This window comes from Phocoena sinus, chromosome 15 (assembly GCF_008692025.1).
Source record: "Phocoena sinus isolate mPhoSin1 chromosome 15, mPhoSin1.pri, whole genome shotgun sequence".
NCBI lineage: Eukaryota > Metazoa > Chordata > Mammalia > Artiodactyla > Phocoenidae > Phocoena > Phocoena sinus.
Window position 1 is genome coordinate 32935479 of NC_045777.1, and position 288358 is coordinate 33223836.

The following is a 288358-nucleotide window of genomic DNA, read 5'->3' on the forward strand; positions in this document are numbered from 1 at the left end:
CTCCCCTTCCAGCTGTGAGTGCACATGAAGGATTTTGATACAGGCCTGGTGTCAATACATGCACTCATTCCTCTTTACCTCTTGCATATGCAGATTTCTTTTTTCCTTCTCTCTCCCTCTCTTTTTGTATTTTATCCACATGTTTTTGTGTCTATAGTGGGAGAAGGATGATTTTAGTCTGCATTTATTTTAGTTGCTAGAATTGGAAATAATAAATCAAGATAACACACAAAATTATTTTCTATCCTACTATTTTAACTAACATGATTGAAAATTTACAAAATATCAAAGATGATAAATTTAATTATCCTGAATGTCTCAGTATTCTATCAATGGATCAACAATGTTTGAATGAATAATAAAGAACTACATAATCATTAAATTGTTAATTTTTTGCCTTTATTCAGAAAAATCTATTTTTAATCAAGATTTTCACAAAATTGATATTGAATTGACAGAATTGTCACTGGATTGATCTAAAAGATTAAAAAATAAGTTGAAATCGTAATTAGTATACAAAACTTTAATATTTTCACCAAAATGTAAATTAAGGTAAATGTAAAAAATTTCAAAAATTAAAATTTTATTCATTTGTTTTCAAAAGTTATTTTTCTTCTAAAATATAAAAAATTACTTGTCAAAATTAGTAGCCAAAAGAAAAATTATAGCTAATGGATATCAACTTTACTTAATTTGTGAAAATGTAATTAAAATGTTATATTTTTATAAAAGTAAAACTTTTCAGAGCTACTGTTCAACGACTATTTAGTTGCCAGTGTAAAATATCTGAATCAAACTTCACGTTTCATCAAGACCTGTGGATATACAAATCCAAAAGTAATATACATTAATATTACAAAATATTTCTCACAGCCTATGCAACTGTTGAAATTACCACACTTAATTCATGAATATCACTGGACCCTCCCAATAATAGCACTGTTTTGCTGACTCATTTTCACAATTAATGGCCTCTACCTTGCTTTCTGTGATACTTATGTAAATCAGATTGTTCCTTACCTTAAACAGGTGTAATTTGTTGTAAGCACAATTACTGAGAATAAAAACAATTTAAGGTAAAACTATTTGGAATTAAATTTTCCCTTAGGTTAACATAGAAAGATCATAGAATAGAAAGATCGTAAATAAAACAGAGGATTATATCACATCTCACAGAGAGAGGTAGACTGGAATAGTACAGTGGCTCTCAGTCTTCAGATGAGCTTGTTAAATACACATATTTCTAAACTTCACACATGAAAGTTCCTTTTCAGCAGATTGCGGTGGAGCCCAGAGCTATACATTAAAAACACTTTCCAAGGACAAGCAAAATAATCTATGGTGGAAAAAAATAAGAACAATGGGTGCCTATGGAATGGGGTGGGGATTGACTGAGAAGGAATCTTCTGGGTGATGGTAATGTTCTGTATTTTGATAGGGGCTTGGGTTGCACAGATGTATGTCTTTGTCAAAACTCATTGACTTGTACACTTAAAATTTGTACATTTATTGTATTTAAGGTTATCTCAAAACAAAAACAACTGAAAACAATGTTGAACTCCAATAATGGCTTGCATGCTGAAATGTTTACAGGTAAAAACCATTGATGTCTGCAATTTACTTTTAATCACATCAAAAATAAGATTGGTGAATGGATAGAAGGATGGATAGACAGACGCACATGTGACAAAGCAAGCATAGTTAAGTGTTAATTGTAGAATCTAGGGGGTAGATAAATGGGTGTTTATCATATTCTTTCACCTTTCCTAGTGTTTGAAATTTTTCATAATAAAATGTTGGGGAAATAAATGCTCTCCAAGCAATTTCTGTGACATGGATGTAGTGAAACGAATGTGAGTTTGGGACCTGGGCAGTCATGGATTTCAGTCTCAGTTCAGCTCTTATTAATTGTGTGACCTTAGACAAGTTATGCCCTAACTCTGCCCATTGTTTTCTCATTTTTAAAATGAATTAAACAGAATTATGTGCATTAGGATTTTGCTGATGATATGATATAATGCCGATCAAACACTTAGCACAATGCTTGGTATACAGTGATTATAGTTTTGGAATTGCAGCTACTATTTTCTTTGTAAGTATAAAAATTTATTAGGAAAGCTCTTTAGTATTAGCTGCAATGCTGGTGTTTACTGTGGATTTATCTTGTAGGTAGCCTTGCTGATCAGAGTTGTGAGAGGTTGTAAAGTGGGAATAGAGGAAGAGAAGCAAAGAAAGTGCATCTTCAAGGTCTTTTAGGGGGCCATGGCTCCTCTAACATAGTCTTTGGTGGTTCCAAGACTAAGTTGTCTTTTTTTTAGGTCACTTCATTTCTGAAAGTCAGTGATTAATGTGATTCCCCTGAGTTTTCTAGTTTATATTCTTCTTCCTTGAAAGAGTTATTCTTTGAAGATGCTCTGACTGTACTGTATATGACCAACACCACTTTAAGTCTTAGTTTTCACTTATTTTTCACTATTTTGGCAATTACCAGGTGATGTATTATCCCCGGCAGCCAATCTCCACGTGTGCTGGCTTATTTAATCTATGTTTGCCTAAGTGTAATTTAAGCCTCAAAATCCTTCTGAGTTATACTGCTCTCTACCCTTTCTGGTCTTTATTGTTCTGAGAGTTTGTAGCACACCATTTAGCACGTTATTATTTCCTGCTTGTATTGCTCAGGTTAGATGATGAACAGCTTGAAAGTTGGGACTATATCTTGGAGAAACTTCTTAGTTCATGTTAACCTAAATTATGCTGTTGCTTGTCACAGATTCTCTTTTCTGAGATACATTTCTCAGGTTCCTCAGCATATGCATGATTAGATCCTATAATTGTCAAAGCATAAATAGGTATTTTTTTAAAAAAATATTTATTTATTTTTGGCTATGTTGGGCCTTTGTTGCTGTGCACGGGCTTTTTCTAGTTGTGGTGAGCGGGGGCTACTCTTCATTGTTGTGGGCAGGTTTCTTATTGTGGTGGCTTCTCTTGTTACAGAGCACAGGCTCTAGGCACATGGGCTTCAGTAGTTGTGGAACTTGGGCTCAGTAGTTGTGGCTGTGGGCTCTAGAGTGTAGGCTCAGTAGTTGTGGTGCACGGGCTTAGTTGCTCCGTGGCATGTGGGATCTTCCGTGACCAGGGCTCGAACCCATGGCCGCTGCATTGGCAGGCAGATTCTTAACCACTGCGCCACCAGGGAATTCCCATAAATAGGTATTTTAAAAATAAAAGATTGAGGGCTTCCCTGGTGGCGCAGTGGTTGAGAGTCCGCCTGCCGATGCAGGGCACACTGGTTCATGCCCCGGTCCGGGAAGATCCCACATGCCACGGAGCGGCTAGGCCCGTGAGCCATGGCCGCTGAGCCTGTGTGTCCGGAGCCTGTGCTCCGCAACGGGAGAGGCCACAACAGTGAGAGGCCCGGATACCACAAAAAAAAAACAACAACAAAAAAAACCAAAAAATGTTGAGGGCTGAGAATATCTCCCTCCCCACTTTATTAGTACCAGAAATACAATTTATTGAATTCTCTCTCTTTCTTTTTTTCCCTCTACTTGTTTGTTCTGTGCTAAGTGAAATATACTTTTTGGTAGTACGTATGTGAGAAATGCAAACAAAGAAGCAGCCCTTTTATGCTATAAACTACATTTGCCTTGAAGCCAAAGGAATGTGGAAACTTGCCTACATTAATGGAAGAGAATCACTAGTTTTGATTTTTAAAGTTCCTACTTTTAAAATTTATTGAGATTACCTCAGGCAGCATTAAACTTGAGGCTTCCAATGATGGCTTTTTATGATTTTATTGTGGTTTTTTCTATTATACCTAATAGAGGACTGACACATTCTTATTTCTTTTCACTAAGAAAGGACAATAGAATTATTTAAGTGCCAATGGGTATTTATAGAGATGCATGTTTGTCTAGTTCACTTTGTTTCTTTTCTTATTAGACACGGTTGGGATTTGAAAAGAAACAAAGCTATAGACCTTACAGTCAAACAATTAACATAGGAGCAAAATACAACAGTTTTTCTTTAAAAAGTCAGAATTTCTCCCATATTCCCCAAAGTGTGTATTTAATTCTCTTGGCATGTTACATAGCAAACTGAAAGTATTTATGAATGTGGCTACTTCTTTTAACAAGTTCCAATAACTGCTTCCTAAACTTGTGTTTTTATATCAATTACATACAGTAAGCACTGAAATCAACCAAAGAGAACTGCGGAGGCCAACTTGAGATATTCATGTTCAACGAGGACTGAGCCTGCCAAAAATAAAATGTGGATATAATTTTATAACACCATTTTATAATTAAAGTCATAAGTGAGGTTTCCTGCTATTGTTTAAAAATGTGTCATGATAAATTTAAATCAAAGGTATGGGCAAAGAAAGGTCTGCAAAGTAACAGATGAAGGCAACTAAGATGGTACAGGAACATGGCCCAGTGCAGAAAAGAAACACATGCAAACAATTTTAGTGAAATAATTACATTTATTGTAGATGGAGTTCTGTTTTAGAAACTATAACCACTTAGAAATGGTTTTCATTCATGTCAGAGTAAGGTTAACTTGTTGGTACTGTCTGTCTATAGAACGATTTTTTTTACCAGCAGAGAAATTTAATGTATTGATTTAGTGATAAGACCATGTCTTCTGACCAAATAACCACCAAAAAAAAGTACCCTACAACTGAAGAATGTGGCTCCAGCATGTGGTCCACAGTATTTAGTGTTGCCAGATTTAGCAAATAAAAATACAGGACACCCAGTTAAATTAGAATTTCAGATAAATACAAAATATATTTTTTAGGATAAGTATGCCCCATGCAATATTTGGGATGTGTTTATACTAAAAAATTATTTGATGTTTATTTGAAATTCTAACTTAACTGGGGGTCCTGTATTTTATCTGACAAGTTTAACATTAGTAAAAACACAAATTTTGGCAATGGATTTTTGTATTTTTAAGCTAAGTATTTGAAAGATAATACATTTAAATGATCAGAGCAGAGAATAAGGTAAATTTATTTTTGTACTGTCAGCTCATTAAATTTCTAATGTTCATAGTTACATGGATGAATGATGATTTCTGTTCAGTGAAGGAGAAGATTTTTGCTTTGATAGAGAACACAACCCATTTAAAAGAGCTTCTCCCTGAAGGAGATAAGTTGATTCACATACATTGATAGATTTAATCATTAGGACATTCCTGGCTTTAGTAAGTCATGTTCGTCTAATGTGCAGGCTGTTCCCAATATATCAATTCATTCATCTTGTCTTTAATACAAGCCATGTGTTTCTTATGGGAGTTGAAAGGACATTAATCAGAATCTCCCCCTTCAACCAGTCCAAGGGGACGCAACGTTCTTGGTTACATCTCAAATGTCAAGATATGGGGAAATGGATAATAACATTCAAAGCATATCAGCTGTAATTCATACTGTTGTTACAATTGCTGTGAAATATGTTGGGAGTGGGGCAGCAACGAACCATAAAGCAATGTCTATTCTGGAGGCTGGAGGGTTGTATCTGCTTTTCCTCAGCAGACAAAACTCCCATTGAATCCATGAGATGGCAGGAATTGGTATCCAAACTTATGTATAGCTTGATTGTCCTTTAAGAGTAAGGGAAATATGTAGTCATCTCTGACTTGATTTCCTTGTTATAGATCAGTGGTTCTCAATCTTGGCTGCAGATAGGTACCACCTAGGGGCTTTTAAAACTCCTTAGGCTTAAGCCACACTCCAGGCCAATTAAATCACAATCTGAGTTGAGATCTAGGCATTGGTCCTTATCAAAACTCCCCAGGTAATGCCAGTGTGCAGCCAGGTTGGAGAACCACTGGATCATCACAGGAAATTCTGGTTATAGACATGGAAACACTTGTTGACATTCATGGCATTTAATTTCATATAAATTTATGCTGTATTTGGCAACTTATCTATATTTACAAAATTTTGCTTGTTCGCTGTCATCATTATTCATATCATTATGATTATCATCTCTTATGTGTTTAGAGGAAAAATGATGGCAAACAATTAAACCAAAATAAAACTTGTAATGAGATACTAAAATTTGAAATGGATGGAATGCACCAGGTGGTGGGCTAGGGTAATCAGAGAAGACCTCCTCTGCCTTTAAGTGAAACTATAAAACAGTGGTTCTCAAAGTGTGGTCCCAGGACCAGCAGCCTCAATGTTATCTGGAAACTTGCTCAAAATGCAAATTCTCAGCCCCATCCCAGCACTCTTGATCAGAGACTCTGGGAATGGGGCCCAAAAACCTGCATTTTAACAAGCTCTCCATCTGATTCTGATGCATGGTCAAGTTTGAGGCTATAAATATTTCTCCTAATATTGATTTACAGCATCCCATAGGAATTGCTGTGCTCTTGTTCAATTAAAATGGTATATACTTTCAATTTTGATCTACCTTTTAATTTAAGTGTAATAGAGAAGAATGTTTTAAATTCCAAGCTGGGCAACTTTTGGTTGCTAATTTCCAGTTTTCTTGTATTGCATTTATATAATGTAGCATAGATGATTTTTAGTTTTTGGATTTACCTGAAAACTTCTTTGAGGCCATCAGACAAATTTTACAATGTGTCATGGGTTTTGGAAAAGAATATGTATCTTTTTGAGTATATTCATATCTATTAAGTCAGGCTTGCTTATTCAGCTATTTATTATGTGCTTGATCTGTCAATCTCTGATGATGTGAAAGGTTTTCCACTCTGTGTTTAGCTGACTGTTCTTCACCTTTCCAACATTTTTGTTTCAGATGTTTCAAAATGATGTCCTTACATAAAAATTCATGAGTATTTTATCTTCTTGATCATTTTATTAGCATTTATAACATTTCATTAGCTTATTATTCCCAATTGTTATTTTTGCCATTAATTCTATTTTGTCTGATATTTACTTTGCTTGATTATTTGTTCATCACTTTGCTGTCATATTTCCTTTCATACATTAGGTATGTCTCTTAAAACAGCTTGCAGTCTGTAGATAGTCCTGGTTTGAATCTAATTTTAGTCTCTGTTTTTAACAGCAGAAATTAGCCATTCATATTCACTGTAATTTTTGAAACATTAAAGCTGCCATATTATTTTGTGTTTACTAGTGTTTAATTTTTATTGTTTCATTTCTCTTTCTGACTTTTGATAGGACTATTTTTTTTTTTTAATTTTTTTTTTTATGGTACACGGGCCTCTCACTGTTGTGGCCTCTCCTGTTGCGGAGCACAGGCTCCGGACGCACAGGCTCAGCGGCCATGGCTCACAGGCCTAGCTGCTCCGCAGTATGTGGGATCTTCCCAGACCGGGGCATGAACCAGTGTCCCCTGCATCGGCAGGCGGACTCTCAACCACTGCACCACCAGGGAAGCCTTCTCTTTCTTTTTTAAACCACTAGCTGCTTTTTGGAAATAATATATGTGAAACAACTCAGAACTCTGTCTTCAAGTTCTTTGACACTTTTGCAGTAAGAAGTGGAGTCTAAACCCCTTCTCTTGAATATGGGCCAGGCCTTAACGATGCACTTCTAACAAATAGAAAGTGATACAGGCATCACAGCTTCTGTCCAGCTCTCTCTCTCTCTCAACTTTCTCTCTCTCTCTCTCAGGATCCTTGCCATTGGAACCCAGACACCATGCTACAAGAAGCTCCATTTGCATGGCGAGGCCACATGCAGGTAATGGCAGGTGTTCTGAGTAATAGCTCCAGCTGAGGTCTCAGCAGAGACTCAGCAACTACTGACATGTGTAGGTGAGGAGCCTTCATGCCTAGTTGTGCTCAGTCATCCCCCAAACCATGAGAGAGAAAAAAGGAATGATTATTGTTGTTTTAAGTTACAGATGCTAAAGCAGTGGTAGATAACTGAAGCAACATCTTATATTTATTTTTCTATTTGTTAGTTTTATGTTTATACTGATGTCTATAAGATCAAGCATTAATCAATATTTATTACCTATAACCTGAACAAGGCAAGATCTTTAGCAAATTAACCTCTTCCTCCCTTTTGGTTTATTGGAAATCTGGGATTGTTATTATATGTTACATTATGTCCTCGCTATTTAATATTTTTATTATTAATACTGTCTAAAGTGTCCTATGCATATTACCAGCAGTTGTTTAGATTCAATTAAAAGTTTTGTGGTTTTGTAGTGTATCTTACTCACTACTATTCCAGGTGTTCCATGTCCTTCTCTTTCTTGGATTTATTGTTTCATTTCACTGAGACATATCCTTGGATCATTTTTCAGAGTAGATATTGAATATTTTGATCCCTTACCTATCTAAAGCCTTAATTTTGTCCTCACACATTGAATGATGGTTTGGCTGTGAATAGAATTTTCAGTTCTAAATATTTTTCCTTCAGAAATCTGAAAACAATGCTCCATTGTCTACTAGCACTCCCTGTCAATGAGAACTCAGATGGCACTTCAGTATTTGTTCTTTTGTTTATAAGGTACTTTTTTACTTTTGGGATTTTCAGTTTATCTTTTAATATAAATATTTTAGCAGTCTGTACCTCTATATATGACTTAAAATTATTTCTGCTTTTTCTTTGATGGCCCATTTCAAACTGATGACTCAAGTCCTTTAGCTCAGGACTTTTCTCTTATTATTTCTTTGGTTATTCTTTCTGTCCCCCATTCTCTTTCTTGAATTCCTACCAGATGAATGTTGGCATCATGGAACTATCTTCCTTATATTTTAAATTGTATTTTTACATTTTCAATCTAATCTCTTTCTTTCCTTCTTTTCCCCTCCTTCCCTCCCTTCCTTCTTTCCTTTCTTATTTTTTTCTCTTTCTCTCTTTCTTTTTGTGCTATTATGAAGAGATTTATCATCTAGCACCCTACTTGGGTTGATTTTTTTAGCCATAACCATTCTATTAGTCAGCCTCTCTGTTCAATATATTATCTTGGAAGCCATGTTAAAAATGATAAAGAGCTCTTTGTTGTTCTCTGAATGTTTCCTTTCTTAGTAGCCTATTTTTAAGTTATGGGTCCACTGTCTTCTCATAATTAGAACTTTAAAAATTTCTCATGTTTTTTCTTGTATTATTGATTTCTGCTTATATCATCTGTACTTTTGTATCTTCAAATATCTGGTGATAGTGACCACCTGTTTATAAAAGGAGGATTAGTTGGTTACTAAAGGTATGAGGCACAAGTACCATCTGGAGGCCTCTTTCCATAGTAGGCAATTTTCTTTTTAACTTGCATGAACAGAAAGCAGTGAGGAGAGAGAAATCTGGATGAACCTGGTGTCTGATTTCCTTTTGATAGTTTAGCAAAGAGCTGACTCAGCAGGCCTGAGTTAGCTTAGCTGGCTGATAGCAGGCACTCACTCCCGAAATTTCTTATAACAAGACCTCTTTCCTGAGCAGAAGATTCCAAAGTAACATATTCTCATAGCTATTCCCTTTCCCTGGCCCTATAAAAACATAGATTATTATGAGTCAGAGTCCCATAATTGGAATGTCAGCTGTGTTCACACACTTTATCCATGCCTGAGCCAAGTGTGGGTTAATGAGAGGTTCAGAGACTGTGTGCACTCTACTACTTCTCTGCTTATAATTGTTTTTTCACTTGATAAACTCTATTTGGTATCTGCACTACATGATACTATGTTGTGGATCTATGACCCATTTGTATGGCAAGCAGACTTGGGGAACCCTAAGTTATCCAAAGCTGAGATGGCTTTGCTCTAGGCACGGGTGATTTTTTTAGTTTCTCTACATTGTTGCCCATTGCTTTTTTCTTCATGCTTGTTGTGGAGATATGGACTTCCCTCTTTGGACCTAATTTCTTCACTGGAAGGTACATCTAAAGAGGGACCCTCACACTTCGTTGAGAAGACATTTATTGTGAATGACCTGGAGGCAAAAGCTATAGCTAACAGCTCTGCAGCTCTGCACACAGGAGGTCAGGATGTATGTTCATTTGGTGTTTTTAATATCAACTATCTGGAGAGGGATGGATGGAGGGAGGGAGGACTAAAAGTATTACAGTGATGAACCTTCCAGTCTACTCAGTGGCAAAGAGCAGATGTGAATCTGCTGTTCCTTCATTGTGTTTTGGTTCCCATATGCCACTCAGGTTGAGTGTCTCATCAAGCTGGGTGTGATTCTAACATTTAAAGCCATCTATTATTTTCTGTACAATGTACACTCTTAAAGCATGTCACAAACAATCTGGTGCTCCAGTGAAAATTTATGATCTGTCCCAGTGCTGGAGGAAAATCTATCAATTTGTACTCTCCATGGTGACTGAAGATATTTTCAAGGCAATAATGACACCAGGAAAATTCTGCCTTACATAATGACCTTAAAAGCAACCTCCTTGAAAGTCTGACTCACCCATATGGGCTGAACTTTTTAAACTCCTGTGGGAATGCCCCATAACATGTCCCCACCCCCTGCATTGTTAGCTCAGAGCTTGGTGATTCTGTGGGACATTTTAGGAAAGAAGTTATTGATCCTATATAAAATTCTTTGGAAGTCCTATTTTAGGTTGGAATATTTCTCCATTCTGTCTTCTATATTAACATAATTCCATCTACTTGTGTTAGAAAAATCTTGTTTTTGAAATTATCCATTAATCCATTCTCGATGTAAAAATTTCAAACCATAGAAAAAAATGATAAGAAAGGCCACCTTTGATGTCCAAACTAGAGTAGACTTGAATCCCTATCTTTCCCATCACTCTGTTGAATGTGTATTCAAATATATTTTTTAAATCTGATCTTTCCTACCCAAATATGTATATGTATGCATTATTTTTATTTTATTCATTAAATTTTTAAAACATCTTTATTGGAGTATAATTGCTTTACAATGTTGTGTTAGTTTCTGCTGTATAACAAAGTGAATCAGCTCTATGTATACATATATCCCCATATCCTCTCCCTCTTGCATCTCACTACCACCCTCCCTATCCCATCCCTCTAGGTGATCACAGAGCACCAAGCTGATCTCCCTGTGCTATGCAGCTGCTTCCCATTAGCTATCTATTCTACATTTGGTAGTGTATGTATGTCCATGCTACTCTCACTTCTTGTTAACTTAACTTTCCCAATCCTTGTGTCCTGAAGTCTATTCTCCACATTTGCATCTTTATTACTGTCCCGTCCCTAGGTTCATCAGAACCTTTTTTCTTTTTTTTAGATTCCATATATATGTGTTAGCATACGGTATTTGTTTTTCTCTTTCTGACTTACCTCACTTGGTATGACAGACTCTAAGTCCATCCATCTCACTCCAAATAACTGAGTTTCATTTCTTTATATGGCTGAGTAATATTCCATTGTATATATGGGCCACATCTTCTTTATCCATTTATCTGTCAGTGGACACTTAGGTTGCTTCCATGTCCTGGCTATTGTAAATAGTGCTGCAATGAACATTGTGGTACATGTCTCATTTTGAATTATGGTTTTCTCAAGGTATATGCCCAGGAGTGGCATTGCCGGGTCATATGGTAGTTCTATTTGTAGTTTTTTAAGGAACCTCCATACTGTTCTCCATAGAGGCTATATCAATTTACATTCCCACCAACAGTGCAGGAGGGTTCACTTTTCTCCACACCCTCTCCAGCATTTACTGTTTCTAGATTTTTTGATGATGGCCATTCTGACCACTGTGAGGTGATACTTCATTGTGGTTTTGATTTGCATTTCTCTAAAGATTAGTGATGTTGAGTGTCCTTTCATGTGTTTGTTGGCAAGCTGTATGTCTTCTTTGGAGAAATGTCTATTTAGGTCTTCTGTCCATTTTTGGATTGAGTTGTTTGTTTTTTTGATAGTGAGGTGCACAGGCTGCTTGTATATTTTGGAGATTAATCCTTAGTCCATTGCTTCATTTGCAAATATTTTCTCCATTTCTGAAGGTTGTCTTTTCATCTTGTTTATGGTTTCCTTTGCTATGTAACAGCTTTGAAGTTTCATTAGGTCCCATTTGTTTATTTTTGTTTTTATTTCCATTTCTCTAGGATGTGGGTCAAATAGGATCTTGCTGTGATTTATGTCATAGAGTGTTCTGCCTATGTTTTCCTCTAAGAGTTTTATAGTGTCTGGCCTTACATTTAGTTCAGTAATTCATTTTGAGTTTATTTTTGTGTATGTTGTTAGAGAGTGTTCTAATTTTATTCTTTCACATATAGCTGTCCAGTTTCCCCAGCGCCACTTTTTGAAGAGGCTGTCTTTTCTCCATTGTATATTCTTGCCTCCTTTGTCAATGATAAGGTGACCATATGTGCGTTGGTTTATCCATGGGCTTTCTAGCCTGTTACATTGATCTATATATCTGTTTTTGTGCTAGTACCATACTGTGTTCATCACTGTAGCTTTGTAGTATAGTCTGAAGTCAGGGAGCCTGATTCCTCCAGCTCCATTTTTCTTTCTCAAGGTTTCTTTGGCTGTTCAGGGTCTTTTGTGTTTCCATACAAATTGCAAAATTTTTTGTTCTAGTTCTGTGAAAAATGCCACTGGTAGTTTGATAGGGATTACATTGAATGTGTAGATTACTTTAAGTAGTATAGTCATTTTCACAATGTTGATTCTTCCAATCCAAGAACATGGTATACCTCTCCATCTGTTTGTATCATCTTTAATTTCTTTAATCAGTCTTATAGTTTTCAGCATACAGGTCTTTTGTCTCCTTAGGTAGGTTTATTCCTAGGTATGTTATTCTTTTATTGCAATTGTAAATGGGAGTGTTTCTTTAACTTCTCTTTCAGATTTTTCATCATTAATGTACAGGAATGCAAGAGATTTCTCTGCATTAATTTTGTATCCTGCTACTTTACCAAATTTACTGATTAGCTCTACTAGTTTGTAGGTAGCATCTTTAGGGTTCTCTATGTATAGTGTCATGTCATCTGCAAACAGTGACAGCTTTACTTCATCTTTTCTGACGTGGATTCTTTTTATTTCTTTCTCTTCTCTGATTGCTGTGGCTAAAACTTCCAAAACTGTGTTGAATAATAGTGTTGAGAGGTGCAACCTTGTCTTGTTCCTGATCTTAGAGGAAATGATTTCAGTTTTTCAACATTTAGAACAATGTTGGCTGTGGGTTTGTCATATATGGCTTTTATTATGTTGAGGTAGGTTCCCTCTATGCCTACTTTTTGCAGAGTTTTTATCATAAATGCTTGTTGAATTTTGTTGAAAACTTTTTCTTCATCTATTGAGATTATCATATGGATTTTATCCTTCATTTTATTAATATGGTGTATCACATTGATTGATTTGCATATACTGAAGAATCCTTGCATTCCTGGGATAACCCACTTGATCATGGTGTATGATCCTTTTAATGTGCTGCTGGATTCTGTTTCCTAGTATTTTGTTGAGGATTTTTGCATCTATGTTCATCAGTGATATTGGCCTGTAGTTTTCTTTCTTTGTTACATCTTTGTCTCATTTTGTTATCAGGGTGATGTTGGCCTCGTAGAATGAGTTTGGGAGTGTTTCTCCCTCTGCTATATTTTGGAAGAGTTTGAGAAGGATAGGTTTAGCTCTTCTCTAAATGTTTGAGAGAATTCGCCTGTGAAGCCATCTGGTCCTAGGCTTTTGTTAGCTGGAAGATCTTTAATCACAGTTTCAATTTCCATGCTTGTGATTGGTCTGTTCATATTTTTTATTTCTTCCTGGTTCAGTCTTGGAAGGTTGTACTTTTCTAAGAATTTGTTCATTTCTTCCAGTTTGTCCATTTTATTGGCATAGAGTTGCTTGTAGTTATCTCTCATGATCCTTTGTATATCTGCAGTGTCAGTTGTTATGTCTCCTTTTACATTTGTAATTCTGTTGATTTGAGTCTTCTCCCTTTTTTTCTTGATGAGTCTGGCTAATGGTCTATCAATTTTGTTTATCTTCTCAAAGAACCAGCTTTTAGTTTTATTGATGTTTGCTATTGTTTCCTTCACTTCTTTTTCATTTATTTCTGATCTGATCTTTATGATTTCTTTCCTTCTAACTCTGAGTTTTTCTTTTTTGTTGTTGTTCTTTCTCTAATTGCTTTAGGTGTAAGGTTCTTTTGTTTATTTGAGATGTTTCTTGTTTCTTAACGTAGGATTTTATTGCTAAAATATTCCCTCTTAGAACTGATTTTGCTGCATCCCATAGGTTTTGGGTCATTGTGTTTTCACTCTCATTTGTTTCTAGGTATTTTTTTGATTTCCTCTTTGATTTTTTCAGTGATCTCTTGGTTATTTAGTAGCGTATTGTTTAGCCTCCATGTGTTTGTATATTTTACAGATTTTTTACTGTAATTGATATCTAGTCTCATAACGTAGTGGTTGGAAAAGATGCTTGACATGATTTTAATTTTCTTATATTATCCGAGGCTTGATTTGTGACCCAAGATATGATCTATCCTGGAGAATGTTCCATGAGCATTTGAGAAGAAGGTGTATTTTGTTGTTTTTGGATGGAAGATCCTATAAATATCAATTAAGTCCATCTGACCTAATGTGTCATTTAAAGCTTGTTTTCCTTCTTTATTTTCATTTTGTATGATCTGTCCATTGGTGAAAGTGTGGTGTTAAAATCCCCTACTATTTTTATGTTATATCAATTACTCCTTTTATGGCTGTTAGCATTTTTCTTATGTATTGAGGTGCTCCTATGATAGGTTCATAAATATTTATAATTGTTATGTTTTCTTCTTGGATTGATCCCTTGATCATTTTGCAGTGTCCTTCTTTCTCTCTTGTAATAGTCTTTATTTTAAAGTCTATTTTTTCTGATATGAGAATTCCTACTCCAGCTTTCTTTTGATTTCCGTTTGCATGGAATATCTTTTTCCATCCCCCACTTCCCGTCTGCATGTGTCCCTAGGTCTGAAATGGATCTCTTGTAGAAAGCATACATACGGGTTTTGTTTTTGTATCCATTCATCCAGTCTGTGTTTTCTTGGAGCATTTAATCCATTTACATTTAAAGTAATTATTGATATTTTTTTTCCTCTTACCATTTTCTGAATTGTTTTGGGTTTGTTTTCGTGGGTCTTTTCCTTCTCTGTGTTTCCTCCCTTCAGAAGTTCCTTTAGCATTTGTTGTAAATCTGGTTTGGTTTTGCTGAATTCTCTTAACTTTTGCTTATCTGTAAAGGTTTCAACTTCTCCATCAAATCTGAATGAGATCTTTGCTGGGTAGAGTAATATTGGTTGTAGGTTTTTCCCATTCATCAATTGAAATATGCCGTGCCACTCCCTTCTGGCTTGCAGAGATTTTGCTGAAAGATCAGCTGCTAACCTTATGGGGATTCTCTTGTATGTTATTTGTTTTCTTTCCCTTTCTGCTTTTAATATTTTTTCTTTGTTTTTATTTTTTGATAGTTTGATTAATATGTGTCTTGTTGTGTTTCTCCTTGGATTTATCCTGTATAAGATTCTCTGTGCTTCTTGTACTTAATTGTTTATTTCCTTTCCCATATTAGGGAAGTTTTCAACCATAATCTCTTCAAATATTTTCTCGGTCCCTTTCTTTTTCTCTTCTTCTGGGACGATGATTATTCGAATGTTGGTTCATTTAATGTTGTCCTAAAGGTCTCTGAGACTGTCCTCAATCCCTTTCATTCTTTTTTCTTTGGTCTGCTCTGTGGAAGTTTTTTCCACTCTTTCATCTTCCAGGTCACTTATCTGTGTTTCTGCCTCAGTTATTCTGCTATAGATTCCTTCTAGAGAATTTTTCAATTCATTTATTTTGTTGTTCAACATTGTTTTTCTGCTGTTTAGTTCCTCTAGGTCCTTATTAAACATTTCTTGTATTTTCTCTATTCTATTTCTAAGATTTGTGATCATGTTTACTATCATTACTCTGAATTCTTTTTCAGGTAGACTGCCTATTTCGTCTTATTTGCTTGCTCTTGTTGGTTACTTACTCCTTCATCTGTTGCATATTTCTCTGTCTTCGCTTTCTGTTTAACTTATCTGTTTTGATTGTCCTTTTCCCAGGCTGCAGGGTTGTAGTTCCCATTGTTTTTTGTGTCTGCTCCCAGTGGGTGAGATTGGGTCAGTGGCTTTTGTTGGCTTCCTGGGGGAAGGGACTGGTTCCTGGTTCTGGTGGGTGGGGCTGGATGTTGTCCTTCTGGTGGGTAAGGTCACATCTGGTGGTGTGTTTAGGGGTGTCTGTGAACTTATATGACTTTAGGCAGCCTCTCTGCTAATGGGTGGGTGTGTGTTCCTGTCTTGCTAGTTGTTTGGCATGGGGCATCAAGCACTGGAGCTTGCTGGCCGTTGGGTGGAGTTGTGTCTTAGTGTTGATATGGAGATCTCTGGGAGGGCTTTTGCTGATTGATATTACATCGGGCCAGGAGGTCTGTGGTGGTCCCATGTCCTGGACTTGGCTCTCCCACCTCAGGGGCTCAGGCTTGACACCCACCTGAATTACCAAGACCTACCAGCCACAAGGCTCAGAAGAAAGGGAGAAAAATAGGAAAAAATAAAGAACAGATAGAACCCCAAACCAAATGGTAAAAGCAAAACTAAACAGACAAAATCACACAAAGAAGCATACACACACACACTCATAAAAAGAAAACAAAAAACAAACAAAAAGAAACCGAACAGTCAGAACCTTGGGACAAATGGTATAAGCAAACATAAAGAGACAAAATCACACAAAGAAACATATAACTACACACTCACAGAAGAGAAAAAAGAAAAAATATATATATAAAAGAAGAGAGCAGCCAGACCAATAAACAAATCTACCAGTGATAACAAGCACTAAAAACTAAGCTAATATAAAAATAAATACAGAAACAAATCAGATTCAGAAAGTAAACCCCAAGTCTACAGTTGCTCCCAAAGCCCACAGTCTCAATTTTGGGAATATTTGTTGTCTATTCAGGTGTTTCACAGTTGTACGGTTCATCAAGTTGTTTGTGGGATTTAATCTGCTGTCCCTGAGGCTGCATGAAGATATTTCCCTTTCTCTTCTTTGTTTGCACAGCTCTTGGGTTTCACCTTTGTTTTTGGCCCTGCCTCTGTGTGTAGGCTGCCTTCAAGCGTCTGTTCCCTGCCCAGACAGGAAAGGGTTAAAGCAGCAGCTGATGAGGGCTCTCTTGCTCACTCAGGCCAGGGAGAGGGAGGGGTACGGTAGTAATAATTGGAATGTGGGGCAAGTCTCTGGGGGGCTGAGGCCAGTGTGACATTGCAACAGACTGAGGTGCACCATGTGTTTTCCTGGGGAAGCTGTCCCTGGATCTTGGGACCCTGACAGTAGCATGTTGCATAGGCTCCTGGTTGGGGGAAGTGTGGATAGTGATCTGTGCTTGCACACAGGATTCTTGGTGGCAGTGGCATCAGCGTTAGCGTTTCATACCCATCTACCTGTTGATAGCCACAGCTTGCGCTCATCTCTGGACCTCACTTAGGTGGTGCTCTGCCTTATATGGGCACACAGAGCAGGAATCCCCTCTCCTTGTGCACACCAAAACAATTGCCTCTTGCCTCTTCAGCAGATCCAGACATTTTCCCTGACTCTCTCCCAGCTAGCTGTGGTGTACTAAATCCCTTCAGGCTGTCCTCATGCAGCCAACCCCAGTCCTCTTCCTGGGGTCTGATCTCCAAAGCCTGAGCCTCGGCTCCCAAGCCCCACTCCTCCTGGCAGGTGAGCAGAGAAGTGTCTCAGGTTGGTGAGTGTTGTTTGGCACCTATCCTCTGAGTGGGAAACCTGCCACTTTGCCCTCTGCACCCCTGTTGCTGCATTCTCTTCTGTGGCTCCAAATTTTCCCCTGCCCAATCCCCATCCACACCAGTGAAGGGGCTTCCTTGTATGTGGAAACTTTTCCTCTTCACAGCTCCCTCCCAGAGGTGCAGGTCCCGTCCCTATTCTTTTCTCTCTGTTTTTTCCTTTTTCTTTTGCCCTACCCAGGTACGTGTGGCGTTTCTTGACTTTTGGGAAGTCTGAGGTCTTTTGCCAGTGTTCAGTAGGTATTCTGTAGGAGTTGTTCCACAAGTAGATGTATTTTTGATGTATTTGTAGGGAGGAAGGTGATCTCCACCTCTTACTCCTCCACCATCTTGAAGGTCTCTATGCGTAATTTTTAAATGTGTTTCAGCTCTCTGGTGGTCTTTTTGCTCTGTTTACAAATAATTCCAAACTCACTTTCTTTTTTTTTTTCTTTTTTTTTTTTGTGCCTAAAGTTTTTATCTTTTTACATCTTTATTGGAGTATAATTGCTTTACAATGGTATGTTAGTTTCTGCTTTATAACAAAATGAATCAGTTATACATATACATATGTTCCCATATCTCTTCCCTCTTGTGAATCCCTCCTTCACACCCTCCCTCTAGGTGGTCACAAAGCACCGAGCTGATCTCCCTGTGCTATGTGGCTTCTTCCCACTAGCTATCTATTTTACGTTTGGTAGTGTATGTATGACCATGCCACTCTCTCACTTTTTCACATCTTGCTCTTCCCCCTCCCCATATCTTCAAGTCCATTCTCTAGTAGGTCTGTATCTTTATTCCCATCTTACACCTAGGTTCTTCATGACAGTTTTTCCCTTAAATTCCATATATATGTGTTACCATACGGTATTTGTATTTCTCTTTCTGATGTACTTCACTCTGTATGACAGACTGTAAATACATCTACCTCATTACAAATAGCTCAATTTCATTTTTTTTATGTCTGAGTAATATTCCATTGTATATATGGGCCACATATTCTTTATTCATTCATCTGATGATGGACACTTAGGTTGTTTCCATGTCCTAGCTATTGTAAATAGAGCTGCAATGAATATTTTGGTACATGACTCTTTTTGAATTATGGTATTCTCAGGGTATATGCCCAGTAGTGGGGTTGCTGGGTCATACAGTACTTCTATTTGTAGTTTTTTAAGAAACCTCCATACTGTTCTCCATAGTGGCTGTACCAATTCACATTCCCACCAGGAGTGCAAGAGTGTCCCCTTTTCTCCACACCCTCTCCAGCATTTATTGTTTATAGATTTTTTGATGATGGCCATTCTGGCTGGTATGAGATGATAACTCATTGTAGTTTTCATTTGCATTTGTCTAATGATTAATGATGTTGAGCATTCTTTCATGTGTTTGTTGGCATTCTGTATATCTTCTTTGGAGAAATGTCTATTTAGGTCTTCTGCCCATTTTTGGATTGGGTTGTTAGTTTTCTTGTTATTGAGCTGCATGAGCTGCTTGTAAATTTTGGAGATTAATCTTTGCCAGTTGCTTCCTTTGCAAATGTTTTCTCCCATTCTGAAGGTTGTCTTTTGGCCTTGCTTATGGTTTCCTTTGCTGTGCAAGAGCTCTGAAGTTTCATTAGGTCTCATTTGTTTACTTTTGTTTTTATTTCCATTACTCTAGGAGGTGGGTCAAAAAGGATCTTGCTGTGATTTAAGTCATGGAGTGTTCTGCCTATGTTTTCCTCTAAGAGTTTGATAGTTTCTGGCCTTATATTTAGGTCTTTAATACATTTCAAGCTTATTTTTGTGTATGGTGTTAGGGAGTGATCTAATCTCATACTTTTACATGTACCTGTCCAGTTTTCCCAGCACTACTTATTGAAGAGGCTGTCCTATATCCACTGTACATTCCTGCCTCCTTTATCAAAGATAAGGTGAACATATGTGCGTGGTTTATTGCTGGGCTTTCTATCCTGTTCCATTGATCTATATTTCTGTTTTTGTGCCAGTACCATACTGTAATGATTACTGTAGCTTTGCAGTATAGTCTGAAGTCAGGGAGCCTGATTCCTCCAGTCCCATTTTTCATTCACAAGAATGCTTTGGCTATTCGGGGTCTTTTGTGTTTCCATACAACTTGTGAAATATTTTATTCTAGTTCTGTGAAAAATGCCAGGGGTAGTTTGATAGGGATTTTGTTGAATCTGTAGATTGCTTTGGGTAGTAGAGTCATTTTCACAATGTTGATTCTTCCAATCCAGGAACATGGTATATCTCTCCATCTATTTCTATCATCTTTAATTTCTTTCATCAGTGTCTTATAATTTTCTGCATACAGGTTTTTTGTCTCCTTAGGTAGGTTTATTTCCAGATACTTTATTCTTTTTGTTGCGATGGTAAATGGGAGTGTTTTCTTGATTTCACTTTCATATTTTTCATCATTAGTGTATAGGAATGCCAGAGATTTCTGTGCATTAATTTTGTATCCTGCTACTTTACCAAATTCATTGATTAGCTTTAGTAGTTTTCTCGTAGCATCTTTAGGATTCTCTACGTATAGTATCATGTATTCTGAAAACAGTGATAACTTTACTTCTTCCTTTCCAATTTGGATTCCTTTTATTTCCTTTTCTTCTGTGATTGCTGTGGTGGAAAGTTCCAAAACTATGTTGAATAAGAGTGGTGAGAGTGGGCAACCTTGTCTTTTTCCTGATCTTAGTGGAAATGCTTTCAGTTTTTCACCATTGAGGATGAGGATGGCTGTGGGTTTGTCATATATGACCTTTATTATTGTGAGGTAGGTTCCCTCTTTGACTACTTTTTGGAGGGTTTTTATCATAAATGGGTGTTGAATTTTGTCGAAAGCTTTCTCTGCATCTATTGAGATGACCATATCGTTTTTCTCCTTCAATTTGTTAATATGGTGTATCACATTGATTGACTTGCATATATTGAAGAATCCTTGCATTCCTTGAATAAACCCCACTTGATCATGGTGTATGATTCATTTAATGTGCTGTTGGATTCTGTTTGCTAGTATTTTTGTTGAGGATTTTTGCATCTATGTTCATGAGTGATATTGGCCTGTAGTTTTCTTTCTTTGTGACATCATTGTCTGGTTCTGGTATCAGGGTGATGGTGGCCTCATACAATGAGTTTGGGAGTCTTCCTTCCTCTGCTATATTTTGGAAGAGTTTGAGAAGGATAGGTGTTAGCTCTTCTCCAAATGTTTGATAGAATTCGCCTGTGAAGCCATCTGGTCCTGGGCTTTTGTTTGTTGGAAGATTTTTATTCACAGTTTCAATTTCAGTGCATGTAATTGGTCTGTTCATATTTTCCATTTCTTTCTGATTCAGTGTTTGCTGGTTGTGCATTTCTAAGAATTTGTCCATTTCTTCCAGGTTGTCCATTTTTTGGGTGTAGTGTTGCTTGTAGTAATCTCTCATGATCTTTTGTATTTCTGCAGTGGCAGTTGTTACTTCTCTTTTTTCATTTCTAAATCTATTGATTTGAATCTTCTTCCCTTTTTTCTTGATGAGTCTGGCTAATGGTTTATCAATTTTGTTTATCTTCTCAAAGAACCACCTTTTAGTTTTATTGATCTTTGCTATCATTTCCTTCATTTCTTTTTCATTTATTTCTGATATGACCTTTATGAGTTCTTTCCTTCAGTTAACTTTGGGTTTTTTTTTTGTTGTTCTTTCTCTAATTGCTTTAGTTGCAAGGTTAGATTGTTTATTTGAGATGTTTCCTGTTTTTTAAGGGAGGATTGTATTGCTATAAACTTCCCTCTTAGAACTGCTTTTGCTGCATTCCATAGGTTTTGGGTTGCCATGTCTCCATTGTCATTTGTTTCCAGTTTTTTTAATTTCCTCTTTGATTTCTTCAGTGATCACTCCATTATTAAGTAGTGTATTGTTTAGCCTCCATGGTTTGTATTTTTTACAGATCTTTTCCTGTAATTGATATCTAATCTCATAGCATTGTGCTCACAAAAGATATTTGATACAATTTCAGTTTTCTTAAATTTACCAAGGCTTGATTTGTGACCCAAGATATGATGTATCCTGGAGACTGTTCCATGAGCACTTGAGAAAACCATGTATTCTGTTGTTTTTGGATGGAATGTCCTATAAATACCAATTAATTCCATCTTGTTTAATGTATCACTTAAAGCTTGTGTTTCCTTATTTATTTTCATTTTGGATGATCTGTCGACTGGTGAAAGTGGGGTGTTAACATCCCCTACTATGATTGTGTCACGGTCAATTTCCCCTTTTATGGCTGTTACTATTTGCCTTATGTATTGAGGTGCTCCTATGTTGGGTGCATAAATATTTACAATTTTTATATGTTCTTCTTGGATCGATCCCTTAATCATTATGTAGTGTCCTTCTTTGTCTCTTCTAATAGTCTTTATCTTAAAGTCTATTTTGTCTGATATGAGAATTGCTACTCCAGCTTTCTTTTGGTTTCCATTTGCATGGAATATGTTTTTGCATCCCCTCACTTTCAGTCTGTATGTGTCCCTAGGTCTGAAGTGGGTCTCTTGTAGACAGCAAATATATGGGTCTTGTTTTTGTATCCCTTCAGCCAGTCTGTGTCTTTTGGTGGGAGCATTTAATCCATATACTTTTAAGGTAATTACCGATACGTATGTTCCTATTTCCATTTTCTTAATTGTTTTGGGTTTGTTATTATAGGTCTTTTCCTCCTCTTGTATTTCTTGACTAGGGAAGATCCTTTAGCAGTTGTTGTAAAGTTGGTTTGGTGGTGCTGAACACTCTCAGCTTTTGCTTGTCTGTAAATGTTTTAATTTCTCCATCAAATCTGAATGAGATCCTAGCTGGGTAGAGTAATCTTGGTTGTAGGTTTTTCTCCTTCATCACTTTAAATATGTCCTGCCAGTCCATTCTGGCTTGCAGAGTGTCTGCTGAAAGGTCAGCTGTTAACCTTATGGGGAATCCCTTTGTGTTATTTGTTGTTTTTCCATTGCTGCTTTTAATATGTTTTCTTTGTATTTAGTTTTTGACAGTTTGATTAATATGTGTTTTGGCGTGTTTCTCTTTGGATTTATCCTGTATGGGACTCTCTGTGCTTCCTGGACTTGATTAACTATTTCCTTTCCCATATTAGGGAAGTTTTCAACTATAATCTCTTCAAATATCTTCTCAGTCCGTTTCTTTTTCTTTTCTTCTTCTGGAACCCCTATAATTCAAATGTTGGTGCATTTAATATTGTCCCAGAGGTCCATGAGACTGTCCTCAGTTCTTTTCATTCTTTTTTCTTTATTCTGCTCTGCAGTAGTTATTTCCACTATTCTATCTTCCAGGTCACTTATCCGTTCTTCTGCCTCAGTTATTCTGCTACTGATCTTTTCTAGAGTATTTTTAATTTTATGTATTGTGTTGTTCATCATTGCTTGTTTCATCTTTAGTTCTTCTAGGTCCTTGTTAAATGTTTCTTGCATTTTCCCTATTCTATTTCCAAGATTTTGGATCATCTTTTTTTTTTTTTTAATTTTTAAAATTTTTTTATTTTTTTTTTTAACATCTTTATTGGGGTATAATTGCTTTACAATGGTGTGTTAGTTTCTGCTTTATAACAAAGTGAATCAGCTATACATATACATATGTTCCCATATGTCTTCCCTCTTGCGTCTCCCTCCCTCCCACTCTCCCCATCCCACCCCTCCAGGCTGTCACAAAGCACCAAGCTAATATCCCTGTGCCTTGCGGCTGCTTCCCCCCAGCTATCTACCTTACTACGTTTGTTAGTGTGTATATGTCCATGACTCTCTCTCGCCCTGTCAAAACTCACCCTTCCCCCTCCCCATATCCTCAATTCCGTTCTCCAGTAGGTCTGCATCTTTATTACTGTCTTACCCCTAGGTTCTTCATGACATTTTTTTTTCCCTTAAATTCCATATATATGTGTTAGCATACGGTAGTTGTCTTTTTCTTTCTGACTTACTTCACTCTGTATGACAGACTCTAGGTCTATCCATCTCATTACAAATAGCTCAATTTCATTTCTTTTTAAGGCTGAATAATATTCCATTGTGTATATGTGCCACATCTTCGTTATCCATTCATCCAATGATGGGCGCTTAGGTTGTTTCCATCTCCGGGCTATTGTAAATAGAGCTGCAATGAACATTTTGGTACATGACTCTTTTTGAATTTTGGTTTTCTCAGGGTATATGCCCAGTAGTGGGATTGCTGGGTCATATGGTAATTCTATTTGTAGTTTTTTAAGGAACCTCCATACTGTTCTCCATATTGGCTGAACCAATTCACATTCCCACCAGCAGTGCAAGAGTGTCCCCTTTTCTCCACACCCTCTCCAGCATTTATTGTTTCTAGATTTTTTGATGATGGCCATTCTGACTGGTGTGAGATGATATCTCATTGTAGTTTTGATTTGCATTTCTCTAATGATTAATGATGTTGAGCATTCTTTCATGTGTTTGTTGGCATTCTGTATATCTTCTTTGGAGAAATGTCTATTTAGGTCTTCTGCCCATTTTTGGATTGGGTTGTTTGTTTTTTGTTATTGAGCTGCATGAGCTGCTTGTAAATTTTGGAGATTAATCCTTTGTCAGTTGCTTCATTTGCAAATGTTTTCTCCCATTCTGAGGGTTGTCTTTTGGTCTTGGTTATGGTTTCCTTTGCTGTGCAAAAGCTTTGAAGTTTCATTAGGTCCCATTTGTTTATTTTTGTTTTTATTTCCATTACTCTAGGAGGTGGGTCAGAAAGGATCTTGCTGTGATTTATGTCATAGAGTGGTCTGCCTATGTTTTCCTCTAAGAGTTTGATAGCGTCTGGCCTTACATTTAGGTCTTTAATCCATTTTGAGCTTATTTTTGTGTATGGTGTTAGGGAGTGATCTAATCTCATACTTTTACATGTATCTGTCCAGTTTTCCCAGCACCATTTATTGAAGAGGCTGTCCTTTCTCCACTGTACATTCCTGCCTCCTTTATCAAAGATAAGGTGTCCATATGTGCGTGGGTTTATCTCTGGGCTTTCTATCCTGTTCCACTGATCTATCTTTCTGTTTTTGTTCCAGTACCATACTGTCTGATTACTGTTGCTTTGTAATATAGTCTGAAGTCAGGGAGCCTGATTCCTCCAGCTCCTTTTGTCGTTCTGAAGATTGCTTTGGCTATTTGGGGTCTTTTGTGTTTCCATACAAACTGCGAAATTTTTTGTTCTAGTTCTGTGAAAAATGCCAGTGGTAGTTTGATAGGGATTGCATTGAATCTGTAGATTGCTTTGGGTAGTAGAGTCATTTTCACAATGTTGATTCTTCCCATCCAAGAACAAGGTATATCTCTCCATCTATTTGTATCATCTTTAATTTCTTTCATCAGTGTCTTATAATTTTCTGCATATAGGTCTTTCGTCTCCTTAGGTAGGTTTATTCCTAGATATTTTATTCTTTTTGTTGCAATGGTAAATGGGAGTGTTTTCTTGATTTCACTTACAGATTTTTCATCATTAGTATATAGGAATGCCAGAGATTTCTGTGCATTAATTTTGTATCCTGCTACTTTACCAAATTCATTGGTTAGCTCTAGTAGTTTTCTGGTAACATCTTTAGGATTCTCTATGTATAGTATCATGTCATCTGCAAACAGTGACAGCTTTACTTCTTCTTTTCTGATTTGGATTCCTATTATTTCCTTTTCTTCTCTGATTGCTGTGGCTAAAACTTCCAAAACTATGTTGAATAAGAGTGGTGAGAGTGGGCAACCTTGTCTTGTTCCTGATCTTAGTGGAAATGCTTTCAGTGTTTCACCATTGAGGATGATGTTGCTTTGGGCTTGTCATATATGGCCTTTATTATGTTGAGGAAAGTTCCCTCTATGCCTACTTTCTGCAGGGTTTTTATCATAAATGGGTGTTGAATTTTGTCGAAAGCTTTCTCTGCATCTATTGAGATGATCATATGGTTTTTCTCTTTCAATTTGTTAATATGGTTTATCACATTGATGGATTTGCGTATATTGAAGAATCCTTGCATTCCTGGAATAAACCCCACTTGATCATGATGTATGATCCTTTTAATGTGCTGTTGGATTCTGTTTGCTAGTATTTTGTTGAGGATTTTTGCATCTATGTTCATCAGTGATATTGGCCTGTAGTTTTCTTTCTTTGTGACATCCTTGTCTGGTTTTGGTTTCAAGGTGATGGTGGCCTCATAGAAGGAATTTGGGAGTGTTCCTCCCTCTGCTATATTTTGGAAGAGTTCGAGAAGGATAGGTGTTAGCTCTTCTCTAAACGTTTGATAGAATTCACCTGTGAAGCCATCTGGTCCTGGGCTTTTGTTTGTTGGAAGATTTTTAATCACAGTTTCAATTTCAGTGCTTGTGATTGGTCTGTTCATATTTTCTATTTCTTCCTGATTCAGTCTTGGCAGGTTGTGCATTTCTAAGAATTTGTCCATTTCTTCCAGATTGTCCATTTTATTGGCATAGAGTTGCTTGTAGTAATCTCTTATGATTTTTTTTATTTCTGAAGTGTGAGTTGTTACTTCTCCTTTTTCATTTCTAATTCTATTGATTTGAGTCTTCTCCCTTTTTTTCTTGACGAGTCTGGATAGTGGTTTATCTATTTGGTTTATCTTCTCAAAGAACCAGCTTTTAGTTTTATTGATCTTTGCTATCGTTTCCTTCATTTCTTTTTCATTTATTTCTGATCTGATTTTTATGATTTCTTTCCTTCTGCTAGCTTTGGGGTTTTTTTGTTCTTCTTTCTGTAATTGCTTGAGGTGCAAGGTTAGGTTGTTTATTCAAGATGTTTCCTGCTTCTTAAGGTAGGCTTGTATTGCTATAAACTTCCCCCTTAGAACTGCTTTTGCTGCATCCCATAGGTTTTGGGTCGTTGTGTCTCCATTGTCATTTGTTTCTAGGTATTTTTTGATTTCCTCTTTGATTTCTTCAGTGATCACTTCATTATTAAGTAGTGTATTGTTTAGCCTCCATGTGTTTGTATTTTTTACAGATCTTTTCCTGTAATTGATATCTAGTCTCATGGCATTGTGGTCAGAAAAGATACTTGATACAATTTTAGTTTTCTTAAATTTACCAAGGCTTGATTTGTGACCCAAGATATGATCTATCCTGGAGAATGTTCCATGAGCACTTGAGAAAAATGTGTATTCTGTTGTTTTTGGATGGAGTGTCCTATAAATATCAATTAAGTCCATCTTGTTTAATGTATCAATTAAAGCTTGTGTTTCCTTATTTATTTTCATTTTGGATGATCTGTCCATGGGTGAAAATGGGGTGTTAAAGTCCCCTACTATGAATGTGTTACTGTCGATCTCCCCTTTTATGGCTGTTAGTATTTGCCTTATGTATTTAGGTGCTCCTATGTTGGGTGCATAAATATTTACAATTGTTATACCTTCTTCTTGGATCGATCCCTTGATCATTATGTAGTGTCCTTCTTTGTCCCTTTTTTTTTTTTTTTTTTTTTTTTATTTCAAGTATTTATTTCTTTGTTTAGATGTGTCTATCTTTTTTTTTTTTTTTTAAATATCTTTATTGGGGTATAATTGCTTTACAATGGTGTGTTAGTTTCTGCTTTATAACAAAGTGAATCAGTTATACATATACATATGTTCCCATATGTCTTCCCTCTTGCATCTCCCTCCCTCCCACTCTCCCCATCCCACCCTTCCAGGCTGTCACAAAGCACCGAGCTAATATCCCTGTGCCTTGCGGCTGCTTCCCCCCAGCTATCTACCTTACTACGTTTGTTAGTGTGTATATGTCCATGACTCTCTCTCGCCCTGTCAAAACTCACCCTTCCCCCTCCCCATATCCTCAATTCCGTTCTCCAGTAGGTCTGCATCTTTATTACTGTCTTACCCCTAGGTTCTTCATGACATTTTTTTTTCCCTTAAATTCCATATATATGTGTTAGCATACGGTAGTTGTCTTTTTCTTTCTGACTTACTTCACTCTGTATGACAGACTCTAGGTCTATCCATCTCATTACAAATAGCTCAATTTCATTTCTTTTTAAGGCTGAATAATATTCCATTGTGTATATGTGCCACATCTTCGTTATCCATTCATCCAATGATGGGCGCTTAGGTTGTTTCCATCTCCGGGCTATTGTAAATAGAGCTGCAATGAACATTTTGGTACATGACTCTTTTTGAATTTTGGTTTTCTCAGGGTATATGCCCAGTAGTGGGATTGCTGGGTCATATGGTAATTCTATTTGTAGTTTTTTAAGGAACCTCCATACTGTTCTCCATATTGGCTGAACCAATTCACATTCCCACCAGCAGTGCAAGAGTGTCCCCTTTTCTCCACACCCTCTCCAGCATTTATTGTTTCTTGATTTTTTGATGATGGCCATTCTGACTGGTGTGAGATGATATCTCATTGTAGTTTTGATTTGCATTTCTCTAATGATTAATGATGTTGAGCATTCTTTCATGTGTTTGTTGGCATTCTGTATATCTTCTTTGGAGAAATGTCTATTTAGGTCTTCTGCCCATTTTTGGATTGGGTTGTTTGTTTTTTGTTATTGAGCTGCATGAGCTGCTTGTAAATTTTGGAGATTAATCCTTTGTCAGTTGCTTCATTTGCAAATGTTTTCTCCCATTCTGAGGGTTGTCTTTTGGTCTTGGTTATGGTTTCCTTTGCTGTGCAAAAGCTTTGAAGTTTCATTAGGTCCCATTTGTTTATTTTTGTTTTTATTTCCATTACTCTAGGAGGTGGGTCAGAAAGGATCTTGCTGTGATTTATGTCATAGAGTGTTCTTCCTATGTTTTCTTCTAAGAGTTTGAGAGTTTCTGGCCTTACATTTAGGTCTTTAATCCATTTTGAGCTTATTTTTGTGTATGGTGTTAGGGAGTGATCTAATCTCATACTTTTACATGTACCTGTCCAGTTTTCCCAGCACCATTTATTGAAGAGGCTGTCCTTTCTCCACTGTACATTCCTGCCTCCTTTATCAAAGATAAGGTGTCCATATGTGCGTGGGTTTATCTCTGGGCTTTCTATCCTGTTCCACTGATCTATCTTTCTGTTTTTGTGCCAGTACCATACTGTCTTGATTACTGTTGCTTTGTAATATAGTCTGAAGTCAGGGAGCCATATTCCTCCAGCTCCTTTTTTCGTTCTAAAGATTGCTTTGGCTATTCGGGGTCTTTTGTGTTTCCATACAAATTGCGAAATTTTTTGTTCTAGTTCTGTGAAAAATGCCAGTGGTAGTTTGATAGGGATTGCATTGAATCTGTAGATTGCTTTGGGTAGTAGAGTCATTTTCACAATGTTGATTCTTCCCATCCAAGAACATGGTATATCTCTCCATCTATTTGTATCATCTTTAATTTCTTTCATCAGTGTCTTATAATTTTCTGCATATAGGTCTTTCGTCTCCTTAGGTAGGTTTATTCCTAGATATTTTATTCTTTTTGTTGCAATGGTAAATGGGAGTGTTTTCTTGATTTCACTTTCAGATTTTTCATCATTAGTATATAGGAATGCCAGAGATTTCTGTGCATTAATTTTGTATCCTGCTACTTTACCAAATTCATTGATTAGCTCTAGTAGTTTTCTGGTAGCATCTTTAGGATTCTCTATGTATAGTATCATGTCATCTGCAAACAGTGACAGCTTTACTTCTTCTTTTCCGATTTGGATTCCTTTTATTTCCTTTTCTTCTCTGATTGCTGTGGCTAAAACTTCCAAAACTATGTTGAATAAGAGTGGTGAGAGTGGGCAACCTTGTCTTGTTCCTGATCTTAGTGGAAATGCTTTCAGTTTTTTACCATTGAGGATGATGTTTGCTGTGGGCTTGTCATATATGGCTTTTATTATGTTTAGGAAAGTTCCCTCTATGCCTACTTTCTGGAGGGTTTTTATCATAAATGGGTGTTGAATTTTGTCGAAAGCTTTCTCTGCATCTATTGAGATGATCATATGGTTTTTCTCCCTCAATTTTTTAATATAGTTTATCACATTGATAGATTTGCGTATATTGAAGAATCCTTGCATTCCTGGAATAAACCCCACTTGATCATGGTGTATGATCCTTTTAATGTGCTGTTGGATTCTGTTTGCTAGTATTTTGTTGAGGATTTTTGCATCTATGTTCATCAGTGATATTGGCCTGTAGTTTTCTTTCTTTGTGACATCCTTGTCTGGTTTTGGTATCAAGGTGATGGTGGCTTCGTAGAAGGAATTTGGGAGTGTTCCTCCCTCTGCTATATTTTGGAAGAGTTTGAGAAGGATAGGTATTAGCTCTTCTCTAAACGTTTGATAGAATTCACCTGTGAAGCCATCTGGTCCTGGGCTTTTGTTTGTTGGAAGGTTTTTTTTTTTTTTTTTTTTTTTATGCGTTACGCGGGCCTCTCACTGCTGTGGCCCCTCCCGTTGCGGAGGACAGGCTCCGGACGCGCAGGCCCAGCGGCCATGGCTCACGGGCCCAGCCGCTCCGCGGCATGTGGGATCCTCCCAGACCGGGGCACGAACCCGCGTCCCCTGCATCGGCAGGCAGACTCCCAACCACTGCGCCACCAGGGAAGCCCCTGTTGGAAGGTTTTTAATCACAGTTTCAATTTCAGTGCTTGTGATTGGTCTGTTCATATTTTCTATTTCTTCCTGATTCAGTCTTGCCAGGTTGTGCATTTCTAAGAATTTGTCCATTTCTTCCAGATTGTCCATTTTATTGGCATAGAGTTGCTTGTAGTAATCTCTCATGATTTTTTTTATTTCTGCAGTGTCAGTTGTTACTTCTCCTTTTTCATTTCTAATTCTATTGATTTGAGTCTTCTCCCTTTTTTTCTTGATGAGTCTGGCTAGTGGTTTATCTATTTTGTTTATCTTCTCAAAGAACCAGCTCTTAGTTTTATTGATCTTTGCTATTGTTTCCTTCATTTCTTTTTCATTTATTTCTGATCTGATTTTTATGATTTCTTTCCTTCTGCTAGCTTTGGGGTTTTTTTGTTCTTCTTTCTCTAATTGCTTGAGGTGCAAGGTTAGGTTGTTTATTCGAGATGTTTCCTGCTTCTTAAGGTGGGCTTGTATTGCTATAAACTTCCCCCTTAGAACTGCTTTTGCTGCATCCCATAGGTTTTGGGTCGTTGTGTCTCCATTGTCATTTGTTTCTAGGTATTTTTTTATTTCCTCTTTGATTTCTTCAGTGATCACTTCATTATTAAGTAGTGTATTGTTTAGCCTCCATGTGTTTGTATTTTTTACAGATCTTTTCCTGTAATTGATATCTAGTCTCATGGCATTGTGGTCGGAAAAGATACTTGATACAATTTCAGTTTTCTTAAATTTACCAAGGCTTGATTTGTGACCCAAGATATGATCTATCCTTGAGAATGTTCCATGAGCACTTGAGAAAAATGTGTATTCTGTTGTTTTTGGATGGAGTGTCCTATAAATATCAATTAAGTCCATCTTGTTTAATGTATCATTTAAAGCTTGTGTTTCCTTATTTATTTTCATTTTGGATGATCTGTCCATGGGTGAAAGTGGGGTGTTAAAGTCCCCTACTATGAATATGTTACTGTTGATCTCCCCTTTTATGGTTGTTAGTATTTGCCTTATGTATTGAGGTGCTCCTATGTTGGGTGCATAAATATTTACAATTGTTATATCTTCTTCTTGGATCGATCCCTTGATCATTATGTAGTGTCCTTCTTTGTCCCTTTTAATAGTCCTTATTTTAAAGTCTATTTTGTCTGATATGAGAATTGCTACTCCAGCTTTCTTTTGGTTTCTATTTGCATGGAATATCTTTTTCCATCCCCTTACTTTCAGTCTGTATGTGTCTCTAGGTCTGAAGTGGGTCTCTTGTAGACAGCATATATAAGGGTCTTGTTTTTGTATCCATTCAGCCAATATGTGTCTTTTGGTGGGAGCATTTGGTCCATTTACATTTAAGGTAATTATCGATATGTATGTTCCTATTCCCATTTTCTATATTGTTTTGGGTTCGTTGCTATAGGTCATTTCCTTCTCTTGTGTTTCTTGTCTAGAGAAGTTCCTTTAGCATTTGTTGTAAAGCTGGTTTGGTGGTGCTGAACTCTCTCAGCTTTTGCTTGTCTGTAAAGGTTTTAATTTCTCCATCAAATCTGAATGAGATCCTTGCTGGGTAGAGTAATCTTGGTTGCAGGTTTTTCTCCTTCATCACTTTCAGTATGTCCTGCCACTCCCTTCTGGCTTGTAGGGTTTCTGCTGAGAGATCAGCTGTTAACCTTATGGGGATTCCCTTGTGTGTTATTTGTTGTTTTTCCCTTGCTGCTTTTAATATGCTTTCTTTGTATTTAATTTTTGACAGTTTGATTAATATGTGTCTTGGCGTATTTCTCCTTGTATTTATCCTGTATGGGACTCTCTGTGCCTCCTGGACTTGAATAACTATTTCCTTTCCCATATTAGGGAAGTTTTCAACTATAATCTCTTCAAATATTTTCTCAGTCCCTTTCTTTCTTTCTTCTTCTTCTGGAACCCCTATAATTCGAATGTTGGTGCGTTTAATGTTGCCCCAGAGGTCTCTGAGACTGTCCTCAGTTTTTTTCATTCTTTTTTCTTTATTCTGCTCTGCAGTAGTTATTTCCACTACTTTATCTTCCAGGTCACTTATCCATTCTTCTGCCTCAGTTATTCTGCTATTGATCCTATCTAGAGTACTTTTAATTTCATTTATTGCGTTCTTCATTGTTGCTTGTTTCATCTTTAGTTCTTGTAGGTCCTTGTTAACTGTTTCTTGCATTTTGTCCATTCTACTTCCAAGATTTCGGATCATCCTTACTATCATTATTCTGAATTCTTTTTCAGGTAGATTGCCTATTTCCTCTTCATTTGTTAGGTCTGGTGGGTTTTTATCTTGCTCCTTCATCTGCTGTGTGTTTTTCTGTCTTCTCATTTTGCTTATCTTACTGTGTTTGGGGTCTCCTTTTTGCAGGCTGCAGGTTCGTAGTTCCCGTTGTTTTTGATGTCTGTCCCCAGTGGCTTAGGTTGGTTCAGTGGGTTGTGTACGCTTCCTGGTGGAGGGGACTAGTGCCTATGTTCTGGTGGATGAGGCTGGATCTTGTCCTTCTGGTGGGCAGGTCCACGTCTGGTGGTGTGTTTTGGGGTGTCTGTGGCCTTATTATGATTTTATGCAGCCTCTCTGCTAATGGGTTCGGTTTGTGTTCCTGTCTTGCTAGTTGTTTGGCATAGGGTGTCCAGCACTGTAGCTTGCTGGTCGTTGAGTGAAGCTGGGTGTTGGTGTTGAAATGGAGATCTCCGGGAGATTTTCACCATTTGATATTACATGGAGCTGGGATGTCTCTTGTGGACCAGTGACCTGAAGTTGGCTCTCCTACCTCAGAGGCAGAGCCCTGACTCCTGGGCGGGAGCACCAAGAGCCTTTCATCCACACGGCTCAGAATAAAAGGGAGAAAAAGTAGAGAGAATTAGTAGAAGTATGAGGAAAGAAAGAGGGAAAGGAGGAAAGGAAGGAAGGAAGAAAGAAGCAAAGAAAGAAAGAAAGGAGGGAGAGAGGGAGGGAGGAAGGAAGGAAGGAAGGAGGGAAAGAAGGAAAAAAGACAGAAAGAAAGAAGATACAGTAAAAATAAAATAAAGTATAATATAGTTATTGAATTAAAAAGTATTTAGAAAAAAAAAAAGGGACGGATAGAACCTTAGGACAAATGTTGGAAGCAAAGCTATACAGAGAAAATCTTACACAGAAGCATACACATACACCTTCACAAAAAGAGGTAAAGGGGGAAAAATCATAAATCTTGCTCTCAGAGACCACCTCCTCAACTTGGGGTGATTCGTTGTCTAAAGGAGGGAAGGAAGGAAGGAAAGAAAGAAAGAAAGAACGAAGGTAAAGTATAATAAAGTTATTACAATTAAAATTAATTATTAAGAAAAAGAATTTTTTAAAAAAATTATGGACGGATAGAGCCCTAGGACAAATGGTGGAAGCCAGAGTATACAGACAAGATCTCACACAGAAGCATACACGCACACATTCACAAAAAGAGGAAAAGGGAAAAAAATCATAGATCTCGCTCCTAAATTCCACCTCTTCAATTTGGGATCATTCCTTGTCTATTCAGGTATTTCGCAGATGCAGGGTATATCAAGTTGATTGTGGAGCTTTAATCCGCTGCTTCTGTGGCTGCTGGGAGAGATTTCCCTTTCTCTTCTTTGTTCTCACAGCTCACAGGAGCTCAGTTTGGGATTTGGCCCTGCCTCTGCGTGTAGGTCGCTGGAGGGCGTCTGTGTTTTGCTCAGACAGGACGGGGTTAAAGGAGCCGCTGATTCGGGGGCTCCGGCTCACTCAGGCCGGGGGTTGGGGGATGGGGGAAGGAGGGGCACTGCGTGCGGGGCGGGCCTGCGGCGGCAGAGGCGGCGTGACGTTGCGGCAGAGGCCGGCGTGACGTTGCACCAGCGTGAGGCCTGCCGTGCGTTGTCCCGGGGAAGTTGTCCCTGGATCACGGGAACCTGGTAGTGGCAGGCTGCACAGGCTCCGCGGAATACGGGTGTGGGGAGTGACCTGTGCTCGCACACAGGCCCCTTGGTGGCGGCAGCAGCAGCCTTAGCGTCTCCCGCCCGTCTCTGGGGTCCGCGGTTTTAGCCGCGGCTCGCGCCCGTCTCTGAGGTTTGCGCTTTTAGCCGCGGCTCGCGCCCGTCTCTGGGGTTCGCGCTTTTAGCCCCGGCTCGCGCCCGTCTCTGTTAGCCCCGGCTCACGCCCGTCTCTGGAGATCCTTTAAGCAGCGCTCTTAAACCCCTCTCCTCGCGCACCAGGAAACAAAGAGGGAAGAAAAAGTCTCTTGCCTCTTCGGCAGGTGCAGGCTTTTCCCCGAACTCCCTCCCGGCTAGCCGTGGTGCACTAACCCCTTCAGGCTATGTTCAAGCTGCCAACCGCAGTCCTCTCCCTGAGCTCCGTCCAAAACCGAAACCCGAGCCTCAGCTCGCAGCCCCGCCTGCCCCGGCGGGTGAGCAGACAAGCCTCTCGGGTTGGTGAGTGCCGGTCGGCACCGATCGTCTGTGCAGGAATCTCCCCGCTTTGCCCTCCGCACCCGTCGCTGTGCACTACTCCGCGGTCCCGTAACTCCCCCCTCCGCCTCCCGCAGTCTCCGCCCGCGGAGGGGCTTCCTAGTGTGTGGAAACTTTTCCTCCTTCACAGCTCCCTCCCACCATCCTTATTCTTTTGTCTCTGTTTTTTCTTTTACCCTACCGAGGTACGTGGGGGAGTTTCTTGCCTTTTGGGAGGTCTGAGGTCTTCTGCCAGCCTTCAGTAGGTGTTCTGTAGGGGTTGTTCCACGTGTGGATGTATTTCTGGGGAGGAAGGCGATCTCCGCGTCTTACTCTTCTGCCATCTTCAAGGTCCCTGGATCATCTTTACTATCATTATTCTGAATTCTTTTTCTGGTAGACTGCCTATTTCCTCTTCATTTGTTAGGTCTGGTGGGTTTTTATCTTGCTCCTTCATCTGCTGTGTGTTTTTCTGTCTTCTCATTTGGCTTAACTCACTGTGTTTGGGGTTTCCTTTTTGCAGGCTGCAGGTTCATAGTTCCCGTTGTTTTTGGTGTCTGTCCCCAGTGGCTTAGGTTGGTTCAGTGGGTTGTGTACGCTTCCTGGTGGAGGGGACTAGTGCCTATGTTCTGGTGGATGAGGCTGGATCTTGTCTTTCTGGTGGGCAGGTCCACGTCTGGTGGTGTGTTTTGGGGTGTCTGTGGCCTTATTATGATTTTATGCAGCCTCTCTGCTAATGGGTTCGGTTTGTGTTCCTGTCTTGCTAGTTGTTTGGCATAGGGTGTCCAGCACTGTAGCTTGCTGGTCGTTGAGTGAAGCTGGGTGTTGGTGTTGAAATGGAGATCTCCGGGAGATTTTCACCATTTGATATTACATGGAGCTGGGATGTCTCTTGTGGACCAGTGACCTGAAGTTGGCTCTCCTACCTCAGAGGCAGAGCCCTGACTCCTGGGCGGGAGCACCAAGAGCCTTTCATCCACACGGCTCAGAATAAAAGGGAGAAAAAGTAGAGAGAATTAGTAGAAGTATGAGGAAAGAAAGAGGGAAAGGAGGAAAGGAAGGAAGGAAGAAAGAAGCAAAGAAAGAAAGAAAGGAGGGAGAGAGGGAGGGAGGAAGGAAGGAAGGAAGGAGGGAAAGAAGGAAAAAAGACAGAAAGAAAGAAGATACAGTAAAAATAAAATAAAGTATAATATAGTTATTGAATTAAAAAGTATTTAGAAAAAAAAAAAGGGACGGATAGAACCTTAGGACAAATGTTGGAAGCAAAGCTATACAGAGAAAATCTTACACAGAAGCATACACATACACCTTCACAAAAAGAGGTAAAGGGGGAAAAATCATAAATCTTGCTCTCAGAGACCACCTCCTCAACTTGGGGTGATTCGTTGTCTAAAGGAGGGAAGGAAGGAAGGAAAGAAAGAAAGAAAGAACGAAGGTAAAGTATAATAAAGTTATTACAATTAAAATTAATTATTAAGAAAAAGAATTTTTTAAAAAAAATCATGGACGGATAGAGCCCTAGGACAAATGGTGGAAGCCAGAGTATACAGACAAGATCTCACACAGAAGCATACACGCACACATTCACAAAAAGAGGAAAAGGGAAAAAAATCATAGATCTCGCTCCTAAATTCCACCTCTTCAATTTGGGATCATTCCTTGTCTATTCAGGTATTTCGCAGATGCAGGGTATATCAAGTTGATTGTGGAGCTTTAATCCGCTGCTTCTGTGGCTGCTGGGAGAGATTTCCCTTTCTCTTCTTTGTTCTCACAGCTCACAGGAGCTCAGTTTGGGATTTGGCCCTGCCTCTGCGTGTAGGTCGCTGGAGGGCGTCTGTGTTTTGCTCAGACAGGACGGGGTTAAAGGAGCCGCTGATTCGGGGGCTCCGGCTCACTCAGGCCGGGGGTTGGGGGATGGGGGAAGGAGGGGCACTGCGTGCGGGGCGGGCCTGCGGCGGCAGAGGCGGCGTGACGTTGCGGCAGAGGCCGGCGTGACGTTGCACCAGCGTGAGGCCTGCCGTGCGTTGTCCCGGGGAAGTTGTCCCTGGATCACGGGAACCTGGTAGTGGCAGGCTGCACAGGCTCCGCGGAATACGGGTGTGGGGAGTGACCTGTGCTCGCACACAGGCCCCTTGGTGGCGGCAGCAGCAGCCTTAGCGTCTCCCGCCCGTCTCTGGGGTCCGCGGTTTTAGCCGCGGCTCGCGCCCGTCTCTGAGGTTTGCGCTTTTAGCCGCGGCTCGCGCCCGTCTCTGGGGTTCGCGCTTTTAGCCCCGGCTCGCGCCCGTCTCTGTTAGCCCCGGCTCACGCCCGTCTCTGGAGATCCTTTAAGCAGCGCTCTTAAACCCCTCTCCTCGCGCACCAGGAAACAAAGAGGGAAGAAAAAGTCTCTTGCCTCTTCGGCAGGTGCAGGCTTTTCCCCGAACTCCCTCCCGGCTAGCCGTGGTGCACTAACCCCTTCAGGCTATGTTCAAGCTGCCAACCGCAGTCCTCTCCCTGAGCTCCGTCCAAAACCGAAACCCGAGCCTCAGCTCGCAGCCCCGCCTGCCCCGGCGGGTGAGCAGACAAGCCTCTCGGGTTGGTGAGTGCCGGTCGGCACCGATCGTCTGTGCAGGAATCTCCCCGCTTTGCCCTCCGCACCCGTCGCTGTGCACTACTCCGCGGTCCCGTAACTCCCCCCTCCGCCTCCCGCAGTCTCCGCCCGCGGAGGGGCTTCCTCGTGTGTGGAAACTTTTCCTCCTTCACAGCTCCCTCCCACCATCCTTATTCTTTTGTCTCTGTTTTTTCTTTTACCCTACCGAGGTACGTGGGGGAGTTTCTTGCCTTTTGGGAGGTCTGAGGTCTTCTGCCAGCCTTCAGTAGGTGTTCTGTAGGGGTTGTTCCACGTGTGGATGTATTTCTGGGGAGGAAGGCGATCTCCGCGTCTTACTCTTCTGCCATCTTCAAGGTCCCTGGATCATCTTTACTATCATTATTCTGAATTCTTTTTCTGGTAGACTGCCTATTTCCTCTTCATTTGTTAGGTCTGGTGGGTTTTTATTTTGCTCCTTCATCTGCTGTGTGTTTTTCTGTCTTCTCATTTGGCTTAACTCACTGTGTTTGGGGTTTCCTTTTTGCAGGCTGCAGGTTCATAGTTCCCGTTGTTTTTGGTGTCTGTCCCCAGTGGCTTAGGTTGGTTCAGTGGGTTGTGTACGCTTCCTGGTGGAGGGGACTAGTGCCTATGTTCTGGTGGATGAGGCTGGATCTTGTCTTTCTGGTGGGCAGGTCCACGTCTGGTGGTGTGTTTTGGGGTGTCTGTGGCCTTATTATGATTTTATGCAGCCTCTCTGCTAATGGGTTCGGTTTGTGTTCCTGTCTTGCTAGTTGTTTGGCATAGGGTGTCCAGCACTGTAGCTTGCTGGTCGTTGAGTGAAGCTGGGTGTTGGTGTTGAAATGGAGATCTCCGGGAGATTTTCACCATTTGATATTACATGGAGCTGGGATGTCTCTTGTGGACCAGTGACCTGAAGTTGGCTCTCCTACCTCAGAGGCAGAGCCCTGACTCCTGGGCGGGAGCACCAAGAGCCTTTCATCCACACGGCTCAGAATAAAAGGGAGAAAAAGTAGAGAGAATTAGTAGAAGTATGAGGAAAGAAAGAGGGAAAGGAGGAAAGGAAGGAAGGAAGAAAGAAGCAAAGAAAGAAAGAAAGGAGGGAGAGAGGGAGGGAGGAAGGAAGGAAGGAAGGAGGGAAAGAAGGAAAAAAGACAGAAAGAAAGAAGATACAGTAAAAATAAAATAAAGTATAATATAGTTATTGAATTAAAAAGTATTTAGAAAAAAAAAAAGGGACGGATAGAACCTTAGGACAAATGTTGGAAGCAAAGCTATACAGAGAAAATCTTACACAGAAGCATACACATACACCTTCACAAAAAGAGGTTAAAGGGGGAAAAATCATAAATCTTGCTCTCAGAGACCACCTCCTCAACTTGGGGTGATTCGTTGTCTAAAGGAGGGAAGGAAGGAAGGAAAGAAAGAAAGAAAGAACGAAGGTAAAGTATAATAAAGTTATTACAATTAAAATTAATTATTAAGAAAAAGAATTTTTTAAAAAAAATCATGGACGGATAGAGCCCTAGGACAAATGGTGGAAGCCAGAGTATACAGACAAGATCTCACACAGAAGCATACACGCACACATTCACAAAAAGAGGAAAAGGGAAAAAAATCATAGATCTCGCTCCTAAATTCCACCTCTTCAATTTGGGATCATTCCTTGTCTATTCAGGTATTTCGCAGATGCAGGGTATATCAAGTTGATTGTGGAGCTTTAATCCGCTGCTTCTGTGGCTGCTGGGAGAGATTTCCCTTTCTCTTCTTTGTTCTCACAGCTCACAGGAGCTCAGTTTGGGATTTGGCCCTGCCTCTGCGTGTAGGTCGCTGGAGGGCGTCTGTGTTTTGCTCAGACAGGACGGGGTTAAAGGAGCCGCTGATTCGGGGGCTCCGGCTCACTCAGGCCGGGGGTTGGGGATGGGGGAAGGAGGGGCACTGCTTGCGGGGCGGGCCTGCGGCGGCAGAGGCGGCGTGACGTTGCGGCAGAGGCCGGCGTGACGTTGCACCAGCGTGAGGCCTGCCGTGCGTTGTCCCGGGGAAGTTGTCCCTGGATCACGGGAACCTGGTAGTGGCAGGCTGCACAGGCTCCGCGGAATACGGGTGTGGGAGTGACCTGTGCTCGCACACAGGCCCCTTGGTGGCGGCAGCAGCAGCCTTAGCGTCTCCCGCCCGTCTCTGGGGTCCGCGGTTTTAGCCGCGGCTCGCGCCCGTCTCTGAGGTTTGCGCTTTTAGCCGCGGCTCGCGCCCGTCTCTGGGGTTCGCGCTTTTAGCCCCGGCTCGCGCCCGTCTCTGTTAGCCCCGGCTCACGCCCGTCTCTGGAGATCCTTTAAGCAGCGCTCTTAAACCCCTCTCCTCGCGCACCAGGAAACAAAGAGGGAAGAAAAAGTCTCTTGCCCTCTTCGGCAGGTGCAGGCTTTTCCCCGAACTCCCTCCCGGCTAGCCGTGGTGCACTAACCCCTTCAGGCTATGTTCAAGCTGCCAACCGCAGTCCTCTCCCTGAGCTCCGTCCAAAACCGAAACCCGAGCCTCAGCTCGCAGCCCCGCCTGCCCCGGCGGGTGAGCAGACAAGCCTCTCGGGTTGGTGAGTGCCGGTCGGCACCGATCGTCCTGTGCAGGAATCTCCCCGCTTTGCCCTCCGCACCCGTCGCTGTGCACTACTCCGCGGTCCCGTAACTCCCCCCTCCGCCTCCCGCAGTCTCCGCCCGCGGAGGGGCTTCCTAGTGTGTGGAAACTTTTCCTCCTTCACAGCTCCCTCCCACCATCCTTATTCTTTTGTCTCTGTTTTTTCTTTTACCCTACCGAGGTACGTGGGGGAGTTTCTTGCCTTTTGGGAGGTCTGAGGTCTTCTGCCAGCCTTCAGTAGGTGTTCTGTAGGGGTTGTTCCACGTGTGGATGTATTTCTGGGGAGGAAGGCGATCTCCGCGTCTTACTCTTCTGCCATCTTCAAGGTCCCTGGATCATCTTTACTATCATTATTCTGAATTCTTTTTCTGGTAGACTGCCTATTTCCTCTTCATTTGTTAGGTCTGGTGGGTTTTTATCTTGCTCCTTCATCTGCTGTGTGTTTTTCTGTCTTCTCATTTGGCTTAACTCACTGTGTTTGGGGTTTCCTTTTTGCAGGCTGCAGGTTCATAGTTCCCGTTGTTTTTGGTGTCTGTCCCCAGTGGCTTAGGTTGGTTCAGTGGGTTGTGTACGCTTCCTGGTGGAGGGGACTAGTGCCTATGTTCTGGTGGATGAGGCTGGATCTTGTCTTTCTGGTGGGCAGGTCCACGTCTGGTGGTGTGTTTTGGGGTGTCTGTGGCCTTATTATGATTTTATGCAGCCTCTCTGCTAATGGGTTCGGTTTGTGTTCCTGTCTTGCTAGTTGTTTGGCATAGGGTGTCCAGCACTGTAGCTTGCTGGTCGTTGAGTGAAGCTGGGTGTTGGTGTTGAAATGGAGATCTCCGGGAGATTTTCACCATTTGATATTACATGGAGCTGGGAGGTCTCTTGTGGACCAGTGTCCTGAAGTTGGCTCTCCCACCTCAGAGGCACAGCACAGACTCCTGGCTGCAGCACCAAGAGCATTTCATCCACACGGTGTCACCTGAGCAGGCAGGAAATCCACAGCCATTCTTTCCTTCTTAGTTTTCCTGAAATAAATTTGTTCCTTTGTTTATCTCATATAATGAGAACTCCAGAAATGAGCAGCACAGGGTCAATATGGCAGCTCCATAATGTCATCAGAGACCAGCGTCTTTCTGTTTTTGCTGGTAGAGTTGGAAGGTCTCCTGCAGAGGCAGAGGGTGGCTGTGTCACACCATGGGGACAAAGACACTGTCAGCAAACATTCTGGGAATTACTCCTTGGCATGAGCCCTCCCATAGTCTGTCCCAAAGTCACTGTCTTAAGAAACATACAATTTTTTATTATTTTTAATTTTTTAAAATTTTATTATTTACTTTTGACTGTGTATGTCTTTGTTGCTGTGTGTGGGCTTTTCTCTAATTGCAGCAATTGGGGGATACTCTTCATTGTGGCGCACAGGCCTCTCATTTTGTTGGCTTCTCTTGTTGCGGAGCATGGACTCTAGGTGTGCGGGGTTTAGTAGTTGCAAAAAAAGGGCTCAGTATTTGTGGCACGTGAGCCCTAGAGTGCACAGGCTTCTGTAGTTGTGGTGTGTGGGCTCAGTAGTTGTGGCTCACAGGTTCTAGAGCACAGGCTCAGTAGTTGTGGTGCATGGGCTTAATCGCTCCATGGCATGTGGGATCTTCCTGCACCAAGGATCGAACCTGTGTCCCCTGCAATGGCAGGCAGATTCTTAATCACTGCACCACCAGGGAACTCCCCATACATTTTATTATATTTCATGATTCCATGGATTGGCCATGGTTAATCAGGTCAGTTATTCTACTGGCCTTCCTGGGACTCTGTAGATAAAAATGTCCACAACAACATTCCCTGTTCTACATGCGATTCCAGAATCTTGCCACACTCTTATCAGATGGTGGAGACTGTGTCTCCTCCTCTTAAGTTAGGTGAGCCATTGTGAATTGCTCAACTAATAGAATAGAGTATAGCAGAAGATATGCTATATAACTTCAAGGCTAGTTCATGAAAGGCAGTACAGTTTCCCATGGCTCTCTCTTGGGACACTCATACTTGGAACCCAGTCGCCATGCCCTGAAGAAGCCAGGTTATATGGAGTCTCAGTTCTGGCTGAGATTCCAGATGATAAGCAGCACCAACCCGCCAGCATACAATTTAGCCAGGTTGGATGTGAATCCTTTAGCCCGCAGTCAAATTTACTCTAGCTGTCACCATGTGCAGCATCATGTGGTGATGCCAAGCTCTGCCCAAATTGAAGATGTATGAATGTTATTGTTTTGAGCCACTCCAACAAGTTTTGGAGTGGTCTGTTATGCAGTCATAGGATAACTGGAACAAGTCCTCTCATGCAGCTGCAGTCTGTTGGTGGTGTGGAGTAGGATGTACAGTGCCTTGTACTCTTCAAGGTGGCCTCTCACTCCAAAATGGGAGCTTACACTCCTTTCATGGAAGCTCAGAGCTCCAAAAGGGAGAAAGTGGAAACTTCCATGCCTTCTCCATGCCTGAGCTTGGAAGTCTCAGAATGTCACTTCATCCACATTTGATTGGAAAAAGCAGTCACAGGCTCAGCTCCAATTTCAGGGGAGGAGACATAAGCCCCAATTGCTGATGGGAGGAAGGAGGAATGGCATGTGCATACAGGTGGGGAGATAATTGATGTTGGCCATCTTTGGAAAGCAGATACCACACTGTCCCTCATTAGAATATTAGGTCCACACGGGCCCCAGCCTTGCTTCTCTTGTTCACCACAGGATCCCCAGCAGCTATTGCTGTATTTGGCATGTGCTACCTGTGAAAATATTTACTGCAAAAGTAAATGGGTATATAGTGCAAAGGGAAAGTGTGTGACTTTTGTATGAGACCATTTCTTTTGAACAGAGCACTTCCTTCTATTTCCCTTTCTGACTAACTCTCACTCATCCTCAAATACTGTATGCTAACACATATATATGGAATCTTAAAAAAAAAAAAGGTTCTGAAGAACCTAGGGGCAGGATAGAAATAAAGAAACAGATGTAGAGAATGGACTTGAGGACATGGGGACGGGGAAGTGTAAGCTGGAATAAAGTGAGAGAGTGGCATGGACATATATACACTACCAAATGTAAAATAGATAGCTAGTGGGAAGCAGCTGCATAGCACAGGGAGATCAGCTCGGTGCTTTGTGACCACCTAGAGGGGTGGGATAGGGAGGGTGGGAGGGAGAGGCAAGGGGTGGGTGATATGGGGATATATATATACTTATAGCTGATTCACTTTGTTATACAGCAGAAACTAACACAACATTGTAAAGCAATTATACTCTAATAAAGATGTTAAAAAAACCCAAACTCAGTTTAAGTTCTGTTTCCTTCATGACCCCAGGCAGGACCAGTTACTCTGTCCTCCTGGCTCCCTTGGTCCATTGCTCATGTCTCATTGTTGTATTGGGCATTTCTTGGTTTCATTTTGGGAGGATTCAAAGGGCAAAAATCATATCTTAGTCATATCTTTGAATGATTTCCAATGTCTGGCATGTAGTATGCTCAGAAATAGATCCATGGCTTAGAACAAACACTCAAAAATGGTATCAATTACTTCTAATTCTGGGCTCCATCGCTCAACAGAGAAATGAAAAATTTGAAGTACATTTTAAGGAGAGGTCATGACTAAAGGCCTTGGAGTGGGGGTGGGGCAGGCAAAGACAGAGATCAAGAAAAGACAGAGTCAAGAAAAAGGAAGTTATTTCCAAAGAAAAACATGGAGATTATTGAAATATTAAAAATAATTATATGAACTTGCAATAATAAGAATGTCTAACCTTTTAGACTTCATCTGTAAAATGGGGATAAAATAGTTCTTATAAAAATTTGAGGTTGATTGAAAATTAAATGAAATAAAATACGCATAGTGCTTGGACCAATGCCTGGAGCATAGTAAATGTTCAATAAATGCTAACTATAATAATGAAAACTCCAACAATATTTGCTATTTATTGACTGACCACATTGTGCCAGGAACTGGTCTCAGAGATAATATGGATGCCAAACCATGGTTGCTTGTTTACTGGAGTAATTCTACATGATGCAAGAAAAGAAGGGTAGCCTTTCTGGAAACATCAACAAGGTTGTGGCACTTCAAGGAGCTCTCTCCTGTCATTTTTCAGCAGCACTTTCAGTGTCTAGAATCTTTTTCAGTGCAGGAGGGAAGGGCAGGTGAGCGTGAGACTGGCACTTTTGCAACGTGGTGAACAGGTGGAGAAACCTGGTACTTGCTTGTCTGTCACTTAGAACAGAAAAAATCTATGTCTGAAGAGAAATCTCTGGATCTAAGATTTCTAGTTCTTGGGAATTCGAAGCTTGTTTTATGTAGCAATTCCTTTCTATCCCCAGTTATACTTTTTTCTTTCTTTCTTTCTTTTTTTTTTTGGCTATGCTGTGCAGCTTGTGGGATCTTAGTTCCCGACCAGGGACTGAACCCGTACCCTCAACAGTGAAAGCATGGAGTCCTAACCACCGGACCACCAGAAACTTCTATCCAGTTATAGAACAAAAAATAAGGCTGCTATATTAAAACTAGTCTTCCTATGAGAGTTATTCCGAATAGAGAAATGGTGCAGATCTCACCCACCTGATAAAGGACCCAGCAGACGTGTCACCCAGCCCCTCATGCATACTCAGCAACACTCTCAAGGTTTCTTGGAGAATCCATCGTCAACTGAAAATGCTACGTCTGAAATCTTACATGGCCTGTTCAAGGGCAGATGGCCCAGATAGACCTCTTTGCTAGCTACCAGCTAATTAATTTGCCTCCAAAATGCAAAATAAAGCCTACTGTTCTTATTGTTTTTTTCCTCTTTTCTCTCACCGCTTTTTTTTTTTTTTTAATAAATCCTGCTTTTACCTTTGTTCACTGACCAAAGTCCAATGGCCATCTCCTTTACATACAAGTGAGTTGTTTGACATGCAGATAATTAACTATGTGTCTCTGAGTCATTCTTTGACATATGACATTATGGTGATTTACTGTCATCTTATATTCAGTCCTTTACAATATTAGTAAATGTTCTGTTTTGATATTTTTCAATGTAAATGTTACTTTTGGAGCCTGATTTTATAATACAGAAATGAGGGCAGATGCCTTGTTGAAATAGGATGTGTCATTATATAAGTGGCCCTTGAACACTGATTGATCTGGATGCCACAGATTTTGAAAATACCTGGAGATGTGTTGGTTGAAGATACAATTAAGTATTTTAACCAGAATTGTCTAGTTAATGTCAATATATAAGTGAAAGAAGTTTAATTATTTTCTGAGATTTCTAGGGCAGTGGTTCTCCAAGGGACACTTGACACTGTCTAGAGACATTTTTAGTTGTCACAACTGGGGCAGGGTTAGGAGAGGGAGCAGAGTGCTACAGTTGTTTTGTGGGTAGGATGTTGCTAAACATCCTACAGTGCACAGCTCATCATAATTACAACTTATCTGGCCCTCAGTGTCAATAGGGGCAAAGTTGAAAACCCTGCTCTAGGGCTATGAATCCCATTAACCATCACCCTAGATAGCACTCATTGGGTTAAACGTTCCTTTTTTTCTCCCTCCCCTATCTCTACCTTTGCTGTTTTGCAGTCTAAGCCAATGTCAAACACAAGGCCTGGCATATACGGGACACTCAAACATTTCTTCTTGGGTTCTGTGACTTTGGTGAACATTTTCTAGATGAGTAAAGGGTCTAACATTACCAGCTAATTGCAGTTTTGTGCTCCTCAAACATTGTGAGCTTTCTGTTTTCTTGCCTTAGACAGCTTTCCTCCGTGTTCACTGGGACTCAGATTTGCAATTACCCAAGAGATATATTCTGCAGGGATTTGGAAAGATAGTAATGAAGCTACAGGTAGCAGGGAGGTAAGTAACTAACATTTCTTTTTTGTTTGTTCTGTTTTGTTTTTAAACTTTTTATTTTGTATTGGAGTATAGTTGATTAACAATGTTGTGTTAGTTTCAGGTGTACCGCAAAGTGATTCAGTTATACATATACATGTATCTATTTTTTTTTCAAATTCTTTTCCCCATTTAGGTGTTACATAATTTTGAGCAGATTTCCCTGTGCTATACAGCAGGTCCTTGTTGGTTATCTATTTTATATATAGTAGTGTGTGTACATTAATCCCAACCTTCTAATTTATCTCTTCCCCCCTTTCCTTTTGGGTAACCATAAGTTTGTTTTCTGCCTGTGAGTCTATTTCTAAGAGTTTACTTTTACTTTTTGATTTTTAGAAAGAAAAAAATTTATTGGAGTATAGTTGCTTTACAATGTTGTGTTAGTTTCTACTGTACAGCAAAGTGAATCAGCCATATGTATAAACATATCACCTATTTTTTGGATTTTCCTTCCATTTAGGTCACCACAGAGCATTGAGTAGAGTTCCCTGTGCTATACAGTAGGCTCTCATTAGTTATCTGTTTTATACATATTATCAACAGTGTATATATGTCAGTCCCAATCTCCCAATTCATCCCACACCCCCTTCCCCCTTGGTATCCATACTTTTGTTCTCTAAGTCTGTGTCTCTATTTCTGCTTTGTAAATTGGGAGATTAAGTTTGACATAAATACACTACCATGTGTAAAATAGATAGCTAGTGGGAACTTGCTATATAGCACTGTGAGCTCAGTTTGGTGCTCTGTGATGACCTAGATGGGTGGGATGGGGGGAGGTCCAAGAGGGAGGGGGTATATGTCTACATATAGCTGATTCACTTCACTGTACAGCAGAAACTAACAAAACGTTGTAAAGCAATTATATTCCAATAAAAAGTAAGATCGTCCTATACCAATTTCTTCTCCATATATATGCATTAATATAGATATTTGTTTTTCTCTTTCTGACTTACTTCACTCTGTATGACAGTCTCTAGGTCTATACATGTTTCTACAAATGACTCAATTTCATTCCTTTTTATGGCTGAGTAATATTCCATTGTATATATGTACCAATCTTCTTTATACATTCCTCTGTGATGGACATTTAGGTTAGTTCCATGTCCTAGCTATTGTAAATAGTGCTGCAATGAACAATTGGATGCATGTGTCTTTTTTTCACATCTTTATTGGAGTATAATTGCTTTACAATATTGTGTTAGTTTCTGCTGTACAACAAAGTGAATCATCTATACATATACATATATCCCCATATCCCCTCCATCTTGAGCCTCCCTCCCACCCCTCCCTATTCCACCATTTTAGGTCATCACAAAGCATCAAGTTGATCTCCCTGTGCTATACAGCAGCTTCCCTATAGCCATCCATTTTACATTTTGTAGTGTATATATGTCAATGCTACTCTCTCACTTTGTCCCAGCTTCCCCTTTCCCCGCTGTGTCCTCAAGTCTGTTCTCTGTCTGTGCCTTATTCTTGTCCTGCCACTAGGTTCATCACTACTGTTTTCTTAGATTCCATATATGTTCGTTAGCATACAGTATTTGTTTTTCTCTTTCTGACTTATTTCACTCTGTATGACAGACTCTAGGTCCATCCACCTCACTACAAATAACTCAATTTCATTCCTTTTTATGGCTGAGTAATACTCCATTGTATATATGTGCCACATCTTTATCCATCCATCTGTTGGTGGACACTTAGGTTGTTTCCATGTCCTGGTTATTGTAAATAGTGTTGCAATGAACATTGTGGTACATGTATCTTTTTGAATTGTGGTTTTCTCAGGGTATATGCCCAGTAGTGGCATTGTGGGTCATATGGTAGTTTCTATTTTTAGTTTTTTTAAGGAACCTCTAATTTACATTCCCATCTGCAGTGCAAAAGGGGTCCCTTTTCTCTATGCTCTCTCCAGCACGCATTGTTTGTAGACTTTTTGATGATGGCCATTCTGACCAGTGTGAGGTGATATCTCATTGTAGTTTTGATTTGCATTTCTATAGTAATTAGTGATGTTGAGCATCTTTTCATGTTTTTGTTGGCCATCTGTATGTCTTCTTTGGAGAAATGTCTATTTAGGTCTTTCACCCATATTTGAATTGGTTGTTTCTTTATATTGAGCTGCATGAGCTGTTTGTATATTTTGGAGATTAATCCCTTCTCAGTGCTTTGTTTGCAAATATTTTCTCCCATTCTGAGGGTTGTCTTTTTGTCTTGTTATGGCTTCCTTTTGCTGTGCAAAAGCTTTTTAAATTTCATTAGGTCCCATTTGTTTATTTTTATTCTCGTTACTCTAGGAGGTGGGTTAAAAAAAGATCTTGCTGCGCTTTATGTTAAAGAGTGTTCTTCCTATGTTTTCCTCTAAGAGTTTTATACTGTCTGGCCTTACATTTAGGTCTTTAATCCATTTTGAGTTTATTTTTGTATATGGTATTAGGGAGTGTTCTAATTTAATTCTTTTACATGTAGCTGTCCAGTTTCCCCAGGACCACCTATTGAAGACTCTGTCTTTGCTCTATTGTATATTCTGGCCTCCTTAGTCACAGATTAGGAGACCATAGTTGTGTGGGTTTATCTCTGGATTTCCTATCCTGTTCCATTGATCTATATTTCTGTTTCTGTGTTGGTACCATACTGTCTTGATTACTGTAGCCCTGTAGTATAGTCTGAAGTCAGGGAGCCTGATTCCTCCAGCTCCATTTTTCTTTTTTTTTCCTCAAGATTGCCTTTGCTATTTGAGGTCTTTTGTGTTTCCATACAAACTGTAATTTATTTTGTTCTAGTTCTGTGAAAAATGCCATTGGTAATTTTAATAAGGATTACATTGAGTCTGAATCTTTGGGTAGTATAGTCATTTTCACAACATTGATTCTTCCAGTCCAAGAACATGGTATATCTCTCCATCTGTTTGTGTCATCTTTGATTTCTTTCATCATGTCTTATAGTTTTCTGCATATAGGTCTTTTGCCTGCTTAGGTAGGTTTATTCCTAGGTATTTTATTTTTGTTGCCATGGTAAATAGGAGTGTTTCCTTAATTTCTCTTTCTGATCTTTTGTTGTTAGTGTATAGGATCTCAAGAGATCTCTGTGTATTAATTTTGTATCCTGCAATTTTACTAAATTCACTGTGTAGCTCTAGTAGTTTTCTGGTAGCATATTTAGGATTTTCTATGTATAGTATCATGTTATCTGCAAACAGTGATAGTTTTACTTCTTCTTTGCTAATTTGGATTCCTTTTATTTCTTTTTCTTCTCTGATTGCTGTGGCTAGGACTTCCAAAACTATGTTGAATAAGAGCAGCGAGAGTGGTCACCCTTGTCATTCTCTTGATTTTAGAGGGAAATGCTTTCAGTTTTCATCACTGAGAAATAATGTTTGCTGTGGGGTTTGTCACATATGGCCTTTATTATATTGAGGTAGGTTCCCTCTATGCCCATTTCTGGAGAGTTTTTCTTTTTTTTTTTTATCATAAATCAGTGTTGAATGTTGTCAAAAGCTTTTTCTGCATCTATTGAGATGATCATATGGTTTTTATTCTTCAACTTGTTAATAGGGTATATCACATTGATTTGTGTATATTGAAGAATCCTTGCATCCCTGCGATAAATCCCACTTGATTATGGTATATGATCATTTTAATGTGTGTTTGGATATGGTTTGTGATATTTATTTTTAACATCTTTATTGGAGTATAATTGCTTTACAATGTTGTGTTAGTTTCTGCTGTAAAACAAAGTGAATCAGCCACACACATACATATATCCCTATATCTCCTCCCTCTTGCATCTCCCTCACATGCTGTCTATCCCACCCATCTAGGTGGTCACAAGGCACTGAGCTTATCTCCCTGTGCTATGTGGCTGCTTCCCACTAGCTATCTATTTTACATTTGGTAGTGTATATATGTCCATGCCACTCTCTCACTTCTTTCCAGTTTACCCTTCCCCCCCTCCATGTCCTCTAGTCCATTCTCTACATCTGTATCTTTATTCCTGTCCTGCCCCTAGGTTCTTCAGAACCTTTTTTTTTTTTAGATTCCATATATATGTGTTAGGTTTGCTAGTATTTTGATGATGATTTTTACATCTATGTTCATTAGTGATATTGGCCTGTAATTTTCTTTCTTTGTGATATCTTTGTCTGGTTTTGGTATCAGGGTCACGGTGGCCTTGTAAAATGAGTTTGGGAGTATTCCTCCCTCTGCAACTTTTTTCGAAGAGTTTGAGAATGATAGGTGTTAACTCTTCTCTAAATGTTTGATAGAATTTCCCTGTGAAGCCATCTGCCCCTGGACTTTTGTTTTTTGGAAGGTTTTAAATCACAGTTTCATTACTTGTGATTGTTCTGTCCGTATTTTCTATATCTTCCTGGTTCAGTATTTGAACGTTGTACCTTTCTAAGAATTTGTCCATTTCCTCCAAGTTGTCCATTTTATTGGAATATAGTTGCTTGTAGTAGTCTCTTATGATCCTTTGTATTTTTGTGGTCAGTTGTAATTTCTCCTTTTTCATTTCTAATTTCATTGACTTGAATCCTCTCCCTTTTTTTCTTGATGAACCTGGATAACAGTTTATCAATTTTGCTTATCGTCTCAAAGAACCAACTTTTAGTTTTATTGATCTTTGTTATTTTCTTCATTTCTATTTCATTTATTTCTGCTCTGATCTTTATGATTTCTTTCCTTCTATCTACTTTAGGTTTTCTTTGTTCTTCTTTTTCTAGCTGCTTTAGGCATAACGTTAGATTGTTTATTTGAGATTTTTCTTATTTCTTGAGGTGAGATTGAATTGCTATAAACTTCCTTCTTAGAACTGCTTTTGCTGCATCCCATAGGTTTTGGGTGATTGTGTTTTTATTGTCATTTATTTCTAGGTATTTTTTGATTTCCTCAGTGATCTTTTGGTTATTTAGCAGTGCACTGTTTAGCCTCCATGTGTTTGTGTTTTTTACAGTTTCCCCCCTGTAATTGATTTCTAATCTCATAGCATTGTGGTTGGAAAAAATGCTTGATATGATTTCAATTCCCTTAAATTTACTGAGACTTGATTTGTAAACCAAGGTAGATCTATAGTAGAGAATGTTCTGCGTGCACTTGAGAAGAAAGTGTATTCTGCTACTTTCAGGTGGAATGGTCTATAAATATCAATTAAGCCTATCAGGTCTAATGTGTCATTTAAGCTTATGTTTCCTTATTAATTTTCTGTCTGGATGATCTATCTATTGGTGTAAGTGGGCTGTTAAAGTCCCCCACTATTATTGTGTTCCTGTCAATTTCCCTTTTTATGGCTGTTAGCATGTACCTTATGTATTGAGGTGCTCCTGTGTTGGGTGCATAAATATTTACAATTATTATATTTTCTTCTTGGAATCATCCCTTGATCATTATGTAGTGTCCTTCCTTGTCTTCTGTAACAGTCTTTATTTTAAAGTGTATTTTGTCTGATATGAGTATTGCTACTCCATCTTTCTTTTGATTTCCATTTGCATGGCATATCTTTTTCCATCCCCTCACCTTCAGTCTGCATGTGTCCCGAGGTCTCAAGTGGGTCTCTTTTAGACAACATATATATGGGTCTTGATTTTCTATCTATTCAGCCAGTCTGTGTCTTTTGGTTGGAGCATTTAAGCCATTCACATTTAAGGTAATTATCAATATATTTGTTCCTATTACCATTTTCTTAATTGTTTTGGGTTTGTTTTTGTAAGTCTTTTCCTTCTCTTGTGTTTTCTGCCTAGAGAAGTTCCTTTAGCATTTGTTGCAATGCTGGTCTGGTGGTGCTGAATTCTTAGCTTTTTCTTTTCTGTAAAGCATTTGATTTCTCTGTTGAATCAGAATGACATCCTTGCTGGGTAGAGTAATCTTGGTTGTAGTTTTTCCCTTTCATCTCTTTATATATTTTTTGCCACTCCCTTCTGACCTGCAGAGTTTCTGCTGAAAGATCAGCTGATAACCTTATGGGATTCCCTTCTATGTTATTTGTTGCCTTTCCCTTGCTCCTTTTAATATTTTTTCTTTATATTTACTTTTTGTTAGTTTGATTAATATGTGTCTTGGCATGTTTCTTCTTGGGTTTATCCTGTATGGGACTGTCTGTGCTTCCTGGTGTTGATTATTTCCTTTTCCATGTTAGGGGAGTTTTTGACTCTAATCTCTTCAAATATTTTATCAGGCCCTCTCTCTTTCTCTTCCTCTTCTTGGACCCCTACAATTCAAATGTTTGTGTGTTTAATGTTGTCCCAGAGGTCTCTGAGACTGTCCTCAGTTCTTTTCCTTCATTTTTCTTTATTCTGCTCCACAGCAGTTATTTCCACCATTCTATCTTCCAGCTCACTTATCTGTTCTTCTGCCTCGGTTATTCTACTATTGATTCATCCTAGTGTATTTTTAATTTCGTTTATTTTGTTGTTCATCACTGTTTTTCCTTTAGTTCTTCTAGGTCCTTGTTAAACGTTTTTTGTATTTTCTCCATTCTAATTCCAAGATTTTGGATCATCTTTACTAGCATTACTCTTATTTCTTTTTCAGGTATGTTTCCTATTTACTCTTAATTTATTTGGTCTTGTGGGTTTTTACATTGCTCTTTCACCTGCAACATATTTCTCTGTCTTCTCATTTTGTCTAACTTACTGTGTTTGAGGTCTCCTTTCTACAGGCTTCAGGGTTGTAGTTCCTCCTGCTTCTGTTGTCTGCCCCCAGTGGGGGAGGTTGGACCAGGGTCTTGTGTAGGCTTTCTGGTGAGAGGGACTAGTGCCTGTTTTCTGGTTGATGGAGCTGGATCTTTTCCCTCTAATTGGCAGGGCCTCATCAGATGGTGTGTTTTAGGGTTTCTGTGGGCTTAGTTTGACTTTAGGCAGGCTTTCTGCTGATAGCTGTGTTTGTGTTCCTGTCTTGCTTGTTGTTTGGTGTGGGGCTTTCAGCACTGGAGCCTGCAGGCTATTGGGTGGAGCCAGGTCTTGGAGTTGAGATGGAGACCTCTGGGAGAGCTCTCACTGATTAATATTCCCAGGACCAGGAATTCTCTGGCATTCCAGTGTCCTTGACTCAATGCTCCCACCACAGAGGCTCAGGTCTGACCTCTGGCCTGGGAACCAAGACCCTGCAAGCCACACGACTCACCAAAAAAAAAGGGGGGGGGGAAGAAAAGAAAAAGAAAGGCAGGATGAAAACAAATGAAAACAAACCAAGAAACAAAGCTGAAGACAAACAGCAAAGATAAAAACAGGCAAACAGCAATAGCAACAATGAAAAACAAATGAACAGCCAAACAAAACCCCAGACCAATAAATGGTAAAAGCAAAACCAAACAAAAACCAAACAAACACAAACACATACAAAATAAGAAACAAAAACAGAGAAAACAAAAAACAAGAGAACAAACAGAAGAATCCCCAAATGAAATCAAACAATTAAAAACAAAACTAACAAAAACAAAAAATAAAAAACAAAACCAAACCAGAGTGCAAACTGAAGGAAAAAGCAAAGCAAATGAAACAAACACACAAAAACAATGAAAAAAAGATTTAAAAATATAAGAACAAATACAACAAAGGAAAAAAAAAGATGAAAACAAAATAGAACAAAGGAAAGAAACAAAAAGGAAAAAACACAGAACAACAAAAAAGTAACATGGAAATAGAAATATAAAAAAATTAATAAATACATAAAAAATTTTAAAATACTAAGAAACCTAAAAACAAATAATAATTAAAAACAACAGAACAGGGGCTTCCCTGGTGGTGCAGTGGTTGAGAGTCCGCCTGCCGATGCAGGGGACAGGGGTTCATGCCCCAGTTCGGGAAGATCCCACATGCTCACAGGCTGGGCCTGTGAGCCATGGCTGCTGAGCCTGTGTGTCTGGAAGCCTGTGCTCCACAATGGGAAGAGGCCACAAACAGTGAGAGGCCCATGTACCTTCAAAAACAAAAAACAAAAACATAAACAACAGAACAAAACAAGACATAAAAAATAGTAATAATTACATTTTCCTGGGGTCTCAGCTGTCAGTGTCCCTTACCCCCACCATGACTCACAGCCACCTGCTACCTCCCCAGCCTCTAGGTTAGGTATCTGGTCCCTCTGTGGGCACTGTGGGGGCAAATCACACTTTCACCTGCCCAACTCCCATGGGTACTAGTCCCGAAGTCCACAGCTTGTAGACCTGGACTGGTTTCAGTTTGGGACACTCGTTGTCCATTCAGATATTCCATAGATGCAGGATTTACCAAGCCCAACCAGGGGGATTAAATCTGTGGTTTGTGCAGCTGCATGGAAAGATTCTTTTTCCTCTTCCTTAGTCGACCCACCCCTGTTGGCTCAGCTGTGGTTTTAGCCCCACCTCTGTGTGTGGGCCACCCATAGGAGTCTGCTCCCGAGACTACCCTGGAGCACTGGGTCTGTGCTGGTGAGGACAGGGCCATGGAGGTGGCACAACTGCCTTGGTCATGGGGGCCCCAGTGGTGACAGGTGTGCAGGAAAACTGGCATCCATGGCTGCGAGAGATACCAGCCCTAATGGGAGCCTTTCTTAGCCACTGGCAGCAGGCAGGAGATGGCCAGCTCTGGCGGGGGGTTTTCCTAGTGCCTGGTGGCAGACACAAGAAGGTCAGCCTGGTGGGGGCTTTTCTTAGTGCTTGGAGGCAGGTTCGAGAAGGCCAACCCTGGTGAGGGCTTTGCCTAGTGCCTGGCAAGGCAGGGGGCTGACACATGGGGAGAGAGAGGCTGCAAGTGGTGGCTCCACCCCCTGAGTGTCACTCAACAGTGGTGCCTTGCTTCTGTGGCACGTCTGGGTTTTCCTCCATAAACATTCCAGGTTGCAAATTTCCTCCCTCCTGTTCCCTCAGGCTGTCTCCCCACAACCAACAGCAGTCCTCTCCCTGGGTTTGCTCTCCAATACCCACGTTCCAGCTCTCAGCCCCTGTGTGCACAGATGGACACACGTCCCAGTCTGGGGCATACAGGGACTGTGGCATGAATAGTCTGTGTAGGTCTCACTCTGTCTTGTCTGCCACAGACTGGCCATTTCACCCTCCTCTGACAACATCAGATGCTCCCCTTCTCTCCCAACTGATTTTCCCATCATTGAGAACCTCTCCTTTGCTTCAGCTCCCCCCTGCCCTAGGGGTGTGATTCCCATCCCCACTTCCTCTCCTCTTCTTTTCCCTTCTTTCTTTTGCCCCACTCCTTCTGTGGGATCTTTTTTGTCCTTTTCTGGTGTCCAAGGTCTTCTGCTAGTTTTCAGCTGGTGTTCTGTGAGAATTGTTCCATCCATAGATGTATTTTTTAAATTTTATTTTATTTATTTGTTATTTTTATTTATTTATTTTTGGCTGTGTCAGGTCTTCATTGTGGAGCACAAGCTTCTCTCTAGTTGCAGGGTGTGGGCTTCTCGCTAGTCGTGGCATGGGAGTTTTCTCTCTCTAGTTGTGGTACGTGGACTCCAGAGTGTGTGGGCTGTGTAGTTTGTGGCCCTCAGGCTCTCTCATTGAGGCATCTGAGCTCATTTGTTGTGGTGCATGGGCTTTGTTGCCCTGCGGCGTGTGGGGTCTTAGTTCCCCAACCAAGGATTAAACCCATGTCCACTGCCTTGGAAGGTGTATTCTTTACCACTGGACCACCAGAGAAGTCCCTACAGATGTATTCTTGATGCATTTATTGAGAGAGATGAACTCTACTCCTACTCCTCTGCCACTTGATTTCTCTAAGTAACTAACATTTCTCTGCTTTGATACTAAGATTACTAGGCCCTCTGGATAACAGTGAATTTACAAGGGATTACATGGTTTGCAGAAACATTTATACTTAAGATACATTTGTTAAAAAAAAAACTCGCATGAATTAACTAATCTCCACAATGTTCCTGTATCAGGTCTTTTATTAATCTTTATATCTACGAGCAGTTATTGAGTGCCTTTTGCAAACCAAAACCCAATTATTTCCCCAAACCTTGATGAGACCAAGAGACTTTATATCATTAGCTGGTGAGTTGTTCAAAAAGTGTTGGCTTACTCATGACCAGAGAGTTCCATCCCTTTTGTGGCCTTGTCTGGATTTTATAAAGTGTAGCTGCTTGTTTATTTATAATGGAGTTTGAGATCCTTGGACGAGATGTATTACATATGTGTGAAGGATTAGAGGGCAGTTTTTAATAACTACAGGAATAATACTGCTTTGTATTGCTAAACTAGATCTTTTCTTCTAAAGATTTAAAGCCCATTATAGACATAATTTGATTGTTGCTCAATTGCAACAGCATTTTTCCTTCTTTCCCTGTCCAGGCAGATTTTTTCTTTATTAAAGATGCCACAATACTTTCTCATGTTATGACCTCTTTGATAAACAGCTCAGGGTATTATAAAAGCAAAGCAGGAGATGTCTCAAATAATTAACCACAGAAGGCTTGCTGATGCTCGGGTGTTAATGTTGCCAGAAAGCTCAGCTATTTGTGGGTTTCTCAGTACGTTTTTGTACAGATGTGTGTGAGGTTGAGTTTCAGCCATACGCCTGTAACAGCATCAGGAAACATTTTGTCATGCTACTTCCTTGGGTGATCTTTTATGACCAAAAGAAAAAAAAAAAGTCATATTTCTGTCTTGTGAAATTGAGCCCGAATTCTGGGTAGGTTAGCAGTAATCAGTATATGCCTGAATCACAGCTGCATGGAATGGTTTGTATTACATACCAATGGCAACTACTGCTCTAAATATGGAAATTAAATACCTTAGGTTCAGGCTGATTCAAATCTGTGAGTAGGAAACGTCTGATCTTTCCCAAGATAAGTTTAAAAGTGTGTGGAAGTTTCTCTAGGGCTACAAATCCTGTTCACATTCATATGTATTTCTTTGGGGATGGTCTCTTGAGGTCTCTTGGCAGCCACCTTCTTTAATATGGGGAAAGACTGGGATCCATAGGAATGCCAAAAAAAGAATAAGAAAACGTCCTCAGAAGATTACCAGAGTGTGGTTGATCTAGAAACAAAATCCGACAGTTCCAAGCCTCAAAAGATGAGTATCAAACAATACTTGGCTTCCCTCCCTCCAGGCATGAGACATCCACATTTAGCCAGAGTCAGTTCGTAATTTGGAAGCTTCTTACATTACTGACATTTTCAGATCCTGTACCAAATTTCTCAACCACTCTCCTAATCATAAGTAGTTATGTGTAGTATTATGGTTGCAGTCTTGATGCGTCTAATATCAGTCCCTCATTCTGGATGTATTTCTTGGAGCCTCTGTAGCCATGGCACAACACTCAAATGCACACAAGATGACCAGATAAAACTCACCTAATAAGCTTTCTTAATGTAGCCTGATTAGTGTATATTACAGCTCACTTAAAATTTTAAGGGGTGAACTTGACATGATATCTCAGAAATTATTTAGTATTGCCTTGGTAGACAATCTGAGTCTATGACCTAGATACCTAGCTGCCTGTGCTGTGCTCTGTCTTTACTGTCTTCACCCACCCTAGAGGTCACAGACACCTTTGGTGGACACTTTCTGTCATACCTATGATTTCTTGCAAGCACTTGTATTCTCTGTCTGAGGCTTTCTTTGGCCTTAGGGCTCACTCATCCTGGCTTGGGTCAGAGCAGGGGAATCAGGATTGGCCCTCAACCACTGAGGGATGGATATGAACCGAGGCTTCCTCACTGCCTGGGTCAGCCCTGAGCAGTATTCTGCACAGTGTCTGAGAGGGCGCCTAGTAGGACTGAGCCCTAGAGCCCATAGCAGTCTGCTATCCTTAACACACTCCTCCTAATTCTTTCTCTCACCTTCCCAGTCCCTCCCTTGGGATTCCTGCTATCACTTCCCAAATAAACTACCTGCACCCAAATTCTTATATTGGTATCTGGGATCTGGTGTTGAGTTAACCCAAACTAAGGCAGCACTTAATGTAGCAACCCACCAGGGAGCCCGCCTCTTCTCAGTGGGCTACTAAGTGCTTTGGCTCTACTTCTATATAACCCTTGAATTGTCTCCCTCTCTACTTCTAGAATTTAGTTCAAATCTGTAGTATCTCAGTCCATCACAGTGGCATTCTAAGGGTGTCTCCATTTTAATCTCTCCCCCCATAACCAGTCTTCACAGTGCTGCCAGAGATAACATTCCAAGAGGCACACCTGATCCAGTTACTTCCCAGCCTCAAACCTCCCAATGACTTGGGCCATTCATCTCCCAGCCCTTGCTTTTCCATTCCACACCCTTCTTGAGCCCCAGACTGTTGCACATGTTCTGTGGCTGCAGTGTGGGATTTACACTCCACTTTTGTCCACCTGTGAACTTCAGCACAATTTAAAGACAAAATAAACTTTACCTTATCTTTGAAGCAGTCTTTGGTGATCACACTCAGTGGTGGCTTCTTCATCCCATCCCTTTACCTTGTACCTATCTCTATGAGTGCCTTTATCTCTGTTTATTGGTGTGTGAATGTATCAACTTTTCTCACTCCACTGCAAGTTCCTTGAGAGAACTCATCACCTATGATTCCCAGCCACTGGCTTAGCATCAGGCATGAAATCAATGCTTGATCCTGATAGGGACAAGTTGGCCATTCAGTTTGTCCTCTGGAAGTTTGCTCTAGGAAATATGGCAGGGCTGAAGGTTGGGAGGAGGCTCTTTATTTTCCTGACCCATAAGAACTGCTTAATGAAGAGAGACAAGTTGATGATGATGGTTGCATGACCCAGAGGTTTGGTGGGAGAATGTGACTAAAATAATCACTAAGTATTTTATATCGAAAGAGTTGCTCTGGTGCTTCATTGTTGAACCTACTTATTTTGCCATGTTGGATTTCTTTGCAATGGATATACTTCTTAGCCCTTGCTGAACACGTAGGAGGACATGGAGGAAACTCCATGTAAATTTGCAGGAAACTCCAGTTCTTTGGGATTTATTTCGTCCCTGTCCTCAGATTTGTTTTGTTAAGACTCGGAGTCAATGAAGTCAAATGGAAGAAAAATTATAAAGTAAAATAAAACAATGTTTAGTTCTGTCTGATCTTGGCTTGGAAGGTACCTGGATTTCTGTTGGTTAGTTGTACCTCTATGGGGGAACATGGTATGCAGCAGCCAAAATACCCAGCTCTGTCCTTCTGAGGGAGGACTTGTGGGGAGGATACTGTTTTCCTGGTGCTGGGGCTTGGGTATGGGCTTTGGCTCCCTTCCCTGTGGAAATGTCTGCATTCCAGGGGGCAGATTCCCATCTACAGTCCCAGGGAAGGGGTGTGGCAAGCAAATTTCATCAGTTTATATGTGGTCTAGCATACAGGGGGGTTGGTTCCAGTTTTTTGAAGCTGCTCTCCTTAACTTCAGCATCATCCCCTAGAACTTCCTAGTGTCAGAGCAGTATGGTAGAATGGAGAAAGCATGGTACTTCCTGGCTGTCTCCATGGAGGCTCCATGGTTATCTGTAAGAGTTGAAAAGGAGCAGAATTGTTAAGCAGGGTGAAGGTCAACCATGGTCACCACAGCCACCTCCTAGCTGCATTGGAACACACAGCCACATTCGTGGTGGTGGCTGGGACATGTCTCCTGGGCAGGATGGGAAGCTAGGTGTTCCCAGCCTTGCAAGGGGCTGGGAACTTCTTTTTAATTCGGTAGAGCCCTGAGGCCTGTGTGATGGGATATAGGCATACCCTGCAATACAAATAAAGTCACAGGTGTGGGTCTTCCCCAAGGAATGGAGTCAGGGGACACTGGCCAAGACCAGGCAGAGAGGAGGTTGGGAAGCCACTGCTTGTGAGCAGGGTGTGGGGGTCCAGTTCTCATGCACAGTGAGTGGCCTTGTCTCCTGCCTGAGATCCCAGCAGAGCAGCCCTCACCGACCCAGCCTGAGGTTTCACTTGCTGGTATTGGTTTCCTCACTCTTTCCATGGGGAGCCTGTGTTGCTGTGTTGCTTGTGTGTTTTCTCACCTTGCCCAAGCCCATCTAAGCTTGAAAGGTGGTGAGTCCTGAGCTCCAGGCTGAGATCTTGCCCTCAACCTCTATGTTCTCTCTCTGCTCTCAAATAGAGTCTATCTTTTAAAAACTAAAAGCAAAGATTAAAAAAAAAAATCCCATCAATGGTAATAACACTCATGGTTATTTTGTTCTATTTTGAAAAGTATCAAAGAATCAAATATTTCCATTTTAACAAAAATAATTATAATAGTTTACATTTTAAAAACATTTTCCATGTGTCTTGGTCCTATGTTAAGCACTTTGTTTCCATAGTTTTGTTTAATCTTCATGACAGTTCTCTAAGGAAGATATTACTATGAACTCCATTTTATAGACAAGGAAACAGAAGAACAGAGAAATTAAGTCCTTCCCTAAAGTCACACCATGAAGGTGGAAAATCTAGGCTGGCATTATTCACTCCATGCTTAATAAATGTAAACAGTACAGACCCAGGCTTTTGTAGCATCAGAGAGATACTCATGGTGGAAACAGCAGTACTGCTGGGGGCACATTCTACTTGTTGCAAAGGGCAATGGAGGTAGGTGTCCTTATTTTTATGGGCCTCTTACCTTCTTACCCACAACTGTCTCTTCCTGGGATATTCTCATGCCCACTCCCTCCCACCTTAGATTTCCAAATTGTTTTCATGCCTCTTCCCTCACCTCCACTGGTCCCCCATTTCCTCTCCCACAGAACAATAGCTATCAGAATGACACCACTACCTGTAACAAATCCTTGGTTTTCTCTTCCATGGGAAAGTGTGCCCACATTTATTTTATTTATTCAGGAAAGCCCGAATAAGCAGTTACTATCTTCTAAACCTACACTTCCCAATACATGAACCACCAGATCCATGTGGCTGCTGAGCACTAGAAATAGGGGGAGTTGAAAATGAGATGTGCTGTGAGTGTAAATTTCGAGGACTTAGTATGAGGGAAAAAAAGAATGTAAGATATCTTGCTAATAATTTGTTAAATATTGACTATAGTTTGAAATGATGGCTTAGGTGAAATACATTATTAAACTTAATTTTGCTGGTCTCTATTAACATTTTCTAATGAGGTTATTAGAACATTTAAAATTGCCAATGTGGCTTGCATTAATGTTTCATTTGGACAGCACTGCTGTAAACCCTCTGCTCCATGTTTGGGGTAAAGAAAGGAGAGAGACGCAGCCCTACCCTGAGGGATTTCCCAGGTGTGGGGGGTCCGGTCTCTTTTGGCCTCTGGTGCTCATGAAGGATGCAGACCCTGTGGGGGTCCCCGTGGTGAGCTTCTGCATTTTAACAGAAGGCAGACACTTTAATCTAGTGGGAGGGAGTTCAGGCATCAGCACTGGGCTGCAGGATCAGCGTGAGCTGTCAGGCCCTGGATGGCAGAGGCTGTGCCTTCTTGGCAATTCCCTGGCTCCTAAAGTGGAGTCCTGAGTGATCAGTAGCTTTTCAGTTATTAAACTTTTTTGGGTCGGAGAGGCCTCTGTCTGGTGTCCCATGAACCTCCTCACATAGGCAGTGCTTCCTATTCTTTTTCCTGATGGGTTCTTCTCTCCCCATTGCCACCAGGTTGTCATCAGGCCTGCCAGTCCCACCTCTTTGTTCTCAAACACCGCTCCATGTCCCAGCCCTAACCAGACCTTCATCATCTCTCATTTAGATTTCATCCAGACTTCCTGCCTCCAGGCTAGCACAGGGATTCTCAAACTCCAGCAGGAATCAGAGTCCTCTGGAGGACTCCTTAATGCACTGCCTGCAGGGCCCCACCCTCAGAACTCAGACTCACCAGGCCTGGGTTGGGACCTGAGAATGTGCATTTCTAACTAGTTTCCAGGTGATGTAGGTGTTGATGGTCCAGGGGCCACATTTGGAAGATTGCTGCCTTAGCCTATACCCTAATGATCGTCCCATAATGAAACACAAATATGATCATGACACTTTTCATAAGACCTGCCTATAGCTGTTTAGAGCCCTCTGGATAAAGTTTAAACTCCTTAAGGCCCCCTCCAAGGGCCTTCATGGTCTGTTGCATGGGTACCATCCCAGCTCCTTAGATGAGGCCTTTGCTTCCCTCATGGTGCCTGCCATTCTCCTGAAGGTCTAGGCTCTACCTCCCTTCTGGGTGCCCTGCCCACTTCCTCCCTTATCCTGCAGGCTGCCCTTTCCAGGCTCCTGTGACTGCCAGCTTCATGCTGGCTTAGGCCAATTGGAGGTACTTGAAGGAGGTGGGAAGGTGGTGAGAGGAATGTCTGTTCCTTTCTCTTTCTCTACTCTTTGAGCAGCATCTCCAGCAGTGGTTGTGTCTTCTGCATGGACTCAGCTTCTGCCAGACAGGTCTGCTATGTTCTCAGCTTCCGCCAGATCTCTCGGTCACAGGACACTGGAAACATCACATTTTCCTGAGGTCCCTGCAGCCCTAGGGGCAGATGTGGCTTCCTGCTGTCTCTAGTATCTGGCTGCTTCTCTGGCCCCATTTGGCTTCTTAGCTCTTCTATTATCAATATCCTGCATAAAGTTCTTTCTATAGTAAATGCATTAAGATTATATAACTGATGTCCAATAGAACTTTCTGTCATGATGGAAAAAGTTCTTCCTGTATCTACCTTGTTTAATATGGCAGCCACTAGCCACATGTGGCCATTCAGCACTTGAAATACAGCTAGTGCAACTAAGGAACTAAAAGTTTAATTTAATTTAATTTAATTTAATGTAAATTAGATTTCAATAATCACATGTGATTAATGGCTACTGCGTGGGACAGTATAGGGTTAGACCTCACTTAATATACAGCTGTTGAAATTTAGAAATCGATACTGAAATTGGCACGAAAATGAATAAAGAGGTTTTCTGTACTCTGTGCTGTAAAATATGGTCTTGCTATCTGCATATCAGCTTCATTACTTTTAAAACTTTTAAATCATTTTCTAAAATGTATATCGTTTTGGGGGCTGATATTTAAAAAAAAGAAGAGTAACAGGAACTAAGTAAATTAAAGCAAATTACAGAACAATATGTGTAGTACCACCTGATTTGGTGAAAATAAAAATAAGTAGAAATGTGAGTTCTTATATGAAAATACTTGAAAAGATACACAAAACACTGTTAATGGTGAAAATAGGAGCAAGAAGGAGGTGGAGGAGAACTATTATTTTTCATTTAACACATTGTATGTCTTTCTTTACTGTTTAGTGATCTATCATCTGTATCTCTCTCTCTCTCATCTATCTATCTATCTATCTATCTATCTATCTATCTATCTATCTATCATCTATCTATATTTTTGCCATGAGCATGCATCACTTTTACAATGAAAGCAGCAAAGCAAACAAAACAAAACAAAACAGCAAGAAATATTATTCCATTTATGTAGAATGGAACATGTACATTTGCACTTTAGATTTTACCAGGATTTAATCATTTTCTTGGTGACTTAGTATTGTCACTATGAATTTCATGTTATGTACTATGATGTAATATGATGTGTTTCAAGAGTAGCTGGGATTTGTTTTATTTATTTATTTTTATTATTATTATTTTTTTGCGGTATGTGGGCCTCTCACTGTTGTGGCCTCTCCCGTTGAGGAGCACAGGCTCTGGACGCGCAGGCTCAGCAGCCACGGCTCACAGGCCCAGCCACTCCACGCCATGTGGGATCTTCCCGGGCCGGGGCACGAACCCGTGTCCACTGCATCGGCAGGCGGACTCTCAACCACCGCGCCACCAGGGAAGCCCTGGGATTTGTTTTAATCAGGTGTGGTAAGACATGCAGAAATGGAAATGACTGTCACGAGGGAAGAAATTTTTATACTCACAGATTCCTAGAAAGAGGATGCATGGCATGTCATGCAGGGCCACACGGGGAAGCACCAGGGTTGGTCAGGAGGCTGAAGGAATGGAAAACTTGGACAATAACATTTATTGTAGTCTCTGTAGGAAGGAATGAATGAAGCAGAGTAAGTAGTTTTAGGATTGGCTAGTTGAACTGGAATAATTTCAGCAAACTCTGGGGCATAGTGCTGTTCATGGTTACCTGGTACTTGGCCTTGGGGTGATTAGGGCAGGTGGATAGTGCCCTGAGTGTGAGAGCCTGATAGAGGTGGTTGGGGTTTGGGCTCTGTGTTGATTAGTTTGATATGAATGACATGTTCCCAAGTGAGGTGTCTGCTGCCTCTAGGAATTGGTTTGCCCTGGGAGGTCCTGCAAGGTCCTTGGTGGCAAATCACCAGAAACATAGAAAATAAAAAAGTGTGATTAATACATATAATGGAGTCTTCAGAAAGGTAGGTAGGACTTAAGCTGAATTATAATCTTTGAGTTCCCTCTGCTTGTCAGGGTTCAGGGATCCTTTCTCCTGCTCTGTGTAGGCTTTCATCTGACCTGTTTCTTCTCTATTTCATGTTTGTTAGACTTATATATCAATTAATAGTAAAAAGGCTCTAACTGAGAGCCTAAGGTGTTTGCTTTTTTATTAGCCTTCATTATGACATCTCTGGTGGGCTATCAATTTTTGGGAAGAGAGCACCCCTCATCACTGTAAAGATAGATTGTTTCTAAGGACATGGAATCTCATCAGAAGCCAAGTGACTGCTCAGTACAGGGGTTCATGATGACCTTGATATCCCAAGCCACTGCTGCTTCTCTCCATGCCAAGATTGGAAGTCCCTGCCATAGGCCAAGTGCATTGCTCTCAACACCCAACCCTTTAACATGTGAGGCCTATATTTCTGCCCAGGGGAAACTTGCTGCAAGCAAACTGTGCCCCACATAGGAACTGTTTATGGCATTCAGGACCTTCCTGATTCTCCAGCCAACCTCAGGAGCAACAAAGCCACATCCCTCTTCTGGGCTTTCCAGTGTTTTAAAGACTTGGTCATATTATTATATGTCCACCACCAGCTTTTCAGGACTCTGGAAAGTCCATGTACTATATTTTTTCTTTGTTCCTTGTCTTAACTGTGTGCTGTATTCTTGAGGTTGTGACTTCTAGATAAATACAGTTGCTATCTTATAGAGCACCCAGTTTTGCATGGTTTAGTGCTAAGAATGACATAGTGCTAAGCCAATGGATATAGCAGCATGATTCTAGTGGCTGCATAACTTGGGCAAGTTGCTTAATCTCTCTGTGCCTATTTCTTCAACTGTAAAATGGGGATAATAATGGGACCTAGCTCTTAATGTAGCTGTAAAGGTTAAATAATTGAGCTTTTGTGAAGATAGTACATTTATAATTCAAGACAAATATGTGATACTCAATATGTGAAAGCTTGCTGTAAAGAAACTAATGAAGTAAGGAGTGAGTTTAGTATAGGCTGTAAAAACTCATGTGGGATGTTGAGAATTTCCTCTACTGGAAGATAAATCCCTTAAGTGGGGGCTGTCCCCTAGAGGTTCCTCTCAGGATTTCACATTGAACCGGGTATGTATTTGAATTGCTGACTCTACTGTGAGCTCAATCTGATGTCCTCATGCAGTTCTAGAGGAAGGCCCAAGCTTTGATCATCTACTCCAGGTAGGTACACGAACACAGCTGTCAATTCCATGCTGAGATCAAGTACATAAAGGCCCTGAACATGCAGGAGCACTGGGATGGGACACCTGCTCTGTGCCAGCCTTCAAGACCCTGTTCTCCTGGCTCCTGGGTATCTTAAAGCTGCCTACTGAACCCAAGCCTAATCTCCCTCCCATAAACTTAGCCTGCAGATTTATTACCTTGGAGATATTTTCCCCAGTGGAATAAGTGTATGGCTTTCTAACTGCATAAGGGGAAAGGAGGATTGACAATATAGCCTTTCTATAGCTAATTATAAACCCTTCTAACAAGGGATATTCAAGGAGATTCTTAGCAGACTTATTCGTAATCACCAAACCCTGGAAACAACTTAAATACCCATCAATTAGAGAATGGAGAAAAACAAATTGTGGAGTATCCAACCAATGGAATACTACTCAGCAATAAAAAGGGACAAACTGACACACACAACAATAAAGATGGAGGTAAAACACATTTTATTGAATAAAAATAGCCAGGCAGAAAAGAGTGTACTGTATGATTCCATTTATATGAAAACTTGTTATAGTGAGAGGAATCAGAACAGAAGTTGCCTCTGTTGGAGGATAGCATAAAGGCAAGAGCAACTGGGGAACTTTCTGGGGTGCAGTAAAAGTGCTATGTCTTGACCTGAGTGATGTTTGGATGAACTAAATGGTGAAATTCATTGAACTGTAGTCTCGAAGTTTGTGCATGCTACTGTATGTAAATCATAGCTCAATGAAGTACTATTATCATATTAAAAACTTTTAGAACAGGGAGAATGTGTTATGGGGGAAATAAAAAAAGAATGTTTAAAAATGCTTTATCAAATGAGAAGTCTTTAAGAGTAAGAATTCTTATATAATCCATCTGGCTGTACTGTTAACAAGGATTTATTTCAGGGGCTGATTAGCTAAGGACCTTTTGTTCATTTCTCTCTCTTGTTTGGCTGTTGGTCTCCTGATTTCACTGTTTATTGGCATCTTAAGCAGAGCATTGGAGGAGAAATCAAAAGGGAGGAAATTTGCAATTGGAAGGCACTGCAGCATCCAGAAATGGACAGAGTTTTAGATGGGTTTTACTAAAAGCAGAGCTGGAATGGGGATTCTTGAGCAAGTGATTTATGGAGGGAGAAGTCTCAGGCAAACCTTGAGGGAAGCAGGATGGGGCCCAGGAAGACGCTGGGCAAAGATGTGGGCTGGATTGAGTCTGGCCTCAGCCAGAGCACACTGGAGTGTGAATGGCTCCACAGGGTTGTTCTGCCAGAGGCAAGAGGCTTGGGCTTCTGCATCCCTGGGTCTGTCAGTCACTGGGGGCTGCCCTGTGTGCATGTGTGCTCACATGTACCTGCGTGTGGGGCAACCTCTAGGCATTTCCTGTACTTTTCCTGAGACAGGTGCTGTTGTGAGCTGTCAGCAGCCGACACTGACAGAAGCTGGGAGAAGAGGACACCCAGCTGGTCTAGGGGATCTGGGCAGGGCACAGACAGCTCCTGAGGCCATCACAGGCCTGGTGTAGCCGGTGTTGAGGATAAATTGGTAATGCCATTTCAGGTGCTCACAAGGCAAGGGAACTAGAGAACCTACATAGGAGGTCCATAGAGTCCCAGAGTGCTGGGAGAAGATGGCATGGGTAGTGGACTTGCTTTGGAGAAAGCGGGGTATGCTTACACCGGTTTGGAATTTGAAAAGCAACCTCTAAGGAGAAAGCCACATTCTGTATTCCAATTATGGGTGTTCACAACACCCTGTACTTTTTCTTCACTGTATTTATCACAATTGCAATTAAATTCTAATTATTTCTGTGCCTATTTAATGTCAACCCCACAGTAATGTAAAAGCCAGGAAGAGGCTCACAATTCCACACAAGCAGCTCTGTATTTCTCATGCCTAGCACATAGTAGGTGCTCAATAAATATTCATGAAGGAATGAGTGAGTGTGTTTAGGAAAATGGAAGGAAGGGGTTCATAGAGGTGATATCTTAGCTCAGTTGTTTTACTTTCCTGTAATACTTTCTCTGCTGCCCACACCAATCTACTCTTTAGTGACCAGTTCATTACCTACATCTGCCAGGTATCTTCTCCCCAACTCACCATGTGCAATGTCATTTAGCACTTATGAATATGTGAAGCTTGTAAACCTTGCTTTTCCTAGTGGTTTTCTGTATTTATCTGTAATCTAATTCGTTACAAAAAGGGTTTGGTGGGAATTATTTGATGGTCAAGTTCGTGTCTTGCCTTTGGTTTCTAGGATGTTTCTTTTCTTATGCATTTCCTGTTACCTGCAAAGTACTTCCCCCAACAATCATGACCTAATAAAATCCTTCAAAGACCTGTTCACGGGCCATTCCTTTACTCACTGATCCAATTGGAAATCATCTTTCTCTCCTCCGCATTGTACCACTCTGAGGACACTAACTTTTGCCTCATTGCATGGTAGTTATTCTTGTATATGTCATAGTTCCTCTCCAGTCCTGTTGACTCCTTTACAACAAGACCACATGTTGAACGTCTTAGTGCTATATGCACTGCAGATGTACAATAAATGTCTTTTATACTGTTAACGTAAATGTATAGATATCAGACAATAAATCAAGACTCTATGCTGACTTACAATAATAAATGTGGAAATTGGACAGGAGGGAAGGTGAATTCTTTAATATTTTTGAAGTGACTCAACTTCAGTATTTAATCCTTGAAGAAGAGACAGAGGAAGAAGAGAGAAGTAAAGGAAGCAGTGGAGGAAGTATATCTGAGAATCATCTTACTGCAGACTGATTGGGATCAAGAGGTCCCCAGCACAAGACTGAGCATAGCTTCTCCATGATTTTCCTTTTCTTTTCTTGTATTTAGTGGGTGATATATGCCACATTTGGGTGATAGAGACCTTCTCCTGGAACTTCCCCAGTCCCACATTTTAGGGGAATTCTTCCCAGAACTGAGTCATGTGGTCTGTGGTCAGCGAGGCCTAGCCTGTCTTACTGGATTTGGCACAAATATTGATGATCGCTCCTTCAGCTTTGAAACACGGCTTTACAGTGCCAGCAATTCATATTAAACAAAGCCTGTTTCCTCTATAATGTGAGAGCACTTTCCTGATCACTCTTTAATCGAAACAGATGTTTTTGAAACAGCCTAGAACAGGATATGGAAAATTTGGTCAATAATCAAATATGGGTTCAAACGGAGACCCTTGATGGCTCCTTTGAGCTGTGGGCAATGTCTAAAAATAGCACTCTAATATGATACTTTTTCAAGTACTGCTAAAGATTGCTGCTGAATTCTGGAAGCAGCCATCTGATGTCATGAAGATGTTCCTCATGTGAAGGGGGGCAGGGTGAGGTGTAGGCTTCTTCCCTGTGGAGGTGAGTCCTGTCAGTGCTGTGGTCTGCCAGGTATACCTTCCCTCTTTTAACCTCCCCATGGGGAAGCTGAGTCACTTCCTTCAGTGTATAGTTCTAGAAATACAGAGAGCAGGTGTCTTATCTCAAGCCTGGTTTATAGAGGGGAAACTTAATTTAATGTTGCAAATACTAATTAAATAACTGTGCTAACTTGCTAAGGTTCTGGATCCAAAGATATACAAATAAAGCAAAGTGGTGAATCAGAGAATTTATTAGTAGAATTATAGAATTAGATGGGATTTTAGGAATTAGCTATAAGAAAATCCTCATTATAATAATGGTTGGTAGGGAAAGAAGGAAAAAGAAAACTAACTTTTATTATGTTATAATTATGTGTCAGGCATGTATATTATGTTATTTACTTCTCCCAAAAACTCTGTGTGGGAGAAGGTGGGAAGGAATATGTGAAAAAAAATTTTTTATTTGGGTACAATGGAGACATTGTACATTTGAGTAATTTGAATTCTCACAAAATTCCTGTAAGATAGATGATATATCTTCCATTTAAGAGGAAAATGAAACTCAGACACATTAAATGCCATTACTGGGAAGTGGCTGAACTGGTCAGTCCATAATCAGTGTGCTTGCTCTTTCCTGATCCACATATTTCAGATAAGACACGAAGGTGTAGAGGGATGACATGTTTCAAACAAGCTTTCTGATCCATGGCTCAGTTGTCTTTCTCTTAATTCACATTGACTCTGTCCACAACAAGGGACTAGGAGGAAGCAGGCACCCTGGACCCCAGTTCAATTCTTCTTCCCAGATTATGTGCCCTTAGTCAACAAATGTAATCCCATTTTTTTCCATGGCAACAAATCCCAGAGACCAACAAACATCATTTCTTTTTAAGGTGTTTTCAAAGTTGCTGATGAAGCTATTTGGAATATTCTTGTTTGCTTAACCCTTTGTGGATTTATGAAATTTTAATCCATTCTTTTCTAAAGAGCTTGTGTTATCAGAAATCTGTTTCCAGCCCCCCACTATGTGTCCCTGGTCTTTCTTCTTCTTGGTGTCTACTTTGGGTCCTTCTGGTTGGAGTTGGAATAATTCCCTCATTCTCTTTTCAGAGCTTTTGGAAAAGAGGCAATAGTTATTCTCTGAAAAACACCCATTGGATGTTTGGAGGTAGTTAGAGAATACTCTTTCAGCTTTTATTAGTGTGAACCTTTCCCTTACAGCTAACTTTTTAGAATGGAAAAATCAAATAAGTTGAGACATGCTCTCGTGGATGGTGGAGAGTGTGTAGAGCAGGGAGACGATGTGGGGGTTTCTCCATCTGTGTTTGAGCACGAGGGATCCCAAATGTGCTTGGATGGAACCTACACTTTGGTGGAGATGAAAGCTGAAAGACTTCATGGCATTGTGTGAGTCTCAGATGGTACCCTGTTTGGTCCAAGAAAGAAGCTAATTAGTCCAATGGCAACTGTTAGGGAACCAATACACTTATTTGCCATAACCAAGCATATTAATCTGGATTCTTGCCTCTAATTACAAGACAATATGGTCAGTGGAATTAGCACTGGCTTGAGACTCAGCACACCTGGTAACTAATTGTGTAACCCAGGGAGAGCCTCTTCGTCTCTCTCATCTTTACTTTCTCTGGGGTGGCATAAAGAATTGGAGTAGCAATCCCCATGTTCTTACCCAGATCAGACAATCTATATTTTGGAAAACTTTCTAGGAGGGCACAGCATTGCTGCTATCTCCCTATATCTTGGATAAGCACAAAAAGGATATGTTACTTCATGTGTTGGTGGGGGAAATGACTGGTATTTTATTGGAAAATTTGCCAGAAGAAGACAACACGGTGTATTGAACCAAGAATTAGGTGGCCTGAGATTGAATTCTGGCTTTGCCATTAACTTCCTGGGTGACTTTGAGCTTAAATTTCCTCATTGCTTAAGTGACAATTCAAATTCACTGATCTCTCGAATGCCTACTGTTGGTGCCCCTATGTGCTAGTCATTGAGCTAAGAACAGAAACAACAGGATATGAGTCCTGATTCTGGGAGCTCACTGTTTGGAAAGGAGTAAATAAGCCATTACAGTGTTTAGGTTAAGAGCTATCATAGAAGTATATTCATATGCTATCCAAAAGAGGAGATAAAAAGTAGTATGGAGTAGGAAAAAGGACAGGGAAGACTACAGAGGTCACATTTGGTCTTAGTGCTCTCAAGATAAAAGAATTGAGGGGAAGGACATTCCAGGCAGAGGAATGAGCAAAGATAGGGAAGGACAAGGACATCTGGAGGCAATGGCCCTGGGGAAGTAACACAGGATGAGTGAAGGAGGCAAGGGCAGAGAGTGGCAGGGCTAGAATTGAGGTCACACCATTCTGCAGTGGACATCTATGCCTTGCTAAGGAATGTGAACTCTTTTCTGCATGCATTGAGGATTCACTGATAGATTTTAAGGCTGTGATAGGACATGATTTGTGTATTATGGAGGAGAAAATTGAGGCAAGAGAAAGAAGGCAAGCAAATTAATTAGAAGCTCTTGCAAATATCTAAGGAAGAGGCGGTGAGAACCTGAAACAAAAGCCTTAGCAGAGCAAATGAAGGAGCAAGCTTCAGGCTAGGACTTGTAGGTGGAATCATAATGGGCTACATAATTTGTGGAGCCTGGTGCAAAATAAAATCAAGGAGCTCTTTCTTAAAACAATAATTTCAATGTGGTGACAACAGAGCAGCAAACCAGGTGTGGGCCCTTCTAAACATGGGGCCTTGTGTGACTTCATTGGTCTCATGCCCCTGAAGTTGGCCCTGAGTGGAGGAGTCCTTACTTTATTTCCTTCTAGGTGTGCTGTGATCATGGCTGGGAAGACTGTTTACAATTGATAAGATTATACATTTTGGGAAGAGGGTCCATTTTGCAGGTCATTTCTTTCTGTGTCCTCTGCCATTTGTTTAGATTTTTATCTTATGTAATCTCCTTTTGAGTTGTCATACTAGGAGATAAGCCAGGCTGACTAGGATCTTCCACAAGTTTCCTGGAGGAAAGGTGTTCCTAAGTCACACAGCAGAGCTGGATTTTCTTATCTAGACAGTTGAGAAAGGAGAGAACAAGATAATGGAATAATTTTAAAATAGGGCCTTAGGATAGGGTGATATAAAACTGAGGTTATTTAATCTGGAGGAGATAGTAGAGGAAGACTTTATTATGGTATTTTTATTAGTCAGTGATGCCATAGCAATGCTGTGTGACAAATCAAACCATCCCTAAACTCAGTGATATACAACAGCTGTTTATTCTTATGCTTATGGGTCTGCAGGGAAGCTGTGGTTTGGTTGGTCTGAAGTGGGCTCAGGTGGGTTACTCTAACACAGTCTTATTTTATTTTATTTTATTTTATTTTATTTTTGGCTACATTGGGTCTTCATTGCTGCATGGGGGCTTTTCTCTAGTTGTGGTGAGTGGGGGCTACTCTTTGTTGCAGTGTGCAGGCTTCTCATTGCAGTGGCTTCTCTTGTTGCAGAGCATGGGCTCTAAGCATGCGGCTTCAGTAGTTGTGGCTCACGGGCTCCAGAGTGCATGCTCAGTAGTTGTGGTTCACAGGCTTAGTTGCTGTGCGGCACATGGGATCTTCCTGGACCAGCGTTCAAACCCGTGTCCCCTGCATTGACAGGCAGATTCTTAACCACTGCACCACCAGGGAAGTCCCCTCTACCATGGTCTTAGATCCATGCTGGGAGTTGGGTTCCAGTCTGCTCTATATGTATTTTTTTCTGAGGGCTCAGGCTAAAGCAGTGGTATCTACCCAGGGCATGCTCTTCCCACAGCTGTCCCAGTAGTGTAGGAGGCCAAGACAAACTGGGAGCTAACCTAAGGCCTGTATTTCTGTCACATCTGTTAACATCCCATTGGACAAGGCAAGTTATATGGCAAACAAAGTTCATTGGGGCAGAGGAGTAAACTTCACCCACAGAAGAAGAAGAAAGGGAGTGAATATTTGCCGAATAAGCCGGACTCTCACAGGATTCAAGAATTAGCATTTTTTTTACACAGGCTATTAAGGCTTGTTGCTGGATAGTTACACTGAGGATAATACTGAAAGGAAGGGGGCATGAAGGGCCTTGGTTAGTTATACAATTCTTCTGACAGGAAGGATTGCTATTTGGTAGAGGGCAGGTGTTTCTGAAGATTTTAAAGGTAGGTTCATTCTTCATCTGAGGAGACTGTTGGGTGAAAGCCTATTGGGAAGAAGGGCAAGGTTGGAGGTGAGTTACATGATCTTTCCATGTTCCTTCAAGTTGCAGGACTACATGGATTAATAGTGGCCTCAAGTAGCAACATCTCAGGATGTATGCTTCCTTTGGTTCTCAGATGGAGGAGACACCTTCTCATGGCTTCTCAACAGACTTGAGCTTTACTGTCTTTTTTCTCATGAATCAAAAGAGAAGACTCTATTTTTAATTTGATAGGTGTCATTTTCCCAATCAAATAATCCAATGTTATTTTTAGGTGAAGTTTTTGTTTGTTTGTTTTTGTTTTGATTGATAGTTTCTAGTTTTTGGAAGAATTTGCTTAATGGTTTAGAGGGATTTTTGCAGGGTGTATTTAACATTTTCCTTTGGGATTTAATATGCACAAACTTTTCAAAATCAAGAAAAGTTGATTTCTTCAAATCAAGAAGCAGTTTAGGTCTTTGCTAATATGCTTCTGGGGTGTAATTGACATTGCAAAAGGCTGATGTTGAAATAATGTGAGCTAAAAGTGGTACGCCGACTGGTATATGTAGGAAGGATGATGGAGTTAGAAAATCTCTACTTTGAAACATTTGTAATAACATTTGCATAATTATTAATAATTAATTCAGGAAAAAAATCATCAATACATCCTAGTGGTTGAAATTTGATGAGGAATAGGATATGTTCATAGTCTCAAAGTATCTCTCCACGAATATTTATTGCTTATGAAGGGAAAAAGTTGGCAAGTACCATTTCATACCAAGTGATCAAAGTTAGCATCACCAATATCATGTCTGTCTTGATGTGATAAAATGAGAACAGAATATCTGTCCTGTGGTAGGAGAAGGCAAAAGAGCAATAACTCCAAATGGAGAATGTTCTATAAAAGAGCTTGCCTGGACTCTTTAAAAATTTCCAGGTCATGTAAGGTAAAGAAAAGCTGAAGAACTATTCCAGAATAAAGGAGACTGAAGTGAAAGCTAGGAATCTGGTTTGGATCCTGGACTGGGATAAAAAAGATAGCTGTAAAGATATTATTAGCATGATTGGCGAACTCTGAACATTGACTGTGGATTAAATAGTAGAATTACACCAATGCCAAGTTGCCTAGATTTTGATAATTGTACTGTGGTTAATGTAAGAAAATATTCTTTTAAGAAATACACACTGGGGACTTCCTTGGTGGTCCAGCAGTTAAGACTCCCTGCTCCCAATGCAGGGGGCCAGGGTTTGACCCCTGGTCAGGGAGCTAGATCCTGCATGCTGCAACTAAGATTCCCACATGCCACAACTGAAGATCCTGCAAGCTGCAACTAAGCCCAGCACAACCAAATAAATAAATAAATATTTTTTAGAAAAGAATACACACTGATGTATTTAGGAGTAAAGGAGCATGATGCCTGCAATGTATTCTCAAATGGGTTGGAAAAAAATTATATATATGGAGAGAGTGACAAAACTAATGGAACAAAATTTTTACAGTTTGCCCCATTGTGGAGCTGAGTAAAGGATACATGGGTATATTGGTATTCTGGCAACTTCTCCGGATGGTTAAAATTATATCAAATTAAAAATTGTCCCCCAAACACCATACACACACACACACACAAAAACCCACTCTAAAATGTAAAGGTGCAAAATAGAAATGTTATTGATAGTATAATTACACAATATTGCATTACCACGAAACCAAAGCTGTACATACAGTTAAACAGGTTTTAACCAGCTAAACCTGATTGATGAAAGACGGGAAAAATCCCCTCTACATTTAGCAATAAAAAGTTTGAGCGCCTGGACATGACCAACTTAGTAGTTCTCAGTGTTCTTCCCAGTTTTATGTCCTAGTTCAGTTACACCTCATTGTTGAAAATGAAAAATGGGAAATGCATATTTCTTTTTAGCTGTGGTGAAGAGAAACTGGCTTTTACCTGAAAAGCATCTGAAACTCACAGGAAGAATAAAAGGATAGAGAAGGAAAACATGTTTCCTACTTGGCATTTCTTAGTCTCACATTGAGAGAAGAATAGCATAATCTATTGTGGTTGAGGTTGTAGAAATTAGACAAGAAACTTTGCTGTAATGTAGGGGCGTCGATTTGGAGGGTTTGGTAGCAGTGGAAAAAGTCAAAACAAAAGAATTAATTCCATCAGAAATTGTTTCTTGGACCAGATCCTGTGGAGTGAGCCACGAGGAACGACAAGGCAGCAGAGTTGGACCATTTCACCAGGAACATTCAGCTAAAGACTTGGATTCTCTCACTTCTCTCTTGCTTGGGATCCCATGTCACCTCTTCTTCAAATCCAGGCAAAACAAGATACGATGATACCACTAGGCCTCATGTTTGTGATTATTTTGCTTGTGTCTTAAAGTCAGTTCTTTCCCCAAAGTTGTGTATTCTCCAAGGACTTCCCTGATCCATCTTGCTCTCGGCAGATGTTGGCAATGACTTTGATAGATGTTTCAAAATACTCAACAATTTACTCCTTGCCTGCTTTTATTTCCCATTCTTTGATGTGTAATGTGTAATGTATGGGCTGTATATGTTTGTTTTGCCAGTGGTGGAAACATATTAGCTAACTGTTACTAAAAGCAGTTAAATATACGAGCTTTATTTGGAAGAAAAAGCTGTTTCCCTAGATCTTCACTTTTATTTTTTAGTGCTGAAACCAGGTTGTCATCTTTGAGGAAGCAGTAGGTGGAGCTACAGGCTTTTTGTCATGAAAGAATTCTTTCAGTAGCTGCCCTTTGCTGGAATAACCTGAACAAGCACATATTTCCAAAAATAACAGAGGCATTTCCAAGTATTCCAGAAATATATGCAAGACTGTTTAGTCATTCATAATCACTGCTTTGCAAGTACTAGAGAGATTCTGTAGAAAATATTTCAGAAGCAGAAAGATTCACAGAATTCTTTGTATTCTTAGACAAGAGATTCTTTAAAAAAAAAAAGTGAATTCAAGAGGGAGGGAGAGGCCCATATTCTATGCAATCGTGTACAATTTTTTTTTCCAGGTGGTGAGAGGGCCCAGAGGGGTAACCAGGGGCGGAAAAAAGTCTTTTCCATTTGCGTCAGAACTCTGAGGAGCTCTTCACTCCCCACTCGATGAACTTTTTTGAGGCTCTAAGCTGTGGTTTCGATTTTCTTTGAATTACAGAGGGTGGCCTGGGTTAAGTGATTCTGAGGAGGCCAGAGGGCACTTGTAACTGGTCACCTCAAGGACTATTCCTCTCATTGGGTACCCTGATGTTCCTGACCATTTCCCTGGGATAGAATAAAAAACAGCTTTCCATCACTGTGGAAAAGGTCGATTCTTTTCACGTAAAAATCACAAGTTCTGAGAAATGCCCTAATGGTTTCATGTGTGTGTATATATATATACACACACATAATAAGATATATATATATATATATATATATATATATATATATGCATTTTATTATATGTACTGCTGGTTCTCTCTCTCTCTCTCTGTAAAATATATATATATATATATAATATATATATATATACACACACACACACATATATATGTATATATACATATAATTTTGGGGAATATTTCTCTGAGAAGGTGATAAAAGAAAAGGATCCTAACTCCAGAATAAACACACATAAATAAAATTTCACATATAATATATATAAATACATCTAAGTATATATATTTACACATATGGAGATGAGAAAGAGAGAGAGATTTATATTAAGGAATTGGCTCATGTGACTGTGGGGTTTGGCAAGTCCAGGATTCACAGGGCAGGCTAGCTGGCTGGAAACTCTGGCATGATTTTTACATTACAGCCTTGGGGCAGAATATCATCTTCTCTGGGAAACCTCAGTCTTTACTTTTAAGGTCTTCAATTGATTGGATGAGACCCACCCACATGATGAAGGGTCATCTGCTTTACTCAAAGTCTACTGGTTAGTCACATGTACAAACACCTTCACAGCAACATCTAGACTAGTGTTTGACAAAAGAATTGGGCACCATAGCCTGGCCATATTGATAGATGAAAATAACTAGTACAGGTCCCATTGCTATGATCTGATCTCAGGAGCTCCACAAAGAAATGATGAAAAATACTTTCAAGCACACCATTGGCCTGGGTGTTGTGTGAAGAGAAGGCCACTGGGTGCTTGTGATGGCAGCACTAGGCTGCTAGCTCCATCCTCTCCCTGGAGACAGTAAATTATGACACAAAATAGTGATGAGACAGAAAGGGAGACATTGCTAGGATTTGATGGATAAAAGGTTGCAAAAACCAGGCTTTTCTGCCTTCAGCTCTTCCAGATGCTGTGGTGATGGTGACTTGTAGATGTGGGGAGAGTAGCCCTGATACCTTATGACAGTGGGACAAACTTAGCAACTGTGGAAGCCAGCTGCTTCTTTATGTTGTATTCTTCACAACAAATACAACAAACCTCTGATTTATAGATGAGGAAAAAGGCTCAGAAAGGTTCATTGATTCATCCAATGCTAAGCAGCTGTTGTATGCTGGGCAGTGCTCTGGATGCTGGGAATAAACACCAGTGTGATTAAAACAGACACATTTCTCTCATGCATCGAACATTCTAATGGGTATGACAGAAAATAAAACAAGTAAGTAGATGAATAAAAAGTGCAAATTGTGGTAAATGATGGGAAGGGAACTAACAAGTGGACTGAGATAGCATTTACTGGGGAAATGGTGGGAAACCTACTTTAGGTATTTCATAAGGAAGTCTTCTATGAGGTGGTGACATGTAATCTGAGACTTAAATAAACCTAATGGATGGGCTAAACCCTCCACTGATAAGAGCTAGAGCTGGGATGCATACACAGGTGTTTTGGGCTCCAATCTACTAATCTTTAGCTTAGCTTAGAAGTTGTGTCAGCCAAAAAAGACTTGGCATTCCTTCTCAAAATTGAGGGAGAATTGTGAATGTGTACTCAAGAGCAGGTATGCACATGCAAATGAATATATATTTCTGAGTCCCCAGAAGGAAAGGGTAGGTCATCTTAGTCAATTCCAGCTAGATTGCTTCCACCACTCCTGTTCTGCACATCTTCCTCTCTGTAGCCTGGATTTTTCATGCTGTAACTGATGTATTCTTTCTTTTGCTTTGCTCCTGGTTCAGGTGGACAGACATTCTGGTTGTTGCCTTTTATATAAGAGATGCTTGTCATGCTCTCACTTGGATTAATATATCATGTTTTTTTAATGAACTTATCCTTCTGGATTTTATTCTCTGATTATTTAATTACCTTCTAGGCTCTACATAAGTTGTGTGAATTGTCCTTGGGACAACCCCAGAACATTCACATGGAGACATTATAGATTGATATCACAATGATACAGTGACATTGACATGATCATGATCACAATGACAAACAATATATTGGCAGGTGGTAGTAAAGAATCTAGAAGGGTCTAGGGGATGCTTTCCCTACTTTGCACAAAGCAGCCTTACTAGGTAGATGTGGCTGCATGTCTGTCTGTCTTACTTATCAATCTTCTTTCTTTCCAATACAAAGACACTTAAGAAGATAAAAGGTGAGTTTATGAATCATTTTCTCCCCTTAGCACTGTGAAGGTATAGAGAGCATATCTTACAGAAAGGCATTGTCCATTTTCCTTCTTCTACTGCTAATAACACTGTTTTTTTTCATTTGGTGTCCAGAACCTCCTGAAATTATATGTGAAATATTGTATATGGTGGTTTAGTAGTTATTTGTGTTACCCATTCTAGACAATAAGCTTACTATTGTTAATAATAATATGAACAAATGACATTTGGAAAGTACTCTCACCAGAGGGAGAGATCGATACATTAAACCAAAAGAGAGATGTTAGGTCAGAGAGTCAGTGATGGGGAGAGAAGGCATTGGACAGGTGGTGCTGTAGGTGCTTCTTAAAAATTCAACCTTTATGTAGAGTTGAGTGAGCCAGGGACTTTCCAGGTCTCTAAAAGCCCAAGTAGAAAATTTTAGCTAGGATAAAATTTTAATCTGAGGGTGAGATTATAAGAAATTTTGAATCCTGGGAATGTGGTTTAGTCAAATCACAGCTGTACCATTTATTAGCTTTTTAACTTTGGTCAAGTTATTAACCTCCTCAAGCCTCAGTTCCTGCATCTATAAAATGGTGATAATAATAGTTCTTATCTCATAAGGTTGTTGTGAGGATTAAATGACATAATTCACATAAAGCATTTGGTACATTACCTGGCACTTAATAAATAGTAGCTATCCATGTTACATGTTTCTGTAATGGTTGAAGATTTTGAAATAAGTATGTATTATTTTTATAATCCTAAAAATGAAGATTAGAAAATCAGAAGTTAAGTCCAGATTGTTTTAAATTTGTTTTTCATATTTTTTATTCTAGAAGAGAGTGTTTTGCATCTTGAAGCATTCTTCATATTGCAGAAGAAATAATTCTGAACAATTATTTGAAATAGTAAAGGTAGTAAGCCTAAAAAAAGAGTTAAGTTGTTTTCTACAAATTGAATAGATTAGTTTTGTGGTTTGTAAGTTATACCAAGATCAAGCTTTTTTGTGAAAACTTCAAAATGTGAAGTTCAAATTATATTTAGGGAACTGTGAACTATCTCATTTGTTTAGAGCAACATGCTCATTGAAAGAGGACTTGCAGATAAAGCTGGAAAGAGAAGTTGATCTGGAAGGGCTTTGCTTGCTTAAGTGGAGAGGTGTGAATTCTTGTCGAGCCACTGGAAAGCCAGCAAAGGTTTTAGAGGAGGGTGATTCAACCAGAGTGTGGGGATGTCTGCTTTCACTGCATGTATAAGTTGAATTGGATGAGGTGATGTCAAAGCCAGCAGGGACAGTTGCAACTGATTAGGCAAGAGGAAAGCAGAGTTTGAGTGAGGAGCCTCTGAAAAGTTAGAGCTGACACTTGGGAAAACTTTGGATGGGGGTCAAAGGAGAGGAAAGCATGGAATTTGCTGTCATTAACAGAGAGTGAATTCTAGCCAGGCTGAGAGTGGCTTTGGAGACACTGTGTTCATTAGGACATGCTTGATAGAACACCCATGTAGAGGCTCTAGACCACTGGAAAGAGCTCAGAAGGGACATCAAGGCTGGTGATAGAGTTTGATGTCTTCAGAGAGTTTCTGTTTGAAGTCATAGGATGGAATGGATTTCCTAAAACATTGGGAAATGCTACATTCAGAGAGGAAAGAGGTGGACAAGGAATCAGTGGCGACTGAAGAGGACCAGTGGGAGAAATAAGGAAGAAAGGTGGGGAAGAGTCACAGAGGGCAGGCCGGAGGGCATTTCTCCAGTGAATGGGTAACCTGACAATGACCAGCTCATTAGTCATAGCCAAGAGAACAATTTCAATAGAGAGGTTAGGGAATAAGGCAGCTGAAATAAGTAGAGAGAGGAGTGGATGTGATGAAAGGCAGCCAGGAAACAAGACAACTAATGGTGCAGGGAGTAAGAGAATTAAGCTTCAGGTAAGGCTGGATCAAAGAAATGCTGGGATTAGGGAAAGGAAACAAAATACCAGGAAGAGAGGATAATTAGTAGAGCAATATTCCAGATTCTAAGGTGCCCATAACTGCTAAATAATATTGCCTTTCTCAAGTGTTTGAGACCTATCTCCTATGTATCTTGTTATATATTTCTGTCACTGCTTATCTTAAATTTACTGTCTTTTCACTCTGACCTATTATCATGTTCTCCATGAAACCTCCTACAGATATTTTCCATGTATATTTAATACCTCTTTTTTTCTGAACATCTATTGCATGAGTTGGTTTTCATTTACTTTCATTACTTTCTCAAGTGTTTCAGTTGTGTTTTTTTAACCTAATTTCTACCTCTTTAAATATTAAAAACGTTTCTCATAACTTTAAATCATCCACACTCCTGGGCACATATCCATCATGCCTATATTGACTGACAAATTATTTAGAATATTTACATCTTGACTGCTTCAAAATTTGGAGGGATGGTCTGACACTCCAGTTTGACCTTATTCTTGTTTCTAGGACTGACAATAGATTGGCCTTTCAATTATTTTTCCAATAAGCATGTCATTTCAAATGCTGTACAGCATTTAACATTACCTTTCACATGCAGTTGGTGATCACTAAATGTCTATTGATTGGTTGAAATGGTCATTTTTGTTTAGATGAATGGGCTTGATTTTATAATATGCATCTTGCAGTGGCTGACACATTCCTGAATTTAATCACTTAAAATAATTTCAGCTAGTAAAATCTTGAATTTATTCCTAAGCCTTTGCAGCAAGTTAGCAACTTGAATTTTCTTCTTGTTTTTTTAAAGTAGGCATATGCAGCAGGCGTTACTAGGGCTTGCTACCATCTGGTCCTCCCTTCCTCCCTGGGTATACAGTAGACTATGTTCCCAGTCCCTTTGCAATTAGGCAGGACCATGTAACTTGCTCTGGCCAATAAAATATAAGCATAAGTGAAGTATATTTCTTTCAGACCCTCTAAATTCTCCTGTTTCTCTTTTCCTCTTTCTGATCATGGATACACCTTCATGTTATGATGACTTTGCCTCATAAATCAAAGCAGAATGGTTGGCTGAGGCATCATATAGAAGATGATTGTCCTGGAAGGTCACCTGGACTGGAGTTTTATTTTGTTTGAGTGATAAAGTTTTTGGTGTGAAAAGCCATTGGGAATGTTTTTTGGTTTTGTTATTGCAGCATAACCTACCTTATCTTGCCTATTACTATTAAAAGCTAATGATGTGCAAAATAGATTTGTAGGCAATGGGGAACTGTACAGGAATTAGGAAGTTGTTAAACAGCAAGCAATGATTGTGTAAATACAATCCCCTATCTCAAGGAGCTTTACCTCTCCCAGGAGAAATAAAGTAAATACTGTAACTAAATGCAAATACAGAAGAATGAGGTAAAACACACACAACTAACTCTAACAACCTAAAGGTCTACCTGCCTGTTGAGGATATGTGCTTATAAGTGTTTATTTAACACAACGGTGAAGAGCTTAAGGTAAGGGGTGGGTATGTTTTTGGAGAAACTTGAGTCAGGTTTTCTGGAAGGGTTTCCTGAAAAAATCTGCTCTAAATTGAGGGGAAGGGATGGAACCTGAAGAAAATAATTTCATGAAATAGTTTTAAGGCAGTAGAAGACAAAATATGTACTCTTTTTCTATATAAAGAAATTAAGGCAAAAATCACGCCATTATGATATAAAAAAGAATGATTGAAGATAATTGGACTGAAGGAGGAAATAAAGGTAGAAAAATTGTCTAGCAGGGATAAGAGGGATGAGCAAGTTGCCTGGTGGCCAAGGCAAAGAGAGAAATACCATCAGTCATCAAGAATGACAGTGTCCATAATATAAGAAACAAGCCAGTTGTTTGGAAAAGCAGAGCCATTCCTGGCCACTAGGTCTGATGGAAATTCCTACATGGGTCTGCAAAATTAGGGGAGTGTGATTTAGGGACTGTAAAGAGGAAGAAAAAAATCTCAGCAGTACAAGCAGCTAGAAGAAGCTGAGAGCTACCATTCAAACAAAAATAAACCATAAAAGCTGAGAAATCATGCATATGCATTATTCTTTAACCTGAAAATCACCATGTGAAGGAATCCATGATTTAATATTTCAAGTATATCATGAGAAGTACAAGAAAATGTGGGGGAGGTAGTTTCTAGATACTGCATTGGCTATACAAAGCCATGTGGTGTTTTCTTTGGGAAAAAGTGTTTGAGTTTTATTACTGTTTCACTGTGGGTTTTTATGAATATATTGAGTAACTTTTGGTAACTTTGAAAGAGTTCCATTGCAATATCTGAAATGTTTGCTTTTAAAAACTCCTCTCCAACCTTAAGAAAGATATGCCAGTAGTAATCAAAGTATTTTTCGTTAAGAACTAATAGACAGCCGCGGTAGATATTCTCAAAGGATTGACAGTTCACAGAGATGGTGAGATAATTTTATAGTTGGACCAAATGACCAGAGAGCTCTTTTATAGCTACTTAAATAAGTCAATATTGATTTTATGATGTTTTTTCTATTATTTTATAAGGAAAAGTAATGAGAATATGAGGTGTTGGAGTCTGTTGCCCACTTTTACGAACTGGCCTGCTTGCTTATTTTATTAACCATTTCCTGCTTTCCAAGGCAACTGGATAGACTGTTCATGGGCTGAGCACTAGGTCAGGAAACAAGTTTACTTTTTCTTTTCTTTTTTTAGAAGAAAAAAAAGAGAGAGACAAAAAAATCTAACAGACTTGAGACCCTAGCGTCTATTTCTACATAATTTTATCTTGAATTTGGATTATTTTATTTATCTGTTAACAGAGCCAGATCTAAATGCTAATTGGGAGTCTCTCAGCCAAGTCTCAAACCATTTCTATAAAGCCGTTTTTTCCCTGTATTTTACCCAGAACATTCTCAGTTATTGCTCTCAGAATGTTGCCTAAACACATGACCCACAAAAAACTGACTGTGGCCCGGTTAATGCTGCTGTGTAATTCTCCTTTTATGCATATCCTTGGGGAAAACTATGACCTGATTTAGCCATTGGCTTAACTACCTTTACTTCCATAATTTTCCTAAGAGTCTCCTTTTAAAAATTTTTCTGTTTTAGTTATACATCTCTTGAAATCAGGTTCCAATCCCCTGAAAACATGAGGCAATTGGCACCATTATGTGCTTAGATTCCTGTGGCCCAGGTATCAATTTCCTCCAGATTTCAAGATCTCAGGATATGGTATCAGTTAATCTAATTTGTACTATATCTTTTAACAGGGTTTCCCACAGATGGTCTTGGCCTGACAGATGTTTGGGTGAGCCAAGGGCAGGCCTCTGAAATGGAGGGTAAGGGTCCTGGTCTTCTGAAATTCACTTAATTCTTAGGAATTGAGCTTCAGTAAAGGTAGATGGACCTAGACTGCTTTGCTGTCTAACATTGGGCCTTCCTAAAACATTTTTTCTTTTTCATTTAGAACTTGAAAGTTCTTAAAAAAAATCATCTCCATTGGGAAATTTTAGCTAAAGAAATTTTATTTTTAGGTTTTGCATTCAACATGTCTTTTTTTGACAAAGCAAATAACATTTCATCAGTCAGGAGGGCATAGCGTTTACCCTTAGATGTACAGTGATTGCATTTCCAACTGTAAGGCTGATGCTGTGTGGGACATATTTCAGATGGAGGGAGTGGACCGTGGCATCTTGGTATGACGTCAACAGGCCCACCCTCCCCAACCTCCTTTGTGTGACTGAGACCAGACTATAGAAGGAGACCCATGTACTCCATGTAAGAATATTTAAAAGTTAGAAATCAAGCTAACAAATCATTAAAGATAAATATAATTTTGCTTCCTGTCTTGAGGCTTAAATTTAGGATTCTTAAAATCCTTGAATTCTCTGTTTAAGTGTGCTGCTTGGGGAGAGTTGACCTCAGCCCTGGGCCTTCAGCCTTCAGCCTGCAGCTCTTTTCTCCCCACCTCCAGCTCCTGCACCAGCAGAGGCCTCTCACATAAATGCCAATGTGTATGCCACAGAAACAGCTGTCCCGTGGCTATATCTTGGGCCTAGAGGGGCATGTAAATGTCACATATTCTGCCCTCAGGAGGATGGGCTTGGGGAACTGGCCAATGAAGGCCCTGGAAGGGGGCTCAGGAGATTCTCGGGCTATGGGTCCTGGGTTTAGTTTAGAAGGAGGGTATATTAGATTGCTAAGACATCTTTAACAAAGTATCACAAACTGGGTAGCGTTAACAACAACAATGTGTTATCTCAGAGTTCTGGAGGCTAGAGGTCTGAGATCAAGGTGTCAGCAAGGTTTAGTTCTTTTCTGAGGACTGTGAGAGAGAATCTATTCCATCCCTCACCCCTGGCTTCAGGGGGTTTGCTGGAAATCTTTGGCATTTCTTAGCTTGTAGATGCATTGCCTTGATCTCTGCCTTCATCTTCACATGGCATTCTCCCTGTGCTTGTGTCTGTGTCCAAATATCCCCTTTTTACAAGAACACCAGTCACATTTGATTAGGTCACCCTAATGACCTCATACTAATTTGATTATATCCTAACTTGAGAAAACTCTATTTCCAAATAAGATCACATTCTGGGGTGTGGGGGGGTAAGGACTTCAACGTGTGAATTTTGGGGGGAAGTTTTCAATCTATGACAGAGAGCAAGTGTGGGCTCCTATGGGCACTTCCTCTTGGCCTCATGGATTCTATCCTATTGGTAAAGTTGTTGCCAGGCAGAGTGTAGCAGGGACCCCTCTAAGGGAAGTGCTGGGCATAATATCTTTCCTTATCACCAGTATCTCTGCAGTCTTTGACATGGAAGATCTAATAGTTTAGAAAGCAATAGAAAGGGCAGGAACTTTAACTTTCTCTGAATTTCCCCAGTTAACCAAATTAATGAAGCCTCTTCCCTTACCTCTGGACAGTCCTTCCGATCTAGTCCATCCTATCAGTTCATTCCCTCTTCACCCCTAATTCCCATGACAACTTTTCACCCAGGTCATTTTATAGATTATGTGTTTCTGCTTTTTTCCAACCCAAAGTGTTGGTCTTTAGCACAGTATCAGAGTGTTGTAAGTCTTCAGTAAAATTGTGTTGGTCCTCTAGGCCTCTGACCTTTGTTGATGGCACATTTAATGCATTAGCTTTGATTCTGGACAGTATATTTCTAGTGTTGAGGGCAGTCCGGCCTTCAATGCTGTGTATGTGGGTTATTTCTGAGCCTGCATTTTAAAAATAATCCATGGCGGGAAGGAGGGGTATTCAATTCTGTGACTAAAAACAATCTCCTGGGAGCCAAAGAAACACACAGATAATGTTTATTCTGCATGCTAAAAATAGGTGGGCTGGTATTTTTAGTCATTCCCCAAAATATGGTGTCTGGACTCAAATTCAGCTGTGGGTGCCAGTCTTTATGGGATCGAATGAGATGGGTCATGTGGGGAGGAGCCGCTGGGGTCAGATGTTAGGAAAAAAGTCTTTCTAGGAGAGAAGCTGGGCCTTGCTACCAATTTAAGGTTTCCAGCTAATGAGGGTGTAGTTCAATTTCAAACATTTTTAGAGTTAAAAAAAACAAAAACAAAAACAAAGCAACCTCAAGGAATTATCAAAAGCATAAAGACCAGCAGTTGTTACATCCCAGGTTGTAAAAATGAGCTACTTCTTCCCCTCAGATGAGGGCAAAAAGTGGTCTGGAATCACAGCAAAATTAATTTGTTTGCTCAGGCATAAATTTCAAACTACTTACCTGAATTTTTTTTCTTCTGTAATTTGCCAGATTTAATTCAGTCCCAATGGATTTGCTCTTTACCACCTTACTATAAAATCTGATTCAGTTTCATAGTTTTTTTCCCCCTCTAATTCCCAGCTAAATGTATGCTTTAAGAAAACACCAGGGCTATAGCTGGTGTTTTTGTCATGTTTCTTGTATAGACTTTCTGGGACCCTAGGTGTGGGAGAGGGAAGCGGGTGGGGGTGGTTCATGGGCATTTAAATAGTTTAAGAAATTTTTCCAAATCAACATGGTTGTTCCCCCCACCCTCACTTCTGAACAAGCCAAGTTTAAGAGATCATTTCTTTACCAGATCTTAGATCTACTGAATTACTGCTGGGGTTGAGATCAGTTGTGAGGTTTGGAAAGGAGTGGAAAGAACCATGCTTGGTGAAAAAGTGCTAAGGGTTAGATGTGTCACACTTAAAAATAAAACAGAATTTGAGTTATTCCTGTATTGTATGACAAAACCATCTTTCTTGCCTCACCAGCTTAAGACCAGGAATAAAAAGGCTGGGGGCTGCCTCCAAATCATAGGCTGTGTGTGGGATTCAAATTAAACCCATCCCACAGCAGAAGTTTCTGGAAGATGCTTAATGTGACTTGAAAGTAGCAGAATGAGCAGCATTGATTTCACTCAGTGTCCAACAAGCACATGTGGTATCATTGTGCTGGGGTGGGTTGCAAGGGCATTGGGGTGCAACAGGGACATTCCCATTGCATGAGTTAGGATGGAGAAACTCGTCTGTGTATCTTATTTCAAGCCTGCTTGAAGGTTCTTCTTGTGACACGAGTGAGTTTAATGTCACACTACACTCCTTATATAGAAATTAGAAAATCAAATCCTTACTTGCATAACCATGACATTTCTGCACAGGTTATAGTTTGGGTAACACTGGGTTGGGGTGGGGGTGGGTAGAATTTATCGCCAAAGGACCATCTGACTGAAAAAAAGAAAGAAAGAAATGCTGTATATGGCATGACATCTATGCCATGTCATCTGCCAAGTAGATGTGATTTTTAAAGAATTTTAATGATTTTTAAAGTCCTCTAACTCCATCCCCAACTAATTTTCTGTCTATAGTGAACCCCTTCAGATCTCTCATGATGAGAATTATGGATATTTTGAGGGGCAGCTGTACTGTATTTTCCAGACTAATTTTTTTTGAAGTACACTCTTCATATTACAACCATTCTGAGATTAATGACCGTAATTTTGGAGCTATTATTTTCTTTTAAATCTCAACATAAAATATATTTTCTTTTTGATTTCATTAAACTAAATGTCTCAGAATCACCAAACTCTAGTGTAAAGATGGGGACACTGAAGGCAAGGCACACAGGAAGTTGGTGGCAAAGGTGGGAACCTACATATTGTAGTTATTTTTCAAGCTCTTCGGTGAACCCTGACATTATCTGTTTAGCAATTTTCTATTCTTTGTAATTAAAATATAAAGAGTTGTGCTTTCTCTCTGCTTGATATTCTCCACACAATCTTCTGGGAAGAGATTGAGGATTTTTCTGGACTCCTGGGGCTTGTCTGGTTACCTCTCCTGACAGACCTGGACACAGCCCTGTGTGTGTCTGTCGTACTCAGCAGGGCAGCAAATGACAGGGTCCTGCTGTGATTTCACAGTCCTGCCTTTCTTCTCGGGCATCCAGGCTGGGATATATATACACCATTACCACATCATTCACAGCTTCCTGTCAGCAAGCCAAGAATCACATCACCTTATCCCACACTCACATTAGCACGAATAATTTAAATCAACATTTCTGTCGGGCTGCATTGGGGGATACTGTTGTTTGGGAAGTCGGGTGCATCTACAGGGCTGGCTGACAGTGGTAGGGTTTCTTACTCTTGGTGGGCTCAAGTGCCTGTCTAAATACAGCCCCTTCACAACTGCCTTGCTGTCTCAACCCAGCAGGCAGTGATTCTGGCTTACTACATCACAGCCTTTCGTGTCAACAAAGCCTTGTCTTTGCAGTTTTCCTGGTGTTAGCCGGAGGGTGTATGTCTCTGTCTGTGAGTGTGTTTGCTAGGAAAATTTTCCTCCCTAATGGAGGAAAGGGAGAACAGAAACAAGCCACAGAATTCTCTAGAAATGCCCAGGACTCATTCAAATTTCATCGTGAGGTTATGTGCTCTTCTTCCTCCCTGAATCTCTCTGAGACCTCCTGATGTATCATAGAATTAATGACCTCTAACTGGATGACCAGCTAGAAGTCAATCCAAATCTAAACACTCTTCCAGGCTCCTTGGCACCTTTTCAACAAGAACAACAATGCCTGCACACTGAGCTTCTCTCCTCTCCTGGCAATGGGGGTAAAATGGAAAGGACCATCAAGATCTCTTCACTTCTGGTGCTTCCATCCTTACATTTTTTTCAGATTTGGGACGTGACTTTTAAAAAAGACAATGCCAAGTGCAACGATAGGCATATTAGTAATGTATGTGCGAGACAAAGAATGAATATTTTGGGGAAGCTTACAGGGTAGAATAGAGTAGAGACTTCACATTAGAAAATTCTTTCTGAAGATGAAGGTAGAATCATCAGACATTCAATTGACTAGCATACTATTCCTCCTGTCTTTATACAGTTATGATTATTTAGGTCAGTGCACAAGCTATTGGTCCCAATTCTTCATTTCCCTGTGGTAATACTTTACATGACATCCTTGCCATGGTCTCATGGTGGGCAGAGTGGATTACCCAATGCCCTGATTTTGCGCTTGGCCATTTTGCTGGTTTGGTCAATGGGATGTTAACTAATGTGAGGCTTAAGATGTGATTGGGCTGATGGCCTTCCTTTTGCACTTCTGCCGAAAACATCTCTATCTCCCTACCCCATAAACTGTTGGTCCCAAGAGGACTAGAAACATGGAGTAAATCTAAAACAACTTTGGCCTGAAGCCAAGCCTAGTTGAGCCCAGCCTAGGTCAGACAAACCCAAGCCAATGGCCAGATCCATGGGCAAGAAATACATGACTATTAAATGCCATTGAGATTTTGTATTTTTTGTTACATAGCAACAGCTGACTTTTATTAATACATTATAATTACTACCAACTTTCACTTCACAACAATTTTATTAGACTTTGTGGTTGGTTGTCACATAGTAACAGCTCACTGATACATGCCACTACTAACATTATTACTAATTTCCATTTCAAAGCAACCCAGTGAGCCTACTTTATAAAAGGAGAGGTTGCTGGTGATCCTGGAGCTCATTCAGTGTCCTTGTTCTATTGCTGAGGAAATTGAGACTCAGAGATGGTCACTTGGCTGATATAACACAATCTGAAAAGGTCCAACAGGAATCCTCTGACTGAAACACAAGTGTGGTCTATTTATTCTCAAGCTTCAGGTTAAGAGGGTAGGACTCTGGCTGATGCTGTAAGAAGTTCTAAACCATGTTTTTGCCACCAATTATATAACTACCTTCTATTTACATGACATAAAGCTCACCCATACTTGAAACCAGATCAGAAGTTAAAGATCTATGAATGAGAGGTTGTAGTCAATTCATCTCATGTATAAGCATATTTCCAGACTCCGGGCTGCATCTAGCAGTAACCTTAATGACAAATTGGAACAGGTCAAAGTAATCACAATCAAAGCGCTCAAGGAAACATTAGGAGAAAAAAAAGTGAAAGCAACATATGTGTCCATCAGTGGATGAATGGATAAACAAAATGTGGTATACACATACAATGGAATATTTTTCAGACTTAAAAGGAAGGAAATACTGACACATGTTACAGCATGGATGGACCTGGAGGACATCTGGCTAAGTGAAATAAGTGAGACACAAAAAGACAAATATTTGTGTATGATTCCGTTTATATGAAGTATCTAGAGTAGTCAAATTCATAGAAACAGGAAGAATGGTGGTTTCCAGGGGAACATAGGAAGCAGAAAATGAGCTGTTATTTAATGGGTATAGAGCTTCAGTTTTGCAAGACGAAAAAGTTCTGGAGATTGGTTGCACAAAAATATTAATATATTGAATACTACTGAACTTAGAAATGGTTAATTAGTAAATTTTATGTTAGTTTTTTAAACCACAATTAAAAAGTAAAAAAAAAAAAAATCTTTGTTTTCGATCACTGGGAGAAGACCCACAGATCCCTCCTCACTGCAGAGCTGGACAACTTTGGCTTAGTTTGTGTCTTTAGTTCCTGTTTCAGATTGTAACCACCCCTAACCCCCCATCCTCTTATGCTTAAACTCTCCTACTAGTAGTCTGATGATCAGTAACCCTAATAGGTACCAGGCTTAATTCCCTTGTTAAAACCCATATGGAGTTATTTTCTCTTTTTATTTTCTAATTTATCTATATTGAAGTTTTATTTATTCAAAATATGTACATGTCATATACAAGATTAAATATTTTCTTTCTTTTTTATTCTCTCTTCTAGTTCTGTTACTATATGATTTTCTGTTTTGGCTCATAGTGTGCTGATTTTTCCTCCTATGGAGTTCCTGCATGTAAGTAGGAAACCCTTATTTTGTTTCCATTTATTCAACAAGCATATGTTGAAGACCCACTTTATGTACTGATAAATATTGATACTGTTGATGACTGCAGAATCACATAAGATGAACAAAAATGAATTAAGTTACTTTCGGTTTAGCCATGGTTAGTATTATATATATTTAATTACAATCGATTACTTAACATAGATTAACCAATTGTGTAGTGATTTTACTCTAATCTAAATGTTTGACTAGAGCACAATTCTCCATTCATGTCAGAGACACTTTACAAATCTAAGGGCAAAGACGGCTATAGATAAAAGTGGGCAGTGTCAATGCCAAACACCCTTCTCCTTTAGATTCAACACAAGTTATAAACGTTTACACACATCAATGCCATCTGTAAACACCTCTCTTCCTAAGCCTTCCCCACCATAGACACAGCTGCTAAACAGTTATGGGCTCTGACTCTGTCACCATAAGGTTCCCATACCTTATCCTTATTACTTCTTTGATCCTCCTATGGGAGCTGCACCTGTGCTAAGATCTCTCTCTCTCTCTCTCTCTCTCTCTCTCTCTCTGTGTGTGTGTGTGTGTGTGTGTGTCTGTCCATGCCTTAATTCTGTTTCAGGAAGTTTTTCTTACATGCTGGCTAACACACTCTTCAACCTCCTTCACTTTAAACTCTTCCTTTCCTTGTCTGGTAAGATCTGGGGCATTTCACACAAGCCAGTTTCTGTCAGTATCTTTCTCTCTTTTGTTCTGGATGCATTTAAAAAAAGCATCCCAGGTGATTCTGTTGCATGTGGTCTGAGGACCATTCTTAGAGAAAAGCATACATTTTTGGTATTAAGCATACGTGAGTTTCAGTACTGGTTCTGTCACTTCATAGCTCAGTTATACTGAGAAACGAAGCCCTCATATTCATATCTATAAAATGGGGTTCATGAGAGTATCAGGTTGATTTACGTTTGTCTTGTTTCTGCCTTTAGATTTTGTAAATCATCTCTGGTAAATGGGATTTCGTAAGCAAAATGAGGGATTGGCTGAAGATAGGAGCACAATTAGTTTATCAGTAGTACCCGTCAGAAAGCAAAGCTATGGAACAAGATATGATGGCCATTTGGTGGCTTGGTGGTGGCAGTCTGCAGAAGTTCTCTTCTGATGACTGCAATTTCTCAGTGAAGAAGGAAGCAAAGTCAAACAGAATGAAGATGGATAGGAGGCACTGGGAGTGTGAGGACAGAGGAGAGGCTGTGAAATACACTTTGTATTTGTTTCCTACTGCTGCCATAACAAAATACCACAAATTAAATGATGTAAACAGCAAAAATTTACTGTCTCACAGTTCTGGAGACTAGAAGTCCAAGATCAAGATGTTGGCAGGGTTGGGTCCTTCTGAGGGCTGTGAGGGGGCATCTGTTCTGTGCCTCTCTCCTAGCTGCTGGTGGTTGACTGGCAACTCCACTCTCTGCCTTGATCTCCCTGTGTGCATGCCTGTTCCCTGTGTCCGAATTTCCCCTTTTTACAAGGATACTAGTCAAACTAGATAATAGCTTACCCTAACTACCTCATTTTAACTTGATTACTTCTGTAAAGACCTTATTTCCAAATAAGGTCATATTTTGAGGTACTGGCTGTTAGAATTTCAAAAAATATTTTTTGGGGGACACAATACAACCCATAAAAGGCATACAGGAGAGAGGGTAGCAAATGGATCAGATATGCATGACTTGATTGTAGACAACAGGCAGACAAGAGTCCAATTGACATCTGTGGTCACGAACTTAAAATGAGACCAACCAGTGAGGTGATTTTTCTTCAGCTATGTTCATCTGCACAGAAAAACTTTGGAGTTCATTTTCTTTTTTCTCATTTTGTTTAATTGTTGGTCATTTTGCAGAGAGTACATTTGCAAATGTCTACTATTTTGATTACACTGTTTTTAATTGGTGGGCTTTCATGTGACCATTTTTTAAAAAGATTTATTTATTGTTCATTTATTTAATTTATTTTTGGCTGTGTCAGGTCTTAGCTGCAGCATGAGGGAACTTTGTTGAGGCATCTGGGATCTTTTGTTGCAGACACAAGCTTCTCTCTAGTTGTGATGTGCTGTTTTTTTCTTCTCTAGTTGTGGCCTGGGGGCTCCAGGGCGCATGGCCTCTGTAGTTGTGGCATGCAGGCTCTCTAGTTGATGCGCACAAGCTCAGTAGTTGTGGTGCACAGGCTTAGTTGCTCCACAGCATGTGGGATCTTAGTACCCTGACCAGGGATCGAGCCTGTGTCCCCTGCATGGTAAGGCAGATTCTTTACCACTGGATCACCAGGGAAGTCCCCATGCAACAATTTTTAACATTGATGATATAAGAAAATGACTTAAAAATTAAGCATCTGTTTTTTTGTACTGAAAGCAGCAAAATAATTTGTTGGTGTCCTTTTGGATCAGGAGGATGCAGTCCCGGGGGAATTCATGCCTCGTTCTCACCCAGTAGTAAGACAGTGAAAATTTAAACAGACAAAGAAACAAAAAATAACTTCTTAATGGGAAATTTCCAACATGTACAAAAGTAGAGAGGATAGTACAATGAATCTCTATGTAAATACCATCCAGCTTGAAAAATGATCAACTCATGGCTAATCTTGTTTTATCTATATCCTTATACATTTCTCCCATATTATTTTGAAGCAAACACCAGACATCAGATCTTTTCATGTAGAAGTATTTCAGTATCTCTAAAGGATTTTAAAAAGTCCACAATACTTGAAAGCTAACAAAATTTCTTCCTATCATTAAATATCCAATATGCAATATTCTCATAATTGTTTTTATAGTTTTTGGAGACAAGATTTAAAAATAAGGACCATTGTGATTTGCCCAAATGTCACAAATTTCTCTTGATCTGAAAGTTTCTCTTCTTCGTGTCTCTTTTTTTTTTTCCTTAAAATTTATTTATAGAAGAAAACATTGTCTTGTGGAGTTCCTGTCTGGATTGTGTTGACTGGATCCCATGGTGTGGTTTATCAGGTTCTTATGTCCTTGTATTTCCTAAAATTGATAGTTATGTATACAGGCTTAATCAACACTAGTTTGACTTTTTTTATCATGACATTTCATGGGAAGTGATGGTTCTCTCAGGTGGCACAAAATAACTGGTTGTCTCTTCTTTTGTGATATTGGCTGCCAGTGATGCTTAATGACCAGATCCATTAATTTATTAGGGCTGCCAAAGCAATAGTATTGTATCATTCATTTTTCATTAGTTAGCTGTAATTGATCCACAGCTGCTATTTGGATATTTGCTGCTATACTTCATATGGGAAAGGCAGGATAAGTACTTGTTTCTTTCATTTATTTATTTATTTATTTATTTTTATTTATTTAATTTTAACATCTTTATTGGAGTGTAATTGTTTTACAGTGGTGTGTTAGTTGCTGCTTTATAACAAAGTGAATCAGCTATATATAAAAATATATCCCCATATCTCTTCCCTCTTGTGTCTCCCTCCCACCCTCCATATCCCACCTCTCTAGGTGGTCACAAAGCACTGAGCTGATCTCCCTGTGCTAAGCGGCTGCTTCCCACTAGCTATCTACTATACATTTGGTAGTGTATATAAGTCCATGCCACACTCTCACTTATTCCCAGCTTACTCTTCCCCCTCCCCGTGTCCTCAAGTCCATTTTCTACATCTGCGTCTTTATTCCTGTACTGTCCCTGGGTTCTTCAGAAATATTTTCTTTTTCGTTTTTTAGATTCCATATATATACGTTGGCATAAGTTATTTGTTTTTCTCTTTCTGACTTACTTCACTCTGTATGACAGTCTCTTTGTCCATCCACATCACTACAAATAACTCAATTTTGTTTCTTTTTATGGCTGAGTAATATTCCATTGTATATATGGGCCACATCTTCTTCTTCCATTCATCTGTCAGTGGACACCTAGGTTGCTTCCATGTCCTGGCTATTGTAAATAGAGCTGCAATGATCATTGTGGTACATGACTCTTTTTGAATTATGGTTTTCTCAGGGTGTATGCCCAGTAGTGGGATTGCTGGGTAGTATAGTAGTTCTATTTTTAGTTTTTTAAGGAACCTCCATACTGTTCTCCATAGTGGCTGTATCAATTTACATTCCCACCAACAGTGCAAGAGGGTTCCCTTTTTTCCACACCCTCTCCAGCATTTTTTATTTGTAGATTTTTTGATGGTGGCCATTCTGACTGGTGTGAGGTGATACGTCATTGTAGTTTTGATTTACATTTCTCTAATGATTAGTGATGTTGAGCATCGTTTCATGTGTTTGTTGGCAATCTGTATATCTTCTTTGGAGAAATGTCTATTGGTCTTCTGCCCATTTTTGGATTGGGTTGCTTCTTTTTTTTTTTGATATTGAGCTGCATGTGCTGCTTGTATAATTTGGAGATTAATCCTTTACCAGTTGCTTCATTAGCAGATATTTTCTCCCATTCTTAGAGTTGTCTTTTCATCTTGTTTATGGTTTCCTTTGCTGTGCAAAAGCTTTTAAGTTTCCTTAGGTCCCATTTGTTTATTTTTGTTTTTATTTCCATTTCTTTAGGAGGTGGGTCAAAAAGGATCTTGCTGTGATGTATGTCATAGAGTGTTCTTCCTATGTTTTCCTCTAACAGTTTTATAGTGTCTGGCCTTATATTTTGGTCTTTAATCCATTTTGAGTTTATTTTTGTATACGGTGTTAAGGAGTATTGTAATTTCATTCTTTTACATATAGCTGTCCATTTTTCCCAGCAACACTTATTCAAGAGGCTGTCTTTTCTCCATTGTATATTCTTGCCTCTTTTATCACAGATAAAGTGACCGTATGTGCGTGTGCTTATCTCTGAACTTTCTATCCTGTTCCACTGATCTATATTTCTGTTTTTGTGCCAGTACCATACTGTTTGGATTACTGTGGCTTTGTAGTATAGTCTGAAGTCATTGAGTCTGATTTCTCCAGCTCCGTTTTTCTTTCTTAAGATTGCCTTTTTCTTCTGGGGTCTTTTGTTTCCATACAAATTGTGAAATTTTTTGTTCTAGTTCTGTGAAAAATGCCATTGGTAGTTTGATAGGGATTGCATTGAATCTGTAGATTACTTTAAGTAGCATAGTCATTTTCTCAATGTTGATTCTTCCACTCCAAGAACCTGGTATACCTTTCCATCTGTTTGTGTAGTCTTTAATTTCTTTCATCAGTGTCTTATAGTTTTCTGCATAAAAGTGTTTTGTCTCCTGAGGTAGGTTTATTCCTAGATGTTTTATTCTTTTTGTTGCAGTGGTAAATGGGATTGTTTCCTTAATTTCTCTTTCAGATTTTTCATCAGTAGTGTATAGGAATGAAAGAGATTTCTGTGCATTAATTTTCTATCCTGCTACTTTAGCAAATTCATTGATTAGCTCTAGTAGTTTTCTGGTAGCATCTTTAGGATTCTCTATGTATGCTATCATGGCATCTGCAAACAGTGACACCTTTACTTTGTCTTTTCCATTGTGGATTCCTTTTATTTCTTTTTCTTCTATGATTGTTGTGACTACAACTTCCAAAACTATGTTGAATAATAGTGGTGAGAGTTGACAACCTTGTCTTTTTCCTGATCTTAGAGGAAATGGTGTCAGTTTTACATCATTGAGAATGATGTTGGCTGTGGGTTTGTCACATATGGCTTTCATTATGTTAAGGTAACTTCCCTCTCTGCCTAGTTTCTAGAGGGTTTTTACCATAAGTGGGTGTTGAATTTTGTCAAAAGCTTTTTCTGCATCTATTGAGATGATCATATGGTTTTTCTCCTTCAATTTTTTTATATGGTGTATCACATTGATTGATTTGCATATATTGAAGAATCCTTGCATTCCTGGGATAAACTCCACTTGATCATGGTGTATGATCTTTTTAATGTTATGTAGGATTCTGTTTGTTAGTATTTTATTGAGGATGTTTGCATCTATGTTCATGAGTGATACTGGACTGTAGTTTCTTTTCTTTGTGACATCCTTGTCTGGTTTTGGTATCAGGGTGATGGTGGCCTTGTAGAATGAGTTTGGGAGTGTTCCTCCCTCTGCTATATTTTGGAAGTGTTTGAGAAGGATTGGTGTTAGCTCTTCTCTAAATGTTTGATAGAGTTCGCCTGTGAAGCCATCTGGTCCTGGGCTTTTGTTTGTTGGCAGATTTTTAATCACAGTTTCAATTTCAGTGCTTGTGATTAGTCTGTTTATATTTTCTATTTCTTCCTGGTTCCGTCTTGGAAGGTTGTGCTTTTCTAAGAATTTGTCCACTTCTTCCAGGTTGTCCATTTTATTGGCATATATTTGCTTTTAGTAATGTTTCATGATCCTTTGTATTTCTGCAGTGTCAGTTTTTCTCCTTTTTTCTGTTGATTTGAGTCTTCTCCCTTCTTTTCTTGATGAGACTGACTAATGGTTTATCAATTTTGTTCATATCCTAAAGAACCAGCTTTTAGTTTTATTGATCTTTCTTATCATTTCCTTCATTTCTTTTTCATTTGTTTCTGCTTTAATGTTTATGATTTCTTTCCTTCTGGTAACTTTGGGATTTTTGGGTTATTCTTTCTCTAATTGCTTTAGGTGTAAGGTTAGGTTGTTTATTTGGGATGTTTCTTGTTTCCTGAGGTGGGATTATATTGCTATAAATTTCCTTCTTAGAACTGCTTTTGTTGCATCTCAGAGGTTTTAGGTTGTCATCTTTTCATTGTCATTTCTTTCTAGGTGTGTTTAGATTTCCACTTTGATTTCTTCAGTGGTCTCTTGGTTAGTAAGCAGTGTATTGTTTAGCCTCCATGTGTTTGTATTTTGTACAGTTTTTTTCCTGTAATTGATATCTATTCTCATAGCATTGTGGTTGGAAAAGATACTTGACACAATTTCAATTTTCTTAAATTTATCAAGGCTTTATTTGCAGTCCAAGCTATGATCTATCCTGGAGAAAGTTGCATGAGCACTTGCGAAGAAAGTGTACTCTGTTTTTGGATGGAATGTCCTATAAATATCAATTAAGCCCACGTTGTTTAAGGTATCATTTAAAGCTTGTGTTTCCTTATTTATTTTCATTTTGAATGGTCTGTGCATTGGTGAAAGTGGGGGTGTTAAAGTCCCCTACTATTATTACATTACTGTAAATTTCCCCTTTTATGGCTGTTCACATTCTCCTTATGTATTGAGGTGCTCCTTTGTTGGGTGCATAAATATTTACAATTGTTATATCTTCTTCTTGGATTGATCCCTTGATCATTATGTAGTGTCCTTCTTTGTCTCTTGTAATAGTCTTTATTTTACAGTCTATTTTGCCTGATATGAGAATTGCTATTCCAGCTTTCTTTTGATTTCCATTTGCACTGAATATCTTTTTCCATCCCCTCACTTTCAGTCTGTATGTGTCCCTAAGTCTGAAGTGGGTCTCTTGTAGACAGCATATATATGGGTCTTGTTTTTTTTATCTATTCAGCCAGTCTATGCCTTTTGGTTGGAGCATTTAGTCCATTTACATTTAAGGTAATTATCAATATGTATGTTCTTATTACCCTTTTCTTAATTGTTTTGGGTTTGTTATTGTAGGTCTTTTCCTTCTCTTGTGCTTCCTACCTAGAGAAGTTCCTTTAGCATTTTTGTAAAGCTGGTTTGGTGGTGTTGAATTCTGTCAGCTTTTGCTTGTCTGTAAAGGTTTTAATTTTTCCAATGCATCTGAATGAAATCCTTGCTGGGTAATCTTGGTTGTAGGTTTTTCCCTTTCATCACTTTAAATATGTCCTGCCAGTCCCTTCTGGCTTGCAGAGTTTCTGTGAAAGATCAGCTGTTAACCTTATGGGGATTCACTTGCATGTTATTTGTTGTTTTTCCCTTGCTGCTCTTAATATTTTTTCTTTGTATTTACTTTTTGATAGTTTGATTAATATGTGTCTTGGCATGTTTCCTCTTGGATTTGCCCTGTATGGGACTCTCTGTGCTTCCTGGAGTTGATTAACTATTTCCTTTCCCATATTAGAGAAGTTTTCAACTATATTTTCTCAGTCCCTTTCTTTTTCTCTTCTTCTTCTGGGACCCCTATAATTCAAGTGTTGGTGTGTTTAACGTTGTCCCAGAGATCTCTGAGGCTGTCCTCTATTCTTTTCCTTGTTTTTGCTCCTTTCTGCTAGGCAGTAGTTATTTCCACTATTTCCAGGTCACTTTTCCGTTCTTCTGCCTCTGTTGTTCTGCTATTGATTCCTTCTAGATAATTTTAAATTTCATTCATTGTGTTGTTCATCATTGTTTGTTTGCCCTTTAGTTCTTCTAGGTCCTTGTTAAACATTTCTTGTATTTTCTCCATTCTATTTCAAAATTTGGATCATCTTTACTAACATTACTCTGAATTCTTTTTCAGGTCGACTCCCTATTTCCTCTTCATTTGTTTGGTCTGGTGAGTTTTTACCATGCGCCTTCATCTGCTGCATATTTCTCTGTCTTCTCATTTTTCTTAACTTAATGTGTTTGGGGTCTCCTTTTCACAGGCTGCTGGTTCGTAGTTCTTGTTGTTTTTGGTGTCTGCCCCCAGTGGCTAAGGTTGGTTCAGTGGGTTGTGTAGGCTTCCTTGTGGGTGGGACTAGTGCCTGTGTTCTGGTTTTTGAGGCTGGATCTTGTCTTTCTGGTGGGCAGGTCTGCATCTGGTGATGTGTTTTGGGGTGTCTGTGACCCTATATGATTTTAGGCAGCCTCTCTTCTAATGGGTGGGGTTGTGTTCCCCTCTTGCTAGTTGTTTTGTATAGTGTGTCCAGAACTATAGCTTGCTGGTCGTTGAGTGGAGCTGGGTCTTAGCATTGAGATGGAGATCTCTGGGAGAGCTTTCGCCATTTGATATTACATGGAACTGGTAGGTCTCTGGTGGACTAATGTCCTGAACTCAGCTCTCCCACCTCAGGGGCACAGGCCTTACACCCGGCTAGAGCAGCAAGACCCTGTCAGCCACACAGCTCAGAAGAAAAGAGAGAAAAAAGTGAAAAACAAACAAACAAAAAGAAATAAAATGAAGTTATTAAATAAAAAATAATTATTAAAAATAAAAAAAATTAAAATGTAATAGAAAAAAGAGAGCAACCAAAGCAAAAAGCAAATCCACCAATGATAATGAGTACTAAAATCTATCCTAAAAAAAAAGAAAACATAACAGACTGACAGAACTCTATGGCTAATGGTAAAAGCAAATCTATATAGACAAAATCACACACAGAAGCATACACATACACATTCACAAAAAGAAAAAAAGGAAAAAAAAAATATATATCGTTGCTCCCAAAGTCCACCACCTCCATTTTGGGATGATTCATGGTCTATTCAGGTATTCCACAGATGCAGGGTACATCAAGTTGATTGTGGAGATTTAATCCGCTGCTCCTGAGGCTGCTGGGAGAAATTTCCCTTTCTCGTCTTTGTTTGCACAGCTCCTGGGGTTCAGATTTGAGTTTGGCCCTGCCTCTGCTTGAAGGTCGCCTAAGGGTGTCTGTTCTTCAGTCAGACAGGATGAGGTTATAGGAGCAGCTGATTCAGGGGCTCTGGCTCACTCAGGCTGGGGGGAGGGAGGGGTACGGAGTGTGGGGCGAGCCTGCGGCGTCAGAGGCCGGCATGACGTTGCACCAGCCTGAGGCGTGACGTGCGTTCTTCAAGGGAAGTTGTCCCTGCATCACGGGACCGTGGCAGTGGCGGGCTGCACAGGTTTCTGGGAGGGGAGGTGTGGATAGTGACCTGTGCTTGCACACAGGCTTCTTGGAGGCTGCAGCAGCAAACTTAACATCTCATGCCTGTTTCTGGTTTGTGTGCTGATAGCCGTGGCTCGCTCCCATCTCTGGAGCTCATTTAGGTGGTGCTCTGCATCCCCTCTCCTCACACACCCCAAAACAATGGTCTCTTGCCTCTTAGGCATTTCCAGACTTTTTTCAGGACCTCCTCCCAGCTAGCTGTGGTGCACTAGCCCCCTTCAGGCTGTGTTCACGCAGCCAACCCCAGTCCTTTCCCTGGGCTCTGATCTCCTAAGCAGGAGCCTCAGCTTCCAGTCCCCATCCATCTCAGGGGGTGAGCAGACAAGGCTCTCAAGCTGGTGAGTTCTGGTCGGCACCAATCATCTGTGAGGGAATCTCTCCTTTTTACCCTCTGCACCCCTGTTGCTGCACTCTCCTCCATGGCTCCGTCGCTTCCACCTGCTACCCCGCACCAGCATCTCTGCCAGTGAAGGGGCTTCCTACTGTGTGGAAACTTCCTTCTTCAAAGCTCCTTCCCACTGGTGCAGGTCCCGCGCCTATTCTTTTGTCTCTGTTTTTTTCTTTTTTCTTTTGCACTGCCCAGGTATATGGGGAATTTATTGCCTTTTGGAAGGTCTGAAGTCTTCTGCCAGCGTTCAGTAGGTGGTCTGTAGGAGTTGTTCCACATGTAGATGTATCTGATGTATTTGTGGGGAGGAAGGTGATCCCCACATCTTACTCTTCCACCACCTTGAAGGTCTGCCACCTTTTCCTTTATTTTTGTTTGTCTTTTCCTTTTTTTAGCCTTCTCCAATGGTGACCAATTAGTCTAAGTATTTTAAATACTCACTTATTCAAACACTTTTGTTTCAATCTACTATAGTTACTATCCTTATTGTTACTCAAATTTTTCCATCTTTGGTCAGAAAACACTTCTTCAGATTGGCTCTTGAGTGCTTTTCATATTATGTTGATAGTCTCTGATTGCTCCTTCTTACTTGCTGGAATGGTCTGCTTTTCCTTAAGCAGGGTATCTTGAACACTAAGGGGAGTTACCTCCCTGAGAGAGAGAACACACTGAGTTTCTGAGACAACAAACCTGAATTTAAACTTCAGGCATGAAGTTTAATGCCCAGTACATGCTCCATTGTCTCTCTTCATTATATACGTCATTTTTAAAAAAATTAATTAATTTATTTTTGGCTGCATTGTGTCTTTGTTGTTGGGTCTTCGCTGCTGTGTGTGGGCTTTCTCTAGTTGTGGCAAGTGGGGGTTACTCTTCATTGTGGTGTGCAGAGCATGTGCTATAGGTGCATGGGCTTCAATAGTTATGACATGCAGGCTCAGTAGTTGTGGCACATGGGCTTAGTTGCTCTATGGTCTGTGGGATATTCCTAGACCAGGGATTGAACCCATGTCCCCTACACTGGCAGGCAGATTCCTAACCACTGAGCCACCACGGAAATCCTCTCTTCATTATATTTGAACAAATTGTGTGTTCAAGTATGTTCCTGTTCAGGGAAGAGTAATTGACAAAACATAGCTGTGTTACATGCATATAATATGAACTCTGTGCATAGACTGTCAATAAAGGATGGGGCAGTAACCAATCAGCATGGACAATTCCTTGTTCAACTGTCCTTACCTCTGGGTTGTCTTGTTCTGCTGGCCCTGTCAAATGATTCTTTTTTTTTTCACATTTCTATGTCCTCCAGGGTTTACCTTTCCTAACTCATCACATGGTTCCAATTTCTGTTTTACTTGGTCATTGCCTCACTAGACTCTGAGATCCTGGAAGGCTGGGGCTGTGATTTTTATTTCTACACTTCAGTAAATGACACAGTACTTTGAGAATGTGAGGCACAGATAAAAGTTTGAATAAAAGAATGTCATTATTACCTGTTTAAACAATACAGGGTTAATAAAAAATAAGTCATGGAATTTTTTTATTGATTGACTGATTCTCCTTCCAAAAGTGAATTGTCGACTTAAGGAAATTCTGTAGGTCAAGGCTATGCCATAGAAGTATAATGTAAGCCATATATGTAATTAAAATTTTTCTAGTAGCCACATTAAAAATATAAAAGGAAACAGGTAAAATTAATCTCAACTATATATTTTATTTTAGTATGTCACAGATATTATCATTTCAAATGTAATATATGTTAAAAATTATTAATAAGATATTGGGTTGGCTAAAAATTTCATTCAGTTGTTTCTGTTAACACGCAACAAAAAACTCCCAATGAACTTTTTGGCCAACCCAACATTTTACATTCTCTTTGTCACACTAAATCTATGAAGCTGGTCTGAATTTTCCAGTTAGAGTACCTTTCAATTTGGGCCCTAAATTTATATCAGAAATAAGTGATCTGTAGTTTGAGTTTATAAAAATTTATGGTTGAAAAAGTATCAGTAGATTCACATACCAAGTTATTCTAAGCATACTTAAAAGTTTTCCAATAATTGAGTCTATTGTAAGTTTAAAATTTTAATTTAAGTACATTAAATGGAAATAAATTAAAAGCAGTTTCTCAGTCATACCAGTCATATTTCAAGTCTTAATAGCTATGTGTGTTGGTTAGTACTTTTCTAGGTAATGTGAATCCTAAGTCATGAGGTTTGTGGACAAAGGTGCTTCCTTGCCATAGAATTAATCAACCAGTTTTTTTCTTTGTTTAGTAGTGTTGCTTTATTCAGGGAATTATATTAACCATATTTGTCCATTAAACTTGCAGACATAGTCCAGGCATAAGAAAATCCCCCCCCTTTTTTTCTCAGAAAAGTGGGTTCAAATACTTGATTTTACTCTTGGGGCTGAATTTAGTCACTTTGCCTGATACAAGTGATACACTATTTTTGTTTTAAAGCTGTCCTGTGGGGATCTGAATGTTTTTTCAGCTTGCAGCTGCACTATTGTTAGGTCAACAATTAGCCTAGTCTTCTGAGTTGTATAACAAATATACCAGCTCCCAGGAAATGAATGGTGCCAGAACAAACAATGCCAATTTAGGTGGGATCTCATTTAATGTGTCCTGCTCTATATTTGTGATAAGATAGGGCTATAAAATAATGTGGCAACTTAAATATCATATTTTTCAAAAATGTTTTTAAAGAAGAGAATAAAGGAATTTGAATGCTTCTCTTTCATATTTACTGAGAAACGGTCTAAACTGGAAAGATAAAAAGGTCTTAAGAAGTGAATCCTGTGAGTGTAATTGAGTTTAAGCATTAATCAAAATCTACCACTCTTCATAATTCCAGATGTCACAGCAAGGAAGTCACAGACTATTTAAAATAAAGAGGTCAATATATGAAATGCACACAGCTAACATGATACTCAATGGTGGAAAACTGAAAGCTTTTCCTTTAAAATCAGGAGTAAGACAAGGATGTCCACTCTTGCCACTTCTATCCAACACAGTACTGGAAGTACCAGCCAGAGCAATTAGGAAAGAAAAAGAAATAAGGTGCATTTGAATTGGAAAGAAAGATGTAAAGTTATTTTTGTTCACAGATGACACTACCTTACATTTAGAAACCCTAATGATTCTAAAAAGAAAAAAAAATACTGTTAGAACTAATAAATGATTTCATCAAAATTGCAGGATACATAATCAAGATACAAAAATCAGTTGCAATAAAAATGAATTTTCTGAAAAAGAAATTAAGAAAACAATCTCATTTACAATAGCATCAAAAACAATAAAATATACAGGGATATACTTAACTATGAAGGTGAAAGGCTTGTACACTGAAAACAATAAAGCAGTACTTTTTTTTTTTTTTTTTTTTTTTTGCGGTACATGGGCCTTGCACTGTTGTGGCCTCTCCCATTGCGGAGCACAGGCTCCGGACACGCAGGCTCAGCGGCCATGGCTCACGGACCCAGCCACTCTGCGGCATGTGGGATCCTCCCGGATCGGGGCACGAACCCATGTCCCCTGCATCGGCAGACGACTCTCAACCACTGTGCCACCAAGGAAGCCCTATAAAGCAGTACTCAAAGAAACTAATGAAGACACAAGTAAATGAAAAGACATCTCATGTTCATGGATTGGAAGACTTAATGTTGTTAAAATATCCATACTACCCACAGCGATCTACAGATTGAATGCAATCTGTCTCAAAATTCCAATGACTTTTTTTAAACAGAAATAGAAAAAACAATCCTCAAATTCACATGGAATCACAAAGGACCTCAAATAACCAAAACAATCTTGAGAAAGAAGAAAAGTGCTGGATACCTCACCCTCTGATTTCAAAACATTACAAAGCTACATAATCAAAACAGTATCGTACTGGCATAAAGACACACAAAGATCCACTCAGGTTCAAGGGAGGGGAAAGAATCTCTGTCTTTTAGTGGAAACAAAAGTCTCTTTATTTTCTAGGCAGGGATACCATATGCTTTTAGGAGGCTAATTTTGGTTTACTCCCCAGCACCACTCTTATTTCTGGAGAGTGGGGTGAAGGGATTTGTGAGGAGAAAATACATTGATTTGTCACTCTAATAAGCCTACAAGAAAAAAGTTAATTTCTCCATTAAGTAATCCTGCCACTTTGACTAAACGAATTAACACCATGTCTTGGTGGGAGTGAAGTGATGTGATTAAAGGTATATATTCCAGTTATCTATTGCAAAGTAAACAAACTACACCAAAACTTAATGGAATAACATCTATTTTATGATATCTTATGATTTTGTGGGTCAGGAATTGGGGTGGACACAGCAGAGTGATCCTTTGGCTCCATGTGTTATTGACTAGAATAACTCAGGGGAATCCAGCCAGTGTCTGGGTTTGCTTGGAAGGTCCAAGATGACTCTGCTCACACACCTGTGCCTTGGCAGGGATGTTTGGAGGGCTGGACTCAGCAGGGTTCCTCTCTCTTTGCACGTGGTCTCAGGGCCTTTCCACGGGGTGTCTCCAGTAGATGACATGAAGACATGGCAACTCATCACTTCCATAGTCTACTGGCTAAAGCAGTCTTGGGGTGCACTCGGATTCCAGGGGACTAAGAAATAGAGTCTACTTCTAGATGGGGAAAGGTAAGGTCACATTTCAGAAGAGCATGTGGAATGGGAGACATTATTGCGGGCATTTTTGTAAAATAAAGTCTGCCATTATAGGCAACATAAAGGTCATGAAGTAGAAAGAAGAAAAACTGTGCCTTAACTAGCAGGATTGTTGACTACAGACTCTAAGTACTATTGCTTGTTTGACTTAAAGTGCTAAGGCGGTTTGCTAAATTAAAGAAATTAGGGCTTCTTAGCTCTTTATTTTTAGTCTGATCATATTGTGTACCTTTGGCTCATTTATCGATTGGCATTTATGTTTTGACTGGAAAATCTCACTTTGTTTTTAGGGCTCCAAGGTACAGAATTTGACTCAGTGGTTTACCTAAAATTTTAGCTCACTTTGTTCAGTTTTGACGTGATGGGTTTCATTCATCCATCCACCCAGCCATCCTCCAATCCATCCATCCACTGATTCAGTATTAATTTAGTGTCTACTATGTACCAGACACTGTTTTCAGTGCTGGGGTTACAGCATTGAGCAACACAGACAAAATTCCTGGGCTTATGGAATTTACGTCCTCCATTATTTCTCAATTGGAAAGTATCTCAGAACAAGGCAGAGGGACAGTTATGACTAATGAGAATTGGGAATAGAAAAAGAATGTCTGTAAGACTCTAATGGTATGAGAAGAAATACTTTCCTCTTAACCAGCACATAAACATATTTGAGGAAGCCTGTTTCTTTCAGCACATGTGCAAAAATAAAATCTATTGGTGAATGTTGAGGAAAACTCTGCTGGAGGCCTGGAATGACTTTAAATTTACCAGGAGGCTGTAAATGAAGTTCATTGGGTCAGACCATGAAGTCCCAAGGACCTATTATTGTTATTATCAGTCTCAGTGACTGATAATTCTCCTGGCTGCTGGGCGCTTATGAGCTGTGGAATACTTCTGATTTTATACTATACTAACTTCAGAAAAGTATAAAAGAGGAAGGTAAAGATGATTCATAATTTCACTCTCCAAAGATTACCTCCACAAATATTTTGAAATATTTTCTCAGTGTCTTTCTAAATAGCCATACCCACAGCCAAAGCCATGGGTATAAGAAATTTGGGATCCCACATAATAAACCATTATGCTCTTTTCATTTTTACCATAAAAATGTACTCTTCCTTACTACTAAACATCTCTGGAGGAGTAAGTTTGTAATGGCTGTGTAAGATTATATTGTACCAATACTAATCCCTATTTTTGGATATTTACATAGTTTCTTTTGTTATTAATACCATTGTAATAAACATCTGTGTGCATTGATGTGTGTGTACATCTCTGACTTTTTCCTTAAGATAAACTCTTAAAACTGGAATTTCTTGGTCAAAGATACAACATTTTTAGGGCAAGCAGCTCTGTCTCCTCCAGGCAAATAAAAAAGGGGAATTTGAATCCACTATATTAGGCCTGAAATGGCGTCTGATGTTTGTGTAGATAAGAGAGTTCTCTTTTTTGTTTCCAGAGGTAACATTATAATAACTGTCTTATATAATTTCTTAATGTGGGGAAACCCAAATGATAGCCTTCTTGAGGCTGTTTTTGAGATTAGTTCAGGAGCAAAATCCTCAATGTACCACCAGTTTTTTTTTTTTGTTTTGTTTTGTTTTTTTTTTATGGTTTACTTTTTACTTCCCAAGTCAAAGCAAGACAAGCAGACACATAAATTGGAGGCTGGATCCATTACTTACAGCTGCTCCTGATAAAAGAGGAGCAGCTCCAAGTGCCTTCATGCTGGCAGCTGCCTTCCTGATGGTTATCATCTCTTCCCCTGTATCATCTCTGGTTTCTCATTTTGTCCAAAGTGCAGAGCCAAGAGGGCGTCTGGTCTCAAGCCTGGGACCTGCTCACCTTATCACTCTGGCATTGCATCCTACGAAGAAGGGGGCCTTTCTCTTTCCTCCCCCGCCCCCACCCTTTTAGCAGTTTACAGCAAGTTGCTCTCTTGTATACAGAAAAAGCAGGCCCTCAGCAGGATCTGACTGTGCTGTTTGGAACTGTTTACAGCTTATTTTGGACTCCCCAGGCAGGGCCATAAATACACAGTTAATCTGCCTGATAGCAAGAACAGCCACCTTGGCCCCAAGAGATTAACCACATGTGAAACACAGAAACCCCATCTTTCCTACACCAGCCAGCTGTGTGCAAGGCCGGCCCTCTGTGGATTGGATGGGGGGACTGAGGCTCTAACTGTCCCTCTGCCATTTCCTTTCTCTGCACAGTCTTTCCAATACCTGGTGCCATCTGTGATCCTTCCTGGCCCTTGTAAAAGATCTATCAGTTGCTTAAGCCATTGGTAGTCTCTTTTAATTTAAATTTGGAATTTAATCCCTATCACTATGACTTGAAAAGCCTTGTCACCTCTTATTTGGTCATTTAGGGCTGCATTGTTCAATAAGGTCGCTGCTAACCACATGTGGCTATTGAAATTTAGATGAATTAAAATGCACTACAGTGGGCTTCCCTGGTAGAGCAGTGGTTAAGAATCTTCCTGCCAATGCAGGGGACATGGGTTCGAGCCCTGATCTGGGAAGACCCCACATACTGTGGAGCAACTAAGCCTGTGCACCATGACTACTGAGCCTGTGCTCTAGAGCTCGTGAGCCACAACTACTGAAACCTGTGAGCCACAACTACTGAAGCCTGTGTGCCTAGAGCCCATGTTCCACAACAAGAGAAGCCACTGCAATGAGAAGCCTGTGCACCACAAGGAAGAGTAGTCCCCCCCACCAAAACTAGAGAGAAAGCCCGCATGCAGCAACGAAAACCCAATGCAACCAAAAATAAATAACATAAATAAATTAAAAAAAATAAAATGTCTTCTTACAAAAAATAAAATGCACTAAAGTAAAAAATTCAGTTTCTCAGTCACACTAACCACGTGTCAAGTGCTCATTATCTTACAGTATTGGATAATGCAGATATAGAACACTTTCGTCATCACAAAAAGCTCTATTGGTCAGATCTGATTTATGACATTTTCACTAGAAAAGGCAGAGCTAGGAAAATGGCCTCCTCACTTCATATTTTGGACTTTTTGTCAGCCTGTACATGGAAAAAAAGTTATAAAAGTAGCTGAAAGGTATTGAACTTTTACTACATGCCAGGCAATATGCTTAGAGCCTTATATGCTCTACCTCATTAAAACATCAAAATAAGCCTATAAGATAGGGACTAATTATTGTGCCCATTTTACAGATGGCAGTAAGAAAGGTGGAGAAATTCTCCCAAGATCATTCAGCTAGATTTTAAGCTTGTCCTGCCTTCCTCCCAGTTAACCTGCCCTCCACCCCAGTGAGGAGCCTCATGGCCGGGCTGGCCACCCTGGGCTCCAGGAGTTGGGGGATTTCTGAAGCTCTGTGACTCCTCCGGAGTGAGGGTTTGAGGCTGGAAGGCTGCTCTGGTTTAGAGTCAGGTGCCTCCAGCTATTCACTCCCTAGATCCAGCTAAATCTGGAAGACTTCTAGAAACCCTATCCTTCCAGTTTTCTGGCCCTGTGAGTGGACAGAATCTGGGAATTCATTGAGTGTCATCTTGATAGGGGGATTGCAGAAGATTCCCGAGTTTTTCCAGCTTAAGATAAGAAGTGACTTGGACACTAAATGATTTGGCCAGTTCCAGCTGCCCTGAATACCCTCAAGTGTCAGGGTTGTGCTCTGGGTGGGTGGTAACACAGAAGGGGCACAAGGACTGTGAAAGGAAGGGAGGGATAAGGAGGCCCTAGGACAGTTCCATAGAGGATTCTATGCTGTGTCCCCAGGACATTTCCTTATAACCAGCTACTTTCTCACACAAGGTTCTCGCCATTGTCCCCACTGTCCCACCTCCTTCTTCCTCCCTTCTGCATGTGGACATGAAGTTTTCTCTCCATATTGGATGTGAGCCAGCACCCTAGCACTTTGTGAGTCGAGTGTCAAGACAAGGTGTGACTTGATTCTCCCAGAAATCTCCCTTGTTCTAGAGATAGCCGGGGGGCCAGGGAGCTCTGAAGGAGCAAAGTTCAATTCCCTCCACTCCCATCACACTCGAATCTCAGAAGGTGCAAGTTTCACGTTCTCTGGTGGTGACAGATCAGAGGGGGGCCAGACCTGACAACACAGCTGCTGCTGGAGGGGCTGAGAGTTGGGCTGATTAGGCTAAGCTGCGTGGCGATGGCCGGATCTGGCCTCCTGAAGGGAGCACCCTGATCTTGCCTCTCCAGCAGCAAAACCTATGGTGGAACACAGAGCTCCTTGCACTGTGCACCTAAAGGCTTGACTGGTGGAAAACTCTCTGTGGACTTTTCTGTTATTGTTGTTTGTGTGCATAATAAACTCCTTAATCAAACTCTGGGCTCTTAAAGAGTAGAGAGTGTACCTTAGTCTTTGTATTCATCAAGTACTGGGTTACCTTTACTCTATGGCCATGATCAATAAACAGGAGACTCTAGAGGGAGGCCATGACAAGATGGTCACCATATTTTGTTCAATAAAAAAGGAACATATCAGCTAGTTTATATTGTTCCACCAACTTTTTGGGAAAAAAATTCTATGTAACCTGCCTTCCTGTATTCCTTCCTTTTCATCTAACTTGTTTATTCTCTCTTTTAATCCATACAAAGAAAAAAACAAGAATGTTATCCACAAAATATTAACTTCTGATTATCTATGGGAGTTGGGATTGCATCTCAGTCAAACAACAACTCCATGTAGCTTAAACAAATATGGAGTGTCCTGGAAGCTGTGGGGCAGGTTACAGACTTGAGAAAAAGCCCAACATGTGGGTATTGGAAGGTCAGTATCAAATGAGGCTTCCAGACATGGGTAGTTGGAAACAAAGGAGAGCACCCTGGTGCTGGAGTCCATCAGCTCCAAGCATTTTTCAATCCTAACATGTCTCCTTTCAAGATTTAAAATCCTGGGAAAGGAGAGTCTGATTGTCCTAGATTAGGTCACATGACCATACTTGGCCTACACTGATGGGAAGGGAAATGGGTGTTGCTAACAAGGAAAGGGGGAGAGGTGCTGGGAAGACAAAACCCACAGATGACCACTGCAGATATGGACACTTTTCTTTTTTTTTTCATCTGTGCTTTCTAAATTTTTTTGCGAAAAACATTAAAAGATTTAAAAATATATTTATATATATTTATAATAAGAAAATCTTTAAAAATTTATTTTCATAGTTAAAAAAAAGATATGACAGAGCAACACTGTAAGAGGATGCTGGTACACTAGAAAAGATTCAGAGGTGAACATTTGAGAAGGGACAGAAAACCATGCAAAATGTGTTTTTGGGAGGAGTGTGGGATGTTTTAATCAGGGGACAAGGAGACTCAGGTGCACGTGTGAGTGCCTCCCACCACTTGAGGGAGCAGTGTCAAGATGTGGCAAGGCTCCAGAGGTGAGGGTATGCTTCTGAGGGTCTTCACTGCACTGTTCAGAGATAGGAAGGGTGGACTCAAGAGCTCACGTATGACCTCACCAAGCGGTCCGTGGAGGGGCTCAAAAACTCACGCCATGGTTGGTGTAACTGGATGAGAGGATTCTGGCATCCCTTTCAACTCTTATTCCTCGGGTTCCACGACTCATCATCAGCATGCATTTGTAGGGGAAGCAGGAAGGCCAATTTGCTGAAAGTCAGTTGAACAAAACCCAATCTCTGGATGACTGGAAAGAAGTATAAGAAAAATATAGTTGTAACATTCTACATATTCAAAAGAATGTTTACGAATATGTTTAAGATTCCTATCTTTCAGGACCCTATTATCTGCCCTGTCTTTGGTGCACAGTCTTTATTTATCCCTTATTTCCAAGCTACAGTAGTGGAGAGAAGGAACAGAGACAAAGTGAACATTCTTTAAAATGACAACCTGGAGACAAAAATTAAAATTTGTCAAATACAACTCTCTCTCTCTCATATATATATATATATATATATATATATATATATATATATATATATATATATAAAAGAGATGAGCTCAGAGAATTGCTCATTTGGTGAATTGGTATTCAGGGAATTTGCTTGTGATGAACCCAACTTCCATTTTGGGACTACAGGTATGGGGATTTGAACAGAAGTTTTACAATTTCCTCAGCGTCAGGGAGCTGATCTATACTAGTCCATTGGGGACACACCAGCTTTCAGAGCTATCTCTGAGTATTGCACTCCTAGGGAAGGTGAGGACTTTTCTGTGTGCAGCAGGCTTTCAAGTGCTCTGGGTATTCTGGATGGTTCTGATGGGGGTCCATCATTGCTTATCCAAATTAGAGCTGCTTTGAAAGGATTTGGGGGGGAGAGTTGTACTCCAGTGAGGAGGACTCCTAAATCAGTCAGGGCTGTTCTGAACCGTTCCTGGGGCTCGTGTGTGAATCCTGTGCTGAGCCTCTTAGATCCCCCTGCATGGATGAAGCACTTAACTCCTGCAGCTGCTGGAAACACGGCCTTAATACAGCCATCAGCGGTCAGAATTATTTAGAAATTGGCTCAGCTGAACAGAGCTACTTTGTCCAAGGCCACACCCCTTCCCAGGTGACCTATGTCCAAAGACTGAAATGGAGATAGAAAGGCCCTATCCCCTTGCTCCAGCTTGACAACTTCAAATCTGTTTAGGTGCCCTCTGGTCCCTCTGGACCATCTTAATGGCTCTGAAATTCTTCCTGCTGTATCATCTGCCTCACCCAGAATATATTGTAGTAAATTATTACACTTTGATGCACACATGATATTCTTTTAAACTATTTTTGTATTCTCAAGGCTAGGAGCTGTTTCCAACATTCATTTGTATGTGCCCAAGTGGTTTGTACATAGTAGGTGCTCAAGAAATAGGGGCCAGTTATTTTATTATTATTGAAGTTGATGTTTGCTAGCATTTTTTTTGGGTGGTTTACTATATACCACTTACTGAGAAAAGAGCTTTGTGCACAGTATTTCAGTAACTCATGAATATCCACAGCATATGTGATATTATTATCACAATTTTAGAGCTAAGAAAACTGAGGCTTAGAGAAGTACAGTAACATGACCAACATCATAGATGGTAATTGGTGACTTTGGAATAATTATCCTATCTTCCTTACATACACTTAGTTTTTTCAGATCTCTTCAGTATTTAACTTTTATTATACCTATGTGAGTGAACCATGTTACAGATGATAGAATTGAAGTTAATAACATCTAAGTCCCAGTAAAATCACATAAGGTTTGGTGAAGGTCACAGCAGGCCATGGAGTCATGTCTCTCAGTCTATCTGGAATTTGGTGGCCTTTCCAATGAGCACACTGACAATGTAGTCCTGGTGTGGGTGCTGGTCCCCATGCATGCTCTGCTGGTAGTTGAGTGGACTTGAGATGCACTGAGCAGTCTTATGGCTCTAGGAATACTTGCAGGCTTCCAAACTCCCAGAGTGTTTTATAGTTTCAGGGAAAACCCCAAATGATGCCATGGCACATTGATGTATCATCCAGGGCAAAGTGGAGATAGGAAAATGATTCCTGTGAGAAATATTAATGATTCTGAAAACACAGGTGATCTTCTTGCTTATGACCAAGAAAAGACAAAAAAAGCATTCTATTAAAACAACTGGAGATATGGTTAGTAAAAATTAACAATAATCTTCATATTTTGCTCTGCTAATATTGGACAAGGACCACAGATCTGTCACGGGAACCTCATATGCATTTTCACAAACCCACAGAAGTATGCCAACAACGCCTCTCCAAAAAAGTATGCTCACACCCACCATGTCTGAAATTTCACATCAATACCCCTCTGAAGATTTACAGAAATTGTGTCTGATTTCTTAGTAATTCTTCTAGAGGCTACATCACTACCCTTCAAGTATGTTTACTGCTTAAAAATAAATAGCGTAGACAGGAAACTGATGTGGGATAAACATGATCCTTATGTTTTACTCCAGCATTTCAGAAGAGTCAATATCCTAATGTGACTTCATGCTGCACACTGACAGTAGTTTAGTTTGGCTATTCCTTCCTCTGCTTCTTGAAGCAGAATGGAAATAGGATGGACAGAATATGGGTATTAAGTACTAGACTTTTGAACTTGATCAGTGACCAGCTAGCCTGCCTTGATAAACAACGTACATTTTTGTCATCAAAAGCCTGGATGATACAGATGAGCTTATCTTCACATTAGGGAAGTATATACAACATGAGGAAAGGGCCAGATTTTAGCAGCTGCTTGATTTAACTTTAAGTTCTGGTCAACAAAGAGTAGCTGGGACTTTCCTCCATTTCTTAATAGGGCAAGAGGTGTCCACATCACAGAAAGGCCCATCAACTGACAAGGTCTTTCAAGGTCACATCTTCCTCTCACCACTAATTAGATGTTACTCATCTTGTTGGACAGCTGTTCATTATAATCATGCTTCAGTCATGCAGAATATTGATGCTTATGATGGCTCAAGATGTCATGTAAATAAATGTGTCTGTTAAAGACTATAGTTCTCTTGGTCTGGAAATGGGGGGTGTCCTTAACAATGATTGTTTATTTCTTTGTTCCTTCTATACCATCCTCCACACCCTCTCCACCTTCATCTTTTGGTATGTCCTCTTTAGGTGCACGAGGCAAAACTGTTCAAAGGCCATCTTTGTCCTTGAGTAGCACAGATTCTGTGGGGAGATGGACAGTTCATCTCTCAGGGTCTCACCAGAAAATGTCTTGAGTATTTAAAACAGAGGGACTTTAATGACACAAGGAATAGTAATAGCACATAATTGGGATCACAGGTTATAGAAGAGCTGTGGAGCCAAAGAGGGGGTCAATGAAGCCACCAGAGATTAGCAACAGCAAGAATACCTCACCATCTCTTGGTGAGAGGGAGATGGATAAGGAGTGAGGGTTATCTTGGAGGGATCACCTCTTAGAAGCTAGAACCTCAAGTGGGTCTATTCAGTGGAAACAGGAATCATAGTGGGATACTGTGCTGGATATACTGTCCAAGGCAGAGAGGAAAGACTCTGGCTTTTCCCTTTGTCTGCCTTTCAATCTCCTGTCTCTGCTTCCCTCTGAAAAAACCCAATAAGTCTTGCTGTGATAGCTCTGGGCTTATTTCCCCTCTGATCCAGTTCTCAGCCCTCCTTTTCTCTGTTCTAAATCTCAGGAGCTGATAGAGCCTGGGAAAAGCCTGCAGGAGTCAGCCCCTGAGATTTTGTTCCAAGAAGGGGAGAGCTGAAGCCTGCATGGGGGGCCAAGAGTGTCAGGGTCATCATAGCAGGTAATCAATACCCATATTAGAACCCGGACTAGGCGTTTTTTCTTTAATTCTCCATCCTGCTACTTCTTGCTTGCCTTTAGAATTCAGTTCAGTTTCACTCTTCTGGAAAGGTTTCTTTTGACCCTGCTAGTCTGAGGTCCACGTGTTTTGTGCTCCCATAATGTCCTAGGCACACTTTTATTAGGGCATGAATCATATTAAATTTTAATTGACAGTTTACTGCTTTGTCTTTCTCCATCAGCCCTAAATCTTCTTGGTGGCAGGGACCATTTCTTATCCATCCTATCCTCAGTCTCAAGCACACCTTTTGAGTAAGAGGTCAATAAACAAATGATGAAATGCCTAAATCTTGTGAACAGAGATGGGTAAGACATCAACAGATATTTTTACGTGCTAGTCACTTGCTTTGTAAAATATGAAAATTGTACATGTGAAAAGTGGTCTGATTAGCTTTTGCCCTTGGTTTTATTTTTGAGTCAAACCTAAGCTCTATAGGTTAGGAGCTGGATGTACCTTATCATTCCTTTTGGATGTTAAATGTGTGTCTTTGGCAGATAGAAACTGTTGACAGATTGCTGGAAAGGCAACCAGAGATGACAGAAGTGTGAAATAAATGGTCTTGGGAGCTGAAAATGGATCTTCTGAATGTTCCTTTCTCTTATACTGATGGCTATCTGCCAGAATAATATGTCAATTTGTCATTTCGTCTTTCCCCCCTTCACTCCACTATAAATGGAGCATTGCTACTATAGACAGGACAACAGAAAATAGTTTTTATTTAATCACTGGAATGAGTGAGTGCATGATCTTCATGTTTGAGAAGAACAGACTCTACCCCATTTGATCTTTATATTTTCAACAATCATTCCCATTCAATTGAGTTTGATTTAATGACTTTTTTGGTAAGTCAAATGACACCCTCTCTGGCCAAAGTATCTCAGCTTCTGTCTTCCTCTTGGGTGAATGGGAAATGGGTTGACATAATTTATCATAAAAATTCCTTTCAAGCCTTTGTAGCATTTGTCTATTCACAAAGTAAGTAACAATTTATGTCATGAATTTATGATTGTTTTTTAATTTAATTAAAAACTTGGGGGAATACATAATGCATTCAAAGGTATAGAGTTTTTAAGGCCAGAAAATTTTAAATTTCATTTCAGTATATATGATGAAACATATATAAATGTATTTCATTATATTTCAGATTTCAAATATATTTTCATTCATTCTTATCTAACAATCACCTAGTTTTTCTCTCCCAAATCAACAACTATTGCTCACTCCTTGTGTATCTTTGTTAAGTTATTTTATGCTTATAAGAGCAAAGTACCCACCCCCACCTGCCCTGCCCCCAGCACACACACACAACATTTGCTACAAAAGGAACATATTGAACCTGCTGTTTTGCACTTTCCTCTTACATTTTTGCTTAACACTACATAACCCATAAATCTGAGCATACCAGGGAAGTTCCTCTTTTACCTAAAGTTCCTAAATAGGCCTATTTCTGATGTTTGAAAGTTACATTTCTATTGGATAATGGATTTTTCTTTTCATTTATAAAATCTGCAACACTGAAGAGACAATACCTTAAACTTTTCTAGGCATTTAAAACGTAGTATGAATTAGTTAGTCTAACTTTCTAATCTGCTAGGGATGTTAGGGAGAGAGGGATTGATAAGAACATAGAGGTTTGGGATTTTGGGGGAGAAAGATTGCTGTGACTAGGAAGAGAGGTGCTGAGAGGAAATTTTTCCTGCTTCTTTAATTTGTAGAGTGCTCTTCTGAAATGTAAACAACTCAGAGGAGGTTAAGTCATGAAAAGGAGAGGGCCAAGGAGAGCAATATTGAACAATATGGAAACACCAAAGTGATTGTCAAAGACAAACAAAATCTAACCCTGGGAGATAAGTGTTGTTTTATCAATGCTGTTAAGACTAGCTGTGAAAATATATTAATAGGGATGACTTCAAGGAATGTATTTAAAGGATGACAGATGTGCTCAACCTCTCAGCTATAAGGATGCTTGTTCATCACTACATTGTGATGAAATAGTGAAAAAAACGTAAATGACAACACTGTTCAGCAATGGGAAATCGGTTGTAAAAATGATGATATGTCCATATAATGAATGATCTGTCAGAGAATTGTTTTTTAAAATCTGTATTGGAGTATAATTGCTTTACAATGTTGTGTTAGTTTCTGCTGTATAACAAAGTGAATCAGCTCTATGTATATATATATCTCAATATCCTCCCCCACAGGCATCTCCCTACCACTCTCCCTATCCTACCACTCTAGGTGGTCATAAAGCACCGGGCTGATCTCCCTGTGCTATGCGGCTGCTTCCCACTAGCTATCTATTTTACGTTTGGTAGTGTATATATGTCCGTGCCACTCTCTCACTTTGTCCCAGCTTACCATCCCCAATCCCCATATCCTCAAATCCATTCTCTATGTCGGCTTCTTTATTCCTGTCCTGCTCCTAGGTTCTTCAGGACCTTTTTTTTTTTTCTAGATTCCATATATATGTGTTAGCATACGGTATTTGTTTTTCTCTTTCTGACTTACTTCACTCTGTATGACAGTCTCTAAGTCCATCCACCTCACTCCAAAAAACTCAATTTAGTTTCCTTTTATAGCTGAGTAATATTCCATTGTATATATGTGCGACATCTTCTTTATCCATTCATCTGTTGATGGACACTTAGGTTATGTCCATATCCTGACTATTGTAAATAGTGCTGCAATGAACATTGTGGTACACCTCTCTTTTTGAATTATGGTTTTCTCACAGTATATACCCAGTAGTCGCATTGCTGGGTCATATGGTAGTACTATTTTTAGTTTTTAAGGAACCTCCATACTGTTCTCCATGGTGGCTGTATCAATTTACATTCCCACCAACAGTGCAAGAGGGTTGCCTTTACTCCACACCCTCTCCAGCATTTTTGTTTATAGAAATTTTGATATGGCCATTCTGACAGGTGTGAGGTGATACCTCTCTGTAGTTTTGATTTGCATTTCTGTAATGATTAGTGATGTTGAGCATCATTTCATGTGCTTATTGGCAATCTGTATATCTTCTTTGGAGAAGTGTCCATTTAGGTCTTCTGCCCATTTTTGGATTGGGTTGCTTCTTTTTTTGATATTGAGCTGCATGTGATGCTTGTAAATTTTGGAGATTAATCCTTTGTCAGTTGCTTCATTTGCAAATATTTTCTCCCTTTCTGAGTGTTGTCTTTTTGTCTTGTTTATGGTTTCCTTTGCTGTGCAAAAGCTTTTAAGTTTCATTAGGTCCTATTTGTTTATTTTGTTTTTTATTTCCATTTCTCTAGGAGGGGGGTCAAAAAGGATCTTGCTGTCATTTATGTCATAGAGTGTTCTGCCTATGTTTTCCTCTAAGAGTTTTATAGTGTCTGGCCTTACATTTAGGTCTTTAATCCATTTTGAGTTTATTTTTGTGTATGGTGTTAGGGAGTGTTGTAATTTCATTCTTCTTCATGTAGCTGTCCATTTTCCCCATCACCACTTATTGAAGAGGCTGTCTTTTCTCCATTGTATATGCATGCCTCCTTTATCAAAGGTGACCATACGTGCGTGGGTTCATCTCTGAGCTTTCTATCCTATTCCATGGATTTATATTTCTATTTTTGTGCCAGTACCATACTCTTTTGATTACTGTAGCTTTGCAATATTGTCTGAAGTCAGAGAGCCTGATTCCTCAAGCTCCATTTTTCTTTATCAAGATTGCTTTGGCCTTTTGTGTTTCCATACAAATTGTGAAATTTTTTGTTCTAGTTCTGTGAAAAATGCCAGTGGTAGTTTGATAGGGATTGCATTGAATCTGTAGATTACTGTAAGTAGTATAGTCATTTTCTCAATGTTGATCCTTCCACTCCAAGAACATGGTATATCTTTCCATCTGTTTGTGTCAGCTTTAATTTCTTTCATCAGTGTCTTATAGTTTTCTGAATACAGGTCTTTTGTCTCCTTAGGTAGGTTTATTCCTAGGTTTTTCATTCTTTTGTTGCAATGGTAAATGGGAGTGTTTCCTTAATTTCTTTTTCAGATTTTTCATCATTAGTATAAAGGAATGCCAGAGATTTCTGTGCATTAATTTTGTATCCTGCTACTTTACCAAATTCATTGATTAGCTCTAGTAGTTTTCTGGTGGCATCTTTAGGATTCTCTACATATAGTATCATGTCACCTGCAAACAGTGACAGTTTTGCTTCTTTTTTTTTTCTGATTTGGATTCCTTTTATTTCTTTTTCTTCTCTGTCAGGCTAAAACTTCCAAAATTATGTTGAATAATAGTGGTGAGAGTGGGCAAACTTTTCTTATTTCTTATCTTACTGAAACTGAAATGGTTTCAGTTTCACACCACTGAGAATGAAGTTGGCTGTGGGTTTATCATATATGCCCTTTATTATGTTGAGGTAGTTTCCCTCTATGCCTACTTTTTGGTGGGTTTTTTTATCATAAATGGGCTTTGAATTTTGTGAAAAGCTTTTTCTGCATCTATTGAGATGATCATATGGTTTTTATCCATCAATTTGTTAATATGGTGTATTACATTGATTGATTTGTGTATATTGAAGAATACTTGCATTCCTGGGATAAACCTCACTTGATCATGGTGTATGATCCTTTTAATGTTATGTAGGATACTGTTTGCTAGTATTTTGTTGAGGATTTTTGCATCTATATTCATCAGTAATATTGGCCTGTAGTAGTCTTTTTTTGTGACATCTTTGTCTGGGTTTGGTATCAGGGTGATATTGGCCTTGTAGAATGAGTTTGGAAGTTTTCCTCCCTCTGCTATATTTGGAAAGAGTTTGAGAACGATACGTATAGCTCTTCTCTAAATGTTTGATAGAAGTCACCTGTGAAGCCATTTGATCTTGGGCTTTGGTATGAAGGAAGACATTTCTTTCTTTTTTAACATCTTTATTAGAGTATAATTGCTTTACAATGGTGTGTCAGTTTCTGCCTTATAACACAGTGAAACAGTTATACATATACATATGTCCCCATATCTCTTCCCTCCCTCCCACACTCCCTATCACACCCCTCTTGGTGGTCAAAAAGCACCAAACTGATCTCCCTGTGCTATGCAGCAGCTTACCACTAGCTATCTATTTTACTTTTGGTAGTGTATATATGTTCATGCCAGTCTCTCACTTTGTCCCAGCTTACCCTTCTTCCTCCCTGTATCCTCAAGTCCATTATCTAGTAGGTCTGCATCTTTATTCCCATCTTGATCCTAGGTTCTTGTGACCATTTTCTTTTTTTCTTTTTTAGATTCCATATATATGTGTTAGCATAGGGTATTTGTTTTTCTCTTTCTGACTTACTTACTTTCTCTTTCTGACTTACTTCACTCTGTATGACAGTTTCTAGGTCCCTCCACCTCATTACAAATAACTCAATTTCATTCCTTTTTATGGCTGAGTAATATTCAATTGTATATATGTGCTACATCTTCTTTATCCATTCATCTGTTGATGGACACTTAGGTTGCTTCCATGTCCTGGCTATTGTTAATAGAGCTGTAATGAACATTTTGGTACATGACTATTTTTGAATTATGGTATTCTCAGGCTATACGCCCAGTAGTGGGATTGCTGGGTCATATGGTACTTCTATTTTTTGTTTTTTAAGGAACTTCCATACTGTTCTCCATAGGGGCTGTATCAATTTACATTCCCACCAACACTGCAAGAGGGTTCCCTTTTCTCCACACCCTCTCCAGCATTTATTGTTTGTCGATTTTTTGATGATGGCCATTCTGACTGGTATGAGATGATATCTCATTGTAGTTTTGATTTTCATTTCTCTAATGATTAATGATGTTGAGCATTCTTTCATGTGTTTGTTGGCAATCTGTATATCTTCTTTGCAGAAATGTCTGTTTAGGCCTTCTGCTCATTTTTAGATTGGGTTTTTTGTTTCTTAGATATTGAGCTTCATGAGTTGCTTGTATATTTTGTAGATTAATAATTTGTTGGTTGCTTCATTTGCAAATATTTTCTCCCTTTCTGATGGTTGCCTTTTTGTCTTGTTTATAGTTTCCTTTGCTGTGCAAAAGCTTTTAAGTTTCATTAGGTCCAATTTGTTTATTTTTGTTTTTATTTCCATTTCTTTAGGAGGTGGGTCAAAAAGGATCTTGCTGTGATGTATGTCATAGAGTGTTCTGCCTATGTATTCCTCTAAGAGTTTGATGGTGTCTGGCGTTTCATTTAGGTCTTTAATCCATTTTGAGCTTATTTTTATGTACGGTGTTAGGGATTGTTCTAATCTCATACTTTTACATGTACCTGTCCAGTTTCCCCAGCACCACTTATTGAAGAGGCTGTCCTTTCTCCACTGTACATTCCTGCCTCCTTTATCAAAGATAAGGTGACCATATGTGCATGGGTTTATCTCTGAGTTTTCCATCCTATTCCATTGATCTATATTTATGTTTTTGTGCCAGTACCATACTCTTTTGATTTCTGTAGCTTTGTAATATAGTCTGAAGTCAGGGAGCCTGATTCCTCCAGTGCTGTTTTTCTTTCTCAAGGTTGCTTTGGCTATTTGGGGTCTTCTGCATTTCCATACAAATTGGGAAATTTTTTATTCTAGTTCTGTGAAAAATGCCAGTGGTACTTTGGCAGGGATTGCATTGAATCTGTAGATTGCTTTGGGTAGTAGAGTTATTTTCACTATGTTGTTTCTTCCAATGCAAGAACATGGTATATCTCTCCATCTATTTGTATCATATTTAATTTGTTTCATCATTGTCTTATAATTTTCAGCATACAGGTCTTTTGTCTCCTTAGGTAGGTTTATTCCTAGATATTTTATTCTTTTGGTTGTAGTGGTAAATGGTAGTGTTTTCTTGATTTCACTTTCAGATTTTTCATCATTAGTGTATAGGAATGTCAGAGATTTCTGTGTATTAATTTTGTATCCTGCTACTTTACCAAATTCATTGATTAGCTCTAGAAGGTTTCTGGTAGCATCTTTAGGAATCTCTATGTATAGTATCATGTCATCTGCAAACAGTGACAGTTTTACCTTTTCTTTTCCGATTTGGATTCCTTTTATTTCCTTTTCTTCTCTGATTGCTGTGGCTAAAACTTCCAAAACTATGTTGAATAAGAGTGGTGAGAGTGGGCAAACTTATCGTGTTCCTGATCTTAGTGGAAATGGTTTCAGTTTTTCACCATTGAGAAGGATGTTGGCTGTGGGTTTGTCATATATGGCCTTTATTATATTGAGGAAAGTTCCTTCTATGCCTACTTTCTGCAGGGTTTTTATCATAAATGGGTGTTGAATTTTGTCAAAAGCTTTCTCTGCATCTATTGAGATGATCATATGTTTTTTCTCCTTCAATTTGTTAATATGGTGTATCACATTGATTGATTTGCATATATTGAAGAATCCTTGCATTCCGGGAATAAACCCCACTTGATCATGGTGTATGAGCCTTTTAATGTTCTGTTGGATTGTGTTTGCTAATATTTTGTTGAGGATTTTTGCATCTATGTTCATCAGTAATATTGGCCTGTAGTTTTCTTTCTTTGTGACATCTTTGTCTGGTTTTTGTATCAAGGTGATGGTGGCCTCGTAGAATGAGTTTGGGAGTGTTCCTCCCTCTGCTATATTTTGGAAGAGTTTGAGAAGGATAGGTGTTAGCTCTTCTCTAAATGTTTGATAGAATTCGCCTGTGAAGCTATCTGGTCCTGGGCTTTTTTTTTGTTGGAAGATTTTTAATCAGAGTTTCAATTTCCGTGCTTGTGATTGGTCTGTTCATATTTTCTATTTCTTCCTTGTTCAATCTCAGAACGTTGTGCATTTCTAAGAATTTGTCCATTTCTAAGAATTTGTCCATTTCTTCCTGGTTGTCCATTTTATTGGCATATAGTTGCTTGTAGTAATGTCTCATGATCTTTGTATTTCTGCAATGTCAGTTGTTATTTCTTCTTTTTCATTTTTAATTCTGTTGATTTGAGTCTTCTCCCTTTTTTTCACAATGAGTCTGGCTAATGGGTCATCAATTTGGTTGATCTTTTCAAAGAACTGGCTTTTAGTTTTATTGATCTTTGCAATCGTTTCCTTCATTTCTCTTTCATTTATTTCTCATCTGATTTTTATGATTTATTTCTTTTTGCTAACTTTGGGGGTTTCTTTTTGGTTATTCTTCTCTAATTCCTTTAGGTGTAAGGTTAGGTTGTTTATTTGAGATGTTTCTTGTTTCTTGATGTAGGATTGTATTGCTATAGAATTGCCTCTTAGAACAGCTTTTGCTGCATTCCATAGGTTTCGGGTTGTCATCTTTTCATTGTCATTTGTTTCTAGGTATTTTTAGATTTCTGCTTTGATTCCTTCAGTGATCTCCTGGTTATTTAGTAATGTATTGTTTAGCCTCCATGTGTTTTTTTTTTTTTTACAGTGTTTTTCTGTAATTGATATCTGGTCTCATAGTGTTGTGGTCAAAAAAGATACTTGATACAATTTCAATTTTGTTAAATTTACCAGGGCTTCATTTGTGACCCAAGATATGATCTCTTCTGGAGAATGTTCCATGAGCACTTGAGAAGAAAGTGTATTCTGTTGTTTTTGGATTTTATGTCCTGTAAAGATCAATTAAGTCCATCTTGTTTAATGTGTAATTTAATGCTTGTGTTTCCTTATTTATTTTCATTCCAGATGATCTGTCCATTAGTGAAAGTGGGGTTTTAATGTTCCCTACTATGATTGTGTTACTGTCAGTTTCCCCTTTTATGGCTGTTAGCATTTGCCTTATGTATTGAGGTGCTCCTATGTTGGGTGCATAAATATTTACAATTGTTATAACTTCTTCTTTGATGGATCTCTTGATCATTATGTAGTGTCCTTCTTTGTCTCTTGTAATAGTCTTATTTCAAGGTCTATTTTGTCTGATATGAGAATTGCTACTCCAGCTTTCTTTTGATTTCCATTAGCATGGAATATCTTTTTCTATCTCCTCACTTTCAGTGTGTATGTGTCCCTAGGTCTGAAGTGGGTCTCTTGTAGACAGCATATATATGGGTCTTGTTTTTGTATCCATTCAACCAGTCTATGTCTTTTGGTTGGAGCATTTATTCCATTCACATTAAAGTATTTATCAATATGTATGTTCCTATTACCATTTTCTTAATTGTTTTGGGTTTGTTTTTGTAGGTCTTTTCCTCTGTTGTGTTTTCTGCCTATAGAAGTTCCTTTAGCATTTGTTGTAAAGCTGGTTTGGTGGTGCTGAATTCTCTTAGCTTTTGCTTGTCTGTAAAATTTTAATTTCTCCATCAAATCTGAATGAGATCTGTGCTGGGTAGAGCAATCTTGGTTGTAGTTTTTTCCCTTTCATATCTAGAAACAAATGACAATGAAAATACGACCAACCAAAACCTATGTGATGCAGCAAAAGCAGTTCTAAGAGGGAATTTTATAGCAGTACAGTCCTACATCAAGAAACATGAAAAATCTCCAATAAACAAGCTAACCTTACACCTAAAGCAATTAGACATATTTAATATGTCCTGCCACTCCTTTCTGTCTTCCAGAGTTTCTGCTGGAGGATCAGCTGTTAACTTTATGAGGATTCACTTGTATGTCTTTGTTGTTTTTCTCTTGATGCTTTTACTATTTTTTCCTTGTATTTAATTTTTGATAGTTTGATTAATATGTGTCTCAGTTTCTTTCTCTTTGGATTTATCCTGTACGGGACTCTCTGTGCCTGCTGGACTTTACTATTTCCTTTCCCATATTAGGGAAGTTTTCAACTATAATCTTTTCAAATATTTTCTCGGTCCTTTTCTTTTTCTCTTCTTCTTCAGGGACCTCTATAATTTGAGTGCTCATTCAATTAATGTTTTCCCAGAGGTCTATGAGACTGTCCTCCATTCTTTTCATTTTTTTTATTTTTTATTTTTTTTCTGCTCTGCAGTAGTTATTTCTACTATTTTATCTTCCAGGTCACTTATCTGTTCTTCTGCCTCAATTATCCTCCTACTGATTCCTTCTAGAGAAATTTTAATTTCATTTACTGTGTTGTTCATCATTGTTTGTATGCTCTTTTGTTCTTCTAGGTCCTTATTAAATGTTTCTTTTATTTTCTCCATTCTATTTCCAAGATTTTGGATCATCTTTATCATCATTACTCTGAATTCTTTTTCAGGTCAACTGCCTCTTACCTCTTCATTTATGTGGTCTATTGAGTTTTTACTTTGCTCCTTAATCTGCTACATATTTCTCTGTCTTCTCATTTTGCTTAACTTACTGTGTTTGGGGTCCTCTTTTCACAGACTGCATGTTCGTAGTTCTTGTTGTTTTTGGTGTCTGCCCCCCGTGGGTAAGGTTGGTTCAGTGGGTTGTGTAGGCTTCCTGGTGGAGGGAACTGGCACCTGTGTTCTGGTGGATGAGGCTGGATCTTGTCTTTCTGATGGGCAGGACTGCATCTCATGGCTGTATTTTGGGGTGTCTGTGAACTTAGTATGATTTTAGGCAGCCTCTCTGGTAATGAGTGGGGTTGTGTTCCTGTCTTGCTAGTTGTTTGGCATGGGGCACCCAGTTATGTAAGTTGCTGGTCGTTGAGTGGAGCTGGGTCTTATCATAGAGACGGAGATCTCTGGGAGAGCTCTCACTGATTGATATTACATGGGGCTGGGAAGTCTCTGGTGGTCCAATACCCTGAACTCAGCTCTCCCCCCTCAGAGGCCCAGGTCTGACACCCAGCTTGAGTACTAAGACCCTGTCAATCACATGGCTCAGAAGAATAGGGAGAAAAAAATGAAAGAAAAATAAAATAAATAAAATAAAATAAAGTTATTTTAAAAAATTACAGAAGAAGTACTAAAAAAAAAAAAAGAAGAGAGCAACCAAACCAATAAATAAATCCACCAGTGATAACAAGTGCTAAAAACTATACTAAGATAAATATAAAAATCAGAAACTAGTCAGTCGCCTACAGCAAACCCCAAGTTTACAGTTGCTCCCAATGTCCACTGCCTCAATTTTGGGATGAATCATTGTCTATTCAGGCATTCCACAGATTCAGGGTACATCAAGTTGATTGTGGACACAATCCACTGTTTCTGAGGCTGCATGGAGAAATTTCCCTTTCTCTTCTTTGTTTGCACAGCTTCTGAGGTTCAGCTTTTTATCTGGCCCCACCTCTGCATGTAGGTCACCTTTTGGTCTGTTCTTCACCCAGACAGGAGGGAGTTAAAGCAGCAGCTGACTGGGGGGCTCAGGCTCACTCAGACGGGGCGGGTAGGGAGGGGTATGGAATGCCAGGTGAGCCTGCTCTGGCAGAGACCTGCGTGAGGTTTCAGCAGCCTGAGACATGCAGTGTGTTCTCCCAGGGGAGTTGTCCCTGCATCATAGGGCCCTGGCAGTGGCAGGCTGTGCAGGCTGCTGGGAGGGGAGGTGTGGATAGTGACCTGTCTTGCTCACAGGCTTCTTGGTGGCTGTAGCAGCAGCCTTAGCATTTCATGCTCGTCTCTAGTGTCCATGCTGATAGCTACGGCTCACGCCCGTCTCTAAAGTTCGTTCAGGCAGTGCTCTGAATCTCCTCTCCTCATGTATCCCATAACAATGGTCTCTTGACTCTTAGGCAGTTCCAGAATTTTTCCTGGACTCCCTCCTGGTTAGCTGTGGTGCACTAGCCCCCTTCAGGATGTGTTCACACAGCCATTCCCAGTCCTCTCCTTGGGATTTGACCTCCGAAGCCTGAGCCTCAGCTCCCAGTCCCCACCTGCCCAGGCGGGTGAGCAGAGAAACCTCTCAGGCTGGTGAGTGCTAGTTGGCACTGATCCTCTTTGCGGGAATCTCTCCGCTTTGCCCTCTGCACCCCTGTTGCTGCACTCTCCTCTGTGGCTCCAAAGCTTACCTCCTGCCTACCCCTCTTTCTACCAGTGAAGGGACTTCCAAGTGTGTTGAAAGTTTTCATCCTTCACAGCTCCCTCCCAGAGGTGCAGGTCCCATCCCTATTCTTTTGTCTCTGTTTTTTCTTTTACCCTACCTAGGTACATAGGGAATTTCTTTACTTTTAGGAAGTCTGATGTCTTCTGCCAGTGTTCAGTAGGTGTTCTGTAGGAGTTGTTCCACATGTAGAGGTATTCTTTTTTTTTTTTTTTTTTTTTTGTGGTACATGGGCCTCTCACTGTTGTGGCCTCTCCCATTGTGGAGCACAGGCTCCAGATGCGCAGGCTCAGTGGCCATGGCTCATGGGCCCATCCACTCCACGGCATGTGGAATCTTCCTGGACCAGGGCACGAACTCGTGTCCCCTGCATCAGCAGGCAGACTTTCAACCACTGCACCACCAGGGAAGCCCCTGTAGATGTATTTTTGATGCATTTGTGTGGAGGAAGGTGATATCCATGTCTTAATCCTCTGCCATATTGAAGGTCCTCCCTCAGTGTTAGCTCTTCTCTAAATGTTTGATAGAATTTACCTGTGAAGCCATGTGGTCCTGGGCTTTTGTTTGTTGGAAGATTTTTAACCACAGTTTCAATTTCAGAGCTTTTGATTAGTCTGTTTATATTTTCTATTTCTTCCTGGTTCAGTCTCAGAAGGTTGTGCTTTTCTAAGAATTTGTCCATTTCTTCCTCGTTGTCCATTTTATTGGCATATAATTGCTTGTAGTAATGTCTCATGATCCTTTGTATTTCTGCAGTGTCAGTTGTTACTTCTTTTTCATTTCTAATTCTACTGATTTGTCTTCTCCCTTTTTTTCTTGATGAGTCTCACTAATGGTTTATCAATTTTGTTTGTCTTCTCAAAGAACCAGTCTTTAGTTTTATTGATCTTTGCTATTGTTTCCTTCATTTCTTTTTCATTTATTTCTGATTTGATCTTTATGATTTCTTTCCCTCTGTTAACTTTGGGATTTGTCTGTTATTCTTTTTCTGATTGCTTTATGTGTAAGGTTATGTTGTTTATTTGAGATGTTTCTTGTTTCTTGATGTAGGATTGTATTGCTATAAACTTCCCTCTTAGAACTGCTTTTACTTCATCCCATAGGTTTCGGGTTGTCGTCTTTTCATTGTCATTTGTTTCTAGTTATTTTTAGATTTCCACTTTGATTTCTTCAGTGATCTCCTGGTTGTTTAGTAATTTATTGTTTATCCTCCATGTGTTTGTATGTTTTACAGTTTTTTTCCTGTAATTGATATCTAGCCTCATAGTGTTGTGGTTGGAAAAGATACCTGATACAATGTCAACTTTTTAAAATTTACCAAGGGTTGATTTGTGACCCAAGCATGAGCTATCCTGGAGAATGTTCCATGAGCACTTGAGAAGAAAGTGTACTCTGTTGTTTTGGGATGGAATGTCCTATAAATATCAGTTAAGTCCATCTTGTTTAATGTGTCATTTAAAGCTGTGTTTCCTTATTTATTTTCATTTTGGATGACCTGTCCATTGGTGAAAGTGGGATGTTAAAGTCCCCTACTATGATTGTGTTACTGTTGATTTCCCGTTTTATGGCTGTTAGCATTTGCCTTATGTATGTTGGGTGCATAAATATTTACAATTGTTGTATCTTGGATTGACCCCTTGATCATAATGTAGTGTCCTTTTTGTCTCTTGCAATAGTCTTATTTCAAGATCTATTTTGTCTGATATGAGAATTGCTACTGCAGCTTTCTTTTGATTTGCATTTGCATGGAATATCTTCCCCCCCACCACACTTTGTATGTCTATGTGTCCCTAGGTCTGAAGTGGTCTCTTGTAGACAGTATATATACACGTCTTGTTTTTGTATCCATTCAGCCAGTCTATGTCTTTTGATTGGAGCATTTAATGCATTTACATTTAAGGTAATTATCAATATGTACGTTCCTATTACCATTTTCTTAATTGTTTTGGGTCTGTTTTTGTAAGTCTTTTCCTTATCTTGTGTCTCCTGCCTAGAGAAATTCCTCTAGCATTTGTTGTAAAGCTGGTTTGGTGGTGCTGAATTCTCTTAGCTTTTGCTTGTCTGTAAAGGTTTTAATTTCTCCATCAAATCTGAATGAGATCCTTGCTGGGTAGAGTAATCCTGGTTGTAGGTTTTTCCCTTTCATCACTTTAAGTATGTCCTGCCACTCCCTTCTGGCTTGCAGAATATCTGCAGGAAGATCAGCTGTTAACGTTATGGGGATTCCCTTGTATGTTATTTGTTTCTTTCCCTTATTGCTTTTAATATTTTTTCTTTGTATTTCTTTTTTGATAGTTTGATTAATATGTGTTTTGGCATGTTTCTCCTTGGATTTATCCTGTATGGGATGCTCTCCATTTCCTGGACTTGATTGACTATTTCCTTTCCCATGTTAGGGAAATTTTCAACTATAAACTCTTCAAATATTTTCTCAGTCCCTTTCTTTTTCTCTTCTTCTTCTGGGACCCCTATAATTCAAACGTTGGTGGGTTTAATATTGTCCCAGATGTCTCTGAGACTGTCCTCAATTCTTTTTATTCTTTTTTCTTTATTCTGCTCTGAGGTAGTTATTTCCCCTATTCTATCTTCCAGGTCCCTAACCCTTCTGCCTCAGTTATTCTGCTATTGATTCCTTCTAGAGAATTTTAAATTCTGTTTATTGTGTTGTTCTTCATTGTTTATTTGCTCTTTAGTTCTTCTAGGTTCTTGTTAAAAGTTTCTTGCATTTTCTCCTTCCTATTTCCAAGATTTTGGATTAACTTTACTATCATTCCTGTGAATAATTTTTCAGGTAGACTGCCTATTTCCTCTTCATTTGTTTGGTCTGGTGGGTTTTTACCTTGCTTAGTGGTTTGTGTAGGCTTCCTGGTGGAGGGGACTGGTGCCTGTGTTCTGGTGGTTGAGTCTTGATCTTGTCTTTCTAGTGGGCAGGGCTGCATCCAGTGGTGTGTTTTGGGGTGTCTCTGAACTTAGTATGATTTTAGGCAGCCTCTCTGCTAACGCGTGGGGTTGTTCTCCTGTCTTGCTATTTGTTTGGCATGGGGCATCCAGCACTGAAGCTTGTTGGCTGTTTCGTGGATCTGGGTCTTAGCATTGAGATGCAGATCTCTGGAAGAACTCTTTCTGATTGATATTACCTGGGACCTGGAGGTCTCTGGTAGTCTAGTGTCCTGAACTCGGCTCTCCCACCCCAAAGCCTCAGGACTGACACGTGGCCGGAGCACCAAGACTCCGTCAGCAACATGGTTTGAACCAGGAACTATCTATATCTCTGGATTTCTGTAGTAAAAAGCAGTCAAAGAAAGCAGTCTGGCTTCCTGGAGTTTATACTGGTTATTACAGGAATTCCAGTGTCTCCTTTCTTTTTCTTCTTCTTTCAAATAACAATCTGGTGTTCCTAAAGTCAGGCCTCCTGCAGCAGCAACTTCTTCCAACGTCTCCTTGTCAGAGAATTTTTAATCACATGGAAAAGTTTTGAAATATTATGTTAAGTAGAAAGAATTAGCAAATTGAATATTACTCAATTTTGGTGAAATGTATTCACTATCAATATATTTATGATGATACAAGTTTAGAAAAAATCATAGATTTCTGTAAAATAAATCTAGATGGTAGGAGTATGGGTGATTTTAATTTCCTTTTTTTGCTTGGCTATAGTTTCTAAATTTTCTACATTATACCTATTATTTTCAACAATAATTTTGAAAAATATAAGAACAATTAGCTGAGATGCATGCCAAGTAGTTTAAGTTGTTAGTTTCTGTCCTAATTCTACATCCATTTTGCTATATATCCTGCTTAAAATTACTTACAGAAATATAATGAGAAATACGTTTGATTATCCAAATGATAGGCCTTGTACATGCTTGTGAAACAAGAATGAAGTCCAATCTTCATTCTTTTTTTTTAATATATATTTTTAAAGACTTTATTTTTTAGAGCAGATTTAGCTTCACAGCAAAACTGTGAGGAAGGTGCAGAAAGTTTCCATATACCTCATTCCCCCACATATGTACAGCCTCTCCATTATCAACACACCCCACCAGAGGGGTACATTTGTTACAACTGATACACTTACATTAACACGTCAGAAGCACCCAAAGCCCGTAGTTACATAATGGCTCACTCTTGGTGTTGTACATTCTACTGATGTGAACGAATGTGTAATGACAAGTATCCATCATTATAGTATCATACAGAGCATTCTCACCACCCTAAAAAGCCTCTGTGTTTTACCTGTTCATCCCTCTTCCCTTCCCAAACACTGACAACCACTGATCTTTTTACTGCCTTCATAGTTTTGCTTTTTCCATAATGTCATGTAGTTGGAATCTTACAGTATGTAGACTTTTCAGATTGACTTCTTTCAATTAGTAATATGTGTTTGTTTTCTCCATATCTTTTCATGACTTGATAACTCATTTCATTTTGGTGCTGAATAATATTCCATTGTCTGGATTTACCACAGTCCATTTAGCCATTCACCCTTTGAAAGAAATCTTAGTTGCTTCCAAGTTTGGGCAATTATGAATAAAGATGCTATAAACATCTGTGTGCAGGTTTTATGTGGACATAATTTTTCAGCTTCTTGGGTAAATACGAAGGAGTGTGATTGATAAATCATGTTAAGAGTATGTTTAGTTTTATAAGAAAGTGCCAAAGTGTCTCCAAGACAGCTGTACCAATTTGCATTCCCATCAACGAATGAGGATTCCTGTTGCTTCACATTCTAGTCAGCATTTGGTGTTGTCAGCATTCCAGATTTAGGCCATTCTGATAGGTGTGTAGCAGTATCTTGCTGTTTAAATTTACATTTCTTTGATGACATATGATATGAAGCAACTTTTTATATGCTGCTTTGCCATCTGTATATCTACTTTGGTGAGGTGTCTGTTAAAGCCTTTGGACCATTTTTCCACCGTTTTTTTTTTTTTATTTTCTTATTGGTGAATGTTAGACTTCTTTCTATCTTTTGGAAAATAGTCTTTTTTTCCCCATTTTTTAATTTTTACATCTTTATTGGAGTATAATTGCTTTACAATGGTGTGTTTGTTCCTGCTTTATAACAAAGTGAATCAGTTATACATATACATATGTTCCCATATCTCTTCCCTCTTGCATCTCCATCCCTCCCACCCTCCCTATCCCATCCATCCAGGCGGTCACAGAGCACTGAGCTGATCATCCTGTGCTATGCGGCTGCTTCCCACTAGCTATCTACCTTACATTTGGTAGTGTATATAGGTCCATGCCTCTCTCTCGCTTTGTCACAGCTTACCCTTCCCCCTCCCCATATCCTCAAGTCCATTTTCTAGTAGGTCTGTGTCTTTATTCCTGTCTCACCCCTAGGTTCTTCATGACATTCTTTTTTTTTCCCCTTAAATTCCATATATATGTGTTAGCATACGGTATTTGTCTTTCTCTTTCTGACTTACTTCACTCTGTATGACAGACTCTAGGTCTATCCACCTCATTCCAAATAGCTCAATTTTGTTTCTTTTTATGGCTGAATAATATACCATTGTATATATGTGCCACATCTTCTTTATCCATTCATCTGATGATGGACATTTAGGTTGTTTCCATCTCTGGGCTATTGTAAATAGAGCTGCAATGAACATTTTGGTACATGTCTCTTTTTGAATTATGGTTTTCTCAGGGTATATGCCCAGTAGTGGGATTGCTATGTCATATGGTAGTTCTATTTGTAGTTTTTTAAGGAACCTCCATACTGTTTTCCATACTGGCTGTACCAATTCATATTCCCACCAGCAGTGCAAGAGTGTTCCCTTTTCTCCAAACACTCTCCAGAGTTTATTGTTTCTAGACTTTTTGATGATGGCCATTCTGACTGGTATGAGATGATATCTCATTGTAGTTTTGATTTGCATTTCTTTAATGATTAATGATGTTGAGCATTCTTTCATGTGTTTGTTGGCAGTCTATATATCTTCTTTGGAAAAATGTCTATTTACATCTTCTGCCCATTGTTGGATTGGGTTGTTTGTTTTTTTTTGTTATTGATCTGCATGAGATGCTTGTAAATTTTGGAGATCAATCCTTTGTCAGTTGCTTCATTAGCAAATATCTTCTCCCATTCTGAGGGTTGTCTTTTGGTCTTGTTTATGGTTTCCTTTGCTGGGCAAAAGCTTTGAAGTTATATTAGGTCCATTTATTTATTTTTGTTTTTATTTCCATTTCTCTAGGAGGTGGGTCAAAAAGTATCTTGCTGTGATTTATGTCATAGAGTGTGCTGCCTATGTATTCCTCTAAGAGTTTGATAGCTTTTGGCCTTACATTTACGTCTTTAATCGATTTTGAGCTTATTTTTGTGTATGGTGTTAGGGAGTGATCTAATCTCATACTTTTACATGTACCTGTCCAGTTTTCCCAGCACCACTTATTGAAGAGGATGTCCTTTCTCCACTGTACATTCCTGCCTCCTTTATCAGATATAAGGTAACCATATGTATGTGGGTTTATCTCTGGGCTTTCTATCCTGTTCCATTGATCTATCTTTCTGTTTTTGTGCCAGTACCATACTGTCATGATTACTGTAGCTTTGTAGTATAGTCTAAATTCAGGGAGCCTGATTCCTCCAGCTCCGTTTTTTGTTCTCAAGATTGCTCTGGCTATTCGGGGTCTTTTGTGTTTCCATACAAATTGCGAAATTTTTTGTTCTAGTTCTGTGAAAAATGCCAGTGGTAGTTTGATAGGGATTGCATTGAATGTGTAGATTGCTTTGGGTAGTAGAGTCATTTTCACAATGTTGATTCTTCCAATCCAAGAACATGGTATACATTTCCATCTATTCATATCATCTTTAATTTTTTTCATCAGTGTCTTTTAATTTTCTGCATACAGGTCTCTTATCTCCTTAGGTAGGTTTATTCCTAGATATTTTATTCTTTTTGTTGCAATGGTAAATGGGAGTGTTTTCTTGATTTCACTTTCAGACTTTTCATCATTAGTGTATAGGAATGTGAGAGATTTCTGTGTATTAATTTTGTATCCTCCTACTTTACCAAATTCATTGATTAGATGTAGTTGTTTTCCGGTAGCATCTTTAGGATTCTCTATGTATAGTATCATGTCATCTGCAAATACTGACAGCTTTACTTCTTTATTCCTGTTTGGATTCCTTTTATTTCCTTTTCTTCTCTGATTACTGTGACTAAAACTTCCAAAACTATGTTGAACAAGAGTGGCGAGAGTGGGCAAACTTATCGTGTTCCTGATCTTAGTGAAAATGCTTTCAGTTTTTCACCATTGAGGACGATGTTGGCTGTGGGTTTTTCATATATTGCCTTTATTATGTTGAGGAAAGTTCCCTCTATGCCTACTTTCGGCAGGGTTTTTATCATAAATCAGTGTTGAATTTTGTCGAAAGCCTCCTCTGCATCTATTGAGATGATCATATGTTTTTTCTCCTTCAAATTGTTAATATGGTGTATCACATTGATTGATTTGCGTATATTGAAGAATCCTTGCATTCTGGGAATAAACCTCACTTGATCATGCTGTATGGTCCTTTTAATGTGCTGTTGGATTCTGTTTGCTAGTATTTTGTTGAGAACTTTTGCATCTATGTTCATGAGTGATATTGGCCTGTAGTTTTCTTTCTTTGTGACATCTTTGTCTGGTTTTGGTATCAAGGTGATGGTAGCCTCATAGAATGAGTTTGGGAGTGTTCCTCCCTCTGCTATATTTTGGATATGTTTGAGAAGGATAGGTGTTAGCTCTTCTCTAAATGTTTGATACAGTTCACCTCTGAAGCCATCTGGTCCTGGGCTTTTGTTTGTTGGAAGATTTTTAATCAGTGCTTGTGATTGGTCTGTTCATATTTTCTATTTCTTCCTGACTCAGTGTTGGCAGATTGTGCTTTTATAAGAATTTGCCCATTTCTTCCAGGTTGTCCATTTTTTTGGTGTAGTGCTGCTTGTAGTAATCTCTCATGATCTTTTGTATTTCTACAGTGTCAGTTGTTACTTCTCCTTTTTCATTTCTAATTCTATTGATTTGAATCTTCTCCCTTTTTTTCTTGATTAGTCTGGCTAATGGTTTATCAATTTTGTTTATCTTCTCGAAGAACCATCGTTTAGTTTTATTGATCTTTGCTATCATTTCCTTCATTTCTTTATCATTTATTTCCTTTATGAGTTCTTTCCTTTTGCTAACTTTGGAGTTTTTTTGTTCTTCTTTCTCTAATTGCTTTAGTTGCAAGGGTAGGTTGTTTATTCGAGATGTTTCCTGTTTTTTAAGGTAGGATTGTATTGCTATATACTTCCCTCTTAGAACTGCTTTTGCTGCATTCCATAGATTTTGGATTGCCTTGTCTCCATTGTCATTTGTTTCTAGGTATTTTTTAATTTCCTCTTTGATTTATTCAGTGATCACTCCATTATTAAGTAGTGTATTGTTTAGTCTCCATGTGTTTGTATTTTTTACAGATCATTTCCTGTAATTGATATCTATTCTCAGAGCATTGTGGTCACAAAAGATATCTGATACAATTTCAGTTTTCTTAAATTTACCAAGGCTTGATTTGTGACCCAAGATATGATGTATCCTGGAGACTGTTCCATGAGCACTTGAGAAAACCATGTATTCTGTTGTTTTTGGATGGAATGTCCTATAAATATCAATTAAGTCCATCTTGTTTAATGTATCATTTAAATCTTGTGTTTCCTTATTTATTTTCATTTTGGATGATCTGTCCATTGGTGAAAGTGGGGTGTTAAAGTCCCCTACTATGAATGTGTTACTGTCGATTTCCCCTTTTATGGCTGTTAGTATTTGCCTTATGTATTGAGGTGCTCCTATGTTGGGTGCATAAATATTTACAATTGTTATATCTTCTTCTTGGATGGATCCCTTGATCACTATGTAGTGTCCTTCTTTGTCTCTTCTAATAGTCTTTATTTTAAAGTCTATTTTTTCTGATATGAGAATTGCTACTCCAGCTTTCTTTTGGTTTCCATTTGCATGAAATATCTTTTTCCATCCCTTTACTTTCAGTCTGTATGTGTCTCTAGGTCTGAAGTGGGTCTCTTGTAGACAGCATATATATGGGTCTTGTTTTTGTATCCATTCAGCCAATCTGTGTCTTTTGGTGGAAGCATTTAGTCCATTTACATTTAAGGTAATTATCGATATGTTTGTTCCTATTCCCATTTTCTTAATTGTTTTGAGTTTGTTATTGTAGGTCTTTTCCTCCTCTTGTGTTTCTTCCTAGAGAAGTTCCTTTAGCATTTGTTGTAAAGCTGGTTTGGTGGTGCTAAACTCTCTCAGCTTTTGTTTGTCTGTAAAGATTTTAATTTCTCCATCAAATCTGAATGAGATCCTTGCTGGGTAGAGTAATCATGGTTGCCGGTTTTTCTCCTTCCTCACTTTAAATATGTCCTGCCAGTCCCTTCTGGCTTGCAGAGTTTCTGCTGAAAGATCAGCTGTTAACCTTAAGGGGATTTCTCTGTGTGTTATTTGTTGTTTTTCCCATGTTGCTTTTAATATGTTTTCTTTGTATTTAATTTCTGACAGTTTGATTAATATATGTCTTGGCATATTTCTCCTTGGCTTTATCATGTATGAGACTCTCTGTGCTTCCTAGAGTTGATTAACTATTTCCTTTCCCATATTAGGGAAGTTTTCAACTATAATATCTTCAAATATTTTCTCAGTCCCTCTCTTTTTCTTTTCTTCTTCTGGAACCCCTATAATTCGAATGTTTGTTTAATCTTGTCCCAGAAGTCTCTGAGACTGTCCTCAGTTCTTTTCATTCTTTTTTCTTTATTCGGCTCTGCAGTAATTATTTCCACTATTTTATCTTCCAGGTTACTTATCCGTTCTTCTGCCTCAGTTATTCTGCTATTGCTCCCATCTAGAGTATTTTTAATTTCATTTAGTATGTTGTTCATCATTGTTTGTTTCATCTTTAGTTCTTCTAGGTCCTTGTTAAAGGTTTCTTGCATTTTGTCCATTCTACTTCCAAGATTTCGGATCATCCTTTCTATCATTATTCTGAATTCTTTTTCAGGTAGATTGCCTATTTCCTCTTCATTTGTTAGGTCTGGTGGGTTTTTATCTTCCTCCTTCATCTGCTGTTTGTTTTTCTGTCTTCTCATTTTGCTTATCTTACTGTGTTTGGGGTCTCCTTTTTGCAGGCTGCAAGTTCATAGTTCCTGTTGTTTTTGGTGTCTGTCCCCAGTGGCTAAGGTTGGTTCAGTGGGTTGGGTAGGCTTCCTGGTGGAGGGGACTAGTGCTTGTGTTCTGGTGGATGAGCCTGGATCTTGTCTTTCTGGTGGGCAGGTCCACGTCTGGTTTTGTGTTTTGGGGTGTCTGTGGACTTATTATGATTTTAGGCAGCCTCTCTGCTAATGAGTGGGGTTGTGTTCCTGTCTTGCTAGTTGTTTGGCATAGGGTGTCCAGCACTGTAACTTGCTGGTCGTTGAGTGAATGTTTGTCTTGGTGTTGAGTTGGGGTTCTCTCAGAGATTTTCGCTGTTTGATATTATGTGGAGCTGGGAGGTCTCTTGTGGGTCAGTGTCCTGAAGTTGGCTCTCCCACCTCAGAGGCACAGCACTGACTCCTGGCTGTAGCCCCTAGAGCCTTTCATCCACATGGCTCAGGATAAAAGGAAGAAAAAGTAGAGAGAAAGAAAGAAAGGAAGAAAGGAAGAAAGAAAGAAAGAACGAAAGAAAGAAAGGAGGGAGAGAGAGAGGGAGGAAGGAAGGAAGGTAGGAGGGAGGGAAGGAAGGAAAGAAAGAAGATAAAATAAAATAAAGTAAGATAAAATAAATAAAGTTATTAAAATAAAAAATAATTATTAAGAAAAAAAATTTTTTAATAGAAAACACATACACACACACACAAATGTACAGATAGAACCCCTAAGACAAATGGTATATGCAAAGCTATACAGACAAAATCTCACACAGAAGCATACACATACACACTCACAAAAAGAGGAAAAGGGGAAAAAATCATAAATCTTGCTCTCAAAGTCCACCTCCTTAATTTGGGATGATTCGTTTTCTATTCATGTATTCCACAGATGCAGGGTACATCAAGTTGATTGTGGAGCTGTAATCCACTGCTTCTGAGGCTGCTGGGAGAGGTTTCCCTTTCTCTTCTTTGTTCTCACAGCTCCCAGGGCCTCAGGTTTGGATTTGGCCCCTCTTCTGCATGTAGGTCGCTGGAGGGCGCCTGTTCTTCGCTCAGACAGGACGGGGTTAAAGAAGCAGCTGCTTCGGGGACTCTGGCTCACTCAGGCCGGGACGAGGGGTAGGGAGGGGCACGGAGTGCGGGGCGGGTCTGCGGTGGCAGAGGCCGGTGTGACGTTGCATCAGCCTGAGGTGCGCAGTGCGTTCTCCCGGGTAAGTTGTCCCTGGATCCTGGGACCCTAGAAGTGGCGGGCTGCACAGGCTCCCTAGAAGGGGGGTGTGGATGGTGACCTGTGCTTGCACACAGGCTTCTTGGTGGTGGCAGCAGCAGCCTTAGTGTCTCATGCCCGTCTCTGTTGTCTGCGCTTTTAGCTGCGGCTTGCGCCTGGCTCTGGAACTCCTTTAAGCAGCGCTCTTAATCCCCTCTCCTCGCGCACCAGGAAACAAAGAGGGAAGAAAAAGTCTCTTGCCTCTTCGGCAGGTCCAGACCTTTTCCCGGACTCCATCCCGGCTAGCCGTGGTACACTAACCTGTTCAGGCTGTGTTCACGCCACCAACCCCAGTCCTCTCCCTGCTCTCTGACAGAAGCCCAAGCCTCAGCTACCAGCCCTGCCCACCCTGGTGGGTGAGCAGACAAGCCTCTCAGGATGGTGAGTGCTGGTCGGCACCAATCCTCTGTGCGGGAATCTTTCTGCTTTGCCCTCCACACCCCTGTGGCTGCGCTCTCCTCCGCGGCCCCAAAGCTCTTCCCCTCTGCCACCCAAAGTCTCTGCCTGTGAAGGGCCTTCCTAGTGTGTGGAAACCTTTCATCCTTCATAGCTCCCTCCCACTGGTGCAGGTCCCGTCCCTATTCTTTTGTCTCTGTTTATTCTTTTTACTTTTGCCCCACCCAGGTACGTGGGGAATTTCTTGCCTTTCAGGAGGTCTGAGGTCCTCTGCCAGCGTTCAGTTGGTGTTCTGGTTGTTCCATGTGTAGATGTATTTCTGGTGTATCTGTGGGGAGGAAGGTGATCTTTGCATCTTACTCCTCCGCCATCTTCCCCTCATCCTCCAATCTTCATTCTTGAACTTCTTTTCTGAGAATTCTACTCAGTACCATTTTTTTCCTCTTTTTTCCAACTTGGAAAACTCTATTTGCCTCACAGAGGGTAAATGACATCTAAAATTGTGGTCAGTACCTGTTATGAGTCACACGATGTTCACTGATTTTTGGAAATCACACATGAGATCAGCCAGCTTGATTCCATTCCCACTGTATTTGTTTGAGATTGAGCTCTTCTATCAGAGCTTGGATGGTGGTATATGTGTTCTTTTGAGAGGTATAAGTATTTTCGAAAGAGGTTGTTTTTACTGTTGCAAGGCATGTTTGTGTGTGGGGGGGTGGCAGTGTCCCTAAGTTTATGTTTGATTCTGTCGGTCCACATAACAAGGAGGGCAGCTCTGTATGCCTTTGTAGCCATGAGATGTTTGAGAGCTTAGATAACAGAGGTGACTGTCCTGCAAGCACAGTCCTTTAATTTAGGTCTTTACATAACACTGTTAAGGGAGCAGGAAGAAAAAATCATTTCCCCTGCCACACAAACACACAAACTAAATACAAATGCATGAAACTTTCAACAAAGCAAACAGAAACAGAAAAATATACAAGTAAGTTTCATGAAAAGTGGATATCCACTCAGTGCAACAAATGTTTTTGAAATTTTTCCAGTTATTTTTTGTCACTATAATGCTGCAAAACAAAAAACAACCAAACTTTAGTACTGTATAATAATGCATATTTATTTTCCTCTTGAGTCAATGGGACAGCTGGGTGATTTTGTCTGGGTGTGCCCATGCACCTGTAGTCAGTTGGCAGTTCAGTTTTGCTCCATGTGGTCTCTTATCCTCCAGGAGGTTAGTCTGGGCTTATTCTTATAGTTGAAGCAGGGGTCTAAGAGATAATGGAAGTGTGCATGTTCTCTTGAGACCTACACTTGGAACCCACACAATGTAATTTTTGGCATATTCTATTGGCTACAGCAAATCACATCACAAAGCAAGTTCAGATTCAAGGGTTGGGTAAATAAACTCTGTCTCTTGATGGGAGTTTGTGCAAGGGCATATTGAAAAGGGCATGCATCAGGAAGGGGTAGAGAATTGATGCCCATTTTTAGCAATCAATATGCACAGGGATTTTGAAAAATAAAAGTTCCCACCTGTTGATAACACTGGTGAATCCAGGCTCTTCTTAATTAATAGATAGGCCATTTGGCTATAAGATTTCCACAGTTTTTCAATTCATGTTTCAGAAAGCTGAAGTCTACTCAATGAATTGTGTTCATGGTATATATTTGTAGTCCTACAAAAAATAAGAGGAGGTAATGTTCTAATTTACCAAACATAACTTTGTGCTTGGTTAAAAACAGTGATGATGTGTGAAGTTAAAATGGTTTTAGCTCTTTCTCTCTAACATTGAGAAATGTGCACAATAATAGAATTAAATAATAGGAAAGGATCTGAGATTCCAAATTGCCCAATTTCATCAATGAAAACACTGCACTAGGACCCAGAGGTATGTGACCATATCCATGACTTTATTTTTCAAAAATTTGACATCCAAAAGCATAAAATAAAAGCTCCTAAAACTATAAGAAAAAAGAGATTTAAAACAAGATTATGGTGATATACTTACAAGTAAAGTAAAACTACAAGTGAGCAAAGGCATAAGAGGTCTGAAGATTATAGTCAAAAGCTCAATTGTTTTTGTCAATTATCTCTAAGCTTTCTTTGTGTCCTACTTCATTATTTTCTGTTTTTTATCTTTATTATTTCCTTCCTTTTTCTTTATATTTACTCTAGCTTTCTTTGTCCAGCTTCTTTAACAGAATTTTTAGCTCATTAATTCCCAGTCTTTCTTGTTTTCTGCAAATATGCATCTAAGGATATAAATTTTCTTCACATTTTTTTAATATGTCCCATCACTTTGTGCCATGTTTTGGATGATTTTTCTCACATCTATATTCTGATTCACTCAGTGTTTGTTCAGCTATGTCTAGTTTACTCTATAACCATTTCATTTTCTAGTATTTTAGTTTTAAACTTTAGAATTTCTTTTTGGCCTTTTAAAGTAATATCCTAAAAAAATGACATAATGGGTAGTCTCAGCTAGTGTATGTAATTCTTGAATTGAGTTTGGAAACTGTGATCCTGGTTTGGCTTTCTGATGAGAACTTCTTAATATAGTGAATAGCCAAATCTAGAATTAGAGTCAGCCTAGGCCAGAAGGATACTGAACTGCACCCTTGGATTTAAAAGCTGTTTGAAGTTTTTGGGCTGTAGTGCGAGCCTCTGTTGTGATTAGCTATGAAACTAGGTCTCACAACTTAGAAGTCTCTTGCTGTTATTATTAACTTTTAAATGTTTTATTCTAGGTTTTATTTTTTTAAATAATAATATTTTAGAAGTTGTACATTCTCTTTCTTCTCACGTAGTGGTTTCTACTGAGCTAGACAGTATAGATGTAGACCCATAAACCTTAAAATCTGATGAGATCAGTCTCACAGCTATTATAAACCACTGTTCCATGGAATTTCACCATTCACCTGTTGATAACCCACCATGCCCCCATAAGAATGGAGAAATAATTACTTTCATGATAATTATTTGTGGGCTACAAGATATAGGATAAGGACAGAATGAAAGGTGAAACTTATAGCAACTAGAATGTCTATTGTGGAGTGGGCAAAATGTCCTGTTCTTACTTTATAAATTCTATTAGTTCCTATGTCTTTAAACATTTAAAAACATATTTATTTTAAAGACCCTTTAAGATTTAGTTTTATGTGCTCTAGTTCTTCCCTGGTGAATTCTCCATTTGTTCCATTTGCTGATTATCTCTAGTGATGGTGTGTTTCCTTTGTGTGCTTTATTATTTTTATGAATGAGCTCATTTCTGGTGAAGAATATTTTGCTCAAGACCTCTCTGATTGACCTAATTTGCACAGGCATTCCTAAGGTGGTTCCACTATGGTTTCTGCTGTAGTTCTGTTGCATTTACTGACTTCAAGTTAGTTTGTATACTAGTGTTTATACTTAGATTTTATGTACCATTTAGCTTTGCATATATGTGCAACATGGCTAAGGGCTTCAAAACTCTCTCTGGCAACTCCCCCACCTCCCACAGCCTGGACCATAACCATAGGTAGTGGCTGAGTTTTGTTGGACTCTGTTTAAGGATGGTGTGTCTTTCCTGGCTCCTGGTTATATAACTAAACCCTAAAGCATCTTTTTGGCCTGCACGTTTTCAAAGGCCACATGGTTTCACTTTTGCTCAGCCCCGTGGCTTTGGATATGAATTTTCTTCTCATTTATGGCACTGAATTTTTCACTCTCCTGTTTTTAGGCTCATATATGTTTTTATTTTTATTTTTTAAAACATATTTTAGATATCTGGAGTAAGATGGGGTTTTGGTATCAAATCCTTGTGCTAATTGCATAGAAATTCTATTGATGGAATATTTACAGAGAATGTTATTGGTCAAAACTATAATATATAAGTAGTATTAATAGTGGTGGAGATAAAGTGGGTAAAGGGCTAGGGAATTGGGGGTTTATTTTAGAGGGCCATCATAGACAACACTTCTGAAAAGGTAATATTTGAACAGAGGCCTGAGTCAAGGGAGTGAGATATGCAAAGATCTCAGGGAAGGGCGTTCCAAGCCGGAAGATAGCACATGCAAAGAGCCTGGGTCCAAACAAGCTTGCTGTGCTTGGGAAGCAGCAAGATATTCTAGTGTCCCACAGCAGCATGAGCAAGCTGGACAGTGCTAGGAGATGAAGTCATAAAGATGGAAGATCACGTAGAAACTTGTGAACCATGATTGTTTGGGAATTTGGATTTTATTCTTGTATGATGGGAAGTCACTTAAAGGTTTTTAGGAGGGAAGACGTATGATTCTATTTATTTTTGTAAAGGACATTTTTGATGTTATTTGGTGAAGAGATTGTAAGGGCACAAATTGGAGATGCAGAGATTCATTGGGAGACTATCTTTGTCCTACACGTAAGTGGTGATGGCAGCTGAGATCAGGATGATAACAGCAGAGATGTTAAAAAAAAAAGTGGTCAGATTTGGGATGCAGTCTGAAGGGATAGTTGACTGGACATGAGGGGTATAAAGAAAAGAGTAATCTAGGATGACTTTTTGATATTTTCCCTGAGCAACTGGGTGACTGGTAATGCCATTTGCTGAACTTTGCAAGGGTAAAGGATGTAGAGTTTAGTGTGTGGCATGATATACTTGAGATATCTATTAGACATCCAAGTAGAGATGTTCAGTAGACAGTTCCATACACAAGTCTGACACTCAGGAGAGAGGCTGGGGCTAGAGATCTATGTTTAGAACCCATCAGCATATAACTAGTTTTTAAATCCATGGACTGCATGAGATCACTTAACAAGCAAATATTAAATAAGGCATTCTTAATATGGGATCCATGGATCCCTAAGGGGTCTGTGGATAGAATTCAGGGGGTCTGAGAACCTGGGTAAAAAAATACATCTTTATTTTCATTAACTTCTGAAATTAGCATTTCCTTTCTTTATAAATGTAGCCTATAAACCATAGCAATATTTGCAGTACGTGTGACTTTGTCACCAATAGAAATCAGAGACCTTTTTATAGCATATTATGGCAGTTGTAGATATCCTAAAGTATAGCTTCCCTGGAAACTCATCATTACTACTTTGAGATTGCAATGGTTATGGAACCTTCCACTTGATCTCATAATTTAATGCATTAAAAAGAATGTCACATATTATAAAATAGTTTTTAAGGTATTTTGACAACTGTATTTTGATGTGAATTTTCCCATTATAATTCTATAAATTTTATTTTATGCCTTTAAAAACATCATCCTAAGAAAAGGTCTAGAGTTTTTACCAAACTGTTAAAGGGGTCCATGGCACACAGGAGTTTAAGGATCTCTGGAGATCTCCAAGTTAGTGGTTAAACATCTAAGGAGGAAACAGCAAAGGACACTCAAATGATTGAGTTTACATGGAGCCAGCTGGATTATATTTTGTTGTCATTAGGCAGAATAAGTACTCAACTAGATACTAACTTTAGTTATAGATGAAAAAAATTTAAATTTACATTTTTGCATACCATAGGTTATTGCCCATGAACTATTGGAGCATACTATAACAGGATACTTTGATGCTAAAGGAAAAAATATTTCAAGGAGAGAGAGGTCAGCTGTATCAAATGCTGATGAAATGGACACTTGTATTTGACTAGATGGGAGGTAAGTTGCTCTTAACTGAATAAGAGCAATTTCAGTAGATTTTTGGAGACCAAAATCTGGTTTGAATGGATAAAGAAGAAAATGGGAGATGAGGAAATAAATAAAGCAAGTAAAGGTGTCTTTTTGGGGATAGTTTTGCTATAAAGGGGGACAGAGACATTTCGAGAGATTGAAAGGGTATGTGGAGTCAAGCGAAATTAAAATTTTTTTTTAAAGATTGGTGGTATTACATCAGACTGATGGGAATGATGATGAAAATGATGAGGCAGGAGAGAGATGTATCACTGAAGAAGAGATAGGGGATGGAATCTGGTGGAGGTCTTGGTTTTAGATTGAAGCAGGAGCAGTTCATCAATTATGACAGGAAATCAGTCAGTACCATTAGTTAGGTTTGTTATGGTTTTCTGATTGTGTATATCTTTTCAATGAAATGAGAGATGATGTCATCAACTGAGAGTGACAGGTGTGGAAAGGTTTTGAATGTTTAAGGAGAGCAGGTGTGGTTTTTGAGATTAGAAGAAATGTAGTGGAACTGTTGAGCAGTACCAAAAGCCCACTGAAGATCTGTGAGTATAAATTTCAAGTGAGGTAAGTGTGCACACTTGTGAGGTTTCCTTCAAAGGTAGCCATGGACTAGGCAGAGGTGAGTTTGGGGTTTGATTTTTCCAGGGACTACAGGGGGAAATAGAGAATAGGAAATTGTTTTAGCCAGTTCAGGCTGCTATCACAGAGTACAATAGACTGAATGACTTATAAACAACAGAAATTTATTTCTCACGTTTCTGGAGGCTGGAAGTCTGAGGCCAGGGTACCAACATAGTTGGGTCTGGTAAGGCCTCTCTTCTGGGTTGTAAGTCTGACTTCTTGTTGTATCTTCACATAGTAGGAAGAGAGCTATTCTGGGTTCTCTTTCACAAGGGCACTAATCCTGGTCAGGAGGGCTCCACCCTCATGACTAAATCACCTTCCAAAGGCCCCCACCTCTTAATATCATGACACTGGTGGTTAAGATTTCAATATGTGAATTTTAGCGGAAGACAAACATTCAGTCCATAACAGACATTGAGGGAATTGAGTCTATAAGGGAGTAATTATGATGATGTCATGGGCTTTAATTTGGGTAGTAAGAGAATTGGAAACATGAAGAGGGTGATAGACTGTAACCTAATGATAGCGTCAATGGATTGAAGAATTAATGGAATGGAAATATTACATGTAAGGAGATAGAAAGATAAGAAGTAGTTATCATTCTGGAGTATCATTCTAGAGATCTTTGTTTTGGAGGCAAAGCAAATATTGGTTGTGACAAGTTCTATGAAGTCATAGATGTCATAATGAAAGGTCTGGGTGACTGAGGTAGAGAAAAACATTACTGGAAGTGAGAAGATCATGACACAGAGATGCAGGGCAGAATGAATCACCTACATGGATGGTGAAGCCCCTGAGAATAATGAAATGATAGTGGTGGAGGGAAAGAGGGTGTGAAAAGTTGTAAAATCTATAAGGAACGAGCAGAGATGACTGGGAGGGTGATTGGTGACTGATAATGAAGAAGGACTGTAGATGGAAAACTGTTGGCAGAGTCACTGGGTGTTTTGAGGGGGGAGGGAAAGTGTTTAGAGACAACAACCTGAGAAGTAAGAAATGTCACAACAAGGTCAAACTGTAAAGAGGAGGAAAAGCAAGTTCATAAAGATAAAAGCTGATATTAATTAGAATGAAACCAAAAATGGAGCAGGAAGGATAAATAAAATGAAAAATAGATTCCTACTATGTAACTTCTGAAATAAATCAACCAATGGCAAACATAATTAAGGAAAAAAAATTTTAAGTACAAAAATAAAGATGAGAAACCAAATATAGTCATGGATATAGAGTAGAGTAAGAGAATAAGAAAATATTATGTGTAACTCTCTGGAAATATTTTTTAAAAATCTAGTGGAAATGCATGATGCCTTAGCAAAATATCAACTAAAATTGACCAGAAAGCAAGTAGAAAACTTGAATTGATTAATTGCCATATAAGTGTGTGTAAGATTATGATATACCATTAAAAAAGGCAAGAGGTTCAAGCAATTTTACACCACATTTATATATCCCTTAAAGAAGAGTAGATTTCTTAATTGTTTAAATCATTCCAATTATAGAAAAAGCAGGAAAGTTCAGATTCATTTTGTAAAGTTAGCAACATCTTAATACCAAAAATTGATAAAGATAGTTTGAGAAAAGAGAACAATGGGCAACTTACACTTAGAATAAACTTGAACAAATTCTAAGTAAAATATTAGTGGGAGTGGTATTTTTAATGTGTAAGACTCATAAGGTAACTACAGGAAATGACTTACTCTTTCCCCACTGTGGTGCTAGGATTTATCCTGCCTCAAGAAATGTCCAGCATGTCCCATGATTTTTTAAAAAATTAATTAATTAATTGATTTTTAAATTAATTAATTTTTGGGGCTGTGTTGGGTCTCCATTGCTGTGTACGGGCTTTCTCTAGCTGCGGTGAGCAGGGGCTACTCTTTGTTGTGGTGTGCTGGCTTCTCATTGTGGTGGCTTCTCTTGTTGCAGAGCACGGGCTCTAGGTGCGTGGGCTGCGCCAGTTGTGGCATGCAGGTTCAGTAGTTGTGGTTCACGGGCTCTGGAGCACAGGCTCAGTAGTTGTGGCACACGGGCTTAGTTGCTCTGTGGCATGTAGGATCTTCCTGAACCAGGGCTCAAACCTGTGTCCCCTGCATTGGCAGGCAGATTCTTAACCACTGTGCCATCAGGGAAGTCCATGTCCCATGATTTTATAGCTATTTTCACATAATAAAAACTCCTTATGCCACTTTTGACTCTAAGAATAGTCTAATTTCTATAGTTAGAAGTTTCAGACTTGTATAATAGTAAAACCTCTAAACCCTATTTGAAGTGAAGACTACTCTTCTTCTCAAGCTTGGGCTACTCCAGACATCTATGAGGGAGGACAGTGGTAGGACAGACACACAGCCGACTTTCCTTCCTCTGGTGCCCTTCTTCCCTTCAACCACCTCTGCTCTGTGGTCATAGGGCACTTCTTTCAGGTTCTTGCTCCCTGCATTTTTCAGGTGTAAGTCAAGGTTAAGGGCACACATACCAAGCAATATAGGAATGTATTTCTCTTACAGAAATACATTATTAATGTGTACTCTAATAAAAAAATATACAACAATAGAGGTAATTGTTAGGGATCTTGTAGTTATTTGTACCATAATTTCCATTAAGGCAAGAACTTTGGTTGCATTTTATATCACTGAGTGAAGGATACAAAATAATGTGTGATACTATTATAATCGTCAGAGAACATCTAGTGAACATGCACCTATGTTCAGAACAGAAAACAATGTTACTCTGTGGTAAACCAGATGAATTTAATCCCTGAGACACTAGTTCATGCTAGGCAATTAGCAAAAAGAGTGGATAGAACATATAGTAGAAGCTAAGATTCATGCATAGTGCAGAATTATTCAATAGCTAGCAGAGTTGGTGAAGATACATGGAGAGCCATGGCAGTTGGGGGAAGCCATTAAGCAGGTAAGGCTTTTATTTTCGATGGTGTGTGTGACTGACTAAGATACAAAGTGTTTTATATCCATCATATCAAGTATACATTAATGTTTGTATTCATAGTATTTGCTTTGGTTTGGGCTTACAGATGGGCAATGAAAGTCTTCTCTTAAAATGTAGCACATGTAAAAACCATGCAGTTTGATTGAAATGTTGTAGTGCAATATAAAACAGTACTCAGGTTGCCAGTAGATGGAACCATAGATTTTGGAAATTCAGGTTGAGATTTCCTTCTTAATAAACAATGATAATATGACAGCTTTAAGAAAGCATAACTTAAAAAAAAAAAAAACACTTTCCTGGACCCATATCAGTCGACTAAAGAGCAGCAACAAAAGTAAATTTGTAAAAAGGCAATTCAACTTTTGAAGTTATCTCTTTAAAGGTAAGTCTTGGGAAAAAACATTAAAAATTTTTGTACCTATAATGTAATGCAAATGTTAAGGTCTAGAAAATAACTCTTTATGTATCTGTCAAATAATATATGTGATTCAGGTAGTGAAGTTGGAAGGTAGTATTTAGCAATTTAAGTGCAACATTATTATGGGTCACATCACTTATTTTAAAAATTTTAAGTCCTTCTTTGCTTGACTGAAGAGTAGGCCAATGACTTATGTGTCTGGTATAGTTTTCATGCTTAATTTTGTATTATCTCAAGTCTTACATGATCAATACAGTTTAAAAGAAGTGAGTTATAGAAGAGACTGTTATGTCAAACAATCTGATTTCAATGGAGATTGTGTCTTTTAGTGTCTGAGGTTTTGAAAGATGATGTGTGGAGAGGGGCTGGTTGCCTCCAAGTCCAGTCCATAAATATCTGGTCAAGATGTGGGAGAGCTGAATAAATGTGATATTGCTGACCAAGTGTTTCTAACTGCAACATTGTCAATTGAGTCACATATTTCCCAACTGGCCTCTGGAGTATCCTTACTTATTTAAACTCATGACTTTTTACCAGCTTTGTGTTATTCATCCTCCCTCTGCCACCCCATTACCTGAATATGATTCCTAGTCTTGTGACCTTCAAAGGCAGGTGGAGACATGTCATCTCTTACATTCTCTTTGCCCAAATTGGTGATATGAAAAGTCACCTGGAACCTGGCTCTTTTGGTTTCAAGGGAGACCACATCCTTTAAAAATAACTGAGTTAGTAATAACAGTAAGAAGGGTAAATGTTTAGAAGGCAACTGTGTTTAGACAAGAAAATTAAAAGCTTTTTCCTACTTTCTTCTGCACTGTGATCTCTACATTCTTTCTCTAATTTTATCCCTATAAAGCACAGCTGATTTTCATTCATGGTACCTATGTTCTAGAAGACTCTCTGAACTCTGAATTAGCAAATACTGAACCATTACTCTGGGGAGGAATATAGGGTTAGGTTCCTGTGACCTCCTGGTCATATTTTCAGCAACTCATCATTACATAACCTTGTTTTATGTGCATTTTTATTTAAAGACATTTGTTTAATACACAGAATTGATCTCATGGCTGACAGCACTAAACTCATGCTGGAATGAGGTTTAACTGACACATGTATTTTCTCCAGAAGGCACATCACAGCCTTCTTGCGATTAGGAATACAAGACACTTCAGCACTATGCTTGGGGGGCATCTTAAACAGGGAAATCTCCAACAGGAAGCACAAAACTGTGAAAAACATGGCACACTAAATAAACTGAGAAAAGAACACTTGTTTACAGTATTTGAGCTGAAACAAGAAGGTTGATTTTTTTTTACTTTAGCTGGGAATATATGGGTTGGATAACTCAAATATTTTGCTGTTCTGCACATCTTAGCACATGACTGTGAAAATGCTGTGAGTATTGATTTGGGGGTTACAAATAAATTCCAGTGAGTAGGTGAATTTGCAAATATGGAATCTGTGAATAATGATGATCAACTGTACCCTTATTGTTGGTAAATTGCTGCTAAACATCTCAGTATTCTTGCCTCTAAATTGTCACAGTGAGTTTTTGGTTTTATATAACTATAATGGCAACTCTCTGTCCCACTCACCTGTAAAACAAATGAGGCATTTGGGACATTGATAGATTAGGAATAGGTTTTACAGCATGTCCATGACAAAGCCAGGACTAGAACCCAGATCTCATGATGTGTGGTCCAGTGATTGTTCAGTCAGGTCACATGACTTCGAACGCTTCCAGTATGTGGGAGTTTCCTTTCTTCTCTATCAAGGGGGTGTCCTGAGCCTGATTTTCATTGTCTGGGTGCTCTGGTAGAAGAAAAGGGAAGTAGCAATTTGAGGAGCATCCATAAAACCCCCATTCACCTTCTGACTTCAGTGTATGAATCCCTTTGTAGATTAAAATGTAGATTGTGCCCATTAAAAATTCAAATGGGTATGATGTTGAGCAAAATTAAGAACATGAGAATTAATGAATATATCATATGAGTTAGCTCTGGGGTAATTAAATTGAGGCCAGGTGAAGCTGATTGAGAGGTGGCCCTTATTAAGACAGGCAGTGGGGAAACTCTTCAAGAGACTAACAACCTGGAAGAGAGCATGGCAACTCCTACACAGTCTTCTTCCTTGGCTGTTAACTCAATGAGACAAAAGTGGAAGCCACTAGAAAAACTGTCTTATCAAAGCTCAGGAATTCTTAACATCTACTTGAAGAAATAACCCCCTCTGGGATTTCCTTTCCAGTTTGGCAGCATCTACGAGCATAATAGTTCTATTTGATTCTTATCCTTTTCTCTTTTTGTGAGGATCTCCCTCTTCTGCCCCTGGCTATGGGCTTCTTGGTTTGGGATGTAAACCCTGTTTTATCTTGTTTGGATATTGGTAACCTCACTGCTTGGAATTTCTTTTCTACTTTTTGGATAAAAGCTCACCTCTTATATGGAAGCAAATTTTTATAATTAGAATGTTATTATTTCTCTAAATTTTCTCAAAAGCCAGTCTCCTACTGAGATTATTCAAGATGTGTGTGTGTGTGTGTGTGTGTGTGTGTGTGTCATACATTTAAAACATGCTTCCTAAATTTCTCTAAAAGGAAGTACTGAACATTATCAGTAAATGTGCTGTGCTGTGCCCCAACGGCTATTGGTTTACCTGGAACAGTCCTGGTTTATGCCTATTGTCCCAACATAATTATTCATAACACTTCTTCTCACTTATGGATGACAAATTATATGGTTATGCTATAGATAATACCAATGTAAGAAATAAAACAAGGAAGTACAAATAAAGTTGGCATTTCCAAACCCTCCTAGATCAGGTTTACACGCAATATCAATTAGTGTTTAATTGGCTGTAGTTTGTGTCATCCTAAATTATAAAAATTATCTTTGTTTCCTTTAGAACTTCTTTGATTTCTAAGACTAATTGTGTTATAAGACTACTAGACCTTTTAGTACTTGGTGACTTATTCTATGCTTTAAATATATATTTTTAACTTCAAAAGTAGCATAAGTTTATTGCAGAAATTTTAGAAAATGTAAACAAGCTAAAAGGAGAAAATAAAAACCACCTATCATCTTTTCACTTGAATAATCACTGTTAATATTTATATTATATCTTCCATGTTCTTTTCATCTAGAAATCATATGTCAGACATATTGTATCACATAACCATATGTATCATAATTAGAAAAACAGAATTTTCGGGGTCTGCTGATTTTTAACTTGCTTTTCCACTAACAATATATTATGATTGTTTTTCCATGTTATTAAATATTCTCCTACAAGAGGAAATTGAACAGAGTGTTGAACAGTATTCATTTGAATTTACCATTATTTACTTACCTAAGTGAAATCTTAGACTTTTTGAGATCCTTCCTAAAAGAAGGTAGAACAATGGGGCAAGAGCTTAAATTAACATTGGCTGGACTTTAGATGGTCATAAGAAAGAGATTTCATGCTGGGATTACACTGGGGGACAGTCCTAGATGGTTGCATTGTTTACTTGCCTGAAGGTAAGGGGCCTAATGAAATGACTTCTTGAGATTCATTTCCCTCCTTCATTTGTTATTTCTGTGATGGTTTAATACTTATAGGCAGGAAACTGATGTCCGATTATTTTTATTTAAGATCAGCTCTATTATTATGCTTCTTAATATCAGCAGTACATGTTTTGTGCATCCTTAATGATTTAGTACAAATTTAATTAAATGCTCCCTTTATTAACTATATATCTCAAATTGTGAAATTGTTGGCATTCACTAAGTGATAGGTTACACAAATATCAGAATTAATTATTTTAGGCAATGAAAAGATTGCTTCATTTTCATCATTTTTATTTGGCTTCTAGTTATTTTACTATAGTTTATTATTTTAACATTATTAAAATAATACAAAAATAGTGAACTTAAAAATTCACTATAAATAGAAAATAATACACCCTGTATATTCAAATCCAGGTTCAACAACTATCAACTTTCCCATGGTCCTTGTTTCATCTAGCCTCTTTTCTGTCATGAATATTTGATGCTATTGAGGCATATTTACAGATAATAAAATGCACAAATCTTAGTGTATGACTTGATGAATTTTGACAAATGGAGCCACCACTGCAATCAAGGTTTAGGACATTTCCATAACCCCAGAAAGTTCCCTGGTGCTCCTTCTCAGTTAACTTCTACCTGTCCCTCCCCCCTAAGCCCCCGACCCCCAACCCACACGAAACAGGCAACCACTATTCTGAACTATCACTGTGGATAAACTATGTCTGTTTTTAAACTTCACATAAATAGAATCATATATGTAGTGTGTGGTCTTTGTGTCTTGCTTCTTTTTGCTTAGCATAAGTGGTTTTTTTTGTTTGCTTTTTTTTTGGTTTAGATTTATTCATGTTGTTGGGTGTATCAATAGTCTGTTTATTTTTTATTGCTGAGTAACATTCCGTTGTGTGGATATATCACAGTTTTTGGCCCATTCCTCAGCTAATGGCTATTTGAGCTGTTTTCAGTATGGGGCTATTTTATAATACGCTGCTCTGAACAATCCTGTACAGATTGTTTTGTGGACTTAAGCTTTATCTCTCCTGGGTGTCATCTCCTTTGTTGGCACTATTTTTTTCTTATATAATTTCTTTCATTTTTGCTTAAAGAGATTCTAAGGAGTGGGTGGAGGACAAATTTTTGGCAAGTAGGCATTCACCAAAACAACTTACTTGAGTTACTTTTTATATCAGAAAGCATTTTGTATTGAGATGATAGATTATTCTAATAATTTCTATGATCAAAACTTAGGATTTTGTGTCAGCAAATTACTTTTGGAGGTTTATGAATGAAATGCCCCCTGTGAACATCTTCTTAGCTGAAATGGCTTTAAGAGAATTACCAAACAGCTCAAGCGTTAAACATTCATTAAAGGAATTCATTAAAGGATGGGAAATTCGTTAAAGGATGGGAAAATTCATTAAAGGATGGGAAATTCATTAAAGGATGGGAAACTCTATATAAGTACACAGAGTCTCTATTTGTGGATCACTATTCAAAGCACCAACAAAGTTTAGTGTCAATTTATGTACAGAAATCGGTCTTTCTCAAGTTTTTCTTATCCATGATTTTTCTTTTAGCTTAGTGAACTTTCAAATAAATAGCTATCTTAAATATTTGAAAAATGGTCTCTATTTTGTTTTATTTATTTATTTTTAATCAGGAAGTAACTTAGTTGGTCCTTGTTTCCTTGTTCTTCTTTCATGAAGTCTTCTTTCTCCATACACCACTCTCAAAGTTTTCCTCTTTCCATCTTTTTCCAGGGGCCTTTGTAAAAATTTGATGTTAATTAGGAAGTTTAAACATATGTCTCTCTGAGAAATATTTCTATTTCATCAGGGGTCAACATATTTAGTCAAAGGAACCCCAGGGATGAAAACTTCAGGGTGATGAAGATGATCTGTTTGGCAAGTGTCCAGTAAACACTTAATTAATTTCAGTTAGTGTGTGGGAGTGTCACTGTCTGGTTCTGCTTTTTAAATTAGACCAAGTTGATGACAATTGTGACCACAGGCCACAGGCAGCCCTGCAGGCAGCCTTGCAACAGAGACCCAAATGTTAATCACTATTCTCTTTTTCATCATTACTTATGTACATATATTAAAAATATGAATATGGGTGGAGGTCATCTTGTGGATATTAACAATAAATAATAAAAGATAAACACATAATATCATTTAAGAAAGTGATACTGTGAAGAAAACTAAATCAAGGAAAGGGGACAAAAAGTTTGAGATGAGGAGTCAGGGATCTCTCTGGGAAGGTGGCACTGAGCCTCTGCTGAATGCAGTGAGGGAGCAGGCTTGTAGAAGTGAGTAGCATACTCTTCTGAAGTGTGAATGCACAGTGTGCAGAGGGAGCATACCCAAGTGAAATGTGGGAATTAATATGAATTTCTGGTATAAGAATGAATGAAAACAAAGGCTCTGAGATGAAAACAAGTTTTCAGAATTTCTGGGTTTTTAAAAATTACTTCTAGAATACATTCCTGTATTTATATGCCAATACCTGTAGCTACAGAAATATACGGTTTTGCCTGTTTGTGTTAACATAAAAGGTTTTCCTATCAATATTTTTCTACAACTTGTTTTACTCATATATATATTGTGGATGTTACCATGTTAAGATTAATGCATAAAGATCTACCTCACTCTTTTTTAGCTACTACATGATATTTGATAGAATAAATATACTATAATTTGTGTATCCATTCCTGTATTGTAAGTTTGTATCAGTCACAATGCTTGTAATAGATAACTAATTTATAAGCTTTCCAGATTAAAATACAGGAAACAGGATTAAATTTGAATTTAAAATAAACAATTAAGTTTTTTAGTATAAGTATGGTTCAAATACTTATTATGTGTTTATATGAAATTCAAAATTAACTGGGCATTCTGCATTTCTATTTGCAAATCCAGCAACCCTACCATTGGATTGTTACCAGCTTAAACAATAAAAGGAAAAATTTTTTTGACTTAAAAAAATATTGAAGTATAGTTGCTATACAATGTTTCAGATTTTCAGCAAAGTGATTTACCTATATATGTATATATATATATAATTTTTATATATTTTATATATTTTTATATAAATAATATATTATATATTATTATTACAAGATATTGAATACTGTTCCCTGTGCTGTCCAGTAGGTCGTTGCTGTTTATCTGTTTTATATATAGTAGTGTGTATCTGTTAATCCCAAATTCCTAATTTATCCCTCCCCCCCTTCCCCTTTGGTAACTATAAGTTTGTAAAAGGAAAATTTTAACTCGCGTAATTAAAAAGTGCTAAAGCAGTGCAGGTTTCAGGCCCAGTTTGATGAGAAATTCAGCTCTTTTAATTTGAAAATCTCTCAGCTGTCTCCTGTGTGTTGGCTATATTTTCAGGCTGAACTTTCTTGTGCTAGCAAGATAGTTTCAATGGTTTCAAGCCCCATATCTGGAAACCATGCCATTTAGAGGAAGAGAGGATGTCTGTGTCCTAGACTTCCCTGAGAACATCATGAGATTCACTCCACTTAGACTGGGTTGGGTCACATACCAACCTGTCAACTAAGTACTGTGACTGGAGAGATGGAATATTCTGAATGGCTTAGGTTATGGTTTGCCCTCCACACCTAGCACCATGGGCAGAATGGACTTACTCTGAATCACATGAAACCCCAAAGGAAAGGGAGAGTTAGGGATTTTGGATAGGCGACCAAGAGGTTCTCACTGTGGTCTATTCCTTTGGTTACCCAATATCTATTTGTACCCTTCTTCTCATATATATTGATATTTTCAAAGTTCTTAAAACTACATAAAATGAACTCAACCCATTCCTGAAGTAAACAACACAAAATCTGTTCCAATAACTACATCATCCTCCAAACCAGGATCTCTAATTGATAAGCAGAGTTCAATATCAAGCCCATATCCAGCTTTTCAGTTTGGAGACCAGTAACTCACAGTGAGACATGCGTCCTAATGCAGCCAGTATACAGTAGATAGTGATGTAGAGAGAACAGCATAGGTAAAAACTCCCGTTCAGAAAAAAGAAGGATGGGAAACAATGAAGTGGCATTGCATATATTCTCACCTGCTTTTAAGGAATAGAATGGATTCCCTGGCATTGGAGTGACTACTTTGGTTAGCCAATAAGGCAGGCCATAATCCTCTCTGAAAAGACTCTGCTGTCCCTTGTCTTCTATGGTGTCTAGTCCTGTCTTTTGGGAGGATGTCTCTAAGCCATTATTATCTCTATCCATAGCTCATATGGATTTCTGGAGGCTGTAACATTTCAGTAGCCCAGTTCTACTTGCTGCCTTTGGCTTAAGGACTAAAAATGCCCTAAGATAGAAGTGGAGACAGGAGCCAAACTCCCAGTGTGAATCTGGGAGAGTGGTGAGGCTTCTTCAATTAGGTAAAGAAGTTTAAATATAAAATGCCACAGATCACTCCCAGAGTAATTTTTATGGCAGCCCTAGGAAACTACTATAAGTTTTATACTTTTATGTAATACAATAAATAATATTTTATTAATGTGACATCTTTATTGAACATAAACATTTCTCACTGAATTCTCTGCAAATTCATTAACTCATCAAAATGTATACTTCTAAAAATTTCATTTTCAATTGATATAACTGAAAGCAACATCGATTGCTCTTGGCAAATGCAAGATTGTAAATAAGTTTTGATAATTTCTCATTTTGAGGAGGATATTTTGTTGATGCAATGGTCACTGAACCTGTTAATAGTATTTTAATGCTGTGAAAACATTGGGATAACTTCTGGTAAATTACCTCAAAGTATAAATTTTTGTGCACCTATTAACTAATGATTCTGAAGGAACAATTTTTCTAAGTAGGTTTAACTCCTTGTACAAATCAGTTTTGTGTAACTCTGAATTTAGTTTTAAATGTAAATTTATACAATGGCATTTTAATGTTTCCTCTGTTATTTCCTGGACTTGTGGCGGCTGAGCAAGAAACTGAAAGTGGTTTCATGATTTGTACATAATTCAAGATGACTTCTTAAGCACTGTATCATTATATATTCAATTTCAAGAAAAAATTATTTAAAAAATTGTCTTCATGTTTAAAAATTTGTGGTCTGAAGCTTTGTATGAAAATTGTGCTTTTTTCTCCATTAAATGTGACAATCTTTACATTTAATTTCTATTTTTAAGCCTGTGGATATTTGTTTTAAAAGATTGCTGAAATTTTCAGCACGTGCTACATCCTCGTGTGTGTGCATAGCTGTCCGGACTATTTCCTCTGCTCACAAGCACACGCCAATGTTTCATCAGATTTCACATACAAAACACAAGTTCAAAGAAACAAAAATTATGAATTTCATTAGGGTGATAGCAGAGCATTAACTAAGTGCAGGGCCCTTCCGCAGGTGGGACCCTGTGTGACCAGGTCCTTAAAGCTGGCCCTCGGGGAGGCTTCAGACACACTCCATTTGCCATCTTGGCTCTCTTAAGGAAAGCCACCCTCGCACTGCCTTTGCATCTGAATTGACTGATCCTAGTCTGATCCAAGCCAGGCTCAACGGCAGGAAGGAATAATCTAGTACATTGTTTCCTTGATTCTATGGCTAGGGCCAAACGGATTTTTAAATCTCTTATTAAGAATCAGAAGTCTCCTTACATAGCTGCCTTTTCTAACTTGGAATGTGAAGTTTACGTTATTCAGGAAATGCTGATGAATGTGCATAAATAAAGCTCACCCTTTATTTCTAATCATCCGGTCTTTGAAAATATAAACCATCTTCAACTTCCCAATTATACCTCCTGAATCAGTTTCTGTATGATCTATGTCATTTTTTGATGACTTTTTTTTTTTTCGGTACGTGGGCCTCTCATTTTTGTGGCCTCTCCCGTTGCGGAGCACAGGCTCCAGACGCGCAGGCTCAGCGGCCATGGCTCACGGGCCCAGCCGCTCCGTGGCATGTGGGATCTTCCCGGACCGGGGCACAAACCCGTGTCCCCTGCATCGGCAGGCGGACTCTCAACCACTGCGCCACCAGGGAAGCCCTTGGTGACATTTTTTTTTTTGTCATTTTCTGCATCTGTATATCTTGTGTTTAGGCGTCTGGAGGCAATATTTTATTTGGGTATCTGAATGTATCAACAAGCTCATTAACAATGGTTGAAATTCTTAAGTTCAGAGATTCAGACCTAGATACTTACCTGAAAACTTACCTCGTACAGTTTGGCCTCATTTTGGAAGATAAGTTTTATAACACTTCTTCTTTCTAGATAGGAAACAATGATGAGAACATCTTGTTAGGTATTTTCTTAACATTATAGGTTTTTTTAGTGATGAAAGACTATAAGGATATGCAATCTATATTATTTAATCTTCAAAACTCTTAACATTACATGCTGTAGTACAATATTACAATTACTAGTTATAAAATGTAACCACATAATATCTACATTATAACTGGAGGACTAAATATCAACAAGTTAACAAATTACCCAGATATTCTTTATGCATAATCATAGATCTTTGAGTGTCTAATTATGCCTTTTGTTTGATTTGAGATGGTTGTATGTAGAAATATTTGGTAAGCTTGACTTTCTGCCAAACCAAAGAGGTTCAAACTTACTTGAGATATATAAGTGACTTTTGTTTACTAAGTGTCTGTTATTAAGGCAGAACCCACTGCTTAATCATAGGTTTAGGACAGGTATAAACAGAAACATAACTCATGCATGTGCCCATTCTTTCTCCCAGCTCTGGACATTAGTCAAACTTCAGTTTAGCATTATCAAAAATACAGAGCACACTGTCCTGAAAAACCCACTTAAAACAGGGCTTATATTGGTTTAAGCTTTATTTATTATCTTTTAAGAAACTTTTGATATAGTTACTATTATTAGTGAGAACTTGGGAAAATGGAATGAAATTTAACTTTTTTTGTGGTGAGGAAGGAGGCAAAATCTATTAGATTAACAAAATCTAATGGGGAAGGTCCACTTTTCTGTTTGATTGGTATTTTTGCACTTCTCCTTTAGAAATTATTGTTTTGGACAAAAAATCTACCCCTGTCTTTATGTGCATTTCTCATTTCTCACATGGCTCACAATTTAAAATTATTTTCTTTTAAATATTGTTTTTACATTAAAAATGATTAAACATATATTGGTCTTTGAAACTGAAGAAAGCACTGAGCCTTTCATCTCTGGGGACTTTGGTTTATATCTGTCTCAGTTTAAGCGGAAACAAGTTTGATCTTGTCCCCTGCACCTCTCCAAGGTTTTAGGGTAAGCAGTAATAATAAAGACTGAAACCACTCCAAAATATGTTAGCATTTCATTCTGCTCCATGAAGAATAGGTATAAAATACTTCATTGTGCAGCCAAGGAAGATTAGTATTTTTATTGAAAATTATTATATCATAGCCTTAATCAGAAGAAAAATGATGAACTTCTGTAGTTTCTGTTACAAGCTATTTTGGAAAATGAAATCAGAGTATTAAGTATGAAACTTTTCACAACATTGTAAAGGAGAGACTAGTGCCTGGTGATCTGAGAGATCTCTCTACTCCTCCTTGGGAGAGCAATTCTCTATCCCTCAGGTCCCAAGCCCACAGGAAGTCTTTTCTTTATCACTTATCAAATCCCACTCTAATAAGCTGCTGACTCTCATTCCCCTGGAGTTTCATATTGAAGATTCCAGTTTAAGGTCACATCCAGCCTTAGAATATTACCATTTTAATAGGATTAATAGACTGAAGCCGAAGAATGAAGCTAGGGAGTGGGAAGGTTTGGTAGACAGAAGAAGTGAGCTCCGTTGTCCTCAGGGGATCCTTTGAATCTTCTTAAAGTTCATACAGGGACTTAGTATTTTACTGTGTGGACAAAGAAGGGACCAAGGACAGCAAACAGTCATTTTCACCATCTCAACTCATTCTCCCATCTTCCTCCTCAAAGGGCACAGAGCATCCATGGGGACAGTAGCAGCTTTGTTGCTTCTTAGCTGTAGTAACTTGCAGGATGATTTGCTGTCTTTTTCTTGGGCTCAGGTATCTGTAGCCTCCTGGTGTGTCCTTGACCTACAAGGTCCTCAGGATTGCCTGGGCACTTAGCGTTGTCCAGTTTGCTCCCATTTCCTCCATGTAACTGTAGCAAGTTTCTCTCAAGGTCTCTGTAGTCAACAGGAATCTAGCTTCTTGGGGAAACTTCAGCTTCTTTGTTGAAGCCCTGAGTAGTTCCCCTGCATGAGTCAGGTACAGACTTTGAGAGTGTGGGAGACCCTGCTGGTCTCAGGGCCACTTCATGTGGGTAGTTTACAAAATTTAAAACATAAATTTTTTCATGAACTCGATTTTATCCCTCCACCATGCAACTGGGGGAGAATACCTCATATGTGATAAAAAATGCTCAAATTTTAATGTTGGAGGTTTCTTTAAATGCCTTAATTCCAGTCCTGTTTTGTCATCTCAAAAGGAAGCTCATCTCTTTGCTACCCCATGGTCTCCAGGTGCATTTACGTGTGCTGATAATAGATGAGAGAAATGGAAATGAGGGCAGAGGCCTCCACGGAGAAGCTGCCCTGGCCTCTGAATGACCTGATATCCTATCTAGTTAGAACATCAGGCTTCAAGACAGTGACTCTTCATTACTAGAAACTCATGAAGCTAAGAATGACATTTATTGGCAATGGGAAATAGAGCTGTCACATGGACCAGGATACTGGAGATTTATGTGGCTCCTCGCTCTATTCATTTTCCATAGGAAATCACTGCTGTACAGACTGGAAATGCTTACATTCACAGGGTGAGTTCCCTCTCTTTCTCTGTAACTGACTGACTTGGGAATTTGAAGGTTGTCTTGGGAGCAGATCATCAGAACAAGGGGAGTTAGAAGAACAAAAGATTAATAGCATTGGGGTAAAGCACAAGTATACAAGTAGTCAGATAGAATCAAATATGTTGGCTTCATTCTACATCCATTTCTCCCTGAGGAGTAAATTTACCATTGGGATTAGAAACACACCAACTTCAATGGCTAGATCTTCTCTTGGATTGTGCTTTGCTGGGCACTGACAATAAACGTTCCTATCTAATTTGTCCCTATTTTGATTGACATATTCATTCATTCTTTGAATGTGTTAATGTGTCCATCTGGTTATGGTCAAGTCTGTTGGCCTGAAAACCAATCAGGTACCTTGATATAACTGAGTGCAGTCTCATGGTATACTGCTCTTATGTTTATCTCCAAAGAAGACCAGTTATTTCTAAGTTCTTAGAGACACCTTACTTTAGCACCCATGTAACAGAAAACACTTGGAAGCAAAAAATAAGGCAGATTTTTAATTTCAATAAATATTTCTTAATTACCTACCATGTTTGATGCAGTACATTAGCCATGATTTTTAGCATAATTATTTTATAGTAAGTACTTTAGCTGTTTCTAAAAAGAAAAACAAAAGCAAAAAAACAAAACCTTTATAATAATTCCTTTGATGAATTAAACTAGAATATTTCCTGGAGGGTTTCCCAAGTTTGGATTTCTTGGTCACCAGAAGATATGCTCTCAAGCATCATCTTAAATATTTCAAAAAGTAAATTTAAAATCTAAAACAGCCTGCTCACATGACTTGGGAAAGTCATTTGAATGAGATCACTTATGAGCCACTTATTGGTGTGCAATTCTATTAACTTTATGGTGGCCAATTATAATCATGAAAAAAAGCCAAAATACTTTTCTAGTTATATTTTTATAGCATTTTCATCTTTAGCTCTTTTAGTAGTTAGTCAAATTGTGCTTACTAGAGAGTGATCAAAGGATATTTGAGACAAGATTTTGGTTTCCACACTCTATTGAATATAAATTTGCTGGTTTGGGTTTTAAAATCCTTTAAATAATTTGAAAATATTCCTTATGTATGTGAAAAAAGCAGTTTTCACAACAGCATGTAATAATATGACTCCAATGTTGTAGTATATCTGTGTGTATATGTATGTGTATATACCTAGTTGGGAACAGACAGAAAGCTATTAAATAAAATATAAATCAGTAATTTTATTTCCAGCTGGTGGGGAATATGAGTGAATATTTTAGTAACTACCCCTCCACCCCAAGTTTCATGTCTAAAATTTTATTTAAAAATATAACTGGAATGTTCTGTTTATGCTAGGATGGCAATAAGTTAAAAAAATACTCTAAGAGATTTATTCTTTATTCTAAAATAGCAGTGTATTCAGCTGGTCTCATTAAAAAAATTAATTTGGGGTGCTTGCTTTTTCTCCAGGGGCTTCTCTCTTTGTGACTGATTAATTTAAAGATATTAATGCAAAAGGCACTTTTCTCCTCCAGGCTTTGAGCTAGCCACCAAGATATTTTATTTTATTTTTTGTTAATACTGAAAACAAATTAAAGGTATTTCTATATTTTCTCCCATTTCACTTGTCCAGTGACATCACTGATTAAAATCTCCATTTTTTGAAGGAGAAATTTTGAATTACTACTAACTAGAATAATTCATCTGCTGGAGAAATTGTTGAGGGGCCAACCTCCTTTTTAGATTCTAGCTAGCTTGCTAGATAAAGTTGTCATTACATTTAACTTGGTCTTTAATTATAAGCAGATGGATGAATTATTTTAATTGCTGCTATATATCTTAACAGTAGTTCATGCATTGACACAAAGTGAAGAACATCAAACAAAAATTAAATGCTAGGGCAAGAAAACAGCCAACCTTCAAGGGAAGCAATTGATCACAACCTGTCATCTTTAAAGGCCAGAAGAATGCAAAATAAACACTTGGGATTAGTGTACTAAATATGGCTCATCAGTCTTCAGCTCTGCCTTCTGATAATTCATCTATCTCATTTATTTTAATGCTTTATCATGTATCCACCCAGCTCTGTAATTAACCTTTCAGGTATTCTCTTTTTCTTCCTGCCTTTGAAATTGTGTGTGGTGAGATTCTGCAAGAAGAGGATATTATTACCAGCCCGTACAAAAGAAGTGACTCTTGCAATGATTCTGTTTTATAGCTTACGTGTTGGAATTCTTGCTAAAACTTAGGAGGCATGTTAAATCTGGTTTAAAGAGAAAACCTTAGCAAATTTATTATGTTCTTTTAAACGGAGAGTTTAGTTTGGCTATAGGTAAACTGTTTGATTTTATAGGAGTCTGGATCTAGGTTCATTAAACTCAAAATGCTGGTTTGAGTTATTAAAAATAAAAAGTACCAAAGTTAGCTTCTGAATCAGTCATTAAATACTAGCATTTTATTGATTTGTTTCTGAGTGAAGTGTTTATTTTTCCTTTACTAAAAAGAATACCATTAATAACATGCGTTTTCTCCCATAGCAATGAGTATACTGAGATTATATAGTAAATTATGTTTGGGATTTATACTCTGCCATAAATTTTGCTGTAGAACTGGAATTTTCCCACAGATCTATTATAGGATGTAGATTTATTAATTTATTCATCAGTCTCAGAATACTAACAATGCTGAATCATTTTGATTACTTATTACTAAGCATTGAAAACCTAAAACAATGCATGCAATCCAAATAGGTGCACTGTTTTTTTACCTAGATGTTGTAAATTTGAGATGGTTTCTAGCATTTTGGGTGTGAACATAATTTCAAAATACTGAGTTATCATAAGCTTCTTTACAATCCCAAGAGTGTGGGATTTTTTATTTTTAACTTCACTTTAGGATGATTCATTCACTTTGTAGGTTATCTAAGGCAAAGATTTAACTCTGACTTACTGTTGTAATGTCTCTAGGCTAGTTCCCTTTGCTGAGTGTTGAAGAAGAGTTCTGGTGGGCTTGAACCTTTCTTGGAATTAACTGAATACCAAGATGTTTTGGAATTTCCTGTGACAAATCCATGTTCCAAAGTTAGAATGGATTTTTGTTTTAAAAATTCTCTGATGTGTTAGTTCATTTATGCAATTGCTCCTTTTTGTGGTGAGGGTTGACTACTTTGGAAGAAAATATTTCAAATATGGGGCTATCAACAATGGTATACGGGCTTTAGACCAACAGACTGGAGGATTTTGCACACAAATGTTGAGAAATACTTGTCAGCAGAGAATCAGGTAAACTTATATACAGTTTGTTTGTATATGATCCTAAAGCAAAGATTTCCAGATTTGGAAGCTTATATGACCCATCTAGCAAACTCATTTTCCTTCTTTGTTTACAAATAAAAAATATTAGTGGGAAACTACTAGTGTCTTCAGTAATTATTACAGCTCTATTACTAGTTTCTGTGTAACCCTCAGAAAATCTGTTAACCTCTTGCAACCTACATTTCCTCAGTTATAGAATGAAAATTCAATAAGATAAAATGCATGGGATATAGTACGACTTGATCAACTTGCTTCTCTCCCTCTCACCCTCTCTCCCTTCCTTCCTTCCTTTGACCTTTTTTATATGTGTATCGAGGAAGAGAAAACCAACCCCTGATGGCCAGAAGCTAGTCTGGGACTCACAACGGGACCTTGGTATTCTCAAGTTTTAATAATTTTACAGAACATAGACATCAGACAAAGCCACTCTGGGATCCTGATGGAGCATGTCAAATCAAGGCAACTCCATAACATGCCAGAGCACAGACAAAAACCACATCTCTAAAATGGCTCACTCTGACCTCCTCCTCCTGATACCTATGCTTATGTAACCTCCTTCCAAATGTGGCAGAGCTGCTCCCTGTGACCAACAGCACATGGCAGTGACAATGGAGTGTGATTTTCATGGCTCGGTGATAAAAAAATCATTGAGGTTTCTGTTCTGGTCTCTTAGATTGCTTGCTCTGGGGGATACAAGTCATCATGTTGTCAGGAAACTCAAGCAGTCCTGTGGAGGGGTCCACATGGGAAAGAACTGAGGCCTCACACTAACAGTGACACTAATATGTCAGCCCTGTGAGTGGGCCATCTTGGGAGTAGATCCTGCAAGATAGGGGACCTGGCAAGACTTCAAGACTTCAGATGACAACAGCTGTGACACATTTGGACTGCAACCTCATTAGAGACTACAAGCCAGAACCACCCAGCCAAGCTGCCTCCAAATTTCTGACACATAGAAATTGTGAGAGATAATAAATGTTTATTGTTTTAAACCACTAACTTTTGAGGAAATTTGTTGCATAGCAATAGGAAAGTAATACTCCTCACCAGAAATCCATGCCTTCCTGGAGATGCAGGGCAGTCTGATGTGGCTCTCCCCAGTTCAGTGGTGTTCCCACATAAACAGAGAGTGCTGCACTGGTAGATGTTTAACAATTGGCTCTCACCAAAACAAACAAACAATGCCCTGATTTTTAGTATCCGCCAGTTTCTGTGGTGTAAATATTCCCACCATGGCCAACTTCAAGCTACCAATGTGACATCACTGAAGATGGAATTGGGAAGAGAAGGATAGGAGCATATAACTATATAAAATTTCTACAGATATAATATATGTCAATAACCTTAAGAGCATAGATAATAGTAAAATGCAGTAAAATAATTAGGAGAGATGAGGTTTGAATATTTATTACTTTTACTTTTAATATAGTTTATTTTGTTGCAAGCTTACATAATTTAAATGTCAAAGGTGGTTATATATAATAATCAGCTCACAAAATTCCTGAATGTATAACAACTGGCTCTTGTGGCTTCAGCACACCACTGTCGAAGTGATTTTTTGAGTGACAATATTTATTTGGGTTCTGGTCTAGTTGAATCACCATTTGGGTAGTGATAAACCACATCTGTAGTAAATTTCATTCACATCTATAACAAATTGTGATTGGGGCACCTTGATGGAATAATTTTAGCCGTTCATGACATACAGTTGGTTGCAGTCATTATCCTGGAAGGAGCTGGACCTGTTATTTGCCTCTAGTTTAAATTCTAAATGTTGGAAGTACCAACAATTGTTCAGCATGGCATGCAACTGTATGAAAAGAAAACAACTGACTTTCACATTTTAGGGGCACACAAGTCTTTTACTATATGTTTTGGACACTCTTTTTACTGCTACATCTGTCCTGCTTTGTGGGGTCATTATTGTCTTCCACTTTTCTGCTTCTAGATCTTTACTTAGCTTCTAGGAGACAGAACAATTTACTGATTATGAATATGGGCTTCAAAATTACGATTGTTTCCTGGCTCCTCAAAGTAATAGCTGTGTAAGCTTGGGCACATTACGTAGCCTCTCCGATATTCAACTTCTTTATCCATAAACAGGGTTGTTATGGGGACTCCATGAGCTTGTGTCTGTAATATGTTTAGCATAGTTCCTGATGCACATAATGTATAATACTAGTAGCCATTATATATTCAAAATAACTGGCTAATTCACTGAAATGATCTCAGGCTGACATGAGCTGTATTGTTCAGAAGTTCCTTTGGATCATTTTACATTATAAGTTGCTTCTTAAAATCCTCATTCTGTTCTAAAAGTATCTTCCTAAATTGCTCAATCTGAGAGCAGGTGGTGAAAGAAGGAGGGGGCAGGCAGAGTAACCCCATGGTGGTCCAAGAAACTTCCAATCTCTGATCAGGGAATGCACTGGAAAGGGAAGCACCTCCTGGGCAGGACTAGGGTCATCCTCTTAATGGGAAAAGTGGCAGAGTCTTCTCTTTATGGAAACACGAAGATGGAGAATCATTGTTTGGTGGTTACTTTCCCTGTGCCCTCCCTGTGTTTCTCTTAAATAACATTAAAAGCAAGACCCATCAAGCCAAGGACTGCAGGGTCTTTTGTCTTTGTTAGAGCTTCTTCTTAACCTGATTTTGGTGGGGTAAGGAGGTATTTATTCTGAACTATAACAGGCTCCTTGGTTTAGGTGATTCCCCCCTAACCTATCCCCCCTGGGTCTTCCAGTGCTAGTCATGGAAAAGTGACACCATGTGTCACCAATTATCCAAACTGTCCTCCCATTCACTCCCCTGAGTGACTCTGAGCTGGATCAAACATGGATGTGAATCTCAGCTCTACTCCTTACCTTGGACAAATCTCTTAGCTTCTCAAAACTTCTGTTTATTAATCTGTAAAATACTGTTAGGAATGATTTTACTTCTCAGGGTTTTCATGAGGGTTAAATGATCTGTAAAGCTGCAGCATATAAAGTACTTAGTAAAACCTGATATTTTTCACAGATTAATCACACATATGCAGGAAACACTCCTCAACATGGATTTTTCTATTTCAGCTATTTTCTATTCATTTCACCAATCAGTTCAACTTTTTTCCTTGCAGATATGCATTCTAAATAAGTTAATAGATTGCACTGTTGACTGCAATATTCTGCTTAATTCTTTAGAGTGTCAAGCAGTGCCAAAAGCCAGCAGAATGTATTTTTTCAAACATATGACTACAGGGGACAATGATGTTGTACCTCGCATTAGGCCAAGAAAATTAAAAAAAGAAAAAAGAATAACACCATTCATGCTCCAGAAGGTGATGAAAGACAGAGGAGAGTGGTGACACAAAGCTGACGGCAGTGGCACACGTCTTCTGACGATGCCAGAAAAACTGACAAGCCGACTGGACAAGAGAGACACTCTGGGCCAGCCCGGCAGCTACTTGAATACCTTGTTTCTTATCTGTCTCCTCGGAGGGGAAGCTCAGAGGAAGCCTTTGACAATATGATGCCTGGGCTCAAACTAATCTTTGTCATGTGGTGCCACATCACAGCACTGCCCACCCTTGACCCTCTTACCCTCCCTCTCCATTTCATCCTAAAAATATAATTATTTCCACTGAATTTATTCCCTCCCTCCCCCACATACTTTGATGAATCAATCAGTTGATGGCTATAGATACAAATCAGGCCTGCTAACTAATTGGAAACCTTCCAGGGACATATCAGCAATGGTAATTTGGAAAGTAATATGCCATGGAGTGTTGTCATAAGGATAGTGCTTTTTGTTTTCTTCCATGTAGCAGCCTGGTTTCTCCTCCTCTGGATAACTTTATTTTCCATCTGAGATAGCTCTATAATTATGAAGGCTGGACCCCTTAAGCTTTGTTAATTACTTACCAATTGATGAGTAATTTTATTGAGCATCTCTGGATTTCCAGGTTGAGCCAGAACAGGCATAAGGATAAAGAAGGTACAGTCCCTGTGGTCACGGGGTTCACAAGAGGACAGACTATTAAACAGACTGGTTTAATACTGTCTGCTGAGAAATGTGATCAAACTTTACAGAAGGACTGTGTGTGTTTGGAGCAGGAGAGTCAGGCATGGCTGCTGAGAGGGGCTGATTCACAATCTGGGTTTTGAAGAGTGTGATTATTACTCATTCCTCTCTTCACTACTCCCCAGACCCATTCTCCTCCCTTCTTTGCCCAGGAAGCTGACCACTGCTGTGGTGGATACTGTAATATGCCATCCAGATTCACATTTCAGGAATGAAGGACTTATTCCCTCAGTTGCTGGAAGACAAGCTTCAGGTGTTAGCCTTTTTAGGGGATTACATCTCCTGGAGAAAACTGCCTCCTTTGTCCAATGACTTATCATTACCAAGATACAAAAACCAGCCCTACCTCGCTCGCTCCATCTTGAGAGAAACTTGTAGGATCATTCTAGCTCCAGAGCTCACCTGGGCTCACCTGAATCACAGCCCACCTTCTCCTCTGCCCAGTCCTGTTTCCTTCCCCTCCTTTGCACAGATGGTCATACTAGGAATACTCCCTAGTAAATGTCCTTCTTGGTACTTCCTATCTCTGGTGAACCCGACCCTTGATATCTGTGGACTGCAGTGCTCAGGTTTATGAGCTGGCTGGATTCTTGATGGGTTCAGCCAGTGGCACGTGATCAGAGGTGGGAGGAGAAGGTGTTTACTCCATGCCTCCTCCCTGCTTCCATGCTGTTCTCTGGCAGTAGCTGGTCCCTTGGGACTATGGCTCCTGTCCAAGCAGGCCCTCCTCCTTGGTGATGGCCCTCACTGTTTCCTCCCTTTCCTCCTTCAGGCCTAAGAGTCGTAATGTTTCCCTCCGCTGCTAGTCTCCAGAGGCCTCAACATCCCTAGGTGGTTTCTTTAATCCTACTTCTTAACCCAAAGAGATCCTTTGGTTCAATCTTCAGTTGAAGCAGTAGTGTGCTGGTAAATGTTTAACAACTGGATCTCTGGAAGAAGCAAAAAGCTCTGATTTGTAGCTTTTGACAATTTCTGTGGAGCAAATATGTCCACTACAGCCCAACATGATGATATTAAACACAGAATTGGAAAAAGCTGCTAAATAGTTCCACTATACAGTAGTCCCTCCTTATTCGAGATTTAACGCTTTCTTCAGTTACAATTACCCTTGGTCAACTGCAGTCCAAAAATATCAAATGGAAAATTCCAAAAATAAACAATTCATAAGTTTTAAATTGGATGCTGCTCTGAGTAGTGGGATGGAATCCCGTGCCCTCCTGCTCCATCCCACCTGGGATGAGAATCATCCTTTGTCCAGTGTCTCCTGCCCATTAGTCACTGAGTACAGTGGTCCCCAACCTTTTGGGCACCTGGGACGGCTTTCATGGAAGACAATTTTTCCATGGACCAGTGGTGGGGGAGAGGGGATGGATCCAGGATGACTCAAGCACACTGCATTTATTGTGCACTTTATTTCTATTATTATTATATTATAATATATAATGAAATAATTATACAACTCACCATAATGCAGAATCATTGGGAGCCCTGAGCTTGTTTTTCTGCAACTAGATGGTTCCATATGGGGGTGATGGGAGACAGTGATGCCCGAAGTGTGTTCTTATGTCCAGTCTACTCTGTAATCTCAATTTGGTTGATGTCACTGCAGAAAACCGTGCTTCAAAAATCTGGATGATGGAAATGGAAGTAGGCTTTTCAGTGCTTTTGTGGCAATCTCAGGATATTCTGTCTTGACTTTAATCTAGAATGTATGGAGATTTGAAGTTGTCTCAAAAATACTTTTGAGGCCACCGTAATTTATGATCTCAAGAAGTTGATCCTCTTCTAGCATGGACAAAGTCGATATACCTGGCTTATTCACAAATGGGTCATGGATCCATTCCTTCCCAGTTCAGGGGTCTTTTGTGGTTAAGAATTAATGCTCAAACTCTTTTGAAAGCTGAGATAGGTGATCATGCATCAGCTAGGAGAAAGAAGGCCCTGGCTCAGTCTCTTTCAAAAATCTCTGCTAATGTTTGAAACATCAAAAATCACAATGTTCATTCATTGCCCCCATAATTCCAGTTTGGCTTTGAATGCAGCCACTTTATCTGCCAACTTGAGCACAGTTGTTGTTCTCCCCTGAAGTGACAGATTGAGTTCGTTGAGCAGGTTGAATATGTCACACAAGTAAGCAAGTTTTGTGACCAGTTCTGTGTCATTGAAATATGTTGTCAGTGGTGACTGTTTTACTAAAAGAAATCTCTGGAGAAGCTCTCGTAACTCAAAAACTCTGGCCAGTGACCTACCTTTAGAAAGCCATCTTGCTTCTGTGTGTAAGAGAAGGTGTGTGCTCTGCATCCATCTCCTCACAGAGTTGTGTGAACAGACGTGAGTTAAGGGCATGTACTTTAATGTGGTTGATAACTTTAATCACATACTGCAAAATGTTTTCAAGTTCAGGTGACATTTTTCGGCTAGCCAGCACTTCTCTATGGATGACACAGTGCATACATTCAGAAGTGACCTCTTTGACCTGAGTAGTAAAACCAGAAAGCTGTCCAGTCAGGGAAGCCACTCTGTCTGTGAATATACCAACACAAAATGACTAATTCAGTTTTCCTAATATGTAATCATTCAAAGAATTGAATAGTTCTGCAGCTGTGGTGTTGGTTGGCAACAAAAGTACACATAACATATCCTCATGCACATCCTCCTGAAAAATATATCGCACAAAAATGAGCATTGTTGCCTTGTTATCAACATCAGTAGACTTGTCAACCTGGATTGCATACCACAGTGACTCATTAATCCTCTCTAATAGTTGTGCCTCAATATTCTCTGTTATTTCATCAATTCATCTAGTTATGGTGCTCACTGAAAGAGGAACACGTGCCACCTTTTGAACTGCGGCCTCTCCTAAAATTCATGACAAATGTCATTAGCAGCAAGCATGATCAACTCTTCACCAACAGTAAAGGACTTCTTAGCTTGAGCAATGCAGTTAGCCACTAAGAATGATGCTCTCAGTGCGGACATATTTGATGAAGTGGTGACCTTCAATAATTGCTTCTGTTCTTTGTGTTCACATTTTTTTCTTTTGAAAAACTCCAAAGGCTTATTCTTTAATGCAGAGTGCTTTGTCTCCATATGACAAAGCTGTTTTGAAAGTTTCATGGCTTCGTTGGCTAGCTGGTTCCACATATTATATAAGGTGGGCTTTGAGAATGTGAATGACTTGTTGCAATGAATCTGTAATTTAAGTAGGACTCTTGATATTTTCTTTCAATGCAGTTTTCTTTTTGTTGGCAGTCTTAGAGTCTTCTGCTGTCGCATCATTGGGTCTTTCCTCCTTTTCAAAGAATCTCTCTAGTGATATTTGTTTTTTACTCGTTTTGGCTAGGGTTAGCTTGTGGGCTTACCAAAACTGTGACTGAGACAAGTGCGCAGTGCAGGAAAGAGGCGTGGACAGAAGTGGTAAATAAAATAATGGGCGGGCTACGTGTGGACTAAAATAAGTGTTGGATTCTGAGTTAAAGTCTGCCACCAGATGTGGCTGTACAATTGTAGTACATCAACTCACTTGCCACTATAAATCCTGCCACCAGATGCAGCTTAATTTTCACTTGCCACTTATTGATAGGGTTTTGATACGAGTCTGCAAGCAATTGATTTATTATGGCTTCTGTGCAGTCAAACCTCTCTTGTAATGATAATCTGTATTTGCAACCACTCCCCAGTGCTAGCATCACTGCCTCAGCTCCACCTCAGATCATCAGGCATTAGATTCTCATAAGGAGCATGCAACCTAGATCTCTCGCATGCGCAGTTCACAGTAGGGTTCCCACTCCTATGAGAATCTAATGCTGCCACTGATCGGACAGGAGGCGGAGCTCAGGCAGTAATGTGAGTGATGGAGAGTGGCTGTAAATACAGATGAAGCTTCATTCGCTTGCCCACCGCTCACCTCCTGCTGTGCCCCCCAGTTCCTAACAGGCCATGGACCAGTCATGGTCCATGGCCCTGAGGTTGGGGACACTTAACTTAGTAGCCTTCTGGGTTATCAGATTGCATGTCATGGTATCATGGTGCTTGTGTTCAAGTGACACTTATTTTATTTAATAATGGTCCCAAGGCACAAGAGAAGTGATGCTGGCAATTCAGATATGCCAAAGAGAAGCTGTAAAATGCATCTTTTTAAGTGAAAAGGTGAAAGTTCTTGACTTAATATGGAAAGAAAAAAGTCACATGCTGAGGCTGTTAACATCTATGGTTAGAAAAATCTTCTATATGTGAAATTGTGAAGAAGGAAACAAAATTCGTGCTAGTTTTTCTGTTCCACCTCGAATGCAAATGTTATGGCCACACTGTCTGATGAGTATTTAGTTAAGTTGGAAGAGGCATTAAATTTGTACAGAGAATATATTGAGAGAGACAAAGACCAGATTCACATAACTTTTATTACAGTATTACAGTAAAATTGTTCTATTTAATAGTTATTCTTTTAAATCTATTACTGTGACTAATTTATAAATTAAACTTTCATAGGTATGCATGTATAGGAAAAAAGCCCATAGTATATGTAGTGTTCAATACAACTGGCAGTTTCAGACATCCATTGGATGTCTTGATATATATCCCCCATGGATGAGGGGGTACAACTGTACAGATATGGTAGATGTAAATAATCTCAAGATTGTATGCAATAGTAAAATAATGAGGAAGGCATAGGTTTTGAATATTTATTGTCTTTGTTTTTAATATAATTCAAGTAATTGTAGATAAGTTAATTGAAAATAGTGACTGTGTTTAACACCAAGCTTGCAAAATTCTGAAGAATTAATCATGTTCTCTTATACTCTCAGTATAAATTGGCTCCAGCATACTATTGAATTGAAGCATCTGAGTAGAATTTTGTGTCATGTTGTGACTCTGCTTGATGCTGCTAAGTAGCAGTTAACTGGGCAAGTTATAGGTGAGGCTGAGAAATGAGTGGTAAGGGGTGGGGTTGAAGCTGAAGTGTGAGTAAGTGAAAGGGCAGTTAGGAAGTGTCTTAGACCAGCGTATGAGTGTGCACCAAGGTGTGGCCACTAACCAGATTCCAAATTTCCTAAACAGTGGGAACCACATATTGTCATGAATCTCCTGCCTTTTGTGACATCTCTGTCCCTTCATGACTTTTGGCTACTTAGCTACATCATGAACATAAGAAAGGAAGGGCAATCTGGAGATACGGTCTCAGAGAGGGGATTTGGTTTTTCAAATGATCTTTGCCAAATTTCCAGGGGAATGAGGCCACAGACTCAAGAATGAGCTCTGTGTCTCGGGGGTGTGGGTGTGGCTGGGGGTGTGTGCTTGAGTTGGAAAGAAGAGAATGGGATCCTGTTGGTTAGAAAAAGTCAAAAGACATTGAGAGAAAATGGGAAGACATTGAGCAGATGGGAGTGAACTTGCAATAAGTTTTTTTTCCTTTTAAAGCAAGTTCTCATCTAAATTTTTGTTACTACACTTACCCTGAAAATATGGAAAGAATCATCAGTGTTTTGGCAAATCCATTTCCAACAGAACCAGCCCAAAGAATGCAGAAGTAGGGAGAGAACTGATTTGGAAATATTATTATTGCTCACATTTTCTGGTAGGCTTGAGATCACATTTTGACACATGTCTTGGCCGTGTGTTGTACGTTGGAAGATGTATTCGCAGAGCATCCGTAACTGTCTTCTAGATAATGATGAAGAGCCTCTTGAGGCTGCATGTTCCAAGTCTGATATCAACTGTGCCAACATTCCAAAAGGAAACGAAACTTCTACACCCCTTCCGTGCTGAAAAAGTTGCCTGGATGGTTTTCAATCTGTGAAGTGTCTTCTATATAGTTGAGAAGGAATTGTGGTTTCCCCTACCTGTTCAGGGATGCCATTTCTTCAGAACTTGTAGGTGGACAGAGCTCTGGTCCTTGCCCCAGACATTCTTAGGGCAAGAATCCTGTGCTGAATGAATTCAACAGGTAACTCATGATTAGGAACTAACTAGAGACATTTCATTAACAAGTGAGTTGTTGTACCCTAACTAATGATGTGTGTGTTAGGATCACATTAGAAACTGTCACATAAAAACAGAAACACTGTTTCTATGATTTTCTCTGATTGAAACCTGAATACCATTTTAGTCCCTGGAGTCCACACAATTTTAAAACGTTCTACTCTTTGAATCAGTAAAAACAATTCCTTTGGGGAAAGGTTTTTGTCACATACGCCTTGTCATGGGGCAACTTTGCATTTTGAAGTCCTTCTTCCCTTCTAGGGAAGCAAAACTGGAGTGACAGTGAATGGAAATTGCAAATTGCATTTGCTTTTTCTGATACATGGTTTTTATAATCAAGAATGTTTGAATATGTTCTGTATTGTGTGTGGCATTTCATAACATGTATCTTTTTTGCTTTTCCTCTTCAATTTCCAATACAACTTCTTCACAATACCAATAGCAGCAACTACCATGATTTGTGTGGAGTTTTACAACTTGTGTAATCATTTAAAAAAAAATTATTTATTTGGCTGTGCTGGGTCTTAGTTGTGGTATGTGGGATCTTTAGTTGCAGTATGCATGTGGGATCTAGTTCTCCAACCCGGGCCCCCTGCTTTGGGAGTGTGGAGTCTTAACCACTGGATCACCAGGGAAGTCCCCAACTTGTATAGTCTTATACTCACACTATTTCAGGGAATTCTCACCATGACCTGGCAAAGTGTTTCTGTTAGCCATCAAATTTTATGCTGAGGGTCCTGCATTAGAGAGTTTTAGCACCTTGCTCATGGTTAAATAGCTTGGAAATGATATAGTTGACTTTCTGTCACCATATCCCTCACATGCCTACTTACAAATCCTACCAGACACATAGGTATGGACTGTTCCCTCCCACTCATTCAGGCTGACCATATCTGTGGGATGTTTTAATGGAGGTGAAGATCTGTACCTGTCTCTGCCTCCATTTTCATGGTTGAAGACATTGGTGCTTTGTGACCAATAAAGACACTCTAGATGCTGAGAGGAGGGAGGGACCCCTTTACCTAAATGCAATGCCATTTAAGGTCTCTGTCTCCATCTTTCTCAGCTACATCAGGGAAATGAATTTCTGTGAAAGTGCCTCCATGAACTGTATCAGACAACCCTATGTTTGTTATTTTCTCCCAGTCCTTGCAAACAGTCTGATAGGCAAGAGCTCAACTTCAGTTTAACAATAATTCTGGCACATGTCCCTGTAGCTGCTGTGTTGAGCCAGGGCTGGGAAGGCACTAGGTTCTCCATGGTCCTGGGAGGGAAAAAGTTGAGCTGATAAATTACCCACTGAGAAAAGCTGGGAAGTGGGAGGTCATGGAGCAAACAGCAAGTAGGAGGAAGGAGGCTTACATTTATTGAGCACTGTCTGAATACCAGGCATGGTATTTTACCAAATCATTTCATTTAATACTCAAAATTATTTTATGAAATAATTGCTATCATTATCTTCAATTTGCATGTGACAAAACTGAGAATGGAGAGATTAATAAACTTGTCCAACAGCTAGGAAGGGGGGTGGGGAGCAAGGATTTGACATCATCTGCTCACAACAGCACTACTCTGTCCCTCAAGTTATACTCCAGTTCAGAATTGTGGTACAAAGAGATACAGTGTGAAGCCCTAGCAGGCTCTTCAGGGCTTTCCAGTGGACTGATCTCAAACCTGCCCAGCCTTTGCATGTTTCTGCCTTCCTTCAGTGCTTTGATCCAGTCATGGTGGCTGCCATGTAGTTTATCGAACCCTGTGATCTCTCTTCCTGTGAGCCTATTTCTTACACAGTCTTTCCTCTCCTCCATTCTCTTGGATAATCTTGCTCATCCTCTGTGTCTCAGCTGCACACAGGAAGCCTATAAGATCCTCCCAAGTCTGGACTAGGAGCTCAGGACACCCAGAACATCTGTATGTTCCCCAGTGGAACACACACTATAATTTGTACTCGCCTCTTTCCTTTATGACAGGATAAGCTTCATAAAAGCAAGGACTGCCTGCCTAGTTTGCTGTTTCATCTACAACATCCTGAGTTGAAGCATGTTCAGTAAAAGCTCACTGCATGGTGGGTGAGGATCCGTTTGCCCCCTGGCCTTGGTGCTATGCCATTTCCTCTGTCCAATCTTCTCTTTTTCTGGTTAATTCTTATTTTACTTTTGTCTCTGTTAGGTGTTCCCTCCTTCTAACCCAAGTTGGGTTAGCTGCTCCTCTTGGTGTTTTGTGCTGTCCAGTTCTCTCAAGCTCATCTTTCATCACATGTTTTCATCACTGCTTCTCACTAATTATGGACTGAAAACTCCTTGAGGACAGAGTTTATACTCTAATGATTGCAGTTTTCCTATTAAGCAATACACTGCTTAGTGCAGTGTGATTACAATTTATAGGATGAATAGATACATTATTTTGGACACAACTAAATAAGGGACTGTGATACTAGCAAGACTCATTTATCTAACAAATGCTGATTCCATGCCAAGTCTGTGCCAGGCATACACCAAATGATGAAGATACAATAATGAACAAAACAGACATGTTCTCTGCTCTTGTCTTAGAGCCCAATGGTAGTGGTGGGAGTTGCTGGAAGGAGGTCCAGCTGAACTTAACTGATGAGCAGTCCTGTTGTAGTGATAAGCAGCCTTCATAAAGCATTGTATAGAATACCATCATTTCCTTCTTGGATTAGTGTTGAGGACTAAGGAGGTGCATACATTTTGCATCTTACAATTTCTACAGATCTCCTAGTTTTAATGCATCTTTTACTATTGTTGCATAGTCCTCCCTAAATATCAGATAATACCCCGTGACCTAAGCTGAAGTAAAACATGCAGCTCATTATGCAGGTTTGTCTTCTTTCAAATGTTTACTTTCATAGCAGCCTCCTTCTGGCATGGTTTGGTATCATCTTGCCTGAGTCAGCAGGATGGAAATTATGACTTCTTAAAGCCCTTATCTCCTCAATGGCTTTTTCTGATTGTTCCAAATAAGTGTGAAGTTTGCACTTTTTAAAGAACTAAGCAGGATGTGATGATGAAGAACATTAGCAGACCTAGTTTGACTGACAAAGATGTTTTAAAATTGTCCATTCTCATGAAAATATTGTTTCTGGGTCCCTGTTAGAATTAGTGTAAGAATCCTTAAATCTGCCTTTGTCATTTATAGAAATTCATGTTTCTCAGTATCAATACAAGTTGGAAAAGTCTGGGTGGGAACTTCTGCTGATGTCTGTTCTACTTGTCCTTTCTTTACCTCCCCAAATCTCCTTCTCCCCATGAACATTTATGCCTTCTCCCTTTGGGGTTTATGTTCCTCTGTCCCTGTTGTTTACATACATTTAAAGGAAAGGAAGAAATGTTTTTTCTATCTTTCACACCACCTGAGGGACCCTTTTGAGTTCCTTTTCTCATACCACATTTGAGATCAATCTCTTCTGATTTTAGATGGACAATGGAGAATTATACAAAGAGCTTCAAACCTAATTCCAGCCTATACATTCAGGCTGAAACACAAATAACATGCCATCTGAGGCACTAACCAGTGACAGGAGAGCATTTTTGAGAGTGAGCACCATTTTTCTCCTTAGCTCAGGTTTTCCTGGTCATGAAATTATCAGAATGCATGGAATAAAAAGAACAGAAAAGCCAAAGTGGACATTCAAAATTCTTTCTTTGAGGTAAAAATTTACATATAGTGTAATGAAAAGATTTGTGTATAATTATTTTTTGCTTTTTAAAAAAGTTGTTATTTTATTGAAGTACAGTTGATTTACAATCTGTCAGGTGTACAGCAAAATGATTGTTCTATATGTATATATTTGTGTGTATATATATATCTTTTTCAGATTCTTTCTTCCTTGTGCTATACAGTAGGTCCTTGTTGGTTATCTATTTTATATATAGTGATTTGTATCTGTTAATCCCAAGTTCCTAATTTATCCCTCCCCCTCTTTCCCCTTTGGTAACAATAAGTTTGTTTTCTATGTCTGTGAGTCTATTTCTATTTTGTAAATAACTTCATTTGTATCATTTTTTTTAGATTCCTCATATAAAAGTGATATCATATGATATTTGTCTTTGTCTGACTTACTTCACTTAGTATGATAATCTCTAGGTCTATCCATGTTGCTGCAGATGGTATTATTTCATTCTTTTTTATGGCTGAGTAATATTGCATTATATGTGTGTATATATATATATATATATATATATATATATATATGTATGTGTGTATATATATATATATATATATATATATACACACACCACATCTTTAGCCATTCATCTGTCGATGGACATTTAAGTTGCTTCCATGTCTTGGCTATTGTAAATGGTGCTGCTATGAACATTGGGGTGCATCTATCTTTTTAAATTAGAGTTCTCACCTTTTCCAAATATATGCCCAGGAGTGGGATTCCTGGATCACATGGTATCTCTATTTTTAGTTTTTAAGGAACCATTATACTGTTTTTCATAGTGGCTGCACCAATTTATATTCCCACCAACAGTGTAGGAGGGTTCCCTTTTCGCCACACTCTCTTCAGCATTTATTACTTGTAGACTTTTTGATGATGGCCATTCTGACTGGTGTGAGGTGATATCTCATTGTAGTTTTGATTTGCATTTCTCTAATAATTAGTCATATTGAGCATATTTTCATGTGCCTGTTGGCCATTTGTATGTCTTCTTTGGAGAAATGTCTATTTGGGTCTTCTGCCCATTTTTTGATTGGGTTCTTTGTTTTTTTTTTTTGATATTGAGCTGTATGAGCTGTTTGTATATTTGGAAATTAATCCCTTGTTGGTCACATTGTTTGCAAATATGTTTTGCTCATTCTATAGGTTGTCTATTTGTTTTGTTTATGATTTGCTTTGCTGTGCAAAAGTAAGTGTATAATTTGATAGACTGTAGCAAATATATACATCCGTGTAACCAACACCCCAATCACAATATAGAACATTTCCTTGATCCCAGAAAGTTCACTGGTTCCCCTATCTAGACAATTCCCAGTCCCCATAGGCAACCACCATTCTGTTTTCTATTGTCATATATTAGTTTTTCTTGTTCTTAAATTTCATGATAGTGGAATCATACAGAGTATGCTCTTTTGTCTCTGGCTTCTTTCACTCAATATAGTGTTTTTAAGATTCATTCATGTTGTTACATTTTTCCATAGTTTTTGTTTGTCCATCTTTGAGTTGATGGACATTTGGGCTGCTTCCAATTTGTGCTGATTATGAATAAAGCTGCTATGGATATTTTTGTATAAGTCTTTTTGTGGATAAATGTTTTCCTTTATCTTGGATAAATATCTAGGAGTGAAATTGTGAGGTTTCAGGATAGATCTATGTTTAAGCTTATAAGAAAGTAAAGTTTTTCAAAATTCTTGAATTGTTTTGCACCCCCGTGGGCAGTGCATGACAGTTCCAGTTGCTCCACATCCTCACCAAACTATAGTATTATTTTTTAAAATCTTAGCCTTTCTAACATGTGTACAGTGGTACATCTGACAGTGACTTTAATATGAATTTCATAGTGATGCTGAGCACTTTTTCATGTGCTTATTGGCCACTCATATATCATCTTTTATGCAGTGTCTATTCAGGCTTTTGGTGCTCATTTAAAAAATTAGATAGTTTGCCATTTTATTAATTTGTAGGAGTTTGTTATATATTCTGGGTACAATTTTTTCCAGTCTATGGCTTTTTTCATTTTCTTAATGGTGTATTTAGATAAGAATAAGTTATTAATTTTGAAATCCAATGAGGAAATTTTTATAATTAGAGGTTTGTGTCTTAAGATTTCCTTGTATTAAATTTAAGACATTCTTTAACATTTTCTATAGAGACGATATTGTAATTGTAACTTTTATATGTAGACTTATGACACATATTGAATTAATTTTTGTGTATAGTATGAGGTAGGGATTGAGGTGCATAATTTTTCCACCCATTTACCAAATTGTTGAGCATCATCAGTTGAAAGGCAATTCTTTTTCCCCATTGAATTGCTAAGATGGGCATTTATTATTCACTCCCTGGAGAAGCAAATTTTCATTTGTTAGTAATCTTTCAAGGAAGAACACCTCAGCTTATCATCTTTTGTTTTCAAGATATTTGAAGATCTTCATATGCCACCATTTTTACATTTGCATGGTAATCAGATAAACTAATGAAGTAATGAATAAGTCAGTTGAGGCCATCTTGTCCTTTGAGATTTAAATAAAATTGGCTTGAGCCTCAATTCCCAAGAGACATTAGAACTTCCATGGCTCACCACCTCATATATTTCCCTTCCTACAGCTTTTGCATTAATTTCTTTCTGTGCATTCCTGTACTTATTATCCATGCTATCTGAAGTCAAACTTTGCATTTAAAACACCAAATCCCACTTCATTGCTTTTGAAAGTTTCCCAACTCTTTTCTGACACATCATTTACTGAATCATTTTCATTAGCATATAATTACACTATTTTTTCCATCCTAAGAAAAACCATTCTCTTGTTTTCACTCCTCCCACTGAAAACTTTCTTTGTTCCTCTTTGCAGAAAATTCTTTTAAGGGCTGTCTACATTTGAAGTCTGCAATTCCTCTCCTGTTCTTTCTTAAATATACTCCAATCAGGTATACTCCTTCACTATTCCACAGAAACTGTTGTTGTCAAGGTCAGAAATGATAAGCAAAGTCACCAATGACAGCAATTGCTAAAAACCAATGGTTAAGTTTTTAGTCTCCATCTTACTAGACCTATCATATCAGCATAGTTTGACGCCATTCTTCACTTGATCATCAGGACACTCTGACCTGATGTTTTATCTCCTACTTTGTTGTTTTCCTTTTCAGTCTCCTTTGCTGGTTCTTCCTTATATCTCTGAAGTCTTAGGGTTGTAGTATCCTGGGCTTAGTCCTCATTTGTCTTCTCTATTTGCATTCACATCCTTGTGGATTGTATAGTCATATAACTTTAAATACCTTCTGCATGCTGAAGACTTATAAGTGCCTCTTTCAATGATACCCCTGACTCCCCCACCCCACCCCCCACTCCCCAAATGAAAAACTTGCTTCATATAATCATGTTTCTCTGTTTTTATGGGGTCTTATCACCCATCTTGGACTTTGTTATGAACTGAATATTTGTTTCACCCCCTCCCAAAATTCCTGTTTTGAAGTCCTGACTCCCAATGTGATGGTATTTGGTGGTGGGGCCTTTGGGAGGTAATAGGTTTAGATGAAGTCATGAGGCTGGGTTCCGTGATGGAATTCTGCCCTTATAAGAATAGGAAGAGACCACAGCACCCTCTCTCCCAGGCATAGGAGGGCACAGGGAAAAGGTGTCCTTCTACAACCCAGGAAGAGAGCCCTCACCAAGAACCAAATCTGCCAGCACCTTGGTCTTAGACTTCTCAGTCTCCCGAAATGGGAGAAGTAAATGTCTGTTGTTTACATCACTCAGTTTATGGTATTTTGTTATTGCAGCCTGAACTGACTAAAACAGACTTCCTCCAGAATTTCAACTCTTCTGTGTTTATTAGGAAACAAAGTTAGCTTTCTACTCATTGATCAGCATTGCCCACTGTAGCTTAGAACCTTCATATAATACCACCTCAGCAGGCCAAGGTCTGACTGTCTGTTATGTGAAAATACTTCCTTCATCTGTAAACATATGGATTTGATAACAGTCATTAGGAAAGTGTGGTCTGGCAAGGCTGAGCCCATTCTATCCTGATGAATAATTTATATAAGGTAACACTAAGGGAGGGGGGTTAAATCATGAGCCATTTCCATGTCTTGAGAAGTTTCACATGTTAATTATTTGTAAAATGTCTGTCAGATAACAGGAGGCAGCCTGTCTCTCAGCATCCCAAGTGAAAAAGGAAAGGCAGTAATTGGGTAGTATAACTGTCAATCTTCCTGAGTGAAAAAGGGAGATAAACCACTGTGCAAGGACCCTTAGTTTGGGTGCTTCCAGACACGAATCCTTAAGCAAGGAAATGAGGGTAAGTGGCTTATTTGAAAGGTGATCCCAGGAAGCACTTTTGTTCAACATTTTAGGTTGTTTCCAAATTTTACAACAACAATTAATTCTAAACCTACATATATGTTCACATGTGTGAGTATTGTAGTAATATACATTTCTGGAAGTGGTCTTTGTTGGCTAAATGTATGCACAATTAAAATTTTGAGAGGAGCCACAAAGTGTTTTCTATACTTATCTTAAAAGTGTTTGAGGGCCCATTTCTTCACCCCCAATTCAATATTGTATATTGCTAATCTCTTAATTTTTTTATTTTTACTTTTTGCTAACTAAGGAGTTAAAAAAGTAATCATTTTAATTTGTGTTTTCCTACTGCAAGTGAACACATCTTTTTATGTTTATTGAGTAAGGTTATATCTCCTTTTGTGAACTGCCTATTCGTGTTCTTTGTTCATTTTTATATTGGTTTGTTTTTCTTTTATAAATTGGTGTATAGGAGTTGTTCATATATTCTGGATATTAATCCTTTGTTTGCAATATATGTAACAATATTTTATCCCTAAGGCCATACTGCTTTATTCATTTCTAAATTTAGCTCCTGGATCACTGTCTCCCTCTCCACTATTTCTCTCGTTATTAATCTTGGCAGCTCCAATATTGACATAGGGGATTCCTTCTATCACTCTGCCTCCTCAATTCCTTGATCTCTCTTACACAATGGTCTTTTTCCTTCATCCTGCCTCAGCCACCCATAATGGTCATTACATAGACTTCGTCATCCACAGCAAGCCCTTCTGAAATCTCACTTTCGAATCTCCCATACTCTGGGTACAGCTTTTACCCTCCCATCTCGCCTTTCCTTAGGGCTCTTTTCATCTGCCATTTTTCATCATTTATTACTCACTGTTTCAGGTTCTTACTTCTCTTTTTATGTAACTTAGATCTTGTGGTATGGAATTATGGTCATTCTCAGGAAACCATCCTTGATGCTCTGATCTCTTTCCTCCATCATACTCCTCTGCAAAACTCCACCCTAGTTAAGCCCAATTATCTATTCATTTCTTTCTTACACTCAAGCAGCTGAACATGGCTGGTGAAAATCAAATGCCATTGTCATTTGGACTCACTTCAGCCCATGACCACAAATCTCAAATGGCACTCAATTCTTCCAGGCAATTCTACTATACACCCCTGGTACATTAATTTTTAACTATCAAGAATGAGTATTTCATACCTTCTTTTCAACATCCCTTCCTCATTGCATCTTAACTTGTAGAATTGCCTCATATTGTAGAGAAATTAGATGCATTATAATGAGAATGACACCTTCTAAGTATGAAATTTGCAAATCTATTTGCTTCTCTACTCATATGCTCTGATGTGTAAGATATTCCTGCTCCCATCTTAGACCAGACCTCTCTTCCATACTCTTGCCTCCTCAAACAACTTGCTTCTAATTTTATTCTAATTCTCTCCATCATTATAAGTTTGTCCACTTCTATTATTGTAAGTCATTTGGGTTGTTCCCAATTTTTTTGTCATCAAGAACAATAATACTATGAACATCCATTATACTATATGTAATATAATACAAAATAGCACACTTATGCAAAAGTGTGTCAGGCAGGGTAAATAGCTAGGAATGGAACTGCTGGGGGTAGCAGAATTTGCTAGTGCTCAACAATACAGGGAACCCCTGCATTTTGAAAGTTTGCTTTATGTCACTTCACTTTTATGAAAGACTTACATTAGTGTTCTCATTAATCAAAAGAAATCTGAAGAGGATTTTTGATTTTACAAAAAAAGACAAACATGGAAAATAGTACACTCAGCATCTATTCTGCAGCAGAGCCATTATAGAGGCAGCCCACAACCAGAGAAGCTAGAGGGACACCACAAATCTCCTTCCTGGGAACTGTACTCAGCATATCAGCATCAAGCCACCATGGTTTTGCACTGTGTCCGTGAGCACCTGTGCTTTATCTTGATTTATTGTGAGCATTTGTTAGCAAGATGAGTCCTAAGGTAACTGAAGAAGGCTTATGCCACTTCAGCTTGCAAAACCTTCATAGGAACAGTCTACTTGGATAGCAGGGGAGACCTGCATTTGTGTTCTTTGGTTCTTCTGGTGTGCGGATTGTATTATTTCAGATTCTCTTGCAGTTAGATAAGGCAAAGGCCTTAGTCCTGGCTCATGGATGTAAACGAGTGATGTCTGCTACTTCTAGGCCTGCCCCATGAAGATCTCCTGGAAGCAATCCTTACTTTCTTTCCCCATGTGACTGTGTTGATTAGTTACCACCACTCACTCTTCCCCCCTTGTTGTTCGCATGATTGTCTTGTGAACAAAACATTAACTTTTACTATATCAAGTTTATCACAAAGTTATAACAAAATTAACTCACCCTGACTGATACACTGGGTCATGGAGAATAAAATGTTGAATTTGGCTAGGTAATGGCAAACTGTTTTTCAAAAGCAGTTCTATGAGTTTACACTCAGCCAGCAGTTTATTAGATTTTCTTTTGCTCCACATCCTTTTCCTCCATGTACTTGGTGTTTTCCAAGTTAAAAAATGTTGTCAATATTATGAATTTTAAATTGTGTCTCAATTTGCTTCTAGTTTTTATTTTTCTAATTACTAGTAAGTTTGATCAACTTTCTACATATTTATGGGGTTCATATTTCCTCTCCTATTGTTTGAGTCATTTTTCTATTGTTACCTTTTCTTGTATTCGTTTGTAGAAATTCTTCATATAGCATGAAAACCAATCATTTGTCAATTGTATGTGCTACAAATGTCTTTTCTCAGTTCATGCCCTATCTTTTCCCTCTCTTTATGGTATCTTTTGTTGAATAAAAGCTCTTTATAAAAGTATTTGAATATATCAATATTTTCTCTCATGGGTTGCCTATTTTTGCATCTTGTTTAAGAAGTAATATTCTGTCATGAGGTCATACAGATACTCTTCTGAATGTTTTTTTTTTCTTAATAGATCTTTATTGGAGTATAATTTCTTCACAGTACTGTGTTAGTCTCTGTTGCACAACAAAACGAATCAGCCATATTCATATACATGTCCCCGTATCCCCTCCTTCTTGAGCCTCCCTCCCCTCCTCCCTATCCCACCCCTGAATGTTTTTATTTTGCCTTTTACATTTAGGTCTATAATCTATCTGAGATTTATTTTTTTGTACAGTTTTAGGTTGGGAGGCAATTTTTTCTTTTCCTAATGGATAGTCAATTTTCTTAGCATTAGGATCTTCAGTAAAATTGCCTTATTTCTTGTATTATTCTTGCCTGGTTTTCTACTTAATGTTTAGGATGGGATAATCATGTAAAATAAATTAGTATATGTGTGTGCCCTCCTTTTCTGTTCTTTAGAACAGGAATACACATCACCTGTTTCTGTAGATAAAGTTTTATTGGAGCACAGCCATGTTGATTCTTTACATATTGTCTATTGCTTCTTTCACAACGATGGTGGAATTGACAGTTGTGATAAAGACGGCATGACCTGCAAAACCTAAAGTATTTACTCTCTGGCCCTTTAAAGAAACGTCTAGCACATGGTCAGATTCCATACATGTTCCTTGTGTGCTTGGAAAATTGTATATTCTATTTCTGAGAACAATGTTTTCTCTATATTCATAGTGGATGGATGAAACAATAATGATTACTAATTATTATTAATATGAAACACTTGAATAGCAATAATTACTTTTTTTTGTAGCTATAGCATTTACTGAGGGAGGTATATTAAAATATTTTACAATGATGGTGGATTTTTCATTTTCTCCTTAAGATTCTGTCTGTCTGCTGACTCATATTGCAGATTTTGGACTCACCAGCCTGCAGAAATGCATATTGCATGCGCCAATTCCTTATCCTACGCACACGTGCACACACACACACACACACACACACACACACACACACACACACACTCTATCGGTTCTTTTTCCCTGGAGAACCTTGCCTAATACACTCCTCAGCTTTTATTTTTTTTTAACTCCAAATGCTGTTATTGATTCACACTCTTCAAAATCTCCTTTTTGCTAATGTGATAGGGAAGGTAGACATGTATTCTCATTTCCACATGGATCCAATCTTTCCTATATCTTTTGTTACTTTTATAAACAACATCAATTAGGTTTCATATCCATTTCTTGCTCAGGTGTGTAAGTAACTTTATTTATACTACTTTGTATATTTCTTATTTCATTAATTTTGCTTCTGATTTTACAGTCAGATTCTCAGATGATTATTCCATATTCTTGTATGAGACCTTAGAATTGTGTTCACTTGACTCCAAATTTTGTGATTATTGGAAAACATCTGGACATAGAAAAGGTTCCAGGGTCAACTGTAATTTAATTATTTTAAAGCTCAGTTAAGCTCTCAAACTCTCTAAGATATACCTAATACATAGTTTTTAATAATTTAGTACCTATATATTCTTTTTAAAATTTATTTATTTATTTACTTACTTTAGGCTGTGTTGGGTCTTAGTTGCTGCGCTCGGGCTTTCTCTAGTTGTGGCAAGAGGGGGCTATTCTTCATTGTGGTGCGTGGGCTTCTCATTGCAGTGGCTTCTCTTGTTGCAGAACACGAGCTCTAGGCATGCAGGTTTCAGTAGTTGTGACTTGCGGGCTCTAGAGCACAGGATCAGTAGTTGTGGCTCACAGACTTTGTTGCTCCGCAGCATGTAGTATCTTCCCAGACAAGGGATCGAATCCGTGTACCCTGCATTGGCAGGTGGATTCTTAACCACTGCATCACCAGGGAAGTCCCCCTATATTTTCTATAAATAACATGGGTTTTGAATTTAAACAGTCCTGAATTTGAGCCTTGCATGTGCCACTTTTGAAATCTGTGTGATCTTGAACAAGTTGCTCAGTTGCTTTTAATGCAATTCTCTCATCTTTGAAATGGCATAAATAATAGTTATTTTACAGGGTTGACAAAAGAATCAAATAAAACAGTTGATTAGGCACCTAGTAGAGTACTTAGAACATAATAGAGTTTAAGTAATTTGTACCTAATATTGTTATTACTATTACCATAATTATTTTCATTCATTTACTCATTCATCAATTCAATTGATGTTTATTGAAAATCTACTACATATCAGGCACTATCGTAAGTACTTAGAAAGCATCAGTGACCCATACAAGATCTGTGCTTTCATGGAATTTATGTTCAAGAGAATTTATTGCTATGGAATGGGATTGTGTATGATAAGATACTTTGCAAGCTATTGTGTCAGTAACGAACCATCTAAAACTTGTGTCTCCAAATGAGGTGCACAGTCTGCAGATTGACTGGGTGGTTCTTCTTGTCTTGGCTGGACTTGCCAATACATTGGGAGATTTGCAGGTTGTGTTTGATCTAGGATGGTCTCAGCAGTTATAACAGTTATAACATCTCAGACCCTCCCTATGTGTCTTACCCTCCATCTTAGCCTTGGAATGTTCTAATAGTAATGGCAGAGGAGTAAGAGCAATTGTGGACACATGGAAGTGCTTTTTCAAGCCTTTGCAACATGCCTGTCAACATCCCTTTGGCCACATCAAGACCCTTGGCGAACCAGCATCAGAGTTGAAGGACACTGCAAGGTTACAAAGGGCATGGGTATAGGGAAGGATGAAGAATTGGGGCCCATTAATGCAACAAATCTACCCCACCTGTAAAACATAATTGGTGTACTGACTATTTGTCGGTGTGGACACACACATTAGAAATTCTTTCCCAAGACTACTAGATGAAGTTATAAAGAAGTAGTATGTGACACATATTTCTACATGTATGGCTATTCTGCCGTAAGCCCAGTATTGTAAACAAAATTTAAAAGAAATATACTAGCTCAATATTATTCAATACCATGCAGCATGGCTAGCTAGGGTACAAGAACTATTGATTTAAAGAAAACTACTTAATTCAAAAGGCTTAGAAAACTTTACAATAGGTAGAGCTTATGGGCTATCAAAAATACTTGAAGTTGTAAGAACGAAGTATGGAAGATCAAAGGGCATAGCTTAGCTCAGGCAGCAGTAGTTTGGACAGGCAGGTAGGAGCAAGGTGTGCACTGTTTCCAGAGGTCAAGGCCAAGTGATGGGTCAAGAAGTTCAAGACAGGCAGGAGAATCTCTTAGGTGACCTGACTGCCAGGAGCTTGTGACATCCCCTTGATAATGAATCATGTCTCAGACCCAGACAGCTGAGTGGGACATTTAGAACCTAAGCCATGGGGTCAAGAAAACACTTGGCTGGGAAGAGAGACCATATGAAGACTGCAGAGGGTAGATCCAGACAACATCTTTTAGTGGGGCTTCCTTCATCTTTTCACTCATAAATGTAACTCTCAACTCATTTCTTTAATGACTAGCATGTGCATACATTAGCTTCTTCCTCCTTGATTATCCAGCAGTGATACATGCATAATCTGCTGCCCACATTCCTAAAGTTTTATTGATGTTGTTGCCCCTCCCTAGCATTTATTTCCAGAATGGAAGTTTTAATGGTGCACATCTGCACAGGCGTGCCTCCAGTGACCTCATTTGACATTTTGGTTAGTGGCCAGGAACAGTACTGATTCAAATCTATCCTCCTGTTCTCTTGATAGCCAATATATTGAAATAAGAACTAGAGGGGTGGGATAGGGAGGGTGGGAGGGAGACTCAAGATGGAGGGGATATGGGGATATAAGTATTCGTATAGCTGATTCACTTTGTTATACAGCAGAAACTAACACAACAATGTAAAGCAATTATATTCCAATAAAGGTGTTAAAAAATATCTACTCTGTGTTGTCTCTCAACATTCAGAATTTTTCTTAATAACAATTGTTTGTATCTCAGAGTGAATGGTTAAACAAACATTTTACTCACAAAGTGTTGCAGATAGATCATTCCCTCTGCTCCCCCACCTCCAAGAATGAAAAGCTCTTTATGTGCATGGAGATGGTTTCTCTGCTTTCTATTGACCAGACAATGGCCAAACCAAGATGGAAGTCACAAATGAGAGGAATCATTGTGTTGTGTCCATGCTAGGGGAGGCCTGCATCACACAGAAGAGGGACAGGTTTTGGTTCTCACTTGGAATTTCCATAGCTAAGCTAATGATGACTGAGTACATAATGGGTCACACAAGGCTGGGTTGTAGTGACCAGACTTGAGGTAGAAGTACGGAACAGCTGGAATAGCTCCAGACTAGAAGCCAATATCTTAGGGTAAAAATGTAATGTGATTACACACTTACTTGCTATTGGTTGAATTGTGTCTCCCCAACCCCCAAATTCACATGTTGGAGCCCTAACTTCCAATACCTCAGAATATGACCTTATTTGGAAATAGAATTGTTGAAGATGTAATTAGTTAAGATGAGGTCATACTGGAGTAGGATGGTTCCTTAATCCAAATGACTGATGTCCTTAAAAATAAAAAGGAAATTTGGTGATAGATGCATGCATAGGGAGCATGCCACATGAAGACTGGGGTTTTGCTACCACAAGCCAAGAAACATCTGGGGCTCCCAGAAGCTAGAAGAGGGCGAGGAAGGATCCTTCCTCTACAGGTTTCCGAGGGAGCATGGCCCTGCCAACACTTTGATCTGAGACTTGTAGCCTCCAGAGCTGTAAGACAATACATTTCTGTTGTTTAAGCCACTCACTTTGTGGTACTTCATTATGGCAGCCCTAGGAAACTACCACATTACCCAAAGGCTGCTGACATTAGGGTAATGCATGCTATGACATTACCCAAACACAGGAGTGTTGGTCACTTGATGGACAAAGACTGTAATTCTTTTTGGAAATTCATTTTGGTCAGAGCATCTGTTCTATGCTGTTTGGAGATTCCCCAGGCATGCAAAAGTGGATACTGTTTGTGTCCTGTCCAATCTTCTTTACTAGACTTGAAGCTATTTCCCAGCCACTGTGTGTGTTGTTGTTTTTTTCAGAGGATTGCCCCCAGCCAAACAGGACCCCCTTTATCAGGGAAGCTACTCCCCTCCATCCCCTTTTGCTTGCAGCCATAACAGGGCCTAACTCCGGGATGCCATTTGTGCTGCTGGGCACCCCATGGGGTCGGGATGAGGCTAGACCCCACCTGAGCCCATAGCCTTGCTCAGCTCTGTGACCATCCTGCTCCCCTCACTCCCCTTCTGAGAGCACACTCTCTCTAAATCCCTGTCACGGCTCTCCTCCTGGTGAATTTGACCTTAGACCTCAGGCTGCACAGTCCTTTTTCTTGGAGAAATTGGAAAGAGCAGGGCCAACCTGTTTCCTATAGGAGATTAAAAGGAAGGAAGACATAGTGCAGGACAGGGCCCAGTTGAATGAGGTCAAGTGCTAAGGCATGGCACCCTCAGTCCTTGAGGTGGTGAAATTAACGTGTGCACCAATTCTTTTTCATTGGCTGCTCTTACAAGTGTCGTCAGCCAACAAGCTTGTCTGTCTCTGTGGTCGTTATGGGTAGATTGACCTTGTTCCCACAGACAACTTCTCATTGATTCCATCTTGAACTTTCCAAATGAGGGCCTGGTGTGCGAGAAGACTTGTGAAAGACACCCTTTCCCAATTAGGTGAGTGACGGGAGCAGCCTAGCCAGGCTTTGCTCCTCAGAAGTGTCCTTGTCTGCCCTATTATTATGGCTTTGGCACTTACCAGCAAGACCCATTCAACTTAACAAAGAAACCATTGGTGACCTCCTTACCTCAAGCGAACCCTCTGGGTGACTCAGACACTTTGCTCGCATAGGTTAAAAAAGAGACAGACTATTTGGGATTTGACAAAGGCAGTAAGAGGTCCTAAAGATGGAAGATAAAAGAACAGAGAAATCAGAGGAAAAAATCTGGGCAAGAACGATCTGGAAGGTATGTTTCCTTGGCATATTTTCTTTTCAGAGATTCCTTTTTATCTGTTGTCAGTCCCACTGTTAAATGGGCCTGATTAAGTGAAAACTCATAAATTTAACTTTAATTTTTAAATAAGTAATATGAAGTTATAACTCAAAATTCTGAGTTCAAAATATTAACACGGTGAACAGTTAGTCTCATTCTTACCCTGTCCCCAGTCACTCAGTTCCTCTTCTTAGATGGAAGCTTTCTTATAGTTTCATAAGTATCCTTCCAGTGATAAGATATTTCATGCATTTGTAAGTGTGTATGTGTGTGTATGCACGTGCATGCACTCATTCCCACCCACACGATAGCATCTTTTATGTCCTGTCCTGCTTCTTGCATTATGCGCTGAACATTACACCTTGGAGTTCATTCAACTTTAGTAAAAAAGGCCTCCCTATTGTTTTTACGGTTGAATATTATTCTACAGTATGGATATTTTTTAATTGCTCTCAATTTTGGATTGCAATTAATATCCTTGTTGTTGTATTGTTTCACATATATGTGAGTATACCAAAGAACAACAGGCCTAGAATTAGAACTGCTGGATCAAAAAATATGTGCACTTTAACTGGTGACATATGATGCTAGACTGCTTTCCAGGAAAGTGGTACCAACTTATAGTCTTATCGGAGCTATAAGTGCATGCTTGTTTATCTACACCAAGGGTAGACAAGCTATGGCTGCCTGTTTTTGTAAACAAAATTTTGTTGGAACACAAACATGCCCATTGTCTATGGCTGCTTTCAAACAGCAGAATTGAGTAGATGCAAAAGAGAACATATGGTCCACAAAGGTAAACATATTCACTATATGTATCTTTACAGAAAAAGTTTGCCAATCCCTGCTGCATACCCTGTAACACAGAAAAAGATCAAACTTTCTGATCCCTGCCAATCTGATGTAAGAAAAAAGATGTTTCATTAGAGATTTCTATTCCTCATTTGATGAGTGAGGTTGGAAGTTTTTTCCTACCTCCTTTTCTGCAAACCTTGTATTTGTATTTTTTGCCTTTCTCTTGAGGAAATTAACTTTTCTTCAGGGACATGAGTAGCAAATACCCCTGTTTGTTGCTTTTATTTAGATTTTGATATGTTCTCTATTTTTGGCATGCAGAAATGTTTGACTTTATATAATTGGATATATCAATCTTTTCCTTAGTGATTTTAGATTTTCTATCATATTTATAAAAATTTTACCCACTGTTCTTTTATTCTTTACCTTTTAATGTTCATACATTTGATCCATTTATAATTTTTTGTAAGTTATGATATAGTGATGCACCCTTATTCCTTTTTTTCCAGAAAGCTAGTTGCTTGAAATCCATTTACAGAATAACTCATCTTGGGAAAACTTATTAGAAACACCATATTTATTGTGAACTAAATTCCACTTTGGGGGCTCCATTCCTGAATGTTTTATTTTATTCACTTGATCCTCACTATTTTAATGATTCTAGTTTACAATATGTTTTATTTTCTGAAAAGGGCTAGGTTTCCCTCATCACTTTTATTTTTTAGAATCATTTTTCCTGGCTCTTTTTGCTTTAAATTTTTTTTCCCATTTGATCACTAGAATTACCTTGTATAGTTTTATTTATTTTTTAATAGTTTTTTGAAAATAGTTATTTATTTATTTGGCTGCTCCGGGTCCTAGTTGCAGCACATGAGATCTTCATTGCTGTGTGTGGAATCTTTAGTTGCAGCATGCGGGATCCAGTTCCCTGAGCAGGGATCAAACCCGCGGCCCCTGAATTGTGAGCTCAGAGTTCCAACTGCTGGACAACCAGAGAAGTCCCAGAATTAGCTTGTATAGTTTTATATAGGACTTCATGCTTTCTTTCTCTCTCAAACTTGTATCATGAGAACAAATTTAAACCTAAATTAGTCTGTTGGAGGATGAGACACCGAGTGACTCATCCCAACTGAGAACACTTGAGACCAGCCAATCCCCAGCTGACTGTGCAGCTGACCAGCACAGGATTGAGTTCATCAGATAATAGCTAAGCCTTTCCTGGATCAGTGGAATTGCCCAGACAACTTATAGATTTGTGAGAAAAAGTGAACATTGTTATTGTTGTATGCCATTGAGGTTTCTTGCTAGCTGTTGTACAGTATTGTGGTGATAACAACTGATAAAAGAGGAGCTGAGACCACCTAGGGAGACAGTACATACAGAGACAAAAAGAAGGCCTAAACTGGAATCCTAGGGCACACCAATATTTGGAGGCCAAGGGGAGGAACTCAGGATTTGGTCTTACATTCAGTTATCCTCTTACTTCTAAATAATAATACTTCTATACAATGTCTTACTCCAAAGAAGTAGCAACATTTAAAACGTATGGGCAATGACCTGCACAAAAACTCTGGAGAGTGACAGATAAAATTCTTTCATTCATTTATTCATAAATGTTTAATAAGTATCCCTTAATGCTAAGCATGTGACAATGATACAGTACAAGTCAGTGAAGAGCTCAGAGACCAGTGGGACAGACCATGTACAGACACTTACAGACATACAGACATGTTCTGAAAAGTATTTTAACAGGGGTTTTAAACAAGGTCCATCTAATCTTTAACTCTGGAGAAGTTTAATTCCAGTTTCAAAGAGTTGCATTCAAATCAAGAAAAACCAAGAACACAAAGAAAGTATACATTGAATTTTGACAAAAAGTCAGAAAACTGCTTTCTACTACTGGCTGTGGCTGAGACTGGACACAATCTGTCACTGACAAAACCCTTTTGCTCTACATGTCTCAGCTTTCTCTGCAGTTTGGTGTAACTGATTTCTAGGTGCATGAATGTCTCCTTCATGTGACCTTGGATTCATTTGCCTTCTACCTGTTTGATGCAGAGGAGCCCATGACCTTTCAAGTCACATGTTGAAGATGACAGAGCAACACAATAGAGGGAACCTGGGTCTCTGATTGGCTAGAAATCAGCATGTCTTGGAATTATACTACCTGCCCCTCAGGGACACCCATATGCACTTAACATGAGCAAGGAATAAACTTCTGTCATATTTGAGCCATTACATACATTGGCATTTGCTGTAGCAGCTAATGATATCCTAACCATATACTTGCATAAGGAAATTGTACTAAGAACTGCTATGTTTGCTGACATTGTTGGAACAAGCTTTTATTACAGGTTATCAAATATTTGACCCCCCTAAATTCAAACCAGGTAATAACAACCCAAGTTATTTAAATAAACTACAACATATAGACAGTAGATGCAGAGATGTTCTAGAGTGGAAGGGTTGTTCTGGGTGAACTTAGTTTGAGAAGTCTCCTTAGAAATGTCAGTCATGAATAGCACATTGGAGGAAGGAAGAGACTGTTATAGTAAGGAGGAAGAGGGGCATTCCAAAGACAGGAACCATTTTGCTATTATTTTTGACATCAAGGATCCAATGAACTTTGATTATTATCTATGGAGTAACGCACATGTTAATAAAGTCTTATAGTTAAGTTACTGTAAGAGACCACCTGTGGTGCCAGACCACATCCCTTTAGCCTAATTTGAGTTTTAGCTGCAGTGTGGTGGGTGGGTAGTTCCTCCAGCAATCAGCACCCCCTTCAAACACCTCCTGGTGTGTTGCCGATTCCTATACCAGGACATTCTCCTACCCCTGGAAGCTCCAAGTGAGACCCCAGCATATGGGGTTACTGCACTTAGGGTCAAATCTTAGCCAATGGGGAGAGAAGCAGGAGGATTGATGCTCCATCTTTTTATCTTGTAGGTGGACAATCACAGAAATCAGTCTGAATATTTCTCAGGAGGGCCCAGTGTCCGTGGCAATTTCGACAATGCCTCCTTCCTGTTTCACCCACCTCCTCACACCCCATTCCTGGGGACCCTCCCAAATAAACTAGCTGAACCCAAGTCTTTGTCTCAGGGTCTGCTTTCAGGTGAAGCCAAACTAAGGTACTATGAGTAAGAATTTCTGTAAATCCCTTACACTTCTGGAAAAAACAAATCCAATTATCAAATTTTGTCTTTGGAATATCATTTTTATTTTATTTTGTTGAAAGCACAGACTAAATCCCACTCCTAAGACCAGACCCATTTTTCCCTTGGAAGTCCAAGATCTTATGATATTATGTCTAAATGTAAGCTAAATGTTAATATTAAACATATAAACACATATATTATTTATGCCAATTTTGAGCAAAGTTCATTGATCACCTTCTGGATTCGAGATACTGTGCTTGACACTGGGATTTGCTTTTGTTAGTTCAGCACTATATTCCATTAATTGTGCTCTTTGAGAGCTGGACATATTCTTTGTAAGAAAGCATACCATGTCTCCAGAAAATTTACACTCTTTTTTTTGGTCAACCTTCCAAACTTATTTTTTCACTTAGTCATTTCTCTTACTCTTTGTTATCATTACCATGTTCTCTTTTTATTTCTGAATATATTTCCTTTACTCTTTCCCTGACCTCACTCATGATCTGCGTATTATCAATACAGGATATGTCTTGTGTCTCTTAAAGGTGAACTGGAAAACTGTCTTGCATACCTTAGGGGCTCATATTTTACAGTTAATAGAACTGTATTATAAAAGGGTTCATGATGAGTATTTAAGAATTGAATCTCTTTGGTGAGGTGCATGATTTATCCAAATTCTTGTCTATAACAAATAAGCTGAAATAACATTGAGAGTCGCTGGACTCACAGTGAGATCCTAGCTTTCCCTTATTACTGACAACACACTATAAATCTTTGAGAGCTTGCAAGTGATACAAAGATGGCAGAAGTCTCTTTGATTATATTTCTTTTCTTCCTAGTGAATTCCACAGGAGCCACCTGTCTCCTCTCCCGACTTTCACTGTCTTAGGTTGCCACCCTGTCCTGCTTTACCCAAAGTAATTCATGTGTTGCATTCTTTCCTCTTTAGTATTGAATAGCATTGCATATTTTGTTCTGTTACACTTATTTCTCATCAAGCCCATTTTATAGATGGGTAAATAAAATACACGGAGGTTGGTGGCTTGCTCAGTGCCACAGAGCCAGTGACAGGCAGAGCTGGCTTTGGACTCAATTAGTCTGACCCCAGAGTCCATGGTCTTCAGCATGATACTGTATCCAGTGCTGGCTCTTTTTATGCCCTGCAGGCCCAGAAGCCCTATCTCAGTGAACTTATGCCCCACCAGGGAGCATGTGCACTGCAAGCTGGTTCGTCCAGGAATGGTCAAAAGTCTTAATCTCACCAACATGATGGGTCACTCCATTTCCCTTGGGAGAGGAGTGAAAGGGGGTAGAGGTACATAGCCAGGTTCTCAATATCTCCCCCAAACCTGAAGTTCCTATTTTATTAACCAATGTCAAAATGCAGAGATGGGGAGAAAATGGTTTCTTCTAACCTACCCACATAAAGATAATTAGATAAGGAAGTATGTGATTTTGTTCTCTGAGAAGAGGGTAATGACAAAGTCTTTTCTTACATAATATCGCCCAGAATTCTTGGTGTTTTCACAGAGATGGCTAAAAGAATTTATAATTTTCTATAGATTTTATTTTGCTCTAACACCCTCTTTATTCTGCTAGATTTTTCAACAAGCCTTCTGCCTCACTTCTATTGAAACTTGTCATGTGCCTGCATCTCATCCATCCATCACTTGAGCCAATATGGCTTTGGATGTTCAGAGAGGGCGGCTCAGCTTTTTTGGCATTCCAGCAAATATTTTCAGAAAAAAAGGAGGAACTCCTTGCTGAAGTCACAATTTTCTGACTTGTGTCTGTGGAATGACACTCTGCTGCTTTGGCTTATAATTACCTAGGGGTGATAGGTTCATTCAAATGACCTGCCTCTTCCATGAGCTCATCCTGGCAGTACAAAGTGAGACATCCCAGAGAAACAGTCACAGATAATTGCTACGGGAACCTGAAGGTAAAACACGTGCTCCTGTGTAATTAAGCTATGTTTTGACTTGGTATTGGACCGTGTTTGCTCATTGTAGACGCACCCAGCTCAGGTAGGTGCAGTCACCACTGCTCTGCAGTTGACAGTGTTGTTCTTTGGGGTTTGGCTGAAAATGCCCTTAAAATGATAATACCTGGAGTGTTGACCAGTTGTCCCAAATATTTTTCAATATCTGTAGTTAAGGGTGTATTCATGTTGTAATGTGGGTTTAGGTAAGTAATGCTGACCTTTTATTTCTCTTCCCTTAAGAATTTCGAAAATTTCAGGTATGATGTATGTAGTACTTTGCTTCCAGATTTTTCATATTTAGATTCAAACGACATTTGTTGAGCCCTCACTATGCATCAAGTTCTGCGCTAGGTGTTTTATATTTGCATTCTTATTTAATCTTTACAACAAACTTGTGATAAGATATTGTTGTTTCCATTTTATTGTTGAATAAATAGACCAAATGAGGATCAATGACTTGCCCAAAGCCAAACAGCTTGAGGTGGAGAGGGGACTGAAAACCAGGTCTTCTCCATGTTTTCCTGCTCTTCCACATGACCTGTGAGTGAGGCAACTACTAGAGCCTAGTCATAACTCATTCAAGGTTTTCCAACTTCCCTTTTTAGATTTTTACAAAGAAAATCAATGCTCTTTTTGTTGGTTTGTGTTAACTTGAGGCCATGATGGAGTTAGTAGTGAAGTACTGAATGAATTTTTAGTGGAAATGCTCAGGGTTCAAGATTCCCCAAGAAGAGTGATCTGCAGCTGCTTGGTGAGATTTTTCAGCTAACCAACATCATGGCATCCTCATGACTCTTTGGGGATTATTAAGTAACAAGACCTGCCTGCCAACTCACCTGTCCACTCAGACATTTGTACTGGTTCCCCTTGATTACTGAATCAAATCTGATCTCTGCCATCTTGAATTGAAGATCCTTCAGTTCTATTTCTGGTCACTGTACAGTGGTTGCCCTCCATTTAGAACAGGTGTAATCCCTACTTCCTCTGCAGACCCTCCTCCCCATTCCTTCCTTCATTCGAGCTCCCAATGTTCCTCTCTGCTGATCTGTATCCTCCCCATGCTTCCACGTCCAACCCAAGTCCTATTTGCTCTGGGAAGCCTCACTCAGAGATACTCCTTTCTCTAATACTTGGTTTTCCAATAATGACCTTGAAATTTGAGACCTGTGAGGAGTTCATTCCAGAAGCTGTAAAGAGGAGACACAGGGAGTCCTTGCTCTTCACTCCAGCTACCACTAGAGCAGTCCTTCTTTTATTCTGTTTGATATATAGGGATTCTGCTTCAAAAGAGCATCACATTCTACATTTTGCTAGTACTTAAGGCCAGAAAGTGGGGCTTGTTAGCATCAGATATTTAGACTGAAGTGCTGGCTCAGGTCAAAAACACCCTACAGAGTTTTTTTGTTTGTTTGTTTTTTTGGTTTGTTTTGGAGGAAGAGAGAGATGGCTTTATTTTTCTGCCAGGCAGAAGGGAAGACCCAGCAGGTTAGTGCCTCAGAACTGTGCCCACCCCCCCCCCGCCATCCTGGGGAATTAGAGGGGGTCTCACAGGTGGAGCTTGCAGTCCAGGGTAAGTGACAAGGATCAAGGTGGTGAAGGTCCTGAATTATTCTTCTTGCAATACTTTAAACCAGTCACTGCTGGCGTCAGACAGCCGGACAATCGGGTCCATTCATCTCTGGGCCATTGGCCTGCGACCTCCTTTCTCAATTATGTGTGGAATCTACTAAAGTCCAATGTACAAACACAACAGAATCTTGATTATCAGGACCTTGCCTCGAAAACTGGGAGCCCAAGATTCAAGCTAGGTATTTCTGGGTCCAAGTTTTGCCTCTGTAGAAATAGCCAGTCATGCTGTCCAGCCAATGGGACACCCAACCAGGCTGGAAGTGCCCCCAACGCAGCTGAAGACAGACCTCTACCTGCTCTGTGAGGGGAGGCAATTTGAGCCAGAGTCAGAGGTTCCGAACAACCAACTGCTCCTCTCAAGGGTCATCCTTGGGGTTCTGCCCACTCCCTCTCAGAGCCTGGAGGTATCATCTGTTTTAGGGTACTCACTCCCTGAAAGCACGCTAGCTACCTGGGAAGCTACCTGAGTTTTGGGGACCATGGAAACAGAACCAAAAGTCACTTCATCCAGCAGTGTTTCTGCCTAGGTAAATCCACACACTCTATATCAGTGGTTCATTCTCGTGTGTGTGTGTGTGTGTGTGTGTAAGAATTTGCATTTCTAACAAGTCCCTAGATGATGCTGATGCTGCTCATCTGGGGTCACACTTTTAGAACCACTGTTTTCAATCATTGTAGAAGATAACAGTGCTAATGTGTACAAAGCCAGTGTCATCCACCATCCTCTGGGCCTTCCTCATGGACCCTGACAGCTTTGGACTATTTTTCTTTCATGTGGTCTAAGACTTACTTACTTATACTTCCATGACCTTTCTCCAAACCTCCATATGAGTGAATATAATTGATTAGTTTCTCTCAACTATGTTACAATGCTGTCTTAGACCTGTCTCCTTAAAATTACTCCCAGTCCATCTATCTTCCTAAGAGTTTGGGGTGTTCTCAAACCCTTTCGTCACACATTTTTAGACCAGCTCTTGTTCTCTGATCCTCTTTCCACAGAATTGCACATACCTTGAGAGCTAAATCACACATTGTGTGCAGATTTTACTAGTTTTTGTGGGAAGCCATATTTCTTTTGGAGGAGAGAACACATTGTTTTCCTTCACATTTTCTTTAATTCCATTTTCCCACCATACCCAGTAAATGTGAAAAACAGTGCTTTTCTTCTGCCTATTTTTGTCATGAGGTAATAAAGTGAAAGGCACTTGATTGTAATTTACCACCAATAGAGATTTCCTGCTTAAAAATTCAACAAGAGCATGAGTCACAGAGTCATGGACATATGAATATAAGCTGTGACCCATGTCCTGGGAGTAATTGGACCCAGGCTAATGAGAATCAAGGGGCTGGTGTATACAGCTTAAGTTCAATCATTGATTTTTTTTGCTTTTTCCCTATTATCTTTTGGGTTTCCTGGGGAATTGGCTCAGATCCCCAGGGAATCCAGGAAGCCTTGAAGTGTGGGATCCATTATGGGAGTGGTGGACATGGGAGACTGGAGTAGATAAAGTTGGTTTCTATACTTGAAAATGAGATCAAATACTTAAAATATTACAGAAGGTTTTATTTTTCAGTTTAATGGTTTTGAAAGTCCTCCTCAAACCAGGGTAAAATACTTATCATATACTCACCTTGGTATGTGGCTTTGGATGACATTATAAGGACTTCAGTTTTGGTAGATATGCTAAGGCAGGTAACTAGGACCTCTAGACCCTCTATTTCCCAATGGATTACCTTAGTTTAATAGGCATTGTGATAGTGGATTGGAAGGTGGAGCTTGGTTGGTAATACAACAGCGTTTTAGTTAAGATGTTCCAGTGTACTGAAGTTTGTTCTAATCCTGGGCAATTAACTAGCTATGGTTATTCCATCACCCATCACTTCTTTGTGCCACAAGATGTCAAAAGGCTCTTCCTCTTATTTTGTTCATCATTGTTAGTGCACCTTGTATCCTCTTTCTTACTTCCTTCTTCTGTTCTTTTCCTCTCTCTTTTGCCTGTCATATGGCAAAGACAGTCAAGGGAAGCCAGCTGGGTGGGTGACAAGGGGGTGCTAGCAAACCAATCAAGTTAGGGTGGTTTGTATTGTGTCATCTTAGCTTGGCTGGAACTACATTGCCCAGAATTGTCTTCCTTGTATAGTTCTGTGATAAAATAGGCCACAAAACATTTTGTGAAAGTTTAGAAGGTGGGAGTGAAGCAACAGCCATATTCTTTTTATACTTGGAAAGTCCACATATGGCACAAGGAAGTGCTGTCACTCACACATGCCATCATTTTCCGCAGACTCATCCTGATAGCTAGTCCCGCAGCTCCTGTTGCTCCTGCTGGATCCTCCTTCAGCTGCTCTGCCTCTTGGGCCAGGTGAGAAGCTAATTCCATGGTAAATAATATCATCTCCTCCTGCAGGAAACTCCATCATCGAAGGTGGTAGACTCGAAGAGGTGAGAGAACAGCATCAATTCTAATCTGTCCTCGAGGATTCCAGCTCATCCTTGAAGGTTCCAGTTGTCCTTTTTTCCCCACTTGATATACATGTTTCTCTTCTGACTGTTGACTTTAGGCCTCCACACCAAACACAGAAGGCACAGCTTCCTGTAGGATGTTTAACTCCCACAATTGTGGTAATGTTGAATCCCTGTAATAAATCCCTTATTAGCTGTCTCCAGTGCTTCTATTTCTTTTTTTTTTTTTTTTTTTTTAAACATCTTTATTGGGGTATAATTGCTTTACAATGGTGTGTTAGTTTCTGCTTTATAACAAAGTGAATCAGCTATACATATACATATGTTCCCATATGTCTTCCCTCTTGCGTCTCCCTCCCTCCCACTCTCCCCATCCCACCCTTCCAGGCTGTCACAAAGCACCGAGCTAATATCCCTGTGCCTTGCGGCTGCTTCCCCCCAGCTATCTACCTTACTACGTTTGTTAGTGTGTATATGTCCATGACTCTCTCTCGCCCTGTCAAAACTCACCCCTCCCCCTCCCCATACCCTCAAGTCCGTTCTCCAGTAGGTCTGCGTCTTTATTCCTATCTTACCCCTAGGTTCTTCATGACATTTTTTTCCCTTAAATTCCATATATATGTGTTAGCATACGGTATTTGTCTTTTTCTTTCTGACTTACTTCACTCTGTATGACAGACTCTAGGTCTATCCATCTCATTACAAATAGCTCAATTTCATTTCTTTTTAAGGCTGAGTAATATTCCATTGTGTATATGTGCCACATCTTCTTTATCCATTCATCCGATGATGGGCGCTTAGGTTGTTTCCATGTCCTGGCTATTGTAAATAGAGCTGCAATGAACATTTTGGTACATGACTCTTTTTGAATTTTGGTTTTCTCAGGGTATATGCCAAGTAGTGGGATTGCTGGGTCATATGGTAATTCTATTTGTAGTTTTTTAAGGAACCTCCATACTGTTCTCCACAGTGGCTGAACCAATTCACATTCCCACCAGCAGTGCAAGAGTGTCCCCTTTTCTCCACACCCTCTCCAGCATTTATTGTTTCTAGATTTTTTGATGATGGCCATTCTGACTGGTGTGAGATGATATCTCATTGTAGTTTTGATTTGCATTTCTCTAATGATTAATGATGTTGGGCATTCTTTCATGTGTTTGTTGGCATTCTGTATATCTTCTTTGGAGAAATGTCTATTTAGGTCTTCTGCCCATTTTTGGATGGGGTTGTTTGTTTTTTTGTTATTGAGCTGCATGAGCTGCTTGTAAATTTTGGAGATTAATCCTTTGTCAGTTGCTTCATTTGCAAATGTTTTCTCCCATTCTGAGGGTTGTCTTTTGGTCTTGGTTATGGTTTCCTTTGCTGTGCAAAAGCTTTGAAGTTTCATTAGGTCCCATTTGTTTATTTTTGTTTTTATTTCCATTACTCTAGGAGGTGGGTCAGAAAGGATCTTGCTGTGATTTATGTCATAGAGTGTTCTTCCTATGTTTTCTTCTAAGAGTTTGATAGTTTCTGGCCTTACATTTAGGTCTTTAATCCATTTTGAGCTTATTTTTGTGTATGGTGTTAGGGAGTGATCTAATCTCATACTTTTACATGTACCTGTCCAGTTTTCCCAGCACCATTTATTGAAGAGGCTGTCCTTTCTCCACTGTACATTCCTGCCTCCTTTATCAAAGATAAGGTGTCCATATGTGCGTGGGTTTATCTCTGGGCTTTCTATCCTGTTCCACTGATCTATCTGTCTGTTTTTGTGCCAGTACCATACTGTCTTGATTACTGTTGCTTTGTAATATAGTCTGAAGTCAGGGAGCCTTATTCCTCCAGCTCCTTTTTTCGTTCTCAAGATTGCTTTGGCTATTCGGGGTCTTTTGTGTTTCCATACAAATTGTGAAATTTTTTGTTCTAGTTCTGTGAAAAATGCCAGTGGTAGTTTGATAGGGATTGCATTGAATCTGTAGATTGCTTTGGGTAGTAGAGTCATTTTCACAATGTTGATTCTTCCCATCCAAGAACATGGTGTATCTCTCCATCTATTTGTATCATCTTTAATTTCTTTCATCAGTGTCTTATAATTTTCTGCATACAGGTCTTTCGTCTCCTTAGGTAGGTTTATTCCTAGATATTTTATTCTTTTTGTTGCAATGGTAAATGGGAGTGTTTTCTTGATTTCACTTTCAGATTTTTCATCATTAGTATATAGGAATGCCAGAGATTTCTGTGCATTAATTTTGTATCCTGCTACTTTACCAAATTCATTGATTAGCTCTAGTAGTTTTCTGGTAGCATCTTTAGGATTCTCTATGTATAGTATCATGTCATCTGCAAACAGTGACAGCTTTACTTCTTCTTTTCCGATTTGGATTCCTTTTATTTCCTTTTCTTCTCTGATTGCTGTGGCTAAAACTTCCAAAACTATGTTGAATAAGAGTGGTGAGAGTGGGCAACCTTGTCTTGTTCCTGATCTTAGTGGAAATGCTTTCAGTTTTTCACCATTGAGGATGATGTTTGCTGTGGGCTTGTCATATATGGCTTTTATTATGTTTAGGAAAGTTCCCTCTATGCCTACTTTCTGGAGGGTTTTTATCATAAATGGGTGTTGAATTTTGTCGAAAGCTTTCTCTGCATCTATTGAGATGATCATATGGTTTTTCTCCTTCAATTTGTTAATATGGTTTATCACATTGATAGATTTGCGTATATTGAAGAATCCTTGCATTCCTGGAATAAACCCCACTTGATCATGGTGTATGATCCTTTTAATGTGCTGTTGGATTCTGTTTGTTAGTATTTTGTTGAGGATTTTTGCATCTATGTTCATCAGTGATATTGGCCTGTAGTTTTCTTTCTTTGTGACATCCTTGTCTGGTTTTGGTATCAAGGTGATGGTGGCTTCGTAGAAGGAATTTGGGAGTGTTCCTCCCTCTGCTATATTTTGGAAGAGTTTGAGAAGGATAGGTGTTAGCTCTTCTCTAAACGTTTGATAGAATTCACCTGTGAAGCCATCTGGTCCTGGGCTTTTGTTTGTTGGAAGGTTTTTAATCACAGTTTCAATTTCAGTGCTTGTGATTGGTCTGTTCATATTTTCTATTTCTTCCTGATTCAGTCTTGGCAGGTTGTGCATTTCTAAGAATTTGTCCATTTCTTCCAGATTGTCCATTTTATTGGCATAGAGTTGCTTGTAGTAATCTCTCATGATTTTTTTTATTTCTGCAGTGTCAGTTGTTACTTCTCCTTTTTCATTTCTAATTCTATTGATTTGAGTCTTCTCCCTTTTTTTCTTGATGAGTCTGGCTAGTGGTTTATCTATTTTGTTTATCTTCTCAAAGAACCAGCTTTTAGTTTTATTGATCTTTGCTATTGTTTCCTTCATTTCTTTTTCATTTATTTCTGATCTGATTTTTATGATTTCTTTCCTTCTGCTAGCTTTGGGTTTTTTTTGTTCTTCTTTCTCTAATTGCTTGAGGTGCAAGGTTAGGTTGTTTATTCGAGATGTTTCCTGCTTCTTAAGGTGGGCTTGTATTGCTATAAACTTCCCCCTTAGAACTGCTTTTGCTGCATCCCATAGGTTTTGGGTCGTTGTGTCTCCATTGTCATTTGTTTCTAGGTATTTTTTTATTTCCTCTTTGATTTCTTCAGTGATCACTTCACTATTAAGTAGTGTATTGTTTAGCCTCCATGTGTTTGTATTTTTTACAGATCTTTTCCTGTAATTGATATCTAGTCTCATGGCGTTGTGGTCGGAAAAGATACTTGATACAATTTCAGTTTTCTTAAATTTACCAAGGCTTGATTTGTGACCCAAGATATGATCTATCCTGGAGAATGTTCCATGAGCACTTGAGAAAAATGTGTATTCTGTTGTTTTTGGATGGAGTGTCCTATAAATATCAATTAAGTCCATCTTGTTTAATGTATCATTTAAAGCTTGTGTTTCCTTATTTATTTTCATTTTGGATGATCTGTCCATGGGTAAAAGTGGGGTGTTAAAGTCCCCTACTATGAATGTGTTACTGTCGATCTCCCCTTTTATGGTTTTTAGTATTTGCCTTATGTATTGAGGTGCTCCTATGTTGGGTGCATAAATATTTACAATTGTTATATCTTCTTCTTGGATCGATCCCTTGATCATTATGTAGTGTCCTTCTTTGTCCCTTTTAATAGTCCTTATTTTAAAGTCTATTTTGTCTGATATGAGAATTGCTACTCCAGCTTTCTTTTGGTTTCCAATTGCATGGAATATCTTTTTCCATCCCCTTACTTTCAGTCTGTATGTGTCTCTAGTTCTGAAGTGGGTCTCTTGTAGACAGCATATATAAGGGTCTTGTTTTTGTATCCATTCAGCCAATCTGTGTCTTTTGGTGGGAGCATTTAGTCCATTTACATTTAAGGTAATTATCGATATGTATGTTCCTATTTCCATTTTATATATTGTTTTGGGTTCGCTACTATAGGTCATTTCCTTCTCTTGTGTTTCGTGTCTAGAGAAGTTCCTTTAGCATTTGTTGTAAAGCTGGTTTGGTGGTGCTGAACTCTCTCAGCTTTTGCTTGTCTGTAAAGGTTTTAATTTCTCCATCAAATGTGAATGAGATCCTTGCTGGGTAGAGTAGTCTTGGTTGCAGGCTATTCTCCTTCAGCACTTTCAGTATGTCCTGCCACTCCCTTCTGGCTTGTAGGGTTTCTGCTGAGAGATCAGCTGTTAACCTTATGGGGATTCCCTTGTGTGTTATTTGTTGTTTTTCCCTTGCTGCTTTTAATATGCTTTCTTTGTATTTAATTTTTGACAGTTTGATTAATATGTGTCTTGGTGTGTTTCTCCTTGTATTTATCCTGTATGGGACCCTCTGTGCTTCCTGGACTTGATTAACTATTTCCTTTCCCATATTAGGGAAGTTTTCAACTATAATCTCTTCAAATATTTTCTCAGTCCCTTTCTTTCTTTCTTCTTCTTCTGGAACCCCTATAATTCGAATGTTGGTGCGTTTCATGTTGTCCCAGAGGTCTCTGAGACTGTCCTCAGTTCTTTTCATTCTTTTTTTTTATTCTGCTCTGCAGTAGTTATTTCCACTACTTTATCTTCCAGGTCACTTATCCGTTCTTCTGCCTCAGTTATTCTGCTATTGATCCTATCTAGAGTGATTTTAATTTCATTTATTGCATTGTTCATCGTTGCTTGTTTCATCTCTAGTTCTTGTAGGTCCTTGTTAACTGTTTCTTGCATTTTGTCCATTCTACTTCCAAGATTTCGGATCATCCTTACTATCATTATTCTGAATTCTTTTTCAGGTAGATTGCCTATTTCCTCTTCATTTGTTAGGTCTGGTGGGTTTTTATCTTGCTCCTTCATCTGCTGTGTGTTTTTCTGTCTTCTCATTTTGCTTATCTTACTGTGTTTGGGGTCTCCTTTTTGCAGGCTGCACTTTCGTAGTTCCCGTTGTTTTTGATGTCTGTCTCCAGTGGCTAAGGTTGTTTCAGTGGGTTGTGTAGGCTTCCTGGTGGAGGGGACTAGTGCCTGTGTTGTGCTGGATGAGGCTGGATCTTGTCTCTCTAGTGGTCAGGTTCATGTCTGGTGGTGTGTTTTGGGGTGTCTGTGGCCTTATTATGATTTTAGGCAGCCTCTCTGCTAATGGGTGGGGTTGTGTTCCTGTTTTGCTAGTTGTTTGGCACAGGTTGTCCAGCACTGTGGCTTGCTGGTCATTGAGTGAAGCTGGGTGCTGGTGTTAATATGGAGGTCTCATCCACACGGCTCAGAATAAAAGGGAGAAATAGTAGAGAGAATTAGTAGAAGTATGAGGAAAGAAAGAGGGAAAGGAGGAAAGGAAGGAAGGAAGAAAGAAGCAAAGAAAGAAAGAAAGGAGGGAGAGAGGGAGGGAGGAAGGAAGGAAGGAAGGAGGGAAAGAAGGAAAAAAGACAGAAAGAAAGAAGATACAGTAAAAATAAAATAAAGTATAATATAGTTATTGAATTAAAAAGTATTTAGAAAAAAAAAAAGGGACGGATAGAACCTTAGGACAAATGTTGGAAGCAAAGCTATACAGAGAAAATCTTACACAGAAGCATACACATACACCTTCACAAAAAGAGGTAAAGGGGGAAAAATCATAAATCTTGCTCTCAGAGACCACCTCCTCAATTTGGGGTGATTCGTTGTCTAAAGGAGGGAAGGAAGGAAGGAAAGAAAGAAAGAACGAAGGTAAAGTATAATAAAGTTATTACAATTAAAATTAATTATTAAGAAAAAGAATTTTTTAAAAAAATCATGGACGGATAGAGCCCTAGGACAAATGGTGGAAGCCAGAGTATACAGACAAGATCTCACACAGAAGCATACACGCACACATTCACAAAAAGAGGAAAAGGGAAAAAAATCATAGATCTCGCTCCTAAATTCCACCTCTTCAATTTGGGATCATTCCTTGTCTATTCAGGTATTTCGCAGATGCAGGGTATATCAAGTTGATTGTGGAGCTTTAATCCGCTGCTTCTGTGGCTGCTGGGAGAGATTTCCCTTTCTCTTCTTTGTTCTCACAGCTCACAGGAGCTCAGTTTGGGATTTGGCCCTGCCTCTGCGTGTAGGTCGCTGGAGGGCGTCTGTGTTTTGCTCAGACAGGACGGGGTTAAAGGAGCCGCTGATTCGGGGGCTCCGGCTCACTCAGGCCGGGGGTTGGGGGATGGGGGAAGGAGGGGCACTGCGTGCGGGGCGGGCCTGCGGCGGCAGAGGCGGCGTGACGTTGCGGCAGAGGCCGGCGTGACGTTGCACCAGCGTGAGGCCTGCCGTGCGTTGTCCCGGGGAAGTTGTCCCTGGATCACGGGAACCTGGTAGTGGCGGGCTGCACAGGCTCCGCGGAATACGGGTGTGGAGAGTGACCTGTGCTCGCACACAGGCCCCTTGGTGGCGGCAGCAGCAGCCTTAGCGTCTCCCGCCCGTCTCTGGGGTCCGCGGTTTTAGCCGCGGCTCGCGCCCGTCTCTGAGGTTTGCGCTTTTAGCCGCGGCTCGCGCCCGTCTCTGGGGTTCGCGCTTTTAGCCCCGGCTCGCGCCCGTCTCTGGAGATCCTTTAAGCAGCGCTCTTAAACCCCTCTCCTCGCGCACCAGGAAACAAAGAGGGAAGAAAAAGTCTCTTGCCTCTTCGGCAGGTGCAGGCTTTTCCCCGAACTCCCTCCCGGCTAGCCGTGGTGCACTAACCCCTTCAGGCTATGTTCAAGCCGCCAACCGCAGTCCTCTCCCTGAGCTCCGTCCAAAACCGAAACCCGAGCCTCAGCTCGCAGCCCCGCCTGCCCCGGCGGGTGAGCAGACAAGCCTCTCGGGTTGGTGAGTGCCGGTCGGCACCGATCATCTGTGCAGGAATCTCCCCGCTTTGCCCTCCGCACCCGTCGCTGTGCACTACTCCGCGGTCCCGTAACTCCCCCCTCTGCCTCCCGCAGTCTCCGCCCGCGGAGGGGCTTCCTAGTGTGTGGAAACTTTTCCTCCTTCACAGCTCCCTCCCACTGGTGCAGGTGCCGTCCTTATTCTTTTGTCTCTGTTTTTTCTTTTGCCCTACCCGGTTACGTGGGGAGTTTCTTGCCTTTTGGGAGGTCTGAGGTCTTCTGCCAGCCTTCAGTAGGAGTTCTGTAGGAGTTGTTCCACGTGTGGATGTATTTCTGGTGTATCCGTGGGGAGGAAGGCGATCTCCGCGTCTTACGCTTCCGCCATCTTCAAGGTCCCCCCTGGAGCCGAGACTGGCAAGCAGAAACCACCCTGGGATCCAGTGCTGGGGTAGAAAAACCTGAACTTATTTGACAAATTGCTGAAGGCTCAGTGTGGGCAAGTCTGAGAGTTAAAAAACTCCAAGGGGTGCAAGTAATAGAAAGGCCCCACACAACATTGTGAGGTTTTCCTTCAGGAGCTCAGCCAGCGTGCCACAGTAAACATCTGAGAAAAAAGCTTCTATTTCTTTGATTAAATCCTGGCTTATATACAGTTCATGATTCTTAGGTGGGGGACTGTTTGTTGGAATCAATCTACAGGGAATTTGGCCAATGGATTTTGAGATTGTCAAGCACCCAGTGGCCATTGCTGACAGCTGGTTTAGGATGTTCAGGTATTTGGAACTGAATAAGCAGCTAGACCTTAGCAGCTGATTCCACTAAGAGACACTTCATGCAAACTAACTTTGGGAGTCCTGCTGAGCCACTCTGATAATTGGTCTTTAGACTGAGGAAATTTTAAGCTATGGAGAAATACAACTTCTTCAACATCTTGAGTCTGGAAACTTCCAAAAGGCAGATGCTGTCTGCAAAGTTGTTTTGTATTTTTCTTCTTGTGCCTTTCCTCTTTCCTTTTTTGTTCTGTTGATGTAAAGGAAGATAGGAAGAGAAGAGGAGGAAACTTTCCCTGTTACCCTTTTTCCTTTCCCTCTTCACATTATCCATGAATACATGGTCCCAAATCACAGGCGTGTGACCATTATATGGTATTATTTCAGTGTTAGGAAACTTGACAGCCTTGGAGAAAAGAATTCAACTCTTAATATTTATGGAATTCCATCTTGTACTTGGGCAGTAGCTTTAGGACAGCAGTGTTTCTGACCTCCCCTTGGACCTCCTCTCTACTTAGTCTCATGCTTCTGGGTCTTTCTAAAGAAGGAACCAGGCAAAGGAAATTTTATTTTAAAGCCAATTTTCCCATTTGAATTCCTGTTTGGGGAAAAAAGCATTTTTTGAGCCATGTTTTAGAATTATATGTCTTTAACCCAACTTCCATAATTCAGAAAAGCCCAATACAAAAAAAGTCTCCAGAGCCTTCTATACTAAGAGGAAATTTAATTATTAGCAGAAGCTTATTTTTAAATTTAGGTTATGACAAGCCACCTCAAATCACTGGAAATGGTATGAAGCAAACCACTGAAACCTATGTTATATTATCCTGCGTCATTGCCTTATTTCTTTTCTCAGAACTACCATGGACAAAACTGAGAAGAAAGTATAGGGTTTCTTATTCTCTCTGCTCTGGACCCCACTTTAGGCAGGGGACCCTATTGCCCTCATCTTTTTTTTTTTTTAATTAATTAATTTATTTTTGGCTGCATTGGGTCTTTGCTGTTGAACGTGGGCTTTCTCTAGTTGCGGTGAGCTGGGGCTACTCTTCCTTGCGGTGCACGTGCTTCTCATTGCAGTGGCTTCTCTTGTTGTGGAGCACAGGCTCTAGGCATGTGGGCTCAGTAGTTGTGGCTCGTAGACACTATAGCACAGCTCAGTAGTTGTGGCACCTGGGATTATTTGCTCTGCAGCATGTGAGATCTTCTCGAACCCGTGTCCCCTGCATTGGCAGGCGGATTCTTAACCACTGTGCCACCAGGGATGACTTGCCTTAGTCTGGTTATTTTTTTCTTTATTGGAATATGATTGCTTTATGATGGTGTGTTAGTTTCTGCTTTATAACAAAGTGAATCAGCTATACATATACATACATCCTCATATCTCCTCCCTCTTGCATCTCCCTCCCACCCTCCCTATCCCATCCCTCTAGGTGGTAACAAAGCACCGACCCTGCCTTAGTCTTTTATCATGCCTTTTTGCATGGCTCAGTTAATTATTAATTCATACTAAATTAAGAAAGAGAGACCACCACCTCTCTGGGCAGGGAGGTAAGTGGGTGGAGGGAGTTTAAATTTAAGTTTTTAAAATGAGTACTTCAGGTTTCACCTGAATGTTTGGGGATATGTCTTTTTGGGGATTCAGGTCTTTTTTTCTACCACTAAAATATCATTCCCAGTAGATATATAACAGCATCACTTAAAGCTCTCTTCTGTTCTTCTTTCTTTAATTTTTCAGCTGCACAGGTAAAGAGTCTCAATGATAGAAGTAGGATGATCATCGACCCTGAGGGTATGATAATCTCAGACTTGGAGGTAAAGAGATAGGATATCTATTGTGAATGAACTATACATCCCAAATATAGTCCATGAGGCACTTTGTCTTTCCTCCATGCAGCAGTGTTAAATTTGCAAATACTTTGACCTTTCTCTCATTAAAGGATAGAATCTATTTCCCCTCCCCTTGAATTTGGGTGGGCTTGTGACTTCTTTGACCAAAGGGGTACTACAGAAGTAATGATATGTTACTTCTAATGTCAGATCACAAAAGGCCATAAAACTTCCATTTTGGTTGTTGGGAACACTCTCTTGAAGTCCTGCTACTCAGAGGCCACCATACTATAAAGAAGCCCAAGTCATATGAATACGTATATGGTGTTATTTAAACCTCATCTGGGATAACGGAGGTGAGTCCAGGTCACTTTCTAGAGTATTGGCTAAAAACCCTGCTGAGTGAATTACTTCACCTCTTGGATTGCTCAGAAATTTGAGGCCAAAATGAGAACAGTTTTTTGAACTTAAGAAAAACAAATTCTCTATCATTAAAAAATATGTATTTTGGAATATGTAGAGCAGGAGGGAATTGGTTAGATGCAAGAAGATATCTGGACAGTATGGTGATAGTGGAATTGAGTTGGCTCTAATTTGAATTTGGGGAAAGAGGACCAGAGGCAGGTTTGGGGCATTTTCTACATGCTCTTTTGCCCTGCAATATTGTTTAAGCAACAAAAATAGCAGTTCAGTTTCAGTGACTTAATGAAACTACAGACTTACTAGAGTTTCCTTTGTTGCTGCTATCAAAGAAAAAGCCATGTATTAAATCACTTTTTAAAAAGTCACCTTTTCATTATATAATTGGAAAGATGAGGGTAGATTGTACAGTGTTTCTCTGAACACCCTCAACCAAGTATCTGACTTGCTAATGTGTTATGATTACTTATGAGAAGGAAGTTGAGTTATAGCTTCCACTCAAGGAAGTACAAATAACTCAAGCTTATATTCTCTGGGTGTGGCCCTACCCCACAATCTCTTGTATAATGAGAGGGTTCTCATTCAAATGCCTATTGAGAGGGAAAAGAGTTTGAGAATTCCTGTGACCTACGAGTTACCCTTGCCAACATTGTACATTTTGGTCTTATTGATTATATCTTATTGCTCACTCCAGATATTTTGCGTCTAGGTGTTAATGAAGCTAAAAGAGGGAAAGAAATATGCACTGTGTCCATTAATACACCTCTGTCCAAGGGTAACTTAAATTCAGACTTCCTTTATAATAGATTGGTTTAGCCTAGTTTTGAACTTAAGGTAAAAAGAATCATTTAGTACATTTGTGTCTGGCATTTTCCACTCAACAAAATATCTCTGAGATTTATTTATGGTGTTGTATATTTTAGTAGTCTACTATTCACTATATAACTAAATTTGAAATTGAATGAGTTCCAAAATTGAATATAAGTTCTGAAATTGAATATGAGTTCCAAAATTGACTATAAGTTCTGAAATTGAATTTCTTGAAATCAGGGATCTTGCATTATGTTTTATGGTTTATCCTCAGAGTTCAAAATAAATATTTGTTGAATGAGTCAACATAGCATTTCTCTTTTATTCTTTCTTCTTGACCTCCATCTATGTCAGTAACACAAAAAAGAGCACATTTCTGCCTACCTGCACTGTCCAAGGTAGTAGCTTATAGAGTTTGTTGCTAAAAGACAATATAAGTGGGTTCTGGCAGCCAGAGTATTTTTTAGTGACTAAGTAGGAAGCTTGCTGATTTTAGACCTATAAATTTTTTTTTTAACAATAGTAAAATCATCTGATTAATCTGGTTCTAAATACTTTGGTCTAAGTAGAAGTTATGTTAATAGTAAAATATACCTGAATTCTGAAAGTCTGATTTTGAAAACATCAGGTCTACCCCTTACTTCAGACCTAGTCCACAGAGAAAGCCTTTTGCTACATTTTTCTACTATTTTGTCTGCTATTTAATGCTGTGTTTTACTATATATTTATTTATATTTTTCTAGTTTTATTGAAATATAATTGACATATAACATTGTATTAGTTTAAGGGGTAAAACATAATGATTTGATATATGTTTATATTGGGAAATAATTTTCACAGTAAATTTAGTTAACATCCATCACCTCATGTAGTTATATATTTTTTTCTTTGATGAAAGCTTTTAAGATCTACTCTGTGCAACTTTCACATATATTATACAATACGGTATCATTAACTATAGTCACAGGCTATACATTATGTACCAGAACTTTCTTACACTTAAAAGTTTGCACCTTTAACCACTTTCACCCTTTTCCTCCATCCCCCATCTTCACCTCTGGTAATTACGGATTTGTTCTCTATTTCTCTAATTTTGGTTTATTTAGGTTCCACATATAAGTGAGCTCATACAGTAATTGTCTTTCTTTGTCTGGCTCACCTCACTTAGTATAATGACCTCAAAATCCACACATGTTGGGCCCGTGAGCCATGGCTGCTGAGCCTGAGCGTTCGGAGCCTGTGCTCTGCAACGGGAGAGGCCACAACAGTGAGAGGCCCGTGTACTGAAAAAAAATAAAATAAAATAATCCACATATGTTGTTGAAAATGGCAGTATATCTTTCTTTTTTAAAGGCTGAATAATATTCCATTATATATTTATATCTCATAACTTCTTTATCCATTCATCTGTTGATGGACACTTAGGTTGTTTCCATGTCTTGACTATCGTAATACTGCTGCAATGAACATGGGGGTGCAGATTTCCCATCAAGATAGTGAATTTGTTTCCTTTAGCTATATATCCACAAGTGAAATCGCTGGATCATATGATAGCTCTAGTTTTAATTTTTTGAGGAACCTCCATATTGCTTTTCATAATGGCTGCACCAGTTTACATTTCTGCTTACAGTGCACTAGGGTTTCCTTTTCTACACATCCCTGCCCACATTTGTTATCTCTTGTCTTTTTGATGACAGCTATTCTAACAGGTGTGAGGGGATATCTCACTGTGATTTTGATTTGCATTCCCTGATGATTAGTGATGTTGAGCATGTTCTCATGTAACTGTTGGTCGTTTCTATGTCTTCTTTGGAAAAATGTCTATTCAGTTCTTCCCATTTTTAAATTGGATTGTTTGGCTTTTTTGCTATTGAGTTGTATGAGTTCTTTATATATTTTGGATATTAACCCCTTATGAGACATATGATTTGCAGATATTTTCTCCCATTCCATAGGTTGCCTTTTCATTTCATTGATGGTTTCTAATGCCATATTTTGAAATTACATACTCTGGGTCTTTTAATCTTAAGCTCTTGACTACCTGTTTTGGAGGTTGAGGATTTTTCTCTGCAATACCATCATCTCCATTTCACTGATCGGGATCCTTCTAGTATCGTTATATAATGGTTGGTTTAAATTTGTTGAATCAATTATTTACTATGTTATTATTTACCGCTGAGGTAATACATTTATGGTGTTTACATTTCCTGTATTTTTTTATGGACCATAATGTTCATCAAAGTGTTAAGGATATATATATATATATATTCTTTATTTCCCCCAGCTTTATTGAGATATAAATGACATGTAACATTGTATGAGTTTAAGATGTATAATGCAATGATTTGATATATGCATATATTGTGAAATGATTCTCACAATAAAGTCAGTTAACACATCTGTCACCTCACATATTTACCATTTGTGTGTGTGTGTGTGTGTTGACGACTTTTAAGATCTACTCTCTCAGCAACTTTCAAGTAGACAGTACAATATTGTTAACTATAGGCACCATGCTGTACATTAGATCTTTTCTTTCATGTAAAAATTTTCTTCATGGACTTAATAGTGATCTCTCTTACTCCTTTTTCATTTTCTTAGTTATATAAAAGCACCTATAGCTATTCTTCTCAAATGCCCCAACAACAGTTATTACCCAGCAATAATTTTCTCTCTTTCTTAATTTATCACTACATTTTTGTGAAGAACACTTCTTGTTATCTTACTTAAAAAGGTGTATGGGGAAAAAATATGAAATCTTGAATGCTGCAAAATATCTTTATCTGCATTCTTGTTTGAGAGTTTGAATAATAGAATAGCAACTACTCATGTGATTAAACCTGTGTGTTAATCATATCATTTAAATAAGTCATTATGTTGTTTCACTATGAATTTTCCTTCGAATTTTGAAAGTGTTACTCCAGTGTCTTCTAATATGTATTGAACTGTTGAGAGATCCAATGCCATTCTGACTCCTATTTTTTTGGAATGAGATCTATATTTTTCTCCCTGAAGCTTTTAGGATATTCCCATTATTTATGGTATTCTGAAACTTCATAAGAGTTCTTCAAAAGGGTCTTTTTATCACTTATTTTGCTGGCTACTCAGTCATTCCTTTTTGCATGTAGGCACATGCTCTCAGGTTCTAGGAAATTTTCTCGTATGATTTATTTGATAAAATCTCTTCTCTTTGTTTTTCCCCCCCTCTCCCACCCGCTTCCCCTGGAACTGCTATTGATCTGAAACTAAATGTAGTGAATACTGAGAGTTATTCAAATATTTATTTCATTCCATAAAATCAATCTCAACCAATCATAGTCAATTTACCTTCCCTACAAGTCAATATTTCAGGGATGAGCTGTATAGGCTAGTTTGGGATAATAATAAATGAAGAGAGCCTTCTAAAGTGTTTTGGGAGAGATAAAACAGGCTCTCCCTGTGGCTTGCTATGAACAAATAAATATTTTGTTTTAGTTGCTGCTTGTAGTCAACTTATGGCATCAGAGGAACCAGACATAGGATCATGATGGAGCTCTGGACTGCAGAATTAAGAGGGTGAGAAAAACTGGGACCTTAAGGATGGGGAAAAAAACCCTCAGTGAATAAAAACTGGAGCCCACCCTGTTTCTCGTCTACCTCTTAGATAAAAACTATCCTTATATTTAAAGCCGCTTTGAAATGGTTTCTCGTACTGGAAACCAAAAGCATCTTAACTAATATATTGGATCGCCTAGATAAATTTCTCCAAATTTAGTGTGCACCCAAATCATCTGAGGATCTTATTAAAATGCAGATTCCAACTTAATAGATCTGGAATGGAGCCTGAGAATCTTTATATCTGACAAGGTACCAAGAGATGTCAATACTTCTGGTCTGTGGACTACAACTTGAGTAGCAAGGTTCTAGACTGATCTTCTTATTTTCTTATATACTCTCTATTTTCTTCTTATATCTTTGATTTAAAAAAAATGCTTTCTGGGATATTTCCTTGTTACAATGTGCTTTTATTGTATTTTTCAATTATCATTAATAAATCAAGATATCTTTCTTGTTTGTGATCATTCCTTTCTTAAAACATCCTATTCTTCTTTCATTTATATGATATTTTCCTATCCCTCTGAAGATATTCAGCATGGCTTTTTAGGGCGGTAACTTTCTTCTATATCCTGAAACATTTCTGTTTTGTTTTTTTTTCAGTTTATTTTTTAGAATCTCTCACATTAGAAGATTTTCTCAATTTTCTGGTGATCCTTGAATGTCTACTCATGTTTAAGTGAAGCTCTAACAAGCTGATTGGTGCTTTGTAGGTGAGGAGTGGAGGCAGAATTGTTGGCTTATGAAACCCTTTAAGGTAATCAATGAACTAGCTTTTCCATCAGGGGATCCCCAGTTACCTCTATGCAAAGTATTTTTCCTGGCAGCTGTTCAGCTTTTCCAAATAAGAATTTCAGTCTTCTGTCCTGAAACTGGGAGTAGTGTTGCTGGTGTAAACCCTTGGCTGCTGGTGTTCTATAAGCAGAGGAGAAGAAGGGGGTGAAGGGACACACAGCTCAGCATGGAGACATTTGCTTTCATGCCATTATTTTCAAGCCTAGCTCCTCTTTCCCTTTTTCCTCTCAGGCTTCTGTTTATTCAGAACATCACACATTGTTCCTCTAGCAGATGTATGTTGCCTTGAATGAAGAAGGGGATCAGGGCTTCTCTGGTGGCACAGTGGTTGAGAGTCCACCTGCCGATGCAGGGGACACAGGTTCGTGCCCCGGTCCGGGAAGATCCCACATGCCGCGCAACGGCTAGGCCCGTAAGCTATGGCCGCTGAGCTTGCGCGTCCAGAGCCTGTGCTCCGCAACAAGAGAGGCCACAACAGTGAGAGGCCCGCGTACAGCAAAAAAATAAAAAATAAAAAAAATTAAAAAAAAAAATGGGGATCAGGTATTTGAGGAATTTCCAACTTTCTATAAACAAATAACCCATACATCCTGTGTCTGGACCTGAATCTGAACCCAGACTTCCATGTCGCCAAACCTCTTAGGGTTCAGCAGGGGCAAATGGCCTCATTTCTCTCTGCTATCCCTTTTTTTGCAGGCAATTAGATTGTGATTTTCTCAGTTCTGTGAAGTCACTTATAATCTTTCATCTGTTTTTCTATTCCTCATTTGCTTAGTCAAACTATGTAACCTTGTATAAGTCAAAGTAGGGAAATGCTTATTTATCTGCTATGAAAGGGTAATAATGAGTTCCACCCAAGGACATTTAAAAATAGTTGAACTCTATCCCATTAAATATTAAAATATTATTTCAACATTTTAAATTTATGTCATTAGAACGTGTAGCATTTCATAAAGCACAGTGCCTTCTAAGCATTATGGAGTAGTACGCTAAAATTATGAAGCCTGACAAATTTGAGAAGGAGTGAGAAAATGTAGCTTGGGGGATAAGGTGGCTGAATTATAAAAGCTGAACCAGAAACAAGAATTCTGGAATCAGAATGTGAAGGGTTGACTATGCCATCGAAAGAAATTTGGGTTCCATTTTTATAGGAATTTGACATGTAGGCAATTGGGATCACCTTGAATTTCTAAATAAGGAATCTATACGATCAGAAATGTCCTTAGATACATTTGGTAGCAGTCTCGAGGAGAGACAGATGGTAAAGATAGCCATCAGATGACTCTAATTGTGTTGATAAGATGTGAGAGTTTGAACTAAGTGGTGATGGAGAGACAGAGACAAATTACAACATTTTCGTGGCTGAATTATTAGGAGTAGGAAACTGGATTTGGGGACAAAGGGAGGATAGCAGATGTATACATGCCTCTTACAATATCTCCTTGCCTTACTTCTGATTTCAACTACAGCTGTGGTAGATGGTTCCTATGTACACTGGAAGTACAGGGAACACCCAAGCCAGGTCCCACTCCCAGCAACCCTTAACCACTGGGAAATGAGAATTTGTTAAAATGCTGTAGCCTCTCAAACTTCAGTGGGAACGTCTGGAAACTTATTTCACACAATTCCTCAGAACCATGGAATTGTGGAGTTCAATTTTGTGGAATTGCACTCCAATTGTCCACAATAAGAACCTCCTCAGTAACATTCCATTTTATTTGTTCCTTCTCCTTCCCTGCTTCACACTCTACTCTCTCACTCCTGCCTCCTAGGGTCACCTTGTAAATAAACTTTGTGCTCAAATACTGGCCCCAGCTTCTGCTCTTGGAGAGAGCTTGTTGAAAACAGGCAGATTTGAAAGTTAACTCTAGCATGCATGTCTGCATGAGTAGGGAGGCCAAGACCTACCTAGGAAATGGTGGAGGAAGAACAGTGGCAGCTGAATTTGGTTCAGAATGCATTACATTTATGGTGCATTGGAATATTCAGCTGAAGAGATATGGTGAGGAGAAGTGGTGGCTTTGTGAGTCATCAGCATAAAGGTGGAGGAAGAGAATGAAATCAAGCAAGTGAATAGATGGTTCAAGGAATGAATGAAAAACAAGAAATGTGGACAGAACCTTGGAAAACACCAACATTTACGGATGGACAGAGGTAAAAACTGTAATGTGTTCACTATAATTTTGCTAGCCTTTTGTGAGTGGCACATAGTAATAGTCAGTAAATATCTGTCCAGGGATTGAACTGGAGAATCAGACTGAGATGGATTGGACAGAGGCTGGAGAATCAGGACATCCAATGATATATGGAGGAAGGATTGTAGAAATGAGAAAATGTCAAATGTCACTTCAGGTTCATCTGTGGCATTGGCTGAATTAAGTCACTGGGCGACTTTGTTGTCCTCAGTAAGAGAAGCAAGAGGGACAAGTGCAAACAACAGTTGTCAAGGGGCTGTGGAATCAATGTGCCTTGAGGAAGTTAGAGATTTTGATTTTTTTTTAAATTATGATTTTAAAACTAATGTACGGTGGTTGAAGAAATTTGGAAAATGTAGAAGAGTATAAAGTAGGAAATAATAACTACTCAAGATCCCTCCATTCCTCTATTATTTCTTCCATAATAAACACTGTTAACAGATGGTGGTATTAACTTGAATCATATGAAAGATTTTGAAAGTGAAAAATAGTTGAATATTGACACTTTCTTAAGGTTCAGAGTATATTTCTTTGCAGATAGATGACTACTCTTTTAAGAGGTGAAGAAGGGGGAAAAACATGTAGGAGTAGCTCATGGGGTTTGAACTTAGGTAAAGTTTTAAAGTTCTAAAATTTAATAACTTTTTAAGGACAGGAACATCTTAAAATATATTTGTAAGCTAAGAGGTAGGTGGAAGGAAGGTTGACAAAAACCGATGAGAGTTGTTTACTGAGGTTGGAAACATGAAAATTGTCTTCCATCTGTTGATCTGGTGGGTGCTTTCCTCCAGCAGTGCTGGGAAATTGGAGGCTGTTGGATGGGGATTTCAGGGTGGCAGCTCCTGGAAAAACAGGCCCAGCTTCTTTGCTTGTGGTTGCAGGGACACAGTGAGCTTTTCCATTTGGGACATTACCCTGTACTTGAAACCAAACAGCTTGGACACAGAACATGCTGAGGCTCCTATCGGGGCAGTGATCGCAGTTCAGGCCACACTCTGGGTTGTTATGTAAACAGGCTGTTTGAAGCAACTTGAGCCTCAACCTCAAGGTAGGAAGCAAGATGCTTTTGTTTATTTTTGGAGTGGAATTTTGAGGCCCAATCTGCAGAGAGTCTCCTTCATCATCTGGAAGACCATTGGAGCACGGAGAAGCCAGAAGTGGAGTCTGCCTCCAGACATTTCTAGGGAGCCAACCAGGTTTTAGACATTGAAGCTCAGCCACTGTAGACTTCTAGCATGAAGGTAAGCAGCAAAAGGCCACGTGGGAGAATTATTGTTCTTGATTTACCCTTATTTTTTTAAATAGGAGGAGAATAGGTGCTTATCAAGCCTTCATTATAGTTAAAAAAAAAAACAAAAACAAAGACTAAGCTCTAATTAGACTGTCTTATAAACAAATGAGATACAAAGTATATGAAAACCAAAAACAACTACCACTGAAGAAAACCAAAATCTCTTAGAGAAACCTCCCACCCTCTCTGCTTATAACACATGGGTTCTTCAGTCACAAATTTCAGCCTCTTTCTTGTCAGAAGCTGGAAGCTGATGAGCAGCTGAGCTCTGTGTCCACAGGCTTGTCCCAAGAGGAATCACCTCCCACAGCAGACAAGAAACATTACCCCAGGGGTACAACAACACTAGAATCTTGCCTTATTACTACCCTTAGGGTACACTGTATCATGGAATCTTTTTAATGAGGTCCTTTTGATACTGTACTGAATTAAGCCCCTTTGGTAGAAACATTTTCATGCATTCTGTTTGAAAGTAACTAGGTTAGAAGTTTAGGGTTAGAGGAGCTTCAGTTGTTTCTGTATTTTAAATCAAGGTCAAGCCAAGCTGCTTTACAATGTATTCTTCAATTTCAGGCATTTGTTACCTCTCCCATTCTGTCCCTTCCTCTTCCTGGGTCTGTACATTAACCTGCGAAGTTAATAAAAACACTAGCTAATGTGAACCCAGTCTTATTGTGTTCCAGGCACTGGCTAATAGTTTTATACACCTGATCACCTTTTGACATCAGCAACCTTGTAAACCAGTTTGATTATTATTCCTGCTTTACCCTTCAGGACAACAAAGTTTAGAGAGGTTAAATGACTTCCTTAGAATTACACAGTTAGGAAGAATCAGAACCACTTTAAACACAGGCATTGTGATCTCATTGCCAGGCTGCTCTTGCTAACATGACCAATTTCTGTAAGAACAGTGAGGGGAAGAAACACCAGGACAGGGTGTCTCGTAGACCCCATATAAGGACAGTTCCATGAGAATTAACTGGTTGCTACTTCATTGTAGGATTTCAATGACAGATATTTCCAACAATTCTGGGAGTGAGCATCTCCAAAATCTTGTTAGAAATAGAAAGGGCATGATGCTTAAAGGTACAAGGAATATATAGTGGTTTAACTGTTTGAAATGACAAATAAAATAGGCTCTTACTATCTGTTTATATTACAGATTTTGGAATAACTAATTGTGGCCTCAAAATTTGGGACACTATTCCCCTGTGTATCACCCTGGATACACTGGAAGGAAAACACCAATATAATGCCTATTCCTCAGAATTTATGTTTCTAATCACCTGATCACCTAGTATAAAAGCTGGTCCAGAAAGGAAAAATAAAGGCAATTAGTTTAGAGCCCAACTAGAAAATCTGACACTTTTTAATTTATATTCATGACTATTTCTCCCTACTGAAACTTCCTAATCAATATATGTTTGGAGAAAGTCCAACCTGCCCCAGAATAACCATATTTTAAAAAATTTAGATCTTTCTTTATAGCACTGGTGTGGGTAGTAGACTATGAGCCAGGGTTCTCATGTTCTAGCCCCTGTCCTGCTCTCCTTACTCACTTTAGGTAAACTATTTAACCTAGACCTATTCTGGCTCGGATTAAATCAGGGATTTTTAAATGCAGAGCCCATGGACTTTGAGCGAATTCATGGGTGAGATTCATAATTTATATAGATTTTTAAAAATTCCTTCAAGTTCTATGCAAGATCTTAAATGCAGTTTGGAGGAAAAAGAGTCCATAGTTTTCCATGAATTTTCAAAGACTCTGTGATCCCAAAGGGGGTTAGGAACCTCTGACCCGAATGATCTCTACAAGTCCTTCCTCAGTCAAACTTTTTTCTAATTGTAGTTTTTAGCGAATTCTCATAAAGTATGCATTTGGATTCTTTAAAGATTGCAACAGTCTCTTTAAGAGTTGACTTTGTAAACCACAGAAACAGGTGTGAACCACTGTGAGGTGACTCATAGCTTAACCTTCACTTTTTGTTCTGTCCTGGGTCCGGATGGATGAATCACTTGACCAGAGCATCTAGAGGCTCACTGTAGGGAGCTGGCTTTGAGACATTGCCTCTTTGTTTGGTATTAGATGCCCCTTCTGGATCTGTAAAGAGGTAGTTTTGGAAGAGGTAGTTTTGGAAGTGAGATGCAAAGACAGTCTTAGTAATGGCCAAACACCAAAAAGTTAAAGAGAATGGCCAACAAATATAAAAACCAACTAACCAAATTAAAACAAAATGAATGAACAAAAATAGTAGCTGTCCTATGTCTTAGCCTCTTATTCTATTTGTTGTTGCTGTTTTGTTTCTTCTGTCCCTTTACCAGTATTCAGTCAGTTCTTCTCCTAGTTTGTACACCCACAAGGGTACGTAGATGTGATGTATATGTTAGGTGACTTGGTGTCAAGAAACACTCAGAAATTGGATTTTGGGGCTTATCTATCTGAAACCTGTAATGACTGTAACAAGGAATCCTGGGTTAAGAGGTAGTGTAGAGCAACATTACTAGCTCAGTGGAAGTGAGAACATCTTGTTTCCAAAAGATCCCTTCAGGAGCTCCAGATTAATTTATGCAGATCAGGGGTAAAAGAGGAGACCTAGTGATGAGACAATGTGTCTGAATTTTATCTATCTGATCTATTAAGTCTGGCAGCTGTCTGCAACTACTACAGCTGATAAAGTGGGCTCATCTGTAGTCACGGAATCTCCGTGAAGAAGTTATAATATATGACAATCCAGGAATTAGCTATCCAGGCAATTAGTTTAGAGCCCAAATATACCTGCAGGTCTTATGCTTTATCTGTTACAAGTTTATACTTGGGCTTTGGAAATTGTTGAAATATACATGTTTACATTCTCCATTCAAGTGGATTCCATTATTTATGCCATTATTTATAAAGAACTCTTTACCATGTTTGTTTCCCAGTCCACTCAGGATAGGTATTATGTACTTAAGTAATATTTGCTAAAGTAGGAGCTCCTTACATCAGAGATGGTTGGTGGGCGAGCCTGAACTGTTTCCTGTTCTCTTGATGGAGTTGATTCATTCACTACATAAAGTATTCATCTTTTCTTGTTTTTCCCAGCTCTGTAACTCTATGATACGCCCGGTAACATCTATATATTTTTTATTTTTCCTGGTTGAAACACTTCAAGAAATGTCAGGCAATGATGTGTATTAGCCCATTTACCACAAGTTTTGTGTGTTTGTGAGTATGTTTATGATTGTATATATTTTGGTAAATATGCAACAGGCAGAAGAAGCCTGTGGTTTTTCTTTTACAACGTAAAAGCAAGGTATAAGTTCTGTACAGTTGGAAGTAATGATAAATTTTAGAAATTATGAAGCTTGGATCTCCCTTTGGCTTTGGAATGAACTATATATTAAGCAAGATTTTGACTGGTGGATTTTGATAAAATATTTTGAGATGAATTGCTTACCTGAAAGATGACTGAATCCAGTAGATAAAGAAAAGTGACCAATAATGTGAAGCTTCTGCTAAGTCAAAATGAAAATCCTTTGGCATTTTCAATAGTGTTATGTGATGATAGGTAGTCTAGACACACATCAAAGGAAAATTGTAGGTGGTTAATATCTGTACACAAACTTTCAATTCCCTGGATCTGTGTAACTCCAAGAAATGGGTTGAGAGCAGAAAAGAAGGAGGATTAACTGAATTGTAGAAGGGGTGACTGTCTCTGTCACTTGTCCTTCCTTCCTGCATAGGAATTCTAGTAAACTAGACAGGGAGGATTGTGTGGAGAGAAAGAGAGCAATACACATGAAAATCTGTGGGGTAGGCATCAGGAGCTACCAGTAAACCTTTATTCTACAGGTGGAGATTTCCCTGATGAAATAAACATCTCTTCAAAAGTTTTAATCCCTTTGTGAAATAATACTGTGTGAAATAATACTAATTAAAGTCCCTCAGCACATGAGCACACACCATTTGTGAGGTTGCCACACACAAGTACTTATGTAGGGAAAAGAATGTATCTTACAAAAATGTTGCTTTGATGAGTATCATATTTGGAACCCTAATTGTGTCCCTTTAGGAAGCTAGTTTGACCAATAGTCATTCTTCATACTACTTTAGTTTAGCTTCCAGAAACCCATAGTGTTGATTTTTCTCATAAACTTATTATTATTGAAATATAAGATACATACAGAAAAGAGTGCACATCCTAATTGTACATCTTCATAAATTTCAACAATGTAGGCCTTCCCCTGAAAACAATACCCATTATCAAGATAAAAAGCATTACCGTTTTCGTGAGTTTTCCTCATGCCCCACACCAGCCATTAACTTAAGAAAGGTGATCACTATGTGACATCCATCCACCCACATAGATTAGTTTTGCTTCACTTTGAACTTCACAGATGTGGAAACATACAATAATACTCTTGTATTTGGCTTCCTATCGTATTTGAGAGATTCATTTATGATGTTACATGTATCAGTAGTTCACACTTTTTCATTGCTATTCTATTGTATCAATACACCCCAAATTATCAATTCCACTGCTGATGAATGCCTGAGTTGTTTCCAATTTTTGACTATTGACATTCTTGTACATGTGTTTTGTTAGACACAGTACTCATTTCTGTTGAGTATATACCTAGGAATGGAATTTTTAGACCAGGGAGTATGCACATATTCAACTTTAGTAAATACGCACAAGAGTTTTTGAAAGTGATTGAAATTTTGAAATTTACAGTTCCTCCTGCAGTGTATAAGGGTTCCTCTTGCTCTACATTAACACTAACACTGGATAAAGTTAGTTATACTGGTGGGTATGCAATAAAACCTTACTGTGGATTTAATTTGCACTTCTCTGATCAATGATGCCTAGGAAACCTTTATATGAATATTGGTCATTTGGATATTCTCTCTTATGAAATATATGTTAAGTCTATTGCCCATTTTAGAAATTGTATTGTCTCTCTTTTCCTTATTGATTGGTAAGTGTTTTTGTATATTATGAAGAAGTCCTTCTCCTGTAAATGTACTGAAAATATCTTTAACTCAATGTCTTCCTTTTTCCTATCTTAATGTTATCTTTTGGTGATGCAAGTTCTTAATTTTAATAAAATCCAACTTACCAACATTTAACCCCATTGTTTGAGCTTTTTGTGCTCACCCCAAGGGAATAAAGATATTCTTCTTCCAGTTTTCATAAACTTTATTGTTTTACTTTCACATTTAGTCTATGATCTACATAATATCTGGTGGTGTAAGTCTTCCAACTTTGTTCTTCTTCAGAATTTCTTTGGCTATTTTTGGTATTTTGCATTTCCATATCCACTTTAGAATCAGTATGTCAAGTTCCACACAAAAAAACCTGCTACGAATTATTATGATTGGAATTGTACTGACTATAGATAATTTGGAGAGAATTTATATTTTACAATATTGAGTCTTCCAATTCATGAACAAGGTCTATTCCTTCTTTTATGTGGGTATTTAATTTCACTCAGCATTATTTTGTGGTTATTGGAGACTTTGCATTATATCAATATATCCATGATTTATTACTACTTAACATAAATTGTATATTTATATTAATTATAGATAATATAAATTCATATTTTTACCACTTCCCAGAACACTTTTTACTCCCATGTTTTATATTATGGTTTTCTTTTATTATGCTATTGAGTATTTCTTTGTGCTTCCTTATAATAAATATTCTTATCCTAGCCCCACATGACTACTGATATGATTTTTGTTTTTAATAGTTTTTTGTTTTCCAGAAGGTCACCTGGACAGAATCATACAATTACTCAAGTTATACTTTGTGTATGGCTTTTTTCACATGGTGTAATGCTTTTGAGATTCATACATATTGTTGCATGTATCAATAGTTAATTCCTTTTTAATGACTGAGGAGTATTCCATTATGTGGAGCTACTACAACTTGTTTATCCATTCACTGTTTAATTGACACTGTTTAAAATTTCGGGTGATTATGAATAAAGCTGCTATAAACATTCTGCAGAGGTCTTTGTATAGAAATACGTTCTCATTTCTCTTGCATAATACATATCTGATAAAGATCTTGTGCCCAGAATAAATAAAGCTCTCTTACCAGTCAATAATAAGAAAATGAGCAATTCAATTTAAAAATGGGAAGACATTTTGAACATACATTTCAAAGAAAATACACAAGATACTCAATATTATTAGTCGTTAGAAAAACATGAATTAAAATCACAATGAGATACTGTTTTACAGTATTTTAATGGCTAAAATTAAAAAAAATAAAAATTACAAAAGCAATTTCTTATGAGAGATGTGCAGGAATTGAAACTCTCATTCATTGCTGATGGAAATGCAAAATTGTACAACCAGTTTGTTTTTTATCCATTTTAATGAACTGATATCACAAGTTATTATTGTTTTATATAGTAATATTAATAAAATTTTACTTATGCACATATCTACAACTTCCATTGCTCCTCTCTCCTTCTCACTTTTTTCTGCATTTCTGCCAGGGGTTATTTTCCTTCTACTTAACAACTCTCTGTAGTACTTCTCTTAGTACAAGGCTTCTGGTGATAAAGTCTCTGTTTTTGGTTGTCTGGAAATGTATTTATTTTGCCTCCACTTTTATAGGATATTTTCTGCATATATAAATCCAGGCTTGCAGTTTTCTCTTCACACTTCATATAATTCATTCCACTGTCTTCTGGCTTCCATTGTTTCTGTTAAGAAGTCAGTCATAAATCTTATTGTTTACATGACTTTCGTGACCCCAGATTTCTGAAATTCTTGAAAAAAAAGTTTTATTCATACCTCAAATAATCCTTATATTTCTTCATATAAAAAGGAGGAATATGTTCAATATGTGTTTCAAATTTATAACAGAACATTTGTTGGGTTCATTCACCCATAAATATCTTCCTGGCTTCAAAAGCATGTTAATCTTAGTTTCACAAAATCCCTGGGAAATAGGGAGTAGCTGGTTTTCTAAATGAGGAAGATGTGGAGTATAGGGCTTGTCTGAGGCCACCCAGGGAGAAGAGCTGGACAGTTAAGTGTAGAATCTGACAATGGAATCTTATTTTTCAGATGCTAAATCTTTCCCTCTTATAGAATATAGTAATGACCAAACCTCTATTCCTGCCATAGTGTTACAGAAATTAGTCTTTCATTATTATGTATTCTGGGGTCCACAAGGGGAACTTAACAGACATGGGTTAAATGCAGGTAGGCTGCCTTCATGAATACAGAAGGACCATGAGAGAGAGGATGGAAACCCTTTGACTGAATGATGCAGCTGTTGACAACCTCTGTCCAGTTTATTTGTACTTTGGAGTTCTGGCATTAATTATGTAAACAAGCTTCAGTGTTTCTTGTTCTAAATTATTTTTATTAGGAAGAAAATGAAAAGTAAAGTAAATTTAGAGAAGAGGTAGAAGGAAGAGATTAGAAGCAAGATAAAAATTGGAAGATGGAAGAGGAGAGGTAGAAAACAGGTTGTGACAATTAGGGATACTATTTGAAAAACATGATAGCTGGCATGGAGGAGATACTAGATAAATTGACATTGCTGATACTGTTATTGTAATTATGTTGCCATATGTAGTCATAGATTAGAACACACAATTTGTTCTGACATGTGACTGCAACTATGGGATATTTTGGCACTAAACTATTTAACTATTTTCAAATTATTCTTGCAACATTTAAACATTAACATTTAAAGAGAGATTGCTTAGACTTCTTACTTACGTTTAAAAAACTCCAAGGTAAACACCTAAATAAACAAGCAAAACAAGAACAATACTTATAGTATAAGAATAAGAGCAGTATCATGGACAATCAAAGCCAAGGTACTTTTATATCGTTACCTTTTGTGTTTTTTTCTTTCTTTTTTTTAATGTTTTCTGAATACTTTGACAGGATGAGAATCTTCTAGAGATTGTTTTATCCTCTGATTTTTAAATAATTTTCTTTAGATTGAAGATCTTTTCCTTGTTAAGATTTCTGTAATTCTATGCCATGATGGCATGGTATAATTAAGTTAATAAAAGCAAGTAAACAATTAGGAGGAAATTCAGCTTGTGTTTAAGAAAATAATGAGTGGGAAAGACATTTGTGAGGAAGAAAACAATTAATAACGTGACTGAAGTGCCCCAGGGAAATATTAGCTTACAACGACTTCTTGTGCAGCCAGTCAATACAGGCAATTGGGCAGAGTTGAGGAAGATGGCGGAAGAGTAAGACACAGAGATCACCTTTCTCCCCACAGATACATCAGAAATACATATCTACACGTAGAACTGCTCCTATAGAACATCCACTGAACGCTGGCAGAAGACCTCAGACCTCCCAAAAGGCAAGAAACTCTCCACGTACCTGGGTAGGGCAAAAGAAAAAAGAATAAACAGAGACAAAAGAATAGGGACGGGACCTGCATCAGTGGGAGGGAGCTGTGAAGGGGGAAAGATTTCCACACACTAGGAGCCCCTTCACGGGTGGAGACTGCGGGTGGTGGAAGGGGGAAGCTTCGGAGCCATGGAGGACAGCACAGCCACAGGGGTGCGGAGAGCAAAGTGGATAGATTCTCACATAGAGTATTGGTGCCAACCAGCACTCACCAGCCCGAGAGGCTTGTCTGCTCACCCACCAGGCCAGACGGAGGCTGGGAGCTGAGGCTTGGGTTTTGGTCAGATCTCAGGGAGAGGACTGGGGTTGGCAGCGTGAACACAGCCTGAAGGGGTTAGTGCACCATGGCTAGCCGGGAGGGAGTCCGGGAAAAAGTCTGGACCTGCGGAAGAAGCAATAGACTTTTTCTTCCCTTTTGTTTCCTGGTGCGCGAGGAGAGGGGATTCAGAGCTCTGCTTAAAAGAGCTCCAGAGATGGGCACGAGCTGCGGCTAACAGTGCAGACCCCAGAGACGGGCACGAGATACTAATTCTGCTGTTGCCGTGACCAAGAAGCCTGTGTGCAAGCACAGTTCGCTATCCACACCATCCCTCCCGGGAAGCTGTGCAGCCCGCCACTGCCAGGGTCCTGTGATCCAGGGACAACTTCCCTTGGGAGAACGCATGGCATGACTCAGGCTGCCGCAACGTCACGCCGGCCTCTGCCGCCGCATGTTCGCCCCATATCCATACCCCTCCTTCCCCCAGGCCTGAGTGAGCCAGAGCCCCCGAAGCAGGTGCTCCTTTACCCTGTCTTATCTGAGTGAAGAACAGACGCCCTCAGGTGACCTACACGCAGAGGCAGGGCCAAATACAAAGCTGAACCCCGGGAGCTGTGTGAACAAAGAAGACAAAGGGAAATTACTCCCAGCAGCCTCAGGAGCAGCGGAATAAATCTTCACAATCAACCTGATGTACCCTGCATCTGTGGAATACCTGAATAGACAACGAATCATCCCAAATTGAGGAGGTGGACTTTGAGAGCAAGATATATTATTTTTTCCCCTTTTCCTCTTTTTGTGAGTGTGTATGTGTATGCTTCTGGGTGAGATTTTGTTTGTAAAGCTTTGCTTTCACCATTTGTCCAAGGTTCTGTCCATCCGTATTATTTTTTAAATTTATTCTTAATAATTATTTTTTATTTTAAAACTTTATTTTATTTTATATTACTTTATTTTATTTTATCCTCTTTCTTTCTAATTTTTCTCCCTTTTATTCTGAGCCGTGTGGATGAAAGGCTCTTGGTTCTCCAGCCAAGAGTCAGTGCTGTGCCTCTGAGGTGGGAGAGCCAACTTCAGGACACTGGTCCACGAGAGACCTCCCAGCTCCACGTAATATCAAATGGTGAAAGTCTCCAAGATATCTCCATCTCAACACCAAGACCCAGCTTCACTCAATGACCAGCAAGCTACAGTGATGGACACCCTATAGCAAACAACTAGCTAGACAGGAACACAACCCCACCTATTAGCAGAGAGGCTGCCTAAAATCATAATAAGGCCACAAACACCACGAAACACACAACCAGATGTGGACCTGTCCACCAGAAAGACAAGATCCAGCCTCATCCACCAGAACACAGGCACTAGACCCCTCCACCAGGAAGCCTACACAACACACTGAACCAAATTTAGCCACTGGGGACAGACACCAAAAACAACGAGAACTATGAACCTGCAGACTGCAAAAATGTGACCACAAACACAGTAAGATAAGCAAAATGAGAAGACAGGAAAACACACAGCAGATGAAGGAGCAAGATAAAAACCCAACAGACCTAACAAATGAAGAGGAAAAAGTCAGTCTACCTGAAAAATAATTCAGAATAATGATAGTAATGATGATCCAAAATCTTGGAAATAGAAGAGACAAAATGCAAGAAACCTTTAACAAGGACATAGAAGAACTAAAGAAAAAACAGGCAATGATGAAAAACACAATAAATGATATTAAAAATACTTTAGAAGAGATCAGTAGCAGAATAACTGAGGCAGAAGAACGGATAAGAGATCTGGAAGATAAAATAGTCGAAATAAATACTGCAGGGCAGAATAAAGAAAAAGAATGAAAAGAACTGAGGGCAGTCTCAGAGACCTCTGGGACAACATTAAACGCACCAACATTCAAATTATAGGGGCCCCAGAAGAAGAAGAGAAAAACAAAGGGACTGAGAAAATATTTGAAGAGATTATAGTTGAAAACTTCCCTAGTATGGGAAAAGAAAGAGTTAGTCAAGTCCAGGAAGTGCAGAGAGTCCCATACAGGATAAATCCAAGGAGAAACATGCCAAGACACATATTAATCAAACTATCAAAAATTAAATACAAAGAAAACATATTAAAAGCAGCAAGGGAAAAAGAACCAATAACACACAGGGGAATCCCCATATGGTTAACAGCTGATCTTTCAGGAAATGTCTGCAAGCCAGAAGGGAGTGGCAGGACATATTTAAAGTGATGAAGGAGAAAAAACTATAACCAAGATTTCTCTACCCAGCAAGGATCTCATTCAGAGTTGATGGAGAAATTAAAACCTTTACAGACAAGCAAAAGCTGAGAGAGTTCAGCACCACCAAACCAGCTGTACAACAAATGCTAAAGGACCTTCTCTAGGCAAGAAACACAAGAGAAGGAAAAGACCTACAATAACAAACCCAGAACAATTAAGAAAATGGGAATAGGAACATACATATCAATAATTACCTTAAATGTAAATGGATTAAATGCTCCCACCAAAAGACACAGACTGGCTGAATGGATACAAAAACAAAACCTATATATATGCTGTCTACAACAGACCCACTTCAGACCTAGGGACACATACAGACTGAAAGTGAGGGGATAGAAAAAGATATTCTATGCAAATGGGAATCAAAAGAAAGCTGGACTAGCAATTCTCATAGACAAAATAGACTTTAAAACAGACTATTACAAGAGACAAATAAGGATACTACATAACGATCAAGAATTCAAACCAAGAAGAAGTTATAACAATTGTAAATATTAATGCACCCAACATAGGAGCACCTCAATACATAAGGCAAATACTAACAGCCATAAAAGGGGAAATCGACAGTAACACATTCATAGTAGAGGATGTTAACACCCCACTCTCACCAATGAACAGATCATCCCAAGAGAAAATAAATAAGGAAACACAAGCTTTAAATGATACATTAAACAAGATGGACTTAATTGATATTTATAGGACATTCCATACAAAAACAACAGAATACACACTTTTCTCAAGTGCTCATGGAACATTCTCCAGGATAGATCATATCTTGGGTCACAAATCAAGCCTCAGTAAATTTAGGAAAATTGAAATTGTATCAAATTGTATACCGTTCACAATGCTATGAGGTTGGATATCAATTACAGGAAAAGATCTGTAAAAAATACAAACACATCAAGGCTAAACAATACACTACTTAATAACGAAGTGATCACTGAAGAAATCAAACAGGAATTTAAAAAAAACCTAGAAACAAATGACAATGAAGACACGATGACCCAAAACCTAAGCGATGCAGCAAAAGCAGTTCTAAGAGGGAAATTTATAGCAATACAACCCTACCTTAAGAAACAGGAAACATCTCAAATAAACAATCTAACCTTGCACCTAAAGCAATTAGAGAAAGAAGAAGAAAAAAAACCTAAAGTTAGCAGAAGGAAAGAAATCATAAAGATCAGATCAGAAATAAATTAAAAAGATATGAATGAAATGATAGCAAAGATCAATAAAACTAAAACCTGGTTCTTTGAGAAGATAAAAAAATTGATAAATCATTAGCCAAACTCATCAAGAATAAAAGGAAGATGCAAATCAATAGAATTAGAAATGAAAAAGGAGAAGTAACAACTGACACTGCAGGAATACAAAGGATCATGAGAGATTACTAAAAGCAACTCTATGCCAATAAAATGGACAACCTGGAAGAAATGGACAAATTCTTAGAAATGTACAAGCTGCCGAGACTGAACCAGGAAGAAATAGAAAATATGAACAGACAAATCACAAGCACTGAAATTGAAACTGTGATTAAAAATGTTCCAACAAATAAAAGCCCAGGACCAGATGGCTTCACAGGCGAATTCTCTCAAACATTTAGACAAGAACTAACACCTATCCTTCTCAAACTCTTCCAAAATATAGCAGAGGGAGGAACACTCCCAAACTCATTCTATGAAGCCAACAACACTCTGATACCAAAACCAGACAAGGATGTCACAAAGAAAGAAAGCTACAGGCCAATATCACTGATGAATATATATGCAAAAATCCTCCACAACTTACTAGCAAACAGAATCCAGCAGTACATTAAAAGGATCATACAGCATGATCAATTGGGGTTTATCCCCAGAATGCAAGGATTCTTCAATATATGCAAATCAACCAACGTGATACACCATATTAACAAATTGAAAGAGAAAAACCATATGATCATCTCAATAGATGCAGAGAAAATGTTTGACAAAATTCAACACCCATTTATGATAAAAACCCTCCAGAAAGTAGCCATAGCAGGAAATTTCCTCAACATAATAAAGGCCATGGATGACAAACCCACAGCCAATATCATCCTCAATGGTGAAAAACTGAAACCCTTTCCACTAAGATCAGGGACAAGACAAGGTTGCCCACTCTCACCACTCTTATTCAACGTAGTTTTGGAACTTTTCACCACAGCAATCAGAGAAGAAAAGAAACAAAAGAAATCCAAATTGGAAAAGAAGAAGTAAAGCTGTCACTGTTTGCAGATGACATATACTATACATAGGGAATCCTAAAGATGCTACCAGAAAACTACTAGAGCTAATCAATGAATTTGGTAAAGTATCAGGATACAAAATTAATGCACAGAAATCTCTGGCAATCTTATACACTAATGATGAAAAATCTGAAAGTGAAATTAAGAAAACACTCCCATTTAGCATTGCAACAACAGAATAAAATATCTAGGAATAAACCTACCTAAGGAGACAAAAGACCTGTATGCAGAAAATTATGACACTGATGAAAGAAATTAAAGATGATACAAATAGATGGAGAGATATATCATGTTCTTGGATTGGAAGAATCAACATTGTGAAAATGATTCTACTACCCAAAGCAATCAACAGATTCAATGCAATCCCTATCAAACTGCCCCTGGCATTTTTCACAGAACTAGAACAAAAAAATTCACATGGAATTTGTATGGAAACACAAAAGACCCCGAATAGCCAAAACAATCTTGAGAACAAAAAATCGAGCTGGAGGAATCAGGCTCCCTGACTTCAGACTATACTACAAAGCTACAGTAATCAAGGCAGTATGGTACTGGCACAAAAACAGAAAGATAGATCAATGGAACAGGATAGAAAGCCCAGAGGTAAACCCACGCACATGTGGTTACCTTATCTTTGATAAAGAAGGGAAGAATATACAGTGGAGAAAAGACAGCCTCTTTAATAAGTGGTGCTGGGAAAACTGGACAGGTACATGTAAAAGTATGAAATTAGAACACTCCCTAACACCATACACAAAAATAAACTCAAAATGGATTAAAAACCTAAATGTAAGTCCAGACACTATCAAGCTCTTAGAGGAAAACATAGGCACAATGCTCTATGACATAAATCACAGTAATATCCTTTTTGACCCACCTCCTAGAGAAATGGAAATAAAATGAAAAATAAACAAATGGGACCTAATGAAACTTAAAAGCTTTTGTGCAGCAAAGGAAACCATAAACAAGACCAAAAGACAACCCTCAGAATGGGAGGAAATATTTGCAAATGAAGCAACTGACAAAATTTACAAGCAGCTGATGCAGCTCAATAACAAAAAAACAAACAACACAATCCAAAAATGGGCAGAAGATCTAAATAGACATTTCTTCAAAGAAGATATACAGATTGCCAACAAACACATGAAAGAATGCTCAACATCATTAATCATTAAAGAAATGCAAATCAAAACTACAATGAGATATCATCTCACATTGGTCAGAATGGCCATCATCAAAAAATCTAGGAGCAATAAATGCTGGAGAGAGTGTGGAGAAAAGGGAACACTCTTACTTTGTTGGTGGGAATGTAAGTTGATAGAGCCAGTATGGAGAACAATATGGAGGTTCCTTAAAAAACTAAAAATAGAACGACCATACGACCCAGCAATCCCACTACTTGGCATATACCCTGAGAAAACCATAATTCAAAAAGAGTCATGTACCGCAATGTTTATTGCAGCTCTATTTACAATAGCCAGGACATGGAATCAACCTAAGTGTCCATCAACAGATGAATGGATAAAGAAGATGTGGCACATATATACAATGGAATATTACTCAGCCATAAAAAAACGACATTGAGTTATTTGTAGTGAGGTGGGTGAACCTAAAGTCTGTCATACAGAGTGAAGTAAATCAGAAAGAGAAAAACAGATACCGTATGCTAACACATATATATATGGAATTAAAAAAAAAAAAAAAAAAAAGGTCATGAAGTACCTAGGGGTAAAATGAGAATAAAGAGACAGACCTACTAGAGCATATGGGGAGGGGGAAGGGTAAGCTGTGACAAAGTGAGAGAGTGGCATGGACATATAAACACTACCAAACGTAAAATAGATAGCTAGTGGGAAGCAACTGCATAACACAGGGAGATCAGTTAGGTGGTTTGTGACCACCTAGAGGGGTGGGATAGGGAGGGTGGGAATGAGGGAGATGCAAGAGCGAAGAGATATGGGAACATATGTATATGTATAACTGATTCACTTTGTTTTAAAGCAGAAACTAACACACAATTGTAGAGCAATTATACTCCAATAAAGATGTTAAAAAGAAAAAACAAAAAACAGACAATTGATGCAGTGACAGACTTTGCAGGGAACATTAAAAAGCCCAGATGGCTCAAGTTTACATGTTTACAGAGTAGTTGGGAAAGGCAGTTCTGCGAGTTCCACTCAGGTAAGCAGAAGAATTTTAGTTCTGAGGACAAGAACAAAGTTGAAAAGGGGTCGGACAGGAAGGAAAAGAAAAAGAGAAAGGAGGCAAGTGAAAGTAAAATGAAAAGATGGTGAGGTTGAAATGATACGGGAGAAGATGAGAAAGTAAAATAAATATAGCAAAGAGAAAGAAGGGTGAAGGAAGATGAAAATGGGATTTGGAAATAACAATAAAAAACAAGAAAAGACTGGTAAAGATGTTCTGGTTTTCTAGTAACTAATGTCTTAGTTTTAATTTTTTTATGCTATATTGGAAGTAAATAGTTTGAGGAAAAAGGGAAAGGAAGTATTTTAAGCAACTTCAACTCTGCACTATTCCATTGCCTTACAACAGTGACTTTTATGTTGTAGTTAGAATAGCTTTGGGATTCATCTACAATGTGGTTTGCTATGGTTCTGTGATAAAAACATTAACAAATGCCACCCCCTAAATAAGGTGTTTATGAAGAGTGATATTAGATTGTTTACATAATGGCATATCTGGCCAATGGTTGGGTTAAAATTTATTCTCAAAGAATGAAGTGAGCAATTATAAACTTTGAATAGGTGGAAAAATAATTCTGGTGTTTACAAACCTAATAATGACATAAATCAGTTTAATCATCTGAATTAAGGGCAGGGTTCCCCAATAATGGCACTATTGACATTTAGACTAGATAATTCTCTCTGGGGGGAGGGCCGTCTTCTGCATTGTAAAATGTACAGTACCCTTGACCTCTACCCACTAGATGTTAGTAGCAAACTTTTCTTACCTCCCACCAGAGTTGTGACAATCAAAATGTCTTCAGATATTGCCAAATGTCCTCAGTGAGCAAAATTGCCTCCAGTGGAGAACCACTGCATTAGAGGCATTGACAGAAGTTTACCAATTCAATATATCAAGAAAAAAAGTTGGATAGATTTAAATTAATATATCTGTGCATATATCTGTGCTCCCTCATTTGAGATTTTTCTAAAATATTTTCATAACTGTTATTCCTTTCTTAATTCATGTACATTCCTTGAGAGAAAATCAGGGCAGATGATATTATACCTCTTTTTCCAAGGAAAACTGAGATACAGAAGAAAAGTGGGCTGTCCAAATCACACAATGTCTTAGTTTGGGTTCTCCCAGAAGAAGACCCTGAGACAATTATCTTTGTGCAAGTAGTTTATTTGAGAGATGCTCCCAGGAAACCTCAGTTGAAGAAGTAAATAAAGAAAGGTAGGCAAACAATAAATTAATTCATTACGTTGAACTGAAGTTTAATCCTGCTGAGAAACTCTGAGGACCAGTGTAAGATGCACCTCAATTTATCTCATCTGAGGGGCAAAGTACTGAAGTATTTATATACCAATTCATACCAGTAATTAATTAGGGGCTGACCCTGGGATGAGGATGTGGTAGATGGAATAATGACCTTCCCAACAATGTCCACTTCTTAATCCCTGGAACATGTGAAGATGTTACCTTACATGGAAAAATAGACCTTCCATGGACGATTAAGTTTTGAATCTCAACATGTGGAGATTATCCTGTGTTATCCAGGTTGCCTCAGTGTAGTCCCAATGGTCTTTATACATGAAAGAAGGAGGCAGGAAAATTAGAGTCAGAGAAGAAGATGTGACAATGGTGTCAGAGTTGGAGTACTACAATGTGAGAAAGACTCATCTATTTATTACTGGCTTTGAAGGTAAAAGGGGGCCATAACAGAAAAAGAGACACAGACGTACAGAACAAATGTATGGACACCAAGGGGGAAAGGGGGGGTGGTAAAAATTGGGAGATTGAGATTGACGTATATACACTAATATATATAAAATAGATAACTAATGAGAACATTCTGTATAGCACAGGGAACTCCACTTCGCTGTATAGTAAAAACTAACACAACATTGTAGTACAACTATACCCCAATAAATATTAAAAACAAAAATGAGATGGGAGTGACATCTGGAAACTTGCAGTGCACAGGTCATACAAAGACTAGCAGCTTGCACCTCCTCCCCTGGAAACCCAGCCACCTGCTGTGCGGAAGTCCAGGCTGGGTTACTGAATGATTTCAGACCACAGGAAGAGAGTCCTGGAAGACAAGAGGCCACGTCGGTCATTCCACATGAATAAGCCCAGCTGACACTCCATGGAGAAGAAGTGCCCAGCAAATCCTGCATGAATTCCTGACTCACAGAGTTGTGGAAAAGAACAAATTGCTGTTGTGTTAAGCCACTAAGTTTGGGGTGGTTGGTTAAGCAGCAATAAATAATGACTACAGTGGGGATAACGGGGAGGACACAGTGCTGAGCTGCTTGCCACATAAGAGGACAGCATGAGTAAAATGAGAATGCATGTACAGAGTATTTGGGGGTGCCCTAAATTGAGTATATCACTCTGGCTAGAGAGCTGTTTCAGATTAGCAATTGCAGAATGTAGATCGATAAACTGGGCCCAGGTAACTTTAATGTGGGAGGGAGATCTTCAAGACTCTTCATCAATGCCCTCTGCAGCATTGCTGTCAGTGCCCTTTCAGCAGACCCCTGCCCTTTTGCTTCAGTGTGCACCAGGTCAACATCCAACCACCAGCACCAGCATTTCATTGCCTGAGTGTTTTGTTGTTGTTGTTTGGCTCCTGAAGCCCTTCTGCCTATGCAAACAGGACAGAAATGCTGTGGAAAGAATGCCTGTGAGTCTAATGACTGATGGGAGTTGGTGTATAAATATCCCAGCTCAGGGGGACTCACCCTAAGGCAAGTGTTCTACACTGGGTCCCAGAGTTCCCTTGGTAGAAATAAATCCCAGTTGCCCACAATGGTAACTTGGTTCATAATGCACTTTAATGGCTGCCTTCCCTTCTCTGTCATTTAACCCCACTTCCTACTGGTATTTCCTTCCTACTGTAGGTCCTGAGATCACCTCCCAATAAACTGCTTTCCTTTGGAGAACTCCCCCCGAAAAAAGGGGGGGGGGCATGAGCCAAGGAATGTGGGAAGAATGTGGAAAATGCAAGAAAATGAATTCTTCCTTAAAGCCTCCAGAAAGGAATGGAGCCCTGCAAACACCTTGATTTTAGCCCAGTGAGACCCATTTCAGACTTCTGGCCTCCAGAATTATGTATTAAGTATGCATTTGCTAAGCCACTAAATTTTTGGTAATTTGTTACAGAAACAATAGAAAACTAATACAGATTTTGGAACCAGAAGTGGGATGCTGCTATAAAAAGTATGTAGACATGGCTTTGAAATTGAGCAGTGGGCAGAAGCTGGAGGAATTTTGAGTAGAAAAAGCCTAGATTGCTTTGAGCAGTTTTAGTTAGAAATATGGATGTTAATTTGTCTGTTAGTAAGGACTTGAAAGAAGTGATGAGAATGGTTGAGAAAATGCATATAATTTCAGAAAATACCTAAGGTGTCATAGACTATTTACAGAAATAGTGACAGAAAACTTAGCTGAATTGTGTTCTGAAGCTATGCAGAAAGCAAATTTGTAAATGATGAACTTGGAGAATTAGCTGAAGAGATTCCCAAGAAAAATGTTGAAGGTGCAACCTGGTTTCTTGCTGCTCATTGTAAAGTGCAAGAGGAAGAAGATAGGTGGAAAGAAAAGAAGTTAAACAAAAAAGGACTAGGATTGGAGATTGGGGAAATTCTCAACCTATCTAGATTGCAAAAAATGCTGCCATTAGAAGAGTCACTGACAAGAAAGTGTGCTCTGGAGAGAAAGCCAAGCATGTGGCTAAACAGCCTTATGTTAGTGCCTTAAAAGGATGAAAAGTTCAGATCATTCAGTCACACAGAGGGCTCTTTGAAGAGATTAGACATGCGACTCATGAATTACCTAAGGTGTCTCAGAAGGAGCTAGGAATAGAGGTGAGATTATCCCAGAAAGATATGTAATGGAGCTACTTTTCTAATGGAATGAATCTTACTGACATACACAGGAGATCCACAAGATTCTTGAGAATTTTATACCAGCAGAAATACTGCCAGCTTGGAATAAAACGTGCAGAGAGAGGACAAAATGAAAGAAAGCACTTGGACCTGCACAATTCTGTAGGCAATAATAAAGGCTAATAAAATTACACATCTGAAAAACTGTGCTACCTTTCATGTAAAAGGAAGAATGATTCAGAGTGCAGGGCCACAGAAGATTATTCTCAGGCCTTCAAACAGAAAGCCTAGCTGGCTTTTGAAACAGCTTGGCATCAATGACTCTGTTTTTTTTTTTTTTTTTCCTTACATGTTCTCCCTTTTTGAACAGGAATGTGTATAGTTGTTACTCTATGCCTGTTCCACCATTGTATGCTGGGAGCAGATAACTTGTTTTGTAGTTTCACAGGTCCATAGATGGAGAAAACTTTTGCCCTAAGATGTATCATACACAGAGTGTCACCAATATCTCATTTAGATGATGAGATTTGGAACTTCAGAGCTGATGAGGTTTAGGTGAGGTCTTTTGAACTTTAAGTTGATACTTTAAGTTTTAAGTTGATTGAGACCTTGGAGATATTGTGATGAAGTGACTTCATTCAGCATGTAAAAAGATGTGAATCTTTTCCAGGACATAGTGTGGACTGTGGTAGGCAGAAAAATGGTCCCTCAAAGATGTTCATATCCTAATTCCTGGAACCTGTAAACATGTTACCTTACATGGAAAAAGGGACTCTGCAGGTGAGTTAAGAACATTGAGATAGAGATATTTTCTTGGATTATCTGAGCGGGCCCAATGTAATCACAAGGGTCTTTATAAGTGAAAGAAAGATGTAGGCGAGTCAGAGTCAGAGAAGGAGATGTGACAGTGGAGTAAGTCAGAGTGATGCCATGTGAGAAAGTCAGATGATGCGATACTGGCTTTGAAGATAGAAGGGAGCCATGAGCCAATGAATATGGGAAGCCTCTAGAAGATGAAAAGACAAGAAAATGGATTCTTCCCTAGAGCATCCAGAAAGGAATGCAGCTCTGCCAACAGCTTGATTTTAGCCCAGTAAAACCCATTTCAGACTTCAATAAGTATTTTTAAGCCACTAAATATGTGGTAATTTATTATGTATGCAATAGGAAACTAATAGAGGGGTAATTATTTCTTTAGTACTTCTGACCTGTAGTATGCTCAGTTAGAGAGATGTGCAAGTTCTGGCAGTCACAAGTTGGGCTGACACAGTGCAGTGGAAGGGGCCACAAGGTACGGAGATGGGCTCCAAATCTGCCTACAACACAACCTGTAGTGGCAGAACTAAGTCTTGAATTTACAGTTTTTGACTCCCAATTCAGTCTATTCTATTATACCATCAATGTTAAATAAAGCCACAAAAATCACTATTCTAAGTAAAAAGCTTAGTTTTTAAAACTATATTTCAGTCAGTGTCCATTGATGAAAACTTCTTCTCTACCTGGCTGTTCAGTGGAAAAATTCAATATGGAGACTGACTACAAAGGTGTTGGGAGAACTGAAAATGCAGAGGAAGTTGAAACAGCTCATAGATTAGCAACATCATAAAGCTTCTGCCACCTTAAGTCTGGAGCAACAAAGGCAGGAGTGGTGTTCTCAGAACCCAAGGGATGAGCTCACACAACAGGAGCTAGGATGATGCATGTACAGCTCTATATATTTCTGAATTGTTGTATCAAATAATTTGCCAGTGATGACCTACTCTACTGGAGGAGAGCAATGATATGGTTAATGTAAACATTTTAAGAACAGGTTACTATGTGATTAATATTTTTAGTGGTTATTTTAACTCCTTAATTAGGTTGAAGAACATTGGAAACATGGAAAGGAGCATCTTTGCATTCTTGGAAGTTCAGCACCCTGAATAATTACTGTCCATTTTTACTAAGCTAGTGGTTTTCTTTAAGGAATCTAAGATGACAACTGAGGTTGGTTTTCTTCCCATCCAAGACTGTTTGCTCACTTTAGCTACATTCCCATAGAGGCAGATAGATCTTGGAGAAAAATATCTTCAATAAGGTTTGTTTCCATCAGCATCTCAGCAGGAAACAGCACCATCAAATGGAGAGTTGAGGAGAGTTTAAAGAAAAGACTATTTACAAATTTATAGGAGGTTGAGGAAAACCAACAGGGGATGACAAAGCACATGGGGCTATTAACATCAGGGAGTTTTTATCACCCCTTAGATAAATGGAACAAGGGGAGGTAGAATTTACCAGAAGAGGAAGGGTCTGTGGCTGTAGATGTGGCTTTTCTGTGGGAGAGGGGCCACCCAAACCAATGCATGACCTATGAGGGAGGAATGCAGTCACTGCCAACCAAAGCCTGAAGTGAGGGAGATGGCAGAAAACACCCTGATTCCACTCTCTGCTCTCCCTCCTTTCCTCCCTTCCTCATTTGTCTCTCCAGGCATCTCCTGCTTATTTAGTGCATCTCTTTGGCCAAACCCAATTGGAAACCAGTGGGCAAAGGAGCCCATTTTGGCAGGCCTCAGAGCAGAGTGGAAAAGGGCCTGGAGGGGCAAAAGGAGAATATCCAGGTGATAATTACCTCAAGAAACACTTGAGGTAATTAATTAATTACTTAATACAATTAATTGTTAATTGTATTAACAAATCCTCTAACAATCAAAATAATTTTGAATTTGTAATCCTTCAGACACAAATCAGAATTCATATATTTTGAAAAAAGAGAAAAATTTGCTGTGTAATTGAAAGCATAAATATAATTGATTTGGGGTGGGAAGTTGTCACAACCTTCCTGATATAAAGATATGAAAGCACTTTAAAGGCTTTTACATGCAAATAATGAATTTGGTAGTTTAAATAACTTTTATCCATATTTTTAAAAAAGCAAACATACCACCAAACTGCTGTCAATCCTTCTTTGCTTATCCAGAGATGAATGTAATTCACCTTGCTTTAAAAAAATATCTTTGAATGCACTTTTTACTATCCAGTTGGCTTTCCCAAACCCAGTCTGACAGGCAGGGATTGTCTGTGATCACATGCTTGTCTCTGGTATGTCTATTCTGGACATGACAACAGCCATTACATAAGCAAAACATGGAGAGTCTGATATCTCACTTGATCTTGTATATTATTTCTTTTCCTTTGTGTTAGCTCTTCTGCACCTGTGTTTGAGTTAACTCTTGGCCCTGAGGACATTTGGGGGTTAATTAGAATATTTAAAAAGCAGTGACTAAATGGATCTCATAATTAGTTGATTGTCTGTGTAGCCAGACAGAAGAGCTTGTTGTATTGGTACAGGAGCTCAAAGGAAGTACCCCTTTTGAGAAGTTAATAAACTTCCACCTTTTCAGGTCTGACCTGGTCATTTGGTATTAGAGACCATGGGGTCATGCGCAGGACAAAAAGCTTCCTCTAGAACCTTTGTTGGAAGTATTTTGTTTTGAAAGAGCAAGTATTAAGCTGGAGGATTTAGTCATTGGGTGAAGACTTGGGAATGGATTGGACAGGATTGAGGGGGTGGCATTTTATTTTATCTATTGGGATTGAACCTCTCCCTTCAGCCAGAATACCAAGGAGGAGGAAGGATGAGAAGAGGAAGGGTGTAGAGAGAAGGACAGAGAGAGAGCCAGAAATTCTAATATAGATGGAGTCAATGGAATAAACATTTTTGTTTATTCCTTCATCCTTTCCCATCACTGTCTCTCTTTTTTGGTGCTCTTGTTGCTTCCTGAATTTCCCCTATCACAGTACTAACAAAATGCACTGTGATTGCTTAATTTTCTTCTAGACCAGCACTTCCAATAATTCTGTAATGATGGGAATGTTCTGTATCTGCACTGAGGTTATTGAGTAGTAGAAATGTGGCTAGTGTGACTGAGGGGCTGAAATTTAAATTTTAATTAATTTAAATTTTACTTAATTTTAATTAATTTAAATTAAATAGTCACATGTGGCTAGTTGCTACCATATTGAACCTCAGAGATCTAGACTATCTGCTTTGTGAGGATAGGGACCACATAGGTTATCACAGTGTGCCTGAATAATAGTAGGCGATCGAGAAATCTTTGTTGTTGTAGGAAGGAAAGAAGGAAGGAAGGAAAGAAGGAAGGAAAGAAGGAAGGAAGAGAGGCAGGAAGGGTGGAGTGATCTTACAAGTGGACAGGTGAAGGTTGGGACTGTGAAGGATGCTGAACACCAAGACCATGTACCTCTTGGGCTGGAAAAGTTATTTTCTGCTCTATAACAATAACTTCAAAGCACTAACTCAGATTTGAGATTTTGAAGGACAGAATCTCAGTCTAAAAATTTATTAATGTTTTTCTTCTCCAGGATCTCCACTGTATTTTCTGAGTTTTTGGTTGTGATACAGTAAGTGCTTTTTGAGGAGAATTATTGTCTAGAACTCTGAGGGGATGTCATAGTTACTCCCAGCAGTTTGGTGGCTTGGTCAGGGTGTCCCATGAGAAGATCAAACACCTGGGATGAAGTGGTGGTCCTGTCTGTCATAAGCTGTGTAACATTAAGCTCTTAACTTCCCATGTGTCAGCTCTACCTTTGTAAGCCCTAAGCTTAGGGCTGACACTGTAAATAGGTATCAGGTACTTTAAAAAAAGCAGAACCATTTAAAATAACTTTATTTCTAAAAAGCATGTTTTTAGTTATCCACTTGCCAGTGTGAAGGATTTTCCAGTCAGATACAGCTTTAGGTTGGGTATCACAAACTGATAAACTGAGGAGGATGCAATTACTTGGAAGAAAACATCTGTGATGACCCAAACTTGCAGTAACATTTCTTGTTTAAAGGGCAGCTGAAACTATTTTAGAAGCATTGGCTTGACTATGTAAATAAACACTGACTCATTTAAGTTATTGTAACTACTGAATTCAATATTTACAATACTAAATTTAAAGGCATTCATTACTAATGTGTAGCCTCAAAAGGAGTATGAATCATTTATTTTATCTCTTTAAAAAGACAAAACATCTCCTTTAAAAGATAAGAAAATCTACTAATTAAATTTTATAGCCAAATCAATACATTTTTAAAACTTAGAATTAACGTGCACAATAAACAAAATTTGGAAAAAATTTGGAAAAAGAGGAGAAAATTTCACCAATTGTTTCCCCTCACTGTTATCTAGACTATGGTTAATATTTTCATGTATTTTTTTTCTGTTCATGCTTTTTATCATCTTAAATATGCCATATATACTATATGTATATGTTGCTTAGATTTTAATGATAAATTGTGAAATGTTTCAGACCTCCAAGAAAGTATAGCAAGTTATAACACACATCATGTATTTGCCACCTAGATTTTAGAGATAGGTTTGACATATTTGTTTCAAGCCTTTTTGCTTTTAAATAATAAGATAGTAGTGATATAGCACCAAACTCATTCTATTCCTTCCTCTCTTTTCCTTCTAAAATTATTTTCTATTCCTTGTCCACGTTTTCCTACTTTTTCTTACAAACATATAATTCCACAAACAATTTATAGTATTGTCTTATGGGTTAAAAATATGCATAAATATTGTCATCTGCAACCTGCATTTTTCATTCATTGTAAAGTTTTGAAATGTATCCATGTTGGTACGTATACATCTAGTTCATCCATTTTAACTGCTATATGACATTTCATTTATGAATTGCCCACAGTAACTTAACCTATTTAACTGTAATATAAGTTACTTCCTTCTATAATTTTATTATTATGGTAACTTTGTAACAAACATCTTTTACACATTTTTTTATGCCTGAGAATTTTTTTAGGGTAGATATAGGGTTTGATAAATTGTATGGTAGGAATGTCTTCAAATGTATTAGATATTGCCAAATTACTCTTCCAAGTAATTGGACCAATTTACACCCCAGTCTCATTTCATCTTATTTTCACTGAGGATTGTTAGTTTTGGACTTTTAAACTTGGTTAACTTGATGAGTATAAAGTAGCATCTTATCATTTTTTTAAATTTGTACTTCACTATTTCACTGATTTCTGGTGAGGTTGAAGAATCTTTGAAGCAGGAGATAGATGGGTCGCAGGCTGAGCAGCAGGAGTTTGTCCCCTGTGGACTGATACTCCAAGATGAAGGTAGGAGAAGCTGAACCCTGCCCAGATAAGAGATAAGAGACCACATATTTCTCATTCTCCAAGTCAAGGAGACCTTCCCAACTAAAAAGCTCCTTGGAGGTCAAAAAGGGGAGTGATGTCAACCTACCCATAAGTTTCTTCACTGGAATCCACCTTGGCTAAGAAATGTGCACGCACACAGGGGAGGATACTGAGGTGTACCAAATATGGACTCAGAACCAGGCAAATCAAAATGATTGGCCAAAGGAAACCCGGAAGAAATGCCCCATATAAGTGATTTCAACTGCCACAAGGGCGCGACTCTCTCTCTGAGTCTACTTGTGTGTCTATCCACATGTACTCTTTTTCCTCCTAATAAACGCTTTTCTTGTTTCACTACTTTTCTATCTTTGTGGGAATTCTTTTCTGCAAAGCCAAAGGGCCAGCTCCGTGTCACTGACCACTGGTTTGAGGGCTAGGATTCAGTGCTCTCACTGCTACAGCCCAACCTCAATCTCTGGCTGGGAACTGAAACCCTGCTTCTAGTGGCTGCAGGCCAAGGCCACCCGAGATCACATTTGGTGCCTAAACCCGGGAATTCAAGGTAAACAGTGGGCTTCTCCCAGCTGCGTCTTGAGGCCCCTGACTTTAGCTCTTGCCCTCTCTCTCTTGCTCTCCTCTTCACTTTCTTTTCAAGACCCACAGGGTGTAAACTCGGTTCACCCACTGCATTACGGCTCCCCATCAAAATTGGGGGTGCCATGGGTATTTCCCAGGCCATGCAGATTCAAATAACGCTTGGATAACAGCTGACGTTGTCCTGTGGAACCTGGTGGAAATGTGATTTCCGACGTGAAGGAGCCCCAGGCGTCTCTCTCTCTCTCTCCCCCCCATCCCCCTGTAAGGAACCCTCCACTATGCTTTTCCTTCCCACCTTACTCACACAGCAAGGTCTCTTTCTCACTTCATATCTCTGTGACGTTTTAGGGAAGGATTTCCGGGACATAATTCCTAAACTGTGTCCCCGCCACTGCCAAACTCACCGTTGCCTGTGTCAGACAAAATTATCAGATGATTCCCAATTCTATTTTAGCTGCCAGACAGATAGGGCAAAGGTTTTTGGGTTCTTCTGCTGTCTAGTCTCTCACCTCACTCAATGCCCCAAATTTTACTATGAAAATTTCTCTGCCTCCTGACCCTCAAGCCTTGAACCCTGTGCCGTCTTACATAGCACCCAACTCCAATTTCTCCAAGGGCTCTTTTTTGCATCTATCAGACCCTCTTTACTCCAGGCTTTTGCAGCCTACACACTGTTACGGACAGCCTATTGGGCTGGCCACTCCCCAGAAGTCTGAATTATAAACTTTGTAGTTGCTCAGTTGCAAGGAATACACCCCAGCATAGGAAGACTTATCATAGGACATAAGCTCTATAAACAATAGATCCCTCCTAAGGCATGTCCTGGCAACCAGTCTGCCCTGGTTCAAATGTCCTCCCTTGGCCCTATGGGAGGACACCTTGTGCAAAGTACCAAGGAATACCAGAGATGGCTGGTCAGGAATCGATGGGAGAGTAGAGGACACTTGAAACGCCATCTGGTTAGAAGGGAATTTGGGGGACACCCTGACGCCTTCAGGTTAAAGCCTCCTGGTAAATGTTTCTGGGCTGCTGGATTCCATTTCTAGGAGAGCTCTCTTTTTCTTGGTTTTAGGTTACCAACATGGGAGGATCCCCCTCCAAGCCAGAAGAAATACCTCTGGAGTATATCCTTAAGAATTGGATTTTTTTTTAAATAGAAGGGCTAAGAAAGGAAAAACTTGTTTTACTGTAACAGTGCCTGGCCTTTGTATAAGTTGGAGAACAGAGAAAAATGGAATGAAAACTGGTCTCTAACTTACAATATCATTCTGCAATTGGATCTTTATTGCCACAGGATGGGAAAGTGGACTGAGGTTCCCTATATTCAGGCTTTCATGATCCTTTACCAAACTCCTGCCCTATATGGCTCTTGTAGTCAAAAACCTGGGGAACCAGAAAACTCTCCTGACATTTTAGATGATTCCCTTCTAATCTCTCCCATCTTTCAGGGGGAAAACCAAGCTCCGCCTACTCCTGACAGTATCTACTTCTCTGGATCCACCCACTTCTCCAGAGTCACCTACCTTTCCCAGTCCCTCAGACCAATCCCAAACTCCACCTCCGTATGTCCCTCCATACCCTCCGTTACCCCAAGAAAGAGAGACTAGTCCCTCTTGGGTAACTCACAGGGGAGCTTCCTATCACTCAGGATTAGGAAAATTATGCCCTCTTAGGGAAGTGGCAAATGGTAAAGAGACAATTAGAGTACATGTGTCCTTCTCTTTAACCAACTTAGCCCAATGCAAACAGAGACTAGGCTGATGTTCTGAAGACCCTAGTAAGTTTGGTGAAGGGTTTCATGCCCTAACTCTGGTCTATGATTTAACTTGGAATGATGTCCAAGTAGTCCTATCTACTTGTTGTACTCCTGAGGAAAAACAGAGAATTTGGACAGCAGCGCAGGGGCATGCTAACCAGTTTGCCAGAGACCAACCCAAACATTATGCTGTGGGTGGAGACACAGTCCCAAATCAGAAACCCCCTTGGAATTATAATTCCCAGGAGGGAACAGAAACCAGGAGGCACATGATTCAATGTATATTAGAAAGGGTGAGAAAGTGTATCAAAAAGTCAGTTAACTATGAAAAGCTTAAAGAAAAGACCCAAGAAGAAAAAGAGAATCCAGTCCTCTTTCGCCTCTGGGAGGCATGTGGAGGATTTAGAAAGTATATCAGCATAGATTCCTCCACTTCCAAAGGTCAGTCTCTGCTGGGGCAACAGTTTATCAGCCAGTCCACCCCTGATATTAGGCAGAAACTCCAAAAGTTACAGTTAGGCCCACAACCCCATGACCCAACTCCTAGATATGGTTTTTGGGTTATTTAATAATTGTGGTCAAGCTGAGGAGGAAGAGAGAACCCAACATGAGGAAAGACAGGCCAGGGCTCATGCAAAACTGATAGCCATTGCTGTTAGTCATGCCTTGCAACCTCAGGACAACCCAAGGGGGCCAAGAGAGTTCAACTATCCATCTAGAGGTAAGACCAACAAGGGGGAATGCTTCAAATGCAAGTCAACTGGCCACTGGGTCTGAGATTGCCAGAAAGAGCCCCCAGGGCCATGCCCAGCCTGCAAACAAACAGGTCATTGGAAGAGGGACTACTCTCAGTCCCGTAGGAAAAGGGGAGCTCCTGCTCCTGAGATGGCCATGCTGGATGACTGAAGTGGCCCAGGGATTCTGGCGGTACCCCCCAATGAGATGTCTATCTCCATCAAGGATCCCTGGGTGGTCCTTGATGTGGCAGGTAAAATGATTGATTTTTTAATTGATATGGGAGCAATTTACTCTGTCCTAATTTCTTGTGCTGGACCTCTTTCCTCTAAAAGCTGTATAGTGACTGGTGTCGATGGAAAGCCTCACACCCATTACTTTACTGGGCCTCTCACTTGCCAATTTCAGCAGTGGTTGATTTCACATGACTTTTTAATTGTACCTTAGTGTCCCACCCCACTACTGGGGAGAGACTTTCCGAGGTCCCTTGGGGCCATACTATGGTTAGGAGACCCTGAGCAGCCCCTTATCTTGACTCTGACTAAGACAGACCAGCCAGAAGAGCAAGGTCCTATTTCCAGCCATATTCTACAAACAGTGGACCCTTCAGTATGGGACAAAGGAATCACTTGAAGGGCCATAAATGCCCAACCTGTAAGAATTAGCCTCAGGTCAGAAGCTGCCTACCCTAACAAGAGACAATACCCCATAAAGTTGGGAGCAAATAAGGGTTTACAACCCATCACAGATAAATTCTTAAAACATGACCTTTTGGTGTCCTGCCAGTCTCCATGAAATACTTCTATTTTTCCAGTTGTTAAGCCAAATGGGGAATATGGGATGGTACAAGACCTTAGAACAGTAAATGTCACAGTGGTCACTATACATCCCCTTGTGGCCAATCCTTATAACATTAGACCAAATCCCTGAGGACACCAAATGTTTTACTGTGCTCAATCTCAAGGTTGCATTTTTTTTTCATCCCAGTTCATTCTTCATCACAATATCTGTTTGCCTTCCAGTGGACTAACCCCAGTTCAGGCCAAATGCAACAGTATACCTGGACAGTATTGCCTCAGGGGTTTTGGGACAGCCCACACTTGTTCGCCTAGGCCCTAGGAAAGGAAATAAAGAAAATACACCTAAAAGAAGGTGCTATTCTACAGTATGTAGATGACATATTAATATGTAGTCCCACCATGAAGGCCCCAGATCAGAATGCCATTGAAGTCCTTAATTTCCTTGGGGCCCTGGGTTAAGGTCTCTCAGACAAAGGCACAAATCTCAAAGTAATGAGTTAAATATCTGGGATATATTATAAACCCTGGAAGTAGACAGTTATCTCCAGATAGAAAACAAGCTATATTAGGCCCAGTCACTCCACAGACAAAGAAAACAAGCTATATTAGGCCCAGTCACTCCACAGACAAAGAAAACAAGCTATATTAGGCCCAGTCACTCCACAGACAAAGAAAACAAGCTATATTAGGCCCAGTCATTCCACAGACAAAGAAACATCTCCATACCTTTTTGGGCATGGCAGGATTTTGTAGAATTTGGATTCCAGAATTTGGGCTAATGTCTAAACCCCTATATGAAGCCACTAAAGGCCCAGACACAGAATCATTAATTTGGAATGGAGAATAAAAAAAGTCTTTTAATGATATCAAGCAGGCCCTCACCAGATCCCCTGCTCTGAGTCTCCACAATTTGAAAAAGCCATTCATGTTGTAAGTGGCTGAAAAGCAGGGGACAGCTCTGGGGTTCCTTATACAGAAGCTAGGGGAAGTTCTAGAAGCTAGTAAAGCAACTAGATTCTATGGCCTGAGGTTGGCCTGGCTGCCTCCGGGCAGTAGCCACTGCTTTATTAGTGGAAGATGTTGACAAGCTTACCTTTGGACAGCCTCTGGAAGTCCAGACCCCTCATCAAGGGCAAGGAATTCTAAAGATAAAAAGCCACCATTGGCTAACTGGAGGCTGCCTTATTAAGTACCAGGCTTTACTCCTTGACTGCCTAGAGTTAACCCTCAAAACTTGCCACACCCTCAACCCAGCTACATTAATGCTTGCCAAAAGCCCAGAGCTAACCCATTCTTACCTCAAGACCTTTGGCCAGGTCTATGACTGTAGCTCTGATCTAACAGACCAGACCATAGAAAACCCTGAGGAAGAATGGTTTACTGATGGCAGTAGTTTGGAGATGGAGTCAGTAGGGCAGGGTGTGCTATCATGAGTGCTCATAGCAACATAGAAGCAAAACCTTCACCACCTAACACCTCAGCTCAAAAGGCTGAACTGGTAGCTCTAACCTGAGACTTAACACTAGGGAAAGGAAAGATTGTAAATATATACACAGACTCAAAATATGCCTTCCTTGTTTTACATGCCCAAGCAGCTATCTGGAAAGAGAGAGGACTTTTAAATGCAAGAAATTCCTCTATAAAATATGGGGCTGAGATTTTACATCTCATAGGAGCAGTTCAAAAACCAAAACAGGTAGCAGTCATCCACTGCTACAGGCACCAAAAGGGAATTTCTCAAATTTCCCAAGGAAACAACAGGGTAGATTGGAAAGTGAAGAAAACTGCCCTGATGCACGTAACCGAAATGGCATTAATCCCATCCCTTACTCCTTCTAACATTATACCCAGGTACTCAACTTCTAAAGAAAACTGGGCATGAGACAGAGGGGGAACCAAGGGAACAGATGGCTGGTGGCACATAGATCAGAACTGCTCATACCTCTCTCTGACCAATGGAAAATTATTAAAGGGCAACATGATTCTCTCCATCTGGGGAGAGATGAAGTGTCTACAATCGTTTTCTGACTTTTTACAGGGAAAGGGCTCCTGGAGACAATTAAAAGTGTTACCTGAGCCTGTGCCCTTTGTGTCACCCATAATCCTAGAGGAAGCTTCAAGTCTCCCCCTCTTGTTAGCCCAGTCCAGCAATGTGGGACTTACCCAGGAGAGGACAGGCAACTGGATTTCACTCAAATGCCCTCTTTCCAGAGTTTCAAATACTTACTAGTCTTTATAGATACCTTTGCTGGATGGGTAGAGTCTTCCCCACTAGAACAGAGAAGGCAGCTGAGGTGGCTAAGGTGCTCCTAAATAAATTATTACTAGATTCATGTTACCCCGTCACCTTTAGAGTGACAATGGACCTTCGTTTGTAGCAAAGGTCACTCAACAGTTTTCACAGGTTTTAGGAATTAAATACCACCTCCATTCATCCTGGAGACCTCAGTTTTCAGGAAAAGTAGAACAGGCTAATCATACTCTAAAGAAAACCTTGGGCAAACTCTGTCAGGAAACGTTAGAGTCATGGTATTGCCTGTTGCCAATAGACTTTTTAAGGGTTAGGGCAGCCAGCCCCTAAAACAAGCACTAAATTAAGCCTTTTTGAAATGATATACGGAAGGCCATTCATTATTCTGGACATGCTAACTGACCTAGAAACTCAGGCTCGTCTTAAATACATTATAAACCTAGACCAGGTCCAGAAGGCTGTATAAGAATATGGCAACAGAGTACAGCCCTTTCCAGATTACATTCCCAGTCACTCTGTTGTAAACCCTGGAGAGTAGTTACTTTTAAAGACCTGGAAAAATGAGTCCCCTGATGACCAGCTACTCCCCAAATGGAAGGGTCCTTACCAAGTCCTGCTGAGTATCCCTGTGGCAGTTAGCAGTTAAACTCCAGGGAGTCATTAGTTGGGTTCATTTGTCCAGGATTAAACCTGTCTCCACTGATATGTTACAGGAACCTGAAGACTCACATTCCAGCTACTTCTGTGAATCCACCTCTTCCTCCGAGTCTCCACAGGACCTGGAGGACCCAGGACAAACTGAAAATTCCACGTGGACAAGTGAGCCTCTCCAGGACCTTATTCAGGAAGGACAAAGAGACTTCTTGGACCCAAGGCTAAGTACCCATAGCCCTTCTCTTCCTTTTATGCCTTCTAGTACTTCAACTGACTTACAGAATAACTGACATGCTCTGGCAGATTTAAATAATTATTTTCCCCTTTGCTCTTATCTTTGCTCTTGGAATTTACTAAACTTAGAGAAGTTTAATCACCCATGCTGGGTGATTTAAATATGACTCTGACTGTTGCAACTATGAAGCTACTAATTGCCTTAGCTTTTCTATGCCTATTTCCCTTATCCACAGGTTGGACAGACAACTCTCTGGCTCTTATTGCACAAACTCTTTCTTCCTCCACTCGGTTGACAAAATGCTGGATCTGCTTACCCCAAGCTAAGTCCATCATGGACCATAGTGCCCCCCTTGTCCATCCTGTAAGGAATTTTAGTCAAGTTCCTGAGGGAAAATGGTCTTTTACCAGAGATCCAAGGCTCAGAATGGTAATGTACAGAGTCAGAATTGTTCATTTTCCTACTGAAGAAAATTGTAATGTCTCTTGCCTAACGCTCCCCTTAGCAACAGAAGGAGAATATGAAGTCAAAGAAAGAAGAACTGACATTAAAGCACCCCAGCATTTTATAACACACTCCCCTGCCAAGCCAGAACTCCGGTTACCTACTTGTGTTCAAACTCTAACTTGCTACCCAATGGAAAGAAGTGTCCACGCAGGAGAAGCAGATATCAGGATGGGTGTGGATAGAATGAGTTAGGTTTGTAGCTGGAGAACATTTCCATAACAATAGAATTGGATACCTAGGCTTTAAAATCTTGGGTGAGTTAGTCTATTGTGTACCACCAGGATATTTCACCTGCCAGGTAGATAAAAAACCATGGGCCACTAATTGCCTACACAATAACTCCATGCCCACACAGTGTACTCTGGGAACCTTGACTACTCCTTTCTCAATCCACTCCTTAAATAAATCCAAACACTTGGCTAGTTCATTAAAACTGTTCACTCGATTAACTCGAGATTTACCTGGTGGCATCCCAGATGGAGACACCTATTTCTTTGGGTATACCTTGTTACTATTCTGGGGAGTAGCCGCCCACCAACATGTCCTTTGAAACTTGTCTCACACTTACTGCCATAGCTAACAGTACCATTAACTCTCTTACTAATTTACAGAAGTCTCTAGATTCACTGGCCAAGGCGGTACCTGACAACCCACTGGCCCTCGATTATCTGTTGGCAGAACAAGGAGGTGCATGTGCAGTTGCCAACACTTCTTCTTGCGCATATAGTAATACCTCTTCCCAGATAGAGACCGACATTGAGAAAATTTGACAACAAGCCACCTGGTTTCAGCAGACAATTAACCAACAATCCTTGCTATGTGGGTGGGGAAATTGAATATGGTTCTCTAATTGTTCTCCTGGATCCCACAAGGTATTAAAAACTTTCTGAAGGGAGGTTTCCATTTTCTTATAACCTTCCTCTTTTCAGCCGTACTGATTTATGTCATATTTTGCTTAGTGCTCTGTTGTCTTCCATATTGTTACAAATCTGCAACTAAGACCTTTCAGTCCCGGAAGGAGGCCTGAGACCAACAGGTTCAGACCTTCCATTTTAAGAAAAGAGAAATATACTAAATTTTAAGCCTGAGATTAACAGAAATATGCTGAACTCGTATAACCAGATTCTTACCCTTGCTTGAGTCTCTTATTATAGTCTTTTACTAGTCTTTAGTCCTTGCTTCTCTAATTATTTAGTTTGTTTTCTCTAGGCCATCACAGGACAATGGCGATGCAGGGACTCCAGCCACTCCCCACAGCAGATCCTGACTAAATAACAACAGAAGTCACCCTGGGGCCACTTAATGAGACAGGGCAAGAGTTCTGTGACCCCATCTAGGTAGGGTCTACGATCCCCTTGCCAGCCTCAAGAAGCTACAGAAGACAGACCTTGGCCCTTCATCATCCCAATAAAGATTTCTTGGGGCCTATGTCTCTCAGGCGGGATTTGAGGCAGGAGGTAGGTAGGCCCCAGGCTGAGCAGCTGGAATTTGTCCCCTGTGGACTGATACTCCAAGATGAAGATAGGAGAGACTGAACCCTGTCCAGATAAGAGATAAGAGACCACATATTTCTCATTCTCGAAGTCAAGGAGACCTTCCTGACTAAAAAGCTACTTGGAGGTCAAAAAAGGGGAGTGATGTCAACCTACCCATTAGCTTCTTCACTGGAATTCATCTTTGCTAAGACATGTGCATGCACACAGGGAGGATCCTGAGATGTACCAAATATGGACTCAGAACCAGGCAAATCAAAATGAGTGGCCAAAGGAGACCTGGAAGAAATGCCCCATATAAGTGATTTAAACTACCACAAGGGCACGACTCTCTCTCTGAGTCCACCTGCGTGTCTATCCACATGTACTATTTTTCCACCTAATAAGCACTTTACTTGTTTCACTACTTTCCATCTTTGTGGGAATTCTTTTCTGCAAAGCCGAAGAGCCAGGACCTTGTCACTGGCCACTGGTCTAGTGGCTAGGATTCAGCACTCTCACTGCCACAGCCCGACCTCAATCTCTGGCTGGTAACCAAAACCCTGCTTCAAGTCACTGCAGGCCAAGGCCACCTGAGATCATCTTCATCTTCATCATTTGGATTTCTTCTTCCATGAAATGCCTTCAAATCTTTTGTGCTTGGCTGTTTTTCTTTTCCTCATTGATCTGAAGCTGTCTTTGGACCAATTTATTGTAATTTTATGAATAATGTATACTTTAATTTTATTTATTTACCCAGGTTATCTTCATTCCCTGTTTAGAGACAATGTATTAATATGAACATGAAGAAAATTTCATCAAAAGCTTGTTTCTAAGGTGACTGAGGGATCATATTTCATACATATGAAATATAAACTGTGAAAAGTACATTAAAATAAAAAGAATTAAGAGAAGAACCTACACAGCTATTAGAGTCTTAGGAACAATCCTATGTATTATTATAAAAGGCCAATTGATGTCACTATGTCACCATTTTACCTCCCTAGAATGTCTGTTTTGGAAATAGAACCGATAATTTAAAACACATTTCTACTAATATTTTTTCTTCAGTTTGAGGTTCTCTTTGGACTCACAGACCACAAAATCTAGCCTCTAGAGAAGTATAGAAGGTGGCATAGAATTCTTACATGGAAAACAATTCCTCTTATCAATTAGGCAGTTTACAAATGTATGGATGTTTGTGATTAAATTCCTTTTATATGTTCCAGATATCTGAAAATCAAAGCTAATGAACCAGTGGTTATAGCTGTCCATTCTTCTTGCTGTCTCTTCTCCCAATCTGTTTAACTTGCTTTTCCTCTCAGCAGCCATAATACACACTCTCCTGGTTTCTTCCAGGGAGGCAGAGCTGGGTGATGGAAAGAAGCAATGTTATGTTGAGGCAAATGCACCTGGAGTTCTTGCAATCATTCAGACCTGGAATAAACTCTCACTCTGTCACTATCTAAATGGACTTGTGACCTTCCAGATTCTGCTTCTCCATCCATAAAATGGTGGTATGAGAATTATCATGATTATCCTCTAGCTCTATTTCAGGGTCTGTTATGAGCCAGCCAGTATATTAGCTCTGTCACAAAGGGTGTCTCATTTAACTGATGCTCCTAGAGCAATCAGTAAGGAATGGGAAAAAGACTGGACAAGATTTAAGTGGTGGCAGTCATGTAGGCCAGAGCCTGGTCAGACACTTGAAATCAAAAGGTATGCTGAGATGGACAAGGAACTCAGGAGAAATCCCATGATGAAAAGTGAAGCCAAACACTTTTGCAGAGATAAAAAGTCCCTTTACCTCTATAATCCTTAAGGCACAGTTGTGGTTTTGAGAGAGATGTGAAGCACCAAAAAGTTACAGCTCAAATACCACCAAGGGTAGCATTGTGGTTTGCTTGAAGGAGTTAAACTCCTTTTAATGGGAAGAAAATGCTTTTCTGGAACTGGTCTTTCCATGATAATGAGATGTAACTGAGATTTCATTATGTAGAAAGTTTTCAACTGTTTTCAGCTTTCAAGGAGGGCATTGTTCGCAGCAGCTGAGTGCTCCAAAGAGTTCAGGGTTTAATACCTTCAAGCATAAACACCTCTTTAAAAAAATTTACCCATTGTATATGGGAGTCATTCTAAACATTACATTTTGTTACTCTGTCTTCTTAAATAAAACATACTTATGTAATTTAATCTTTTCTTCTTGAATCAAGAGAATCATTATACATTTTAGGTTTTATATCATGTCATAAAATAGTGATGCTCTTGGGATCTATTAACATATAACGGTCTGTTTGCACTAGTTTGTTTGATTCTTGTGTCTGCCTTTAAAGTTTTATTTTGTTTTCTCTCTTACTTTTATTTGTCTTCTGATGTGCTGTCAAACACGTTACAAAAGTTTATAAAGCAAAAGTAATTAGGCTCTGAGTAAAGGTGACAGGAACTCTTTAAAGTTCAAAAACTCCACTCACAATGTGCTGAGTGACTAATATGTGACAGGTACTGTGCTAAGTGTTCAGGATATAAAGATGAATAAAACCTCTTCTTCCAAGGATCCCACATGCTGGTGAATTATAAACTTTCCTGTGGCTAAAAGACCTGTAATTTCTTCTGTAAACTTTGAGACACCTGTTTCCATTATTATCAAGCATTCTTTCTGAAATTTCTGATTCTCAGCTATGTTTCCACCACTTAAATTTGGTGAATATCTAAACTCCCAAGAGTTTCCAAATTCCTTTCACATATTAGTGGTTGTTGCATCATAGGATGAGCAGAGAAAATGCTGAGAGGAGTTGGTGGCCATACAGCATTTGAAAGACACTATAAGATTTTCTACAGGCATGATGTTTAAATGTTTTACATTTATGATAGAGTTTTGGACAAATTGGTTTTGTGAAGTGGAATTTTAAACTTTGTCTTCTGTTCCAGGAAAAAAGATATAATAAACAATATTACTAATATACTAAAAAGATGTAGGCACTCTGTGAAACAGAGAGTGAACAGGGAAACTGGCAAGATGAGACTGAAGTGACATGCTCATTGTGCACCTGGTCTGGGAAGAGACCAGTGTGTCTGGGAATTTGACCCCTGAGAGCAGACAGTTGTAGCAACAACTTGTGTTTGGGGACTGAGTCAATCTCCTTATATGAAACTAGAGGTGACATTGGTGTTCCTCTGTCATAAAAAAATAAAAATAAAAGGCTCAAAAGAGCCAGGATCAGTGCTTATATTTCAGGTTTGTGTAAAGCTGTTGGGCTAAGCATTTTGCTGTTCAGAAAATGTACCATTCTGTAGGATAAGCGTCCTCAGCTGCCAGTAGATGACTTTGTTCTGGATGTACCAGTCCTAGGGGACTGGATGGAGGCAAGTCAAAACCATTAACCAGAGAGACAGAAGCAAAGTAATATCACCAACTCTTGGTTTTCCTGGGGCTTTCCCAGTTTTAGTACTGAAATTCACCATCAGTTCTGGGCAAATCAGAATGATCATTAACTCTACCTACTCCCACACTTAAACCTGAAAATTAAATGCACTGAAAACTAAAAAGAACTTGAGAATAACCAGTACCAAGAAAGATAGTCAACAGAATAAACACTCAGAACACAAATGAACTTATGATAAAATGACTTTATAATAAAAAGTTTAAGAACAGTTAAAAATTGTAAGACAAAAACAGTCAGCCATGTATGAAGACAGGTTGATATGGGGAAAAATCTGTTAGAAAGCCTGGATATGAAAGAAACGTAGAGTCACTGAAATTTAAAAATCTTCTAGCTGCTTATTTACAATAAAAGGAGAATTTGAGAATTGGATGATCTTACTGAGGAATTCACTCATAATGCTGAATGGATTGATACAGATAGTAAAATCTTGAAAGACAAATTAGCGCAATGGAAGATAGATTGAGAGAAACTTAACATATATAATTTTTGTAAGAAGAGAAGAGAGGGATGGTTAGAGGAAATATTAAAATGGATTAGGGCTGACATTTTCATTACTGCCAGGAAGACATGAGTCTTCTGATGGAAAGTGCACACCAAATGCTAGTCAGATTAAATCGAATAAATTCAGAAAGATTAACTGAAGTGAAGTTGCAGAACATCAAAAGTAAACTGAAAAATATGAAGTTACCAGAGAGAATAAAGACAAATTATCTTCTATGGAATGATAATTAGAGTAATGACAGACATCTAGTTTCAGAAGTAGATGCTTAAAAGCAATGGAACAGTATTATCAAAATGTAAACAGAGGGCTTCCCTGGTGGCACAGTGGTTGGGAGTCTGCCTGCCGATGCAGGGGACGCAGGTTCATGCCCCAGTCCGGGAGGGTCCCACATGCTGTGGAGCGGCTGAGCCCGTGAGCCATGGCCACTGGGCCTGCACGTCCGGAGCCTATGCTCCATGGTGCAAGGGGCCGCGGCAGTGAGGGGCCCACGTACGGCAAAAAAAAAAAAAAAAATGCAAACAGAAAGAAGATAGAATACTACATCAAGATAAATTGTCATTGAAAGCATTAAATGAGTATATTTCCAGATGTGTTTTTCACTAACAATACTTAGAAGCATTTTTTTTAAGCAACTGTGATAAGGAAATTTATAAACTATACTGGTAAATATTATTGACCATCAAAAAAGTAGTCATTAATTTCATGAAAGTGGAACTAAAGTTCTGGATAAAAGTGACAAGGAAGAGGGGAAAGGGTATTACAGAGGAGAGCTATTCAGGTGATTAAACCTAATATACTCAAAAAAATAGTCTTGACATCTCAACTAGTTACTTGCTTTTACTTTTATTCAGAAAAGTCCCTTGAAATGTAAATGTTTGACCATTTACAATTCTCTTAAGCAAAAGATATTTGAAAGAAGACAGACCCTTTATTAGCTGATTCCTTGCCTGGATGGATTGCTAGAAGGAAAGGTGGGGAGAGAAGGATCGGGGAAAAGGATGGGAAGATGGCAAGTATGAAAGGTTCTGAACAACATTTAAACTTGCTGAGATCTTTACAATATGGTATAAGGGTTCTATTTTATAGAAAATTCCTAGAAGTCTTGGTTTACAAATATTAAAATATTAGAACATATTTTAGTATCAAATTTAAATAATTTAGCTTATTTATTATTTGGAATTATCCAAACATTTTGTTTTGTTTTGCTTTTTCCAATATGGATACTTGAGAATTGACTGTAATAATTTTCTCCAAAGAATTCAAGAAGGAAACATTATGTAACTGTTTGCAGATGACATGATACTATACATAGAGAATCCTAAAGATGCTACCAGAAAACTACTAGAGCTAATCAATGAATTTGGTAAAGTAGCAGGATACAAAATACATGCACAGAAATCTCGTGCATTCCTATACACTAATGATGAAAAATTTGAAAGTGAAATTAAGAAAACACTCCCATTTACCATTGCAACCAAAAGAATAAAATATCTAGGAATAAACCTACCTAAGGAGACAAAAGACCTGTATGCAGAAAATTATGACACTGATGAAAGAAATTAAAGATGATACAAATAGATGGAGAGATATACCATGTTCTTGGATTGGAAGAATCAACATTGTGAAAATGACTCTACTACCCAATGCAATCTACAGATTCAATGCAATCCCTATCAAACTACCACTGGCATTTTTCACAGAACTAGAACAAAAAATTTCACAATTTATATGGAAATGCAGAAGACCCCAAATAGCCAAAGCAACCTTGAGAAAGAAAAACAGCACTGGAGGAATCAGGCTCCCTGACTTCAGACTATACTACAAGGCTACAGTAATCAAGACAGTATGGTACTGGCATGAAAACATAAATATAGATCAATGGGAAAGGATAAAAAGCCCAGAGATAAACCCAAGCACATATGGTCACCTTATCTTTGATAAAGGAGGCAAGAATATACAATGGAGAAAAGACAACCCCTTCAATAAGTGGTGCTGGGAAAACTGGACTGCTACATGTAAAAGAATAAAATTAAAACACTCCCAAACACCATACATAAAAATAAACTCAAAATGGATTAAAGACCTAAATTTAAGGCCAGACAACATCAAACTCTTAGAGGAAAACATAGGCAGAACACAATATGACATAAATAATAGCAAGATCCTTTTTGACCCACCTCCTAGAGAAATGAAAATAAAAACACAAATAAACAAATGGGACCTAATGAAACTTAAAATCTTTTGCACAGCAAAGGAAACCAGAAACAAGATGAAAAGGCAACACTCAGGATGGGAGAAAATATGTGCAAAAGAAGCAACTGACAAAGGATTAATCTCCAAAACATACAAGCAACTCATGAAGCTCAATATCAAAAACAAAAAACAAAAAACAACCCAATCCAAAAATGGGCAGAAGAGCTAAATAGACATTTCTCCAAAGAAGATATACAGATTGCCAACAAACACATGAAAGAATGCTCAACATCATTAATCATTAGAGAAATGCAAATCAAAACTACAATGAGATATCGTCTCACACTGGTCAGAATGGCCATCATCAAAAAATCTACAAACAATAAATTCTGGAGAGGGTGTGGAGAAAAGGGAACCCTCTTGCACTGTTGCTGGGAATGTAAATTGATACAGCCACTATGGAGAACAGTATGGATGTTCCTTAATAAACTAAAAATAGAACTACCATACTACCCAGCAATCCCACTACTGGGCATACACCCTGAGAAAACCATAATTCAAAAAGAGTCATGTAGCACAATGTCCATTGCAGCTCTATTTATAATAGCCAGGACATGGAAGCAACCTAAGTGTCCATCAACAGATGAATGGATAAAGAAGATGTGGCACATATATACAATGGAATATTAGCCATAAAAAGAATGAAACTGAGTTATTTGTAGTGAGGTGGATGGACTTAGAGACTGTCATACAGAGTGAAGTAAGTCAGAAAGAGAAAAACAAATACCTTATACTAACACGTATATATGGAATCTAAAAAAAAAAAGATGCAGAGCTACTAGAGAATGGACTTGAGGATATGGGGAGGGAGAATAGTAATCTGGGACAAAGTGAGAGAGTGGCATGGATATATATACACTACCAAACATAAAATAGATAGCTAGTGGGAAGCAGCCGCATAGCACAGGGAGATCAGCTTGGTGCTTTATGAACAACACCTAGATGTGTGGGATAGGGAGGGTTGTGGGGAGGGAGATGCCATAGGGAAGAAATATGGGGACATATGTATATGTATAACTGATTCACTTTGTTATAAAGCAGAAACTGACAGACAATTGTAAAGCAATTATACTCTAATAAAGATGTTAAAAAAAAAAGAATGGAAAGCTTAGAGAGAGATGTCAGCATTGTATATTTATGCTCAAGGATGGCTCAAACATGACTTCATGTATTTTGATGTTATCTCCATCTTTAAGCTTCCAAAACTTCTATTTCAATTAAGTGAATATAGAGCTTACATTTTTCTCTTTTCTTTTTTTGCCATGCATATACAGTTGAATACTGATATAGCGTTGTATTCTTTTTTTTACTGTTTGTTAATCTCTAATTACCAAAAGGAATATATTTCTTACAAAATAGGTTTCAGACCACAGAGCTTGGGTTTTAACTTTTTTTTTTTAATGAGGAGAGAGCAGTAGGTCTGTGAAAAACTACTAAGGAAAAAGGAAGAGACCAAATAAGACAACATTTTAAAGGAATAATTGTCTTCTCATGGCAGTTTTGAACCTACATTGTTAAGTGGTTTCTGGCATGGTACATGATTTTCCTATATTATATCCTGAATATTTACCAGAAGAATTAAAGACACATGTTAAGAAGTCAAGGCAAACCTATGAGAATGTAATAGGGTTTGTTCATTTATTCATTCATTCATCATGGGTTTATATATATATATATATATATATATATATATATGTACACACATCTATATGTATATGGTATAAACATACACGCTCATTAAATAAACACATATATACACACATCTATACATATATAGTATACACATACACACTCATTAAATAAATATATATATATATGCACAAACACACCTGTACATATATGATAAATACATACACACTCATTAAATGAATGTATATATAATATATATACACACACATCTATACATATATAGTATATACGCTCATGAAATAAATGTGTATATACGTGTATATATATATAAACATACACACAGAGATCTCTCTCTCTCTCTCTCTCTCTCCTGATAGAACTATGTTGTCCTAACTTCGGTGGGAGATAAAAGAGGTAATTCAAAATCTATGATATCAAAAGCTTATTTTCTCTACTATAGTAGGAGAGAAAAAGATCTATCAACATACTGCTGTTTAAGCAAAATAATAATAATGTATTATGATGATGTAATACAAGTGATGACACAGGCAGTCCAATGACCCAGAGCCAAAACAACAAAGTAAATAAGAACTTTTGAAAGTTATTGAAACAACGGGAGTTAGAAATATTTGAGGAAGTTATGAAGGAAGAAAAGGAATTATCAATGGGAGAACTGGTGAGAGTAAATGTGCTGAAGCCAAAATGGCTTTAGTGTGGTTGGGAGGTGAGTGGATGAACCTGGCTGCAGCAGTTGGGAGTGGTGGGGAATATTATTAGAATGGTAAGTTGAGCATACTGTCAAAAGTAAATGTTGGCTAACAAGTATCTTTGAAAATTAGCTTAAGCAGGAAACGGACACAATAAGGTTATGTTTAATTGGCAACTGATTATAGAATGAAATAACAGGGGAATGTCTAGAAGCAAGATCAACTGCAAATCATCCAAACGAGATCTTACAAGATCTTACCACAGCAGGTACAGAAGAAAAGAGATACTCAGAGTTAAGGAGAGAACAGTTGATGGATCTGAGTTATTACTATTGCCCACTACAAGATGGGCAAAAAAAAGTAGACAGAACCATAAGTAACTATGTGGAGTTTGCAAACCTGGGCAAGCTGATTTTAGCAAGGACAGATAATTAGTTTGACTCAGTAAACTACAGTATCCATTCCCAAACATTAGCGGGAAATACTTTTTTGAAACTTAAGAAGTTTACCTAGTTCACTTGTAAATACCTCTTACGGAGTTGTATGCCAAACAAATGTGCTTTGGGTAGGTTGAGTCAGAATCTCAGGATTTGTAAACTGGTCCTTAGAAATTAGAAATCTGGGAAGCATTATTCTGCTTTAGAGTACCTTAACAAAGAAGAATTTGGTTGTGTATTTGAATGTTTCTTCCAAAGCACCCCTGTTCAATAGATTTTCTTTAAATGACCAAAATGTTCTTTATCTGTTGTTCAATATGGTCTCTGCTATAATCCTGTGTGGCTTTAAAATGTGTTTTATTTTATTTTATTGTGGTAAAAACACTTAACATGAGAGTTACCCTCTTAACAAAATTTTAAGTGTGCAATATATTACTGTTGTATATGTGTACAATGTTGTGCAGCAGATCTCTAGAACTTGCATAACTATGACTTTAAGGCATTGCTTAGCAACACCCATTTCTTGGCCCCTGGCAACCACCAGTCCACTCGCTGGATGCCTCATATAAGTGGAATCATGCAATATATTTCCTTCTGTGATTGGCTTATTTCACTTAGCATAATGCCTTCAAAGCTCAACCACATCACATATTGTAGAATTTCCTTCTTTTTTAAGACTGAATACTATTCTAATGCGTGTATATATTTTCTTTATCTATGCATCTGCTGATGGACATTTTAGGTTATTTCATATTTTGGCTATTGTGAATAATGCTGTAATAAACATGGAAGTGCTAATATTGGCACTTATTTCATGGATATGACATTAAAAACACAGGCAACAAAAGCAAAAATAGACAAGTGGAATAAACGTCAAACTAAAAAGCTTCAGCACAGCAAAGAAAACTACTTATAGAGTGATAAGGCAACCTGTGGGATGGGAGAACATATTTGCAAGCCATATATCAGATAGGGTTTATTTTCAAAATATATAAAGAAATCCTACACCTCAATAGCAGAAAAGTAATAACTCAATTAAAAAATAGGTGAAGGTGTTGTGTAGACATTTCTCCAAAGAAGACATAGAAATGGTCAAGAGGTATATGAAAAAAATGCTCAACATCATTAATCATCAGGAAAATGTTGATCAAACCACAATGAAACATCAACACATAACTGTTAGGATGGCTGTTATCAGAAAAACAAAAGGCAACAAGTATAGGTGAGGATGTGGAGAAATTGGAATGCTTGTATACTGTTGGTGGGAATGGTGTACCCAGTATGGAAAAGAGTATGGAGCTTCCTCAAATATTTAAAAATAGAACTACCATATGAGCAGCAATCCCATTTCTGGGTAGTCCCTCATGTGGCTAGGGCAACTGAGGAACTAAATTTTAAATTTTAATTAATATAAATTAATTTAAACTTTAAATAGTCTTACATGACTAGTGGCTCCCATATTGGATAATGCAGCACTAAAGATTCTCTAGGGCAACATACTTGGCAATATGTGGCTAATTAGTTCAGGGAAAATGTTTGCTTTAGCATATGTGATCAAAATCTGCACTGTCTTTGTTAACAAAAGTTGTCATTTTTGAAAAAATTGTTCATTCATTGAGTCAATAAATATTTATTTATTATCTATTCTCTTCTAGGATTAGTGTTTGCCACAGTGGTGAAAACAGTCATGGTCCTGCCCTCATGTGACTGGCAATGAATTATGTAACTAAAACAGTTACACAATTGCAAATTGAGATGGGCACAATAAAGCAGGGTAAAGCTTCTGCAAAAGATTGTAATGCTATTCTGACTTAGGTTGGGAATGGTGGGGAGGTGGTAGAAAAAGGCTTCCTTAAAAGGCAACCTTTCAGCTGAAACCTTCACTATGAGTAGGGAATGGCTAAGGAATATGTAAAGGTAGGAGTGTTCTAGCAGAGGGTGCCTTTGTATATCCAAAAGCTTGCTGTGCTAAGCAACTGGAAAAAGAGCTTTAGGACATATATAACTCGTACCTAGAGAATGGAAGTTGAGTCTAGCATAGGCTAAAATGTGTGTGCTATTTCTTCAAAATGTGAAGCTTTGCACTGTTTGGGGGTAACCACTTTTAGACATACAGCTTCCTCTTGTAGTATTATTTCCCTTCTTGCTTTAAAACATGAAAGTTACAAGTAATATCTTGAATAATTGTTCCTAGTTCTTCACTGCCTGTCTGTCTGTTATAGAATTATATGTCCAAGCCCTTTGCCATGGGACATTGTAGTATTTTTCTCTAGAGTAGGTGGAGTATTTATTTACTCCATTGTTACAGTACTTCTTGGTGCTAAAGGGATGGGAGTCCACGTGATGTGACCAGAGAATATAAATGTGCTTTCATTATTTGGCTTTGTCTCTTACACTTCTGCCATCTTCCTTGATGAGATCCTATCCCATAAAGCTGCTGGTTAACCATGAAGTGATACTTAAACCCAACTGGAAGCCTAGGCTAAATACTGCCAAACCAAAGATGAAATCAGATCAGCCATCTTACAAACATGGGAGTGAAACAAAAGAAATGTTTTTTATAAGCCACTGAGTTTTGGGGTTATTGTTATGTAGCATAATTGCAGTAGAAATCTAATACAGAGGGATGTTCTTTATTTTCTCTGGTTGATTGGTTAATTATATACTAAAATATTCTCAACGGGTCCTTGAATTTTCTTTTTTTTTTTTCTTTTTCTTTGCTAAAGGAATTTCAGGCATGGTGAGCAGAACTTGGGACTGAGTGTATTTGTGATGGTTGGTTGAAGAAATGAGACTCTCACACCAGCTTTGCTTAGATGACATTAATGGTTATTCTGATTTAATTATTTTAGAAAGACTTGAGTATAATAATGAAGCGGCCTAACATAGGTGACATGTCTTTCCTATCCCACAAGATTTCTCATTTATTTAACAAAGCCAGGAAATACACTGAGGGCATATAAGAGATAAAGCTCTTCTCAAATAGATCTCACAGCCTAGGAGGGGAGATGGACAATTAAAACAAGCCATTAAGATAAAGAGTGATGGATATCACTCTTACAATTGTGTGAGGGGGCTCTGAGCATCACTTAGTAGTCATTTCTTCCTGCCATTTTCTTCTCTTAAATAAATCCATGTAACTGAAAGTTACATGAATGTTTGCTATTATTTTTTCTAATTATATTCTTCCTGAACATAATTTGGCACTTTCCTTCAGCTATCAGAAGCTTCACAGTTCAGTCCCCATTTCCCTACTTTTGGACACACATATATTTTTGAGTTAGCTGAAACACTTGATGTTAAGTTTGAGCTTAATTATTTTTATACCTTAATTCCCCTTAACTCAAGTCCCTTAGTGAGGTTTTAGGTTTTCTACCTCTAGTTATTGTTTCTGACAAAGAAATATGAAATCCCTCTTCTTCATTTAAAAAGACATTATTATGATTATATTCCATTGAGTGGACAGTTCTTTAATTCTCTGTGACATAATTGGTCAAGAGTTTGCCTCTTCCTCTTTCACATAAAGTTTGTGAGTCTTTGTTAATTTCCTTCTCTTGTGTCAGCTATTTATAGATTATTCTTTAGGGTTTAGGCATTTGAGCAAAGAGTTTTTTTAAAAAAGTATTTTCTAAATGCTTTATAAACCTTGATATAAATTTCGTTGAAAGGAAATGAAGCAAACACCTTGTAATAGCCTACTGAATTGTAAGCTGACGATGGAAGAACGGAAATTTGTAAAGCAAAGTAATTTCTTAACTATTTTTAGTTTTTAACAAGATCTCCTTAGGAGATCTCTGTTATCTTCAGAATTGCGTGGATCATGGAGAACTGCAGAAGTTAGGAAGAAATATCAAAGGCTTGGACCAACTTTGTATGTGAAATCATCTGATCTCTGTCTTCTTTAATCATGATGTCGGTAGATGTTATCAAGGAATGGCCTAGAGAGGCTAGAATGGGCCTATTCGTACTCGTAAGTAGTATAGAGTTGGATCTTGCTCTTTTAACCATTCTAATAATCTCTGTCTTTTAACTGAGAGTTTATCTCATTCACAAAGTGATTATCAATATGATTTTATTAAATATCTACTATTTTGCTACTTTTTAATTTATTTTCTCTTGTGTTGAGCATTTTTTATGATTACATTTTGACTCTATTAACATACATTTTAAATTAATATGGGTTTATTTTCAAATAATATTGTCACTTCATACGTAGTGTGAGGACCTAACAATAGTATATTCCCAAATCCTTCTCCCATTCTTCATGCCATTATTGTCATATATTTTACTTTACATATGTGAAAAATGCATACCACATTCTTACTATTTTTGCATTAGGAAGTTTTCTTTTATAGTAATTACAAATAAGAAAAAGGTAATTTTACCTTCATTTATTCCATTTCCAGTGTTTTTCCTTTCTTTATTTAGACCAGGATTTTGACTGATATCATATTCTTTCTGCCTGAAAAACTTCCTGTAATATTTTTCATAGAGTAGGTATGATAGCAATGAATTCCCTTAGTTTTTGTTTGTCTGAGAATTTCTTTCTCCTTTAGTTTTTGAAATGTATTTTTGCTGGGTATATAATTCTGGCTTGACAGGCTTTTTTTCTTTCAAAACTTTAAAGATGCCACTCCATTGTCTTCTTGCCTGCTTGGTTTCTAATAAAAAAAATTATCCTTATTCCTCTGTAGATAATAATTCTTCTGTCATTTTCTTCTGGCTGCCTTTAAGATTTTCTATTTATATTTAGTTTTTAGAAATTTGAATATGATTTTCCTAACTTAGTGTGTGTGTGTGTGTGTGTGTGTGTGTGTATGTGTATGTGCATGCACTATTATTTATCTTGCTTGAAGTTCTTTGAACTTATTGGATCTGTTGTTTGGTGTCTTATATTAGTTTTGGAAAATTCTTAGGTGTAATTTACTCAATATTTTTTAACTTAAAATTTCCAGTGGGCTCAGATTTGTATCACTTCCAAGTATCTGGTAGAAGCAACCACAAATATCTTCTGAAATAAAGTCACTTATCAGATCCACCAAATAGATACTTCTCAATATAATGGCCCTAGGAGCATGAATTTCACATCAAAAATTACCAAATGCATGAGGGAAAAAGTCACCATGAGGGAGGTCAGAGGAGTAACTATAGTATCAGAAGTTTAAATAGAAACATGGCAATAGTCAGACATAGACTTAACATAAGTATTTAATATGTTTTATGTGGTATGAATATTTATGACATCCCCCCAAAATTCAGATGTTGAAATCCAAGGTGTTGGTATTAGGAGGTGGAGTCATTGAGAGGTGATTAGGTCATGAAGGAGGAGCCCTTGTGAATGGGATTAGTGCCCTCAGAGAGATAGCTCATTCTTTGGGTGATGTGAAGGTACAGTAGAAAGACAGCTCTCTAAGAAGCAGGCTCTTATCAGCACAAAATTGACTGGTGCCAGGATCTTAAACTTCCCAACCTCCAAAACTGTGAAAAATAAATGTGTGTTGTTTTAAGCTACCCAGTTTATGGTATTTTTGTTATAGCAGCCTGAACAAACCAAGACAATGTTTAAATAAATAAGAGAGGATGTTATAAATATAATTTAAGAACAAGAGCAAGAGACTATCAAAATGATCAGGCAAAATTTTCAACTAAACTCAATTGAAAAGTACAGTAATATGGAAACTTAATTGTTAAGTCATGAATTGTAGAAAAAAAATTTAAGCTAGAATCTAAAAATGAATAAATTACATGCACACATGATATATATATATATCACATATAATATATAGAAAATATATAAATATGTATATTGATATGATTAGAAAAAAAGGAGTAAAGAAAGAAAATATCTGACATACTTACAAATGGACTTCTGGAAGAAAAGAATGTGAAGAATGGAGGAAAGACAACATTTAAAGAGATAATGGCTAAGTATTTTCCAGAATAGTTGTATGGCACGAATCCTCAGTTTCAAGAAGTCTAATGAATCTCAAACAGGATAAATAAAAAGCAAGATATACTTAGCCAAGTTGATGTAAAACTGTAGGACCAAAAACAAATAACATTATTTTAAAAGCAGCTAGAGAAAAAGGAGAAATTGCTTACAAATGGCAAAAATAAGATTAAAACCTTACCTCTTGACAGGAGCAATATAAAGCAGAAGATAAACAATAGATTCAACTTTCTGTGAGAGAACTACTGTCAACTTAAAATTCATTATCCTCTAAGCCTACCTCTCAAGGACAAAGGAAAATATATTAACTTATAGATTAAGGAATTTCTTAAGGAATTTCTAAGATACGTATTTCAAAAAAGCAAGAAAGAAAGAAAGAAAAAGTGATCTCAAATGGAAGCACCTGAGATGCAAGAAATTATAAGCCAAAAATATGGTATGCATGTTAATCTAAATAAACATTTACTATATAAAGGAAATATAATACCTCAATTATAATCAAGAGAGAAATGATCTGTTCTAAGGCTTTGCTTTTATATTGATTTAACTTTTGTGTTGAGTTAAAGTCCCTTATTGAAGCTCTATAGGGCAACCACTAAAGTGAAAAAGCAAGAGAGGAAAAAAGTAGAATTGGGAAGGTAAGAAAACAGAGAGGAAAGAGAAAACATAAATCACAAAATAACCTAGTAGTAATGAATCCAAATAGATCAGTAAGCATTTCAAAAATAATAAACTGTATAAAAAACAGAATCCAACAATATATTGCCTGTATATGACACAATTAAAATGTAAAGGCATTTGGGTGGAAAAAGATCTACTAGGCAAATACTAAGCAAAATCAGCTAAGCAAGTATTATAACAGAAGAAAAATAAATAAATGACATAAAGTTTGGAAAGGAAGAACCAAATCTATCACTATTCACTATCCATAGATGATATGGTTGTCTATAAGAAAATCCAAAATAAACAATAGGAAATGATTAGAATTAATAAGAACTTAACAAAGATGCTGGGTATCAAATTGATATATAAAAGTAATTTGCATTTCCACATGTTTGCAGAAAATAGAAAATGAAATTCAAAAAAGTGACTTATCATAGTAATTCTTTATGTCTATCTGTCTAACTAACATCTATCTATCTATCTATCTATCTATCTATCATCTCTCTATCTACCTAAGTCTTTCACCTATCTACAACATCTAGAATTAAATCTAAATTTAATGTGGAACATTTTGAAGAAAGTTATAAAATTTTAGTGAAAGACATTAAAGAAGAATGAAATAAGAAATACCATGTTTTTGGAAAGGCATATTTAATGTTTTTAAGATGTCACATCTCTCCAAAATTATCTGCAGATCCTGTACACTTCCAAAGAAAACACAAAAACGTATTTTGTGGAACTTTTCAAGTTGTTTCTAAATTTTATATGGAAGAGAAAGGGGCCAAAAATAGCCAAGCGACTCCTGAAGAATATAAATAAGGTTAGTGTGGGTGGGGTGGCAAATGTATTAAGATTTATTATAGAACTACATAATTTAGACAGAGTGGTATGGTATAAGGATAAACAAGGAGAAGAAAGTGAAAAGAATGGAGAGCAATTCATATAAAGTCCTATACAAAACAGAGATGGCAATGGAGGAAATCAGTGGGGAAAGGATCAATTATTCATTGAATGCTGCTGAGGCAATTGGTTATCCATAAGGAAAACAAAATGAAATTGTATCCTTAACCTCACACCATGGACAACTTTCTTGTTTTATGCTTCTTAATGCTTCTGAGGGGCTTTCTCCTGTCACAATGACCACCGGGGTAACAGGATAGGGGCTTTCTCTAGTGATTCATGGTGGAAAAGCCCTAAATAAAGAAACTTACAAAAGCTACCAGTAGGCAGTAATCTGATTCAGCTCTTCAGCAATTCAGCAGTAGGTTGTCACATAAAGAGCATATACAAATAAATGCTGGATTCAGTTCCCTGGTGATTCTAACTAACATTTTGGAATCCTAGTCACTTCTAAGTACATTTCCTTTACTTTAAGAAAAGGTTAAGTGCTAATGTGGTTGCTGGTTTGCCAAGTGAAATCTGCAACTCTTACAAGTACAGATGTAAAGTGTAATTAAATTCTTAATGTAGAGCCATACAATTCATTCCTTTGAAAATAATACTTAGCTACAAAGCCATCCTACATTCTTTTACTAATAAGTATTGACTGGAGTTGGAGGAGGGATTTTTTTCTGACCTGGTTGATGAATTCAAGTGACAGGTTTTATGTTTTGTTGGGGGCTGACTTTTTCTCAGAGAAGATAAAAAATGTTAACTTGTCTAAGCTATGCAGCAGAGCTCACAAACTCTTCTTGATTATAGAGCAAGCCATTTCTGGTGAGTAGAGGAGATAATTTCACAGAGAAGATAGAAACACTCAAAGATAGGAAGGGCCACATTCCTGATCTTGGTAAGTACTGGATAAGCCCCATCCTTCTGTGTTCCACCTGGCTAAGATTAGGGAATTTTAATAAGAGATCTAGATAAGAGTTAAGTAATGGACAGGGGTAGTCTTTTTAGGAACTAAAAAAAATTGCACAAATAAAGTATACAATGCATATCACAAAAAATCTATGCAACTTTTCATATAAGCCTAATAAACATGTTACACAAATACATTTTCTCAGCCACTTGTATCTATGATATCTTACTGCATCACATCTTGAGGATACCTGCAACAGAATTTTCTGGGATTTTTTTTATTGCATCTATATTTTAGTCGTAATTAAAAAGCTTTGCCCTGTAGCCAATTATAGACAAATCCACCCATGTTTATTTCCAGAACATGTATGATTTCATTTTTTTTACATTAAATTCTCCATGTAAGAGTAGTTTATTCTTAAGCATGGTGTGAGGTAGGGATTTAATTTTCTCTTTTTCTCAAATGGCAAACTAGTTGTCCCAGCACCATTTATCAAAAGTTTATCTTTGCCCTAGTGATTTAAGATGCCATCCTCATCATGTGTTAAAATTCTATGGTTATTTCATCTATTTCTGGGCAATCTATTCTATTCTATTTTATTGTTCTCCTCCATTGTTTATGGTGTTCCCCTAAAAAATGCACAAAAAATGCCCCATTCAAGAATCTTTGTGAGAGTGCTGGAATTCTGCATTTTAAATGAGTTCCCCAGGTGATTTTCATGACCACATAGTTGTTCCTTTCCAACTTCTTCAGGAATTTTAACAAACTTCCTTATCATGTCAAAAAAGTAAGTTGTCAGCAAGTACAAAAGGACAGGTTGTGATCAACAATTATGGTATGGGGGGAATGGTGGTCCTCAGTCCTCCTAATAGTTCACTTACAGGCTTTATTTAGAAAAAATGTGCATCATTTCAAACAAAATAGTATGAGTTCTGGTACAAGACGGTGGACTACATGAAAATATTCTTATCTCTTTCCCCAAACCTATTAAAATGGCAGTGAAAAATTAAAGGAATAAGTTTGTAAAGTTGCTGAGAGTAGGTGGGGAAGGATATAGGAAGACATAAGGAAACCAAAGTTTGATTAATTTCTGGGAGACAGAATATCATGTGGTATCTATTTTGTTATCTTTTGCTGCATTACGAATTAACCCAAACTTTAGTGGATTAAAACCACAACAAACATTTATTATTGAACATGTTTCTGTGGGTCAGGAACTTGATAGCAGCTTAGATGGGTGGCTTTGGCTTAGGGTCTTTCATGAAGCTACAGTCAAGGTGTCAACTGGAAATTAATGGAGCTGGAAGATTTACTTCTAAGATGGCTCGTTCATGTGGCTGGCAAGCTGATTCTAGCTATTGGCAGGTCCCAGTTCCTCCCCAAAAGCTCTGGAAAAAAATCAACTTACTTGACATTGTACTCCGGGAATGATAAAGTTGATGAATAATGAAAACTGAGAGAGGGAGAGGGAAAGCAGTATAGTGGAAATAAAAATGTTGTTGATAAATGAATATTATTTTAAAAAACAAGTAAATAAATTATAACAACTGAAAGGTGAAGGAGAGACAAATGTCATATCCATAGAATGGAATGCTACTCATCAGTAAAAAGGAAATGGCTGTTAACACATGCTACATTAAAGGATGAACCACAAAAACATTATGCAGTATCATTTAAAAAATGAGATAAATGAACTTCTTTACAAAACAGAAACAGACTCACAGATTTCAAAAACAAACTTATGGTTACCAGAGGGGAAACATGGTGGGGAGGGATAAATAGGAGCTTGGGATTAACATACACACACTAATATATATAAAATAGATAGATGTGGCACATATACACAATGGAATATTACTCAGCCTTAAAAAGAAATGAAATTGAGTTATTTGTAATGAGATGGATAGACCAAGAGTCTGTCATACAGAGTGAAGTAAGTCAGAAAGAAAAAGACAAATACCGTATGCTAACACATATATATGGAATTTAAGGAAAAAAATGTCATGAAGAACCTAGGGATAAGACAGGAATAGAGGCGCAGACCTACTGGAGAACGGACTTGAGGATATGGGGAGGGGGAAGGGTGAGTTTTGACAGGGCGAGAGAGAGTCATGGACATATACACACTAACAAACGTAGTAAGGTAGATAGCTAGGGGGAAGCAGCCGCAAGGCACAGGGATATTAGCTCGGGGCTTTGGGACAGCCTGGAGGGGTGGGATGGGGAGAGTGGGAGGGAGGGAGACACAAGAGGGAAGACACATGGGAGCATATGTATATGTATAGCTGATTCACTTTGTTATAAAGCAGAAGCTGACACACTATTGTAAAGCAATTATACCTCAATAAAGATGTTAAAAAAAAAATAGATAATCAACAAGGACCTACAGTATAACACAGGGAACTCTACTCAGTATTCTGTAATAACCTATATGGGAAAAAAATCTGCAAAAGAATGAATATATATATATATATATATGTATAACTGAATCACTTTGCTGTACACCTGACTAACACAACATTGTAAATCAACTCCAATAAAAAAAAAAACAAAAAAAAACAAAAAAACAACATTATGTGGAATGAAAGAAACCAGGCACAATTATCACATTGTATGATTTTGTTTACATGGAATTTCCAGAAAGGGCAACAATAAAATTAGAGACCACAGTGAATTAGTGGTTGCCTGAGGCTGAAGTGGGACCAGGTATTAACTGTAAACAGGCATGAAGGATCCTATTGTGGAGAAGAAAGGTTCTAAGACTGACCTATGGTGACGGTTGCACCACTTGGTAAAATTACTAAAAATTATTGAATTGTACACTTGAAATGGATGAATTTATGATATATAAAATATACCTCAATAAAGTTAAAAATATGTTGAGTGTAGAAAAGATAACTGTACACAATACTTTCATAGTACTTTAATAATAATAGTAGTACAGATGAAGTAAATATAAAATACCAACTGTCCTAAGAAGAGAGAATTTGAGTGATGGTGTGATTTGTGGCACTGTTTAAAACACACTTTTAAAATATATTACTTATTTTTCTTCACTACAAATGTAATATATGTCCATTGTGAAAATTTTAGATAATTTAGATATGCACAATGAAGGGCATACAAGTTTTTAAAAAGTATAGTTATTTACAATGCTGTGTTAGTTTCAAGTGTATAGCAAAGTGATTTATTATATATATATATATATAGTTAAAATATATAATTCAATTATATATATAATCTGATATATAAATATATTAGATTCTTTTTGATTATAGGTTATTACAGGATATTGAGTGTAGTTCCCTGTGCTATACAGTAGTTCCTTGTTGTTTACCTATTTGATATACAGTAGTGTGCATATGTTAATTCCAGACTCACCTCACCACATTATCTCCTTTGGTAACCATAAGTTTGTTTTCTAAGTCTGTGAGACTATTTCTGTTTTGTAAATAAATTCATTTGTATCATTTTTTTAGATCCCACATATGAGTGATATCATATATTTGTCGTTCTCTGTCTGGCTCCTCCACTTAGTATTATAATCTCTAGTGCCATTCATGTTGCTACAAATTGCATTATTTCATTCTTTTTTATGACTGAGTAATATTCCATTGTTTGTGTGTGTGTGTGTGTGTGTGTGTGTGTGTGTGTGTGTATGTGTGTATGTATATATATCACATCTTCTTTAACCATTCATCTGTCGATTGACATTTAGGTTGCTTCCATCTCTTGGCTATTGTAAACAGTGCTGCTATAAACTTTGGGGTGTATGTATCTTTCAAACCACAGTTTTGCCTGGATATAAGGGCATACAATTTACCTATACTGTCCCTACCCAGGATAACCATTACTAACATTTAGCATATATGTATATCCAGATTCTTTTTTCTATTTTAAAGCAGAATATAAAAGTGTAGAAACTTCTGTAATTTTCACAAAGCTAATTGAAACCTTTCACTTTTTGTGTATCTTGAGGAAATCATTAAGAATTACATAATTTTATATACCAAGATGCTAATTAAATAAAAATGATGGTTGAACCTGAACTTTGAAAGAATGGACATGTTGAAACGAATAAAAAATGGCTGGTTCAACAGTGTCACAGCAAATTTAATTGGAAACTGTGAGTTGGATAACTGGATTTTCCTCCAAAATTTTAACACTAGAATGAATCCAATGCAATCATTTTACAGATGGGGAAACTGAGGTCCAGAAACCTTGAGAATTTTCACAAGCAGGTAGAATCAGAGTAAAAATGCATGTCTCTTCACTCCCTGTACACATTCTTAACTTTGAACTTGTGGTAGGACCAGAGCTGTAGGAAAAATGTGAAGGCCACTCAATGGAATTTCCTGCCATTCTTGCTCAAAGGTGTCTCACTGTGGGCATATTCAATATTTATAGATGTTGTTGTTTGTGTAGTCTAAAGTCAGACCTTTGCAGAGATAGGGTCACTTTAACTTACAGTGCCTTTTCCTCTTATTGTAGGTTGTCTGTCTGGGTAAACCAAGCTATCTTCTTTGCCTTTCCATATTGACCTTGTTTTAGAATCAATGCCAGTATGATCAGGTTGGGGAGAACTGTTAATAAGCCTCCAGAAGTCATGAAAATGACATAATAACTTTTCTTCAGGGGTGAGATATCCTGAGATTGCTATTTGAGAAAATAATGATACTTGTCATATATTTCCTCTAAATAAATCTGGCTTTAATACGAAAAGTCCCTGTTTTCTTCACTTCTGTTTATTTTCAGTCACTCAAACTGACGCTTGCTGTCAATATCTCCTCACTATAAGTGTAAGCAGAAGTATTTAAAGAAAGCGGTATTGTTTTATTTTGGGGTTAGCAATTTTCCAGGGCTCACTGGCAGAAGTGCTTAGCTCTAAAGAATCACATGTGTTTGCTTTGTTCTAAATATAGGCTAAACAGAATGCAGTAGAGCCTGAAGGCTTCAGACTCCATACTCTGGAATATTAAAAAAAAAAAAAAAATCTAGGGAAGTAATACCTCCTTCCCAGAACTAAACAAATAAGCAAGTTTCTGCTAAATGCAGGGAACAAACTGATGGATATCATATTTTCTCCTCAAATCTTTTGGTTGTTTCTAAAAACATTTTTTTTTCTTTAAGACTGTAAAACCAAAGTTAGCCTCCAATGGTACAGTCACTTATTGCCGTATTGGTAAATGGCAACCAGTGTGTGGTCTTGCGGGACCACGGGAAGGGCTGAAGTGTAATGGATGTGACCATTTTGAAAAAGCACATCATTAGAATTTTTTTCCTTTGAACTCTGCCCTTTATAATATTTTGTGCATGGATCTGGCATAAGGCCAAAGAGCAAGTCTTTTGCCTTTGGTTTATGTGCCAGTGAGATGGGAAAGTGCATATATGACATGTGGTATTAATATTTTTAAGTTCTGTTTTACATTGTTTCTCAAACTAGAAACTGTAGATCTTTGTGGCCTATAGACATATTTTCAGAGATATACAAGTTCTCTATTATATATATTTTTTCAAATTTTAAGGATATTATAAGTTAACAAAAACATATTCAAAAAACCTAGAGGGGTGGGATAGGGAGGGTGGGGGGGAGACGCAAGAGGGAAGAAATATGGGGACATATGTATATGTATAACTGATTCACTTTGTTATAAAGCAGAAGCTAACACCATTGTAAAGCAATTATACTCCAATAAAGATGTTTAAAAAAAAAAAAAAGTAGCCTGATAGATAGTCACCCTCTGTGCTAGTTGCTAGCACTGCTGTAACAAAGTCCCTTACACTGGGCAACTTAAGCAATAGAACTTTATTGTCTCCCAGCTATGGAGTCTTGAAGTCCAAGATCAAGGTGCTGGCAGTGTTGGTACCTTCTGAGGGCTGTGAGAGAATCTGTTTCATGCTTCCTTCCTCACTTCTGGAGGTTTGCTGACAATCTTTGTTACTTTGCTTGCAGATGCCAAAGATCTCTGCCTTCATCTTCACATGGCGAGGTCCTTGTGTGTGTGTCTGTCTCTGAGTCCAAATTTCTCTTCTTCATAAGGACATCAATCATATCGAATTAGAGTTTACTCTCATGACCTCATCTTAACTTGATCATCTGCAAAGTCTCTATTTCCAAATATGGTCACATTCATGGTTACTGGGGGGTAGGATTACAACATCTTTTGGGGGGTACAGAATTCAACCCATAGTATCTTCTAAATAATTATTGCCTGTTTGAGTTTATAATCGGCATAAAGGAAAGGGGTACTATTATAATTGTTCCATTCTCAAGAGAAAAAAACGCAGAGATGACTTAATTTGTATATAATATATTGATGCCAAGAGAAGGGCAGACAGTATCATGTCAAGATACTCCACAGGAAAGTTTTCACAGAAGCTGTAATAAAAAACAGTGACAGGGCTTCCCTGGTGGTGCAGTGGTTGAGAGTCCGCCTGCCGATGCAGGGGACACGGGTTCGTGCCCCGGTCCAGGAAGATCCCACATGCTGCGGAGCGGCTGGGCCCGTGAGCCATGGCCACTGAGCCTGCGCGTCCGGAGCCTGTGCTCCACAACGGGAGAGGCCACAACAGTGAGAGGCCCGCGTGCCGCCAAAAAAAAAAAAAAAAGAAAAACAAAAACAGTGACAGGATATGGTAAAACAGACATAATGAATCTGAAGAAATCTGCACCATAAAAGTCGTATTTGTGAACTCTCAGAATAGCAATTCATGTGTATTTCTAAATAGAATATGACTTAAGACTTAGTCTTGAATCCATGTAACTGAAAGCTAATTTGGGCATAACATTATAAAAGAGTTTATGTTTTTCTTTTTTTTTTAAAATAAATTTGTTTATTTAATTATTTTTTGGCTGTGTTTGATTTTCATTGCTGTGCATGGGCTTTCTCTACTTGCAGCAAGTGGGGGCTACTCTTCATTGAGGTGCACGGGCTTCTCATTGTGTTGGCTTCTCTTGTTGTGGATCATGGGATCTAGGCTCGCAGGCTTCAGTAATTGTGGCATGTGGGCTCAGTAGTTGTGGCTCGTGGGCTCCAGAGCACAGGCTGAGTAGTTGTGGTGCACGGGCTTAGTTGCTCTGCGGCATGTGGGATCTTCCTGGACCAGGGCTCGAACCCATGTCCCCTGCATTGGCAGGCGGATTCTTAACCACTGTGCCACCAGGGAAGTCCTATGTTTTTCTTAAAAGGAAAGTTAGATACAGAGAAAAACTTCAAATTCTACACTTTAATAATCATAGTAACAATGATAATAGCTGTCACTTATTATCAAGGACCTTATTTATGTCAGGCATTGCATAAAATGTTAACGCTTCTCAACATTAGCCCAAGTTTTTATAGTAGCCACTTGACAAATGAAAAAATCTGCTGGGATTGGTATTTTACTCTTTTCTACCTAAACCCAAAGTTTGTACTCTTTTCACTATATTTTTATACTTTTAAATGTCACTTAAAGCTCATGTAAGGAAGATGAACATTTTTCAGCAAGTGTATCCTAGACTTTGGCTTTCAGATCAGGAGCTCTTTTTCTCTTTAAATCATGTGTCATCACTCTTATACAAACAACATCAAAGGACAGATATATAAGGTGACCTCTGGGTCCATGAATCCAGTCGGAAATATAAACCTGATGTCTGGCCCAGGGGCCAACTAGGCTTGTGGGTCTTAATAGGGTGTTGCTCCCTTAGGGTTGATTCCACTGAGAAGCTCAAGGAAGCAATGGCTCACCCTAATGAGATTAACTTCATAATAATTCATGAATTTAACAAAAAACATCAACAATGTTGATATTGTCACCTCCATCCCCACCTTGGAAGAGAGAGATCAAGGGCAGTCTCTAGTCCCTAATCCTGAAATTATTAGCTGGGAATTTGTTTCCAGATCTTTAATGGAAAGTTGCATTTCCGTTCAAAGTTTTCAAGATTTTCCACCATGACAGCATTGTTCCTTGGGCACATGGATGAACTTCCCTAATTAAGGAGGGCCTTGAAATTTATTTAGCTAGAATTGTCTCCTGGGAGACTTTAGAATAATGAAATCGGACAGAAAAACTGGTCACTTTTAAAGAAGCTAATTTCTGTGAAGATTAGACATTTACTATTGTTTATTGAACTACCCGGTTCCTTCTTCTCTCATTCTAAACTTGTGCTATAAAATATTCCAAACTTTAAGGCAGGCTAGATGTAAATCAGGAATGAAATTGTAGTTAGATGTATAGCCAGCTTGTTTCCATTTGGGGATAGTCTCTGATTGGAAAATGGGTTTAGCAGTGTCATTTCAAAGATTTTATTTCATTTTTTTGCCTTGACAAGTAAGTGCAAAGATCAGAAATTGCATATGCAATACAGTATTTCAAATGCACCACCTGGAAAGTACACCAAAACTGTTTCACATTGTGGTTGGTAGTGTCTAGGAACAAGCATATTGAAGGAAATAATTTACTGTAACTAAATAAGTGTCTTACCTTATCAATGTTCCCAGGATAGGAAATGTAGCAAGAAGTCTTGATCATGTCAAAAATATGCTTGCTTCACATAAAAATATCATACAACATATCAAAAGATTGGAATATTGAGTTGTAATTCTTTCTTTCATCCCTCCCTTCATCTCCCCGCAACCTCTGCCCTCTCTCTTTTAGTTTGTTTGCTATTTATTTTAGGATTGAATACAATTACTTATTTTATGATAATTTGGTATTATCTTTTTTTTTTTTTTTTATAGATCTGTTGAGTTAGGAGTTTCAAAGTCAGAGAAGCAAATCTTTCTTGGTTTTGTTTTTGAAAAGTTCCTTTTGCTGGCTGTGTATATGAGATCAAATACACATTTGATACACAAGGTGATAAATGCATTTCAACCCTTTACAACCCCAAAGAAACTTGACTACCCAACCAATGAAAGCAAATTTGACTGAAGATTTAATATCCCAACCTGGCTTGTCAATTCCTATGCATTGAAGTCAAGTCAATGCAAGTTGTCATTATTTTATGTATATTAACAAATGTGAATTTTGCTGATACAATAGGTAGCTGGGCCCCTGAGAAAATCTTGTGATGGTGTGTGTGTGTGTGTGTGTGTGTGTGTGTGTGTGTGCTGTGATAAAGAGGAAGAGACACTAGAAGTCCTTCTATGTGTGGTGATTGCTGATCTCAGGACAGAGGGCAGGCTCACTTCATCTTCCTTGTCCTCAACCCAAGTCACCAAGGGATGGATTGAGTGCAATCACCGACCAGGCGTAGAGTTTTTCCTGAATCCAGAGGGTACTGAAGGTCTGGGTTTGCACGGGAGGGGTTCCCTTTGGCTCCCTTTTATGTTGAGTGGTGTGGAGGTTAGATTTGTGAGGGGTGCTCACCTGGCTTGAGAATATTTACAGTGCTCTGAATATTGACCACAATTTCCTTAGGCTTTCTTCTTACCAGTGGCTGGTTTGATCTTCCCTATCTAATCTTGAGTTTTCATCAATGTGGGGTGGATGAGGGAACGTCCTTGAGTCTCTGAAAAGAGCCTTCATATTCCACAGGTTAAGAAAATTGAATTAGCAGTGGAAGCAGCAGGGCAGAGGTTGAATTCAGAAGCCAAGTGAAAGAGAGACCTCAGCAGAGGCCAGAGAAAGGTAAAGACTAGACACCCCACAGGCAACTTAGATCATACTCAAGCAGAAGCAGAGGAGAAAAAGGGGAGAGAGAAAACCCCAAGCCTGAGTCAATATTTACTCCAAAGGAACCAAATTTTAATCTGGAAGTTACTAAGCTTCTTTACATTGGCAAAATCAAGAATTTTCCACCTTGACTACTTTCCTAAGGCTGGCATAACAAAGTACTGCAAATTGAGTCGCTTCAAACAACAGAATTTTATTCTCTCATAGTTTGGGAAGGTAGAAGTCCAAAATCAAGGTGTCAGCAGGTCATGCTCTCTCTGAAAGCTCTAGGGGAGGATACATACTTGCATCTTCCCAGCTTCTGATGGTTACCAGCAGTCCTTGGCATTCCTTAGCTGGTAGACACATCACTCCAGTCTCCGCCACCATAGTCATATGGCATTTCCCCTGTGTGTCTGTGTCTCTGTTTTCTCTTCTTATAAGGATCCCAGCCATTGGATTGGTCCCACCCTAATCCAGTATAAACTCAAATTAACTTGATTACATCTGCAAAGACCCTATTTCCAAATGTCACATTATGAGGTTTCAGGCAAACATGAATTTTGGACTCAGTACAGCTAGTAATAAGGGCTCATGAGTAAGTAGAATTTAGGTGTAAAGGAATAAAGAATGTTAAACCTTGTACATCCAAGTGTTAGTTTAGGACCTGGAGACTTGGGTGTCTTTACCTTTGCATAAGGTAAATCTGCCTCCAGAGGAATGACATGGAGTGATGATGTTCTATAGACAACTGGAGAATGAAAGTCAACCTAAAAACAGAATGGACGTGAAAGATAACAAACCTTGGGTCCAAATAGTCTCCTTTGGACAAGTTAGTGAACTTTGTTGAGGCTTAAGTCTTCTCATGTGTAAAATGAGGATAAAAACGCCTAGCAGGGGGCTTCCCTGGTGGTGCAGTGGTTGAGAGTCGGCCTGCCGATGCAGGGTACACGGGTTCATGCCCCGGTCCGGGAAGATCCCACATGCCGCGGAGCAGCTAGGCCCGTGAGCCATGGCCGCTGAGCCTGTGCGTCCGGAGCCTGTGCTCTGCAACGGAAGGGGCCACAACAGTGAGAGGCCCACGTACGTAAAAAAAAAAAAAAAAAAACCTAGCAGGGCAGTTTTGAATATTAAATAATATCTCTGTTCAGTAGCCACCCCATATTTGGTGTATGGTGGTTTGGGGATGGCTCTAAGTAAATATTCATCTAATTCCCTTCTTTAATTCATGCTCCCTTAGAATATTTCATTATTTATCCTTTCCTCATGAATTACATTGAGGTTTATGAAATACTTTTAACGTGAGCTCCCTTTTTTCCTTTGAGAAAGTAATACAAATTAAGTAAATATTTGGGAAATAAGATTGGTAATGGAAGTTGCAGGGATTATGTTAAATCTCGTTTTCCAATTTTCCAGAGTATGATAAAAGGGATGTAGCAAATAGGTATCAATACTGGTTCTGCTTTACTTTCTGGCATGCTTCTGGATGACTTTGAAATCCACAGAAAATCTATAGGTTGAAAATAAGAGAGACAGGAGAAGAAATTGATGAGAATTCAGAAAAAAAAAAGTGAACTAGAATTTCAAAAGAATGTATTTTATCAAACACCAGCAATTTAATCTATTTGCAAAGTGTTCTAAGGCACCTTATCGTGACATTTATCATATTGCTTACAATGACCTCTTTTCTAAGTCTCTCTTTCCTATTGGAGTTTAGTCTTCATTCATTCAACAATTTTTTACTAAGTGCCTACCATGGTTAGGCCTGGTGGAGTACAGTAGGGATTCAAAAATTCTTTAATATAGATGCAGGCCTGCTAATGTGCAGCTGATGCCCTTAAAGGTTTCCATGGGAACTCATGCTCAAAGCTCATGAAACCCAATTTGAGGAAGCCCAACACATTCCTATCTTCTACTGCAAATTATGTCTGTATTGTCACCTCAAAGAAGCAGTGATCTCTACTAACAGACCAATTTGAGAATTTCTACAGGAGCTCGTCTGGTATTTCTTTGTATCTCTTGTAGAAACTTATAACTCCATCTTGCAGTGGTTATTAACTGAGAGTTCTATGTCCCCTACTACACAGAAAAAAATACTTTGTCTCTATGGAGCGGAAATGGTATCCCGAACTCAGCAACAGTGATAGCAGCTAACATTGACTGTGTACTTTGCAGCTTTCAAATAGTACAACCATGCCATCATTTCCTCCTGAAAACAATCCTGTGTGAATCATATAAATGTTCATAAATATGGAGACTGGTCTGGAGAAGTTATGGGACCCACCCAATGTGGCTTAACTAATAAAGGGGTGAAAACGGGCTATAGTCTTTAGCTTCCAGTTTCACTGATCCTTATTTTCATCATAGTATGTTTCCAACATTTTCATATGGCTAACTCTTTATAGCCTCAATTTAAAAATCGTCTTTATTATTATTTTATTTCATTTTTATATATTGTTCAATATGTGCCTATTTGGCAAATTCAAATGACTCAGAAATATATAAATTAAAAAGACTTCTCCTCTCCTAGAATTCTACCCGTCCTGTCCCATTTTTGTTCAAACCTAGATAGTCAATACTAATAATTCGGTAAATATCCCCTAGAAGATTTTGTAAATCCCTTTATGTGTTACAGATACATACATGCAGAGGTTTTTTATAAGAATGCATTATATTTTTTCATATTATATTTTTCCATATTATATTTTTCCATCGATTTTCCTTTATACTTTTTGTCTTTTGGACTTTATTCCAGATCAATATATACAGATCTATATTTTTTCCTCTTTACAAATTAAAAAACATTTTAAATTTTTATTTATTTTATATATTTCTTGTTTTGAGCATGACTGTGGTATGTGTGTGTACATGTTTCATGCGCTGTTCATAGTTTTTCCTTTTGAGATGTGAGGCAATGTATTTTTAGTCTTCTGTATTGAAGCCAAAAATTCAAATCTATTTTTAAAAGAAAATTTTCGAGATGGCAAAGCCTTTAAAGATGGTAACATGAATTATTCTATCTTTGTGTAAGTACCTTTTTGATATATATATATATATATATATATATATATATTTACAATAAGTAGATCAGACTATACAGCAATACAACCAAAAATTATCTTTAGTTAATCTTTTTAATTCCAAGAGTCCTTCCAGAGAAGGATAATGGAAAGAGCATTGGTTTTTGATTATTACAAGAAGTAATTGTTCTTTCATTTTAAATAAACTGAATTTTTAATAATTTACTAATCTATATCTAAGAATAATATATGGACTCTAAGACAATCTAGGCTTTGTTGTCACAATTTTACCTGTGGTAATACAATAATACAAAATCAAAAATTAATGGTAAAACAGATTAAGTCCCATACTAGAAAATGCTGCTAGAAATATCAAACTTTTACAAATATTGAAAGACAAATTATGTTAGAAGCATAAAATAAACAGTTACAGAGAGAAGTTCATAGCAGTAATGTCCTTGAACTAGAAACTTGGAATAATAATAATATTGGTACAAATAGATATATCAGGATGCCTTCGATGGTTTGGGCTAATTTTATTTTGGCGTATTCATGTGCGTATATATTTATAGGAGCATTTTTCTCATCAAATAATCCAAAATTGAATTGAAATTCACTTGTGCTTTACTATCAGATTGAAATAGCTTCAAGCCAAGGATTTCTATTTTCGCCATTTTGAAACCTCCTTTCAGGAAGAGAGAAGCAAGTGTATGTCTCCAGAATATCATTAGTTTACAGCTTTATTGCATATTAGAATTACCTGGGGAACTTTTACGACCCCTCCCCCCATGTCCCAGTAAGTAAAGTACCTCATTGTGAGTCAAAGCCAAAGAATATAGTTCACATAGGAATCACCTGGGGGGGATGTTAAAACTATTGATGCCAGGATCCTACTCCCAGAGATGCTGATGTAATGGACCTGGAGTGTGGTCTGGGCCTCAGAGTTCTTAAAAGCTTCCAGCACCAGATACATGTTTTTAAGGGATTTAGAAATATTTTTTTCAGCATGTTATTTGAGAGAGAGTTTACTACACTAAAATCCACGTTGAAGATAGACTTAGTTTCAAGTGTAGACCCTGTAGTTACTAGTTGTAAAATTTGGGTAACAATCTCCAGGTGCTTCAGTTTTTCCCATCTGTAAAATAATTTGGTAAACATTCGCTTAGTATCTGCTATATGCTGTGAATTCATGGCCTAGATCAAAAGAGCCTCCTCAAACCCCTACACATTTTATATACGTTTATTATACACATTTCACACAGCTGCAGCATTGCCTAGGAACTCTTTAGAGAAGAAAATGCTTGGACTGAACCCCAGAAATACTGAAACAGAAACTCCCCAAAATCAGTTTTCATAAAGCCCTTTAGATGATTCTGTTGTATCCTCGAGTTTAAGAACCTCCTGTACAATGAGGTGTCACCTCACACAAGTCAGAATGGCCATCATCAAAAAATCTACAAACAATAAATCCTGGAGAGGGTGTGGTGAAAAGGGAACACTCTTGCACTGTTGGTGGGAATGTAAATTGATACAGCCACTATGGAGAACAATATGGAGGTTCCTTGAAAAATGAAAAATAGAACTACCATATGACCCAGCAACCCCACTACTGGGCATATACCCTGAGAAAACCATAATTCGAAAAGAGTCATGTACCACAATATTCATTGCAGCTCTATTTACAATAACCAGGATATGGAAGCAACCTAAGTGTCCATCGACAGATGAATGGATAAAGATGTGGCATATATATACAATGGAATATTACTCAGCCATAAAAAGAAACAAAATTGAGTTATTTGTAGTGAGGTGGATGGACCTAGAGACTGTCATACAGAGTGAAGTAAGTCAGAAAGAGAAAAACAAATACTGTATGCTAACACACACACACACACACACACACACACACATATATATAGAATCTAAAAAAAAAAAAAAAAAGGTTCTGAAGAACCTAGGGGCAGGACAGGAATAAAGCCAGAGACGTAGAGAATGGACTTGAGGACATGGGGAGGGGGAAGGGTAAGCTGGGACGAAGTGAGAGAGTGGCATGGACATATATACACTACCAAATGTAAAATAGCTAGTTAGTGAGAAGCAACCATATAGCCCAGGGATATCAGCTCGGTGCTTTGTGACCATTTAGAGGGGTGGGATAGGGAGGGTGGGAGCAAGACACAAGAGGGAGGAGATATGGGAATATATGTATATATATAGCTGATTCACTTTGTTATAAAGCAGAAACTAATACACCATTGCACAGCAATTATACTCCAATAAAGATGTTAAAAAAAAGAAAACTTCCTGCACTACGCTATACTGTGATAGTCTCTACCTTGTAGGAGCACTGTGAGGATTAAAATATAATTCGTTTGAAGTACTTAGTGCTATGTCTAACTCATAATAAGTGGCCAATTGCTAGCTATTAGTTATTATTCTGTTATTTTAGATTATCTGAATCATAAGTATATCTCCTCTTACAAAGATGCAACCAAGATGTCTCTCTTTAGCTTGACACTTAAAATATCAATATATATGCATGTATGTATGTATGTGTATATATATATATATATATATATATATATATATATATATATATATATACACACACATATATATATGTCATGCACTTAACTCTCAATCATTTTCTTTCTCAAACTTTGACTGTAATTCACTTTCTTCCCTGACTGTAGTTGCATTGTTGAAATTAGCACCCTGAACTTTGGTGTTTTTTTATTGCTTTGATGACAGTTTGGGAAATACATTAACTGTTTTATAATTCCTGCCAGATTTATAATTTATAATTTCCTCCCCTCAAAATCACATGTCACATTACCTTGGGTAGATGGCCATTTGGGATTCTTCACTTAACCTTGACCAGCACTTTGTTCACAGTCAAATCATCTCCCTTTACCTCTCTGACCTGCAAAGCAAAAGTCAATCTCATCCTCCCTGCTGAAATAGCCAACATGGCACTAACTGATATGAACATGAATAGTAATTCCTATCAGGTAACCCCAATTATTTTCCCTTGGAAAAAGCAGATTTTGCTGTGCCATTTGCATTGCGACAAGCATGGCTTTGCGCTGAGAGAAATGCTTTTTCCATGGAAAGCATTGGAGGTAAAATTTAGCTTTTAATTCAGCAAAATATGTTTGCAGGGTTTTGTTCATCACAAAAAAAAGAAAATTATGTAAAGGCAGTGACCATGGCTATAGGCTTACATTCTGAGCTCTTATTTTCCTAATAGGGTCCTTTAAAAAAAAATCCATGACAAATTTCATTCTAGGTGTGTTCAGACTACTATTCTCAAAGTGATGTTGGAAGTCTCTGGAATTAAACAAGAAAGGGAAATAGAGAAACAAAATCAAAACAGCTCCTGGGTGATCACTGAAATATTGCATTTCTTCTGATAACAGATTTTCTTCTCTCTTTTTGATATACAGTTTCTCCATCCATGAAGTAAGACTATTAGTTTTCACTGTTGTTGTTCACATCTACGGTAAACAAGTTAATTATGTTCAATAACCCTTAGTATTCTGCAGAGAAAAGTGTTTGTAGGTATCCTCCATTGTTATTTGTTGAAGAAGCATGGGGCTGTAATGTCTATGTGGCTGAATTAGGTAGAATGGATGGGAATGGGGCCTCTAGACCTTTCAAAAGAGAGGAACGATGTAGAAGAGGGAGGCTGGAAGAAATGAAGTAGAGAACTTGATCCAAAATGTAATGCTTTAGCCTATCTTGTTAAAACAAATGGGGGCTTCCCTGGTGGTGCAGTGGTTGAAAATCTGCCCGCTAATGCAGGGGACACGGGTTTGAGCCCTGGTCTGGGAGGATTCCACATGACACGGAGCAACTAGGACCATGAGCCACAACTACTGAGCCTGCGTGTTTGGAGCCTGTGCTCTGCAACGAGAGGCCGTGATAGTGAGAGGCCCCCGCACCGCGATGAAGAGTGGCCCCCACTTGCCACAACTAGAGAAAGCCCTCGCACAGAAACGAAGACGCAACACAGCAAAAATAAATAATTAATAAACTCCTACCCCAACATCTTCTTGAAAAACAAAAAAAATGGAATAGACCATGCTGTTTGGGGAGAGAATTATTGAAAATTGGTGGTAAAAATGTTCCCATGATCACCACTTCAGGTAAACATCTTTCTCATTGAACAACTACTCAGTTGTCAGATGAGGAGCGTTCTAAATACAAAGTGTGTGATTTGATGGATATAGCAACTCAGAAGCATGGCTCCTTGTGAGAAGCTGGGTCAGAAGAAATGAACTCCATTTTTGTCATGGTCCATTTGGGCTGTTATAACAACATACCACAGACTGGGTAGAT